General features: G+C 35.8%; 9 protein-coding genes across 16 annotated transcripts; 6 read left to right on the top strand and 3 right to left on the bottom strand.

Annotated features, from left to right (window-relative positions):
• Positions 1-14,075: 14,075 nt before the first annotated feature.
• vti1a (vesicle transport through interaction with t-SNAREs 1A) lies at positions 14,076-142,370 on the bottom strand. 4 transcript variants are annotated; one of them, XM_042735780.1, is made up of 9 exons: positions 142,167-142,370; positions 137,800-137,858; positions 137,133-137,243; positions 123,392-123,469; positions 118,412-118,432; positions 112,608-112,692; positions 65,339-65,409; positions 59,892-59,964; positions 14,076-15,487 (listed from the first exon to the last, which is right to left on the bottom strand). In XM_042735780.1, the coding sequence occupies exons 1-8, from the start codon at positions 142,258-142,260 to the stop codon at positions 59,899-59,901; spliced, it is 585 nt and encodes a 194-aa protein (XP_042591714.1). In that variant the 5' UTR covers positions 142,261-142,370; the 3' UTR covers positions 14,076-15,487; positions 59,892-59,898. The 4 variants fall into 4 exon arrangements, with proteins under 4 accessions (XP_042591714.1, XP_042591712.1, XP_042591715.1 ...); XM_042735778.1 differs by having other exon boundaries at positions 14,079-15,487; positions 59,903-59,964; positions 142,167-142,369; XM_042735781.1 differs by lacking the exon at positions 118,412-118,432 and having other exon boundaries at positions 14,079-15,487; positions 142,167-142,368.
• Positions 142,371-142,374: 4 nt separating this feature from the next.
• Positions 142,375-150,135, top strand: zdhhc6 (zinc finger DHHC-type palmitoyltransferase 6). The gene is made up of 11 exons (XM_042735777.1): positions 142,375-142,593; positions 144,193-144,719; positions 145,285-145,376; positions 145,894-146,053; positions 146,276-146,437; positions 146,940-146,993; positions 147,963-148,130; positions 148,241-148,282; positions 148,365-148,510; positions 149,150-149,196; positions 149,284-150,135. Exons 2-11 carry the CDS (start codon positions 144,453-144,455, stop codon positions 149,382-149,384), a joined length of 1,239 nt encoding a protein of 412 aa, XP_042591711.1. The 5' UTR covers positions 142,375-142,593; positions 144,193-144,452; the 3' UTR covers positions 149,385-150,135.
• acsl5 (acyl-CoA synthetase long chain family member 5) lies at positions 149,938-159,401 on the bottom strand. Its single transcript, XM_042735782.1, has 21 exons — positions 159,248-159,401; positions 157,894-158,073; positions 156,896-157,004; positions 156,676-156,740; positions 156,485-156,586; positions 156,069-156,168; positions 154,750-154,928; positions 154,591-154,623; positions 154,443-154,494; positions 154,216-154,289; positions 154,045-154,122; positions 153,736-153,870; positions 152,820-152,954; positions 152,625-152,720; positions 152,353-152,425; positions 152,177-152,265; positions 151,984-152,100; positions 151,277-151,420; positions 151,075-151,176; positions 150,869-150,944; positions 149,938-150,472 (listed from the first exon to the last, which is right to left on the bottom strand). Exons 2-21 carry the CDS (start codon positions 158,047-158,049, stop codon positions 150,342-150,344), a joined length of 2,046 nt encoding a protein of 681 aa, XP_042591716.1. The 5' UTR covers positions 158,050-158,073; positions 159,248-159,401; the 3' UTR covers positions 149,938-150,341.
• A 1,096-nt stretch (positions 159,402-160,497) lies between these two features.
• Positions 160,498-170,579, top strand: LOC109100341 (guanylate cyclase 2G-like). Its single transcript, XM_042735790.1, has 21 exons — positions 160,498-160,863; positions 161,751-162,099; positions 162,503-162,627; positions 163,375-163,558; positions 163,654-163,794; positions 163,878-164,013; positions 164,097-164,200; positions 164,297-164,463; positions 164,994-165,119; positions 165,211-165,294; positions 165,384-165,488; positions 166,170-166,241; positions 166,391-166,715; positions 166,842-167,019; positions 167,115-167,255; positions 167,935-168,127; positions 168,438-168,635; positions 169,498-169,576; positions 169,718-169,809; positions 170,096-170,197; positions 170,313-170,579. Exons 1-21 carry the CDS (start codon positions 160,498-160,500, stop codon positions 170,445-170,447), a joined length of 3,402 nt encoding a protein of 1,133 aa, XP_042591724.1. The 3' UTR covers positions 170,448-170,579.
• Positions 170,580-170,820: 241 nt separating this feature from the next.
• tectb (tectorin beta) lies at positions 170,821-178,519 on the bottom strand. The gene is made up of 13 exons (XM_042735786.1): positions 178,286-178,519; positions 177,718-177,800; positions 173,246-173,346; positions 173,007-173,082; positions 172,697-172,887; positions 172,457-172,608; positions 172,275-172,347; positions 171,859-171,962; positions 171,694-171,777; positions 171,449-171,611; positions 171,286-171,364; positions 171,172-171,204; positions 170,821-170,961 (listed from the first exon to the last, which is right to left on the bottom strand). The coding sequence occupies exons 3-13, from the start codon at positions 173,246-173,248 to the stop codon at positions 170,897-170,899; spliced, it is 1,023 nt and encodes a 340-aa protein (XP_042591720.1). The 5' UTR covers positions 173,249-173,346; positions 177,718-177,800; positions 178,286-178,519; the 3' UTR covers positions 170,821-170,896.
• A 476-nt stretch (positions 178,520-178,995) lies between these two features.
• gpam (glycerol-3-phosphate acyltransferase, mitochondrial) lies at positions 178,996-199,037 on the top strand. Of its 3 annotated transcripts, none has more exons than XM_042735783.1 (21): positions 178,996-179,179; positions 183,415-183,546; positions 184,486-184,605; positions 184,688-184,761; positions 185,455-185,568; positions 185,675-185,824; positions 187,525-187,624; positions 187,900-188,036; positions 188,155-188,254; positions 189,637-189,849; positions 190,779-190,892; positions 190,981-191,066; positions 191,182-191,297; positions 192,440-192,510; positions 192,619-192,883; positions 194,367-194,515; positions 195,581-195,658; positions 196,260-196,391; positions 196,635-196,824; positions 197,123-197,181; positions 197,906-199,037. In XM_042735783.1, exons 2-21 carry the CDS (start codon positions 183,448-183,450, stop codon positions 198,020-198,022), a joined length of 2,484 nt encoding a protein of 827 aa, XP_042591717.1. In that variant the 5' UTR covers positions 178,996-179,179; positions 183,415-183,447; the 3' UTR covers positions 198,023-199,037. The 3 variants fall into 3 exon arrangements, with proteins under 3 accessions (XP_042591717.1, XP_042591718.1, XP_042591719.1); XM_042735784.1 differs by lacking the exon at positions 178,996-179,179 and adding an exon at positions 179,267-179,713; XM_042735785.1 differs by lacking the exon at positions 178,996-179,179 and adding an exon at positions 182,151-182,936.
• A 2,643-nt stretch (positions 199,038-201,680) lies between these two features.
• On the top strand, positions 201,681-206,735 carry LOC109104477 (FERM domain-containing protein 1-like). Its single transcript, XM_042734855.1, has 7 exons — positions 201,681-202,083; positions 202,353-202,443; positions 202,633-202,712; positions 205,467-205,525; positions 206,164-206,344; positions 206,475-206,634; positions 206,695-206,735. Exons 1-7 carry the CDS (start codon positions 202,015-202,017, stop codon positions 206,733-206,735), a joined length of 681 nt encoding a protein of 226 aa, XP_042590789.1. The 5' UTR covers positions 201,681-202,014.
• Positions 206,736-209,380: 2,645 nt separating this feature from the next.
• Positions 209,381-218,118, top strand: LOC109104478. 3 transcript variants are annotated; one of them, XM_042735788.1, is made up of 11 exons: positions 209,391-209,800; positions 210,049-210,422; positions 212,014-212,154; positions 212,803-212,961; positions 213,491-214,161; positions 215,824-215,869; positions 216,523-216,732; positions 216,819-216,851; positions 216,944-216,973; positions 217,063-217,101; positions 217,213-218,118. In XM_042735788.1, exons 5-11 carry the CDS (start codon positions 214,144-214,146, stop codon positions 217,263-217,265), a joined length of 429 nt encoding a protein of 142 aa, XP_042591722.1. In that variant the 5' UTR covers positions 209,391-209,800; positions 210,049-210,422; positions 212,014-212,154; positions 212,803-212,961; positions 213,491-214,143; the 3' UTR covers positions 217,266-218,118. The 3 variants fall into 3 exon arrangements, with proteins under 3 accessions (XP_042591721.1, XP_042591722.1, XP_042591723.1); XM_042735789.1 differs by lacking the exons at positions 209,391-209,800; positions 210,049-210,422 and having other exon boundaries at positions 211,677-212,154; XM_042735787.1 differs by lacking the exons at positions 216,819-216,851; positions 216,944-216,973; positions 217,063-217,101; positions 217,213-218,118 and having other exon boundaries at positions 209,381-209,800; positions 210,049-210,117; positions 210,263-210,422.
• A 13,664-nt stretch (positions 218,119-231,782) lies between these two features.
• On the top strand, positions 231,783-240,386 carry cpn1 (carboxypeptidase N, polypeptide 1). The gene is made up of 9 exons (XM_042735792.1): positions 231,783-232,115; positions 234,050-234,246; positions 234,893-235,048; positions 237,179-237,355; positions 237,980-238,091; positions 238,692-238,831; positions 239,252-239,351; positions 239,431-239,549; positions 239,633-240,386. Exons 1-9 carry the CDS (start codon positions 231,881-231,883, stop codon positions 239,747-239,749), a joined length of 1,353 nt encoding a protein of 450 aa, XP_042591726.1. The 5' UTR covers positions 231,783-231,880; the 3' UTR covers positions 239,750-240,386.
• Positions 240,387-242,175: the final 1,789 nt, after the last annotated feature.

Genomic DNA, 242,175 nt, shown 5'->3' on the forward strand with positions numbered 1-242,175 from the left:
TATTTTTTACAAATCAAATATTGTTGTAGAAAAACAAACAGGAGATCCATTTCATAGATAATTTTGACTTTTTATAAAGGGGTTAAACAGCCTCAGTCATTATGTGGTTGGGTAATTCCAGATGGACTAGCGTTCATTATCAGGCTGGGGTAACTACTGCCGACAACTGTGAAACCTGTGTCAAAAAGTCTGTTTTCTGACCAGCCTTCATTTGCATGTTTGAATAATACATAGTGCTTATAAGCATATTAAATGGAGCAGATATGCACGTCATTTGAAGGAAGAGATCAGACCTTCCCAGTTAATTATGAAGATGTCAAATGTCAGGCAGTGAACCTCTGCCCCTGGGGTTGCCCCGTTTAGTTTAGTGATTATATGCACAAACTACAGATAAAGTGTCATCATACAGGTTATTAGAGCTGAGAAAGACTCCCTCTGACTCTCATTACCATTCAAAGCCAAAGAAACACAAGAAACGAGTGGAACGCTCTCACTCACTTCACTTTTCTGCAATGTTAAAGCTGAAACACACTCTGCGCAAGTACGTGAACACAAGCGCACATGTTGCCGTAAGGGGAGCCATAGCGGGAATTGGCATAAAAGTCTCAAATACTAATATGGTGGAGCAACAGTTTAATGCTATTGCAAAGTCAGTGTGTTTATACTATAGCAATTCACCTGAATAATGACATATCTGGTTTAATGGATATGAATGTAATTGAATGTAACTTTATCGCCCCCTTGAGTACTGAGGTTTGTTACTGCCTAGACATCAAACCCACAGACCGCCCACATCTGCATATGGAAGTATGGAAGCCCGTTTCCGCTACTAAATAAAAAAATAAATAAATAAGGTAATTACAACTTTTTATCTTAGAATTCTGACTTTTTTCTCACAACTGCAAGTTTACATCTTGAAACTTTTTTCTCACAATTGCCTGATACAAACTCAAATTTTTTTTTTCTTTACTCAGAATTGTAAGACATAAACCTGCAATTGTGAGAAATGAAGTCAGAATTGCGAGATATAAACTGGCAATTCTGACTTTTTTTTCTCAGAATTGCATGATATAAACTCTCAATTGCACAATATAAAGTCAGAATTGCGAGATATAAACTCGCAATTCTGAGAACACATCAGTCTTTTTTTTCTCCTCAGAACTGGGTATTATAACTCACAATTGCAAGTTTATATCTCACAATTCTGACTTTATTTCTCGCAATCACGAGTTTATATCCTGCAGTTCTGACTAAAACTTGAAATGGTGAGTTTTTATCACAATTCTGAGAATTGCGAGTTAATATCAGGCAATTCTGAGAAAAAAAAAAAGCTAGAATTGTGAGATAAAAAGTCACAATTACCTTTTTAAATTTTTTATTCAGTGGCGGAAACAGGCTTCCATAGGAAAGTGGAACCACTTTTGCAAAGGCAAAAGTCTAAATCTGATTGGGTGACTTCTACATGTTTTCCAGTGGCCTAGTGTCCAATGATCTTTAATGGTCTGAAAGCTTTGTTTACAAGTGAAGTTCAGGACTTAAATTATTTTAAAATACATTCAAGAGTGTTGTTTGAGGCACTTAGTTGAATTTAAAAGATATTCGCGTTTGCCAAAATGATACAGGAAAAGTACTATTTTACATTTTATGTTATTCACATACTTGCCTCGTAATCTTGTCTAGTAATCTTATTGTTTTGTAAAAATTATTTTTTAATAATAATTTTATTATTTTTTTATATTTAAAAAAATATTTATTTTATAACAAGTTTACATAAAAAGAGCATTATGATTAAAGTAGGGTGATTTTATTATGCACAAAAAAATTGCACCACAATACGTTGCGAATACATTCTTTTGCAACGCTGCGCTAAACTATGGATAAACAATAGCTAATTTTTTTCATGTTGGTTTTCTTTATTGTTGATACATGTTTAAATTCAAATCCAATTAATATAGACATAAATTAAAAAAAAAAAATGGCTAAAACAAACAAACTTTCTATAAATGATCACTCATTTTCACTTCAGCTTACTGCAGTATTCATATGAGCCCCAATTCTTTGTCTTTGTCTTTCCCACAAATCCACACCAGTCTACAGTGAAGTGTTCATTTAATAGCTCATTAAACGAAGCAAAAGCATGTTAGATTTCCACCTTTCAAGTCCAGAGGCAGTTTAACAAGCCAGGTGTTGGTGCGTTTGTATTCAGGCGGTGAATATGTGAGTGTGGTGTAGGCCGGTCTGCTTAAGCCATTACTGCGCCATTAAGACCAAAAAGAGCTTCGGAGTCAGTGAGTGGAAAAAAAGAATGGTGAGGGCCTGAGAGAGCCGCCAGTCAAACAGGTGAGCTCACTGTGTGTTTCTGTCAGTCACATCTCTCTGAAGTTCATTTATAGAGGGGCAAGATGCCTCACTATTTCCTAACAGGTAAAAGGTACCATAATATCAGCCCCTCAGAGAGAGCAGCTAAACCTGATGTGTTCTTTCAACTGTACTAAACTGAGTCACAGAAGTGTGGCCTGGACTGCCCTGATTAAGAGAGAGAGAGATGTTGAGAAAAGAAAGGCAAGCAAAATGAAAAAAGAAAGAACTGACCGACTGATCCATTGGAGATTCAGCACAAAGAGGTTGTTGAGGGGACGTTGGAACCTCGCTCCTTCAGCTGCGGTGTGGACAAAGAGTCAGGGCCTTTGTCCGCGGCACTGAGCACACTCAATATTTCATCCTGTCCTGAAGGCCAGAGCTGCTCAAGGCCACATCTCAACCTGGTCTCAAGGAAACTCAAAGCTTTTTTATCCAAACTGAAACCCACCCACAGCACCCCTCACACCTTAAACTGATGCACAAACATAGACTCTAATTCATCGGCTAACATCTGTGCTGAAAATATTGACTAGTTTTGCTTGTGAACTTTTTGGCTAATTCACCACCTAGACCAGTACTAAAAACCAGTATTAAACGGACTTGAATTTACATACTGGTCTACACAGGTCCTTAGCCAGTCCTTCAGTCTCTGTGGTTGAATATCAGAGAAATCAAATACACACAGGAGCACCATTTACAAACCATAAGGGAATCTTATGCTTCGTAGTTGCTTTAGAAAAACACTTACAGAGCCACAGTTTATTCCTAAGAGACAATAGTAATCCCATAATGCACTATTTGCTGAAACATTATCACAGAAAGTGTGCATGACATACGATCAGGTTGAGACAGAATCTTTGATTTTTTTTTCTGCATGATTTTAGGAGGGAAAATCTGTAAACAATGTGTACGTTACATTACAAACAATGAAACAAACACAAAAGTGTGGAATCCAGTTTCTGCTGAGAGTAAAAAAATAAAAAATAAATTAAAAAAAAGGATTATAAAAATAAAAAGGTAATTGCTTCATATCTAACTGTGTGAAATTAATATTATTACCGGCTCCAATAAAAAAAAAAAAAGCCATTAAAGGAATAGTTAACCCAAAAAATTTTATTTGCTGAAAAATCACTCACCCTCAGGCCAGCCAAGTTTGTTTCTTTGTCGAAACAGTTTTGGAGAAATGTAGCATTTCATCACTTGCTTACCAATGGGTCCTGTGCAGTGAATGGGTGCCGTCAGAATGAGAGTCCAAATCACATAATCCATAATCAATCCACCTAACTCCAGTCCTATATTTAACATCTTGTAAAGCAAAAAACTGTATGTTTGTAATAAATGAACCCATCAAGGCATTTTTAACTTCAAACCATTGCTTCTGGCTAAACTACAGAGCCCTCTATCCATAATATTGCTTTCTTCAGTGAAAAATTCTTCTCATCTAAATCAGGAGAGAAATATGAACAGAACAAGCACCATTTGAAGTCCATTTAAAAAAAGTCTGGATTTTGATGTAAAGAGACAATAGGATATGGACTTTTTCACTGGAGGAAGCTTTAGTATGGATTTTGGACCCATATTTTGGCCAGAAGTGATGGTTAAAGTTAAAATCTCTCGATGGATTTGATTCTTGCAAACACACAGCATTTCACTTCACTAGACATTAATCGATGGACTGGAGTCATAATGATTACTTGTGGGTTATTGTGACAATCAAACGCATCTACATCTTGGATGGCCTGGAGGTGAAGCAAATTTTAGCAAATTTTAGTTTGCTAATTTAAAGAATGTTAGTCCATTAACCAAATTTACCACAAAGCCACTCAAACTATAGTTTAGCTGTTTCATTCTTTGTGTCCCAGGTCACAATACAAGCAATAACAGACACTTTTTTTGTACAAGGACATAAGGTCCACTATCTTTCAAGAGAGAATGGCATCAATCAGTTTCAGCAATATCTCATTGCAGCATTTCAAACCGAATCCAGAATTACACACATGCTTCTCGCCATTGTTTTGTTTTGTCTCATTTTCCTCAAGCCTGCCGTTATCAGACAGTTAACTACTGTATGTGTGCATTTTCAGGCCTTTGACTGCTTGCTTTCTTTTTTTCTGGCACGGGTGTGTACGTGTGTGTGTAAGTGTGAGTTTGCGAACGTGCTCTGGCTTTGTTTTTCTTTTTGAAAAATCCTTTGATGTGCGTGTTTATTTATTTATTTGTGTTGTGTGCAGGCCTTTTCAGCGGTTAAGGCTACAGTAGATGTGCTGTGCGCAGCTCAGACTTCCATCCATCACTCGTGAACCTCTTTGACGGCTGAACCGCTGACCTCTTCTTCCCAGCATCCTCCTTTTGCTGCTACAGGAACACTTTTAAAGTCACATCGTGCCCAGACTGATTTCATCAGACTTTGCATGTACCTGGACAGAGATTAGTGTATGGGAGGGTAATGGCATATTTCCCTGGAAATGCCCAAATCATTTTTATATTGTTAGTAATACATTTTATAATATGAATTTGCACAAGTACAAAAAAAAAAAAAAACATTGACCATTTTTTATATTTTTCAACATATGCTCAGTATAAGAAGGTGCTTAACATTTGCTAAACAAAATGTTTATTGTTTAGTACTGAAAACCAAAGTAAATATTGAATAAAATGTTATTTTTTCTGTTTCTTTTTTTATGCTATAGTGGTTAATATAAACTACACCATTCAAAAGAGGTCTCTTATGCTCACCAAGTCTGCATTTATTTGATTAAAACAGTAAAACCTATAATATTGTAAAATATTATTACAATTTAAATAATGTTTCTCCATTTTAAAATGCCATTTATTTCTGTGATGACAAAGCTGAATTTTCAGCAGTTCATTACTCTAATGTTCAGTGTCACATGATCCTTCAGAAATCATTGTAATATGCTTATTTGGTGCTCTTTCTATTAAATTATTTTTGTGGAAAACATTATATATTTTCAGGATTTTTAATGAATAGAAAGTTCAAAAGAAAAGCTATCATTTAAAACAGATTTATTAATTTATTTAGTTAGTTAGTTAAATATGGTTGTCACTTTTGATTAAATAAGTGTGTCCTTGCTAAACAAAAGTATAAAAAAATAAATAAATAAAAAATCCCAGATATGTGAGCTTTAGATTAAAACCCCATTTTCTGATATTTTAAAATGTTCTAGAAATAAATATAAAATTAATTTAACATCAAAATTAAATAGACATGCTTTAAAAAAGATGCCAGAATGTTACATTTGTTGCACATTTAGTCTAAAAAAAAAGGATTCCTTTCATAAAACTACAATGGAAGAACTAACCTTAATCGGACACAAGATCCAGTCTTCAGCTTTGACCACAGTATATGAAGATGCTCTTCATCAGGTAAACCGATGGCCAGATACCCAAGAGCACAATGGGGCTGAAGATACACATCTGGACAGACTTACTTAACCTGAATCCAGGGACACTCTCAAGGCTAAACAGAGAAACACAAACCCCTTTTTTCTTCTTACGAATTGTTTGTAAAAATAAAACAAGCAGAAAGGAAGAAAAGTTGAATGTTGTGTTTGTGGTAAAAGCTGAAAGTCTGCTTAAATTGTTCTCCATTCTTTTCGCTTTCATCTACTTCCCTTCTTCTCCTCTATTGTCAGTCGACTAAGAATGTTTTTCTTGCATAAAAGCACACACTTCACTGAAAATGACCCTTATAATTCCGACTGCCAACGAAACATTTCTCAAGAGCTCTGTCCTTCAACCAGGCATGTGAAATTTATCACAGCATTCAAAAGATGCTTGTGGAGAAATAACTCACCATCCTTGTCTCATGCTTCCTCAAGTGTTTACTGTATGTACCAGTGTAAAAACATTCTATTTAAACTATATACAAGTCCTCAACTCACTCAAATTCACCTTGATACAAATTTGATCATCGCTTTGGTTTACCATTGTATAGGCTGAAGATTGAATGCTAAACTTTTGAGATAAAGACCCATTCTGCCAGTTCATTCTCTTTTCAGTTTGGTCTTTAAAGGTGTTAATATGTGATAATTGGGGTTGGAGAGAAATCTCTGAAAGTGTTGGGGTTGTATAGAACAATCGTGCTCTGGAGAGAAATCTCTGAAAGTGTCTGTAGCTTCCTGCCTGCTGGGCTTCCTTGCTCTTTAATGGCCACATGGAGCATGGACCTCTCCCCAAAAACAAAACGAATTAAAACAAAATGCAACCAAGTAAATAACTTTGTTTAGAAAATTACAGCGACGGCATTTCACACATTTAGCAAATAATACACGTAATTCACGGTGGCTAGGTATTCATTACCAGGTATCTGCTATAAATAAAACGTAAGCCAGAGCAGCATGGTTCTTTTGGAGAGTTGCTGCCAACTGTGAGTCTGTCAGTCATGCCTGTGAGAGGTGCCAGTAAATTCTGGGTTTGTGTTAGAGAGGGCGATTGAGCATGAAACACTCACCTAAAAGCACACAGGAATAAAACAACAATCACTCAGGTCACTAAGACAGGCTTGAATGTAGTTTGGTAAGTGGGTGGCTCCTGGATGCTTCTGGATGGGGGCTAGAAAAGAGAACAAGCACCGGAACATACATTTCATACTCTGGATGGAAAATAAATAAATAAATAAAATAAAACCTTAACTTTTTATGGATTAAACTAGAATATTTTGAGAACAAAGGCAGAATTATGATACCAAACATTATTTATAGGAGAAATTGTACAAATGTATCATCATATGTTTTTAATGAAAAAACTACCACTTTAATCTCATAATAATTTTATTCTAATAAAAGGCCTATTACGAAAAGCCTAACATGAACTTTCTTTATTGCACACAGAAACTTTATTATTATTATTTAAAATTTTTATTATTATATTATATTATTCTCCTATTGGGCTACAGAAAACCTTATGAATTATGAACAGCATAAATCAGAAAGGTCACCATGCAGTAAGACTTTTGTCAAGCTTCCTTTTGACCACAAACACTGTGGGAAAGTCTTGCTAAATGCCTGTCTGTTCATAGTAGGAAGCATTTTTTTTTTTCTTTCTTGAATTGTTAGATTTTTCAAAAGACTTAATTAGAATCAAGCCATTCATCTGCTTTAAAAGGATTTTGTGCATTTAGTTGAAGCCAACATTTGGGATTCTGGAAGATCTGACAAAGTCCAACATTTAAATAACTGAATTATTTTTAGACCAATTACTGGTTTGCCCCGTTAAGAGCAAAATCCACTTTCCAAATGATAATTTATCCTCCTTCTGCTATTTCTTTGCCCAAAAAAAAAAAAAAGAGAGAATCCTTTCAGTACCACATTATGTGTTCTGGGCAGGTGTTTCAGATCATTTCCTTTTCTCTCATCCATTCTTCCTGCCCCCTACGCTGATTTGAATTTCTGCCCCGGCCTTTGGGGATCCAACGATTTGACCATATTTTATTTATCAATTTTTGTAAAAGCTAATATTCAGCAGCTGTGATCTATAGCAGAATTGCAATTTTCAGGGTCAAGAAGGATTCTGATACAGGAATGAATGAGTACAATGCTGTTAGGGGAAAAAATAAGGGCAGAAAAGAAAAAGAAAAGAGAAAAGGGGTTAAAAAAAACCCACACGAGTTGTCTTTAAAAATAAATGAGAAAATCGGTAATCCCAGAGTCACTGCATGGAAAAAAGAAAATCAATACTTCTCTCAATTCACCTGGGCCATCCAGAATCCTTGAAACGAACAAAAGTTTGAAATTTGTTGCCAATACCGTACATCTTTCTCAGAGCGGCTGCCATCTTTAAAAATAAACTAGCTGGTGAGAACGAGCGGGTGAGCGTGTGTTTACACATCAGGGTACAATGTGCCACAAAAACAACAGTTTCTAATTGGGTACAAAGTGGAACAGTAGGAGCCTTCGTTCAACCTTTGTAAGATTTCGCATTTCTGAAGCAACCGCTCTCTGTGGTCATCTTCAGGGGCAGGCGAGCACGGAAGAGAAGAGGGACATCATACAGATTTTGTAACCTTTGAACCATCCATTCAATTGACTCTGTATGCCAACCTGCAGGGACCCCATGCATGAATCTGCCTCCATTTCCTGTCCTGGGAGAAAAACGCCAGACCAGCGCTGCCATTGGATGCACACTCATGAATATTTAATCAACTCCCCCAGCTAAGGAGGAGGTATCGCCGAGGGGGACTGAGAGACAGACACGGGGGGGCCCACCACCGTGCCCTTTTCCAAGCGTCGCGTCAAGACAATGAAACACACACACACATACACAAACCCTGGTGTTTATGGAGTACCATCACACACACACAAGCTTCAACCACAAAATCCAGTGCTCCCCCCACCCCCTTCAGTCCGGGCCATCTACATACGGATGTGCTAAGCAATGCCCCCCCCCCACCTAGTTCATTAGTGTGCTCTTCAGTAGCCTGTCATAGAGGATGTGCTCCATCAAAGCTGATTGACTCTCGTTTTCCAGAGAGATGTCGCAGGGTATCACCGCTCGCTCAGATCTCCTGCTATGGGGAACATGAATGGCAGGCTGCCTTTTGAAGACAGTGATTTTCCACTGATGCCTCCCAGTTGGAAATTTAGAATCTTGTCTGGTAACCATATGCAAAGTAAGTCATGCCATGCAACCCAACAGTCAGGCCATGGCATCCTTCACAGAACTCATCTCTTTCTCCACTTCCTGCATAACACTTTCATAGTCCAGCTGAAACATCTACATAATGTAAATCAACTTTACATAAAAACACCAATTGAACAATAACTACACATCTACTACATCTACTATAATCAACTACTATAATATCCATCTACTGATCTATAGTCAGCTATTATAAAGCAATAGAAACATACTATATATGAATTATCTATATAGATATTAAGCATCTATCATAATATAAACAGTTCCTATCTATCTATCTATCTATCTATATTTTATTCTTTTATTTTTGGGCTGTATATATATATATTCATTTATTTTAAGTTTGTATTGATGTATATATATATATATGTATTTATCTATCTCTTCATATAGACATTTAATGTTCATCTAATGTAAAATATATGTATAATTAATTAAACTTATACACACAGACACTTGTATTTATGCAGTTAGTTCCTATATAGCAATCTATCTTAAACTATATGTGAATTATCTATGTCTAGGTATATAGATATCTATACAGAACTATCTCCAACTGAGTGACTACTACTATATAGAAAGATCAACATACTATATATGAATTACAACATATACTAATAGATCATAGATAGATAGATAGATAGATCAACATACTATATATGAATTTAATATATATGAATTACAACATATACTAATAGATCATAGATAGATAGATAGATACACTGCCCATCCAAAAAAAAAAAAAGTCACTTTTTTTGCCAGGATCTTGTATTGATGATGGGAGAGTCTGACCGCTGCGCAAAGTCTTCTCCAGCACATCCCAAAGATTCTCATTGGGGTAAAGGTCTGACTCTGGACTCTGTAGTGGCCAATCCATGTGTGAAAATGATGTTGCATGCTCACTGAACCACTCTTTCACAATTTGAGCCCGATCTTGGAATATGCCCATGCCATCAGGAAAGAAAAAATGAATTGATGGAATAACCTGGTCATTCAGTAGTCAGCTGACCTCATTCTTTGGGCACATAACATAATCATCCATGCAGTAATTATCCAATGGGAGGATCTTAACTATTTGCTTAGTTAAATCCAGGTGGTGACTTTTTTTTGGACAAGCAGTGTAGATAGAGACATAGATCTATTTCTGTTTCTTTCTCAGTATATGTTTAGAAAGTTCTCTAGAAGAAACCTTGTAAGTGAGAGTAGGCCAGTGTAGCAGAATTGGAGGGTGGAGATGAGCAGTGTTTAGATTATGTGATATACAGTAGGTCAGGCCTGCTTCTTTGTTCAGCGTGTAACTTCTGCCTTCGCACACATGCTCACACTACAACAGCACAGAGGAGACAAAAGGGAGAGAGTGAGTAGCACAAGGCTGGGGGTTTGACTGGTTAAAAGTCAAATGTACCGTGCTGAAACTCCATTCTTCTGTTCCACAAGGATCCTTTAAGACATCGGCCTGTGAATGTGGCTCAAAAAACAACATGTGAAGAAAACTGTTGAAAACGACATGTCTAATGAGAGCAAGGACACCAGCATGGGTGAAATACAATACTGCTTTAATGACAGTGTTGAACCTAGACAAGCTTTTAGTATATCTACAGAAAACACTATTCATAAAAGTAATCACCAGTTGAACAAACATCAGATTATTCTGATCATTACTGGGTCTCTGGCCTGGAGCAAACAGCCACATGTAAAGTCACACCCACTGACACACAATAGTCCACAGTGTAAACACAGTATCAGATCCGTGGTTCTAGCTGATGGGTATTCACTCACATAATGGGACACACCAGAAGAAAACATAATTGATGGATGTCATGTTACATCAACTGCATTCATTATTCACAGGAGAATGAGGATATTGTTGTGTGCATTTGTGCAACACGTTTGTACAATTGCACACAGTTATCCAGATAATAAATTAAAATAATAATAAAGAGGAAACCTATTATCCCACTGTGCTTAACAAGAGAGGCCACAGATCTCCCCACACTAACCTCAATCTAACATACTCACACACAAAAACAAACACAGAGCCATCTGTATTATCTATAGGGTGAAATATTATCCCTGGACGTGTGAACGAGTAAAAATAGAGAGATGCACAGTTTAAAATGGGGACCTCCCATCATGCTCTCCAGCAACCTCAGAAAAAGCACAGTCAGCGAACACTGACGCTCATTTCATGCAGGGTGCTAATGTGACATCAATTTGAGTGTCAATTTAAGTGCACTAAAATTCAAGAGAGAAATTCTACCCAACTTTGATAGTTAAATTATTAAAATGATAAAAAAAGAAATAAATTACTAAAATAATAAAATGTTATAAATTTTTTTTTCTGATTTACAGCCTTTTAAATTGCAATACTGTGTAGTTTAAGAAGTAAAAAGGCAAATAAAATGAGCCAAAAAGTAAATGTCTTCATTACTTTACAAAAAATTTGCACAGCTTACATAAATCTTTTCAATGAAATCTTCTATAACGCTTTTCTAACTTAGAAACTGAAACAAGGTGGGTGCAACTTAGTAAAGACTTATTTTTAAAAAAACACGATGATGCTAAAATGCTAAACTAGCTAGCTAGATGTCAGTAAATCATGAGTAAGCGCCCATCTCTGCCATGACCGCAATGGGTTTTGCCTGCCTCTTTGTAGCCTGTTCTGTGATAGGAGCTAATCAGAGTCTCTTTCTCACTAAAGGCCTGCTAGCCGAAGTCACTTAGCAGGGTTAACGTCAGGCATAATGAAATATTAAAGTGTGTCTGTAACTGCCACTATTGTTGCCCCTCGGAATAAGATACAACCCATTTTTGACAAGTTTTCATCCTCCTCACATAGAAGACACTACATGCAAACCAAATCAGCTACAGAGAAGAGGGTAATGAATAATCTATTTCATATTCCAAAGGCACCCGCTGCTTAGAGAGAGAAAGAAAGAAGGGAAGGAGATAGGGAGGCATAGAGAGTGAAAAAGAAGGATAAAAAGAAAGGAAGAGTGAAAAAGAAAAAAAATGAAGGGAAAAAATAGATGCAGCAGATGATACCGCCAGCCTGCCGAAGGTGTCACGTGACACACCTAATGTTTAAATAATAAAAAAGGCGATATAAACAAATCATTAGCCCCCCCAATGGTTGTTTAATGCAATTTCTTAATGAACATAATAGCCACAACTAATAATGAAAGAAAATAAAAACATCTAAATGGGCCCCAACTTATCGTCAGCGCTCAATTATTTCCTTGTCAAGTTGTTATGATTTAATGAGCCCCAGTGGGACTGACGGCTGTCAGTCAGCTCTGACTTTTTGACACCATTACAACTTCAAATAGAGCCGCAGCCACGCTGCTTTTCCACCAGCCACACACTGCTGAGAGGATCTGACAGGCCCGAGTAGAGAGAAAGAGAGAGAGAGCGAGAGACAGATAACGCACACACACAGACTGAGCCAGCAAAACACACCGACACACATCCAAGTCATTACACGCACAGCCGACTGATGTCTCGCATATACACGCGCAGGTGCGGGAAAAGAACGCGTTTGCTCTTCCCCCGCACGCAAAATAAGGACAAACAAATCTCATCGCTATCGTACTTAAACGCACACGCTCTTTCTCTCTGCCGTTTGATGCAAAACCCAATCACAGAGGTCATTATCTGATGAGGTTTGTTAAACTGGCGGGATTCAGCTCCCCCTCGTCCTTTCTCTTGCTTCCTCAACTTAATGATAACTCTCAATAGGTTGGCCCCACATGGGACACACGGAGACGCACTATTTTGTTGGCCATTAATTTGGCGCTTTGAAGCTGTAGCTGTGAAGCAGAGGCAGAGAAAACCCCCCACCAGGCTGCTTCCAAAATAAGACAATCCACCCGGCCTGAAACAGAATATCAAATGCCGTCTGCCTGTCTGTCTGACGGTCCGTCTGTCTGTCCGTCCATCAGGCACCTCGACCGGCCGAGGTGTGCGCATGCGTCCCGTGTGGAAGGGGTGTTGAGCGTGGGGTGTTGGGAAGAGAGGCGGTGGTGTGCTAATCAGCAAAGTGTTACAAAACCTAGTGAGTCATCTACGTAGGCAGCATATAGGCACACTCTCTATGCGAAGGCTGAGGGGCCTAATAATATGCTGTCTTTAAGATTCCTTTGATTGAGCAAATTTTAAAACAACATTGTATAAATACTCCTGAGAAAAAAAAAAGAAATCGCAGAATGCACTGGGACAACTCTGTGTGAATAAAGGTAGAAAACTTCAATACTGTATATGTTATAGCTCAATGTAATTGAAATGGTTCATTTTACCCAATATACAGTATGTGTGCTTTGTATTATAGTACTGTGTAATTAGCTAAGCAACATGCTAATAGCTAACTCGATTCACTAACATGGATTATCGGCCTTTATGCCTGACTGTCATTAGCTTAGCAACATGCTAATATTGAAATCGTTGATGGTAAATATAACTGATCCGCTAAAATCGATTATTTGACTGTTTAAAACTTTGCCGTCTATATTAACAGCTTACCTTTTTATATAGAAGAAAAACATCCAAGATGACAAATAATGTGAAACATTGATTATAAATATAACTGATTTGCTAACACTAAATATTATTTGCCTTTATGCTGAAAGGGATAGTTCACCCAAAAATGAAAATTTTGTCATTATTTACTCACCCTCATGTCTTTCTAAACCCTTAAGACATTCATTCATCTTTGGAACACAAATTAAGATATTTTTGATGAAATCCAAGAGCTTTCTGACTCCAAATAGACAGCAAAGCAACTGAAACTTTCAAGGCCCAGAAAGGTAGTAAGGACATTGTTAAAATAGTCCATGTGACATCAGTGGTTCAACCTTAATTTTATGAAGCTATGAGTGATCTTTTCGTGCACAAAGAAAACAAAATATTGACTGTATTCAACAATTTCTTTTTTTTTTCGTGTCTCCACCTTTTTGGGCCTTGATCGTGGTAGTTGTGTTGCTGTCTATACAGGGTCAGAAAGCTCTCGGATTTCATCAAAAATATCTTAATTTGTGTGCCTGAAGATGAACGAATGTTTCACAGGTTTTGAACGACATGATGATGAGTAATTAATGACAGAATTTTGTACTTTTGGGTGAACTATCCCTTATTAGCTTAGCTTGTTATTAGGCTCCTATGAGTTTAAAGTTGCTGATTATGTAGACGGTTTTGTATCAGTCATTTACAAGGTTTAATTTAAGCATCCTTAGATGTCAACTGCCTACGTATGCATTAGACAGCAAAAATGAGCCGGAGTTCATGGCAATAAACACATAAATATGTGAAAAAATACAAAGGAATCATCTCATCTCACATAAAAATCAGATAAACTAACAGAAATGAACTGTACTATTAGTACACAGTCATTTTTACCTTCTCTCTCATAGTCTAATACTCAACCAGCAGGTGAAAGCCTGGAGCAGACTCACAAATTTTGCATATTTCAATATTGAAGCTTGCTAGTTGGTCCCCCTATAGGAACAATGAAGCACATTTGCAACAGCATTGTACAGTAAACAAATAATATAATTTTAATGTCAAATACTAATGGCTAAAACAAATTCCAGATAAATCGAAAGAAAGTTACAGCAAAAAAAAACAACAAAAAAAAACATCACAATTCATCTGAAACGACAAATAAATACAAGAAACATTTCTTATTAGTACGACTGACTACAGTTACTATCATGCTGTCAGATTTGATTAGTAAAGGTAAAAGTGGACATGGATGTTTTCTTGTTCAAAGCAGTCCCGCTGGTTTACCTAAACACATGCGAGGTCTTTGCTGACCTTAGAGGAACAGCGTGAGAAGCTACTAATCCTGGATGAAGGGGGACTGAGAGACGGGCGCATGACCTTTGGGCTGTGTGTAGTGTGTGATTCTGCACCATGTGCTAAATGGTACTGCACCGGGGGCCTTGCCGTGTGTACGGCTCACACACACACACACACACATACACCTGATGGATGGGATATTACTAGTAGCTTTAGAGAAAAAGAAAACTAAACATTAAACTGCAGGTTATGACATACGTTGATGTTCGTCTTCATGTTCTTCATCCATCTGATGTTCACATCATGGTCCTCATGTCCACACATCCGTGTTGGGTTTTGTCTATGGGTCAGTAAGTTTTAAAAGTAATGGACGCAGCATAAATATAAGGGGAGAGAGGGTGAGAACAGTCCCGCTCCGCTCGAGAGCAGCGAGGAGAGGCCCCCTGTCACTGCCCACCAGGAATGATTCATGTGAACAATTTGTCCTAATTACTCCAGCCCAACGCTTTTGTCACTATTAATCTTACACACACGCTCGTACACACTCACACATGCAGGCATAGGGCCAGTCAGTGGAGATCAGTGCCCTCGCAAATTGAAATAGATGGCCAAGACGATGGTGAGGAAGAGGATGGCACCCAGGATGAAGACCAGGATACGATTCTGAATGATCCTGTGGGTGAGGAGAGGGAGAGGTGGAGAAAAAGAGAGGACAAGAGAAAGAGATTTCATGTTAAGTACATTAATTAGACAATAGTAAAAACTACCGATTTAACATTTTCACACGAAATATGCATGCATGTGATCAAGTACATGCCCTGCATCAAAAATGAATTTATTTTTCCTGACTCAACTCGATAAACACATTTCACTTCAGTCAGATCTGTCTTTTAAAAAAATAAAATAAAAAAAACAAACAGGCTTGTGTGCACAACATGTCACACGGTGTGACAACGTTGCCTTTTTCCTCTCCATCTGTCTGCAGACACGCTTAAAGCATTTACCTTTCTCTGAAAAGTAAAAAGTGTGGCTTGTGGCATTCCTCCAGCTAATAAATTTCATATATTTACTGATGGAATTCTCCATAAAACCCACTTTCCTATGTTATGGCCAATAATTGTAATTTCAGCTAGAAGTTGGTTCGGTTTTGGTATTTATTGGTTCGGAATTTTCATATTGGACAGTATCTGAAATCTAATTGTTGACATTTATTTCTTCTTGAAGTCTCAAAATGAATAGATATGCATATTACATATGGTAAGTTTCTTATCCTCAGCAAAGCTGCATTTATTTGATAAAAAAATACAGTAAAAACAGTAATATTGCAAAATATTATTACAACATAAATAACAATATTAATATAGTTTTAAAATGTAATATATTATTGTGATGGCAAAGCTGAATTTACTCCAGTCTTCAGTGTCACATGATCCTTCAGAAATCATTCTAATATGCTGATTTGGTGGTCATTTCTTCTTATTATTAATGTAAAAAAAAAAAGTTGTGCTGCTTAATATTTTTGTGGAACATGATGTATTTTTTCAGGATTCGTTGATAAAAAAGCAAATGAAAAAAAAATATACAGTTTCTCCCCAAATCACAAAATGCAGAAAAAAAGGAGTGATTCCATTACAGATTTGTGCAAAACTTTTGCGATATTTTCTAAATGTTGATAAAAAAACTGATGTTATGCAACTAAATCGCAAGTTTTTCAAGTCATGGCGATGGATGTTGGTAGGTTTACGTATATCGCAGCAACTGCACAAGCCATTATTTTTAATCGAAGGAGACGCATCTATGCATCTATCTATCTTTAACAAAGCAGCACAGAAAGACAATTTTTAAATACTTTATTAAATACTTCCGATATATGTGAGTTTTTGCGAAATTGACGTGTTTCCATTAGATGTATTTTCAATTCGCAATTTCAATTTGCGAGGGTAATGGAAACACAGCTAAAGTAATTCTGTTCGACTCTACACAAAAGTACTAAAAGGAGCCAAACAAACGGTTTGAAAAGTGGCAAAGTGGGTGTGTGGACAGTACAGTGAGGGTGAGAGCGGGAGTTGTAGGGTTGAGACCCTGGGATGATCTCTCGGGGAGTTTCTGTCTCCTGTGTCATTCCTGATAAATGACAGAATTATCCCATGTGCTGACGTGGAGAGAGCAGGACCACTGTCCACTCCTATAAGCAGGAGATGAATAACTCACACACACCCATTCATCACCACTGCAGCCGAGCAGCACTCCGCCGCATCCTACACACACATCTAGCGCATACAGAGATGCACATTGAAGAAAGCAAAATGGCATTACAACACACCTCAATGCTGCTGCTCAAAACCGACTAGTATTCATGTATGTCTGTGCTCTGAGATGTTTATTTTGTTAAGATAAACCATCAGAGGCTTTTCCAATGCACTGACAAAAGGTGTGTTCTGATTGGACGCTGGGCCGGCATAATTCATAATTGGGAGTGCATGCTTGGAGAAGGACATTAATCAGAGCATGTTTAGCAAGGCCAGATCTCCCACATGTCTCTTTAAGTAACATTCATTATTTACACTGGCTACACACACACATAAACAAACTCAAGCAAGAGGACAGACTGTTCATGATGTTCAGAGATGTGCTGGTGCCCAAAGGGACAGGAAACAGCCGTGGGAGAGGGACGAATGAGAATTCTTGGGTCTGTATAAAGAATGTGTGCTACAGGATGGTACAACTGATTCTATGTTCAGCACTACTCGAGGTAAATTATGTCAAGATCATGCAAACCTTACGATTTTGCCACTTACTGTCAATCAATATTGAGATAAAGTACAGCACTCTTCAAAAGGGTCACTAGGGTTTTAAAAAAATAATAATTTAAAGCTTTCTTTCAGCAAGGACGCATTACATTGATCTAAAGTGGCAGTAAAGACATTTATAATGTTACAAAAGATTGCGATTTCAAATAAATGCTGTTCTTTTAAATATTCTATTGATCATAGAACCCTGAAGAAAAATAAGTAGTTTCCCCACAAAAATATAAGCAACTGTTATCAGCTTTGATGATAAAATTTATTTTACTTGAGAACCAAATCAGTACATTAAAATGATTTCTGAAGAAGCATGTGACACTTAAGATGAGAGTAATAACTGCTGAAAATCCAGCTTTGCCATCATAGAAATAAATTGAAATGTAGAAATCCATTAAAATAGAAAAGTGTTATTTTAAATTGTAATAATATTTCACAAAATGCCTATTTTTACTGTATTTTTGATCAAACAAATGCAGCCTTGGTGAGCATAAGAGACTTCTTTCAAAAACATTACCAAAAAAAAAAAAAAAACGTAGCAAAGCTGACTGACTATCTTGTGATCTCACTGCTGTTGATTATAAAAGAGATTCTACATTTTAATTGATTACTATATTAATGCTCTAATGTTGCTTTGCAGCCAGAGAACAGCCTACAGAAGAACTTATTATTTTCATTAATTCACTGAAATTTCGATGAACATTAATATTGTTACCATGAAAGCATTCAGCCAACTGAAGCTCTCACAGTGATTTTACCATGCTAAAAAGTTTTTTTTTTCTTGCTGATGGTGTGTTAACACACAACCTCTTGAGGCATAGTGCTTTATTCTGTAAAGATTTACGAAAAAAAAAACAACAACTTTTAACTCATAAATCAACTTCGACTAACCTTAATTTTCTGACCAAAGGCTCAGCTGTAGATTTTTGACTGAAGTGCAAGAGATTAAATACAGTGTGTGTGTACTGTATGTGTGTTGGTGTGAGTGGTTCAGGGGCCAAGCTGAGCTGTTAGCAGTAATGTAGATTAATCTGCCTTTGGTGAGGCTGCTCTGACAGGCCCTTGAGGGTGGGCGGAGAGGCCCCGAGCAGCCCCGCATCCAGACACAGAGGGAGAGCAAGAGTGAGTGAGTGGCCCAGTCATCACAGAGAACAGCCATGCTTCCCTCACTTCAACAGTCCAGTCTAACACTCTGAAAAACATACTGGAAAGCACATGAATCTCTTCACAGAGATTCGTTATAATTTGAGGAACACATTTGGGGAAGTAATTCATCCTGTAGTGTGTGAGAACTCATATAGTCATTGATGCAAGGGAACTTTTGTCTGTAAACTTTAAAATCTTCCCCTGTGGCAGTCCCTTTCAACCACAACTAAAAATAACCACGAACAGATCTCAAAGAACAGAAGTACTAAAACGATTTGTACCCCTTTTTCACCTCTCTTTTAGAACCAGCCTGCATTTTAACTCACTTGAAAACCAAATGATGATGCAACCGGCTGTTACTAAATAAGCTGTCCACAATCAAATACGCCACAATACTTTCTTTGTTTACAAGCCTTGCTTCTAGTTTGAGAACACATTTTGACATCTAATGTAATTTAATGGTATAATCATGAGCTGGCTTTAATATAATGGCCAGAATTTATTTGCAAGTAATACATTTCATAGTATTCTGATTACATATATGATATCTGTAAATTATCTCATTAATAATATAATAAAAATACTTTTTTAAAAATGATATGCAAATAGAAGTAATATAATTTATTGAATATATTACAATAAATTATAATAACAGTAAAATAGAAATAATAATTTAATAAGAATAATAATTATAATTAAATAAAAGATGCTTGAACAGTAGAGTATATAAAACAAATACATAAAAATAAAATACTTTAGAATAAAAATACTATGTTTTTTCTTTTAAATATTTTTACTGTATTATATTAAATTTTAAAATATATAATATATTTCTTTACAGTTAAAATTACATTTTATGTTATTTTGAAAGCTGTACTTGACTCCCCGTCTCTGACATTTCCGATTATTTTTTATTTTTTTTTATACCTCAAATCTGCCTTTTCTTTGGTGGATACACCTAGACTAGAATGGAAACTGCAACACCCTGTTTGTGGAAAAAGGGGTATTGGATTCTTTCTTAAGCTAATCTATGGCTCCTCCACCTCCAGTCTCACCTGGGTTGAATCACATTAATATAAAGGGAGGACAGAGACAGAGACAGAGACAGAGACAGCAAGAGCAGGAGAAGGGTTGCATCTGATGCCTGTCTGATGGAGGTTCTATCCCATGCTGAACCATGTCCGGACAGAACAGAGCAGGACCCATCAAACCGCATCCATCCTCTCTGTCAAACACATGACAGAGGCTGGAAGAGACCTGTTCATGTTGTCACAGCTCATAGCTCAGGGTAAACCTTCCCTAACATGTTGTTCACTTTTTCTCTCTCTCTCTCTCTTAGCTTAGGATGGAAAAAGAACCAGAGGTTCAAAAATGCACATGTAAAATCAAAAAAAGAAAGTTTGTTTCAATGTAGCATATGAAGTAAAAATCAAAACATTAAAACTTCACACAGAACAAGACACATATCCCTGCTCAACTAATATGAAATATTAAACACCTCAAGAATTCACACTTTTTAAATTGTTAGCATAATCTCATGTACCAATAGAAATGTATCATGTCTAGTTGGGCCAGAGGTAAGAGTAAGATTCCACGGAGAAGGATTCAAGTTCAATTCCCACGATGGAATAAATTAATTTATGCCTTTTTAATAAACCAAACTTCAACTCTGCTAGATCACATTTGGCTTACTTTTAGTTAGTGATTTTACGGACTTGATTCAATTGACCTCAAATTCGTGATGAACCCAACTGCTTCAGCCAAACTACAACTGCTACATAATATTAATATTACACTGGACCTATAGTAATTTATTTCTATTAGTAATCACAAATTAGTTTTGTTTCAGTAATTTTGTAAGTGTCTGATGCTCACAGGAATTTTTGATAAAAACCGCAGTATAAACATTAACACACACACAAAAACACATACACACACAATACTACACAAACCTATTACAATAATAATAATAAAAAAGTTTTAGCATCATTTCCACAGTCTTCAGTGTCACATGACCCTTTAGAACTCATTCTAATATGCTGGTTTGCTGCTCAAGAAACATTTCTTTATTATTTTCACTCCTAAAAACACTGTTGTGCAATATTTTTGTGGAAACTGTGATACTTTTTTTGTTAAATTATTAAAATATTATTTAAATTAAGGCTTTTGTCAATTTTGTCAGGAGATCAATTAAATGCTTTCTTGCTTATCAAAGTATCTTACTGACCCCAAACCTTAAAACAATACTATATTTATAACTTTACATTTATCACGAGTAGACAATGATCCACTGCAATTGTCCCATTCTCAAAAACTTTCTGGGCCCTATCATACACCTGGCGCAATGCGGCGCAAGGCGCAGGGCAAGTGTTTTTACTAGTCTCAGCCCGACACAATTCTCATGTTGCCGTCTTGCGACACATTGTTTAATTAGCAAATGCATTTGCGCCCATTTGTGTGCCCATAGACGTGCTGGTCTAAAAAGGTGTGTTCAGGCGCACTGTTGGCGCGTTGCTATTTTGAGGAACTGAAAATAGACTGCGCCATAGACCAACTCAAACCTGGTCTAAAGTCTGGCGCAATATTTCTTCTTTGTTATTAAAAGAGTGCATTAGTAGGCGGGTGCACAATGCGCATACACTTTGCTTATTACACACATAGGGACGTTCAGCAGCACACAAACATTTTTAAAAATGAAAAATGACATGTAAATAGCGAACCCGCCATGGTGCGAATGCAACTGGCTTTTAAAGGGGATGGGAGATGAGACTCTGTTTGGTTTATTGCATGTTACGCCCAAAAAAACTCATCAAGAGAAAAGGGACAACCCGTTTATACCATATAGAGAAAAGGGACAACCCGTTTATACAATTTTTATACCAATTTTCCCGATTTGAACATGCCCTCAGTGCATCTGCACTGTGCGCTTTAGACCATGCGCTTAAATCATTAAAAAGGGGCCTCTGAAAGAAAATCAGTTTAAAATAAATTTGGATAAAGGGAAGAAAAAAATCATGCTATGTCAGCAGGAATCTACAGATTTTTCTTTTTTTTTTCCTTTTTAAATTTCATGAAACAAGACAAATTCAATTGTTATTTTTTGGTTTGGGGGGCCTTGGACCCTCAAGCACCCCCCCCACACACCCCACCACCACCTTGAATATGAGCCCCTCTGGCTTAAGTACACTGTGACTTTCTGACTATGAGACACACAAGTCGAGCACTACAGTATATGTGTACAAGCACTGCCAAAATAACTCCTTCCAAAACCAGCAGACAAAATTAAATTGAGTCTATTGGGTTAAAAACATAAGTCTAACCTCAAATGCACAACGCCAAAGAACGAATGATTGTGTGTGCGTTTGTTTGTATGTCTGTGTGAGAGAGAGAAAGAAAGAGAGAGAGAGAGAGAGAGAGAGAGAGAGAGAGAGAGAGAGAGAGAGAGAGAGAGAGAGAGAGTTCAAGCTACGAAAAGCCCATTTATCAGTGGAGGATGTAGAGGAGACAGAGACAGATGAAAATAATGAGGAGTTTTCTGTCAGGAAAGATTTACAAAATCGTACCCGCGTTATTAAAATTTAAAACCTTTTTCCCCTTCTTTCCCACAATTTTTTTCTCTCTCTTACACTCTCAGTTCCCCTTATTAGTAGCCCTAATGAGGGCAGTGGTACACCTCTATGCCTGGGTGTGTGGGGGGAGGTGGGTGACGGAAGTTTACCCCATTCTAAAACCCCCAGCACCACACACACTCTCACAAATACACCCACCTACACACACACTCACGCACAGTCCAAAAGATTGAAAAATGCATTTTAATCATTTAAACCTCTTAATAAACTGCAAGTTTTAGGATTCTGAAGCATTTAACAGCACAATGTATAATGTATGAGAAAAACTTCATATTCTGCTCTATTTTTCGGTCACTATTTGTATTTGTGAGATTAACTTACACCCATTTGTGTATGTGATTTCTTTTCAAGCAGATAAAAAGAATCACAGACTGTGTGAGGTTGTCAGTATTTTCTTTTCTTCATACAAACCAGGTATTGTACTTCACTGGAGCAAGATAGAAACAAAAGAAGTGAAAGTGGGAGGAGAGTCAGCAGGATCAATGTGTTCACTAATGGTCTGACTGATGGACATAATACTCTGTGTGTGTCGGTATGGTGGATCCTGTGTTGGAGTGTGTGATCACACACTAACAAAGATAAATGTTTTAGCAGGGCTTCTCAGCTGCCTTACTGTACTGTACATGTCAAAGCGGCCTTTAAACCACCTTACCTGTCAATAGCTCAGAGCTTTAGATGTAATAAAGTTCTTTGTAGTCTCTTTCAGAGTGACGTAGAGGGAGTCAGCATTAGCAACCGTGATGGAACTAGCAGCTGTCAGTAAGAACTGGACTAAAGGGGGATTTTGAGATTTACGGTAATATTATAGTTATGTTTTGATGAATGTGATATATTGCTTAAACCAATAAATTGGGCAAAATTTTGCAATTTATTAGCCAATAAGTATATAAATATAAAATAAATATACTCACCATCTTACCAATTTTGTGTTTTCAATAATTTTCTTAAAATTACACTATATATACACTAAAATATACAATCTTTTTCTTTCTTTCTTTTTTTTAGTTTGAAGTTGGTTGAGAGAATGATGATCCTGAGTTTTTTTGGTTTTGGGTTGGTTCTTGCACTTGCATTGTCAGACTTGCACTCTCAGACACTTGCGCTTCCGCTAGTGACATCCGTCTTTTTTATTTTGTTCTATTTATTGATTACTTTTTGTTTGAATCTCTCATCATTTTACAACAGCAGCAAGGTGGTGAAGACAAGAAAAAAAGAATCAAAATTACGAAGTCACTTGCAATCGTCACTTGCACTCTCAGCTACCTGCGACGTCACTTTCAATCGACACAAATCATATGTGTTGCCAGTGGAGACAATACACTGTGGTGATTAAACGATTAAATCTAATTTAGTACCGTAACGTACAGGGTCCTGCAAGAAAAAGACAAGACCCGCAAATCCGCGGCCACAGAACAGCAGAATATGAATCCAGTGCGCAGTCTCTCGTTAAGCGTTTCATTTCCTCACGTAGAAAATCATTATAAACAAAACACATAGCTTAATGGACAAAGACAAAGAAATAAAAGAGCTGTAGACAGTTATTCTATATGGAAAAACGCTTAACGCGAAACTTTGCATGTTGCATTTATTCTGGGCTCACCTGGTTGCCTGTACATATTGTTTATGTATATTTTAATAATGAAGAGGAGCATATTGAGTTTCTTCTTTATCTTCTTAGTCTATTATTATGCCACATTATGCCATGTTTTGCGCATGTTTTGCCATGTTTTATACATTATTCATTATATTAATAAACTATATTGAATTTGATATTTGAATAGCATCTTAATACATTAAGCCATATTAAGTGTTTGTTTTTTCTACGGGAGGAAAACGCTTAATGAGAGACTTTGCGCATTGCATTCATATTCTGCTGTTTTGTGGCCACGGATTTGCGGGTCTTGTTTTTTTTTTTTTTGAGGGAGCTGTGTGTGTTATTGTTATATTTTTTTTTTTTTTTTTTTTTCAACAGAGTGTTTTGTCTATTTTGGAAACGCGCGATATTTCTGTTGACTGCAAGTGACCGCAGGTAGCTGAGAGTGCAAGTGGCGATTGCAAATGACTTCGTAATTTAGTTTCTGCTGTTGTAAAATGTTGAGAGATTTAAACAAAAAATAATAAATAAATAGAACAAAATATTAAATAAAGACTGCAAGTAATGTCACTACCGGAAGTGCAAGTGTCTGAGAGTGCAAGTCTGAGAATGCAAGTCTGAGAATGCAAGTCTGAGAGTGCAAGTGCAAGTCTGCAGCCAGACCCTTTTGATATACAATCTTTTTCTTTCTTTCTTTTTTTTAGTTTGAAGTTGGTTGAGAGGATTCATGTTAATACTCTCCTCCCATAAATTTTGCGTCTGAAAGGGAAACTCCTACAAATGCATATTCAACAAGGTTAGACGCAAAAATAACTGTCCACGCCTTTTCAGCACTAGTACTATTTTCATGCCAAAAGTTGGTTTGCGCTGGTGCAAGCTGCTAGTAAATCTGGCCCTAAGTTTTAATTTGTTAAAATATATATATATATATATATATATATATATATATATATATATATATATATATATATATATCAGCCTTCTAAGCATTGGTTTCTGCATTGGCTAATAAAAACCTGTTAAAATAAATAAGAATATGTGCATATCATGTGCAGTACACCGGCAGAGCATAAACAGCAGCAACTTTACAAGACTTTCAAGGCTTAATTAAACACACACAAACACGAGAACACCAGGGGAAACAAAACTGCATTTAATTGCATGTAATTGACTTAAAAAGTCCCCAGCACTATGTAATTCCCAAAAGAAAAACAGTAGTTTGCCCTCCAGAGCATTTTGAAACACATATACACACCCACACACACCATGGCTACTTTAACAGGGCTGAAGTGTATAATAGAGCCGTTAAATAGGGTTTTATTAGTGTGATTATGGGGTGGTGGAGCTTGCCACACTACTCTTATCATCTGGAGCTGGATTCAGGAGTGAAGTTGCTCCAATCAGTGACGACTGACTGCCCTATCACACATCATTGTGTCGATTCAGGTAGACTATTGCTGAACTTTGTTTAGCACAGATGAATCTTGAGATGTTGCCAGTGCTGTGACTGTGAATGCTTCCTAATGATTTCACTCCATATCTCTCTTTCTCACTGTCATCGTGTCTATCATCGGAACGACACGCCGCTTTTGCAACCCACTCATGGATAAGTCTGCTTCTTAACATGGATCAACAAACTAAGACGAGTGTAAAAGTTTATAAAGGGAATTGCTGAAGAGAGAGCACCAACACAGAGGCATGAATATTGTACACATACACACAGGCTGAGACTGGCAAATCACACGGCCCCGTTCAACTCGTAGCGCTCCAACTCTGAAAGACAAACGAGCTCTTGCACATTTGGAGCAGCCCGTGTGTCGGGAAGCTGTCTTTATGAGCATACATACACACACACACACACACACACACATACATAACGAACACTTCTATGCCACACACTCATGTATTTTTTATTGCCCAGCTAACAATCTGACTAGAATCCTAGACTGGGATTTTAGACCCCTACAGGAGGAAAGAGGGAGGGATGGAGAGTGAGAAGTAAAAAGAGGGGGATAGACAGAGAAGATGAGTTTAAAATCAGGTGCTATTTAAAAAAAGTTGAGACAAAGAAATGAAGAAAGGCTTTGTTGGTGCCACTTCTTGTAATCTCTTTTGCATGCAACAGATTCCAGCAGCTGTAGCCTGCTGTCGTGAAGTGTCAAACGAGATTCCCTGCTCCCTCTAATTTTCTGGTAGCCCAGGATCATTCTTCTAACTGGCACTCTGCCAACTTAGTAGCAGTCTCTGTATTTCTGTTCCGAAATGTAGTGAGCTGCCTATGTAGATGGTATTTTATAGCAACGTAGGCGCATTGTATATTTTTAATTAATTTAAATTAAATAATACTTTTACTTTTAAGCAAGGATGCAATAAATTGAGCAAAAGTGACACATTGTGTATTTTATATAATAATAATAATAATAATAATAATAATAATAATATAGTTTTTTTTTTTTAATGACTTTCATTATAATTTCATTTAATTTAAGGACTCTCACTGAGGGCCATTCAACAAAAAAAAAAAAAAAATGGTGTATGACATACTCAATTTTAGCCAATATTTGTTGTTATTCTGTATTGAACTCTATAGTTAACTTAGCAACACACTAAAGTTAAATGCCATTGGAATCAATTATGAGTTGAGTCTCTTCTGTGTAGAGTGTCACTCACTTATGGGGTTCCATTTCAATTAGGATGCTGCTTAAGAAGTCTAGGTAGGCAGCTCGCTATGTTTGCACCAGAATGTCTTTCTTCTTCCAACTTTTTCAGTTCTTTCACTCTGGCTTTGTTAACTTCATCCCACCACTTTCTCTCATTCTATAAAACTCAGGAATTTCTCAATTTCATCATTCTTCACTTATCTTTGCCTTTCCATTTTTTCTTTTCTATATCTCAGATTAGAAGGAGGGTGTTGATGTCAAAAACGAGGTAGAGGATTACTGTGTATCTCAGGAACTTTCTCAAGGAGGGCATGCCTGTGCCTCACCACAGCCAATAAGGCGGCAGTAAATATTATGTCTGAGTCCATGTCATAGGTAAATGTGCCGAGGCAGCAGTCAGCATACCACTACTAATCCTGATTTCCCAGCACTCAATGCAAGAAACTTCAGAGAAAACAGAAACCCTTGCTTGGCTGCCACATCCCTGCTGCTCTGCGTTCTCCCAGAACCGGTGAACAGGTAAATGTGCCTATTTGAAATAACAGTGAATTTAAGGCTTTGGAAGATAATACTGTATAAGCAAATATATAAAACTGGTAGGTTTTTTCATTAGGCCTTCGGGACCAAACCTTTCCATGAACTCGACAAAGGACATGCCACGGGTGAGGTTCAATGGACCAAACCACAAGCAAACAAGGTTTCAACAGGCTACAGACTTTATCTGTACTTGGAGATATATCACTACTTCCTGCTACTAAATTCTTGCAATCTTTGACATGCAAATGCATTACAAATTAAATCTTGATCTTAACATAGTAACTGCACATTACTATTACATTTTAGTTGCTAGCTAGAAAAAAAACAGTTTGTCTAGAGTGCTTACAGAAACATAAGGTAAATATGCCCAGGTAAAGCAGCACTGTCAGGATAGCGAGACTTACTTGCGGTGTAAAACGATCCCTTAGCAGTACTCCAGGTTGACTGTGAATACAACGGCATTTATAAAAGCGAGATAAATTACTTTCACACAATTTGGGCGCGCTGCTAAGATTTCCGACACAAAAAGTGGCTGCATTCCTCGAGGGAAGCAGCTGGGGATTGTATTACCAGGCTTGTTGAAAGGGTGTAACACTAGCCATGGAAGCATGGGCCTCCAAAACTATGATGCACATAAATTTTTATTGTTTGTTCAGTATTGAAATCTCATTAGAACTCATAAATCAGTGGTCTGTTTTGGCTGGTGACTTTCACGGAGAGGAGAGGGAAAAGGAAACGAAAGAAAGGTTGAAGTTCTGGACATTCTGTGCTGGGCGGGTCTGACCTAAGGCAATAGTTTGTAATATCTCAGTGTTTTGTTACACTAACAAAATCAAGTTGAAAAGATCCAGTAGAGAGAATGTCTAATTTCTAAGAGCAACGTACGCTACAGTATTAAATATCAGTTTTATAGACCAAAATGGACATTTTTGGCATTACTCAAAGCAGATTCCATTCAACACTCCAAGTTGTTACTGTTTTTTTCTTCTAAAAGTCAAGAGACATGCTCTTTCCTTTTAATAACAAGCAACTTTACATAACATCATGCCGACATGTTTAGTTTAGCCAGAAGCCAAAGTAATAATCTCCACTCCCTCTGATACATCCATTCACCCCGTGTTATGCTCTACAAGACCAGTGATACACATACTGCAGCAAAGAGGCCATTTAGAGAAGGGATGTAATAACCAAATGTTTATTTTATGGCTTTCAAATTAACATGTAAATGTGGTAAATGATACAGTATATTCTTGAATATATCAACACAAGTATTCAGTAAGACATTTTAACTGTTCTGCTTGATTTCTGAAAAATTATTGGAGTACTCATTTATCAGCAAATGATGGAAAACTAACAAAATCATTTGTTATTATTATTATTATTATTTTTATCATGTACATGCATTGTATGCTTTGCAAACATGTATAAAGGTATGGTCATATTTAGTTTTTGGTCAATGTGAGTTGCTCCGTTTAAAAATAACTGTGAACTTTATACACTACACTACACGACTGACAATATTCCTTTTTACCTGTGAAATTTAGCTAACATGAAAAAAACATATGAAATAATAAACTTTTAACACATTTAATTATTAGTGTAAACATCAAATAATACATTTTAATTAGGCAAGTAAACACTGGCATGACCAGGAAAGCATAACAAATCCTTACTGCTGAGCCTGAACATGTAAGATTATGTCAAAGAGCTTTATTATTGAATCATTTGCATTTGGATGTGTACTTCGATGCAGTTTGAGAAATACAGAATATGTTTTTGTGTGAATGTGAAGCATACAGAGTGCTGTAAAAACAAAAAGAATGAGAATAAATTTGAGAGTATGATACAAAACTCAAAACGGCACAAAAAAAAAAACTTCCTCTTACTCGCTTCGGCAGCCTTGATCTCAAATTGCTACTGATTTGATACTGAGCATCAGTTTCAATAAGAAACCTGACAAAGGTCTGCGGTGTGAACCCACACTAACAGGAAATCAGTACCATGTAAAAGACATAACCATGGCATTGCATGTCTTTAGAGTTGAGTGAAGAGACCATCATGTGTGGCCAAAGATGGAGAAGAACTTGAAAAGACAAGGATACAATCAAAATGGGTTGGAGGGTATATAGAGCAGGTTATGCTTTTGAGAGGGAGCCATTCAAATTCCTATCCAGAAGATAAAAGCTTTTAGAAAACAGCACTTAATCAGCTCAGTGCTTCAGCCGTCCTTGCCATGCTATGTCAGCAGAGTCACGGAGAGGAGCATCTTAGTGTCCAAGATGCATCTCAGAAAGACAAATTATGTGACACCAGATTTCTAAGCAAGGGCACCTGGAATGATGACACAAGTGGTTAATGAACTAGCTGTTTAAAGCAGGGAAAGCGAGGGAGAGTGGAGAGCGGTGACAGACCTTTCTGGCACCTTCTCTCTCAAATAAACACAAACTTCAGCCTTGAAGCTGTTGTTGTGTTCCCACTTCTATCCTCGGGCGATTCTGACTGCATGAGGATGAGGTTGCACTAATGCAGAGATGGGGAAAAATAACATTAATAGGAGAAGCAAAGCCCTTGACTTCTGCCGCTGCAAGGTCAACAAAAATAAATAAATAACCGAAGACATCCGAAAAACAGATGGAAAGAAGTTTGAAACATCTGGAGATTGCAAAGGAATGATACAGCAAAGATAAATTATATTTTTTTGATTTTCTGAAGAAAATGAGAGAGGTGTCATGATTCTAGAGAGGCAGCTAATTGGTTACTATTATGTTTTTGGGTGGTTTGTAGGTGGTTATACTAGCCAAAGTTAAAAGAGACTAACCCAAGTCTCTATGACATTCTGGGCACTAGTTATAGTCCTCCTTTTTCGTATTTACAAGTTTGGTGATTTGAATACGGTACACTATGTAAACAATATAAACAATTTAAAACTATGACGTAAAATGTTTGTTGACGACAATAAGGTCAATAAAACATAACTGTGACTATATCAACATGCAATATCACTGATGAAAAAAAGACTAAAATGAATTTTAAAAAACAAAAACTATACCAAAATCTCTTTATTTTTGTTGAAAAAAAAAAAAAGAGACAATATTATTGTGGATTTCTGTTCAAGCCTCTACTACATAAGCTTTCATGTGTGTGGTTGCCAGAAATCAAGAATTCAAAATTAGCGTAAAAAGGGTCAATATTATGCCAGGCATTTTGCTTAATTTTTGCAATCTGGCAACCATGCCCATGCACTCGTTCTTCATTACAGAAGCGAGCAGAAGTGAGTCCACATTCTATTAATTTGTGCTTATCGGTGAAAGTGCAATACCTGAATGAAAAAATACATTTATCAAAACACAACAATCATTGTGATTATAATTTTGAGGATATAAAAAAGAAATGATCAGTTTAACCATTATACAGCATGACGAAAATGCTCAGGCATTTAGGACCACATTTAATAAAAAAAATGGCAAATTAGCATTAGAGCGCAATTCCATAAAAGTGCCAATGGGAGGGGAAAATTCTGCACGCGATTTACTGACAAGGCGCACATTAAAGAACACAGACGAAACATCTCATTTCTATAATTACCAATCTACCAAGAGCAGCGCAAGTTACCACCTGCTTTAAGACATACTTGTTTGGGCGTTAAATGAAAGCGCAAATACCAGTAATTTGATGAGTGAAAAAATTGTAGTAAATCACGTTGCGTGTTTCATTTAAATACTCTCCTATAAAATCTAGTCGACTAAAACTTGACTAAACAAAAACAGGACAAGTACGACTAAATACGATAATTACTAAAAAGAACATTTGACACCAGAACTAAGACCAAGACTAAATTAGAAATGGCTGACAAAATTAACACTAGTATTGTAAGTTCATTCTCCTTCTACAAATTGATGAATAAAGAGTGTGCTTTCGCTTTTTTTGGTTTTTATTCAATTTACGTAGGTTCTGTAAACAGAACTGCTATATATTCATAATTGTACAACTGTATGTTCTGTATTGTTGAAGATGTTGGCAGATGTGGTTAATTGTTGTTTGATTTTTGTTTGAATTTTCTTTTTTATGTACAAAATACAATGTAACAATTCAGCTTACACTACCTTCAAAAACTGGTTAAAAACTAAAAAAAAAAAAAAAAAAAGCATCTTATGTTCATTTTTTATTCACCACAATCATGCTCCAACCAAGGTAATTTGATCACACCTGAAGCTCTAATCACGACTTTCCAACTCATGATACAAACATGAAAGTAGTGATCCTTGCCTGCTATTAAACACCACTACTATAAATTCCTGTGTGAGAATGAATGATTTTTCAACCTGTTCTGCTGTCAACTAAAATGTCCGTTTCTACACCGAGCACATCAGTCGAACACTAGCTCATGCAGCAGAGAATCTTCCTTGCACGTTCCTGCAGCAGAGCTTCAGAAACCACAGTGTCATCCGACATCTTTCCACTTGACACTACAACAGGGGGTTTAGTCACTTTAAATAATCCATGCCGTTCCATTAAAATTGCAGACCCTTCTCTTCCTCTTACAAAACGCAGAGAAGAATCTCGTCCCTGGGCTGGAGCAGGCTACTGGAGAAAGCGAGAAGCAGAGAAAGAGGGAGAGGAAACATAGAAAAGTGCGCCTGGGGATGGACAGAGGCCTCAGAGAAAGGGGGTTTCTGAGTGACACTAATTCAGTCATGATGACTTGCCGCTCTCCCCCCGCAGTACTGATTGAAGCGCAGGCCATCAGTTTGGTGCAATAACAGCGCTATTGACTTGTTGCACCGGCTCCATTTGGTTATTGCCCTGGAGGCTCCGATCAATAGACTCAGCACTAAATCTGACTAATCAGGCCCTGCAGCCTCCAAGGGTCAGGCTGAGGAAAACTCCAGAAAATCTATGCCACGAAAGAGGAAAAGAGGTAGACAGAGAAAGAAGAAAACACAGGAGGGGTTGAGAGAGTCCTCTAAGCTCACTGACAGCTGTGTGAATTAATTGACGAGGATTGCTGTTCTGCTATAAAACTCTTGAGCGGGAAAGGGAGAGGTGGGCGGCATGCGTGCAGAGCTGTCAAAGTGCGCCTAGTCTTCCAGTTCCTGTGACCCGACAGGTTACAGGTCACGGGGCGCCTGTGCTGCCGAGGGACTGCACCACAAACTAGTGTCAAGGAGGAAATCCATATCTGTGAAAAAATACGGATGCGCTTGAATCAGATTGTACTTCTTATGTAAAGGAGAAGCATATTCAATCATGTTCACGCAAAGAAAGAAAGACAAATCCATTGTCAATGTTTGTGGTCCCCATTCTCTGTCTGCCTGATGTTTTTTTTCTTTTTTTCTTTTTCTCTGTTTAAGCAAGTCCACTCTGTGATAGAATGGCTCTCTTTCCATAAACATACAGCCAGCATATCATACACAGACTGTGGGACACTATGGAAAATTTATAAGGGAATGAAAATCAATAATTTATACCAAAGTCAAGCACTAGGGTTTTTTCCCTCCTCCACTGCTGTTTCTGAGTGTGTGTGAAAGTGTGTGAGTGTATCCACATAGTAAGGGGAAGAAAAGAAGAGGAGCAGAGGTCTGAATCTCAATGCTTTGGACTTTGAGAGAGAGAGAGGGAAAGAGAGAGGAGGGCTGTGACAGACAGTCCCCCTTTTCTGCACCTTCTCTCTGAAACAAACAACAACTTCAGCCTTGTTTGTGCAGTTGTTGTTTTTCCACTTCTCTCTCTCTTTTTTCTGTCGTTTTCTCAGTGCCCTGCTGTCCAGGATCTTTTAGCTTACACGGGCACTTTCCTCTCTGCACACATCTACTCCCTGTAGCATCTCAGGCAGACTGAAGACGAGGAGAAGAACACACACACCTAAAAACAACACAAAAACATTCCCCTACATTGTGACTTGCACCTTGTAAACTTAAGTACCCCAGACATCACAAGCTGCACCTACTAGTCAACTAGATCTGGTACTTTACAATATGGTAATTCTGTGTGAAGTAGTTATGGATCACTTTGCATGGGGTGGTGACACTAAGAAAATTACTGTGTATTGTGTATTCACAAACATCTATCCAAAAAATTAAAAAAAAAAAAAAAAAATTAAAAAAAAAATATTAAAATTAAAAACAATTAAAAATAAAATAAATAAAATAAAACATTAAAAATTAACAAAAAAGTCCATTATATAAAGTTAAATAAGTAAATAAAAATATATTAGCAAAAAAAAAAAAAAAAAAAACCTGAATAGTTGACTATATAAGGATAAAAATCAGTAGTCATAAACATGACTTTTCCCGCATCATTTATATTCAGACAATCAATTAAAATCAGTCAAATGTGGATCAGGGAATATCAGAAGCTCATGTGGGACCATAGTGGGCAGGGCATATGGGCTACTCAATGGTACTCAATGAACACCTCTAACTCAATGCAAGAAATGGCACAGGATCAGAGAAAGGCTCGGACGTATTCCTCAGGAACATACAGCACACTAATAATTGTGATGCTGAAGGCAAACCGATTGCACATCCACGCGTAACTGCAAGGTCATCAGCTTTTTTCTCTAGGGGTCCGCTGACCGTCCTATATTGTAATTATTCCTTGGCAGCTGTGGGCTCTGTGGATCCCCTCTGTTCTGCTGGCTTAAAGAATACTGTTAAGTTGCATTACAACTTGTGCCCCGTGATCAAACACACCCACGGCTCTCAGGTCACACAGGGGCTAAGCAATGGCTGCTAACAATGCAGCATTTAAAGCATCACACATATGCAAAGTGCCTTTTACACATGGGAGAGAAAGGCAGAACTTGCATAAGAGAGTAACTGAGAGAGAGAGACTGAGTACGACAGCTTTACACTTCAGCAGGCAGGTTTGTCAGATGTGATACAGTGGATCAGCTGTTCCTGCCATGCTTCCTCCTCTCCTGAAGACGGCTTTGCTTTAACATCTGGATTAGTTTAAATCTAGATATATGGAGAGACCGACAGAAAGACACATAGATAGATAGACAGACAGACAGATAGATAAGAGAGAGACTATAATTTTTTTTTATTTGAAGTTAATAAAATGCTGCTTAAAACGCTGAATACTGGCCAATCCACTCTGTAACTCCACACGTGGTCAAGTTCATCCATGACCGTTCACCCCTGTATGAACCACGGTTCAACCCTGTTGTTTGCTCTCAAGCAGCCAAAGAATTCCAAACCCACAGGGCTTAAAGAGCGCTTACTCCCTCTAACACACAAGTAAAAATGTCTGCGTAACCAACAGGTACAAATACTACCTCCTTACTCTCTGCCAAATGCACAGATGCCACATTTAGTGAGAGGGTCTGAAAGAGAAGAAAAATAAGTGAAAAAGGGGGATGTAGACTGGCTAAGAGGGGTTTCTTTCCCTCTCCACTGCTTGGTTAACCAACTGACCTGCAGTCAAAGGAGCCTTTGTGAGCGCACTCTGGCGGTCGGCCAATCAGATCCTCGAGCTTGTCTGTCTCCAGGCGGGAAATGGTGCCCCTGGTATGCGGCGAGCAGCAGAATGCACAGACAGACAGGTCGGCTGCCGGCAGGCCCTCTCTTTTTCTTTCTCCCTCTCTCTCGAAAATGCCCAACCTCACTTCGCTGAGGGGAAAATTACCTGACTGGCCCCCAGCCAGAGGACCTGCCTGCCCCAGCACCACTTATTTATTTAATAGTGTACCTCTGCCCCTGCCTCTCCATGCCCTGACACCTACTGTCTGCCAGCTACAACACACACACACACTGGAATGAACACACACTCTGGATCCCTGAATAAGCTTTTAAAAGTCCAAAGAGCTTCCTAAAGCAAGGTGTGAAACCCATCTAGCAGCCTGAACCCAGAGGTCAGGGGGCACCCACTGTTACCCTCTTTCCACCCAAATGGTGCTAGTGCTTGTGCTGCAGTCGGTGCTTAAGCAGGGGAACTGTGAATCTCTTTCAGAAACTGAAAGCCAAACAATGATGTAACTGACTACACTACTACATAACCTGCCAACAAACAAATATGAAACACCAAGCATTCAACTTTTGATTTACATTTAATCATTTAACAGGCACTTTTAGCCACAGCGACTTACAAATGAGGAACACTGCAAGCAATTTATCATACAAAAGCCAATACTGGTAGAACTGCAATGCCAAGTTTCAAGAGTAAGATAGAGTGGTACAGTGGTCATGGTTGGGACAAATTATATAATTTTTTATAAAAGCATATAAAAATATTACATTACATTACATATTAATGCTTTATTCTACATGCTCATTCTAGAGATCTCTTAACCCTATATATATTATATATATATATATATATACATATATATATAGTTGTTGTTGTTTTTTAATCCCTGGTTCAACATCAGTATATTTTAGGGGTTGATGCAAAGCTGATTATTCCAATGTTTTTTAACACAGTGAACCATTCCAGATTGGGCACTGGTTCCTTCACCTAGACAGTAGATGAGATATTTATTACTATCCCTCGTATCTGAGAGAAGAATTGTAGAAGAGACACAGGAATAAGTGAAGAGAAGGAAACACATATACTCTGGCTAGCAATGAATCAAGAACATGGAACAGAAAATGACAAACATTAGTCTGAAAACCTGATAAACCAGATAAGAAAGGAACTAAACTAGACAGAGATCGGATAAAAGTGTGAGGTTTGTTTACAGACTGATGGTGTCAATCTTCCCCACATGGTCTGTTCATGGTTTACCTAGTATAACAGGTACAGCGGCCTTAAGAAAACACAAAAACAGGCTTTATACCAGAGAGAGACAGAAGACACCAAATCCTGTCATAAAACATGTAGAGTGGGAAACAGGCTTTTTGCTTTCTCTACATCTCTCACTCTTTTTTTCTGTCCCTCCTTCTCTTTATATTTATCATTTACGCTATTCCTGTTTGTGGCCAGGCTGTTTCTCACAGTTATCAGTTGTCAGCTTTCTGGCTTGACATTTCTAAGTGTACGGCTGCCCCTAAGCAATGCCATTTAAACTCTTGCATACATACAAATGCACAGACAAAAACACACAAGATCCAGAATATTGGCGTACATGCTAAATATGGTTTCGCTAAATATTATGCTCATTATTATGGTTACAGAAAACAAAGACAAGGTTCCTAAAGTAAAAATCCGAATTATTTTTTCCATAAAGAAATTGTTAATTTATGTTTTTAATGTATGCCCAATAAGGCTGTATTTATTTGATAATTTAAACTGTAATAGTGTAAATATAATTATAATCAGATACATTTTTACTTTTTAATGTAATTTATTCCTGTAGTGGCAGCCTTTACTCTAGTCTTCAGTGTCACATGATCCTTCTAATATGCTGATTTGGTGTTCAATAAACATTGCTTATTATGTCTTTGCACACTCTTATACTATTTATATACTTTGAAAATATTTACACAATTTTGTAGCAGTTTTTCCTGATTTGCATATTCATTGTTGCTTCAAAACAATGCAATGTTTGATTAATCTCAGAATTATTTTAAGGTTTCATTGAAGACTCAATAAATAAATAAATACATACATACATACATACATACATACATATATATATATATATATATATATATATATATATATATATATATATATATATATATATATATATATATATATATATATATACATATATACATATATACATATACATATACATATACATATACATATATATATATATATATATATATATATATATATATATATATATATATATATATAAAATCATTTTAATAAAAAATATTTCTGGAACCAAAAAAGTGGACAGTCATGTTGGGCTCGATTATGGTAATTTGTTCATCATTAAGGTAGTATTTGCTCACAAAGCACAGATCAATGTTCTCACTGAAGCAGATCCCAGCAAAGTCCATAAATGACCAATCAGAGGGAGAATACATGCAAAGTGCGATCAGGGCAGATAACCTTGGGAGCTCAGGAGGGGGTAACACACCTCAACACACACTCTCATCTGACAAAATCACCCTCATCCTCATCTGATCTTTCATGTGGGTTAAGTACCTCAATGCCTGACGTCCCACGCAAGCAGCAAGGGAAAGTTTGATGGGAGGGCAGACTGCCTTTTCATCAAAAGACGGGAGAAATTCATATGGAAAGGCATTTGAAGAAAAAAATGCAAAAAAGAAAGAAAAACTTAACTTACACATGCAGTTGGAGCTGCATATTTTTGCCTGTGTGGCAAGCTGCTGGTTTAGTTAAAGACTGTAGTTAAAACGGCCACGGAGGAGAGCATGGCTCAGTGAGAAAAGGCAGAGCACAGGCCGAGTCTCTCTATTTAGGCTCTTGGCCACAGTGGGCATTTAATAAGAGAGAATGTTGTGTTTTGGGAAATCTAATTTGAGGCTCTTGTTTGTTTTCCTGGCTTTATTTTGAAAAGGCATACCATTTTTTACGCCTCCCGCTCTCTCGAGACGAGACTGTCCATTGTGAGTTTTAACAGAAAGTCTCTATAAACTAAAGCCCTGAGAATCTTCAAGCGTTCAATAAAACAACGTTTCTCTGAGCCTTGCATGAAATTAGGGACATAATTAATTGCAAGGTTACTTTCCATGTCAGCAAAGCATATGTAAGCATACGTATTCATATTCAGATTTTCCACGAAAATATTAGCCACCATCCTCTGCCTAATTGAGACTTATTCCCTTTAGGGAGGAAGAGGAGGTCGCAGAGTGTTAATTAATCCTGGTTTTTAAAAGTAAATGACATTCATTAGCAGGGACCGGAGCCAAATAAGAATATTTACATGCCGATAATCTGGACCTTTCCTTCGCTGTTTCTTTAATGTTACGGAACTACCTCTGTGGAGAGGACAAGAACAACCACACCTCCTTTTCCTGTCTTCACTTCCACAACAATTAAAAGTGATCGAACAGATGGAGCTGTGGCCGTACAAGCATGTTAAGATGCCCTTCATCTTCTCCTTATCTGCAATTACCGCTGCTAAAGACTGATGTTATACACTCAAGTATATAAGTGCATGCAGACAGAACCGATTCCAATGATGCTAGCGATAAATTACCGAAAAAAAACACAACCACAACAGGCAGGTAACTACGCAAATTAAACAAACAATGTATTAACAGCCAGGTCTTGCTTAAAAACTTATGACAAAACATTGCCATAACGACAGAAAGGTCTTTGTGTGACCTCTTGCTCTTGTTCACACACACATAGACGTCGCCCACAAACAGACGGTTAACAATGAATTTGTTAAGCTTCTGCAAGGAGCAGGGAATTAAATAACAGTGGATTTATTGTGCATTGGCCGTCTACTAACAATGGTGCCGGCCACCTAATATAGACATCGGATCCTTTTCTGAGAATTCAAACTAAAAGTATGAACCAAGTGGTCGACTGGAGGAGAGTGTGTGTCCAATTTGAACTGCGTTTCACTGAAACACATTCCTTCAGATTTTATTTTCGCCATCGCATTTACTTGCAGACAAAAGGGCGGTTAAAGCTTTAAATGCATTATTCTTGGAAATGAAGCGTTCTCATTGAGATGTTTTTTTATTGACGTACACGGTCCAGTGTGTGACGTAGACTTCTCACCTGCACTCCATTTGTACGTGTGATTAATGCCCTGGGTTAATCTCGGCTCCTATAGACGGCTTGTTTCCGGGCTACGATCAAACAGCGGGCTGACAGGCTTTTCAGGAAAGAGCGAAAGAGACGGGCCAGATCAGCCTCAGCTCTGACAGTGTCAGAGGTAGTTTCAAAGACAGGGCCGCCTCATGTCAAGCCGCCACAAAGAGAGATAAAACACGAGCCGACGTGCGCTTCGTTTAGGTCCATTCATTAAGCTTTTATGTACAAACCCTCCAGTGGGAATGGATATGGAAGTGAAGTTGAAGATGCCATTTTTCTTTCTTCCTTTCGGTGAATTAAAGGGTTATAGATCACCTGGATATGACTGAGTATGACATTGTGGGACCAGTGGTTCTAATATTTATGAATTCTGACTATCTGCAGGATGTTTCTTTCTTTTTGCTCTTTCCGTTCTGGTTCATTCATGCCAATCCTTCATTCTGGTTCAAGTAGAAAGGGCTGCTTGTAAAAAGAGCAGGATAGATGTAAGATGAATCATACAAATAAGCAAACTACACTGCACAAGCCATATTGTGCAAGTACTGAGCTGAGAGCTGTAGATCTATTGAATAATGGCTTTCTGTTTGTGTATGCTATGCGTATAAGTGTATGACCTTGTTTGACATAAGCTCTATTCTTGCGGGACTAGATTTCCTTGAGGAAGTCACGTAAAGATGTTATGTACAGATATACTTTTTGGTTTGATCTTGACTGAATCCAGTGTGTCTGTGTTTCTTTCTGTCAAAACCACTGTTAAAATTACACAGCAAATTACCTACCATTTTCCATCAAACTCAGGGGTTGTCTGATAAATCAAATCACATCAAATAGGTAGCATCTGTGATTGTAGTACATTGCTTTTTGACAACACTTTTCTATTTTAAACTTCATCAAACACTGTAACTACAGTTAAAATCTTTCTTGTGCTTTCTAGTGCTCCTACATTATGGTTTTAGACATTTCTGTCAATATTGTGGGTAAAATAATAGTACTGCTGGCAACCCATTTGATGAAAAAATTTAATAAAATAATCAAATAAAAATTCAAATTAAATAAGTAGAGTCTGATTATGTATTATATCAGATATATTAGTGATACACAATATTAGTACACCACTGAATAATGACAAATATTACAGTTTTTTAATTTATCTTTGTTAAATCTTTCAACAACACAATTTAATATAAAAACAAAATAATAATGTAGCCTAAACTCACTTTATCATTTAAAATTATTAATTTGAATTTTTTTTTTTCATTCATTTTATTTTTATTTAAAAAAATTTTTACAAATTAGAGAAGAATTTTAATAATGGCCATAACAGAAATATTTATTGGCCTATCACTGTCTGCAAAAATTAATTAACATATATAACATATACAACTCTTGTTTTCATTGGGTTTTGAGATGCACACATCCAATGCACATCTGTAACACCCACATCTAGTCAAAAGACACACCCGCTTTAGTTAAAGCTAAAGATCCCAACACTCTCCGAATCAGTACATGAAATCATATCCCTCCAATGCAAAAAGTTTGTCAGCCCTCGTGACCTCAGCCCTCTAGTTGTGTTAGGCAACAGGTCACAGCCCGTGAAAACCGAGATGGCAGCCATTGTTTCACCTGCCACTGATCTTTGTCCTACTAAGTACAATGATTAAGGTATCAAACCTGTGGGAATGTGACAAAAGGATGCGCAGACAGACAGGAACATGCGTCTAGGTGCACATCAGCCCCCAGGGTAGGGTGCAGGGTTCGAGACGGGGAGAGACTGGCCAGCAGCCATTTTCGACCCAACAAACAGGGGATCGGGTGACGGTCACTGATGGCCCTGCTACCTCAACTCCAGCCCAGAGCACCCTGGTATCTCCTCCCATAGATCCGCTTACATGGCCCAGACAAAAGAGCCACACAAACGCCCAGCCAAGCTCAGGTGAGAGAAAACTCGGCCGGGTCATTGAGTTACTTGTATTCAATACACCCTCTCCAGGCTGGTGTGCGTTTACAAGCACTTACTCTGGAGACTCGATGATAGACGCAGTGGCTAAGTAGCATTAGATGAGCAGCAAGTAGTTATAGCCACGGATCCCTTACGAGACTTACAATAGCTATGGTTTTGAGTGACAGTGATGACATTGGTTGTGAGACTCATGTTGTTTCTCTTCCCTGTGCCGGTTTAGCAGGATTCTGCCGAGTCAAAACGTCCCTGCACTGATAAAAATGGGTGCACATCATCCATCCTGACCTCTTCGCTTCCAAATCGATCTACTTATGAGCCAGATCAAAGACGCTCACTGCTGATGTACATTTAACCTTACCCAGGTCCTCCCAGATCATGTCTAAATATTAATGATAATAAAGTCTCACACTCTTCCTGTGTCAGCCAATTACATCATGTATTGATCTGCGACTCTCTTGGCCAATTAGAACGCAACTGTCTTAATGCGTTTAGGTGCTTCAAAGGAAAGCGTCATTGATTTGTTTCTGGATCTTATTGTTTACCGTTAGCAGAAGGGGGAAAAAAGGAAAAAAAAATTATTCAGCATGTTGGAGAGGAAGTACTCATACCCAGATGTGAGTTTGGCTCAATACGGTAACTCCTTCCTGCTGGCTTAAAAAATACCCAGACCCAACCACAAACACATCAAATGGCGAGAAAGATGAGGCTGGACAATCTAAGCCAGGGATAGGCAACGTCGGTCCTGGAGTGTTGCTGTCCTGCAGAGTTTAGCTCCAACCCTTATCTAACACACCTGAACAAGCTAATTAAGAATTCCTAGGGCTACAGGCAAGTGAGGGTTTTTTTCAAGGTTGGAGGTAAACTCTGCAGGACATCGGCACTCCAGGACCGACTTTGCCTATCCCTGATCTAAGCAGTTAACATGATAAGTGCTACAGGGCTTACCTAAGGGCTAAATATAAAATATGGCATCCAGAGTATTAATAAAAAAATCTTAATTTTTTTTTTTTTGGGCTGGATCAATGAAAGCTGATGATTTTGTCTTTATTTCATATATATTGAACATCAAACTTCCAGTCTGGTCTTCTAGTTCTTTAACTCAAATTAGCGCCAGCAGTCAAGTGGAACAAGCAGAAGACATTCATTACCACGGCCTGTGGCCTCATGTAAACACTAATAGCGCTGGAGGCCAACAAAAATTCTCTCATTGGGATCACATCAACAGTCAAGAGGGAGGTGGCGTTGAAAATCCCCAGTGTAAATTTTGTTGAGACAAGAGCAGAACAGCCATCAAGAGAAGAAAAACGAAAAGAATAAAAAGAGCTACTGAAAGCTAATGACCACAGATTAAACGCTGAATGAGTTTATGAGCAAAAAGGTTAATCTCCATATGGGTTATGTCATCCATTACTTAGAGGAAGACCATAAACTGAATCGTTAATTTAAAGCATTCTGAAAGAGAAAAAAATGCACCCATTCTTTTAAAGATCTCCTGAAACAGCGGTGCTCAGTTTTCACTTCTGTGTAATTTCCACTTACTTATAGTACTATAGAAACCTCAAAGCTATCAGACATGGACTAAAAGCCACAAAAGTCCAATTTCGATTCATGGGGTTTTAAAATGAAATAACAGAGAGATACATGTAAATCAGAGCCATTACTCGTAGGGTGACTGAAGATGCAAAACAATGGCACGTGTCTCTGGCCAATATATGCTGGTCTGGGAGTCTCACACTGTTGTGGGCTTGCAGTGGAACGGTCCTCACTGCTCTCTTTGTACTGGTCTATGAGGAAGGGTCATCACAAAGACCCCGTTCAGAGGACCACAATGCAGCACAACTCGGCGCCATAGCCCTGGCCTGCTCATCATCCAGGCACAGATAGAGTGAGCCTATTGAATTGAGGAGAGACCCTGGCCCCAGAAAGATAAACCTCACAAAGATGCCACAACTAAACAAAACAACTGAAGACACAACGACGAGAAAGAAAACGACTCGAGAGAGAAGGAACAATGTGAATAGGAACCCTGAGGGTTCCTGTTACAATATACCAATGCGGGAAAACAGGAGGGCAACATTCCATAGAGTAAATAAATGAAGTCTTCAAGTGGGTAAAAGAGGTGCTGATTGGTGTTGGTAAGATAGGTCAGCACTTCCAGTATCTAACTACAGTGAGGTGGCCAGAATGAAAAGAGGTGAAGGGAGCATGCTAACACTCCATCAACTGATTGATTACTGGCAGGAGACAATACATGCCGCTCTCACTCTCTGGATGGGAGTCCAAGGCTGGGGCATCTAGTGTGGACTGAACCAAAATACACACTCAAGCATTACTACTTGACTAAAAGAAAAGCATACAGTGAAAGCTGAGGGAATATGCCCTATTAAGTATGATCCCCAAAGACTACAATATTACACACATATTACACATTAGGGTTGGGCGGTGTCTACCAAATTGGCATCGAACGATGTCTACAGTGTGACATCGTGATGGACGATGACATCGGGGAGCAGGGCGGGAGAAAGGGTTAGGGGTGTGCTCGAAGCGTGAAACAAATAACGCATTCTTGGGGTGGGACGTTGTGATGAATGATGACATCGGGGAGCAGGGCGGGAGCAGTATATTAAAGTTCACTTAGCACATACACAGAGTAAGAAGAAATGTCTGATAAGACGATGAATGAATTGCAGATCCTGAGCACCAATGACAGACATCTAATCTTGTCAAATGTGTGGTAAGTACTGTCGCTCCATAGTATAGAGTCCCTGTGATCGTGGATCTCAAAAGTGAAAGTGAAAGTAAAAGGACAGCGCGCAATCAAAAGCGCTTTCAATAATGGCTCCCTGATGGCCGCAATTTATATACAATCGCCTATACTTACCCAATGATATTATTGCGAGACAAAGTATTGAAATTTTTTTTTATCTTCCCATCTCGTAGGCTATTTATTCCCTTTAGGGTTTCCATAGTACACTTAATTTCATTTTATTTTAGTGGGCTGTTTTTTTGTTTTCCGAACACTGAACTGGGTTGAGGTTGTTTTGTGTGTAGGGCATTGTGGGTGGGTAATCTGGTTGATAGAACAATAGATGGATAGAACGACAGATAGATAGAACGACAGACAGACAGACAGACAGACTGATAGATAGATAGATGATAGATGGATAGATGGATAGATGGATAGATAGATAGATAGATAGATAGATAGATAGATAGATAGATAGATAGATAGATAGATAGATAGATAGATAGACAGACAGACAGACAGACAGATAAATAGACTGGATGGATTGTTTTCCGGAACAACATGCACAATATAACCAAGAACATGCATTTAGAAAATAAATAGGGTCTATTCTGATTTGACTGATGTGACAGAACATTAAGGCAGGACAAAATGTCTCTTTAGATACTCATATTGCACTGTTTGTTCTCGGGACGCCTTGCATTTGCTCTTTGCTTCATGCGCTACTAAAAGCTGTAATGAAAGATTTGTGAAAGGCAAGCAGTGTTTAAGATGGTTTATGTGAAGCCTAAAATGCTTGACCACAGGGCAGTTTTTAGACAGGACTTTACGCATCCACATCTTATTAAATAAAGCTTAAGTCCACCAGTGAGGTTGGCTTAAAACGCAGGCACAGAACCTCTTTGTGTCTGCCATTCATGCAAGCAAACTGTCTGGCAACACGGCAAAAATGTCTCCGGAAAGTGCATGCTCACATGTGTGTGATGAGCAGGTATGTACTCAGGTCAACTGAGGATTGGGATTTGAACCCCATCAGCAAACAGGCTGGGAAAGTGACACGGGCCTGCCAGGCCAATGGGGCTAATGTCCTGACAACCTCCTCATAACGTCTTGACAACATTAGCCATGGCGCCATCACCGCTGACTCTTCCCATGCACTGGCGAGCAGACAGGAAGCATCGTCGTAACCAAACAAACAGTGAAATACACAAACGGACTGACCGGGTCACCAGAGACTTCTTGATGGATATGCATGTGAACAAACAGAGATTTCTACTCTTCAGCGCAACATACAAAACACACATGCATACACGCAAGCATGCATAAACACTCAGCTATGGATGGTCACTTGAAAGAGAGAGAGAGACAGACAGAGAGAAATGCTGGCACCTGAACTGGGGTGGATATTTAATTACAGAGCTCTTGTGAATGAAGCCCATTCCTTCGAGAAAGTGTGAGCGTGTGTGTCACTGGCCATGTCATCGTAATTACACTTAGCCTCTGGATTTAAGAGAGGACAGAACAGAATGTTTGTATGACCTCACTCACTGTCAACAAAATGCCACAGTGTCCAATCCAGCTCTTACTCTGGTCATTACAACTGTTAAGTCAAAACTCAGCCAAATAAGCTCATATGAAGCTCACAATTTTCACATTAACTTTCCATGAAAGTAATTCTAACATAAGCAGAGAAAATGTGAAAATTCTGCATTCATCTCTTCCTGTCATTGTCCAAGTCAATATAAAATAACATTTTGTTCCACTAAATGTCAATGCCACTTTACAAACCCAATTCACTTCCATACATATTTCTGAGTGAAATGGGGTAAAAAAGGACAAGATTTTGCCCATTGAGAATTACTGGATCTTAAATTGTGGGTGTTCCATACCAGAATTTGCTATTTCACTTCGTCAAAAACAGTTGGCACCAATTTTGTTATGTGCTGTTTTTTAGTTGTTGTTGTTGTTTTTTCATCCCAAAACTTTTTTTTTTAGCTATTTAGCTTTAATTCAATTTTTAAACAAATTTATCTCAGTTTGGGGTTAAAACATAAACTAAAATTTTCAAATGGTAGTTTACGTTTTCATCTAATATTTAAATGTTATTTAATTTTAGCTTTATTTCAGTTAACAAAACTGCTTTCAATAGTTTTAGTTATAGTTAACAAAAACAATGTTTTAGAGGCGGAGATGCAATTTCATTCAATGAAGACCTTTGGTAATGCTATAAAATATGTTCAAGGTTTTTATATAACATTAAAAAATAATATAACAATGAAAAATAATTTGAAAGCATTGATTAATTTAGATACATATTTATGAATAAATTATTTCAAAACAAGGTTTTAAAATGAATAAATTTATTACATTGATAAAAATACCATGTTTCTGTGTTAATTAACAATGTTAAACATAATTTAATGATAATTTAATAAGTTTGTAAATATATGAACTAATAGTAACTTGAAATATATATATAAAAAAACTGTATGCAGAAATTAAGATGAATAAATGCTGTAAAAGCATTGCTCATTTTAAGTTTAATGTATGCAGAAATTAAGATGAATAAATGCTGTAAAAGCATTGCTTATTTTAATAATACTAGTACTTACCTTTTCTTTTTCTTGTCTATCATATTCAAAAAAAAAAAAAAAAAAAAAAAAAAACCTGGCTACGTGTTCTGTACTAGACTAACTGAGACTTGTTGTAGCACTTGTATACCGTTGTTGTTCTCTCGTTGATCTGATTGTTTCTACTGTTCTCATTTGTAAGTCGCTTTGGATAAAAGCGTCTGCTAAATGATTAAATGTAAATGTAAATGTAAGTTCATTAAAAGCTAATGCATTAACTAATGTAAAAAAAAAAAATTCTTACTGTGAAGTGCCACATGCACAAATGAATCATGCACAATAAGACCAAGAACATATTTTAAGAAAGTAAATAGGGATCATTTGGATGTCATGTTGATTTTGAGCTTATATGATTTTGCTTGTTCCAAAATTATATTAAGAGTGAAGCTTGAGTAAATCAAGTCAATAATATTCAATAAAATAATAGCCTGGATTAAAGATAGAAGCACTTAGTAAATCCCTGTGGAGGATCTTGCAAAAGGGCATTTTCAATTTGGGAGTTGCCGCAGATTTGGGAGAGAGGTGTGATCCAGGAAGACAGGTAGCAACAGGGTGCTGTTGACCCTGGAGGTGCAAACAAATGTGGGTGTTGCCATGGGAGGCTGCCAGCTCCAGAACGAGCGAGTAAGCTCCGCAGTCAAAGTGGAGAAAGGAGGAGAACAGTGGAGATTGAGGAGTCTAGTCTCCAGCTGGCATTAGGCCTGGTGTAGCACCAGAACCGGCTGCCTCTTTAACCCAGACACTCAGCCAAGGGCCAGCACGCACTGCCAGCTGGGAAGATACTCGACTGTGGAGCAGTGCACTCCAAACAAACAAAAGCACACAGGCCACAGACCTGTCATTAGCCTGTGCCAGCATACAATGCCTGTAATTACAACTGACTCAGGATCGGTACGCATCCACAGAACACCAAGGCAAGCAGAAAGCAACAAGATAGGTTTTCATACTTTATAGAGATGAATATTTCAAAGTAAATTACCTTATGTCAGGGTTTTCCAAACTTTTTCATGCTAGAGCCCATCAACAGGTATATAGTCAAAAATTTAGTAAATAATTTTTTGTGAAAGTTATTTTTTCAATGAAATTGCAAAATGTTTTAAAGTATTTTTTTTTTATTATTCATTAAACTGGACTAAATTGATTAAAAATGACAACAAAAACATTTATAATTTTACAAAAGATTTATATTTCAAATGCAGTTCTTTTGAACTTTCTATTCATCATCATCATCATCAAAAAAAAATAAAAAAAATAAATAACTAAACAAATAACAATGTGTTAAAAATGGAAATTTCATGAAATTACATTTGACAGAAATTAAAGAAAGACCTATTAAGGAACAGTAATGTTACTTTGCACATCTTTGAAAATCGTTACCTTATGTTAGGATTTTATATCCCATAAAACTAAGCAACAACAGAAAGGCTTCAAGAATGCATTAAAAAGACAAGTTTTATATTTCCATGTGGGCTGCAAACAAAGCAAATAAAACTTTTTAGCCAGTTCCTGTGCAACAGCGTTTGCTATAAAGCATTAGTATCTGTGTGGACCACTTTCTCATAATCCAATAGTATTAGGAGGACATTTCTCAGCGGTCATGCCTGAACAATTTGTGGAGTAAAGTTGTTTAGAGAAGTTACTTCAGTTCATTAGTTTAGGAGGAAAGATCCCTATGAACTATGACCTAAATATGGCATCACTGCATTACCCAGAATGTATCCGGCCCTCCCTGAGTATTCAGGATCTTCCTTTTTAAGTGCAGGGAAAAGGTCAGAATACTTTAGAGATGTATCAGCTACCAAATCAACTTATCAAACAGTCCTGCGTTCAGGTATTTCAAAAAATACATTAAAAAGGAGATTAACACATGGCCGCATGAAAGAAAAGAGTTACCACAGTCCATCTGAACTCAAACTGTAGACTTTTTTTTTTTTTTTACATAGCTAATCCCTGACCTATTATGTGCACTTCCTCTGAGTGAAAAATTACTACAGCGATGTTACACTGCAAAGGTCGTTCAAAACGAACATCAGTAGTACATAGATACAAGCTGAAATGACACACTCCACATCCCCGTCAACACACCGCCTCATAGAGATGTTGAAAGCAACCTTGCTTTAGTTCTGCCAAAGACAAAAAGGCAGCTTTTGGAGACAAAGATAACCTGTAAAAGCCATACGCTGTCAGTCAAAGACAGTGAAGCCTTTTTTAAAGCTGCCATTAGGTAATTATGCAACAAAAGCCGAACAACAGCCTTAATGAGCGTATGAGGTGAGCCATAAAGTCCTTACATGCCTCAGGGCCTTCAGCGTGAGCTCTCTCGCTCTCTCGCTCTCTCCAAAACAAAACACTCGCATACAAACATACAAACGCTAAACCTGTCACCCACTGACACTGAGATTTTTTATCAATTCACTTATTAATTTAAACAGAAACACATTAATTGGACCAGTGAAGGAAGGCAGGGAGGGGGGCGGGGGTCTGGAAGAGAAAATATGAAAGACAAAAAGGGTTGAAATTAACTATATGCCTATGCCGCAGCTGTGCCTCTTTCTCTAGGAGACTGAATGTGAAGAGTACTAGCCCTGCTTGTTCACCTTTGTCTTGACATCTTCCTACTTTCATTTCAAAAACAATACAGGCACAGGATTCTGCGGTGCCAGGCGAGTTTCACACATATATTCACAGTGTGTGTGTATGTATAGACAATTATAATATATTTAAGACAATTATTTTGTGAACACAAAAATTAAATTCTAGTATCTATATACATACATACAGTATAATATATATTATATATAAATATTATATTATTTATAATAAATTATTTTTGTCTTCAGAAGAACAGTAAGGAAACCACCCTTACTTTTAACAAATTTTTAACTTTTAATTCTTGCATTTTTTATCTTATTTGGTTACAATGGCTGCAATGATGGTTATTCTGATTGAGGAAAAAAAGGCAGATTTAGAGGAAATACATAAATAGAGATATAAATTGAATACATTTTTTAAGGCTGAAAAATCTTGAGATCTAGGCAAAAGGTATGACATACCATGCATATAACAACATGATGGGGTCCAAAAGAGTTGCTATTAAGCATTATGATGGGCTTTCAATAAAATCAGAGGAGAGAGAGAGAGACAAACACCAAGAGAGAAAGGATAGTGATACCATGTCTGTGCCTCGTTACTTGACATCTTGATGGATGCTCAGACTCACCCCAAAAACACTGAATGGGTCTGCTGTGAATTACTTACCTCAATAAAAATAAACAAACTTAAAATATACTCAATAAAGATAATAAAAAATAAACACACACACCCCCCTTTTCAGTTTCACTAGACCAGCCAGAAAATATGCTCACTCTCTTCATGTAATAGAGCAGAAAACACAACAGGGGGCAAAAAACTTGATCGTCATTACGAATGCCTCCCTGACTGTCAATCAAAAAGTTCCAGAGAAAGTTTTTATTGAAGGTAGGTAGGTGATGTCTGTCTCCTTCCCCGCAGGACAATCACAGGGCCCTGTGCAGCGACAGCCGCCCGACACCAGATCAAACGCCACCCTGCCCTTGGAATGACACTGCAGCCACTTCAAGGGGGCACATCGTCACTGATCTCAGAACAGCGTAGCTAACACCCTGACGAGCAATACCTTTACGAGGTCAGAAATGACAGAGGAGGAGAAGCCCGTCACTCCAATGTCATACACGGTGACCCCACCGAGTTTAATTATTGGAAAAGTGGAAAAGATTGGCTGACGTAAAGGTGTAGAAGGTAGAATCTTTCAAGGGTAAACTACCAATTGCTCTAAAGCTCTCAGTCACCACAGCATCATAAAAAATGTGATACCATTATTGTTGTATAACTTATACAGCCACGGTCTATATATATATATATATACACACACACACTCACATTTTTGAGTCACAAAAGACTGACTCCTATCCTATACTGTTATTTCCTTCTCTTAAATGGAGGCTAAATAGATGCTGCTAGTATAATGGAGAGGACGTATCAATGTGTGCTTTTCTCTCTTTCAGACTGATGTAGCCCCGAATGTAAGAACTCATCACTTAACATGTCAGTCCTGAGTTTGTTTGCAGCCCAAACATGTGTGTGCTTTCCAAAGCAGGCAATCAGCACACACTAATAGGAGTGGGAAAGACACACGGTTTAAGTGTCACTGTTACCCATGATGCTCTCAGCAGTGGGTAATGAGGCTGAGGTGTGTGTGTGTGCCACAGGGGTTTATCCAGAGGCCTGTCAACTTCCCAGCAGCCAACATACACATTCACACACTCTTCGTTTGGATGCTCATGAAACTTTACAGCTTTGCACATTGACAGTATACCCACAAATACACACACACACACTATGGAGCCATCAGTACTCATTATCGAATATAAATGTAGCACGAACAACATGCAGAGAGAGTCTCTACCCATGAAACTTGCTCATTTGAATTACTGTTTTAAAACGAAAAACATACATCTGATGCATGATATTGATGTTGTGACCAATAAAACCAATTAGCGGTCAACTGATGCAATGACAAGGTTGATAAATACTATAATACTATGGCATTTTAAATCAATTATGTATAGTTCTTTATCTCCGAATAAAAAGGATGTCTATAGAAACTTGACCAACTGAGCATTTCGCTGTCCAGTGGTCATTATTTAATTTTGCAGTTTCTGTATTGCATTTGTTTTGAATATTTCTCATGACTTTTCAGTGCAAGTTAAATCTCTTTTTTGGAGACTTTTTTTTTTTAAGTAACAGTAAATCTAACATACATTTATAATGTTAAAAAAGACTGCTATTTTTTTATTTTATTTTAAACTTTCGATCCATTATAGAATCCTGAAAAAAAAGTATTACAGTTTCCATACAAATGTTACATATCAACACTGCGTTCAACATCGATAATAAAATATCTTGCATATTACTTCAGAATGATTTTGGAAGGCTTTAAGTTAAACACTGGAATAATGGCTGCAGTAGTACTTTAAATTTATATATACATATTCACTTATTATAACATTTAATTAATTTAACTAATTATTTCATGTTTGTAGATTCAGGCACTGAAAGACTTAAACATAGGTTAAAATGTATGTTTGGAGGGTCAGTTACCTTGTTTGACAGAAACAGAAAGGTCTTAAAAAGGTCAGATGCAAATAGCAAATAGTGCATTGATATATATTTTATATTTATACATACACACACACACATTTGCACAGTGACATTTGACTAGCTAAGACTATGTTAGCTCCAGACACCTGAACTGAATTGTTGTGACACACAAGATGCTCAAGAGTATCTGCTGTCCAAAATAAACCTGACACACAGCATTCCTGAATGGTACAAAACACCCCAGCGTCTAAAAGGCCTGAGCCAGAGCTGTGGCCAGGAGAGAAACAAGATACTCCGTTACAGTAGTAAATCTTGCAGATGCACGTCACCACGCTCCATGACACACATATACACACTTAATCAATGCCACTTCACTTCAGTTCAGTTGTACCACTCCATAACTGAGCAAATTTTAAAGAATACAAACATGTTGTAAGTGAACATAGTTTTGCTAACTTTTTACCACAACCAAAATCCACTAAAGACAAAACATCATTGAGCTTAGAAGTTTCAATTTATCTCAAAAATGTACAGTGGGGTACAAATCCGGGCTTTGTGTAGCTAGTCAAGTTCTTCCATAAAGGACTCAGTGGATTATATCTTTACGGACATCAATTTGCTCATGGGGCATGGTCATGTGGAGTAGAAACGGGATCTCCCCAAACTGTTGCCAAAAAACTGCAAGCACAAAATTCTTCTTGAATGCCATTACATGCAGCTGCGTAACCATCTTTACTGGAATAAAGAGGCCTAGCAAACTCTAAAAACAACCCCATATCACTATAGCACCAAACACCTGGTTCTCAGACAGGTAGTGTTCTCGTAGCATCAGCCAAACCAACATTCATAGTGGTGAAATATGGTTTCCAGAGGCAGCGTGATTCATACCACTCCGGCGACGACAAATGTAGAACATGGAGGTCGCCACAGCTGCTCGGAAAGGAAATCAGAGAAATGCTGGGAAAGGAGCACCCATGAGGAGGGGCCTGCTGCCCTGGAGACAGTCGCCGATGGAAAGAGCTCCAAGCTCTGAGATTTGGCTTGTTCTGGATCTCTGGATCTCAAAGCTCAGTGAAGGGGGAAATGGCTAATCACAGAATCAAAATAGCAAAAATCTAAAGTCAGCTTTAACAATAACTATATTAGCACCCACACCGAAGCACGATGACATTCTGTTTATTATGAGCACATGCTGCAGTTACGTCATCGGTTGCTTTAAATGTGCAAGCTATTTAAAGAAACAGTTCACCCAAAAATTTGTTTAATTCTTCATCGGAACAGATTTGAAGAAATTTAGCAATGCTCACCAGTGGATCTTCTGCAGTGAATGGGTGCCGTCAGGATGATAGTTTAAACATCTGATAAAAAAAATCACAATAATCCAAAAGTAATCCATACGACTCCATCAATTAACATCTTGTGAAGTGAAAAGCTGAGTCAGTCCTCTATCCATTAATGCTTTCTCCAGTGAAAAAGTTTAAATCAGGACAGAAATATGCAGCACAAATCAAGCTTCGTTTCTAATAGAAAACAGTTACCAGATGTTGCTGTTTAAAGTGAGGAAAGATGAATTTGTTTCTTTACAAACACACAAGACATTAATTGACAGACTGGAGTCATATTGACTACTTAACGATTACTGTGATGTGATGTTTGGACTCTCATTCTCACAGCACCCATTCACTGCAAAAGATTCATTGTTAAGTAAATGATGTCACTTTTCCAAATCTGTTTCAACAAAGAAACAAACTGTCATTATAATAATGTCATTATCATTATAGATGTGATGTGGACTTCCTATTCTTCTAATTAGAATTACTATTGAAACTTCATAGTTATTATAGTTATAATCCTTGATGTGAACGTCTCTTAAAAAGTAGAGCCAGGAATACCAGCACTTCTTATAAAGGTTAGTTTGGAGAGGCATACACACCTCACCTGTACAATTGGTAAATTTAGAGTAAAATTACGACTTTGCTTTTCAACAAGCTTTGTTCTTCCTTCAGCCTATTTCAGCCGTTCATTATGATTTTGACAGCAGACCTTGATGTCAAAGAATTTCATACTTGCGCAAAACTATACGGCGAACTGCGTGTAGGAGTTTGTTCGCAAGGATGGGAGTGAATGTGTGGGAGAAAGAGAGCCGTGCCCCCGTCACTACTCCACCCTGCTCCCTCGGCTCCAGCATCTTAACGAGGCTTTTCCCCTCGCTTTGCAGAACGAGGGAGAAGCCAAATAAATAAAAGAATAAAAGCCAAGCACGAAGAGGGAAAACACACACCGAACTATAATTTGTTATATCTTTCAGCTCCAATTAAAAATAATATCAAATCTTTTTGTTCAACTTCATAACAAGACTTCAAGAGGGCCCCCAAGACTCTTTCTATTTGCATCCCTCAACAGCCCACTGGTGCTCCTGAATCACATTAATTATATGACCTACATAGCACGTCGTTAATATTCCAAGCTGGGAGAGGAACTGGGAGCCAATACCGTGGAAGTCTAAATTTGGAGATCTTCAGGACATCAGAGCTCCCGCTTTTCTGGGGTTCGCGCTTTGATCTCCTCCCTCTTGACATTGTTTGCAAATGTCTGTTTAATGGGACTGGCAAACACCAGAATACAGCCACATTCGGGGTTTTTTCACTCTCCCGTCGCCCTCCCTCCCCTTCTTTCTCGTCTGCTATCACGCCACGCTGATGACGACTCTCGGAACGTCGAAACAAAGGGAGATGGAGAGGAAAATCAAGGAAGAGAGAGAGGTGACAGTGTTGCTCACCTCTCACAATACCATGTCTACTGATCTAATCGCTGCTGGGATCAGAGCGCTTAGTGACAGAGAAGTGTTACAGCTGTTCGGGATGTACAAAGTCGGAGCTACTCTGCTTCACATGTAATGCGTTATGAATATGAATATTTCATGGGGGGGGGGGGTGTTCTAATCGCTGTTGTTTGTGCATTAACGCACAATACCTGAGGTAAGCGTGCGTGTTCGCACCAAGAGATGCGGAGGACCTGATGTCTTAATCAGTGTCCAGCTGTACTGTGGGCTTCTTCAGAAGATCGAGGCCTGGCTCCTCTAAGCTGGGCCATGAATATGGAGCTGTTCTGCGGTGTGGGGCTTGGTTATGTTTTCTGTCTGATATGTCTGCCCCATTCCCATTTCAAAGGGAGGTCCACCCAGGGGTTTGACTTTTTGATCTGCCTGGCGACTGACTCGACCACCTGCATGCCGTATCAGGCCTCTGGTCTCCGTGGAAGGCCAGGAAGGATGAGCAGGAGCTCTGCGCTGGGCACTGATCCCAACACTACCCTTCCTTCTCTCTTGCTCTCTCGCTCTCCGTCCACATCAGCAGAAGGCCTTAATCCATATTCTAGTTCTGTAGCCATAACAACACCATCATGGCCATTTTGAGATCGAAGGACCTTTCACACCGAGTCTGCACAAAAAATCTGATGATAAAACAAAACAATGGATCTCTTTACACCTTGCCTTAGCCTGCATTTTAATGAGCTGTCATCATTTACTCACCCTAAAGTAATCTCAAACCTATAAATCTTTATTTCTTCTGCTGAACATAGAAGATATATTTTTGGTTACTAACATTTTCTAAAATATCTTCTGTTGTATAAATTTTCAGCTCGAGTTGAAATTTTTCAGCTTGCATGGAAGACACTATTGAGATGAACATTGTGTGTTCAAGGCAAACACGTCGCCCGGCACAAATTCTCATGTATTCGCATCTTTGCATCATGCAAATAATTAAACATAATAGCTTTTGGTGTGCACACCAATAGCTTTTTAAATTACCTGTCAATGGTTTTAAAATTTGGTAAAAGTTAGAAATATTTGAATTAACAACTTTAAACATAGCATGTCAGTGACTATTTGATTTAGTGATTTAATATTGTCTGATTTGCAATTTGCGTGCATTTATTGCCAGATGTAAAAGGCCACTCTTATTTATTCACATTAGGCTATGTGTTAACAGGCCTACAAAGGAATAGTTCACCCAAAAATGAGTTACCCTAATGTAATTCCAAACCTGTATGATCATCTTTCTTCTGTGGAGCACAAAATAGGAAATTTTGAAGAAATACAAGAATACATCTTACTCTTGCAAAACAAATCTACCAAACTACTTCTAACTGAAAGTTTGTATGTCTAAGAACTTCTAGTGCAAGGTCACATTGCTCATGCTGCTTCAGCCCTCCTCCAAGGCTGCTTTGAAGGCTTGATTGAGTCCAGTAACTTGTGTATTAAACAATCCGTCATCAAGGCAAATGTTTTAATTGGTATGATTATTCTTTAATAATATTATGATTTCTTTAAGCAGGCATCGCCATTAAAAGTTAATGAGATGAGTATGACCATGACAATATAATTAAAACCCTCAGGAGTTTCTGAAGCTGGCCATTAATAATTTAGAGCGAGCTGAAGCACAAGACGGCCCGGCTCAGTAGTCTGCTCAGGGAGAGAAAGAACGAGAGGACCGGGAGAGTAAAACTGCCTTGCCTGTCATGATGTGAGTTTACTTTGATTAAGGGCTGAATTACCAGACTATCAGAGATGTGTCACTGTTAAATCCCTCTGTTAAAAACCTTTTGGGATATGCATCTCTTATTTGATACCAGTGTATTTTAAACAGATTTGCTTGAACTCTGCAAAGTCGGGGATGAAAACAGGAGCTGTGCTCAAAATGCACGCAGTGTCCTCGGAGCAGAAGTATCACAAAGTACACATATTTGGAGTCGTCCTCACCCACACAGTGCTCTCCATTCAGGGTAAACATCTGGTGCGGCGCGGGTCTCTCTGTCTCCATCTTACAACAATATTTATCGCAGCGGGCTAATGCTCTGTCCTCAACTCACAGCTGAGAGCCTGTGAACCTCACCATGACAAACACAACCTGGAGTAAGTGAGTGTGCGTACAAAGGCCAACGCAGATAATCAGGTTACGTAGCGCCGCGGGGAGTCAAGTTCACCTCGCTTTCATTTGAATTACCCTCACATCTGTACCCAGCGCAAGCAAAGAATTAAATCATACTGTACAGCCATTTGAGAAAAATACAAATGCCAAAAGCCCTTTGACCCTGAGAAAAGACAATGCAGATTTTTACATTTTCTGAAGAAAATGTGTGCTGCTTGTACAAAACTTTTCACTGTTATGAAAAATTTTACCCCTCTTCCTCAATGCCTAGTTAAAAAATGTAGCACATTAGTGTGATCACTTGCCCTTAATAAAAATAATAAAGATTTTTATTATTATTATAAAAAGTTTTTCTTAACCAGTTAGTGTTACGCAACTTGCCAACTGATGGATAACTAAAAAAAAGAAATGGAAATGTTTAATTTGATCATTTAGCTTCTGTTTTTAATGAATCTAAATTAAAATATGTACATTTATTATTTTCACAATCAAGAATATAGCATTAGGGTGATTGCTAAGTGGTTGCTAAGGTTCTGGATGGTTGCTAGGTGGACACTCACTGGCCCAAGTTAAAAGACTGCCCCCTGAAGTCTCTAGCTGCGTCCCAAATGACGCACTATACACTATGCACTCATACACTATGTACTCAATCATGTAGTGCATGAATTATATAAGGTTATTTTGTCATTCATAATCGGAGTCTGATAGACCCTCCCCCTTCACTATGCAATTAAAGCTGCGACAGTTGAGTGCATGAAGTGTCCAACATTCCACACTTAATGTTTTTCAGTTATTGAGGTACAATATCCAGGTATTTAAAGTGCACTTTCTCTTTTTGGAATTTTAATAATACTTTTTGGAATACTAAAAAAGTTCATAGAATAGTGCATAAGTATGCAATTTGGAATGCACCTACTATGATATTCTGGTACATATTTCAGTCTAACTCTTTGGGATTCTTTTAATGTCTTATTATCACTTATTACTTATTATTATATTTAAGTAAAAGTCTGAGGTCTGATCACTAAGAAAATGAATATTGCCCCTTTCCACAACAATCTTCATTATTTGAGGTATCTTGCCAAAGGAAATTTAATACTTCAGGTTAGGGGCAGTGTTGTTCTTGTTAACTAAATATAAACCGTAAAACTATTAAAAATGATTTACATTAAACAAAAGCTAAATAAAATGTAAATATTGGATAAAACATTTTAAATTTCTAACATTTCTAAAGTTAAACTAAAATAAACACATTAAAGCTAAACAGAAATAGAAAATAAATATACACAAATAGAAAACAACTAATAAAAATGAACATTTAAACTTATAAATATATAAAAATATTAATAAAACACTATAACAGAATATTTGAGAATAGAATATAACACTGGTTAGGGGCTAACACCAAAAAAAGAGTAATATGCAGTGTAGTAATAGTAATATCTAATATATTAAGCTATTAATCAAACGTCCAAAGATTAAGCAAGCATGCTATTAAACAACAACCAGGAAAATTTATACCAAAAAAAAAAAAACCCCACACCAGAAAAAAGTAAACCAACATTTATTTGTCATCTCTGCTACTTTTCTGCTGCAAATGGCTTTGAGATGCAACACAGATTCAATATGTATGTAGGAAGGCTTTATTTGCACTTTTTCAAACAGAAAGGCAAAAACAAGTTAGGAAGAGAGATCTAGAGACAGGAAGAACGGGGGGTGCGGTGGGCCTTCATGCAGAAAGGCAGCAGGCTGAAGGGAGACGGCACTCGTGAATAAAGCTCATAAATCCTGATTTGAGGCGGCCTCACTGCAGCACTACATTGCTTAAATGCTATGTCTGATTTAGTTTTCCCATTAGGTGACAGCTGAACTTTAACATTAATTTGATAATATCTGATTATAAGTGCGTGTTATTTACTTAGCGGCGGGGCGGGGATCTAATAAGAGCAAGACAGAGGGAGGTGGGAAGGAAAGGAGGATGATGAATGATTTCTGGACAGCTTCTGTGACACCCGGCGACCGCGGCCCCTCTAATGAGACTTGACAAAATGGAGACATATGCAGAAATATTGGTTACAGTCTGCGTCCTCGGCATCTTGCTCTCTCTCTGTGTGTGTCTCCTCCTCTCCCTCTCGCTCGCCTCACACGTCCTGATTGTCTACGACCACTGAAGCATCTATTTCAATTGGCACTTCCTTCCTGGCCCCGGGGTTTTAAATTTAGCTGGTGTCATTTACATATTACTCTTAATCAAAAAAAGAAAAAAGAAACAAAACCTTATCGTCACGGTTCAGGAAAGGGCGCAAAGGCACTTTATAAAACGGAGATGTGACAGACGTTAAACTGAATTGTGCATGTGTGTAAAGAAGAGAGATATGAGGATGGTGGAGAAAACAACAGTAAGTGGAATAGAGAGAGAGAGAGAGAGAGAGAGAGTGGCTGTGCATTGCTTCAGTTATCTCACATCTACCACACAGGGAAAAAAGCCAATATCCCATCAGCCTGCTGATATGAATGATGAGTTCTGCTGTTTAAAGCCAATACTACATAGAGACAGAATAGTGGGAGGAACACTAGATCTGCTTTAGGGCAGAAAAGTGTTGGAAAAAAACAAAAAAACAAAACAAATGCATGATGACTAGGCCCCACATGGAATCTGTGCCTGCAGATGCCAGAGCTCTGATTCTGAATATACTTGATTTATTCAATTATATTGATAAATGTTGATGTGAAAGAAAAAACAAAACAAAAAAACTAGTATACACACACTATAAGTAACATACAGTATATACATACACTATCATTCAAATGCTTGGAGTCAGTAAGATTTTTAATAAAAATATAAAATACTTATAAATGAATACTTTTATTCAGCAAAGATGTATAAATTAAAAGTAAAAGTAACAAAAAAATTCTATGAAACGAAGTTACAAAAAATACTGTTCTTTTGAACTTTGTAATTAACAAACAAATGTATCATGTTTTCCACAAAATATTAAGTAGAGCAACTGTTTTCAACATCGATAATAAAAATGTTTACAGTATTAAGCACCAAACCAGCATATTAGGATGCTTTCTGTGACACTGAATACTGGTGTAATGGCTACTAAAAAAAATCAGCTTTGCTTTGAACAGCCTACATTACATTTTAAAAGATATCATTTTGTATATTGTAATAACATTTCACAATATTACCATTTTTACTGTATGTTTGATCAAATGAAGCTTCGGTGTGAAAAAAATAAATAAAAAAAACACTGAAAAAAGGAAAAATCCTACAGACCCTAGTGTTTTATATATTATATTATATATTAACTATATTACATGGTTTTGAAAGATCAACATTTAAAAAATTAAATAAAATAAATAATTTAGTGAATTTAAAAACCTTTCTAAAAATAAAAAAGTATAAAATATGCTTATCAGTAAACTATAAATTAAATAAATGTCTACTTTTAAATAGATTTTAAAGAAAGTGCACATCTCGGTTTAAAGCATTACAAAGGCCTATGAGTGTTTCTATGGAAACCCTATAGTTTAAAACCAGAGTTCCACATATTTTCCCCCATAATAATTATAACAATAAGTGTATAATTTTGTGTGTTTATGCAGTGGATGTGTATGGGGCCGCTGTCGAACACATCCATAGAGAGGTATCAGAAACGGTCCCTACCTTCCTCTTACCTTCTCAGCATGCCGGTCAGGATCCGAGAGCTCTTGCCCAAGTTAGCATCCGTCTCTCTCAGCTGTGGAGAAAAAGAGAAGAAAGAAAGTCCACGTTAGAGGTCATGTAAAATTTGTGCTATAGAAATAGGCTTAGAATGTCTATAGACTTCAGTCATAGACACTGAGAACTGGAATAATGGCTGCTGAAGTGTCAGATTTGCCATCACAAGAATAAATTACATTTCAAAACCCCATTAAAATATCTATTTGTAATAAATGTAATATTATAAACTGTAATATTATCTCACAATATTACTGATTTGACTGTATTTTTGGTCAAATAATTGCAGCCTTGATGAGCATAAGATACACTTAAATTGATTTATACAAAAACTTTTCAATGGTAGTGCATGTTTTACATTCATTATGTCTCACGTAGGGGGACACATAAGTAAAAGCTATCCATCTGGAGATGTGTGTGTATGTGTGTGTGTGAGAGAGTGTGTGTTTAGGAATGCTGACATTGCTATGGAAGTGAAGCCAGAGCTCTGGCAGCCGTCAGATACGTGATTCTGGCTGGCCTCCTTGAGAAAGCCTCCTTCCCTGTCCTCACAGTCAGGAGGGACATGTGTGTGTGTGTGTGTGTGTGTGTGTTGGTGGGGTGGGTTAGGTGATGATGTGGTTTTAGGCGGGTTTGGGTTCTGGCACCACCAACAGCCCAAGAGCTGCCTGATGTCTCTCTCAGCGATGGATCTGTCCCATGAGAGCTCCCTCGGCTTTTCCCAAAATCCCTCTCTCTTTCTCTCTCAGGTCAGAGTTGTGCCAACACGAAAACACATGGTGGAGCTCTATGTGAATTACAAACCCAAAACAAGAGCCACAACAAAAGAGATTACCAGTACAGCAGATCTAGAGCAGAGTCCGATTACAGACTAGTAAATGGTCATGGTAAGATGATTCCCAGTAGCTCGATTCAATGCTTGAATTTCACTGACTGAATAGAGTTAAAAGAGCTAGAGTCACGCAGGCCTAAACCTAAATAAAGAAAAATACAATGAACAACAATCATAGCATAACCAAAACAAGAATATTACCCATTTAAAAAGACATTTCAAGCCAACATTTTTAGACTTTATGAAGTTTGGTCACTGTATTCAGAATCTATAAAATAATCTTGTAATCTTTTCTCAAAAATTGCTAAATAGAAATCTTGACATCTGAAAAAGTCACTAAAAGTAAAAACAGGAACAAGTGATGCAGAAAAAGTCTGACGAATGATGGCGCAGTTTGCACACGTACATATTTTGGTCTTTTTTTAAACGTTGCCTTGTCAAAGCTAACCCAGCCAGGGAGATCAAAGAAAAACAGACTATGAAAACGGAAAACAACCAAAAATCGATTTGATTTTTTTATGTAAAAACATCGAATAATGCCAAAAACATCAGAATTGGATTTCTAACCATCTTGGCATCTTGATGGAAAAGCTGCTTTGAACTAATCACTGTAATATAAATGGCACACAAACATTCTGTCCATGTGACAAATGTTGGTTCTTTTTGAAATGTTACATTGTGAAACAAATCGCAGAATAAAATGCAACACTTTAACAATTTCTGTGGGATTTTCCCCCCACTTCTTTTAATGTTTATCATGCAAAAAACATCCTACTTGGACATCCAACCATCTTGACATTCAGAAATACCAATTTGAGATAACTGTAAAACATGTATAAAAAAAAAAACAACATTCTGACCAATGAGGCAGCAGTGACTTTTGCAGGACAAAATTCAACGCAGTAACAATTTGGTCCCCATTTCAGAAAAAAAAAAAAAAAAAACTAATTACGAATTAAAAATATACCTAAGCCTATGGGATTTTCCCACTCATTTTAATGTCCATCATTCAAAAAACACTACCCTGAACATTTGGAATCATAGCAGCACTATTTACTCAAGACATGCAGGATAAGTTACTTGTCAAAGTCAGAGGCTTGTTCATATACTCTGAGGATGAGCAATAGTAATAGTGGTCGTTGCAAGGCACTACGTCTCTCTTAGTGTTTGTCTGCGTCTGTGTCTGTTTGAAAGAGCCTGAGTGAACTGATTGTTAAGAGACACTCCAAAAACTCTTTCATCTGCTGTTTCCTTCACTCAAAAAGCAGTTTATTGCTCTTTCCATCTAATGTCTTCTTATCTTGCTTTCTTTTCTTTTCTCCTCTCCATTTCTCCTGCTTGGCAAAATGTCTTTAAAGTGTGAGGGCCAGTCGGGGCTCCAGGGAAGGAGAGCTATTCTCCATAGACAGCAGACCTTTGAAAGGAAATGTTTTATTTCCTTTGAAATGAGCTGCCTGCCCAACTGCCATGTTGTGATCTTTAAGCATCCTTCATAAGAAGCCATCAGAGAGGCCCCTGACTGAGCTCTCTATACCTGTCTTCTAGAAAGAAAGAGAGGGTGAGAGAGAAAGAGAGAGAGAGGTAAGACTATGACAGCAGACACGGCAGGGACAAACAAAATAGGAGGGATAGACTGAGATATGGAAAGGTAAAAACGATTATACATGCAGAGGATAAAGTAACAAATAAAGGTTGAAGTAAGGAGGGGGAGTAAAAAAGGGATGAGGATGTAGAAAGAAAGACATCTGATACCTTGTAGGAGAAGTGACACACAAAAAAGCTCACAAGCAGTCCTCTATATCAACACCTTTCAATCTTAGCGTGGCATACTTATGTCTATATTTTTTTTATTTTTTTTTTTTGCATATGTCACACTTCAGATATTCAGATCGTCAAACAAATTTTAATAATACACAAATATAATGCAAGTAAATACGAAATGCCGTTTTTGAATTGCCCCCTCCTATTAAATCATGAAAGAACTGTGATTAACCACATTATTTTACAAAGCTGAATTAAATTTCACTAGCCACACCCAGACCTGTTCAATCTAGATATCACTTCAATAGAACCTGTAAAAGCAACACATCATGCTGCGATCTAAAGAAATTCAAGAACAGATGAGAAACAAAATAGTTGACGTATCAGTCTGGAAAGGGTTATAAAGCCATTTTCTAAGGCTTTGGGACTCCAGTGAACCATAGTCAGAACCATTATCCACAAATGGAGAAAACTTGGAACAGTGGTGAACCTTCCCAGGAGCGGCCGGCCTACCAAAATTACTCCAAGAGCGCAACGACAACTCATCCAGGAGATCATAAAAGAACCCAGAACAACATCTGAAGAACTGCAGGGCCTCACTTGCCTCAATTAAGGTCAGTGTTCATGATTCAACAATAAGAAAGAGACTGGGCAAAAATGGCATCCATGGGAGAGTTCCAAGGCAAAAGCCATTGCTGACCAAAAATAATACATTGCTTGTCTCACATTTGCTAAGAAAATATCTTGATTATCCCCAAGACTTCTGGGCAAATATTCTGTGGACTGATGAGGCAAAAGTTTAACTTTTTGGAAGGTTTGTGTCCTATTACATCTGGCGTAAAACCAACACAGCATTTCATAAAAAGAACATCATACCAACAGTCAAACATGGTGGTGGTAGTGTGATGGTCTTGGGCTGCTTTGCAGTTTCAGGACCTGGACGACTTGCCATAATTGATGGAATTCTTAACTCTATCAGAAAATCCTGAAGGAGAATGTCCGGCCATCAGTTTGTGACCTTAAGCTCAAGCGCACTTGGATTATGCAGCAGGACAATGATCCCAAAGACACCAGCATGTCCAACTCTGAATGGCTCGAGAAAAACAAAATTAAGGTTTTGGAGTGGCCAAGTCAAGGTCCGGGCTTAAATCCAATTGAGATGCTGTGGCATGACCGTAAACAGTCCATTCTTGCTCGAAAACCCACCAGTGTGGCTGAATTAGAACAATTCTGCAAAGAAGAGTGGGCCAAAATTCCTCCACAGCTATGTGAAAGATTCGCAATCGCAAAAGCTTGATTGCAGTTGTTGCTGCAACAGGTGGCACAACCAGTTATTAGATTTAGGGGGCAATTACTTTTTCACTTAGGGCCAGGCAGGTTTGGACAGCTTTTTTCCCTTAATAAATGAAATCATTATTTCAAAACTGCATTTTGTATTTACTCGGGTTATCTTTGTGAAATATTACATTTTTTTTGATGATCTGAATTTTTTAATTGTGACAAATATGCAAAAAAAAAAAAAAAAAAAAAAACGAAGGGGGCAAAATCCCCCTTATATATATATATATATATATATATCAAAATCCCCCTTATAGAAATGTTATGAATAGAAACAATTTAATTCACTACAGAATATTTTATATGTATTTTATATATATGCATTCATATTATACACACACATACATATACATTATATATATATATATATATATATATATATATATATATATATATATATATATATATATATATATAAATAATTAGCATTTTTGTTGTTTGAATAAACCCACATTTTTTGAGGTCAAAGATAATTGCGATTCAGAAAACAATTAAATCAAGGAATTACAGATATATTTAATTTTTAGATGTTCTGCATATATTATATAATGGACACAAAAAAGGACAGTCAAGTTACACCTAAAAATACATGAATGCCATTGAAGAAGATGTAAAATATCAAAATGGCATTTACTGTATTAATAAAACTGCACAAGCAGAAGACCATAAGAAAAAAAGCCACAAAAAGAAGGCCGTTAGGTTATAAATTATAAAAATATAGAAACAAAGTTCTTCTAGGGTACCGATATCTTCATAAGTAGTTACCTTAACCCCAATTAAAAATAAAAAGTTACAAGAAGCTAGAAAAAAAGCACAGAAAAGTATATTTAGAAAATGTAACTTTCTTAATACATTCATTCTAAATACATACATTCTTAAATGCGGTTTAAGTGTCTAAATATATTTTTGAGTCCACTGTAAATATATATTTCATGAAAAGTATCTTGTGGAATCTAGTCTACACCAGTCTGTAATCTACAATCCCTTTTGTGATGTCGGTCCAGCAGCACAGTCACAGTGGAACGACTTGCAGAGGTATAGCAGCCGGAAGAACAGAGAACAAATGCTTGTTCTGTCCAGAGGTGTTTTTGTTGTCCAGCTATGCCCGTTTAGACAGTCTTGCATCATGCATGATCTCACCGCATGAGACGGGAAGACTACAAAGGCTTCTTATTGGTGCTGTGCTCTGTGTCAAACATTTTGTGGTCTGTACATTCAATCAATCACTCCAGCAGGCCCACTATGCTAATGCGTGAGAGGTGCGAGCTGGTGTTAACTGCCTGCACTTGAGTGCGCTCCTGTTCTCTTGTCAAGTGTCATCCCAAAGAGCCAAGATCCGATCAAGTCAAGTATTTGTAAGCCTGTGTAATTGCTTAGTGAGAAAAGCATATGTGTGTTTGTCCTGGATGAGTATTGGCTCATGAGGACCGTCTAAGGAGTGTGTTTATGGGTGTAAACTCACCCGATCGCGGGATCTCTGTATCTTCTCACGGTCACTGTGCAGGTTGCTGAGGATCTCCTGTCCCACTTGCTCTGTAAGAGGATAAAAGGAGAAACAGACCTTGTTAAGGTGTGCTTGCATTTACTGCCGTTTCGCAAAGTTTCATGGGCAAATCAAGTTGCTTCGATAGGAATTGCTTAAGGTGGATTTTTTTTTAAGTTTATTCATTTTTTTATTCTGTAAGAAGACATGCACATAAACGGCAAAGGAAATATATTTATTGAAAAATTTTGTATTCTATCTATTTCTTTTCTTCTGCAAAAAAGGCCTCTAACACTAGCTTGCTCTATTCTTTTTCTATTCTGTTTTCTTTTTATTTAATATATAATAATAATAATAAACCTTACTACATGGACTACGTTAAGCTAATTGAGACTTTTAAATGTAAAAATTATTATTATTTTTTTTTTTACAAATCTGAAATGTTGTGTTTAAATATGCAAATGAGGCATTATTTAATTAAATATGTACTAATTTCTAGAAAATAAATCTGAACACGGTATAAAGCCAGGTTCAAAATTCTAGTTTCATTTTGTTAACATACTAGCGTCATATTACATAACTATGCTGTTATCACTCCATAAATCAGAAAATAGCCAGAAAAAATATAAACACACACATATATATATATATACACACACACACACACACACACACACACACACACACACACACACACACACACACATATATTATATATATATATATATATATATATATATATATATTATTAAATATATTTTCTAATAATAAAATTAATATTTTGAAATATTTTACCATATTTTTAGGAAACAAAACATTAGATAAATCAGGAAAATATTATATGAACAAACACTTCTGTAAAAAAAAATAAAATAAAAAAAAAACCTTCAGAATATAAATGAAATAAGGAATAAAAATGAAAAGTTTGATGTATGTAAGTGCTGCTGAATTGGAGATTTCTGTCTTATGGCCAAGTGTATGACTTGGAAGTGTCTTGTCTTTAAAAAATTAACTTTGTCTCAAGTTATAGAAATACAATGAAGGAGGGACATATCAGAATCTCAGAAACTTGAAAGTGGGCTCTTCTGACAAAAAAAATTTGGGAAAACTATGACATTAAAAAAAAAAAAAAAAAAAAGAGTTGTCAATATGACTCATGCCTAGTTACAACCCTGATTTCTAATGTCTGGGGATCTCAAACTACATCTCCTTCTCGGCAACATGCTGTCTTAAATATTTTGCATATCCCAGCATGCCGCATCAGACCGAGCCCGAACAGCACATGCAATATTCAGCTGCTCGCTTACAAACACATTTCATCTGTCATGGACGTACACCCATTTACACGCTCACACTTAGATAAACATCCCATACATGGCGTCTGACAAGCCTGTCTGTGGTCACTGTCATATTCACATCCCAAGGGTCAAAAGAGTAAAAAAAAAAACAATGAACAAAACAAAAATCCCACCCTCCCTTCCTCCAGCAAAAACCCTCTCCACTATAAGTAGAAACCACATTAGCAGTCTGAAGAGGAAGTGAGTAAAAAAAGTGAAGTGAAAAATCTTTGCATGGATCAAAGCTATGCTTTCAAATGCACCAAACAATTGTGAGTAAACAACACACTCATGACTGGATTACGCTACACAGGTGCAGCTCTCAAAGAGTCAGCGTGACGCTCGAGGAACAGAGGAATGGGCTACATCTGCGTTCGCACAGAACAAGAAAGACCGAGACACTTAAACGCGTCTCTCACCTTCATTAATTTCCAATCAGCGTGGGGACAGATTGAAGGATACTCAGATTAGATGGAGCAGTCACAGCGCATGTGACAGATAGGCCAGATTAAAAGAGTGAATAGAGATATTAATAACCATCATAACCATGTCCAGCAGTCGAGCCTGAGACACGCTGCCGCCCACCCGCGAGTGGAAATCTTGTGTAAAGAAAAAATTAAGCACTGCTATCTGTCTCTGTCCAGGGCGAAAGGGGCCTTTAAACAAATGAATGTGACATGGGCACAATTGCAACAATGCAATACACAAGCGCGCAGACACGCCTGCTCATATATCACTTCAGATGATAGATGAGACCGTTGGCATGAAGGGGTCCGAGCGCAAATGAAACAATCCTGTCAGCGCTCTATATTCTACGCTCAACGAGATATAAATAAACAGAAGGAGAAAAAACAAAGTTGTTATGCACAATAGGTACAATAGAAAACTTGACTGTCATATTTCTCAGACGCCTTTCTAGATAACGAGATATTCAGAGTCAAGGTCTCCTATTCAAGGGTCGTGCGCTTCGCTATCTCCATTGACTCCGATTGTTGGCATCCACATAAGTTAACATTCATTCTAATGAAAGTGAAGTGAACACAAATGAATTCAAAGAAATATGAGGGAAAAATAGAGCAGGTACATAAAAGAATTTCCACAAAATCAAGAACCAGGAGGGTTGGCTGACTGACTGCATAAAACCTGTGCCACTGAAAATATGGAATAAAAGCTGTTAAACCAAACTCCGTATAATGTAATATTCATGCGGCCAACACACTGTAAAACACATTATGGACTCCGGTTTCTTTTTCCCCTGTGCATGAGCGCAAAGACAAATATTTCTCTTAGTTGTGGGACCGCAAATTGATGCTGCCATTAAGATCGAGCTCCAAAAGCACACACCCATACACAAAAACACACACTGTTGGACAATTAGCCGAGTGTACACCGCATCCCAGGGGTGAGAGGAACTTTAACAACCCACAATTCCACCGCTCTCTTCCTCTCTTGATATATCCATTTGTCTCTGTCTATATGTTTCACTAATAATCTGATCTATCTGTCTCTCTTCTCGATTTGTATATTTGTAGAGTAATGAGACCTGGACAAGTATGTGGCAGAGGTTTGAGCAGAGAGTTTGGCTAGAGAAAAACAAACACTCCCTGAGAAGGGGAAAAGACATGATTTCTCTTCCTTCCTTTTCTACGAAGAAAAAAAAAAGAGCTGTTAGAGGGAAAAATCACTCATTTTTCACTAGACATTGTTGAGGGATAGTTGAAGATAGCTGAAAATTCTGTCATCATCATTTACTCTAATTTTTTTAAAAACGTGAATGACTATGTATTCTGTGGAACAAAAAAGAAGATATTTCAAAGAATATTTTGTCCATACAATGAAAGCCAATGGGGTCCAAAACAAAACAAAACAAAACAAAACAAAACAAAACAAAACAAAACAAAACAAAACAAAAAAAAACAAAACAAAACAAAAAGGGTGGGGTCAAAACAAAACAAAACAAAAAAAAAAAAAAAAAGGCAACTGCCGCCCAAAAACAAAACAAAAACAAAAACAAAAACAAAAACAAAACAAAACAGGCATTTGTATCTTCTTTCGTGTTATACAAAAGAAAGACAACATGAGAGTGAATAAATGATGACAATTTTCATTTTTGGGTGGACTTTTAACCCTTTTAACGGTGGTATTATTTTAACTGTTAATAATATGCAATAATACACAAAATATTGACAACAAGATACATTGCATTCAGATCTCAGGTCATCATGTGCAATAAAACTAAATACTTGAAGCGTAGCATGAATTACGGACAGTTATTCTTTTGTATGCAGCACTTTAGATACATGTCTACTTAATGAGGTGCTAATTAATTATCACACGCTTTAATGAGGATGCTGACATTCTGTAAATTGAGGGTGTAGCTGTGAAAAACATGCGTTCAGGAACGAGAAAAAAAACACTAAATAAATAAATAACTAGACTCCGTGCTTACGAACACGACTCATAATGATATAAAATATTCTTCCCCCGTTTAAGGCCCTATTAACAATTTAAATGACCCTGACGCCAAGCTTTTCCACAGGCCTGCTCTAGTTAAAGATCCAGATCCCCAAGGCCCATTTAACAAGGATATTACTAAAATCCATAACAGCACAATCATTAACGATGAGCTGGTTTTAATGCAGACTCTTTAACTGATTGCTGACCACAACTTGCAGACGAGATCTCTGTTCTCACTGCGATACTTTAGAGCAGAACTGTGCCAATACTATCAAATTTCAAATTATTATTGTTCTTTCACACAATATTAAACTGACTGTTTATTTATTTATGTGGTCATAATTTAATGTCTAACAAATCAAAAGATGGTACTCAAGTAGGCTCTCTAAAAAAAAAAGAAACTCTGAAACTAGCAGAAAACTCATCTATGAGCTGCAATACTAAACAAAAGCTAAGCAAAACAAAACCTACAGGTTCAAGTTAACAGGTTCACCTACGCTGCTTTTCAGAAGCCATGGCAAAACAAGAAAGACTGTGTACCGCAACATAACTACAAGAAAATTTGTCTTCGTGGGCTGCAAGATGAAGCAAACATACTACATGAACAACGTGAATCATACCCTCAAACGAATCTTACCACCTGTTTCTTTTTAGTGACTCAAAAACATATATCATGACTGGTGAATCGTTAATCCCGAATAATGACTCTTTTGAGCCGGTTCTTTTAATGCACAGTTCAATGCAATTTACAACACAAGATCAATGAATTTCTACTGGATATAAGTAAACTGAAATTAATTGGATCAAATCCAAATCAAATTCAAATTGAGAGTTTGTATCAAAACCCAGTCCTACATTAAAGATGAATTATTTTTCAGCTTGAGAAGTCTCTAAAACACCTTGACGCATTGAAAGCCTGAGTGTTTAATTACCAGTAATTCCATTTCTTTTTATTCTGAGTGTATTGCTTTAACTTTACTACTTTTCCCATCCCTACACCGCTGAAACATTGTGTCAGTGTAGTCAAAGTTTCTTTCATCTTTCGGTCTGTCTGTCTTTCCCTTTTGTGACAGACCATGCCTGTCTGCCTTTGAGCTTGGCCTGCAGGAACATCAAATCACTCAGGACATCTCGGAGGTCCGAATGTCACTCGTTTTCATCCCCCTCTTCCTGCCAGCCGTTGGCAGCAAGATGGAGGCAGAACACACCGGGGAAGAAGCGTTCTCCACCTCTCCGTTCCCTCGTCCTTCTATCCGTCCATCCACCTCCCCTCAGCAGACACGTATAATTGGGCACATCATCAATTTTACAGCAGCTGTTTGAGTGTGAGTCCTCTCTGAGTTGTCTGAAGCCCTCTGTCTGTCCCCAGAGCTGAAAGGGTACATGCCCTGACACAGGCTCACTCCCAGGCTCCGGACTGCTTTTTATTACAGAGTTGCAGCCACTTTTTGAAGGTTACCACACACACTTCTATCTGGACACAATCCACAGACACAGCCAAATGAGAGCAAAAGTGCCCAGGGGAAGAGTAAAGGCAGGTCCAACACCGACTGCCCCCCCCCACACACACAAAGAGCAATGCAGAAACACAGTTCCTTTTTCTTTATTTTAGACAAGTTATTCCCCTGTCTGGGAGCAAAGTGCTGATGGCACTTTTATTATTCTTGTTATTTGTTTACAGTATTCAGCTGCTGACCCACCAAATTTAAGCATCCTCTCTATTGTAGAATGAACAAACATAATTTTATTATTTTAATTAAGGAATTAATTAAATTAAAAGGGGGGGGGGGTCATTATTTACTCACCCAAAGCGAATACTTTTCTTTCTTATGTGCATCAATTAAAAAAATAAAAAAAAGAATCTTCAAAACCTGCTAAAATAAATCAGTCGTTTCACTGACAAGAACTGGCACAAAAGAACGATTCTTTTACTAATCCTGTTCCCGACTGAGATGAGTGGAAGTCCGATTTGTAAACAAATTCTAATAAATAAATAAAAATCACTAAAATAATAATAATAATAAAAAAAAAACAGTTATAACAGTTAACAGGATACTCTATAACTTTTTTTTAAATAACTGTTGATAAAAACTATTATTGTCACTTTAAATCACTTGTTTCTCATTTTTATAAGTGCGAAAAGGTTCAATTCCAAGAAATATTCCACAATTTGGCCTAGTATCTAGTATATATATATAAATATTTTTTTTTTTTTTTCAGAGAATCATCTGAATCATTGCCAATGAATGATTTGGTCCAATTTGTGAACCATATTGACCACAAACTCTACTATTTGCCTTCATAATGCATAAAATGTAGTTCGCAAGCCATATGAAGCGCTACTATGAGGTTTTTGGGGGGAATTTCCAGATATAGTAATTTACAGTATTCGCCTGTATGTTAAAGACCCGTGGAAACTCTTTAAAATGTTCCTTTATATATATAATCATTTTCGCATTTACTATTGCTTTAGTACAAAGGTAAAATCATCAACCCAAAGCTAAATCTGGGCCTAGTCTTGTTCAAAACTGGGTTTAACAGCCTAGACAGACAGAGGATGGACAGAATAAAATGGATAGGAAGAGAATGTATTGGTTTCAAAGGGATGAATGAGAGAGACAGAGAGAAATAAGGTAAGGGCCATGGCCTGTCTGTGCGAGAGCAAGCGCTGGGTAATCAGGCCCCATTTCACTGGCCTTTTTTCACTCCGCTGGGCTCTGTTTTATTCATTGGCTCAGCCCTGACCCTGCCGCGCTTCTGCTCTGACAAATCACTTCTGATTAAGACAAATCTTTATTAGCCGGCCACTCAACTTCCCCTATTAATCATTCTCTTCTCTCTCTCTCAGACTCTCTCTTCCCAGCTCACACACAGCATATCTCACACACTCTTCTAAAGGCCTGAATACTGCCGATTGTTGTGTGTTGAGATGTGAGGGCTTCTTCTGGCTGATAAGACACAGGTTTAATGGGTATGAATGACCACACCAGGGGGAGCGTGTGCGCTAATAGAACCATTTATTTAAGCTGGGGGGAAGACAGAGAAAATGAACCCTGATTTCCCCTCCTATTTCCACTCCTCTGAGATTAAGATTTGAAAGCGAAGACTCTCTCAGAGACCCTGGATGGACCAGAGGACAAGGCATTCTGAAGAACAGGTTCAACAGCAGAATGCCTCATGAGCTCAAAAACAAGCAAAGATAAGAATCGCATCAATAGCGACCGACTTCTGTATCAGTGAGCTTATAGTTGAAATAAAAGCAGATAGGAGTGAATCTTCAATAAGAAGAACTTTTCTGTCCTCTAGAAAAATTAAAGAGAGAAACAATTTTCTATAGGACAGCCTATAATAACTAACTATGCATAAAACATATTGTTTAAAATTATTATTGTCACTTTAATCACTTATTTCTAAATTTTAAGTGCTGAAAGGTTAAATTTGGCAGAATTAATCCAATAAAAAAAAACTAACTAGACTAGCCAGTAAAATTTTATAACATACACTATCACTTTAAAATAAATGCAATTAAATTAATTGTTTGCATCATGATCCTATCTTTACTCAATAAAAACAAATAAATTTTTATAAATGCAAATGTGATAAATGTTAAATGTCATAAATTACTTGCATTTTTCTAGACGTTAAATTGTCAAAAATAATCATAATCGCCCACAAATTGACATCCAACTAAGAGAAAAAGGAGCTAAATTTCTGTTGAATACCATTGCTTTTGTGGGTGGGAAAGGTGTAGGGTGGCTAGTTTTTCTTGCAGCAAATTGCTTCAATTTAATCAACTGGCATTACTGAAGCATCCAAATGAAAACTAATAGAGTCTGGGGCAGGTCTTGATTGGCTCACTTACAAAAAGTGCAGGCTGCCCACTGCTTTCAGGTTCCTCAATTAAACAGGCAGAATTTCCATGGGCCACTGGAGAGCCATACATCTACCGTGCCCGAACCAGTCAATCCGCACCCATCAAATGGACCTCGTTCACTCGTTCACTTCATTCTTTCAGAGCAGGAAATGATTTCTTCGTGCAGATTAGGCCCCAGCTGAACTGAAATGTGCACCAAACGTGACCGAGCGAAATTAATAAACAGTGGTACACTGTCAGTTGACTTTATTAATATTGATGCATGTGCCGCCACTTTATTTGGTGCATTTTTTTCCATCCTTTTCAGAGCAAAGAGGGCCAGCCCAAAAGATTAGTCTTTGTGTACAGTCACCGGTTTTCAAAGAAAGCAAAAAAACACATGCATTCGTCTTCATATGTCATGATAAACACAGATCATACTTCAGTGCTGCAAATATGCATTTTTTTGGCTGACAATGTCATGGATTCAGATGAAAAGTGTGGTATCAAATACGAAATATGAAATGTGAATAGGAAATGCGTGCTGTAATTCACTCTGGGCTGGAGAGGAGAATAGAAAGGAAGAGCTAAAAGAGAGAGAAGTGAGGAACATATAAACGCAAGCTGGCGTGGCTGTTGCAGTGGGAGGCCTGCTCTTATAATCACCTCACTTCCTCCTAATCACATGCTGCACATCATTTACTGAACACCAGCAAACTTCACACCCTGCCAGACTCACAAGCTCCAATGTGTCGGACTGGAAGAAAATCCTGACGTTCTTTTAAACAGTTTAGGAACGTTAATGATCCCATTACTTTTGATTAAAGCCTGTAACGCCTCTAATCAGAAAGTTGACAGGCAGATCAAACAGCCAAACACAAATTTTGCCTTTTAATTATCTGTAAAACACAACACCTCAGGGTGTTCATCCCTGCCTATCTCTGACAAAAACCTCCGTCGAAACGATGCCAAGATCTAACACTTCCTAACAGTTCATTATCCAATAAGAAAAAAAGCAAACAAAAACCCAACGAGCATTCAGATCTTAAAAGCAATCTTCACAATTAGCAGAGCGCTTGGGGAGCCCTGCAGTCCTGTGTATCGCAGGACTCCAAATTGAAACACCTTAATTATATTTGTCAAAACAATGTGCCGTCAACCTCATTTGCATGTTCTGACAGCCGCCCCCGAGTAGCTCTCAAGACTTTAGCACATTTAAACACCTACTGATTTTAGTTTTCACTTGCTCTCTCTTTTTAAATGAATCCACCGATCCGCTTAGTTTTGTTTTAAACGCTCTCTCAGTCCCACAGTAATCCACTCAAAACAACAGGAACGAATGAAGAATAGTGCTTGGACTTGTCATGTGAGAGTACAGATTCATATTAAAGCAAGCTCTACCTGTGCCTAGAGTAAAAATAACAATGCTCTTTCAAGACCTACAGGTGGTCAGGTGTGCTTTGATTGGTTCAGCGAAAATAGATTGGAAAGAAAGAAATTCCACTGATTTGTTGCAATCGATTTTGGTCTATTTGGTCTATTTTCGCTCACAGGTTTTTGATTCATGGTACGCAAAAGAAAAAAAGTTGCAGACCTCAGTAATATTAAGAACTTCATGCTTTGCAGATAATCAGAGTTTTCAGAGCCATATTCCAGAACTTGTATTATTAGCCAAAACCAAGAGAAATCGCGGGAACTATATATTTTATAGGGATAGAAAAAAAATACTTGTGGTGTTTCAAACCTGTATGCATTAACTTTGTTGTTTTGCATGTTTTATACAACATTTTAACAGTTTATGTCCATAAAATGCAATTCACTGGGGTCAAAACAATATTAGACCCCAATGACTTTAATTTTATGGCCAAAAACAGACATTTTTCAAAGTTCTTCTCATATAGTAAGTCATATACAGGGTTGGAACAACATAATGGTGATTAGGCCTAAATAATTACAGAATTTTTGTGTGAGCTATGTGCTGAAATTATAATTTTATGTCATGTCACAGGGATTTTTTTTTTTTTACCTACAAAAATATAGTTATATTAGTGCTCAAGCACAAAAACGGTTCCTTATCTGACCTATAAAACAGAAAGCAGAGGAGAGACGATGGCGATTATGCCTGTGTGACAGACTGAGCTCTGCGGGACAGCAGAGTTCTCCAAGGGCTCGGGGTCCTTGATTCATGCTTCATTATTTAGAACATCTTCACAAAGCCCTGTCAGGTCTCTTACAAAGACAGCCCTGATTCAGCCAAAACCCGAGCAAAAATCCGTCAAGAAAAAAACGCTCTCTCTTTGCTTATATGCTGCTAAATACATCAACGACGTGCCAATGATATGTAAAATATGTATTCTCACAAAACAAACAAAAATTCTCGGGAGAATTAGGACTGTCTGCTGTAATTTGGCTTAAGCAGAAATGGAGGGCGTGAAAGCAAGACATCAAACATGAGTTTGAATCGGAAGCTTGCGGCGGCACGCTACTCTGTGCTGTTAGGATTCGTAGCGCTGACAGAATCTGACAGTTACCAACACTTAGGGATTCTCCCACTCGAGCTTTGAGTTCATTAATACTTATGAGCTGAACAGTTGTCTCATAACGCATAGAAAATGCACTGGTTAAACATGTTTACCGATCAGCTTATATAAAGCTGTGGTTGAAACGGACCCACTTTTGGGAAAAAAAGCCATTTCAAACTGAGAAGCTTTTAAAAATTAAATGAGCAAAGCTTTATGGGAACCTGGGGGGATCGGGATGTAATCTACTTGATGTAAATGGATGTTTTTTATGCAGTGACATTTTTGTTTTACACTTTGGAAACTTCTATAATGACATTAACACAAGTTAAAATACTATAACTGTTTCTGATTTATTTCTACTCTGAGTATAATTGTCATACTGTCCATATCTAAGCTACACTATACAAAAACTTCCATGCAAAATCTTGGGCATCTTTTTGCAGGCTTCATTGTTTTAGCCAGTAGGTGGAAACAAGTAACAGAATCATTTTTGTGACTGATTTGTTCAAAACCATTTAAAACAGGTTGATTCAGGAATGAACCTAATGTCTATGTGAGTGAGTCATTTAATCATTCACTCAACTTATTAGTTTAAAAAACACTGAAACAAGAGTCACTGAATCACTCACTTCAACAAATCATTCAAAAACAGTGTTTTATTTAAAAATACCACTATTGTGTTTTGCTACAGTAGGTATTGCATCAGATTCCGCTGAACTATTTTCATTGGCGGAGCAAAAAAAGACAAAATAACTGCCAATTGTTTGACTAAAATGAAAGTTTCTTAGTATTCATTTACTTTACTGTTTACTGAACTTCTGTACAAAATCAATATAAATGTTCTGGTGTCTGGTAGCTGCTAACAAAGTCCTCTTTTCTAGCTTAAAATATTACAGTCTTCACCTGTATTTGGTGGCGATGTAATTATGTCTTTGTCCTTCTGTAATTTTTTTGTTTTCACAAGGTTTCCTCTGCATTTTTTCCATTGCAAAGAGGCAGGGGTGTCTGTTTGCCAGAACACTACTGCTTTGTCAGCCCAAACAACACCAGTTTGTCTGTTTCTTTAGGTTAATACCAATACACTTCCCATCACTAGAGAACGGCAAATAAAAACACTATTATAAGGAGGAGATGAGGCATGGCGGGAGCACACAAAGAGATGCATCATGCGGCTCATTTAACAATAGCCATGGCTAGCCTGATGAAGAGGGATTATTGTCAGATGCCAGAGTGAAAATACACAACATAACATCAGCACAGAGGGCAGGACTACACAATCTATATTTGTGAGCATGTTTTAACCATAATGGAACAACAGGTTTGAATCCAAGTAATGTCAAGGCCCTAAGTTACAATCTTCGAAAGCTTCGTCCTTTCTAACAATTTTCTCATTTTGCACCTCTTTTGCTTTTTAAAATACTTACAACTTACAACATACAATGGGCACCACTGCACATGAAGAACCAAAAAAAACATTAAAAACCAGAGGAGCTTGTCAAAATAAAACGGCATCTCTTGATTTCCAGTGTGTAGTGGCATAAAACTCTTCCTTGTGAACTGATGACGACATTTTCTGAATCAAATGTAATCATCCAGTCACAAATGGTATGAGTTGTTCATGATCATGCTATGAACAGGATTTGAAAATTACAATAAAAAGTTTAAATTAGTGTCAAGTGTGCAACAGAAACCAATGTTCTAAGAGTTTGCATGACTACATTTAGCTAACAAAACATTGGGGGTAAGTTTTCAATGTGTTTCAATCTTAAATGCCTTTTGAAGAGCAACGTTTGGCTATATGTGAACCTGGGTGTTCCTTTAACTGTGGACACTTTTGGATTTATAGAAAATAGAAAACACTTAAAAAATCAAAATCAAACTTACTTAATTTTTTTAATTTGACCACTAGCAATGGCCAGCAGTGGCTAGTAATTTTGCAGTCAGTTTTTATGTACGCTAAATACACACAATTCAATCCCTTTTTTTTCTTCAATTTTGACATAATCTGAAATCAAGCATAATAAAATATATCTTGATTTTTCTTTTTCTTTTTTAAATCACGTCTCAAACCTACGATTTTTTTCTTCTAAATAAATACTGAAATGTAAATGATTATTTTTATTTTTTATTGTATTTTATTTTTATGTTTTGCTTATTGATTAATAGTTTTTTTAAAATTTGTATAGTTTAAGATTTTAAAGTCTGGATCTGGGTTAAGTGAAATATTCTACATTATATACATAAAATTTATACATGAATGATAAATGGTAAAAAAACGTTTTCCATGTCAGTTTTAATATGGTCTTCATGTAAAATAATGAAATCTGTAGTGTTAACAAAAATCAGTTAAAGTTGAAGAAACACCCACCTACAAACCACAATATTCCATTGCCATGGATGCCAACAACCTTGACTGTCTTCATAAGTGCAGCATAGCACTGAAAGACTTCAATGGTATTCAAGTGCAGCGAAGCTGTGGGATCTGCATGGTTTTAAATGTTGTTAAATGCAAGAGCATGCATTGGACTGAATGTCACGCATGGTCAATGAAAGTCGGCATGTAATCAGTGGCAAAGAGTTGAATTAACTGCACCAGCCCTGACAGGCCAAGCAACCTCCCTGCCATCTCATCCACTAATGAAGCATATCTAACTTTTTAGACATGGCAGAACTAATTTAATCTAACTTCTTAGAGTGCGGTGCCATCAAATTAATTATTCATAAAGGACAGGATATTACAACTCAATTGTCAACTTGTCGCTGTCCTTTTCAAATCCCTCTGTCTGCCTCCTCGCTTTTGTCTTCCGTCTTCATCTTTTTCTCGCACTTGTACTTTTAATCTATTACAGAGAGGTACACACTGTCATGGTCGCAGTTGAACAAAATAATTTGCTTGTGTTTTTTGAAGTTGGTTGGTGGTGGTCGGTGGTTTTATTCGGGAGTGGATCCCCACGGGTGTCTGGAATGTGACTGTGGGGCCAACTCCACCAAAGCACGGAGACACGATGCGGGTAATAACAAAACGCATATACCTTTACCACTCACATGAATAATACATGCCATCTAACAGAGCCCACCTTTCCTTTATGTTGCTTGGATCAGTGGGCAGGAAGAAGTGATGAGTTTGGTGCCACTCACCTCTCAGGCATCATCAGCCTGTTAGCACCCCCACCCACCCCACACACACCCACACCTCATCAGCCTGTTAGCACCCCCACCCACCCCGATGGAATGTGACCTCAGCGTGAGTGACGGGAGGAGAAGATGTGGTTTCATCAGGACTTCCCGCAGACATCAGATCTCAAAGCCACACAGTACAGGTGAGACACTTGCAGGGCCAGATGGGACACACGCATACACACAAAGAGACTTAGTGCACTACAGCTGTATTAAGTTTCAGATTAACAGAGTCTAACCAGTCTGTAGGTGTTTTACAATGCAAAATCTACATAATTTTCATACACATTATTGCAAATGAAGGATGCAACTCAAGCTTTAAATGTTTTGTTTTTGCACAAATGTAAATTCTGTCATCATTTACTCACTCTAATGTTATGCCAAGCTTGTATGACTTCAATCTGAGGAAAATAAGTGGTGATATTTTGAAGAAAGTTCAAGCTGCTTTTTACCATATACAATTAAAGTACTGTAAATGGTGATGAACACTGTCAAGCTCCAAAAAGAACGAAAAAGATGCTGCCCTTTAAAACAAAAAAATATAAATAAATATGTGTTAAACATTATCTGGAAAAGATTAATAGAATATTAATACACACTGCATCTTTTTTCTTCCCACCATAGAAAGTAGTGTTGCATAAACCAATAAATAATTATGATTTATTTCATGATTTAGAACATTTAAACCATAATTTCTAATTTTTTATTTTATTTTAAAATGAATGTTTGTTGATTTAGATTTTTTTAAAAATAATTTATAAAAAAAAAACTTGTACACAACTTCCTATTCAAACAAACACACACACACACACACACACACACACACACACACACACACATCATGGTTTTCACATAAATATTGTATTGCCTGACCACAAAATCAGCATTATAATGATTTATGATGCATCATGTGCCACTAATCAATAAATTACATTTTAAAATGTAAAAAAGTAAAAATAAAAATTGAAAGAGAAAATTGAAGAAAATTTAAATTGTAATAATAGAGAATTTAAATTGTTATAATATTTTAGAATATTACTGTTTTTATTTTAGTTTTATCAAATAAATGTAGCCTTGGTGAGCATAAGAGAATTCTTTCAAAAACCTACCGATTCCAAACAACTGAATGGTAGTATTTTTTTGTTATTTATTTATTCATATGTTTATTATTTTCTATATTATTTTTTATCTGAATTTGGACATTTGACAGCTATACTGATGAATTTCACTCTCCTTCTCACACAAATCTCATGGCTTCAGAAGACTTAAAATATAGTGTACAAGTCATATGAGGGTGAATAAATGATGACAGAATTGTAATATTCGAGTAAACTATCCTTTTAATTTAGAGAAATTCAAGGAAACTCACAAAAGAACATGTACACAGTTACTGCTGGACACACACACAGTGACACACAGATCTGCGAGACAACAGCTGTGTGGTCGTGTAAGACAGGGGCCCTGCTGTCAGCGATACGCTGCTGTTTATGGACTGACAACAGCCTCACAAACAGAACCCAGTACCAGGACCACAAGCTGCCCCGAACATCGCCTAACAAAGATGTGACTGTCTCCAGCCTTGGCCTACCAAAACCACACATTGTTCCTCCGCTGGCCGGGGATATGACTGCGGAGTCAGACAAAAACTGAATTGGTTGACCACACAGCAATGAAAAAAAAAGAAAAGAAAAAAACAACATCAGGGTTTTGGCTTTCGCTTTAAGCTAAACAGTACATATCTTTTTACGCATCATATTCATATCACGGCACTTTTCACACATCCTTCCCACTTTGCAGCTTTTCAGCCTTTATTTATTAATTGATCTTTTTTTTCCCAAGTTTAGTGGGAATTGGAGTGATTGTACTGTACCAAGGTAAAAGCTCTTTTGTCCTGGAAACCAGTTCTCTCATGTAATTGCTTTGCCCAGCACAAAAATACATCACACAAAGCAACAAGAGCACGTTCCATCTAGTTTCACTCACAGAGAGAACGATTCTCAAGGTTAATGTAAACAGGTCTCTTTGTATTAGTCCCAGTGCAGGGAAATGGAGAGAGCTAAAGAGAGTTAAGGAAACTCAAAAGAGTCTTTTTTCGCCACATATCACTATCTGCTGAGTGCGTTAAGGTCAAACAGAGAGTATTTGACTTTGCACATAAAGAACGGCCCTTCTATCTGGTAAATTCTGTAAGCATGTATTTTCTAGTGGAGTCACTTCCTGTAAAGCCACTGCACTCTAATGCTTTTTTCATTCAGGAAGCAAAATGTGCGATAATGTTTCTGGTCCATTAATACATTACCACTACAGGCAAAACCTGCAATTTGATTGTTCTGTTTGAGTTGGTGTGTGTAAGAGCACAATAGTGTGACAGTAAAGGACCTGTGTGTGTGTGTTACCAGGGGCAGACTGCATTTTGTGTGGTGTGTACCAGCTGATTGTAATTGGTGCTGACGTGTGACAGGCCCCTGCTCCCTGCTATGCGGTGACCGTGGCAGAGGGCACTGACAGGGGGCTCACTCAGGGTGGCACGGTGTCCTGGCCTGGGCTAGCATGGTACCCCAACCCCAGGAGAAGTGCCCACCCCTGTCAAGAAAAGTCAGTGGGGCTAACGAGGGTGAGGACGTGCTGTTTAAAAATTCCTCCACATCAGGGATTCCATGAGAGATTGTCTACAGTCTCTGTGTACACCTAGTTTTAAGGGTGGGCTGTGGCCACAAAAAAAGTGTGTGTGTATATTATATATATATATATATATATATATATATATATATATATATATAAACACAGGCAGAAGTAATGGTTATGAATGTGTCAGTGAAAAACAGTAAGGAGACAGCATTAACATTTTAATAATTTTATAAACTAGTGTTTTCTTTGTTTTCGGTTTAAGAGATGAAGTCGACGACACTTAACTCGTCATCTCCGCAGTACTGCCCTGTCTGAATGCATCTTTCACACGGATTACATAACCTGAGAATATTTGTTTTCCATTTGAATTGGTTCATTTGAAAGTAGACATTTCACTCTCTATAGATATATTTTTCATGTGGGTAAGGTAAAGATATACATGGTATTTCACGCTAAAGTTAACAGAGAACAAGATGGCAGAAAGTGCATCCTGTTTGCTTTCATTATTTCACAAAAGCGCAATGTTTTTATTGTGAGTGCACACAAATAAACATAGAGTTTTTACAGATTTGAAAGATGTATTACTCAGTGCTGCAGTGAGCTACTGTTCAGTTTCCGCACTCTGCACAGACACTGAATAGCGCACACCTCTCTTGGTTAACTTTAGATTGAGCGGCCATATATATACATATTTCAGATGATTAGCCATATTTGAGGTTAATTAACGATAGGTGAGCGATAGGTGAGCGTTAGGATGTCCTGCCCGATGTAGGCCTACTGTATTACCACAAAGACCAGCCTTTAACGATCTGTCACGGACTGCATGACTTGTGGAATTTTTTTTAATATTGATCTTCTGCGACTAAGCGACTAATAAAATTTTGGTCGACCAAGACTCTTCTGGTCAACTAACGATTAGTCGACTGTTAGGGGGCAGTATATATATATATATTTACATGACGGTTGAGATGGTTGAGATGTTTGGGGTAAATAAGGTTTAAGAAAAGAACTAAAAAAAACTTTCTGCTCACCATGGCTGCATTTATTTATTAAGATTACAATTAAAAAACTGCAATGTGATGAAATATTACTATCATTTAAAATAATGTTTTATATTTTAATATATTTTAAAAACTAATTTATTCCTCACGTGGCAAAGCTGAATTTACAGCTTTCATTACTCTAGTCTCTCGTGTCACATGATAATGCAATTATTTTTAATATGATAAATTTTGCTAAATATAAACAGTTTCTTATCATAATCAACGTTAAAACCAGTTGTGCTGCTTAATTTTTTTTTTGTGGATATGGTGATACTTTTTTTATAAATAGTTATTTACATCATACATGTCTTTACTGTCACTTCTGTATGGAGATAGAATTGTTGCTTAATTCCAAATAAATAGATTATGATCCACAAATAAATGTAAAGAGATTTAAAAATATTAAACATATTGACAAATAAATCTAATGAGATCCACAAATAAATCTTAAAGTTTCACAAATAAGAATTAAATTCACAAATAATTAAAATTAGATTTGCAAATAAAAAACATATTCACAAATATATATTTATGTCACAACCACAGCTTTGTCTGGCATTTATTTGTGAATCGCGTCCTGTGCATCTGTAGATAGCTGCATGCATTTGTGAATCGCGTCCTGTGCATTTGCGAATTGTGAAACATTTCTTGCGTCAAGACGTGCTGACAATCCACAAATACGTGGACTCCACCCACCGTCTACTCAAGCCAATCAGATAACAGCCACATTTCGCTGACCAATCATAGCACGATCTCGCTATAGCCAATCACGTTTTGCTTTACAAGGGCGGTCTCGTCCTGAGATAACTTCATTCATCTGCATTGGCTCAAATAGGTAATATAAGGGCCATAAAAGGGGTAACGTTACAGTAAAAGACGTTTAAAACTGGATTTCGTTAGACCATTAGACTGTGTATCATGCCAACCAAGCCACAGTATTTTATGTTACGTGACTTTGAAAATGCCAGAGAAACAGTGCGTGATGAAGTGTAGTAGGTGCACTAGTGCATTTACAGTGCGTTCTTTCACTGTATAATTCAGTTTATTAAATAAATATAAATTATAAATGTATATAAAGTTACATTTCGAATGATCACAAAATTCAAGATATGGAAGCAGAAAATGTCTATTTATGTAATATAATATATTTATATAATTTATATATATATATATATATATATATATATATATATATATATATATATATATATATATATATATATATATATATATATATATATATATATATATATATGTCGTGTCTCAAAAATCAACATGATTTCAAATGTGATATTAAAATTATGTGATAATTAATATACAGTTCAATAAACAAAACGTGAATTAAGAGACTTAAGTTTAAGACACCATATTGCTTGTTTTTGCTCTATTTCGACAACAAAAATAACTCCACACAAAGCCACAGCACTGTTTTTCGTCTCTGAGCAACATGACAGCGTTTCTGAATGAATCAACCGTTTAAATGATTCGGTTGAATCGCAATGACTCACTTGTTAACAGTGACTTGCTGCCACCTACTGGTGGTTTAAATTTCACATTTAAAGTATCGTTTTTTTTTTTTTAAAAATAATTTCAAATGTTACTATTCGACGTTTTTTTTTTTTTTGTTTAAAATATCAAAAGATTATCTATGCATTTGTAACTGCAGGTTAATGACCTGCCCAACTCAATCCGAACAGCTGAGTCCTTGGCCATCTTCAAGAATCGGCTAAAAAACACATCTCTTCCATCTTTATTTGACCCTCTAACTCTAGCACTCTCTATTCTAATTCTATTCTTAAAAAACACTTGTCTCTTTTAGACTTGCACTCTAATCTTTTGCTGCTTGTAAAAAAGTCTAATCTTTTTGTATTCTATCTGTTTTCTTTTCATTTATTATAGAATTAACATAAGCAAAAAACACCTCTAACGCTAGCTTGCTCTATTCTTTTTCTATTCTATCTGTTTTCTTTTTATTTATTATATTATTTAAAAGCCCTTGCTATGTGTACTGCATTAAGTTAACTGAGACTTGTTATAACACTTGTTTATTATTGCTCTTTTGTTGATTTTGATTGCTTCCATTGTCCTCATTTGTAAGTCGCTTTGGATAAAAGCGTCTGCTAAATGGCTAAATGTAAATGTAAACCATCCTGTGTCCCTCTGCTGGTATTAAACAGTGTGACATCTAAATGCCACTTCAGATGCACTTCTGTTTCCTCTTTCAAAGATTCATTTCTTGATATTTATACCATTTGCTTGGTAACAGTCCAAAGGTCTCATTATTCTAATTGACAAATTATATGCAAGAATGTGACTCAAAAAGGTGATGCACACTTTAAGAAAAAATGGTTTTATAAATGTAAAAATGCTTATAAAAGGTAATAATATATATATATATATATATATATATATATATATATATATATATATATATATATATATTATATATATATATATATATATCTAATATATATATATATATTTATATATATAAGCTTATTGTTAGATTAATTTCTATCACTGGTGTGAAACTGACCATCACAGAATATCACAACCTTCAAACATCGTTAGATTCACATAGCAGCTCAAATACATCGGCGTGACTGAAAAACTGGGAAATGCTGTTGGCTGTTGTGTGACGGCAATTTAACATATTACACAAACAAATGTTTATTATGAGGTTGAGTTCAGTTATTTATTTAGTCAGTTACTTATTTACGCTTTTTTTTTGTTGTGTGACGGCAATTTAACATATTACACAATTCCCATAGCCGTGATTTAAAGCTCTGTTTCTCTGGCATTTTCAAAGTCACGTAACATAAAATACTGTGGCTTGGTTGGCATGATACACAGTCTAATGGTCTAACGAAATCCAGTTTTAAATGTCTTTTACTGTCACGTTACCCCTTTTATGGCCCTTATATTACCTATTTGAGCCAATGCAGATGAATGAAGTTATCTCAGGACAAGACCGCCCTTGTAAAGCAAAACGTGATTGGCTATAGCGAGATCGTGCTATGATTGGTCAGCGAAATGTGGCTGTTATCTGATTGGCTTGAGTAGACGGTGGGTGGAGTCCACGTATTTGTGGATTGTCAGCACGTCTTGACGCAAGAAATGTTTCACAATTCGCAAATGCACAGGACGCGATTCACAAATAAATGCCAGCCAAAGTTGTGGTTGTGACATAAATATATATTTGTGAATATGTTTTTTATTTGCAAATCTCATTTTAATTATTCGTGAATTTAATTCTTATTTGTGACACTTTAAGATTTATTTGTGGATCTCATTATATTTATTTGTCAATATTTTTAATATTTTTAAATCTCTGTACATTTATTTGTGGATCATAATCTATTTATTTGGAATTAAGCAACAATTCTATCTCCATACTTCTGATCAATTAAATGCATTCTAGCTGAAAAACATTATTTAAAAAAATTAAAATTATAGATCCCAAACTTTTGAACAGCACCGTATGATTAAACTTAAATTAATTTAAATAAATTTAATGCATTTAATAAATCATAAACTACAAATAATAAATTAAAATGTAAAAAAAAGAATAAATACATAAAATGTGACATTTAGATTTTCACTATATCAATATTTTCACAATACCAAGTCAGAACTCACTAAACTTGAACTTTAGTAAGCCTTGCACAAACATGGTCAAGAGAAAAATCTGCACCTTGACCTGGATAAGAACTGTAGTTTGTAGTGGCTTAAGTAATCTATTGTGTATGGTTTGAAGTGTGAACATTAGTAAGTTTTTTTTAATGTGAAACTGCATGATAGCCCTATATGTAAACAATATAGCATAATCTCTACTGGTTGACACATTTCAATCATTGCACACTTTATATATTCAATACAAAAGCACTGATTTGATAGAAAGGGGTGAGAACATCTTGCAGTATTGAAGGGATGGTGTACTTCTTGTCTGTTTGTGAAACATTCATACAGCTGTTAACGATATGAAATAGATGCATTACACTCTGAAAGCTCCATAAAATAAAAATTAAAAAAAGTGGACTGAGAAACTGCGCACCAAGACCAGTGCTACAAATTAAACTTTCCCAAAGTGGAACTACTGAGATGTATAATTAAAAGGGAATGGTGAGAGTCATGTTTTTCTCCATGCTAAATTAAGCAAAAACTAATAATTCTCCCACCAGGAATGGAGTGGAAGACCAGCTCTGGGTCCAGAAGCCGAGAAAGCCCACTTGGGAAGATCTGCCTCGCACGGACATTGATACACTACAGTAATTCCAGTGTAAATCTCAGATGTCGTTCAAAACATCAAGGTTCACAGCATCATCGTCCGTCTTCCTCCAAAGCTTAAATTAGCAAAGATTTAAGATCATGGCTGATTTTTTTTCCTGAGATATAAAAAATGGATTAAATGAAGCTGAAGTCGGCTTTAATGAGCCCAGTCGGGACATGCTGAGAGCTTTGAGGAGAAGCAAGTGCCGGAACACCTCCCAGAGCTGCATCCGCTCTTGGCGTCAGCAGCCACAGCAATGCCACAGGCCAAAGTCCAGAGAACACACTCCACCTGGAAACACACTCTCTCTCTCTGGTGTCATGCGGCCTAGTTGATGCATGTAGAGTCATTACAGCTTTCGGGTCACTCACAGATCCTCACCAAAAGCCTGTTAAACTGTCTAGTCTTTGCTCTCATTGGAGTGATGGATTGACTGTAATGCAGATACCTGAAGATATGGTATAACCTTAACTGCTCCCACACTTTTTTCAAGCCTTTAATCACTTTCTTTTGAACAGCAGAAATCTGTATTTGTAAATGCAAAACCAGATACAAGGAAACCTGCATTATTTAGTGTATGAAATATTATTGCCATTTAAAATAGCTGTTTTCTATTTTAATAGATCTTAAAATTTAATTTATTCCTGCGATGTTAAATTTTACTCCAGTCTTCAGTGTCACACGATCCTTCAGAAATCCTTCTAATATGCTATTCTGATGCCTGAGTAACATTTCTTATTATTATCAATGTTGAAAACAGTTCCGCTGCTTAAATTTTTTTTATTGGAAACCACATGATACATTTGATGAATAAAAAGTTCAAAAGAAGAGCATTTATTATGAAATACTGTAGAATTTTTTTGTAACATTATAAATGCCTTTACAGATCATTTTACTGGATCCTTGTGGAACAAAATTATATTAATTCTTTCCCCAGTAATAACATTCACTATAATTCAACTGTAAAATCAAGCTTTGTTGTTATCACCAATGTTTGCTGCTTAATGAAATGCAGGTGTTTGCATGCCCTGTGTAATGATTAATAAAAAAGAAAATATTTTTTTGTCAATTAATGTGACTAATTAAATGTAAAAGTAACAAATTAAACAACTTTTACACTTGATGCGAATAATGTGGTATGTCAAAACCAGAACACTCACATTATTATGAACTAGGTAGTCTACACCACTATACTGTATTTACAATTTAAACAGGGTTAGAAGGGGATGACGAAAAAAGGTGAAAGACTGGGCACAAGGAAAAAAAAATAAGGTAGGAGAGACAGAGACGAGGTGAGGGGGGAACGGAGCCCTCGCAGGTAGCCCTGGACCGAAGCCAAGGAGAGGTCTGGTGCATTCCTCAGCTACTTTTCCTGTCAACGATTAGCACCTGTCAGAGCCCCCTATGCTGTCATTTACAAATAGCCCAGATTAAAATACCTCGCCTTAATAGCATGCACCAAACATGCTGGCCTCTGTGGCATGACAGGAAAATGCGGGATGGGGTGGGGGAAGTGGAAAACGGGTCAAAAACAGGTACGGAATGAGATATAGAAATTATCAAATGAACATTTATCTTTAACTACACATTTTAATATATGTCCGGGGAGAATAGAATAGAATAGAATAGAATAGTGAAATAAAATAAAGTGAAATAAAATAAAATAAAATTAAGTGAAATAAAATTAAATAATAAAATTAAAAAGTGTAACAATATAAAATAAAATGAAATAAAGTGAAATAAAATAAAATACAATTAAGTGAAATAAAATAAAATGCATTTAACTGAAATCAAATAAAATAAATAATTAAAATCAAATAAAATTAAATAAATCAATAAAGTAAAGTAAAATAAAATATATAGATCAATAAATTTAGAATGAAATAAAACAAAGTTAGGAAAAGGCTGTCGCCCAACCACAAAAATAAATAAATAATTCAATAAATATTAATATGTAAATATAATCAATAATAACAATATTTATAGTTGATATACACTTTTTATAAATATTAGTGCTGTCAAAGGATTAATCGCATCCAAAATAAAAGTTTTTGTTTACATAATAAATGTGTCAGTGCTGTGTAAATTTATTATGTATATTTAAATACACACACATGATGTATATATTTTGAAAATATTTACATGTATTTACATGTATATATTTATATTCATATAATTTATATTAAATATAAATATATTTAATATATAAACATAATATATTTTTTCTGATATATATACATGCGTGTGTGTATTTATATATATACATAATAAATATACACAGTACACATACATATATTATGTAAACAAAAACTTTTATTTTGGATGCAATTAATCACGATTAATCGTTTGACAGCACTAATTTAAATCCAATATTGAAATTTCGGTCAAATGACACATCTCGCACACTTGCCCCACTCATTGGTCCATTCTTATCATTGACCTGTTAATAATCATTCAGAAAAGAGTTTACTCTGAATGAAAAAGTGCCATTCAGACATAGATAATCCGGCATAGTGCGGCACCAGAGCTAAAAATCAAGTTAGCAGAGATGACACAAGATTACACTTCTTCACAATCCCTCCGTCAAACAGAATGACAGACCCCACTATCAGGCCTCCAGCAATCATTACGACGAGCCTGAGAGAGGACGACAGCGCAGGGGTGGAGAGAACAAGTGGAAGAAAAAAGAAAAGATCTAAACTGCCACACTACACCGACACACACGGGAAGCATATGCTAAAACTGGCTTAATGAATAAGGTGTGGGAGTGTGTGTGTGTGTGACAGAAGTAATGCTAGCTCCCGACACTGAAAAATGACCTGTCTGTCCAGCCCGGGCTTGTGTCTGCCTAGCAACTTGCCACTCAAGAAAACACAGCCTATGACAGTCTGCATCGCCCTTTCATTACAATCACCAGCCCGTCTATTCTTTAACTACGCCACGTGTGCATATATGCATGTGTCTAGACAGAGGATTGGCGTTCTTTTGGCAGATACTGTTGATGGTGCATGGAAACGTAACTATGGACATGGATTCTCAATGAAGCATTTACCCTGAGAAACACTGGGTGACATTAGAGCCCAAAAGTGTCTCCCAGGAGCGATATATATATTTTTTAGTGTCTGAGAAGCTGTCTTAGTCTGGGAAGAAGAGGGCCATGTCACACTTAAACAACATGGGTGATCGATCTAGTAAGACATGCAAAAACTACTGCAAGCTACTCTGCAAGCTGATCTAGAACACTTAAAGCCTGTATTGTCACAATATTTGGGTTTTAAAATAAAATAAAATAAAATAAAATAAAATAAAATAAAATAAATGATTAACACGATGAGCACAATATCTGCATTGACACATGTAGAGGATGCATACTAGGTATAGTGTTTAAAAAAAAAAAAACTAATTAGCATCTGTCTTTTGATATGTCTGATAATAAAGATATATTTATGTTTATGTACAATTATATGGTCAGAATAATAACTATATATATATATATAAACAATTTATGTTTATATATTCTAAATTACAGCTATATTTTCAGATTTAATTTATTCAGATTTTACCTATATATTCAGATATATTCACGATTAACACTTCCATATTCAGTCTACATATTTAGACTTATATTTATATTTTGCAATTTACATTTATATATTCAGAATAATAACTACATTTTCACAATTTACATTAATGTATTCAGACTTATAATTATAAACAGATTTACTTCTATATATTTAGACTTATGAATATATATTGTGATTACTATCTATATATTCAGACTTATAACGAAATATTCTGATTTGAATATATATAGTCAGATTTATAACTATATTACTATATACTATATTCTGATTTACTTCTATATAAATTCACAATATACATTTATATATTCAGATTTTAGATAATTATTTACTGTTTGGCCCCTTTATGTTATGTTATGTTATGTTATGTTATGTTATGTTATGTTATGTTATGTTATGTGTTAAACACTTCTCCTGAAAAAAGAATGCAAAAAAGTCAAAAGGCCAAAACAGGAAGAGCTATGTTGGTAGATGAGGTGAAGTGTCGTCAGCGGACACAAAGCTGTGGTACGTTTTCAAACTTAGTGACGGGACAACTCATATTTCTTCCTGAAGGCCAGACAGAGCTTATCATTACCAGCTCCACACTGCCTGAGAGACAGAGAGCAGGAGAGAGATAAAAGCCTGCCCTGACCTGCTGCTTCTGAACATAAACACCTGATTGTTATCAGTGAGACTGTCATGTTCCATCACTCCATTACAGCAAGTGCCTCTGGGACACAAACACTACACACATCATTCATTCATTCCCTCACTCACCCACTCACTCACTCACTCCATGCCCTGTCTCCAACAAAACCACACCAGACGCTTCATAAACACACTCTGAAATTCTGGATTCCAAACACTCATATAGACCACATACACAATATCACTTAAAGAAAAAAAAATTGCAGTTGACGTAACATGTCATTAAAGAAAAAAAAATTGCAGTTGACGTAACATGTCAAGTAGTTTCAGCAGTAGTGTGATGTATTGTAGTGCACAAAAAGCAGTCCAATATTAACATTAATTAATTCAACATTGATAACACTGAAAATGTTTCTTGGGTGCCAAATCAGTATATTAGAATGATTTCTGAAGGATCCAAAATACTGAGTAATGGCTGCTGAACATTAATCTGTGGCAATACAGGAACTACTTAAAGTCAACAAATAATAAAAACCCTGTTTACTTACTTTATACAGGTTCCTTTTAAATGGAATGATTAATGTACATTATTCCATGAAATATAATATTTCTCTTACACACATTTTAACCCCTTAACTGTCACTCACATTTTTAAATATAGACTTGTAAAGTGCATGCACCAAACTTAAATTTTTATAATTCATGAACGAAAACATTTTGTTACATGATATTGATGTACCATTTTCATGGTAATGTAATATCTGATTTTAAAATGGGTTTCAAAGGATGAATTTTGAGATTTTAAGTTTTCAGTTGATATATCATTTCTGATGATTTCTAAATTGTGATAGAGAAAAAGGCAACTAAAAATACTTTTTTTTGACAAAGGTCAGAACTCCTGTTATGATGTAGATTTTTGAGGGTGCACTCTTGTCATAAATTAAACTTTTAATTTTCCTATATAATTTTTTACAAAAAACATTGGCAAAATATCTATTAAGGAGTCTTAGACCTTTCCAACGATATATAGTTTGTCATGATTAGATTAGGATTTAATTGTAATATAGTGAAGTAAATTTAGGCGTCCCGTATACGGGACGGTGACAGTTAAGTTAAACTAAATTCTGAAGTTTATGTCCATGATTTGGTCAAAAATGCCAACAGTGCTAATCACAGATACAGACCTACTACCTGTATGTTTAGACACCTCAATCTTCATCCTTAGCGAGAATAAAATGTCCCCATCTAGTGGTGGGAGGACTAAAGCTACCGTGAATTCATACAAAGACCCTACAACAATAAAAACACCTTTGACATTATTCATACCAAGCATCTCCATGATGATCAGCTCTATAATGTATAATACATATCAGAGCCTCCCACTTCACACACATATTCGTACACACATGTACATAGCCAGATGTATGTATATATGCGCGTTGGACTGAAGTATATGTATGGTAGAAGGATGAGTGTGACCCTTGCAGTGGTTCTCCAGGGCATAAATAAACATGCCGGTGCTGGGCACCCCTCTAATCACAGGCTCCGAATCAAATTTATTCCACCATTAATATTTTAGCACACAGCCATGTGAGGGAGCATGAATGATTAATTTAGACATCACCTCTGTCACAATGCGTTACCCATCTGGCCTCTGATCCACCTTTGAGAATACTAAACAAAGACTTTTTTGAGTTTTGGCATTAATGTCTGGCTTTGGGGGGACTGACATTTTGACAATGTATATTCATTTCCTACTTCCACTGCAAAATATATACACACAAGGGGAATAACATCACCAATAAGAAATGATATTGCTTCTAACGATCGTTATCAGTAACATCATCGCCGGATGTTATTCTGAAGAAAAAAAATGTCTGTCTGTAATGTTTCATCGAAATGCAATCATTTGTTCCACCTCTAAAACAACTTTTCTTATTGGCTCATGTCAGCAAGCTCTCTTAAGTTTCAACCAGTGGGAGTAGGCAGTGCTTGAGTAGGGGAGGGGTCAAACTCTGGAACGCCCACAATTTAATGGATTAAATTAGGGATGAACTGATATTAAAATTTTGGCCAAAATTATTTTTATTTATTTTTTAAATAATAAAAGGCCTATACTGCTTTATCAAAATAAAATAAAATAAAAAAAATTATAAAAAGCTTCTATCCAAATCAATTAAAAAGAAAAAATACTGAAAAATTTAACTGCTACAGTATACGATTTTATCTAAATAAATTAAAACAAAATAATTAAAATTTAATAATTAATAATAATTAAAACGCTGGAATGCCCACAATTTAATGGATTAAATTAGGGATGAACTGATGCTGAAATTTTCGCCAAAATTATTATTATTTATTTATTTTTTTAAATAATAAAATACTACTTTATCAAAATAAAATAAAATCCAATAATATCCAAAAAAAAAAAAAAAATTAAACTGCTACACTATACTATTTTATCAAAATAAATTAAAACGAAATAATTAAAATTTCTATACAGAATTTACCCAAAAAAATTAAATAAAACCAAATGAAAACAATTCAAATTAATTCAAAATAAAGATAAAACTAAATATTTAAAATGCTATACTATTTTGTGCAAATAAATGAAAAATAAGACATAATCAAAAAGAATACATATTCTATAATATTTGCTCCAAATAAATGAAACATAAAACTAAATGGTTAAAAAATAGAATCTTAAAAATATAAAAATAAATATAAAAACAAAAAACACTAAAACCTTAACTTTTTTTAAATGCTACAAGTAAATCTGGGCACCATTATACAGTGCATCATCTTCCAATGCAAAATATTCACATTTCAAGAAGAATAACATCACCAAAAGGAAATGATACTCCTCCTGTTGATTGTTATCATTTTAATTAACAGATGAGGATCTGATGCCTCAAATTTTGACATTTACGCCACTGAGCACTCGCGTGTCCTATCTTTGGTCTTCGCAAATGGGTTATCCTGTCCAAAAGTTATCATCGCACCGTTGCAGCCCCTGGCTGTGCGCCGTGTCCTTGGAAAACTTTGGATTTTTGGGAAAAAAAAAAAAAAAAAAAACACACACACACTTCTCAACAGGTACTGATTGGGTTTAGCTTTGGGTCCTGCTTGTCTAGTAAGCAGAGATCACAGATAACATAGAAACACAATCATGCCACCCATACCATCTCAAGGGCCTGAGGGTTTGGGCAACACTGCGTATGTGTGTGTGTGTGCGGTACCTGTCAAGACAGAAGCCATCATGAGAGGAGGAGGAAGGTGTCACTGTAGTGATGTGTTGGCATGTGCCCTCGGGTGCTTTTAAGTTGGTTGTCATTTTGTTATTCCTTGCCGTCTTTTGGCCCATTATTGAAATAAATAACAAAAAAAATTAGTCGTGTCATTCAGAGCCGAGAAAGACGGAGGAAATCACATTGACACTTGTCACAAACACACCTGGAGTCTGTGCCTCCTCGACAGCCCTCTCTAGAGACTTTAGCTTAGCATTAGCCACAACCAGCCTTCCTGAAGTATAACAGCGAGGCCTAGCACCTCCCAAAGGCGTGATTCCTCTACACCATATCACGAGGTTAAGCTCCGATGGCCTCGAATCTGCACGCGGCACATGATGCGAAAATCTGGCAGGAAGTAAATAATTTTCATAAAAGTCTACTACGAACGTCTTCAGAGACATCAACTGCAGACTCTCACGCTACTATGTGGGAAACATGAAAATGAAAAAGGCAGAATTGCGTGAAAAGAAAATCTACATCGACAATAGAGCACAGCAGGGTCAGGGAGCTAGTGAGAGCCATCCTAGTGGAAATGTGTGGGACCGGGAACAGAGGAAGGCCTAGCGATCTGCTCTGCCCAAACGGGAAGTCGATCGATATGTCATCCGCTACTGCGTTACTGGATGATCTTCTGCCAGGGGTTACCCTCACTCTCTGACAAAGCTGAGGAGGTGGATCTAGAAAAAAGGCCAACGAGGAGGATAAGAGGAGGAGAAAAACTAAAAACTCCATCCGTCTCTCTCTTTTCTTGTCTGAGTGCGGCGTGGAAGCCGCGGTAATGGATTTTGACATAGAGCCGGCAGGCCGAAGTGAAAAGAGGGAGCCGAATGTTCAGTCGATATCTGAGTAGTGCGGATGGGCTAAACCCCTGGCACTCGCTCGGGCTGACCAGTGATCATTAGAAAGTCAATGAGTCCTCCAGTGCTTCAAGCCAACTTTCAGAGGGACCGAGTGAGGCGTTAGCCTTGTACAGAGCACCGCATGAATGCACGGTAAAAATACAAACACACACAGCCTGCTGCGTAGCGGCCTGGATGTGATCATGAACATAAAAGAGAACTAAAACCCCCAAAAACTTACACTCTACTGATATGAAGAGAAGGATGATAATCTTAGAAGTCAATGTAATATCTAAATAAACCATATTTCTCAATATTTTCTTCCTTGACTCATTGGTGCATGTCATCCTAAAGAACAAAAAAATGCTAGTCTTAGTTTATTAAATCATCAAAATATAATCATTTGCTCAACCTCTTAAAAACTTCCCTTTCTGCTGATGTCACCAAGCATGCTTGGTTTCAACCAATGAGGGACTGGATTTCGAATAGGGAAGTCATACATTACATTTAATGGTGTTATTAAATCATGTTGTTAAGATTAAGTGAGCGTTAGATGATGAAAAAGGTCATCTAAATTCAAAAATAAGGAAAATGAGTATGCGCAATTAACTACCCGACATCAACCTAAATAAAAATCTTTAATCAAGGCCCGCCCTACATTTCACTCAGAAATGTCACGTTATGGAAGTAAAATGGGTCGTTTCATTGACTTTAAGAACATGGTGGCATAGAGGACAGGTCTTAATTGTATTAATTTTTTACATTTTTTAGTTTATTGATTTTCTGCTGTGTTGAGCAGACACAGAGGTCCCTGGAGAGGACTGCAGAGCTGATCCAAGGTCAGATCCGACGTGGCCTTTCACCTGCACCCATGTATATTTAACAGGCTCACCTCCAGCCTCCAACTCTCCTTAACTAAACTCACAAAGGCAGGCGCTAGACTGCAGAAAACAGCGCTCTGTTTTAATTAGCTTTAGAAAAGCACCTCGCAACTTCAAGCACAACAAAGACACTCATCAATCAGATGGGGCTGCTGCGCTGAGGCTGATTTGCAGAGCGTGTGAGCAGATAGACAGGTGTTTGCATCGCGCTGGATGTGATGTGACTGGAAGCTTCTACTCGGTTTTCAACCCTCAGGGCCACCTTAGGTCTCTACCTAGTCTTTCAGCTAATGGGCTGCATAATGGCAAGTTTGACAGAGAGGGAGAGAGAGAGAGCAGAAAAAGCAAGAGAGATAGAGCTGCGTTCACAGGGCTTAGTGAGTGATGTTTATTACCCGAATACTGTTGAGCTCTATGACTAAAACATTCTCCGCTCAGGCCTGCTCTCGTGAACTCCAGATTTGAGACTTTGGGGGGAACGGGGACCATGTTAGGAAGAGGCTCTATTTGATGAGATTAAAGTATTATGTCCACAGGTCAGTCTTACGCACTCTCAAATCTGTCGTGATGTTTACTGAACATGTTTCGCTGATCTGTGAGCCTGGCTTGGCTTACGTGGGTTGTTTAAACACAGCTCACTCTGGAGTGATAAAGTAAACAGACTATCACTCCTGATCAAGAAAACCCAAAGGGCAAATAAGAGGATTCTGATGGTGAGAGTAACAATATGCAGTGATCACTGGAGCTGAAAGAACAACCATTGGATATTGGGATCATCTGTGGGCGGTCGGATCAAAATAATACGGCAGCAACCGGGCAGGCATGATGTTTTTACCTGTTAATGTGTAAATGTGTATAAACTTTCCTTGTACAGTCCTTACCTCGATAATATGACATATTTCCAAGAAACGCCATTCAAGTATGTAACGCGAGGCTTGATTTTATCTATTGGAAATTGATTGAATGTGAAAACCATAACCTGAATGAGAGTTTGAATGGCATAATGGAGTACAAATGCAATTATTCACCAAAGATGCATTAAATTGATCAAAAGTGTGAATATAAATACATTTATAATATTACAGAACATTGTATTTCAAATAAACGTTGTTTTGAACTTTTTTCTATTCATCAAATAATCCTGAAAAAAAAGAAAAATGATCACAGTTTTAACTAAAATATTAAACAGCAAAACCGTTTTCATCATTTATAATAATAAGAACTATTAATGAGCACCAAATCAGCAAATTAGACTGATTTCTGAAGGATCATGTAACACTGAAAAATTGCTGAAAATTCAGCTTTGCCATTACAGGAACAAATTACACTATAACGTATATTAAAATAGAAAACAGCTATTTTAAAATTGTAAAAAATATTCCACAATATTACTGTTTTTACAGTATTCTTGCAGCCTTGAGCTGGCCACACATTAGAGGACTTTAAGGCTGATTTTAAGCCCGATTTGCACCCCCTAATGATCGGGGGCTATGGCCCGATTCGGAGCAATGAGAGCGAACAAGCATGACCTACCGGATGTTGCATACTTCTATAGCTGAATCTTGGCAGCCACAAAAATGCAATGAAAGCAGAATACATCACCCATATTCTTTCTTTATACTTAGTTTTTCACTGTGAAACGGAACGTGCGCCTGGAGAGCAGGGTGACAACGTCGATTGTCTTCTATTTGTTTTTTCATCTCAAGTCACGTTTGATCTCGCAAGTCTCCGTGAGATCTCGTGTCACTGTGAAATCGTCCCTACAATCGACAAGTGTGTGGTCTCATGGTCTGGTCAAATCATCTAGTGTGATATAAGGCTAAAAATCAGTTGAAACTGACTTCATGTCTGTGGTCTCCCATGGTTTTAAAAATCGTCTAGTGTGCAGCTTTAGTGTCTTTAGTGTTGGTAAAATCTTACCAACCCCAAATGTTTGCACATACAAGTTTTGAGATTTTGAATCAATTACGTCTTTCACAATGCTTCATTGGAGTAGGCCGTCTCTGCTGAGTTCTTTCATGCTTATTTTCTCTTCATAGGTTTTTCATGTAATTTGGCCATTAAAATATTTGAACAGAAGCATATGCATCACTATATCAATTTGGATTTCATGTTGACCATCCAATTGACATATCAAAAAGTGTTTGTGTGTTTGCTTATGTGTATGCATATTAATGTGTCATCATGTATCTCTGCTCATGTGTTGACAATAGCGGGGTTCTCTCATGTGCGGCAGTGTTTGTAATTGCGACTGATTCAGGTTGGGGAGGGCGGAGCATCCAGCTCTGCTGCTAACAAGGGGATTCAGACTCATTGAGGCCCCACTGATGCCGCGCCATCCCTTTGAAGGGATTATTAACACATTTTGATTACTGTGGTCCAGTTGTCACAGAAAATATAACCTCCATCAGAGTATGAAACAGACAGCCCTTCTGCCCTCTTTTTCATCTCTTACCCACTCTCAGCCCAGCTTGGCCCACTCAAAGCAATTCACTAATTACCACAGCAGCCATCTTAAAACCACACTAACGCTGTATTAGCTTGATGGAGAAATTAGTTAGCCCCTCTCGTGTCTCCTTCACAAAAAAAGCCATGGTTATTTTCACATGCAGGATCAAATCAATGACATTGTTCTCGGACCATAGCACAAAGAGACAGAAATAATTACGGCACTATTTCCCATTTTTAATAACTAATCTAGAAACTAATCAGGAGTATGCAGACATGTTTTTATTATATAAGTATACTGTATAATGACTCAATTTAAGATGACTCCACAGGCTTCAAAAGATTCCATAAGATTCAAATAACCTCATAATTAATTGAACAAACTAAGATGAGTCCCTAAGATGACTCTGCAAGCTTCACACGACTCCAGACAAGTTAACTCATCAAAATGACTCCCTAAGATGAATCCAGCAAGCTTTAAATGACTCCATAAGCTCACTCCATGTAAGATGCCTTCACAAGCTTCAAAAGACTCCATACAGAATGACTCACCAAGTTGACTCAAAATGATTCGTTAATGGCTGCACAAACTTCACGTCTCCATATAATTGACTCTATAATATGCCTCCAAAAGCTTCAACTAACTGCAGACAAGTTAACTCATCAAAATGACACCCTAAGATGACTTCAGTAAGCTTTAGATGACTCCATAAGCTCACTCCATGTAAGATGCCTCCACAAGCTTTAAAAGACTCCATACAGAATGACTCATCAAGTTGACTCAAAATGACTCTCTAAGATGGCTCCACAAACTTTACATTACTGCATAATTGACCATAAAATGCTTCCAAAAGCTTCAACTGACTCCAGACAAGTTAACTCATCAAAATGACTACCTAAGATGACTCTAGCACAAGCTTTAGATGGCTCCATAGTCACTCCATGTAAGATGCCTCCACAAGCTTCAAAAGACTCCATACAAAATGACTCATTAAGTTGACTCATCCAAATGACTCACTAAGATGAGTCTACAAGTTTCAAATATCTTGCTAAATCACTCTCATCTGTATGATGCTTCCCTAAGACGACTCCACATGCTTCAAATGACTCCATATGATAATTCACCAAGATGAACTAAGATGATTCCACAAGCTTCAAATGACTCCATGATGATTCACCAAAAACGACTAAAATGACTCCACAAGCTTCAAATGGCTTCATATGATGACTCCCACTAGCTTCAAGAGTTTCCATAAGACGGCTCTAAAATATAACTCCATATAAGACGATTTATCTAAATTACTCACCTAAATGACTCCGCAAGCTTCAAAAGGCTCTATAATATAACTCCTTCACACAGCTTCACAAAGGTTCATAAAGTGCAATAAAGTGCCTACACGCTCTTCAAACGGCTTCATAAGAATGTTCTGTGACTTTACATGAAATGAAGAAAGGCTACGGGTGCTTAGTAAATTGAGCAAGGACACTCTTTCCCAGTAACAAGAACAGCATGAACTGAACCATTACAGAGCTGTTAGACTGCACAAGTAATCAACAGAGCAATAAGTCCCTGTATGCTACTCTCAATTTGGATCACTTACAGTTAACGCTTGGACTGAAGGCCTAGGGATATTTCCAGATGGAAGAAAAGTCAGCTGTTAGATACCTTTCACATAATAGAGAAGCAGCCGATTATTTCTTTCTTCCTTTATCATCCTTTATAAAAAAAAATATGCTTTACTATGACTTTGGAGCTTACAAATGTAAAACAGATGGTATGCTTATGTACCAATGCACCATCTTTTCATGTGGCGTCCTTTAAAGATATCTTCCTAATCAAACAATGTTATAAGAATGCAACACCTGCTACACACAGTCTCAATTTTAACAATAATGTTATTAAGAATTAAAGCAACATAAAAACATCTAAAAAAGTGACTAATTTGAATGCACTGTGTATCGTATCTAATATAAGCTGGACTGCAAGTGTGACTGTTCACTTAATATGCGTTTGTGAAACATATCCCCGTAAACATGAGAGGATGTGAGAGAAACAGAGTGTGTGAAGTGTGCAGATGATCTGTGGCTTGTCTAAGTAGCTCAAATCAAAGGGCAGGATGGGCCGGAGTTAAGTAGGACAGGGCAGGACCGCTGGGAAGGGGGATGTTAAAGGAGGGCAAGCGAGATAGAGACAGACTGGGAGAGAGGAAGAGAGTCAGGGATAAATGTGGTGATCAGGTGTGAGTTGTTAAGAGGTAGCTTCTGTTCACCGTAGTCCTCCTGGACAGGCAGGGCCCAGACGGACAGAGCGGTGTTGGCCCAAATAAATCCAGGTGGCCCAGAATGCTAAAGCCACTCCAAATATATCGCATTTTCTTTATGTCTTTTCATTCTCTCACTGTAGGACATACAGTAATTTAGTCAATCATTTCCGGAGGCATAGGTGGCACTGAAAGCATTGGTCTAAGAGTGCATTTGTTGAGGTAATAAGAGTCCTGGGAATATTCTGAGATTATTTTATGATACAACATCTACGAAAAACACTTTATTTGTCTGTCATTTGGCCGCATCTAGACTTCTTTCCTGACTATTTTTATCTGACTGAGTCAATCATGAAAAGAAGCTGGCAATCTCTGGCAGGCTGAGGACTTGGGATTGCGTTTTTTCATGTGTAATCGAAATGAGTATGCAGCAGCAGATGGCACTGGGTGTTTCGTGTGAGATTTTTCAGAAATCACCTCACCATGGTCAATGCGGTTATGCACGGCAACTCGGCCTTATGGGTTTGTTGACGAAAACAAGTTCGCTGAACACTAAACAAAAACCTATACTATGAGAACAACTTTAAAATCTCCCACCTAAATAAAAATATGAAAATGTATTAATTAAAAAAACAATTTATATATATTTTTTTTAATATATATGTATTTATTTTGGAATTTTTTTAGTAATTTTTTTATTTTGTATATTTTTAGTAGATTATAAATATAATATAAGAAATCTTCTGACTTCTCTTAAATCAGAGGTAAAATAATGAAAAAATTAAAAGTAAAGAAACATTTACATATGCATGAAATGAGCTTCAAAAAATACAAATAAAACTGAACTAATTGGCAACTAAAATGAAAAAAAAAAATAACTAACTCTTGATATTTATACATTATAATTTCTTAGAATAGTTTTCATACAATAGATAGATAGATAGATAGATAGATAGATAGATAGATAGATAGATAGATAGATAGATAGATAGATAGACAGATAGACAGACAGACAGACAGACAGATAGATAGATAGATAGATAGATAGATAGATAGATAGATAGATGATAGACAGATAGACAGACAGACAGACAGACAGACAGACAGATAGATAGATAGATATAGATAGAAAAAAAAATAACTAACTCTTGATATTTATACATTATAATTTCTTAGAATATTTTTCATATTTAAAAACCAAAAATGGATCTACCTGCTAAAGAGATTTTTACACAACCTAAATAGCTTAAAAAATATATAAATTAAATTAGCTAAATAACTGTATAAAGACATCTAACAAAAGGAAGAATTAGATCAATAGCCATCTCTGATTTAAAAGTGTTAAGAGTGATTAAGTTGGTGCACAAATGTTCAGAAGTCATTTCTAAACTGCTACGAATTACATTCCTACAGTAATATTAAACCATACATTCTCTAATTAGATCAACTTGAATTCAACATGTATTCATAAGCTTTTCCAAAAAAAATGTAGAGGTTAATGTAGTACTTGAATGATCTATATTACACAGCCCATCTTTCTAAAAGCTTCCTATCCAACAAAATGATTTCCCTTGATCCTATTTACAATATGATTATGATTTTGACTTGGAGTCAAGGCACCAAACCACTGAAGCACAACACTAAGACTACAAATCATTTGCACACAGGCAAAAACTCTAAAGTAAATTAACCTTGTCTATGTTGTATCCCAATCTAAAAATTCAGTATCAAATATGGACACAGTGGCAAAAAAAAGAGGGTTGTATGTGAAAATTTTCATAGAGTATCATCTTGTTAAATTCAAACTGACATCAGAGGTGATGTGACAAATCCAGTCGGCTCTTTGTAAGGGGTGAATAACAATAGCTAAAATATCATGCTGCTGATGTTCAGTATCGGCCCTACACACAGATCTGAAAATACTGATGCTCTCAGCAGGGATTCAGCACTGCACACAAACACACTCGTTCTCTCCTGCTCTCCTTCTCAAACACACACACATGCACATAAAAGCACGGTGCTAAATAAATAAAACTCAAATGAGCTCCTAGAGTTGTGAGCAAAGCTTATCTTTTCAGGAACTTTCAGCACCAGGAGAAACATCCAAAGACTCGGAGAGAGCTGACTGGTGGAGGCCTCTTGTCCCCCAGTGTGTGGAGAAGATTCTTTAAACCCGTCCTTTTTACGGTGGCTCAAGGGCGCAGCCTATCTGCCAAAGTGTAGATTGCAACCCCCACTCTCCTGCCTATTATCAGTTTTATCAAAAGGGAGATTGATTTATGTGACAATCAAACTCCAAAAGACAAGTCTTGTTAGTGAGTTTTGAGGTGCAATAAAGATCTATATATTTCTATAGTAAAAAAATATTATTCTAAACCTTACAAAATGAAGTTAGCAGTAGTGTAAAGTAATTAAATACACTGAGCACCCTAGGTGGCAGCGATATCGCCTTTTAAAAAGGGTCTGGTTCAATAACAGTCTTGCAAACTATTATTAAATATGTCAGGACGATGGCAGCAGGGTTTCCTGCGCAACGCAAAATAGGGTACGCGGCAGCCCCCCATCGTATTTGCCCGGCTCCCTCCCCAGACAAAAGTGAAGCTGTCCCACTGACTGACAGATGGAGCCCCCAGCTGACAGATCGGGCGATGTGTTTCATGTTCAGTGGGCGTCCTGAGCCCGCGGCCGCAGTGGCCCAGGGCGCGGCCCGCCGAGGAGGAAGCCACTTTGAGGGATGGTGTGGCACAAGCAGCCGCAGAGGGACAGACGGACAGCGCTAATGATCGGCTTTTTTTTATATGTGCTACAAACTGTGGGGTGGTCAGCGTTGAGATACGCTAAGCGTCGCACATTGAGCCATATTTAATCTGAAAACAAATAAGATTATCTGTGCTGGGTTAACTATCCATAACAAAGCAGGTCCAGCAGCTGTTCAAACTTATGATGATGAAGCCAGTATTGTCGTTAACAGCTATTAAGTTGTTAATAAAAAGTAAGACTGACTTGCTGTAAGATTGAACAACAGTGACAGAAAAATACACTGTTGTTCAATATTAAAAAAGGTGTTTAACCAACATGTTTTACAATTTTATATAATATTTGATTATTTTCCTCATATATCACATGTGACAATAATTATAAAATTATTATTAAAATGAAACCATATTTTAACTTTGAATAAGATTGTTGCTATAAAATATATATATATATATATATATTTTTTTTAAATATGAGTCAGATACTGTGGCTAGGTATAAAGATTTAATAACAACAACACAATGGAGGGCTTTATACCATATATATAGGGCTATATATATATATATTTTTTTCACTGATCAAAAACATAGCAACCACAATAATACTTATAATGAATTACATTTTATATTATATTTAAATACAAATTGTATTCAGTAAATACCACTATAATAACAATTAAAACGTTTAACTAAATGACATATTCTATAAGTTAAATTACAATTATAAAGAGCTTATTTATATTATGTATACATACACACACACACAATAAATGGAATGCTATAATTATGTTATATTTTACATTCAATTACATTACAATATAGCAACTTTTTTTAATAAATTAGATATCCAATAAGTTAAATTACAGTTGCAATACAAAGCTTATTATTTATTTTATATTATTTATTTGCTTGTTTTAATATTTTTTAAACAAAAGTCTGTAATGTGAGTTTTTAGCTTTGATAGACACTTCATTATTGCCATAAAATCTTTTTTTGCATCTACACAAAAGTGACATTTTTACTATAATGACTAAAATCAAATATTTAGCATAGTCAAAATATTTTGTCAGGGTTAGAAAGTGTATTATCTACAAAAGCAACAGACATTTTCATTATAATGCAGTACTCTAAGTGGGACCGTTTCCGGTCCAATGCACAGAGAGACATAAATACAGCGAGAACAAACAAAACTGGAAGCACAAGTGAAGCCTAAACTGCTGCCCTTCTGTACCCACTCCGCCTGTGTTTTCAGAGCTCAGTCTGACTAGTTTCCTCTCTTTATCTCAGCCACCCAACTCTCCGCGACTCCTTAGTGAATTACGCTCGCTTTTCAACTGCCATCAATCTGCTGTCATCAGCGTGTCACTCCCATCACACAATTACCGTTTATGATCCTCATTCTGCAGTGACAAGGTACTGCCACTCTCTCTTCCCCCCTCTCCACTTTTTCCTTTTACTTCATTTCACTTTTTCTCTCTGCTTTTTGATATTGCGGCGCCTCAGATGTGCCAGCTCTTTAAAGCGGCCGATGAGGAAGCGCCCATGGGGGTCCTGGGTATTCGTTTTTGTCTTCCATTTCCTTCCAAAACAGTTTTATTTAACGCCATCCAGCTCGAGTGCCCTCTTTGACTCTCTCCGTCAACCAAAGGTCAATGAAAGACTTTTTGTGTGTCTGATATAAATAGACACATATGATCTGAAATTAAAATTTACTTTATGCCTCTCTCTCTCTCTCTCCAAGTTACTTCAAAACCATTTTAGGCCATTAATGTTACAAACAAATTATGAGAAAATAAAATAAGCCAATAATAAAAATAAGACTGGTCACATTTTACATTCTAGTGCTGTAATTGTGCATTTAAGTAGTCAAGTAATTGAATACAGCAAGAATAATGAAGTACATGGAATTAATAAAATAATAATAACTGAAATAAGCATTATATATTTAAATAAATTTTATTGCAAATACTATAGGATTATGTAATGTGCATTACATGGATACACTAATGTAGTCAATAGTAAATACAGAAATACTAATATGCAATTAATGTAATTATTATGTAATTAATATGTAATTATTATAATACTAATAATAAGTAAAATAAGCATTATATGTTTATATAAATATGATTAAAATATTATAGAATTAAGTAATATGTATAACATTGATTTTATACACTAGTGTAGTAAATATAGATACACTAATGACGCAATTAATGTAATTATGTAATTAATATGTAATTAATATAATAATAATAATAATAATAATAATAATAATAAATAAGCATTAAATATTTATGTACATTTTACTAAAAATATTATTAAATTAAGTAAAATGTATAACATGAATAGTACATAGTAAATACAGCAATACTAATGTAATCAATATAACTATTATAATAGCAATAATACTACCTAAGATCAAATGTATATATTAATATAAATTCTATCATATATAGAATTAAGTAATATGCATAACATGGATACTGTAAAGTAGTAAATAAATACAGCAATACAAATGAAGTAATGCACTTAATATAATAACAACAAAAATAATAAATAATAATAAATATTGCATAGTTTGTGTAATGTAGTGTATTAATTAAGTACAGCAAAATTACAGTATAAGATGCATACTGTTAAGTAGTTAATATTAAATACAACCATGTACTTGTTGTACAATAATAATAATAGTAATAATAATAATAATAATTTAAAATAGAATATTAAAATAGTTTAATTTCATTTAAAATATTATATAATTAAGCAATAGGAATTTACATATTTCATAACATGCAAGTGTTACCATAAGTTTTATTTATGTTATGACCATAAGTTTTATGTTATGGAATTGCCTCTTACGTATTTCATTAATTTCTTCTCAGCAAACACAATGACAAAAACATTATTATCTTCATACATATTCAGTGTATTTTTTACTCCTTCATGGGCTTCAATCCCACAAATTCAGCTTTTTTTTTTTTTTATCAATTCTGCTCTTCTCATATTTTAGTTTAAACTCAGTCCTGAGAATACTGGAGATTTGGATGCATCTAGCTGGTGGCAAGTGTTGCTGGGGAGGCTTATTCAAAAGACGCAAGTGGGAAGCTTACCTCTCAATCTGTCACTCAATAGTTTATCTAGAAAAACAGATCAGCTCCCCATAACCCCAAAGGAAAAACCTCTCAAACTGCGTTAAGCGACTAAACACTCAATGATCGCACTTAACATGAGCAAATATCGTAATACCGATTGGAATATATCAACAAGTCGACACCTGCACTCTCTATTGGCAATGCAAGAGAAAGAAAGATGTGAACACAAACACATCAGCCAGTCAAGTTTGTTGGTTCAGCTCTTGCATTAAGAGCCTGTTTGCGGATTTCACCATTGTGAAAGTTTGGCCCTTTGTCTAGAAGCACTGAAATCAGTGAGCGCACCTCGGCCACCGCAATTCAAGCGTAAACACTTTTGTGTGTACCCATATAATACTGTTGCTCACAGACCCCAAAATCCTTGGAACAGCTGAGTCCTTCGGTGTCAAAGATAATAGCGATTTATTGCAATGTGAGGCTTTTTTTTTTCAGGCCCCCCCTCCTCCTCCTCCCTCGCTCAAACCGATTAAAATTAAGCTGTAAACATGTGAGGACAGAATTAGCACATTTAGCGAGCCTGCTCTCCCACATCCCATTTTCGCTCCGGAGCGGCTGATCCCTGCAGCCGAACGCGGGTGCAATTTTGTTATTTTAATGACGGGGACCGTTTTTGAAGTCCAGATGAAAAAAGCGGCGCTTGCCGTTTGTGGCAGCGCTAGATACGGCGAGGCCGGGTCCGGCGTGATTGGAGGGGAGCGACACAAACTTGGACTCTGGGCTCTTCGATAGTATCGGTGTCATTTTCCTCTCCACGATAAGACGCCTCACTGACAAGGCCCGATTAGGAAAGAAAAAAAATCATTATTACATCGCCTTTCATCCGCCGGGGGGTTTCACGATAAACAGCTCACCCGTTGGTAGATTTACAGAGTCGAAAATCTTATATTACGCTCACGCACACATCCCATCACTTATATACAGAGGTTTACATTGTGTATTCATATTTAAAAAGCTCTAAGTTCAAACGTCTGAAGTACAGGCTTAAGTTGTAGCCAAAAAAAAAACAAACAAAAAAAACCATACATTTTCAATGCGAAAATGCCCTCATTACAATACAAAAACCCACCATTGTCTTTAGAAAATCCACTCTAGCTAAGTTCTCCTTTCTGCATATCTGCAAACTCTGCTATTGAAATATTAACTCTTGTGGCTCTGCTCCATGAATCAAACAATTATCAAATAACGGCATATTCTTTTTTGAAACACCAATACGGCATTCAGATTTCAGCAAACTACAAAAACCCAAGTTATTTGGTATGCTATACCTCGAGGAAATCCACTTCACCAAATTGTCCTCATTAAAGAGAGAACAGTAGCGATGTGCTGAAACTTTAAACACGACTATACAATGAAGGAAATCAACTGGAACAGCTAAGCTGAAATAAATAATGAAAGGCAATGAAACAATTAATGACAAACGAGGTTTTGTACAGCAAATTGAATTGTGTGATGATAAAAAAAAAAAATAATTAACTAGTAAAAAACAGCTATAAATGTATTATTATCATTATTATTTTTAAATATATGACTTTAGTTGAAGAGACTATTAAAATATTTTTAACAACAATAGCAACTATTCACTACATTAATGAATGAATTCAATTTCACTTTTTACATTTTTAATTTACTATTATTATTATTATTGTTATTATTATTATTATCATCATCATTTTTATTATTATTAAAACTACTACTACAATATTTTAGATTATGTAACTAAATATATTCTTTAGGTTATTAAAATAAATATTTATAAAACTACATTATTGAATGCGTTTAATTTCATTTTGACATTTTTAATTTAGCTACTATTAGTACTACTATTATTATTATGACATGGCTTTATATTATATAACTAAATATTACATTCTTTTGTTTAAGAGAATATTGAAAAGATTTAAAAGATGTTTTAAAACATGTTGACATTTATTTTTATTTTTTTATTACTGTTATTAAATTATACTGAATAATAATCATCATCATCATCAAAAATATTTAAAGTGCTTAAGAAGAAAAGGCCATGGCAACACAGAGAAATGACAGTTAAGAAAAAAGGGAATTCCATTCAAAGAACTAAGTTATCAGTTTCATAAAATGCTAGAAAACAACCAGAAAGTGTGGAGGAGAGGGATGAAGGAAAGAAAATGAAAGAACGATAGAGGAGAAAGAAAGAGAGCTAGAGGCAGTGAAACGGAGAGACGGAGACAATCGCGTGTCTGTTACTGGGACGCTCTGACACCCATGGACTGACACAGCATGTCTTAAAGCCGTGCTCACGCTCAAAAGGAGCAGCGTTTCTTCATGTTTACAAAACATATTTATTTATTTCTTCATTCGATCATTTATTTTATTTATTTCTGTCGGGGGCACTCTCGGCTTCTCTGTAAAGCCTGCGACAACAATAACTACTCTCCCCCCTTGCATGCTCTTTAATACCACTGCAGAAAAAAAAAATCAAACTGCTCTCAAACAAATTGATGTACTCTTTAATACAGTCGACACATCATCACAGGGTCCTTGCGTCGTCTGCCTTGGTGACAACTGCAGGGCTGCTTAGCTTAGAATCATGGCTACTGCTTTGTTGGTCGCTTCAATGATTTATCACAAAAAAAGGAAGGAGAGCGAGAAAGAAAAGAAGGGCCTCTCGATTGAGTCATTGGCACCTTTGATTGACAAGGCCTAATCAGCTTATCTGGGTGCTAATAAAGATGATGGCCTGCGGAGACACTCTCTACCTGGCTCTGCGTGAACTTTGGGCCCTGGTGAGGGCCCCAGGGGCCAGGCCTCGACCCACTCTGCTTATCTAAACACTGCTGAAATCAATCCCTAATGAGCTGGTTTCATTTTGCCCTATCGATCCGCTGCCACAGCAGCTGCTGTGTATTCAAAGGCCACCGCTCTGCTCCTTACGGACAACATTCTCGTAGCTCGTTTAAATCGGACACTCCATTAAAATTAATTTTAATTAATGAATAGAATTTGAGGTCAACTGTCTGAGATTCAATTGTTTTCTTAGAAAAAAATCCCAAACAACAATCCCAAATGTGACTGCAAATAACAGAATTACACCCCCTAGGTATTTTATTTTCCTCCATACAAAACTTCTTTTGCCCACTTCCTTGGCTTTCATAAACAGCCGGGCATTTCTTTGATTAGGATTTATTTAACGCTTGTGGGCTCTGGGACATCTCTGATTTAAATGCCTTTAAATTGGCTGATTTGCTCCCTCCTACTGTACTCCAGGCTCTCTTCAGGCCGGCGTGCCTCTGGTTCAGGCAGCTTTCAAGTGGGTGCCCTCTCCTAATGAAGACCCATACTTTATTTATGAGACAAACAGTTTGGTAAAAAGCTCTGCATGTCCAGAGAGCACTCTCAATATCTCTCTGAGGGCCTGGAGTGCTCCTGACATGCTACTAGTGCTGGACTGAACGCACCACGGACTAAAACACCCTTAAAACACACACACACACACACACACACACACACACACACACACACACACACACACACACACACACAGTCTCCTCACTGACACTCTGTAGGTGCAATAAAAAAAAAATTTGAAATTGCATTAAAAAAATAAAATACATAAAAAATACAATATGAAGACTCCTCATAATTTTAATACAGAACTAGAAGATTTTTCCATTATAATCAAAAATTCAAGAATTCTTTCAACTTGTATAAAAAAAAATGCTTGATAATAGAATTATTTGGTCAATACACAGAGCATGTTTTAAATGACAAATTAATTTAAAATAACAAAACAAAACTAAATTGCAAGCAATTGTGTGCATTATTAGCACTCAGTGCTTATTTAAACCAGTGACGGAAATAATGAAGAAAATGTGACCGAAAATGTTATAGCAATTTTTACATCTATTTACGATTTGCAAACACACTGATATTATTTTGATTCTAACTATGCTATTATTTTAAAGACTTTAAATGTAAATATATATATATATATACTATATATATATATATATATATATATATATATATATATATATATATATTCACATACATAATATATAAATATTAATACTCCATTACTTTATATTTATGAAATGTAGAAGTAATAATAAAATGTGTAAACAAACATACAGCATGTATAGATTTTAAGTAAGCTATTATTTCAAGACTTTAAATGTTTTTTTTTTTTTATTATTATTAAATGTATTACTTTTGTATTATTGTGTGTGGGTGTGTATAAATAATTTAAATACAGTTATATGTATTATTTTACACTTAAAGCCATATAAAATAATACAACAAATGTATTGTGTATTACTGTGTATACTGACACATATTTAAATATATTCAATCTTCGATTCAATATTCTGTCTTAAAGTAATAGTATAGTTTAAGTAAAAACAACATATTTTTTTAAATAAACTAAATAAACAACACAAAAAAATATTAGATACATAAAATACAAAATAACTAATTATTATTTTATTAAACAGAAAAGCTATATATAAGCATATATAAATATAAAAATATTAATTTATTAGTAGTAGTAAATAATAGTTATTTATTTTCTATACTAATTTAGAATTGTTTTGTTACAGGATAGCAGAAAGCCGAATGGCTGGCGCTATAGCAGGTGTGGATTGCCGCTCGAGTGAATTTTAACACACGGTCCATAAACTGGCCGATCTGCCTCAGTGTGACACAGAGAGCGAGGGTCACCGCCGAAACCAAAACAAAGCGCATCTATCTCTGCAGCTCCTCAACAGCCACCAAAGCGGGTCTGTGTTTACCCCAGCGATCGCTGTGCATTTTGCACGTGGTTGCTGTGCCCAAATCCCAAAAGCGCAGGGTTTGCCCTTCTTGGGCCACTTCAGTTTAGGACTACCTGCCGCTATGCTTTTAAGATGCAGGTGTGTGTGTACGTGAGTGTTGGGGTGGTCGGTGGGGTCCGGGGTCAGGGATTAGGATCACAGGAGTGAGACGCACAGGCTGAGTAGTGCTTTAACGTGGTTAGAGAAGGGCTGAGTAAACAGACATTGTTCTGCGCTTGCGGCTCCCACACTGAGAGCAGTGGAAGCAGTGCGGCATTGTGACGGCTCTCAGAGGCAGAAACCGTCCTTTATGGGAGGAAAACTCCTCTCAGAGGGGGTCTGATCCCGTCGTTGAAATTTACGGGCTTCCGCTTTGGTATCTACTAGAAAAGCAGAAAATTCAATTGGGCAGACAGAAGTAAAAAAATATGTCTGAATAGCAGAAAAACAAAGGGACTTCATTCAGTGAACTGAACATATATAAATAAAAAAAATGTATGCAGGGCAGGAATAAAAAAAAAATGAAGCACAGGCTTGAGAGGATCCAAAATAAATGAAACTAAATTTTTCGGCAGAGGATGCAGATTGCATTTATGAATTTGTGAGTTGTTCTTGCGAGACATCAAACGCCAGTGGTCTGTGCAACCCTTTCTTGATTTGAATTATTAACTGTGTCGACGTCGCACACAAGCCATCCTGCCATTATAGTGTAAATTAACAAACTTTTCAAAACTAAGGCAGAAGCCAAAGAAAGCCAGCAGCTTCTTGAAGAACGAGCTTTGATACGTCTCTGAGGAATACACTCTGCTTCAACAACACGGTGACTGTCAGGCTTAAAAAAAATAAAAAAAGACTGCTGATTCAATCTATTTCAGATCTAAATTAGTTCATATTCTTGTATTTAAAGATAAAAACTAACCTTCAGGCAGATGTGAATCAGGTGACGTCTAAGGTGCTTTATTTAGAAACGGGTTTATTAAAAGATCTTGTCTTTATTTAGCTTGAAAAATTGCAGGACGGTGAAGGCAGGGTGTTGTTATTTATTCTAGTCGACACGCCATCATTTGGAACCCATATTTAAACTCTTTCTCTCTCTCTCACACACACACACACACACACACAGGTAGGTGAATGGAAATAAGGTGGTGTGTTTTGTGTGAGCCTAACAGTACTGCGCTGCTGCTCTACACCTCTCTCCCTCTTGCTTCTCTTTGATGTGCTCCTGAAAATGTCACCAGTCGTCAAGGCATTTTTTTCCACTCTCTCTCTCTTTTTACCGTGCATACGAGCGAGACAATTTGCTGTCGCTCACCCCCCTACCCAGAATGCCTACCGGTTTCCACCGCTATCTGGTAGCCAGCTTCCAGCCTCCGAGATGACCTTTCCAGCCTCTCTGTGTTGTCCAACAGATGTGCTCTCTGAAAACAAACCACAGATGGAAAGAAAACAATGAGAGTGATTGAGAAGACTAGGACATTATTTACAGAGACATTTCCAACACAATAACAGACACACTAAGACAAAAGGGTACAGACCACTTCGTTTTAATTTAACTTATATATTGATTTGAGAACGTCTAATTATGAGTTGCGTTTTCATAAATTGGACTGATCTTCGTGCAAATTCCAAAGCAAAAAAGGACGGAGCTCCAATCTAACACCTTTCCTTCTTTTTAATTGAGGCTTCCTTCTTGCAGTGGCTTTGTTCTGAAGGTGTTGCCAGATCTCATTACCTCACATTTAAAACCAGGGCAAAGATTAGTATGGGAGGGATGGCTAATTGAGCTGTAATATATTTTCAAATGCTGCTTCAGATTACCCAATATCTGTTAGTCTGAGTTCAAGATGACCATAAACCTTGTTACACTATGTTTTTTATTTGATGTGTACACTTTTACAAATAAAGGTTCTTTATTGGCATCTGTGGTTTCATGAAAAACCTTAAATATCCACGGAAGCTTTACATAGCACAAAAGGTTCTTTATAGTAGAGAAAAGTTCTTTACACTAAGAACATTTTTTTTTTTTTAAGAACTGTTCCAACTCTAGTCTAAAACACTTGCTGGTTTCTCTTCTGTGCATTTTGGATGTTTTAGGGGTCACTGTAAATAATGCAAACCAAAAAGATGTGTAAACTTTTTCAAGGAAAGGTTGGTACGTCTTGTGTTGAGTTACAGATGTATAAAGTCATAAATGTAAGATTAAAATAAACATCATGGTCAAAGACCAGATGCATTCATATTGCACATTGTGGGCAGCATTTATATGTCCTTCAAATGATGACAACTAATTTCAGAATATTGAAAACACTGAAGTGGTCTCAGACTTGATTTCGAGAACGTAAAATAACAACATAAAAATATAGTAAACTAACAACAGTGTGTGAAATATTACAATTACAAAAAAAATCTATGTTAAAATATATTAAAATATTCATGAATTTTATAAAGTAAAACATTCCTGGTATATGTGATGATTTGGTGCATAAGAATCTTAAAATTATCTTAATATTAATTTCTTAATATTATCACAATTGGGGAAAAAAATGCTGCTTAATATTTTCATGGAATGAATAGGAAGTTGAAAAAAAATATCTTATTGACCCCAAACCTTTGAATGGTAGTGTATACATATACTTGAAATAACAGAATTTATGCAAAATATCGAAACAACTCATACTTACATAAATATATACATTCTAGAAATAAAACACAGTGGGGTCCAAAAATTCAATTGTAAATGTTTTTATTTTGTTTTTTTCTTAATTTAAGTTTTTACTGCTAATTATAGTATATAAGCATAGATTTAAGTAAAAATGTTAAAATTAAAAATTAAAATGAATTTCAGATGTATTTAGTTTGTCCCCCACCTTCTCCTTATAAAGTATGATGATCATGTGATTCAGCATGATTCAAGAATGATCCAAATCTTGGGCATCAGAACATCTTTTAAGAAACTTTTAAGTGAGTAATGCATATTTTTATTTATTTCACATCATAACGTCTCTATTTAAAATTTTGCACAATCCTAAAACTTTCTTAAAACTATGTAGTCTTTAACTTTTGAACCTCACTGCAGATACTAAAAAACTAAGATTCATGCACTATTTTCTGGTAAGTCATATCATTTATGAGTGTGAATACTGAATGAGACCACTGCATTTCTATTTGTAAATACATAACAGAGAGAGCTAACTACATTTCTAAAGGACGTTAACCTTTATTCCTATTTACATGCACAGAAAGAATAAAGGCAGAGTGAAAAAGCGAGAGAAACAAGTTCCCAGTTCTAGTTAAGCTGTCAAAATATGTAGCGGCTAATCACTCCAAAGAAATGAAATGAAAAATAGACGACATTCCACTTTTCAAAGTTTGACAATCACAGAGAAGGGAAAGAGGGAGGAAAAAAAACTGTCTGAACTTTTTTTTCTTCTCCTCCTCTCGGTTGACAGATGTCATTTAAAATAGCTGAAATACTTTTTAATAGTTTAAGGGAGGGGGTGTTCATGGGAGATAGAGGAAAGGAGAGAGGGAAAGAGAGAGAGGGATAGAGAAAGAGGAGAGAACGGGGGTGGGAGTGCGTATGGGGAAAAGGGAGCCATCTCTGCCTAATGAGCCCCTCTGGATCAGCTGAGATGGAGGGGACGTATTGACATGCACCGCTTAAACTAATACACCTAGACCAGGGATGTGCCTGTGTGCCTGGAAGCACAAGGCAGCCGGGGATACTGACAGAGTAGCTCGCTCCCCTGTCTTCAAAGAGCTCAAGTGATTAGTATGTTATCATTACCATTCGAAACGTGATTTTCCTATTCCCTCTCGGCAAAGGTGACATGTCTCGGGGAGACGGCCAGCAGACTCGCGCGCCGGAAAGCCACTTCAAAGCTTTTTCTTGAATTTCTCTCCCTCGCTCGTTCTGACTCCCTCAGTCGGTCTATATATCTGAGGGAGGGGGGGCTGTTGATGTCTATTGTGTGCGTGTGTGGGGTGCGGGAGAATGGGGGTGACACACACCGAAGGTGGCCGCGTAGGTGCAGTGACGACAACAGCGTGGAGAAATGGCGACTTCCTGAAAACGTGAAAGAATGGCCTATCAAAACGAATTACCTCGTTCCAGCGGATTTGTTTTTTCGATAAATGTCCCACGTGTGGATCCTAAAGCATCCGTAAGGAGGTGATTATGAGTAACAAAGCACGTTAGACATAACATATCAGTTTAGATATTTAAAACAAAAAGCCCTAGATGCATATCACTCACTTTCATAGACCAAAATGACCTGAATAAAATACATTTCTTGATTTATTCACTATTGGAGCAGCAGGACTGTCAAAATTGTGGAGTTCAACAGAAGCTTCTTTTAAAGAGGGCATGATAAATATTGGTGCGCTCGCGACCGCCTCTGCGCGCGCCCCTTCTCATTTGTGCCAATGCATGTATGCCTTTTTATCTGACACCTACTTTTTCTACAAAGACGTTCTCAGATACTATAAACGAGAATTTTATTTTTTTGTTTTTTTTCTTTCTTTGCATTTTTTTCTTTCGTGAAGAACCGCTCTTCAGTTGTAAGTTATTAACGTGGAACCCAGGAACAATGCGAATGTGACTCAAAAGAATCGTCTTCCCTTCTCTCTCCCCTTTTTTCAATATCAAACACGAGCGCTTACAATCGCAATTTTCTAAAGTTTTGATGATTCCTTATTATTTCAAATGGTGGGGGGGGGTGTTACAGTCAAAGTGAATAATGATGATAGCTATGATTCAGACTGACTATGTGATCTTCTCCACCGTTTGTTTGGGACTTGTAAGAAAAGGAATTACAAGTGTCAAACAGCTGTGAATAAGGGTGTTAAATATTTAAACATGTTTTCCAGCTGAGGAAAAGTACAGTTTTAAAAAGCAGGCTAAGTGTGTATAAGCTGCATAGGCTTTGATTCAAATTCAGTAAAATGGGAAGGGAAAAAAAAAAAGTGTGATTTAAAAACCCTACATTCTGAGGTAAAAACAAGGGCAGATGAACCCACTCAAGATATCTTTTGACCCAAGGCTGAAAAAAAGTGCTATACTCCCATTTTGTTTGGCCATGTGGGAAAACAATAACAAAAAAAAGGAGAAACACACACAAGTCAAGGTAGCAAAGAACGCAGAACTGTGAGGGGCTGTAAATTATAAATGCAGGAGGTGGTATGGCTCTACAAATGGGATTATTCAGCAATAGGAAGTGAAGAAATCTAAACAATATACTGATGTTCATACAAACACAGACAGGAGAGTCTACAAAGATCCTGCAAACCAGAGGCACTGCTGAATTTCTTCTCTTATTTGAGCTAAGAGGATCTTCTAGCATGCTCTGTATTGTTTACTTGAATGTTTCTGGTGTAGCTTTGAGATGGGGAACAGTAAAGAATATTATCAGGGACTTTAGATCATTATATATGAATTTGTGTTGTTATGTTTTACAGTACATAACAGGATGACACATGCTTACAGTAGTAATGAATTAGTAAAATGATGCAAGTGTCGTTTTTCTTTCATAAGATGACAGAAGCGAAGATAAGGTTTTTCTTTTTTCCATCCATAAATATTTAATGCGCCTTTACAATTTCTTCAAGATAGAAAGAATCAGAAATTTGCATTGTAAATAGTGTTATCTTCAAAGATAAGCAATCACTTACTAAACATCTTTACAAAAGCAGGCAGAAGCATGATGCAGTGCTATCCAGTCCTCCACTGAGAGGAGGCTTTCTTTATGAATGAAGATCTTCAGATATTGCAGTCTGTGTGTGTGTCTGCATGCGTCTATGAATAGGGGAATCCCAAGTCCAAACAACAAAACACACACACACACACACACACTCACGACCCTAGACAGGAGATGAAGATACCGGCGAGCGAACATACACACAAGCACACACAGATCGAGACGACGGCTTTTTGCCGTAATCCACATGCATGCTCACTTCCAAGTTGGATGAATGCTACAAATACAAAAAGACATTACAAATTGTCCCCTTATCTCGGACTAAAAGGCAGGCTATTGTATTTCTCATTCACTGAGTGGGGGGAACGTCTGGGGCTGTTTCCTAACATTGCACAAAGAAACCATGTATGCTAATAAATTAAAAAAAAAGTGTAAACAAACATTTAAATATATTTTATTTTATATGGTGCAAATAAATAAGGAGTTTATACCTGGTGTATGCTACTTAAGAAAATAATTACTTATTTTCAAAATAAATGCACTATAAAACATATTACAATAGTGATAATTGCGCATATACTGTAGGTGAAATTAGAACATAACATCATTCTAAAATTTGAGAATAGCAAGATTTTTTTTAATGTTTCTGAAAAAAAACACATAAAAAACGTATGTTTATATTAAAAGACTTTTAATATAAATTTTTAATTTAATCAGAAATACAGCAAAAAAAAATAAAAATTTAAATAAAGTTGTGAAATATTATTACAATTTAAGAAAAATGTCCTCTATTTTAATATATTTTAAAATGTAATTTATTCTCATGATGGCAAAGCTGAATTTTCAGTAGCCATTTCTCCAGTTTTCAGTGTCACATTATTCTTCAATAATACAGAATATAATATCGGCCATACAAGATGTGTCCTTGTTTTCAAAAACAGCTAGACGGTTGAATGAAATGGTGAAAAAATAGAACTATTTGACATTTTAAAAAAAAAAAAAACACTTTTTAAATATAGTTACAATTTTACAATGTAGACTACTTGACAGCTAAAACAGCATGCAAATGAAAAAAAAAATAGTTAACCTCACTAATTGACTAGTGCTGGATGAATAGTGGACCATCATGACCCATCACTAAAAGAAAAAAAAAGCATATCCAGATCTCCCCCTCCCTTTTTATTATAACAGCACGTCTCATTGCATTTTCATATTGGGTGAATGTTTTGACAAGCTGATTAAATCTTTTAAGGTTTGGTGTGAAACAGCTTTGATTCAGTTCCTCATAGAGCAGTATGTAGAAACGAGCCTCATTTTGAGCTCAATCAAAAGAGACTTTAAAATCAGATTAGGCCTTTTTTATTCTGACGAAGGGGGAAAATGAATGGAGGATCTGCGGGAAAAAGAGAAGACCAAAATGGGAAGGAAGAGCAGCACTTACCTCTTCACGTAACTTTATCAACTGCCACATGAAGGCACAAAATAGAGAGAGGGAGAAAGAGAGTGAGAGAGATAGATAAAAAGCCAAGACATGGCAGGAAGCAGATCAGTCATGCGGCTGGATACAGAATTAACCTTGACGATTTATCTGTTTGCATGTTTAGCATTTAGAAATCACAGACAAACACATTAAAAGAAGCTAAACACGAGACTCATGCCGACTTTTTTGAACAAACAAAGATCAAGTTCTCGTGCTGTCACATTAAACAAAGAGACTGGGAATGGATTTCTAGACTCACGACGTCTAAACTATCATCATCAAGGAAGAGGGGGAGAGAAACAGTCACATCACAACACTTGATATGGCATAAGAGGGGAAAAACACTAGCAGTACAGTAGGATAATACAGATTTTGTACAGTAAGAATGGAAGCTTTGAGGATTTAGGCTCCTTAATAACGACTCCGCAGGATTCCTACTTCTGGGCTAAGAAACAGAAAGTGACACAAGCAATGCTCCTTTTTATTATTACAGGACGTGCCCGTCATTTCTGACTTGCTATCAATGTCAAATTAGAGTGTTTTATGCATTAGGCCCATGAGGGACGAAAGTGTATACATAAACATAAAGCCAAGCGGTTGCATCTTATTATGGAAACAACCTACCATGGAACAGAAAAAAAAAAAAAAAAAGAAATCGCATGCATGGGTTATTTATTTTTTATGAAAGCGAATAGCATAGTAAAACAGAGAATGCTTGTCTTGTGGTGAATTCAGCAGCTCTTGAATGGTCTCTGAAAGAGGCTAACGTAATTTCAAGTACATTAAGCATTTAGAGAAGCTCGTCATTATAGCCTCTTTATGTACCACGCGTTCTCTGAAAAAGGTGAGTTGCTTATCGGCAGCACGCTACATATTCAGAAGAGAAGGGGAAGGACAAGTTTCTTAATTTGTCAGCCGTTGCAGGTGATTTTTTAATCTCCATTTCTTGCCAGAGATTAAAGGTTAGCAGATCTAAGGGGAAGCTCTGGGCCATTATTAAAGGCCTCTCATCTCTTTTTGTATGCGCTGGTCATTTTGAATTTCGCTATTTTTAAATCATTCGCTATCATATCAGAAAAGAGACAGAACTCGGATCGTGAATTATAAGCTTAATACTTCACTAAAAAGGCAGAATCTATGGTTGTGATGTTAAACTGCGGTGGTGGCTGCTGTCAGTGCTGGGGACAGTGTGTTTCAAATGTTTTTCTCCCATCTGCCGTGGGTTCACAACAAAGCTCTGGTTGAAGCTCATCTTGAAGTACGTCACTAAATCTAGATGCAAAAGTACCTTTTGCAATAAACAAACTAGGAATAAAAATAAACGTAAAAAAAAAAAAATCAAATAAAACCATCATAAAAATAAGAATTGAACTACATATTGTACATTTCAGTTTAAAATTTAAATGTAGGAAATAAAATTATTATTATTATTTATTGTAAATTTTTTAAAATTTAAATATAGGAAATAAATTTGTTTTTATTAATTTAATAATTGGGGTTGTGTCCCAAAAGAATAAAAGTTACATTACATATATATAATAACAACACAATGAGGATGCTATGGAAAAACAAATAATAATAAGGAAAAAATATATTTTTATAAAAAATTTATTTTATTAAAATATTTTTAATTTTGAATTTTTAATTTGTTGTTAAGTTAAAATTAAATTTTATTTTAAAATGAGTTACTTGAAATTGGTTGGGAAGTATTTTGGCTGCTTGATTTGTGTTTTTTGTTGTGTTTTTTTTTTATATATTTTTTTGTAGTAGTGGTAGTATTAATGCGTTGCCTGCATTATTCAAAAGGCCAAAGTTTGTGAATACGCTATAGAAGTAGCTATTTAGGTTTGCTGTGAGCCCACCAGAGCTAAACACAACCCTGCAGACCGTCTCAATGAACACCAAACAAACCTTGTTCTATCATATTTGTGCTGCTTGGACGATTGCGAGCCCTCGCCGAGGATTTACCAGGAGAATCTGGAAGACTTTAAGCTTGCTGTTGTTCTTTTCTGCTGTGTTTTCCTCTTTAAACCAAACCAGACAACCAGTCTTTTGTTGTTTTACCTGAACTCGCAAGCATTTCTCGGGAAACGGCGAAAAACAAAATTGCGAAATTGTTTAATTATGTTATGATGAGTTCAATCCTTGTTTTTTTTGTCTTTTTCTTTTTTTCATGTGGTTGTTATTCCAAACTGCACTGCTGCAGTTTTTCTGTTATGATAATCAGCGGATTTTCAAACAAAGATTTTTTTTTCCAATACGGAACTCGATACAAGTGGTAATCTGCTTCCTTTGTAGCCTGTAAAATCTGGTCCACGCCGGCTCAAACCTGCCCAATCTCTCATGGCCATGCCTTCTGCTGTGTCTGAAATCGAAACTATTCCGTAGAGTATTCGTGTGCGAAAAAAAAAAAAGTGTGTGCGCTCACATAAGAACATGTGTGGTAGAAATGTGTGCGTTTCGGGCGAAAAGGGTAGGGGGAGGGATGTCGAAGAAAAAAGTGCAACGGTAGACCACCACATTATTAAAAAAAAGAGCGATAGTGCCAATTCGGTCTCTGTCCGCATACAGATAACGAATAAATGCTGAACTCTATTAAACCGTCCTTTAGCTATTATCACCGGGCCAACACGCTATTTTCAGAACTTATGACGGCTCCCTATTTACTTAGCAATAAATCCTCGCCATGTAACGAACAGATTTGTGACTGGTAATGATCTGCTCAGCCAGGGCTATATGAAATGATCCTGACCTCTTTTAGATCGTCAGGAATTAAATTGACCGACTCACCCCAGTCAACACCCTAACATAACCTTACATATCTTAACCTCCGCTCTATCGCTCCTGTCTCGCTCGATAAAAAACCCTGAAGTTCAGACCACTCCACTCACAGCAAGTCTTGTGTTAGCGTCCCTAGTTTAATTCATTATTTTTCTTTAAATGGAAATGAAGTTAATTCAACACCTGAGGTCTGATCGGGAAGAAAACTGGTCCTTCTTTTCCCTGTTAAGAAAATATTTATGCACATTAAAATGCATGTGTAAAACCGATACAGAACGTAAATGTCTATGAGATTATTTTTTTCCTATTTCATGGAAAATGGGATAAAACATTTTTTTTTTATATCACTAATATAATATATAATAATTATAATAATAATTATAATTATATAATATAGATATTTAGTATACTGTTAAAATAATGTTTTTTAATAATTATAATTTTTTATAATTTAATAAAATTTATGTATGCAAAATGTATGTACTTGTGGCTATTTACAAACATAAATAAATATGTAATTAATAATACAAATATATGTGTATATATATATATATATATATATATATATATATATATATATATATATATATATATATATATATATATATATATAAAATTTAAAAATCTATTTAAATATTCATATACAAATTTTGTACGTATCCTCATACTCTCTTGTGCTTATTGTTTGTGTGTTTGTGTGAAAAGAGGATTTTGATATTGTAGGTGACAAAGAGTGGGGAGCTTGACTGCATTTAAAGCAATAAATATAACAACATCCCAAAGCACTTCTGCCATTTACCAGATCAATGGCTGCAATCTAACATAAAACATATCTCTTGTTATTTTCTCTAATGTCTTGTTATTAGGCAAATTATCTTTAAGTGTTTAGATAATGGCTAATATGAAAAAGAATAAGAAACTTCAGGAACTGAAATATAAGCCTTTTTAACTATTGTCCTATTGTTCAAACACCACTAAAATGAATAAAGTATGAAAGCCTGCATCTTAAAAATCCATATCAAATGAGCTATTGTGCCATTCACGACAATTCATAATTATTTCTGATAAAAGAAGCTGTCATTGAATGCAGTTTGAATAACAACTCAAGTAATGTGATTTGTCATAAACTGATTTTATAAAAGGAAGAAAGGAGTCAATGGAAAAAAACAAAAAACAAAAGCAAGTTATAATTTATTTTTATTTTTTTCTGGCAAGAATTTGATAAACCCATCAATGTTTAGCTGTGGGTTTGACAGCTCGAGGGACACTTCTACTCTCAACTTCGTATGAAGTGTCACACTCATTTTTTGTGTCCCACTAATTTGGTGAGAATATGCATATCAATTACCCATCACGGCTAACGCTACATATGTTTGTAAGATGTGTGGTGCAAAGGTCATCTGTGAAATGCTAATAAGGAGGGGAACGACAAAAAAACAAAAAATAACTTTAGCAGTTCCGAATGATCTCACGGCTCTTTCACAAGGTGCCTGTGGATACACTCACTCGGAGTGTGTGTTGACATGTGGCATATTCGATAAATATAGCAGGATAATTAAATGCAGTAATTATTCAAAAGGAACTTATTGTGGGGTCTGCCTTTTAAAAACAACTGTGTAGATGATAAATTGTAAAATGGAAAATGTTACATTCCACTTTAGAGTACATAAGTTTGAATATAATAAGATATATATAAATATATTCATATATAACATATAATATTATATTACATCATAATTTATATACTGTATGTACACACACAAACATACTGAAAAAAATACTAATACTCTATGTGAAATACTAACATTCATTTATTTTTTTTACACATAGTTTTTCCCCGACCCTCAGTTTAAGGAACTTTGAAAGCTGCAGGTTTTTTTTTTTTTTTTGATTTGGGGGGGGTCATTTTTAGAAGAATAAGGACTGAGGCGGATGGTGAACAGCTGGTAGAAAGCGGGAATTTACCCCAATCTGGTGCTGCCCAGACACTGGTTAGCGCCTAAAGCCCATTCAGCATTGGGCAGCTTTGCATTAAACAGTGTTGCTTCTGCATGACTGGGTGCCAATGCCTGCCTCTCTCTGCCCCTCGTGGCCCTGACCCGTCCTCACCCCGAGCAGCCACCCACACTGGGAAAGCACAGCCCCTGATTAACACCCTACCTGACTCTCCGAGGAGCTCCCATCATCCCCCAGGAGCTCGTTCCGCACCTCATCACTGTAGGCAATACGTGACCTTTTCTGCAATAGGAAGAGGTTGAGAGAGAGGAAAAAGAGAGAAAGTGAAGAGATCGAGAAGGAAAAAGAAGAGGGGCAAGGGGAGAAAGAGAAAAAAAAACAAGCATTAGTTCACTTGACTTGAAAAATCACACATTTCTAAAGCACGAGAGCCCCCTGTTGGATCAGCAAACGAAACAAAAATACTTACACCAGGTGATATACTAAAGCGATAGAGCGAGCGTGTGTGTCGTGGAAAGAGAGGAAGTGTGCGAGCGTGTGTGTGTGTGTGTAATCTAGTTCTACTGTGGCTTGAGTGAACCGGAGCCCTCGGATACAATAGCAAAAACCCCCCTTTCACTTAAATAAATAAAAAGTGTAGAATGGCGGACCATAGTACAAGACAGAGGCAGGGAGCGTATTAGGAAAGTATCAGTTGTCAGAGGGAAATGTGTTCTGGGGGCTGTCACTGCTGTCAGTCCTGTTCTCTGGCAGACCCTGTGATAATACCAAGCCAGGGAGCTAGACAGAGAATAATTCATCACCCAGGTCGACGCGATTGGCGTGCCATCAGATTTGAGCTCGTTCCCCCGTCTCTCCTTCACTACGCAGTTGGGAAAAAGAATGCCATGTCCAAAAAAGAAAACACACACACACACACACACCCAACACTTCAGAGCGTGCCACCTCTGATTCACCGAGCGCAGAAGCCGAGTATGGCATGTTTACAAACACACCCGACCTCTTCAAATACCCTCCAAACTAAACACACACTGGTGGTGCGGAGGAGAAAAAAAAAACACACTGAGATAGCGTTTACCAAGAGCCCTTTGCTTCCCTCTGTTCGCTCTTCCTGCGGGCTGGCAGTCTTCGGGATGATGAGAGCAGGGAAAGGTGCAAGCGAGCCACGGGAAAACTAAACAGCAAAATAACCGCTATCCAAGAACTGCATTTTGTGATGCAACGCTGTGTCACAATTTTTCGCAGAGGATGCGGTCAAATCCTGGAGGATAGGATGTGAAAATATGTTACAAATAAAAAGTGGAGCTTGCTCTGCGAGTTTTATCAGAGTCAACAGTTTATGATTCGTTCTGAAAATATGTACTAATTTGCACCAAGCAAAATGTTATAGATATATGAAGTTTATAGCTTTAAAATCTCAGTTCAAAAGTTATAAAACAACACATATATTTTTAAATATGCATACATACATAAAAAAAAATATATATAAAATATATGTGAACGGAATCATTATTTTGCCAATAAATGAAGAAAAATATATCAGTTTTAACAGCTAACTTTTTTTTAAATCCTTGTACCTATGTCAAATATTACTAAAAATCTCTTTTTTAAAAGCCATAATTTTCCCAAAGCCTCTGTTTATTTATTTTTGGGAAGAATAATTAGTCATGCATTTGCACTATTCTAACTTTATTTTTATTTAGATCACCAACAAAAGTAGTTAATATAAAGTGCAAATAAATTGAGATTTCTATAAAGGAGGCTGACAGATCATTCGGTTTTAATACATATACATGTCATATTATCTCGTGTCATTTCTGATTTAACCGATCAGCAATCGTTTGCATTTGTCTGCTTATTATTCCACAAACGAGCACCACAAACAAAGCGCATCTTCTGACGAGAAAAAAAAAAGAAAAAAAAAACACCCACATGTTCCATCTTAAAGAACAGCAGAGGAACTTTGGGGAATGTCGGCATGTTCATAATTGAAAACGGAAGCCTTGGAGATGCCTTCATTTGAATGCACACACTATCGTCTTCAAAAACCCACTTTTTTTTTTGTTTCATTCTTCTTTTTCTAAATAGCTGTTTGTTGTAGCTGAGAGCATCAACCACTTTCACGATGTAACCTTTGAGTGCATCTTGCACAAAAAGAATGGCAAATGCAGCCTTAAGTCTTCGAAGGGGAAAACTAGTCATAGAAACCAAGCGAGACGCCTCTCCCAGCCCGTTTACACCATTTTGCAACTCCCCCTGCAGTAAAACAAGCCTCACACTGATTATTCTCCCTTCATCTGCTGCTATAACACAGCAGCTGGGCAATATTGACTGCTTAACCCTAGGAAATACTTTGATTGGTACTTTGCATTGGAACGGAGCCGAGTTATATGTTATTAGAATTATTTGTTTTCCTACTTACTTATCTTCTACTGTATATGCCATGCATTAATATAGTGGAGCTATTTATTTAGATCACTGGGGTATTGCATATTTAATCACGACCCAAAATGACCTAAAATTGATTGGAATGATATGAAAGTTTAAAAAATAATAAGCTCTCGCTTTTTACAAAATAATAAAAAAAAGAAGAAATAATCAATGGATTTTAAAGTTCCTACATATTGCATAGTTCAGCTAGAGCACTCAAATATAAAACCTGCACTAAAACATAAAAACCCAGAGAGAAGGCTTTGTAATCGTAAGAATGGAGATACCTTACTGCTATAGAAAAAAAAAAAGTGAAATCTTTTTTTAATCTGTTTGAAAGGTCTTTCTCTTGTCACTTGTTTTAATCTTGGGTGAGAATTTGCTTCTATTCCCGGAAGCATAGGGAAAAAGTACAAAGATCCGTCTTAACTTTATGCAAAGTGGTCTGACTGCCTTTTAAAACAGACATGTCTCATCAAACCAGAGACGAGGGTTTTTGTGTCCTGTCAAAAATGTGTGTTATAAGTCTGTTGACATGATGCACGGATGTAAAAAAAAAAAAACTGTTCAACCAAACCATAATTGCATATGCATCGTGCATGCTAAATATTTATATGAGTTCGAAAAAATTATCATATATTGTCTGAAATGAGAATCATATGAGCAAAACTGCAGCAGATATCAGTCAAATAAATGTATTATTATAGAAATATAAAAGCATATTAAAAACATCTTATTTACACCATCCAAACAACCTATGTGGTTAATTAAAAGAATTCAAGCGATAATAATAATAAAAAAAAAAAACTAACCTTTATTTCTAAGGGCAGGAAAAAGTAAAATAATGAAGAAATAAAAAAAAAGTAAAGAAATGTTAGAAATAATTACCACAAAAATATCTTATTATAAATCAACTGCTATTGCTTATTGTTCATCATTATTATTGCATTTTTTTTCCCCACAACACTTGCATACTGACAGCAAACGGCAACACAAGGACGCAAATAATAATGGAACCTGAACTGCAGCAAAAGTAAACAGTTCATTAGATAGGCATTAAAAGGCATAAAAATACCCAAGGGCAGAGTTTAATGAGAGGCCCTGAAGTGACACTGCCAAAGCTTTTTCCTCCGCTTTTCCACTCGGAAACCACACGGCTGGTGGCAAACCGTGAAGAGTAATTAATGATATTTAATTTATAAAGTGTGTTTCATTAAGTATTTCTCACCAGTGGGAAAATGTCTGGCCAGTTCTGATTTCGAGTTAATGGGACTTTAGTCAAACACAATGTGGCTGCCTCAAATTGCCATTTAACCTTTTCTTTCTGCAGCTAATAATCTGCTCAAAATGTTTAAGGGGAATTGACAATTCAAGTGGGGGGAAAATAAGCAAGAAAACAAATATTCACATCATACTGCTTATTGTTGGAACAAAAAATAAAATCTAGAAAGCAAATGAGAAAAAGACTATGACTAGCAATGAATGGCATTAAATATAAAGAAATGTGATTGTTATTAGGGCATTGTGTGAATGCATCTTGTGTGTTTTGTGATGTTAAGTTGTGTTTCGCAACAGTGGACAAAGCATCATGTGTTTTTCTGAGTGCATCTAGAGCAAAGTGCTGTAGCGGTTGAAGAAAGCAAAGACCTTTTCAAGCAGGCTCCAGTATCACAACAGTCTTAAATAATGCATCTCATCCTAGCAGGGGTCTAACACCATCCGCAAGCAGAAAGAATACTATTCACACATGCACAGGAAGCTTTACATCCACCCACACACACATAATGCTGCTTTTCTCTTTTAACATCTAGGAAATAAATTGTAGGAGGTTGTGCACTTGATATGATATCAGATAAAGGCACAAAGTAATGACGGTCGCAGAAGGGTCTTTTGTGCATCTGTGATTTCTTCTTTAGTCTTTGGTAACATCAAATCTGTCGTATGGGTGATAGATGGACAGATGTGTTTGGTTAAGTGTGCGTCTGTGTGACATTTATGTTAAAAATCACAGAAGCTGTGCACAATGCATGGACTGATATCAGCATGGAACACAGGTTACTGGTGTGTGCCTTTAATTCACAGTGCATTGTGTATTTCAAAAAAACAAAGCATGAAGAAAAATAAAATCAGGAACAAACGGAGGCCATTGAGATTAAAATGAAATTAATATGCTATTTTGAGATATCAGTGCTGAGTAGACTATTGCTCTTTGCATTTAATTAAAAAAAAGGTATAATTTATTCTATATTTTATTATTATAAATATAATTATAACATAATATTTTGACAAAATATTAAAATTACAAATTATTATGGCTAATTATTTTCAACAAAAGTGTTAGATTTGCAAAGCAAATTATTTTTTAATATTATAACAGTAATTTCTATAAATAAATATTCCTTTTACATTTCCAATCTAATAGAATTTTAATTTAATTGTTTTTAATGTTATTCTGAAAGCAGTCATGGAACCGTTTTCATTATCATTTTATAATTAAAAGTATATTATTTTGTAAATCATTTAATATGTCCAAACAAATGAATAAAAAATAAAAAATAAAAAAAAATAAAAATGTAATTTGTAAGAAACATCTACATAAAATTACAAAAAAGGAAAAAAATTATAACTTAAAATAAAAAACAAAAGATGCCAAAAAATGGTCAGAATAAGTTTCTAAATAATATTATAAAACTGTTCAATCCAGCAATGGATATTTCTGTCAATGTCATGTTCGAAACGCCAAGTGCAGCCAATAAACCTAACGACTCTGCCCACATACAGAGAGCGAGGGAAAAACGATTGCAAGTGAACTCCCAACAAAAGAGCAAATTCAAGCAGCTTTGATTGAAGAAACGGCATATACTTCTTGAAGGCCGGGGAGTCGCTGCGAATGGTTATTTCTTTAAGGCATAAGCGCCGATTAAACCCAATATTAAAATATGGAAGCAGTTCTAATGAAAAATCAAAGCCTGTTTCTCTGGCTGCCGAGCGTTTTCTCACATTAATGCTGGGTTGGGAGAGGGGCCGGTGTGAGCACTGGTAGAGCAGACCCCGGCTAGGCAAGAGTGGAGAAATCAATAGAGAAGAGCCGGTGGGGAGGGAGACTGCCAGAGCTGGCAGGGCCGGGCCGGCTCCCATCACAGCACTCTCCTCTGGCGTGCAGTGGGGAATGAAACGGGCCTCCCTGGGTCAGCACCAGAGAAAAGGTGAGATTAGAGGAAATGGAGGAGGGATTTCTGAGGCACAAGATACCTGGCGAGCCAGGGACCAATCGCCCATTAGCCTGTGGCTACCTACATATGGTTCACTGAACCCTGCACAGAAAATAACTTCTTTTTTTTTTCTTGTCTTTCTTCACCTCCCCCAATCCGTCTTTCTCTCTCCATCTAACTCTCTCCTTCTGGAAAAAAAAGAAAAGATTTGTTTTTTTTTTCTTCTGACCTAAGTTCATGCCATATTTAGTATCTGATGTCTGTTCTGAGTGTTTCATCTAAGAACACTCCGATGCAACCAGCCATAAAGAAAGCTGAGCTTATATGCTATTATTGTGTCGAATACACGCGGGAATGAATGGCTACGCGTTGAATAACGCCTGGCTCGGTCTCTCCCTCTCCTCCTCACAACGCGACTATTGTCTGGGATGAATGTTCACGTCATTAGCATAAAAATACCCAAACACACACAGCAGCTTAACCACATCATTAATTCTATACATGCATGTATATTTGTCACTGCCCTATGTGCACCAAATTCAAATGGAGATTTAAACAAAGGCCTCATCCACGGTCACAATGAAGTGCGGTCCTGTGAAATCAACTGCAACCATTCATCACAATAGAGCTCAAGACGGAAGTTCAAGACAAGATATTTATCCGAGGCCTCTGCTAATCCTTTCTGTATATCTCTCTGTCGGAAAGGAGATGATCTCTAAACTCATTTACACATTATTTTTGTTTGTGCGTGTGTGGTAATTGATAAATATGCATTTAAATATAATTATCTAATTGACTAATTTAACAAAGAAAAAATATTATAATTATATAATCGATTCATTTAATTAAAAAAATACAAAAATATATTTAGCTGATGCAATGCTTAATGCATTTCAAAATAAATGAATCCTTTAATATAGAATAAAATTAAAACTAAATAGCACTTTATTTAATAAAAGATAAATTAAAATATAATAAAAATTTGTAAAAAAAAAAAAAAAGTACTTCTATAAACAACACGAATAGAAATATGTTTTAATATGGTAATAAAGAAATATGGTATATAGAAATGGTTTGCTACCTAAACCTACTCTGTCTGTAAGCTCTTAATGTATTAAAAAAGTGTGATGTGACATTACAGATATGCCTAATTTAAATTAATAACAAAAAGCAAATTTCCACCCCAAGCTTTCACCATTATTTTAATGCCAGCCAAAATCCTCTCTGAAAAACCGCTATAACCCTCTCGTCCTCATTACGGAGAAAAACTCAGCAATAATTTACAGATTTCATATGCACTGTAAATATATCACTCCATTAAGGGGGAGGACTAGTTGATGTCTATGGAGTCTGAGACGTCAAAGTTTTTTCTCATTCCCTCTTTTTTTTGGGGCGTGCATTTTAAAAGAGGGGGAAAAAACCAAGCCAATGATTCATAATACATTTCATAAATACTTCATGATTTTTCATACTTAAGCTGGTCTGGCAAATCAAAAAATGTTGTCACCCTTTTTCGTCCCTCATGTCAATTCATCATTTTCCGGGGGTGTCACATGTCACTTTCACTTTACAGGAGCGATAGGAACAGGCAGAGAGAGGAGACAGCTCTGCTGTGTCTGATTATCCAGCCACTCTCAAACACCACACACACACACACACACACAGAAACATGGAAGTGTTTGTCCTGAATTGAAAAGCACTACCTGATCTGTGTCACGGGTAACTATGAAGACAAACAGGAGATTACACATAAAAATAACCAATTCAATACCAAAAAACATAGCACAAAACTAAAATCTTAATACTTTTTATGAAGATTTATAGCTAAATTTCTATTGATAAATTTGCAGATTACAACAGATTTTTTTTTTTTTTTCAAATTATAAAGTATTTTGTAAAAATAAATATTTCTTTTCTATTTTCAGTTTATTCTAAATAATATAATTCCAATTTAATTTGAATACTATATACTATACAAATCATTTTCATTATTATTTTATAATTACGATGCACTATTTATCTATTTTTTTATTTAATAAATCATCTAATATGTCCATACTATGCTATAAAATTTCAATTTCAATATACTCAAGACTGGTTTTAGTTTTCTAGTTTGAGGGGGAAAAAACCTCCACTTCTTATTAAGTACATGGGCTCTTCATTCCCAGCCAAGAAGGCTTGATTTTCTCCTTCAAGTGACACACTCCTTCACCTCATCATCGTCCCATCACTGCGATTAGAGTACGAGCCACAGCGCTGATCTCTGCAAAGCCACACAATCCCATCTCAGAGTACCAACCAATCCGCAAGACGCCCCGCGAAAAACAACTCCATAATAAAAGACGTGTTCAAAAGATCGATTTAGTCCCTTCTTTAATCGGTACCATCTCAAAAAAGAATCCCATCAATCCATGAGATTTCCATAATAAACACAGAAGGTTTGTAATCAGGGAGTGTGATTGGACTTGGGCATCACAGGAGGCTTGCTAAACTCAAAGGACACAACTATCCAAATCTGCATTACCTTCTTAGCGGCTTGAATCAATCAGACAACAATCAAGAGTTTTTCCGAGTGCACATTCAGCTCTAATTTAAAGCGATTAAAAGTGTCGAACATCCAGGTCAAGTATGTCTGTCATGCTTCTCTTTTGTGGAAGCTGCTGTAATAGATGACTTGGTTGGTATAACAAGAACTCTAAGAAAAAGTTTAGAGTTTTGATTCTGAAAGATTCAAAGCGCTTATTTGGAAAGCATGTTGTGTGTGTAAAACTTGATATAGTGCACTAAAGGCTGCAACAAGTCTGCAGATGAGAAGAGCTTGACGATTAAAAGTTAACTTGGGGAAGTGCAACAAAGTTTTATTGAAGTCATTGGATTTCATCAAGATGATTGACAAGCCTGTGTTCAGTTCACTTATCCGACAAACAAACCCCTGAAGGGATTTAACCATCTCCAACAAAGATTTGCTGAATCTGTGACCTGGACCTTGACCAGTAATTTCATAACGTAAAACTGTCCATTGACGAAAACTTTTTGATAAATGTCACAAATCACTCAAATGCGTCCATTAACCCTTGTGAGACATTTTTAACAAAATAACAAAGCTGCCCACAATCAGGTATTTTTAACAATGGAAAACTAGGTCACATTTTATAATTTCACTGTAAATTTCTCAGAATACACTTAATATTAGAGATATTACTACAGAAGCCTTTGATAAATCTTATTAACCCCATAGTCATGTTCATTTTTTTTATATTATTGGTCAAAATATACAATTCTTGTACCTTACATTACATCTTAGAATGTCACAGCAAACCACTGAGGTCAGCCAACTCTGAGAAAACCCTAAAAATGTATTCTTCAAGAATTATTAAAAAGATATAAAGCAAAAATATCAGGCCACGAGAACATAGCTTCTATTTCACTTGAAGATGTTTTATATAATTCAATATTTTATAGTGTATTAACCTTAATATTCATTTTATTTCAAGGTCATTTGCGCTTTCTTCACAACCACAACACCTATTAAAATAAACTGCTCTGATAAACAATCTTTGAATGGATTTAGTTCCAAATAATGATAACAAAATATGTTTAGCACTGCAAAAGTGACCTGATAAATGCTTTATAGGGTTCTTGAATACCAAATACTAACAACTAGAGTCAGGAGTTTATTTTTGTTATTTCTTGCAGGAATTATTCAAGCAACTGTTGCAATTTTGAATAAGAAAGTGGAATTTAAAATAAGATAAATTCTCATAATTGTCTTGTGACTGTACAACAATTATAAAAGCACATTTATAATTTATAATCAATAGAACAATCAGGCTAAATGACATATTTTCTTTGCACATTTCCGGCTTTGGACCATGCTTCACAAATGGCATGATTTCAGATGCACATTTTATCTGTATCTCTTAAATAATCTTGTAAAAATCATGGTATAAAAAAAAAACAATGAAAAGCTATGCCATTTCATGTAAACAAAACCTTATTACTATTAAACTCTTTATTAATATAACCAAAATATTCAACATTTATTCAACCATAAAAATGAGGTCCTAGCAAAACACAAATAGACAAACTAATAATTATAATTTGCATTTCTTTTTCTGTCATCAAATTTTGTTAAAATAAATCTAAAATAACTGCACATTCATAAATGATTATGCAAACGTGATGCCACTTTTTAAAAGACTCAGAAGTCTCAGAAGTCAGTCCATTAAAAGAACACAGTTCATAAAGATTAAAACACTATAGTGCTGAGAGCGAAGCAGAACTCTTGAGAAGTCTTTGAGTGTAGAAAGATGGGAGAGACCTGTACTCAAACATTCACCCAGACCCCATACGCTCTGCCTACAAGCTCCACTTGCCCTCCAAATGAGCAAACAAGTACCCCATCACCCGGAATATTCACAGCGTTTAATCTCAGAGTTCCTCAACGGAAAGAAGTCAAAAACAGACTGATGATCTACCTACATCTAAGAAAACGGCTTTGATTAGCAATTGCCTAAAAGCAGTGATGAGCAAGTGATTTTTTCCTGATACCTTGAACAATGTCGCCATCTGTCGTTCACAGAAGGAAATGTGTCAGAACCAGGAAATGAGCCTGATGATGCAGTTTTTAGCTAGGTTTATCGTCTCTGTATTGATGTGACAAAAGCAATGAGAAAACTAAACATTTTTCAATATTAAAATAAATCTAGCATTGTGTAAACAAGGTAATTCAAGGTAATCTTCCATAATTACTTTATTCAGTATTCAGTATGAGAGAAAATAAATTTTGACATATTAATAGATCTCACATATATCTTATATATGTGACCCTGGACCACAAAACCAGTCATAAGGGTGAATTTTTTGAAAAGCTTTCCATTGGTGTATGGTTTGTTATGAGGGTGCAAAAAACATCAAAATACTGAGAAAATCGCCTTTAAAGTTGTCCAAATGAAGCTCTTAGCAATGCATTTTACTAATCAAAAATTAAGTTTTAATATATTTACAGTAGGAAATTTACAAAATATCTCCATGGAACATGATCTTTACTTAATATCCTAATGGTTTTTGGCATAAAAGAAAAATCAATAATTTTGACCCATACAATGTATTTTTGGCGATTACTACAAATATACACCAGTGAATTAAGACTGGTTTTGTGGTCCAGGGTCACACACACACACACACACACACATATATATACACACACATACATATATAAATATATATATACACATATACACATACACACACACACGAATATATACATATAAGGATCCTGTTAGGTCTTATATAAGTAACAGATTGGACAGTAAATACTAAGAAATACTAAGGAATAGAAGATAAACTTTGCTTTAAACAGATCCGCTTTTTCCAAATTGGTTTTTTAAATTATCCCTCCATTACCTCATTTTTTTGACCAATCAACTTTTATGTTTGGCTTTAACAGCCCCTGACTGACTTTCAGCCAAACACAAATAAGCTTTTACTTTTTGTTTCATTTCATTTCGTTTTGCGAGCATGTGCTCGTTTTTTATATATTTAGCACTCTCACTTTTTTGCTAATATAAGGCCTCCGCGGGGGTTCTCGGCTTTAAGACCCTGCGCCCCCATTATCAAAATGAAGCCATCATGAAGCGAGCATACCTTCGGGATGTCCTTCTGATATCTGCCTACTTTCTCTTGAAAAATGGCAGGGTTAAGAGGTCGGCCGGTCCCCGTCTGCCGCCGAACAGGAGGCTTAGTCTGGCGAGTGGGATGGAGCGAAGACTTCAAACCGCGGGTGAACGGGTGAGTGTGAGCGAGGGTAAAGAGAGAGAAGCTCCAGGGAGGCCAGAGGAGGGGAAGGGCAGGACAAGGCCTTGATTTCCCGTGGAAGCACAACAAAGCCTCTGCTTTTTTAGAGAAAGCAGCAATGGTCCTCTCTCTGACACCTCTTAGAAGTGTGCGTGTGTGCTCACGTTGCGTGGCAGAGAGGATAAGCCATCCACGCTAAAGCATTTGGCACTTCTGAGGAGCCAGCTGAATCTCCCGGCTTTAGGACAAGTTTCTGGGGTTTGCTATCACCGGCAGCTTCAGGGGGATCTGTTCTTCAAATGCACATAAACTCAAAGCACCAAGGAGAAAAAAGGCTTTCAATCAGAACAATTATTATCTCAGTCTAAAAACACAAAACATCTGTCTAATAAAAGAAAAAAAAAACATTTATTTATTTTTTTTTTAATTAGATATTATATTATATTTTTTTAGAATTGTATAATTTCTGTAATATTCTCAATTTTATTGTTACTATTATCAACCCAAATTAATTTAAAGTTCTTAAATTCTCAACAAAAAGTTAAATCATTTGAACTATTAAACGGAGTTTGGAAAGCACAAAACATTTTTTTAAATAAACGATAGCTTAAAATGATAACAGCACCCAACATTTTGCATATCCATGATTAGTTTGCAAATATATATATATATTAAAAAAAAGGAGGTGAAAGGCAAAGGAATGTAACCATGAACGGTGCACTAAACCCTTTCACAGCAGGTGTTAATTGCATGATAATTAAGCATGGCAACAGTCAAGCAGGAGAAGCTAAAGATTAATCATCGGCCAATTAAATGCCCATGGTGAGGAACGTGAGGCCCCTCGGAGACGAGAGATCTCCACTGTGATCTGAGCTATCAGCACAGCGGCACAACATCAGATCACTGGCAAAAGATCCTTTTCAAAAATCTCCTCATTTATGTCAGCCTTTTTGGAATCGTTGTGGATGCCGTAGCCATCTGGTAATTGATATCAAGAGCACCTTGAGTTAGGTGCAGGTGCTGGGTTTGAAAGCAACGACTTCAGATGAAGAGAATTTGCTGCGTGCTGAGTCTTCATATGGTTGCATCAGTGAATGGAGTGAATTGCATAGAGAACAAGGCTGAAGAGGGACTGAAATGCCTTAAAACGGTTTAATTCCAAAGTTATATATATTTTATATATGTGTATATATTTATGTGTGTGTGTGTGTGTGTGTGTGTGTGTGTGTGTGTGTGTTATCCTTCCACATTAATTTGTTAATATTTATTTAGTTAGTTGCTTTGTTTATTTTATAAATACATACATATTTTAGAATTTGTTTATCACATTGAATTAAATAGGATAATCTTGTACCATATTGATATAAAACTATAAAGACTGAGAAAATAGATTTCATTCTTTGTAATTAATAACATGAAGTGCATTAAAAATTACATAATATCACGGTTTCCTAAACTGGGGTTCGTAAAGGTGCTACAGGGGGTTTGTGAGTAATGAAAATGAAAATGAAATGGTGATTAATGATTAATGAAAAGCTAATCATTAAAATTAAAATAAATCATTTTAAAATAACATAAATAGAAATAAAACACAAAACTAAATAAATACTCAATCGAAATAAATCAACATAATTGGTAACATTATTATTATATATTAGTGTTTCTGCAAACAAAAAGTAATTTTATTTGTTGTTTTTTCATTTTAAAATTTAAATATATTTTTTGTTTATAATTTGTTGAAACTACATACGTGTTTTTTTTTTTTTTATAATATATTATATATTAGTGTTTCTGCAAACAAAAAAAGAGTATTTACAACTTCAAAAGAAATATTAATGCAACTGAATAAAGTGGAAGGACAACATATGATGAATGTGATTTTAAAAAATAACATTCTAAGAAACCAAATATTTATACTGAGACATACACAAATATATGAATATAAATGTATATAGTATATTAACCTGGTCTGAGAAACTCACAAGGGCAAGCTCAACGCCTCATATTCCAAATATTAAATAATCAAAGTTTGTTTGTGTAGTTTATCCTCTCCTTATCCAGTAAAATGTAAATGTGCTCACCTCAGAGAAAACAAAAAGATGTGTATTTGAATAGGCCTATTACATTATGAGAGTATGAAAGACAAACATGGTGATGTAAAACAAGCAAAGGAAAAATTTGGCTTCGGAGAAAAAGCGTCTCATTAAGGTTTGATGTGTATGGGGTGAATTCTTCATGGGCAGGTAGAGTTATGAATAACTAAACAAGGACATCTGGCAAAAAATACAGGCCTGCTCTGCTTAGCCCAAGTGGTATTTGCAAAAAATACACTCTGAATTAACCACAGTGGAAATGTCAATGACCTTCGGTGGGTTTTGAGTAGAAGAACCAAGCTTCAGACCACGTGTGTATGTGCGCGCATTTATGTGAAGAAGAAAGAGGCCAATGAAAGTATTCACGCAATACGCGTTTGCTTTGTTTGGTTTAGGGACGTTTTAAATACTCACAAAATCTTTCTCAAGTTTTTCCATCTCTTGCTTGTAGCTCTTCAGACGGCTGTTGTACATGCCTCGGCTCTGAATAGGAATCTCTCGAATCTCCAGGTCCATCTGCTCGAGCTAGAAACATCAAATAAATTCAGTGTAAACAATCAAACTACTTCGCATACCATTTTGATACGAAACAATTCAACTGTCTAGCTAGTTTACTGTCAACCAGAGGCAGCACAGAGGCATTGATTCAGGCACCCGGCAAATCAAGTCATGTTAGGAGGTGCAGCTTCATTAAAACCTCTGACGCTCTCTTGAGCTCTGACAACTACGACATGTGTCCGTGTCGCATGTGAGCAAACCGGCGTGCCCAAAAGGGCCCCGCTGATTTACACTGTCCAATCAACATGACATGATGGGACAATTTACATGCGACACACATCCCTCCTTTCGGCACCTGCCACGGCGCCTTCCCCCAATAATGGCGTGAAATGTGTCACGCGGTGTCACTTAAAAGCGCATTATGTGGATGTGATCACACCGTTAGCACCGAGCAGCCTTCAGCCAGATGAAGAGTGTCTCATGTCATCGGCGACATTGCAGGTGTTGTTTATGCAGGGGGGAAATTTTTTCAAATTCATTATTTAGAAAACGAGTGAGTGGAAATTACTGATCAAAGACCCACCAACTCTCTGACTTCTTCAAGCTGTTTGTCGACATTTAGAACCAGCTGTGTCTTCTCCTCTGAAAGAGAAAAAGAGGAAAACATATTGATCAGTGGATGGAGGAGCTGTGCTTCATGACAACAGCCCGACTCCCCCGCAACAACAAGGGAGCAAATAAAAACAAGCCTGCATTTGAAGATATATTTACACATTCTCAACGCACAAAGATCCATATTTGATGTGTCTTATTTTTCCACGTGTAAACGCCTTTGTTAGTTCGTGAAGAAGCGCAGAGACGCCTCTTGGCAACTCAAAAGAGGAGAGAGATGTCAGCTCCACCAAACTCTGCCGTTCTGCCACCCACTCGGAACGACTACAATGAGGTTGTATTGGTTTTATCCACTGGTACGAGCGAGGCCAAAGTATTAAGCATGACCAAATTTCCCTTTCCTAATTTGCATCTACATCACCTGACTAATGTTTATTTGGAAGATGAAATACATGCTGTGCGTTGCATCTATCTCTCCAAACATGTTCATGAAGCTTTTTCTAAAAATAAGAGAGGCTGTAATCTTGGGGGTGTTGTTCGGAAACACACAAAATGCTAAAAATGAATGACAGCAATATTATAAACCTATACTACTTTGATAAAAATCAATAAATAAATAACAAAAATAATAATAAAAAAATAAAACACACTAACTTAACTTTAGGCATCAGTGCATTATAGTATTTGATTGAAAATGATTAAAGAATTATACATTTTTAAAAATTAATAATAATAATAAAATATCAAAAATAATTAGTTTTGGGTAAGTATGATTTTTTGAAAGAAATTAATACATTTATTCAACAAGGATTCAATAAACTGATCAAAAGTGACAGTAAAGACATGCATAATAATGTTACAAAAGATTTCCATTACAAATTTGAACTTTCTATTCATCATACAATACTTTAAAAAAAAAGTATCATGGTTTCCAAAAATATATTAAGCAGCATAACTGTTTTTGACTTTGATAATAATAAGGAATGTTTCTTGAGCACCAAATCAGCATAATAGCTATAATAATAGCTGCTAAAAAAATGCAGCTTTGCCATCACAGTAATAAATGACGTCAAAATATATAAAAATAGAAAACACTTATTTTAAATTAATATTTTTATGAAATTATATACATATATGCACACATTGTTTTTACATTATAGTCCCTAACATATATTTAAGTAGAGCTGAAATGTTGTTTTGTCCAGTTTGCAATAGCATCCAGAACCAGAACTATTCATTTATAATATGAATTTTGTAATGATAGAAGCACGCTATAAATAAATAACCCTGTGAAAGAACATCAGTACATCTACTGATCAAACAAGACCAGCGAAGCACATCAAACCATGTCAAGCGATAGCACTAATCATGAAGAAAAAAAACATCAGGCAATATCAAACGGGAAGCTGTCAATAAGCTGGAAACTAAAGTGGACTTCTGTTTTGCCCTTTGGCTTTCCAATGTCTTTTGGTGGTCATCAATCCATTTTTAAAATCTGTGTGCAACCTCACAGCCCACACAGTGTAAACAGCCAGGGGCGATTTTCTACAAGGTGAGCAAACACTGGGGCCTCTCTATTCACCCCTGGCATAGGGCAGGTTCAAATATATATCTCACTATTCCAGGAGTATGGGGCAGTACCACAAGGTCAGGTGCTCTTTGGGCAAAGCGTTGCACTGAAAAAAAAGTTTGACTTGTAGATGCATCTTTGCATCTCTGCTCAATTTTTCATTGTGTGTGACTGACAGCTCTTTCTCTTTTTGCAAATCTACCTAAAAAAAACACACGTATTTATGTTTAATGAAGTAAGGCTTTGCATTATTTTCAAATTCATGTTTCGCAACTTCAAGTTTTGCGCTGTTCAACAATACAAAACATCTTGGAGATTCTCAAGTGAATGAATGCGGTTTGTTGAGCGAAAGAAAAAAAAAATTGGCCAAGGGCATTACATCTATCCACTGGTCTTTATCAATGTTTCTACACATGTGACACTGTACAATGCCATGAGAACAACAGCATAAGCCGCTTTGTTGAAGCCATTGTTGGTCGCAAGCAAATTTGTGTACCTAGGAAAGAGAAAAAGTGATTTTTTTATGGGCATAAATTGAGGTTTGAATTCAAGAGCCGAACTCCTCTGGCAAGACTGAGGAAGGTTTGGCCATCACTAATGAGTATGCTTTGCTTATGGCTTTGTTCATATTCAGTGGACTTATTTAAATACATTTAGCAGCTGGTGGTGGGCCGGTCTGATGACACAATGTTTGTTTCTGCCAAGCTCTGAAGAAGCAATTTAAGCTTCAACAATTCACCACATTACACATTCTCATTCTTTTCAATATGCTTAAATAATGCAAAAAAAAAAGACAATCGCGTTGCAATTGTTTGACAGCGCTTACCGAACTGAGCTCACGCTGCTGCATGATTCTGAATAAATGATTAATCCTTCTCACCTTTTGTTGATGTACAATAGAAGCACCGGGCATCATTGGGTACATCAGGTTATTATGAGACCAGACCCCTGAGGTTTAATACTGACTGAAAGCAATCATTTACATTAAAAGTCACCAGACCGTCTTTCACTGACTTTTAGTTTCAATCCTGCAAAGTCAGAACAAGATCTTGAATTCATTTTATGTATTGGATTTTGAACTGAAAATGAACTGCATTTCTAAATTTCAAAGCATGAGCAAAAGAAATCCTGAGGAGAATTTCCTCTGCTATCGTCCTACCATTCAGCTAAATAATATCAGACAGACCCTAAGAGCATGAAACATGTTTCTTACGGGCTTCTGTAGCACTTTGATTGACTGGAAAAAAATCCTTTATAAACACAGGTTTGATGATGTTTTCTACTAAAGTTATTTTTAGACCTCTGAGCATTCTCTCACCTATCCAACATCACACTTATCTCATAGCATTGTCCCCATGGCAACGTATTCATCTGATCTGAGCAATTAAAAGCTCATAACAAGTAAAGCAGCAGTAGCTTCACAGATGCAGAAATAGATTTATGACAACCTGCAATCCTGAAGGGTCCCAGCTGGAGCACATTTTTAACATTGAGATTAAACTGTCCATCTTTAGCATATTTTTATGTGATACAGTATACAGCATCTATGCTGACCTAGTAAAGGGGGATGCAACAGGGGTCCACGACCTCTAGGGGCTCCATGGCAGTACTGCAAGGGACCACCAGAATTTTTAGCATCTATTACTCCCTGTAACATGATCCTTCAGAAATCATTCTAATACGCTGACTTTTTGCTCAATTATTATCAGTTTGTATTGGTCCTCAATTATCAAGAATGGTTATTATTATCAACGTTTAACCGTTTTTTTGCTACTTAATATTTTTGAGGAAATGGTGATACATCTTTTCAGAATTCTTTGATGAATAGAAAGTTCAATAAAATAGTTATCTGAAATAGTTAGAAATCTTCACTGTCATTTTTGATCATGTGCACTTGGTATTTTTACTTTTTACTTTTAGAAGTACTTCATGATTTTCCACAAAAATATTATGAAACAAAAACATTGACAGTAGTAAGAAATATTTCCTGCACACCAAATCAGCATATCAAAAACGATTTCTGAAGGATCACGTGACAAGCCCCGAAGGCTCATAACTCATGACACAAGTTTACCTAAATATATTATTATTCCTCAATAATATAATAATATGCAAAAGTATATGACTAATGCAATCATCTTAATAAAGTGTAAGAGTAAACACAATCTGATACTATGAAAATGTTGGATCTCAATGTCCCATCTCTCAATCCTTGGCCTGAAATATGTAAAAGATTTCTGACCTACTGTATTCAAGTCTTTAGGTCTGCCAGAATGTATTGTTGATGTGTTATGTTCATAACAGCAGCTTGGGAATAACGACATATTACTTTTAGTCTGTTTCACAGCATAGAATAATGAATTCAATTAACCCCCCAAAAAATGACAGCTGTCATTGTCAATTATAATGATGTCAACAACACAGACAGGGTGTCAAAATAGTATATTGCATCTCTGTCTCACTGTATATTGTTTGTACTGTGTGCTTTTTAATGCGGTGAGCTCCAAAATTGTATTCTTCTCTACTTCAGCCAACTCTTTAACTCAACAAACACAACATGACATCCAAGATCCATGTCACCCAAACCCTGTCTCCTCATCTGACACCATGACCCTCACGAAACCACAGCCCATTTGACAAATGATATGGGACGTTTCTAAATAATATACCAACCAGGCACACCTACAGAAGGAATGAATCATTAAATTATTTGTTTAGGTCATCCTGACATGAATGTTTTTCTAGTAGCTCATTTACAAGTCACTTACCACCGGCTAGTTTCGGTATTCTTCCAATTTTGTTGGTTATTTCCGCGGTGAGGGTGCCAAAGTCCTGCTCGTACGCTTCAAAATCCGAAGACATGTTGTATTTTTGTTTTAAAAGATTAAAAGAGGGATGAACTGTGCTGCGTTACACACTGTTGCTTGTGTCTGCTTCTTATTGACGTACGCGTCACTTCCGGGTGGTGTCACGGGAATTTGTTCACGAGCTCTTCCTGTAAATGGTTCCGCTGTGCTGTGATTCGCGCGTGTATGTGTATTGTCTTTCTCGTTGAATTATGTTTTAGATATTTAAAAAAAAAGAGAGAGATTTCGCTTCTGACAATATTAAGGGCGTTAAATAGCAAGGCACTGATTCATATTAAGCGTGACTTTCAGTTTTTCTCGGACTCTGATCGCACAAGGAAATGTCGAGGTAAGTTAGGTGTTAACGATTAATTTTTCATTTTCAAAACAATATGTTCAGTTATCAAAGCTATATATGTTGCTGCCGTCATAATGAAAGATGCAAGAGTTTATATATGTCTCTATTAGTAACCTTGACCTTTTTCGAGGCATATGTCATTGATAAGATCTGATATCTTATGGATTGGCCATTATAAAGATAAAGCTAATTTCTACAATTAGCCTCTATTTTCTTTTGTATTTCAGTGTAATGTATATGTAGAGTTACACTGAATGGATTACATTTAAATGGGAATATTGAGTAATAGTGAACCGGTCAGTTCATGCAGACTGACTACAACTTGATAGAGTTTCTGAGTTTCTTCTGGTGCTGGACATGTTAAAAACCTTGTTATGCTATTTGTTTAACCACAATCCAAAGCTAACCTAAATTATGTAATACAGGAGCATAGGAACAAAGCTTTGGGTGTGCCTTGACAACACAAGAAATGCAACCGCTGAAGCACAATAATTAACATGTAACATTAACCATTGCATTCTCTGAATAATCCTGATTTCTCTTTAGCCCTGCTTTATGTTATAATGACATCACTAAACAAACTGGCCTTTTTATTTAGATATAGAAATAGTGACGTAGAACACTAATGGATAAGCGTAGTCTTATTGCATATTTGTGTCATGAAGACAGTTGGCCTAGCCTTTAGCAAAAATGTATTTTTAAAAATAGACAGTGCCACATTTAAATTTGTTCACATTCCATATGAATAAAAGAATGAAGTGACAGTGACAAGTTTGGCATTGATAAAATAATGAATATTCAAGAAATACCAAAGTAGATAGTAGGTACCAGAGTAGATAGATAGATAGATAGATATGAATGGGTAAATAATATATATACTACAGAGATAGATAGATAGATAGATAGATAGATAGATAGATAGATAGATAGATAGATATGAATGGGTAAATAATATATATACTACAGAGATAGATAGATAGATAGATAGATAGATAGATAGATAGATAGATACATATGAATGGGTAAATAATATAGATAGATAGATAGATAGATAGATAGATAGATAGATAGATAGATAGACAGATAGATCGATAGATAGATAGATAGATATGAATGGGTAAATAATATAGATAGATAGATAGATAGATAGATTGAATGGGTAAATAAGATAGATAGATAGATAGATAGATAGATAGATAGAGATGAATGGATAGATAGATAGATAGATAGATAGATAGATAGATAGATAGATAGATAGATAGATAGATAGATAGATAGATAGATAGATAGATAGATAGATAGATAGATATGAATGGGTAAATAAGATAGATAGATAGACAGACAGATAGATAGATAGACAGATAGATAGATAGATAGATAGATAGATAGATAGATAGATAGATAGATAGATAGATAGATAGATAGATAGATAGATAGATAGATATACAGAAATAAACTGTGGAACAAAAGTTAACTGTGGTATTTTGATTTAAATTATGGTTATCCTGTTAACATTTTGTGTGAGGTGAGTCGTTCAGATTCTGTCTTCCTCTTCCATGTTCCTTGTTTTCTCCACCTTCCTCTCTTCAGATGTGATGGCTTGGGTTTAGCTCGAGGATAGGGCGATCAGAGGATTAGTACGGAAGGATGCCACACGTTGACAAAGTCTGGAACTCTAGGACACGGCTGGCCCTTGTGACTGGTGACGTAGCCGATCGCTGGTTGTTTCGAAGAAGACAGAAAAGATGCCCTTTAACCTCTTTAAGTCACTGCAGTAAACACAGACAACACGCCTGACTATTTCAGCTGTTACATTGAGGACCTTAAAGACGCTGACATCCACCGAAACAATGAATATTCTTTCTGCTATAATCGTGTTTGAGAACCTCTATGAGGTCAAGAGGCTGTTCCACTGGGGTCCGATCATCGCTCTGACCGTCATCAGCGTGTGCTCCTCCATGGCCATACTGGACTCCATCCTCTGGTACTGGCCACTGGACACCACAGGAGGCAGCATCAACTTCATCATGCTCATTAACTGGACTGTCCTCATTCTTTACAACTACTTTAATGCCATGTTTGTAGGCCCTGGTTACATTCCTCTGGGGTGGAAACCGGTAAGTCTGTTTTAGGCTGTTTTCAGAATATTACAGTTTTTGAAAGAAGAGTCTTATGCTCAAAAAGTACAGTAATATTGTAATATTATTACAATTTAAAATAACTGTTTTCTCTAAAATCTAATTTATTCCTGTTAAAGCAAAGCTGATTTATCAGCTACCTTTACTCCAGTCTTCTGTTTCACATTATCCTAAGGAAATAATTCTAATATGCTGATTTGGTGTTCAAGAAACATTTCCTAATATTATCAATATTGAAAACAGTTATGCTGCTTAATATTTATGCGGAAAAGTGATGCTTTTTTTAGAATTCAGTTTAAAAGAACAGCATTTATTTGAAATAGAACTAACACAATAAAAGTCTTTACTGCCAATCTATGTATCCTTGGTGAATAAAAATATGAATTTCTTTCCAACAAAATCTTACTGACCCCAAACTTTTTAACAGTATAGTATAAAAAGATTTTAAAGCATGTGTATGTTGAATGATATTGTCTGTTTTCTGAAGGTGTCTGCATTCAGCATGTCTAATATGACTTATGTCATTGTCTGTGTTTTCTAACAGGAGAATCAACAAGATATAATGTACTTACAGTTCTGTAGATTGTGCCAAGGCTATAAAGCCCCAAGGGCACATCACTGTCGCAAATGTAACAGGTAGATTTGTCTCAAAAACAGACTAGTTTCTATTAATAATGATGCATTTTAAAGCTGAAGTGTGTTGATACAATATCAATAAATACAAATCTTTTCCAATCCCGTTTTAATATTCTTACACTATTATAAGTCATTTGTAGGATTATTAGTTTGTCTACAATGGCAGATTGGTGGCATATTTGAGAAGCCTGTCTGAAAACAAATAATTATTGTCAATCTTCATTTTGATGATGGGGACTTCAGCTTTAAAAGGATAGTCTATCCAAAAATGAATATTTTGTTTATTTTGTTTCAAACCTGTATGACTGTCTTCTTGGAAAATGTCTTTTTTTTTTGTCCATACAATAAAAGTCCCCATTATTCTTGAAAATAGTTATACAGGTTTGAAACAACATGAGTAATTGATAACTGTTTATTTAAATTAAATCCCTTTAAGGATTCATTTATTATTAAACCACTATGTGCTTGATATATGTCAAAAACATATAATGACTATAAAACTGGTTTCTTCCCTCAGGTGTGTGATGAAGATGGATCATCATTGTCCCTGGATCAACAACTGCTGTGGTCACTCGAACCATGCGTACTTCACCAGCTTCCTTCTGCTTGCTCCACTGGGCTGCATACATGCTGCGCTAATATTTATCATGACCATGTACACTCAGCTTTATGATCGGGTAAGTGTTTTCTCATATTGTCTCACACTTTAATTCTAATAGCAAGCAACAGCTGTAGCATTGACACGTAATGTACATGTAATGTAAAATATTCCCTCTGTGTGCTCGCTAGGCTAAGCTAAGATGAGCTTTTATTGAAATGCTCATACATTTTATGACTAATGCTCGGGCTGAGTTTTCTTACTCCTGGTTGTTGTGATGATGTGCTGTCTATTTTCTTAGATCTCATTTGGTTGGAGCACTGTAAAGATTGACATGAGCGCTGCTCGGCACATCCACCATCCCATCATGCCTTTCAGCATCGCAGCATTTGCAGCCACTCTCTTTGCACTGGGACTGGCACTGGGTACCACTATTGCTGTTGGGATGTTATTTTTTATTCAGGTAGGAAATGGTTTCTCTCGCTTCCTTATTGTTAGTGTTAAACGATTAATCAGGATTAATCGCGATTAATCGCATTCAGAATAAACGTTTTTTTTGGGGGTGGTTTTACATAATAAATGTGTGTGTGCTGTGTATATTTATTATGTATATATAAATACGCACACATACAGTATATATTTTGAAAATATTTACATGTATATATTTATATTCATATAATTTCTATAATATATAAATATATTTAAAATATAAACATAAAATTTTTCTTAAATATATACCTGCATGTGTGTGTGTGTTTAAATACATAATCACTATACACAGCACACACACATATATTATGTAATCAAAAACTTTTATTTTTGGATGCAATTAATCATTTGACAGCACTACTTATTTTCTTTCATAACAAATTAAATAAGGTCTGTTTAATTCATAGTTTGCTTGTAAGGATGTTTTCTATATTTCCCACAGTCAATGTTGATCAGAAATTCATCTTTTATTTTAGATGAAGGTGATTCTTCGAAACAAAACCTCAATAGAAGCATGGATTGAGGAGAAAGTAAGCTTGTTTTCAGTATACTTTTCTTTTAAATGAGGTGATCTAATCCAGTATTCTTTCCCTAAGCCAATACACAGCTACACTCTTTCAGGAGTAGCCCTTTAAAGACTTCCCTGAACTATGAGCGCTTAGTGTCATCAAAATACATATACATTTAGGTGCTGAATGCCTTTTTAATCAACCAGTACTTTAAGTTCAAGAATTTAGGTCTTTTTAATCAACCAGTACTTCAAGTTCAAAAGTTTGGGGTCAATCAGATTTATAAAAAAAAAAAGAAGTCTGTTATTCTCACCAAGACTGTATTTATTTGATCAAAACTACAGTAAAAAACAGTAATTTTGTGAAATATTATTACAGTTTAATTTATTATTATTTATTTATTTACTTTGCTTCTTAATATTTTGTGGAAATTGTGATACTTTTATCAATATTATTTATTTAATTGAATTTATTTTTTTTTATTTATTTTTTATTAATTATTAATTTTTAATTTATTATTAAATATTATATATTCTGATTTATTATCAATTTAATGCACCACTGCTAAATAAAAGTATTTTATTAAGTAATTTCTTTAAAAAAATAAATAAATAAATAACTGACCACAAACTTTTGAACAGTAGTATTAAATTAATTATAATATATATATATATATATATATATAGCTATATATATATATATATATATATATATATATATATATTCCATGTAATCTTTCAATTGAGGTTTAAGCATTGATAAGGTGACAATACTTACAAAACAATAGCCAAATGCAGTTTAAAATAGACTTTAGCATATAGCAACAAAAATATCGACTCTCCAAATGCACATGTACACTGTAAGCATTCAAGTCGTGTGTGTGTGGGTACTTTTGGAATTTTTGGAAGTATGACGGACTATGGACCACCTCTGAATTCAGTAAGTCATGTGGGTTTTATTACATTAAAGCAAGAATCTCTGTGTTCCCAGGCCAAAGACAGAATCCAGTACTACCAAACAGGTGAAGACTTCATCTTCCCCTATGACTTGGGCACCAGATGGAAGAACTTCAAGCAGGTGTTCACGTGGTCCGGCGCCCCCTTAGGAGATGGAATCGAATGGCCTGTGCATGAGAAGTGTAACCAGTATACTCTAACCGTATGTACTCAACATAATACATATTACTGATCATCCTTTAGGTATTATATTACAGTTTAATACAGCTCTATAGCTCAGTTTGTAATAGTTTTTATTTCCTCTTTATTCAGATTGAGCAGCTGAAACAAAAACATGATAAACGTCAGAGGAGTGTGAGTATTGCCAGAATCACTTTTAAACACTAGAGGGCAGCATTTATTTAGGGCACTTATTTATTTACTGTCTGCTTCACAGGTGGAGTACAGAGTGGTGGAGGACTACAATGGTGCTTGTTGTCCTTTGGGAAAGGGACTGAACACTTTCTTTAGGACACCTTGTACTGAGGAACCCAGGATCAAACTCACAAAGGGGGAGACCATCTTTGCCACTAGAGGAACAAAGTGAGCCATTGGTTTAGTTACTTTAATAGTACATAGCTTCCAATGGGGACTGTTGAGATATATATATATATATATATATATATATATATATATATATAATAGATATATTAACTTTTCCTCCTACATGCTATTAGACCAGCATGTTTTATCAGATTTTAGGCTAGAATGCATTAAAATTGATCAAAATTGACAAAAAAAGACTTTTATAATGTTGCTATTGTGGATTTCACCAATATATTAATCAGCACAACTGCTTTCAACTTTGATAATAATAAATATTTCTTGTGAACCAAATCAGCTTATTAGAATGATTTCCAAAGGATTGTGACATTGAAAACTGGTGAAATTGATCAAATTCAGCTTTGGCATTACAGAAATAAATTTATATTATATATATATTATATTTATATATATATATATTTATAAATTTATATAAATTATATTTTACAATACATTAAAATAGAATAGATTTATTTTAAATTGTGACACAATTTTACTGTTTACTCTATTTTTGTGAGCATAAAACATAAAACAAAAATGTACCAAACCCATATGTTTGAACAGTAATGTAAAATTATTAGGTCTGGATGTTTTAAGAGGATTTTATATATGTATATGTATGTTCTTGTTAATCAACAGATGGTGGATGTATGGAGACAAAGTGTTGAATGAGGAACAGGCAAAAGGTAAAGTTTCGACATATTATATGTTCAAATTCAGCAATTAAAAGCGTTTCATAATTTGAATCTTTAAAATGATATCTCTCCCTAAAGCTGGAGTTCGAATTAGAGGATGGTTTCCACGCAGATGTGTTGAGAAGTGTCACTATGACTCGGCGAATAATTCGACAAGTGAAGAAAAGAAAGAACAATGATACAGAATTCTATATTTCACAGCTCGCTTTGAACAGAGGACCTAATATTAGGGAACCCTGAGCCCTGCTGAGATGCAAATTTCTTTCTTATTCTTTTGTAAAGCTGTTCAATGGCACCAGCGCTAAGTGTTGAGGCAAACTGATACTGACAGACACCCCAAAGTTATTCACTTGCGTAACTCAATAATATTTCATTTCCAAAGAACAGCTGCCAGAGAAAATGGCAAATGAGAAAGAAATAGGGGTTTTATTAAAAGGGGATTGGGGCATATGGCAGTATATTCTCTAAAGGGGGTTATTAAGATGTTTACTTATTTCTTCTTCTTGTTTTCTCTTTCTATTACTTGCTTGCTCTCTCGTTCGTCAGTGCCCACACTGATTATGCAAAGCCTTTTTTCCAACTGTAACAAGGTCTTTGTCATGCAAATTGTCTGAAATTGTTTATATAATGGAAACAACAATTTTATTTTATTTTTGATGGCTTACTTTTTTGTAAAACTGATGTCAACCTCGCTGAAGTTTTCAGAGACAAAAAAAAACAACAACCGTGATCTGTATAGTAATTTCGTAATTTTATTTTCTTCTTTTTTTCTTTTTTTTTTTAATGGAAAGCAACCACAAAATTAGTTTCTACTCAACAAAGCACCTGTATGTAAATACAATTGTTTATTTAATTGATGTAGTGAAATTGACATGTTAATGTTTTCACATTTTCTTCCTTGGAAAAAAAATAAATTAACATTCTTTGGTATTCCTTACATTAAGGATGTTCATACATTTGTTTTATATTAACATACCTAGACAAATCATATATGTCTTCTTGACTGACAGATTAATATTGATACAGTGCTTATAAAATACTGAATCTTTGAGCAAATATAGAAAAACATCACAACACAAACAGCACTCATAAATACATGGTCACACCGCAGAATATCCTCAGTTTTTATTAATGCACTACATGTTAGCATAAAGACTCTCAATCTGAACTTTAAAGAATTTAGTGAGATCTGCCCGTTTGGCTTTCAGTGTTGGAGTGAGGAGACCGTTTTCTATAGTGAACATGTCGGGATGCAGGTACAGGTCTTTTACCGAAAAGAGAACATAAGTACTATATTAGACGTGAAAAGAAAACAACACAATATATCAAAATGACATCAAAATCCACTGATTTATTTGTTTAAAATTGTTTTGGACTGTTTCCACTTGTAAACAGTGCTTGATCTGTGCATATACCTTCAGATGAGAGGTCTCATTAAAAGTTAAAAATGTCTTGATGGATTACAAAACCTCAGCTTTTTGCTTCACAAGACATTAATTGATAAAATGGAGTTGTGTTGTGGATTATTGTGATGTTTTCATCCGCTGTTTGGACAGCATGAGATCAGATCTACTTTCAGGAAATTTTCATTTTTGGGAGAAGTATTTCTTCAACAATAATATATGCTAATAATAGCGGATATAATAACAGATCATAAAAGTACTTACTTGTTCAAAGGACTTCAGCCCTGCTTCACGCCCCAGCTTGTTAAGGTCAGAGATGATTGCTTTCTTTATTTCCTACAAAATAATGAAGATTATTACTAGCAAAACTTAATATGTAGCCATTTTTTTTAAATGGAGGTGGTAAACTAGCAGAATTGCATTTATGTATTTTCAAAGGTAAACTATGTAAATACATACAGCATACCTGATTTCTACAAAGCTCCTCTAGTGAACCTTTCACTCCCAGTTTTTCTGCAAATCCTGGCAATACTTCAGGGTCTGGCACGACTATGGCCACCAAAGAGGACTGGACACATTCAGTTTAAATATAAGGCTTCACAATAAACTTAAAAAAAAAAAAAAACTTTTTATCATCAGAAATAGCAAGGAATGCATATTAATTTTACCTGTAAACTGTCACCATGCACAAACACTTGGGCGACTTGAGCGCTCTGAATATAAACGTTTTCAATCTTTTCTGGTGCAATGTATTCTCCTTGAGCCAGTTTGAAGATGTTTTTCTTCCTGTCGATGATCTTCAGCACTCCACTCTGGTAAATTGAACACAAAACATAACTTCCATAAACATCTTCAAATCAACAACAAATTATGTTCATTTAAGGTCAAGATTTTGCCTTGTTTTTTTTTTAAATGTAAGTCTATTATGCTCATTAAGGCTGCATTTATTTTGGTAAAAAATACTGTAGTAATGTGAACTATTATTATAATTTAAACTGTTTTCAATTTTTATATATTTTTTAAAATGTTTTTAAATCATTGTTTTGGAAACGCTGAATTTTCAGCATCATTACTTCAGTCTTCAATTTGTAGTGGTTAATTTTTTTTTTTTAATTTTTTTTTAGTATTGTTATTTAGCCAACCCAAGCTTTTGAAAGGTAGTTTACTGTATAGTAATGTATTTTGGGATTACATTATTTAAACGCAAAAATATTAATCATTTTGGAGCTAAAGATACACACACTGTATTCTATTCAGCTTTAAGTTTTGTGATTTTGTGTCCTTGGCTGCCTGCTGATATCACAACACAGTAGGCCTATACATTTCCTTCCTTCTAAGGTGCATTAATAAAAAAAGAGAAACCAAGGGATCTCACAGGCAGCCATTTGCCGATATCTCCAGTGTGCAGCCATCCATCTTTGTCTAAAGCTTCTGCTGTCTTTTCTGGGTCATTGAGATATCCACGAAACACATTCTTCCCTTTGACACAAACCTAAAATGAAACAGAAAAGCCATAAGTGGTTTCAATGACATTTTAGTATATGGTTTATAAAATTATGTTCCATTACCTCTCCTTCCCCGTCAGATGCAAAGTAATTCATTTCCTCCACATCAACAAGTTTGACAATATTGCATGGAATAGGAACTCCTACATGACCTGAAATCAACAGTATACAAAATGAGTCAGTGCTAAGAGATGTTTCACACACAGACAAAAACATGTTTTTCAGTTACAGGAACCCACCAGTATGCCAATCTCCCGACAAGGTGAAAGAGCAGGCCGCAGTGCACTCTGTCTGGCCGTATCCCTCGAATATCTGGAAGCAGGCCAGTGAAAAAGGGGTCAGCACTGGGTCACTGTGACACCAGATCAATACACATGCATATATATACACCCGGTTTAACAGTGGCCATGTACACAGTAAAGCAATACTGCATCACATTGTCTTTTATAAGCCAAAACAGGAGCCATATAGTTCATCGATTTTTGGTGTTATTATACTCTTCCTTTCATACCTGGCACCCGAGGCTTGCCCGGAGAAAAGTGAGCACAGTTGGAGAAATGGGAGCGGCCCCCGTCACCATCACCCTCACGCGGCCCCCCAGGGACTCCTGCAGAAAACAGTTCAAAACTTTCCAGAACCATTCCTCACAGGTGTACCACTCTTCCCAAATAAATAAAAATGTACAGGTATGGTCTGTTTAGGATACCTGGACTTTGTGAAAGATGAGTTTGTCCCATATGCTGTCGTTCCTGATAATTCCATGCTTGACCTCTGCACATTTCTTCTCAATGGCAAAGTTCAGAAGCCATTTCTTAAATGGAGTCTTGGCCTCACTCTGGACCTGGAAGACAGCAGAAAATGAACAATGAGCATTTTATTGGTGCTCTGTTTTATAAATTTACAAACAAATGTATATGAGTCTTAAGTGAACTCTTAAACATTGGCAAATAACTCATTCCACATGTTTTTGCTATGGATGTGAGTCAGACCTCTTTAACATAAGTCTGAGTTTTGACACTGTGACAAACACAAGCTACAAAACATTTTGTTTATTGGTTGGTTTGTATTACTACTTAATATTGAGTAACTTACATTTTAGACACAATATTCCCAATTACTATTTCTGCTTCGTCAACCAAAATAGTTTGAATAATTGAAAAAAGGCACAACAGAATCAACCACTGAGCATCAGTGTAACACATCATAGTGATGTCTCATCCTGGAAAAAAATCATTGTTTTTGAACGAATCGGGTGAAAGAACAGTTCAAACTGCTAGTGAATGAACTAATAGATTGAATTAATATGATAAGTTATATTAATTACACAAACTTATATTAATATGATAATAAGTTACTTGAGAGTCACTTGTTGCCATCTACTGGTGTAATGTAAACTGTAAAATGCGTCACTAAAAAATTTCCTCCACTAATGCTACAAAATCCTAACAGACCGCAGATTCCACATTCAGTCTGGACAGAACATTGCTTGTCGTATATATATATATATATATATTCAATCATGTCTAAAACCTTACCTTCATCATTACATACATACACAATTTAGTGAATGAATAGAGGCCCATCTATAAAAAAAAAAAATGACTGCATGTGTAGTTTCATACCTTGTCGTAAATGCGATTCAGAAGACGTGGAACCACTGGGAATACGGTAGGCTGCAGGGCTTTCATATCGTCTGATAGAAGTCTGATATCCCCTTGGAAGAACCCGACTCTTCCCCCTGCACTGTACAGCACTGTCTGTTACACATAAATAAGAACAAGCAAGCATGACTTCAGTGTTCCTTTTCTGTAAAAGTAATTCATCATGTGATTTATAAAAGATTCTAGTACCTGACACTGAAAATTTGAAAGACCTTTAGCAATGTTTCATCAAAGATGATGGTGAGCACCAGATATAAAAGACAGGCTTACTTGTACAACTCTTTCAAACATGTGCGCCAGCGGCAAAAACGAGATGGACACATCAGATGGAACGGGTGAAAAGACGCTCTGAAGAAACATGGGTTTGGCATCCAACATTAAAAATCTACACTCCAATAGAGACTGTAAAAATCATGTAGCCATCACACTGACATGCAGTACCTCAAAAGTCTTAACAACACCGGCTGCATCTGCAACCACATTTTCATGGGTCAGCATGGCTCCCTTTGGATCCCCTGAAGCAGAGAATACAGAATTAAAGCTCACACACATAGACCAGACCACAGTATTCACTAGAGGTGGAGCAGCATTGGCTTCAAAAAAATAAATGTGGTCTGCAGTGTTTTTGCAGTCTTGAAGCAGAATAGATTAGATTGCATCACACTAACCTGTGGTTCCACTGGTAAAGCAAATAATACTTAGGTCATCTGGTTTTGGTGGCTGGAAACAAATCAAATCACATTAAGTTTGTCGAATATATTGATGAATACTATTTGCTAAAAAAAAAAAAAAAAAGATAATTAACCCATTACTCACAACAGGCCTTTGATGGTTGTTCTTTCCCAAGGCCTTAAAAAAACACAAATGTTTTTAAAAATATATTCTGTTCTGGAACCTTGAAAGATATCAGAGCCTTTAATATTTTGTATTATTGTTTTATTATTTATTACTGAACAGATAGTGCTGTCAGTGTACCTCCACGTCTTTCAGGGACAGGATATCCACACCACTCTTAGAGCCTCTATCAGTCAATGCAGTATCATAGGGGTCCATGAGAATGATGGTTTTCAAGACAGGTGTGAGGTTTTTCTCACAGTTATCCAGCAGCGTTTCTGCCTTATCCTGCTTGTCACATATCACTGTGGATATCTTTGCTGCGGAGATAAATATAATACTTAAAAAGGTCTAAATCTGTATTAAATACAAAAAAATAATAATAATAATAATAATGTAAAATTTTTTAATTAAATGTGTTAATTTTTGATTTTATGGTGTTAGTTTTGGGTTTAGTGTGGTTAGATATTTAAAAAAATTGTTTTATATTTTTAAAGATAAATAAATAAAATCAAAAGTGACAGTAAAGCCATTTATAATGTTACAAAATATTTAAAATATATTCTGTTCTTTTCACTTTCTATTCATCAAATAATCCTGAAAAAAAATGTAATAGCACTGTTTTTTTTTTAATAATTTTTTTTTTTTTTTTTGAAACATTTCCAAAGCATCAAATCAGCATATTAGAATGATTTCTGAAGGATCATGTGACACTGAAGACTGTAATAATGACTGCTGAAAATGCATCATCATAGGAATAAATTTCATTTACATTTTGAAAGATATTAAAACTAATTATTATTTTATATTGTAGTAACATTTCACAGTGTTACTTCTTTTAATCTACTTTTCATTAAATAAATGCAGCCTTGGTAAGCATAAGTTGCTTTCAAAAAATGAAATATCATATGCACCCCAAACTTTTGAATGATAATGTATATGTAGCAATAATATAGCAATATCATAATTAATGATTAAATTAAAGATCATATTTACAGTTTGCAACCAGTGGCATAAAATGGATCTATTCAAGCAGGTTTCCAAAAAACTCCCCACTTCCATTAAACAGATAGTCCCGCCCTAAACTCATCTCATTGGCTGAGCCATAAGTTGACATGTTCACAAACCCAACCAAAGAATAGATCACAGTAGTTGTCTCTGCATATTAAACTGCAACAGGAGACATATTTTTTAACATACAAAAATTACACACCTCACCTTTAATTATAATATCAGTCATTAGTTAGAGAAATAGAAAGAGTTATGTGATTATGCAAAGGTAGACAAAGGAGCTTGAACTCTGGAGGCAGAAGAAGCAAGGTTACTGAGGTCGCTAAAACAATAAAGTCATCATCTTCTGAAAGATTATAAGTCAGCAGAGTTCAGCAGGTGTGATCACTAAAGCTGCTCTGACCAACACCTCTAATGAAGCATGCAAGCAAGCAGGCTTAACTAAGTACCTCTATTAATGATGAACACAAGAGCCTCAGGTCCCAAGGTGTCGTAAAGAGGCACTGCCACCATGGAATAGGTATAGCAGGCCAGTTCAGCGATAATCCACTGAAAAGAGAGAAGAGAGTTTAGTATATGTACAGTACACTGGATTATTACTCGTGCATTAGAATATACTGTATTTAAATAGCCTTGTCTTATTGGGTATAAATTTGTCACATGTTTTGTTTTCTTTAGTGCACTAAATTTGATTATATTTATGCTTAAAACAGGAAAATAAAAACATTTTCTTGAAAAACATTTTCAAGAAAAATGAACAAACCTTGCAATATCTTAAGCCATTCTATCTTGTTTAAAGGATGTTTAGAGGGAAAATGATATATCAGTACTGATTTTTGATTGACATTTAGACTTATTATGTCACCTCTGGCCGGTTTTGGGCGAAGATGCCAATAAATGATTCTTGTAATGGCTTCTGGCCACGATGGATAAGTCCGGACCCCAAGAATTCAGCTCTGTCTGAAACCTGAGATAATCAGAGGCAAGCATTGAAACGAAGACCTCATTTTTCCTCACTTTTGAGCTCAAAATGATGTTTGTGGTTGGTTCAAATACCTGTTTGTATTTAAGCCATTGATAAGGTTGCCCCTTCTTTCTGTAACCCAAGCACGGTCCATTTCCTGCACAGTAATAATGAAATATCTCACAGACTAATCACATGCAACGGAAGTTAGATGTGAATTAACATAGCTAGCATGAAAATAGGACTTGAATTGATTTCAAAAGAATGTCAATATTCCATGTTGCTGTGAATTTTGACCTCATGACCTCTCACCTGAAACACGTAGTCCTCTTTGAAAAACCTCATATAGAGTTTTGGCGTCCTCATATAAGTACGAGATCAAGTTATCATCTTTCAAGAGTGCTGTTTTTCTAGCACCACCCTGTAAATAAAAAAATGCCAGTAATATTAAACCACTGTGCTAAAAGACATTCAGAACCATAAAAACAGGCACAAGAACCTCATGAAGTAATTCACACACACATGTACAGAACATACACTACCATTCAAAAGTTTGGGGTCAGATTTTTCTTTTGAAAGAAATTACGGTAATACATTTATTGAGAATGGATGCATTAAATTGATCAAAAGTGACAGTAAAGTCTTTTGCATTACCATAAAAAAAACTATTATTTAAAAAAAGCTGTTCTTTTGAAAAATTTGCTTTTCACAAAAATGTTGAGCAGCACAACCACTGTCAACATTAATAATAAAAATATATATATATTTTAGAAATCAACATATTAGAATGATTTTTGAAGGACTAATTGACATTGAAGGGTGCAGTAACAACTACTGAAAATTCAACTTTGCCATCACATGAATAAATTACTTTTAAAATATACAGAAATAGAAAACTGTTATTTTAAATGGTAATAATATTGCACGATATCACTGTATATACTGTATGTTTGATTAAATATGTTTAAAATTATGCATATTCATATGAGGACCCCAGCCATATCAGTAGCCTTAAAATGTTTTTTATTTATTGTTTATATTTTATTTATGTTCAACCAGAGCTATACTTTTGCTACCTTTGTATCTTACATGAACAGTTATTCATATTATTTTAGCGTTTCTGTTGGGTTTTAGTGCACATTCCAAATACTGAACTTTTTTTTTTTTTAAACACAATGCTAATTATTAAGGTACTTTTAAATGTGCAGACATTCCAAATAAATCACTGACAAGACGTTTTAAGAAGACAAATTATAAATTTTTAACATAATAAATTACATTGCATAGAGCTAACAAAAGATCACACTCACCGCTATGCCCACAGTCTGTTGGTTGAGGTCTGTGGGTGGCTGTAGTGGTTTTGGCCTGGTGTTGAGATGGACCAGAGCTACAGCTGCGAGGCTGAACAGAAACACCAGTCCTGAAGTGGACAGCGGGGTAAACAGGAACTCAAACAAGAATTCCATAATGCACAGGATCTGCTAAAGCTGCTGATAAAATATTTAACAGTATTGAAAATTAAAAATTTGAATAACATGGAGGGTTAGTTTCATTCATAACATAGGATTTGAAGTTATAGGAAGTTCAAGTTCCCTGTAATCACACAAGTGCTGTTTTGATGCTGCACTGATTAGAAGGTATTGATGAAGACAAATATCAGTATGACCTTAGAGAGGTGAAGGTAAGAGTGCATAAGTTTGTTCAAAGGTTGAAGAGCACAGTACAGTCCAATTATATCTCACAATCACGCCTTTTTTTTTTGGGGGGGGGGGGGTTAAATTCCTCTTAACATTGTCCAGAGTTATCCTTCAACACCTGTTGCAGTTCCTTCAGGATTCAAAATGATCTCCAGTATTGCACACATGGCTATTATAATGCTATTGGATTTGGTATATTATCTGGCCAGCAATGCATTTATGGAGGCCAAAGTCTAGCAAAGGTTATATCACCCTTTTCAGCCTCAAGAGCATCCACTACTCTTTCTTAAACATAGAAAGAAATGTTCTTGTGTATATACATATATATATATATATATATATATATATATATATAATATATATATATATATATATATATATATATATATAGATATATATATATATATATATATATATACATATATATATATAATATACATAAAGTATATACATAAAGTACATATATATATATATAATTACACTTTATGTATATATATATATATATATATATATATATATATTTTATGTATATATGTGAGCATATACTCACAGACTCAAACCAGTGTTAATATATTAAGCATCATTTGATTTATTGATCAGAACATCTCATTGTTTAAAACACCAGAACAACTCAAGTCACAATGATAAGATAATTCTAATAAACATTCTCTGAGAAACCAAACTAGTTAGAAAAAGAGTTACGAATGCAATGTCTTCTATGTACACAAGACCATTCAGGAAGTTTTGTATGCAAAACATCCCTACTGGTCCTGTTTTTAATTTACAAAATGATCTGCATCATGCTGTATTTGTTTAAAACATGCATAACAATAAATGCACATTTATATCAGCACACCAAAATCATCATTTAACTACTTAGTGAAATGCCTAATGTTATGTTTTCTATATATTGGTATATGGATATGAAATTAAACAAATAAATAAAGATTTTTAGAAGTACAAGTACCTGGCTAACCTTAGTCCGGTGTGTCCGTCAGGTGATGGAACTGGAGGAAAAAGTCCTGCAAGACTGTCCCTTGCACAGGTTTGCTAAAGCCACAAGAAGACTGAGAAGGAAGGCATGGTCTCAGGTCCAATAAAACAAGCACATGAGTGACCTTTGAACCAACTGCTGCTATCTGTTCCCTGATAATACAAAAGACCGAACATAAATAGAATCTTAGTCATACAGCTAAATCCTTTAAAGTGAATGTGGGTTGCACAAGATTCACAAGTCTGTGCGTAAATGTCTGCATGCTGTAAAGTACATGCAAATGTGAAATTATACAGTGCTAGTATAAACGGTGGACTATGACATTTGCCTTTGCTGGTCAGCGTGACATTGAATTGCATGCAGTGTAAAAGTTGGGTTGAAAGTTGCTCCCACTCAAATACTCAGGTTTTCATCATGATTATTTATTCCTTTGATGGTTTGCAGTAACACTTTGCTAATTCAACCCATCATTTACTGCTTTTCAGCTTATAGTGACAATCAGGGAGGCCATTGGGACCCTAAAACCCTTGTTAGCAAGAGAACAGCTTTAGGCTAGTCATGTGACACCTCCTATTAGCAACCTCAGTTAAGCATGACACAACATGATCTTATGAACACACACTGTTTTCTAACTCCATTTGCCTCAGCATCATCACAGCAGTTTAGGAAGAACGTTCAAGTTGAACTTTGACATTTGACTGTAATGACAGATAAGATGTGAGCACCTTTGGATTTTGTAATCTGTTGTTCTGATAATAGACAATGAAATTAAAAGAAAGAATGCCGTCAAGGTCTCTGTGGATTTGAGTCTTGTCAATTGAAGTCAGAGTTGATCAATTTAGGTCAAAGTTGAAGTGATACATACTCAAAAAGAAAATATGCAGATCTACATACATGTTTTTTACCTTTTGTTGCTGTCAATTCAGCAAAATTTGAGCTGGCATGAACTTCAGCAATTTGTTTAAAACCTATTGATCCATGCTATCCCAGTGTGATTTGTAAACTTGAATTTCATATGGTCATGGTAGTGAAAATTAACATTTCATGGTTAAAAAAAAAATGGTAGTGAGAACCTGCAAAATGTGCACTATAGATGCTACGTGATCTTTCTCCAGAGAAAGCCCTTGATTAGAATTAATTTCCCCAGGGAAGGTAAGAGTCCATTTATATCCCCCTGTATGTCTGAAAGCCGATCATTGTGACTGAGTTTTAATGCAGGTAGGATGTCAGGAGGATTTGACTTAGACAAAAGTGGACCCACACAATGGTGGGTGCTGATTTTTGTTTCTTTATTAGCTCTTACAAACTCTGTTATTTGCAACAAGGCAACCAGGTATAAGCTTACGGTTGGCCTCCAAGCTCCTCGGAACATTTCCTACCCTTTCAGTTTGCTAAGGTTGGGGTCTGCAATGCAGATAGCCATAGACAAGATTAATGCAAATCCATCTCTGAGTGGAAACTTCACATTTGACTTTGTGTACATGGACACAGACTGTAACGCAAAACTATCACTTCAGGGATTCATCGATCAAGTAATGAACAAAAATGTATCAGCTCTATTTGGTCCACCTTGTCCTGAGGAGGCTGAAGTAAGTGCCTTGTTTTGACATTTGATACAGGTAAATTATCATTATTATTATTATTAGTTGAGTAAGAATCTGGGTAGGAATTACAGGGGGTAGGATGGCTAATTATGACTACTGAGACCCCCCCACACACCAATTACATATTCTTTTTGATAACAATGTTTCAACTGTGTTTTCAAATGTTGATAATGTTTACATATATGTGTGAGAGAGACCTGTGTCTAAATACAACCTCTAAACAGAATCAGCTTTCACCTGAGAAGGTTACATTAACGCAAACTTTCCATCGCAAGTCAGCGGATAGCATCTATAAGCCGATAAAACATGAAAGTAAAGTCATTATATCACTTAAAGGGATAATTCATTATTTACTCACCTCTAAGTTGTTTCAAACCAGTGTGAATTTTTTTCAGCTGTTCAACACAAAAGCAGATATTTTGAAGAGTGTTGGTAACCACAAGTGTGAAACAGGTGGAGAGTGAGTAAATAATGACATTAATTTTGGGGTGAAATTTATGTAGTTACATGTATCAGTATTGCAAAGCTATGGAGCCCATAAGAGGACATAATGGAAAAAAATATGTGATATATATATAGGATATATTTCAGTGCTTTTACATTCACTCCTAAAGGTTTTGCATTTCTCTGAGAAACTTTGCGTTCACTCACAATAATTTAGCATTCTCTTGTTTTCATGAATTTAAAAAGATGTTTTATAGTTTCTTAAAACAGCCAAAATTCTTCTAAATATAGCCCGTACCTTGAAATTATCAAATATGCACACTGTTTTAATATGTAAACTAAACATATAAATAAATATATAAAAATATAAATGTACAGTATACACATTTTTAATATTTAAATATGACATTTTTGCTTATGTCCTTCAGGTCACTGGGCTCATAGCATCTTCATGGAACATTCCCATGTTTGGCTTTGTTGGCCAGACACCAAAAATGGATAACATTCTGGTGTATGACACTTATATAAAAATTGTACCTCCAATTAAAAGGGTTGGAGAAATCCTGCTTAAAACACTGGAATTCTTTGGATGGAAGTATGTCGGTATGATCGGAGGAGGTGCGGATACAAACACATGGGACAGTGTTGATGCTCTATGGAAGTCTGTGGAAAAGCAGCTCAGGGCCAAAGTAACAGTGACAGCTGGTATCAAGTTTGATACCAGTGACCCAGAATTGGCAAAGAGAAACTTGCAGATCATCTCTAAAGTTGCAAGAGGTGAGTCAATAGTAGTACAGCACTTATCTTTCAGCTCTTACATTATTTGGGTGGAGTTTACATCTCAGTGTGTAAAATGTGTAAGATCACAAATGCATCTTGCCCTTATGCCCTCATGGCCTGTTCCTCTTAAAGCAGTTAGTTGGCATAAGATGAGTGAACTTAATCTGCACTTTAACAGTTATAATATCAAAGTCCCTGATAAATGTACATTGTTCTCAAGCCCCATTATATAAAGTGCAGGATATGCTTGGCAGTCCTTTGATTGCAAATAGAATCTGAAATCTCTTGGTGATAACAATGTACAGCTTCTGCATACTATATGAATAACATTCAAATCTTAAATCTAAATAATGTTTCTATGAGATTATAGGATGTTAGTGTGTTATTCTTTTTATTCTAGTGGTGGTTGTGCTCGCTAATGCTGAAGACACCACGTCTATGATGATAGAAGCTCAGAAACAAGGCCTAATGAATGGAGAGTATGTTTTCCTTCTGGTTCAACAGTTTGATGTCAGTGGCAATGTGGTGAGTAAATGGTACACAGAAAACACAGGTGACTCTCTTAATTTTTCACTGAAAAGTGTATAATAATGTGTCATTCCTACATACAGCACCTTTAAATAAAAAAAAAATAATAATAATAAATTCTAAAGTTTTTTTTTTTTTTTAAAAAGCTGATAAATGCTAAACATATTTTCAACACTTTGCTGTATTTTATGTATCCCGTTCAAGGTGTTTTGTAGATGAGACCTTTTTGTTGTATTCTTTCCTTTGTAAATTTTTAGTGTAGCTTTTCTTATAGCTTGAGTGTAAAGGGAAAAAAAGGTCAGCACAGATGTGCCCATGATATCCCATAATCCTGGTACTTCAATTCCGTGACAGTTGAGCCATAAAAAAAAATAAAAAATCATAATAATTAATTATTCACTCAGTTATCTCTCTTTATTTAGATTTAGCGCTCTCTAATTAGATTAAAGATCATGAAACTATTATGATGCCTAACCGAAATCAGTTTTGGGAAATTATTGTACCTTTATGAGGCAAACACTGCCTGCAAAGTCATTACCTGATAGGTCAACGAGGCAACAAATCAGCTGTCGGATGCAGCCGATGTGACTGTAATTAACAAAACAAAGCATGTAATTCAGACATGTGTCGAGTCAGTGGACATTTGTGGATATGTCTAGGCATTTGAAAAATGAATCGGACTACTTTTGTCAAAATTCCTATTTTCCTTAAACAGAATCCATACTCGCATGTTTTCCTCTTTAGGACACCCTGTGGAAGTCTATGGGTGATGCAAATGAAACAACAATGCTGAAGGCTTTTGACATGGTGTTTGTACTCGCTCAGAAGTCCTATGAAGGGTATGACTACTATGACTTCTTCGAACAGGCTTATGAGAGATTAAAAGGGGCACCTTTTTACAGCAACCTGTCCTCAGAAAAAGAAGTGAGAATATTGAATTAAAAGAAAATCATATTTTTTTTTGTAATTATTTTTTTGGTCTTTTTTTTATTTTTTTTATTTTATATTTTTTGTTTTTTGTGTGATCTTATGCTGTGTATTTTTATGTTGTTGTTTTGTTTTATGCCATGGGCCTTAAAGAAGTCTTTAAAAACAGTAAAGACATCCGGTACGGACGAGAGATTCTCCAGAATCTCAGGGACAGGACCAACATTAGGTTTTATGGTAATTTTGTCTCGCATACACATGTTTGTACTTTTCCTATTGATTGCAAATAACCAAAATAACCTCTGTTTTTTTTTCAACAGGGGCTTCAGGTCTGGTTCACTTTGATGAATATGGAGAGAGGAACCTTGACTATTCAGTATATAACCTACAACAAACAGAAACGGTCACAAAATTTGTTTCTGTTTTGGACTTTGACAGCCATTCGAAAATGATCAAGTGAGACAAAAATTTTGTTTATGTTAACATTACTGATATATAGCACTGAAACTCTGACTATATGAAAAATATCTGTTCTGCAGACCCACATCAAGGTTTTCTAACATTGCATGGCAAAGTGGAAAACCTCCACTAGATAATCTGGCCTGTGGTTTTGATAATGAGCTCTGTGAATGGGTAGACAATGGTAAATGGACATTGCTAAATGATTTCTACGGTATGTGCATACATAAAGTTTTTTTATGTATTTGAAATGACATAACATCTTTTCACTTGATTTCAGATATATCTCTGCTGGTTCTGCTGGTGGCTTTGCCTGTGTTAGGAGTGGCAGCAGTGGCTTTGATCACTTTGTTGACTCTACAGAAGACCCGTCTACTGTCTCGCCTGGATGAGTCCAACTGGTGGCTTATCAACTACAATGAAATAACCATCCTCAGAGAGCCCAAAGTAAGATGAACTTGTTCTTTTTCATTTAGTTTGTAGTGTTTATGTATTTATTCTTTACTATAATTACATTTTTTATTTTAGTTTAGTAATTTTGGACAGTCAAATTGAATGTTTTGCTGAATATTTTCTATTTTAGTTTTAGTTTTACAGTGAAAATCGAATTCAGTTTTGCATCAGTCTTTCTAATTATGTTTATTTCAGTTACTGAAAATGTTTAATTTATTTCTTATTTAATTCTATTTTGCTTAGCAGTAATAGGCTATCAATAATAACACCAAACCAAATGGCAATACCATCAATGAATATGTAAAATCTGATTGTAGCAAAAACCACCCTTGATAAACATACTAATCTAACTAACTCTAAGCTGGTCTTTTTAAGCAGGGTGAGTAAAAACGGCCAAATAATGCTTTCAAACATATACAAGCATATGAAGACATACTGTACTCTATATGTACTATGAAAATGCCATCGTATTTTAATCGCAGAGCATTAACACATAAACTGCCGTATTATTGTGAGTTATACAGGGAACACAAACACTGTCTGCAAGTACAACACCAAGCAAATGTGGAAGTGGTGGCTCTCAATCCATGCTCTCCTCAAATAGCTGTAGTACTAGAGAAGCCATCTACACTACTATTGGATTCTATCAGGTACAAACTCTGAATCACATATTAGAAAATAATGTCTTACATGTTACACCCAAATATTTCAACTAACTCACTCTCTTTGCTCATGGTGCAGGGAAACAAAGTGGGCATAAAGTATTTGAAAAATCAAATCATTACTGATATCAAGAAGCCATCGATCATTGCAGAGTTCAACATGGTAAAATTCCCAATATTTTGAGAGATTCAATGAAGTCACAGGCCAATATTTTGCTAATACTCTAATGCTTGTGTTTATCCCTGCTGTAGGTGAAAGAAATGAAACATGAAAACATAGTACAGTTCTTCGGTGTGTGCATCGAGCCACCAAATGTCTGTATCCTCATGCAGTACTGCAAGAAAGGAAGCTTGAAGGTGTGTATACTGTACACTGAAAAAATAACTTTTTTAAAGTTGTAAGTAAAACAAAGATTACTGGAGTACTAAATTAAATAATGTTTCAGTTTTAGTCACTTCAGTTCTTCTAAATTTTATGTTTTATTTAATATGCTCCTTTCAGTTTCTTTGTAATTGTGAAATTTATTAGCAATTTCTGAGTGAAAATTGTTTCTACATCCAGTTTTGTTCAGTGTAAGGTTAGGAACCATTCCAATCTTTTAAAAAATGATAGGAACCAGTTTTTGCACATCTATTCTTCCACCAGTGTGGACGATTTTCCTTGATTGATTCTTCATGACACCATACTAAAATACTGTGACCATATAATTTTTAGTTAATCAAAAACAAACTACGCTTCTTTGTTTGATTCTTTTTTTTAAAATAATAAAATAATGTGACAAGCAGTGCAATTAAGCTGCAATTTTTTTATTGCATTTGCATTAAATATATATTGCATTTAAAAACATTATTGCATTTATGCTGCCTCTAAAAGATTGTAAAAAGTAATTTGAAAACTGGAGAAATGATCTTGAACTTGAAATAACCTTAAAATGGTCTCATTGTTTGTCAAAAGAAATTGTATTTCTCATGTTGGAAACATATATGTCTTCAGCATCAGACTCTAAGTATATTTGGTTTATGCTTTTAAAACATCAGGATGTTCTTGGGAACAGTGAAATTGATCTGGACTGGATGTTCAAATTGTCCTTTGCTTATGACATTGTTAATGTGAGTATGTTGTTTAAATGTTGTATCCTTCATTACATTATATCATCTAGATTTCTAGTTGGCATATTCACTAGGAAAATCTTGATCTTCAAATCTTGAACAAGATTGGTCCAAAAGTGAGACCTTTCATTGTGGTATGTTCTCTGCAGGGCATGGAGTACATACATAAGAGCAGTGTGAAATCTCATGGAAATCTGAGACCCAGTACGTGTCTAGTGGACAGCAGGCTGCAGATCAAACTCTCTGGCTTTGGCCTGTGGGAGTTCAAACACGGTACCAAACACAAAATGATCCCAATGGAGAATCCAAATTATGAAGAGATGTACTACACTGCTCCTGAGTTTTTGAGAGAGGTCTACTACCCTTTCAATGGGACCCAGAAAGGAGACGTCTTTAGCTTTGCCATAATTATGGGTGAGCTGATATACAGTACAGAGGTGGGCCCATATCATGATGTTCATCTGGAACCAAAAGGTAATGCCTGTGTTGTGTTTCTTGACATATATCAATCTGGTACTGGTCACCATGGCACCCAATTTTCCATTCCTTATCCAACTGGATTAAGTTTGGCCTTTCAGTATTTTATATTTCATTCATTAGAGATTATTAAACAGTTAAGGACTCCAGTGAGCAAGGAGCCCCTTAGACCAACCTTGTCTGCTGATGTCTGTGATCAACGTCTCATCCCGTTGCTAAAAGCCTGCTGGAGTGAGAACCCAGACCACAGACCACCATTCGTCAGTATCAGGAGACAACTACGTCAGGCATGTCCTGAAAGGTGCATGTTTTATGTAGCTGTCTATCCAGTGGTCTTGGCACTCCTAAATATATATTTAATTTGATTTACTCTGTGCTGATTTATCAATTTCCTAGCCATGCTAACATCTTAGACAACATGGTGAGCAAACTGGAGAAATATGCCAATCATCTGGAAGAAGTCGTGGAAGAGAGAACCAATCAGCTCACAGCAGAAAAGAGCAGAGCTGATAAGCTTCTATCTAGCATGCTGCCAAAGTAAACAAACTTTGATAGTATCATTGGGACAATGACATTTTGTTAATGTACTTTTCATTACTTTTATTATACAGCCTATTATCAGCCAAATTGTATTACACGTGTATTTTTAGCAGTCGTTATTAATTGGGGAACCCTATAAGTTATTAATGCTCTTAAAAATGAATTTATTACACCATAGAGCCATTTATAATGTGAGGATGAAAAGGTGCTTAACACGCTTTTTGTTTAAAAAAAAAAAATAAGACTGAGATGGGAGGGAAAATGTTTTCACAAAACATTTGCGTTCCACGGGAGAAACTTTTGTGTTTGCTCGCAGAACTTTTGCACAAAACTTGTACGACTTTTACATGTAAAAAGTATTAAATGCGCCTCAAAAAATTGCCTTGCTGTGCTAAAGTATTGCTATCCTCTGAGAAACTTTGTGTTTGTTTGCAAACCATTTGTGTTTTATCGCAAAAGCACTGAAATACAATTATTTCTCTCACCTCATATCTTTTTTATTTCAGAAGTTTTTGTGAGTAATGCAAAGTTTTCTTGGGGGAAGATAATACTTTTTATTTTCCTCTCATCTAATATTTTTCTTTCATCTCCACATCCCCTTAGGGACTTTGTACATTGTCTCTTATACATTCATATACATTTGAAAGTGTCCGCTGATGGCAGTGTGTTCTTACAGGTATATTGCTGATCAGTTAATGTCTGGAAAACCAGTGGAGCCCAAAAGTTATGACATGGTGACCATTTTCTTCTCTGACATTGTGGGTTTCACCACCATGTGCTCTGTTAGCTCGGCTCTGGAGGTGGTCACCATCCTCAATGACCTCTACAGTCTTTTCGATGAGATCATCAAGCTATACGATGTCTACAAGGTAACTAAAACAATACTCACTTTGATATGCAACTCTGTCCATTCAAGCTCTGCTAGAGTGGTTGTCAAAATATTCGGACTGAATGCAGAATTCTGAGTAAATTTTTGCTCCTCATTATTTATGATTTACTTCAAAAATTCTGTGTGAATAAACAACCAGATTTGCATCCATTCATTTGACATGAATGGATGAAGGACTTAGTGAATGCTTCTTGATGTTTTAATGTTTAATGAGCATATATTTCTATCAATTCAATTTTATTTCTAGTTCATCTACATTGACTTACTTCTTAATGTTATTTCTCTGGTAGGTGGAGACTATAGGGGATGCATATATGGTGGCCAGTGGACTGCCTATCAGTAACGGTACTCGTCATGCTGAGGAGATCTCAACTATAGCACTCCACTTCCTATCCGCCATCAAAAGGTTCAAAATTAGGCATTTGCCTAATGAAAAATTGGCCTTACGGATTGGGATCAATTCTGGTATGCAAGTACATGCTATAAGTGTATTGAGTGATGTGACGTGTAGCCAAGTATGGTGTCCCATACTCGGAATTTGTGCTCTGCATTTAACCAATCCAAGTGAGTAGTGAACACACACCCAGAGCAGTGGGCAGCCATTTTTGCTGCGGTGCCTGGTGAGCAGTTAAGGGGTTTGGTGCCTTACTCAAGGGTCTCACCTCAGTCGTGGTATTGAGGATGGAAAAGAGCACTGTACATTCTCTCCCCCCCCACCAACAATTCCTGCTGGTGCAGAGACTCAAACCCACGAACTTTGGGTTACAAGTCTGACTTTCTAACCATTAGGCCACAACTGCAAATTGTTTTGTTGATTGAATCTTTCAGAACAAATAGTATGAGAGTGTGGGAAAATAACAATATTTATATTCATGCTTCTCAACTACTGGCTTGGACTGCAATGTGATTATGTTCTTAGGGGCCCTTATCTTATCGCGCCAAGACTGGGCTGGGAAAATAACAATATTTATATTCATGCTTATAGCGCGGCTTGATTGAATGTGTTCCCCATATGCGTTTTCACGCAACGGGAGAGACCGTCACTTGCCATGCTATATGGTGCATGAGAATCGATGACTGTCGCTTCAGTCTAATGATCTGATGAATGGCGCTCCTAATTGACTTATATAAGGGTCAGCTCCACGCTTTCTAGCGGGCTAAAGCACCATTGGTTTGTGCAGCTACACAAACGTGAACAAATCAGGCTTCAGTAAAGAGTAAAATAGGAGTTTTCCCCGCATAATTGGTTTGATCAGGTTTAAGTAATTGGTAAAATAGGGGTTTTGTAATGTGTGTTATAGGATTTTAATGTGATTATGTTATTAGGGTCACTTATCTTATCGCGCCAAGACTGGGCTCTTTTCTGTCCTTTACTGTTTATTTGGCGATACAGTGAACATGGCTTCTAGGATGGAGAGCAATAGTCTTCGTAAGGACTTTTCTCATTTTTAGCAGCTATAAGTTATTTAACCTTTATTTAATCAGTCAACATTTATAATATAATATTTAATGTTTTAAAAAATCTATTGACATTCTTGAAATACTTTATTTTTACTGATTTCCTTCTCAGCACTAAGAATCCATGTCTCCCAGAGCACTGCTGATATTCTCTTCAAGATGGGAAATTTTGAACTAGAGGAGAGGGGCTATATAGAAATAAAGGTATAAATTCGAAATAGTTATGAAATAATTGTATAATGCCACTTTTTATACAGTGGGCTCCAAAAGTCTAAGATCACACTAACTATGATCTATTTTTTCCATACAAACCTGGAAATAACCTGTATGTTTTAGGATTGAGAACAATATAAAACAAATAAATGTTATGATGTAATTGATAGTAATATAGTTTTTTAATATAGTGGCCTCAAACTTGTTTGTACAGTTAACAGTGTTTACTGCCATGGCATGTCTGTGCATGTAATCATATCTCTGTTGTGTTTTCTAGGGAAAGGGAACACAGAAAACGTTCTGGTTGATAAGCAAATCTGGATTCATTTTTCCACCCACTGGCCAGGACTGTGATGCAAGTCCTAAGTCAGGAACAGATGTAAGTATCAATCCACTTATTTTTTGTATATTTCATGATTTTAGCACAGTTTGAGGTGTTCATGCTAATTAAAAGGAAGTACTATATGAAGACCTGACACAATGAATTTGGACAGTCTTGCCATGTCATATCTAAACAGGAGAAAACCAAAGCAACCCCAACGAATCATGGAGACAGAAGAGCAATCCAGCGGACTCCAGCCATGGCTAAAATAACAGAAATGCACACACTTACTGTACCCGATATCTAGTTTGACCATGAATTTATATATACTCTTGGATTATCACAAAAAACAACAATTTTATTTAAATTTTTTATTTTTATTTTTTACATTTAAAAATATTTTTACATATATAACGCAAACAAGATAAAAACAAGAATATGTCTAGATTATAGATTATAGATTAAGATTAGAATAAAGATTAACAATTGATAATACCTGCTTCAGAAATGATATTCTTATCCTACCAATATTCATGCAAGGAATACCAAATAAAAAACTGTAAAAAAAAAAAAAAATATAAGAAAAGAAATGCAAGTGAACGTTTAAAGGAATGTGTCGATACACTCCCTGAGACACGTATGGTTGCTGTGTGTGGGTGTATGCATGCATGCGTGTCTATTTCGAAATATTTGTATGTAATTGTATGAGTGCAAAGGCATGATTCATTGCATTTGAATGATCCACATCTGGCCCCATTACCAACTGAAGTATCCTAAATATTCATTCAGTAGAAATATGGACAGCAGACACAGAAATGGGCCTGGAAAATAGAAGAATAAGAACAGGAAATATTTAGCATTATATCAAGAAGTGACTTGGTTATGTTTGATAAGATAGTTTAAAATTTGCAAAAATTATTTTTAATGAACATAAAATCAGCTGTAATTCTGTAAAATTGTGGTGTACTTAAAAATAATATATCAATAATGAAAATCATGTGTCTTGCATTGCATTGATAGTTCTAACTTACCTGCAGGATGAATATAACTAGAGGAGTGTTGTGCTGTAAACAGAGTTATGAGGTTTTAAATACATGTTATTGAATATCAAATTGGAATCATGCAGAAGTAAAAATGGTAAATACCTCTGACTTGAAACTCCATGGACAGGATCCCTCCATTTGGATCAGGTTCAAATTCAGTGCTTCTTGATGTACATGGAGTCTTGGATAGAGTTAAGAGGAGTCTCAATGGAGCCAGAAAAAAAATTTGAAACTACAACAGCATTAAATTGATACTGATACTCACCGGCTGACAGAATAGCTTCTCCCCATCACATACTTGAATCTCACAGTGGAGCCACACGGTGGAAACTTTCTCTAGCCGCTGGAAGCGGAACGAGTTGAACTTGAACATGGACCGACTGTCTTTGGCATTTTCAAATATGGTGACTGTGTTGTCTAAAGAGCAGCTGTCAACCAATAGCAAATATATGTGAGCAGTATTAAATCACAGTAACATCTATTATGTTTGAACTGACAATAAAACTTTACCTGTTCTGAATTAAAGTCCACCGTTTCTTGTCTGTTGAAAATGGAGTAGGTGTTGCCCAGCAATTTGTTATTACTACTTTGAATCTATAGACATTAAATAGAGTCTTTAACACTGACTATCTGTGTATTTGATCAAATTACACAACTTGCTTTTGAGCAACTCACCGATTACTAAGTCCTTTTGCTTCAATGCCAATGAACACCTCCGATCCGATTTCTGATGTGTCAATCACATATGGTGCATCTTTTGCATAGAGGAACTTTGAGTTCTACAAACCCCAAAGTAAAAAAAATCACAAATTCAGTGTTACATATAATTAATATATTTGTAAAAAAAAATATATATATATATCATTTATTTTATCTTACAAATATATAATAACAAATATAATAAAAATATGATACTAAATTTTTTTTTAAATATTTTATATTATTTTATTATATATTTACTAAGACATTTTCTGTAATTGTTGGGAAAAAATATCCTTTATACAAAATCGCACAAATAACATGTAAAGGAAATTTTTTCTTTTGTATATTCGTCATCACTGGACACTTTTAAGGAAAGTGTAAGTACTCACTGTGAACACATTCATAGACAACTGAGACTTAAAAGAACCTAAACTCCCGTTGTTGACATAAACTGTTGCCACTCTGGAAGAAGCAGAGGGTTTAGTAAAGACGCTGCAAGTCAACGGTCAGAATGCACAGGCTCTATGAAATCTACACCTACTGGACTTGACGTCAGTGTAACGGGATCTACCTTTGGCTAAAAACAGCATTGTTGACCAGATAAGCTGCTTTATAGGTGCAACTGAATGTGTAGTTGACGGGCTGGTTCCGGACAGTGAGAGAGGAGTCGTTGGATACTATTGAGTTGTAGAATATGTACCGTGGGTCTTTGCCTCCTACATACTGAGAAGAAGATAGAAGCTGATCAATTTTTAGCTCTTTTTCTGATTAAATAATAGTTAGGATACATTAAACCAATCAAACGGCTCACCTCAGACAGGGTGCCGCAGTATGAGTTATTCTTTGGAGTCAGGTCTGGGATGGTGAAACGATAGAAGCCCGGAGTGTTAATGCCGGTGTAGCACACGCCGCCCAGTGACAGCTGGCCAATCTCCCATCCATATGGACATTCTGGCACGTTTGCAATGATGGCATTGGGAAAACATGATACCATGACGTAATCTGAAACAGATGACAAATTGGTCTGTCAGGATTATCTAGCCAATTAAATCATGCCAACAACAAATACACAGCCTTTTGATCCACAATGAGAGGAGATGTTAAAAATATGATGCATTTACCAGCTTTCTGAGGGGCACAGGCCCATGTCATGGGTAGGAGAATGAAGATTACACCAACAGCTGCCATTTCATAAGACTGAACAAAGAGTGCACTGTTACATTTACCTAAAACGTCTCTGTTCAGGATTTTATACATGATACAAGCTTACTCATGACCTGAATAGTCTATATTTAATGCTAACATGATTATTTTCAATACAAAAGCACCATAATATCTGATTTAGAATTAATGTTCGTACCATCTCCAATGCAGGATCTAGAAGAAGCGTTGGCTCAGGTCTCTAGCAGAAGGTTTGCATGGTTCCTGGGCGGTTCTTCTGCAGGTAAATGATGATAAATCCTAAAAGCAGAGTTCATTGAAGTCGGCACAAGAGCTGCTTTATAGATCCACTGGTAGGCAGTAACCTCCCTCGCTTCTTTGGTCAGCCAGTCTGGTGAGGACTTTTGGTGATAGCATTGTGAAGGAAAGCACAAAAGCTCTCTGTGCTGGCCAGACATTGACTTTTAAATGACCAGTGTCTCAAGGGGAAGACCATTTTCTCAGCTTTAATTAAAAACATGGTAATTTTGTCCATTACTACTTCATTTTCACATAAAATTAAACTGCCAGACACATTTCAGCCCTTCACATGAGTTTCTGATATAGGAACTCTATGTTATCAAAGATCATTCCTACCTGCAAATTCTGGTTTCTACATGAAGATCTAATAGAAATTGGCATCTTTTTTAGAGAGTTTGAAAATTAGCTTTTTAAAGGAGTTTCCAATTTACACTCATTCCAGGTTATGTAATACTTTCGTCTCTGCCAGGTGGCCATGCTGATCAGTGGATTGCCATCAGTAGTTATCTAATGCACCCTAGTCGTGCCAGACAGCCTCTCAAAGAGGCACAGTGTCATTAAGGTCAGTCTCATTGAGCTTAGCCAAAACAGTAATACAGCTGTGCACAATCTTCATGCTGTTTATCTTGAGGGAAAGGAGAGTAATGGGCATCATTAAAGGATAAAGATCACACAAAAATGTAAATCTGCTGAAAATTTACTCGCCCTTAGCCCATCCAAAATTTAGATTAGGTAGTTTTTTCTTCAAAAGACATTTGGAGAAATTTAGCATTACTTGCTCACCATTGGATCCTCTGCAGTGAATGGCTGCCATCAGAATGAGTCCAAACAGCTGATAAAAACATCAAAACAATATTATAGCCAGAAGCAATGGTTTGATGCAAAAAAATTCTTAATGATGAATTTATCACAATAATCTACAAGTAATTCATACGACTAAAGTCCATTAATTTATGTCTTGTGAAGTGAAAAGCTACATGTTTGTAATGTTTTTTATCAGCTATTTGAACTCTGATTGCACTCATTCACTGCAGAGGATCCACTGGTGAGCAAATATAATCTTAAAGTAGAGCTAAATTTCTCCAAATCTAATCCGATGAATAAACTCATTTATGATGACCTAAGGGGCCTGAGGGTGAATACATTTTCAACAAATTTTATATTCAGGTGAACTAATCCTTTAAGATACCAAGAAGTTTATCAATGTCACATACAGATCATTTCCATTTCCGTAGAGTGCAAAAAAAGAGCAAAATGTCATAATAACACAGCATGGTGGTATAGACAACCCGCAACCCTTTAGAGGAACTTACAATGCAGTGCAGGTCAGGAAACAAGCTTTTTCCGGAACCCCAAGTCAGACTGATAATGATTCATGGCATCAGAAGCACTTAGATCCGAAATATACCACCTAAGTCATCACCCATGAACTGGCACTGTCACACACCCCAAAAACATCACACTGGGAATGGGCGTACAAAGAGCCTTTAAGATTTCCGTGATCAAGCATACGATGCAGAATGTATAGATGGGGCCTGTATAGATCAAGATGGGCCCCCGGATAAGGTAAGAAGACTGAAGACAAGCACACAAAATCTGATAGTCAAAGGATGTGCCATTCACAGAGATTGTGTTTCAGCCTCTAAGGAAAGCAGGGCACTTAGAGAAGCAGCATTTATCCTCAGACAGTCTGTCTCCTTAAACTTGAGGATAGGCAAGTATCCCTGTTTGGCCTTTCTTCATGTGTATGAATCATGAATACAAGGTCAGCCGGTTCAGTTTGTTCACAGTGATATCAACAGTTTAAACACAATTAAAACTTAATCTCTGTGTGGAAATTCTTGTAGACAGATGTGTTTCAAACTCTGTGTTCATATATAAAGTGCAGGGTTTATTATGACGTGGAGTAGACAGTTATATATATTTATATCACATTATATTTCAAATCATAAAATAGTCATTAAATTATGAAATACTCTACATTCTTTATAAATGTGTATTAAGTATCAGCATCTCTGTCTTGTTTTGGTTATATATATGTGTGTAAATGTGTGTGTGTTCCTGTTTATCCTGCTTTGTAGGGACCAAATGTCATTGACATTGTGGGGACTGGCCTACAGTCATAAGATCAAATATTATAAGATCAAAACATACACACAGCCAAAATTAGCTAATTACTAGCACTGATGTAAAATGATCAGGTGAAGATAGTACAGGCACTGATATCCCACGTGATAAAATTATAGCACAGCAAAGGCTACTTTCTCTTGTGCTCATTATCATGAGAATGGAAGAGACCACTGGGATACGTTAGAGTGCAATGCCTGGGAAAAAAACTATGGCAGATGCAAATCAACTCTGAGGCCCAGAGCCTAGGGACAGCTAGCGTTACAGCTGACTATGAAGAGCCTTCCAGGTGTTCAAGCTGTTCAGATGTCCCGAGACTCCTTTGTGTTATGTAGTATCAGGTGTGCATGCCATACCATTAACAATGCTAAATATTTCTGTATCTTTCCTACCTTGTGAAGCTTCAAGCACCAAGTTCTAAATATGCAATCTAGGACAATCACCTGCAAAGCACCCAGGAGACCCCACTAGGGGGCCTCAGCAAATTTCTAAAGTCTCAAAATGACTTAAAATGATTTAAAATAAGACAAAACAAGCAGTAAAAAACTAAAAATAAATAAATATATTTTTTAACCCTCTCAAAAACAGATTTATCTTTGAAAAACCTGGATATATGAGAAAGAAATGTGATTTCTACACCTAGATACGTATTCATATCTTACCACTAAGAGCTCTCCTAAATAGCAGTAAAAGTTTTTAGCTAAGCGTTTTCTCTTAAAACCCATTCACAAAGCTGCTCTGACAAACTTTTACTAAGGAATAAAGAGAAGTCTTAAGCTAAGAGTAAGGGCAAGGTTGACCTCGTTGCTATGGATGATGTCAGCATGCTTACTAACTATGCACACAGAGATTGGCTGAGAGGGGAGGGGTCTCTGTCATTATGTTGTCATATTCAAATAAAGGTTTAAAAATAAAAATGTTGCAACATTCAAATAAAGATTTTAAAATGCAGGCTAAGTGTCACTAATTAAACAAGTATATGTTCAGCTAATTGTAAGTCTCTTATATGTGTGCTTCTCATAAACATTTAGCGGATATTCATATAAACAGCCTTTTAATTAACAGAGTAGAATAATCATGGCTGATAGTAAGACATGCAAACGTAAAAGAAAACCAAACTGAATGTAAGAAAAGCTGTTACTTTTTGCCCAATTTGTTAATGAAAACAAGGATATAATCAAAGGAAAATTTGTAGTTGGGATATCCTCCAAAACCAAAAAAGATGCGTGAAAAAAATATGTGTGCAAATAAATGCAGCATGATACTAAAATGTTTACGTTCCGAGACAGACTGCCGGCAACAGCCATTTAAGGATAGTTTGTGGTTTGGTCTTAGTGACTTAGGAGTCCTCTTCACTACTTCTAATGTTTCACAGATTTAGGAGCTAGTTTTAGTGCTAAAACGCTTTGTGAAATACTCTTAGAGCTAAAAATTAGGAGTCCTAAATTTAGGACTGAAGCCCATTATTTTTAAGATTTTCTCCTAAACCGCCGAGTTATGAGCTACTTTTAGCCTTAAGATGTTTTGTGAATATGGGCCCTGGACTCTAGAAATCACAACTCATGTAATATAGTCATATATAGTATAGTAATATAGTATATATATATACACTGTAATGAATATATTTACTGTAATGAATATATTTTATCAGGCAGAAACTGTGAGTAAAATTCAAAATCTTTATCCAGTAAATCACAGACAACTAGAAAAGTCATGGGACCTTGCTTTATTGTTATGGTCAGTGAGGGGACTTGGAGTCAAAAATGGTGAACACCTTAGCAACCGCACAGCGACATCCTGGAAACCAACCATAACACTGTATATAATACTAGACTTAAGCAAAATAATATTTAATTCACAGCGACAAAAAAAAAATAAAGTCATTTAAGTTAAAAAAAGTTAAAATAGTAAATGTATTTGCTTAATTTGGCATTAAAAATTATTTATTGACAATTTTACAATGTTTCAGTTATACCAGTTAGTTTCTTTTCTTGAAAAAGGGAATACAAATATTTCAACTGAATGCATTATGTGTAAAAACTATATTCAAAGCTTTATATTTATATTAACTTTTGCATAAGACTTAGCTCTCTAGAACTCAACAATGAAATCAGAAAAAGTCTTTGATACACTGCATTCTTGAAATTTCTTTGGATCTTTGACTTGTAAATATCAACTGCCACAGCTTGCAGTAGGCAGACAATGAGTGATGGGAAAGGGCATGGCAACCTCAGATGTACTTACTCCGAATACTGATGCCAGTTGATGTGGCTGACTCAGAAAATGGCCTGATCTGTGACTGTCCTGGAGTCATATGATCAAATTTGCTGTTGAGAACAAAGTATTAACAAAAACATGAATGAATTTGAACTTGATCTGCACTTTGCAAGTGTGCAAAACCCTTTCATAGAAGGTTTCTTCACAGTCAAAAGTTAAAACGTGTCAAAAGGGCCTAGATAAAGAATCTATGATATTCTGGTTGCTGGATATGACTTGGATCCCTCCTTCATAATAACTTAGCAGGATTTTGTGGGAAGAAATTCCTGTATTTGTAAGATCTTTTCTTGATTATGACTTGGTATCTTCCTGTATTATTAATTTGCAGTATTTTGTGGGATACTACATGAGCAGCTTGTGTCTTTGAAGCCTATTCTACCATGAAGCTAAATCTTCATTTAAATCTGTTTCATTTAATGTGCAGTAATCATGTGTCTTGCACACTTGAAGAATTATAATAAATGCTACTTATATGGGATAAATAAAGTTTTGTTACGTTGTTTTAGTAACGGATCGACTAAATGAATAAACATACCATCCTGTGATCCAACATTTCTTTTTGTCCACTTATTTTGATTAATATCTCTGAAATGTTACATGAAACTGGTTTACAAACGGCAATGTAAAGAACTCTAGCCATTTTGCGTCAAACTCACGCTCTCACTCTAAACCCCGCCTTCTTAAATCATCTCATCCAATGCGATGTCACCAAACCTGACGGTGACAATGATTGACGGGCAGAGAGCGTTTATGACTGGCTAGTTCTCTGACTGGCTAAAAGCGTTTTTCTGTTTACAGACATTTACTATTTTTCCTACCACTTTATAAGTACACAGTCTATGATAAGTCATTATTACGATAAGTTATCATTATTATGAGGAAAAATGTCATTACAATGAGATGTAAGTCGAGACGAAAGTCACGATGTTTCTAATTTTTTTTGTGAGAAACTACGTTTCTCATTTATAATGACATGAGATGTTGAGAAACTTACAGAATCACATTTTTAACTCAACTGTGGTGGAAACAGATCCCATACAAACGTTATTTTTATTTATTATTGTTGTTATGATTATTTTACAAGGTGCTAGATAAATGCTATACTTAAACAATTTACGTAAATTTACATAGCAACTTCACAATTCCCGTTTGAGGTAAATGCAAATGTCTCAAGTACTTCAACCTTTAGCTACGGTCTGACCTTTTCACGCAATCTATCTAACTACGACCCCTAGTGGTTCTATCCAGAATTACAGCTCTGCCATGACAGCGTTGGGTCGCTCAGCTGTCACACATCTTTCCTCTGAAGTGCAGTGCTGCCTATGGGTTGCGTAGTGGGCAGTTTCAAGGACGAGTGCCGGTGTCCAGTAAGGTTAGGCAAAAGACGTCAGTTTCATCAGTGATGGCGCAACAAAGGCCTTTTCTTGAGGTAAAACTTTCCACGTTGTATACCACGTTTTATCCCAGGATTCCGTTTCGTTTTGACGCACCGTGAAGGTGGGCGCATGGGTTGGTTAGCAAGCTAGCTAGCATAGGGGAAAGGGGCAGCTCAATGAGCTCAATGCAGCCAACCGGCAAAACCAAATGACTGTAAATCTAAATTAAAATGTATTTTTTTTTGGCTCGACCGCTTACAGTCAGTGCCGTTATCTGTCTTAAATTAATCTCACAGAAAAAACTTAATTAACGTTAACTGTTTGACGTTAACCCCGTCGTTTTATTTAAAACAAACACGTTTACAGTTGCAGTGTTTGCCAATGCAGTGCTTTGAGGGCGAAACGTCCTGACTCTGCATGCGGCTCAAGAGATAAAACTGTTTTTGGCAGTTTGTCCGAGCTCAACGTGGTTGAGTTGACAAAGACTCAAAGGCAGTCAGTCAGACTAGCATGCGGCTACAGTAGCGAGAGAAAGGACATCAGCGGAGACGCGTGCATTCATAAACGGCGTTCAAGGCGCGAATACGGTAACTTACAACATGGAACTCTTACATATAACGTATTTTTTAACAAATGTTTAGTGAAAGGTGCTTAACCTTCAGAAGATAGCGATGATCGACCTTTAGGAGGTCAGACAGAAATGTATGTGAGCTCTTTTATCTATTTATTTTTTATAGGTATTTTCATTTGTACCCTGTTTTTTTTTCCTGCAGTTAACATTAAATACACATCAAAATTAAATAGACAATGTGTACTGAAAAAAGTAGTATTAATGTAAACTGCAAAAATGAACTGAATAATAAAATTTGAATGCACCTGAATGGTAACAGTCTAACAGAGCCAGAAGCCTTCACTTAGATTAATGAAACTGGAACCAAAATGTTGTTCAGTTGTTAGTGCATGGGACCGGCCAAAATCACAATATAGATGGAGATACGGATATTTTTAATGCTAGGTTCATTTTATGTTAGATCATGGGTAAACGCATCTATTAGATGTCACGACAACATGACATTTGTCCTCTGATCTTTAAAAGGGGACACGCATCTTGCATGTTGACACAAGTACCATTATAATGACTTTGGTCTTACCAGTTTTATTTGATGATTTGTACATTCTGATAAAACTATTAATATAGCACTTCTCCGTAGTGCATTCAGTTGAAATGTACTGTTTTCTTGTCGCTCTCATGGAAAGAAACAAAACTATATTACCAAAAAATGCTAAATAACATTTAAATTGCAAATTTAGTATGTATACTAATAAATGCACATTATTACATAAACTAAATATTATGAAGCTGATCCTATTGAAACTTAGACTGATAATGTTATGCATTCTATCGTTTACTTTTATTTTATTTTGACTGATTTCTAAATTCATTTGTTTAGTTGAAGTGTGACACTTAAAGCATGAAATGAAAAAAATGATCCTATCTATTTTCTAAATGCATGTTATAGATCTTGTGAACAATTAAAAATTTGTTGACCTTGTTATGTTTAATCAGAAGGTCATCTTCTGGTGAAAACGACAGACTTCTCTCTCCTGACGAATACTGGACGTCTCATTTAGTCCGCTTAAACCTGCCCCATCAAGTTCACGTTAATCGTGGATTGTCATTGCCTTGTGTGTGTGCACATGCTTGTTCTTTTTTTCTTCTTGTTTCATAGTTCAGATGAACAGATTGCGAGACAGATTAACCCACTGCCCTGCATTGCTGGTGGATTTAACCATCAGATTCGATTATGTTTAAAAGCTAGTGGCAGCTACTCTGGCTTACAGCACCATTGACATGGAGAGTGTGTTTGTTGACAGTGTAGATGCCCGTTTTTTACTCCATAACCAACTGTAAAGAAAAATGCTCTAATCCGCAATAAAAACAGTAAGATGCATTGCTCTAGTATAGTACATAGTAGGTAACCTAATTTGGCAAATATGATTTATAGAGTCGGTTTGACATTTTAAAGTAGTGAAGGATTGCTTTAAAAATGTAGATCATACAGCATTATTTCCGGACAGGGCCCATTCAGCAACTTTTCAAAGTTTCACAGCCGGTCCAGGGCAATTTTTCTCTTTGTCTCTTTGAACAGGTTTCCTCTCTGTGGGCTTTGACATCCAGCTACACTTTCTCAGAAAACATGGTCATCTTTTCTCCTTTCTCATCAGTGTACTGTTCTGGTCGCCTATTGGTGTAGAACACATCAGGCAATGCAGGCAGGGCTTCCAGAGTTCAATGAACTCTCGTTTAGCAGCTGCGTCGTGGCTCGCCGTACACCGCTCTCTTTCTCTTTCTCACCCGGCTCGTTCAGCATGTGCTCTGCGTCTTGCTTGGGGTTGTTATTCATTTGTTGAAGAGATTAGCCCATCTTTTCCTCCCTCCCTCCTGCCAGCTTGGTTTGCTCCAGTCGTTCATTCAGAGACCCACTCTTCTGCTGACCCACTTCCACCTGAATGAGAGCATGTGATTGAGTCAACTTAATTACATTTCTGTCAAACAAGAACTATAGGCAAAAGTGATTAAAGTATGTTATGATTGGAATATTAAACAATGTTTTCAAGCAGTTGGTAACCACATTTTTTTTGGGACAATCAGATGTTTTGGAGGGGAATATATTTAAGGCACAGTTATACCCAGACATGCGCAATATACACAGTTACAGGCTGATATTGCAATTTTCAAAAAGTTTATTGGTGTTATTTTTAACAGTCTATTAGATAATCAATTGTGCATGCTCATTTTTACACTTAGATTACTTTACTGTCATCTAATATAACAAACACTTGTAATTTAAAAGTTAAAGGTTTGTTGAATTGAACAAATTCTGATGTTTTTCTTGCAGTTGCCTTTTAAAATTGCAAGTGAACATCTTTCACCACTCACGGTTAACAAAATTTGAAAATCTAGATGCATATTCTGTTAGATGCCAAATTAAGATCTGCATATATGCATAATGAAGTAGAGCATGCATATAATTTTGTAGCTATTGTAGCCATTGCCATTTTGACCTATTGCACTATAGTAATAATTGAAACAAAATCTGAATCCCTTTTTTCTACCCATGACGCACAAAAGATTCAAGAATATGGCCTCAGTGTATTCTAGAAATGGACTGAACTGTCCCACTGCGGTTTCTGCAATGCCCTTGTGTGCTGCTGATGGAGTGTTTAGAAGAAGTGCAGTCACAGAGGAAATAAGAAGAACCCATAATAATAGACACGACTGTAAACTGTGTTTGACCACAAGAGGAAATAAAAAAGTCAGATCCTTTAAACTTGTGTCTAATTTTTCTATGATTTATGAAGTTCCTCCATCTCACCTTGTGCTTTTATGTCACAACCAATTGTTAGTTAAAAGATAGACATATGCAAGTTTCAAATAGCTTTCTTATGCATGTGCAGATCTCTCTTGTGGTTTTCAAAGGGTACATTCTGCACCCTCAATTTGGCACAAGCTTTTTTTCACAGCTCGTCTTCCATAAATATATTGCTTTGCAAGAGCACAGGCACGATTGCTTTTGCTATGATTACCACCCTTCCAGTTTACCTCTGACCTGAACAGCTGCAATATATTGTGTGCTTCATCAGCCCATTTTAATTCAGCGTGTTTTCCGCAGGCGGGAGGCCATAGCGCTGCCTTTAACATGACACCGGAGAGTAGACGCTCTCATCCACGGGTCAGCAAATCAGCAGATAAAAACAAGAGATTATGTAGCCGCAGGTCACCCAGGACATTATGATAGAGACGCAGAGGTAAGAAGAGTGGCCGTGTCTTCTTACATCGCACGTGCGCTTGGTTTTGGCAGCCGTGAGGTTAGCTGACGGTGTCTTGTGTGTTTTGAGGTGTTGTCAAGCCTGTCGGTTTTCTTTCAGGAGTGTAGACTTAGCCAATATGCACTGATCTTCGAACAAGCTCTGCTCGTTTTGTTGCCGTTCTTCCTGAAATCTTTTGTCAGAATCATCAGCTCACCTGAAACCACCGCAGCAGGTTTGGCCAACCTTATTTGTTTGCTGTGATTGGCTGAAACGCATCGTCTGACATCCCTGGTATTCAGCTGCAGCTGAGCTGGAGGTGCCGTGTCGAATAGAAGACATAATGGTTTCACATTCTAGCTTTCTGTGGAATATTTTGCTGGCTGCGGTGATCTATTGTGAAAAGCTGTAACCAGAGCTTGTCCGTGCTTTGAGTTAAATCACATGCTTATTCTCTGTTTTTCTTTCCTTCAAACAGTTTTGTTGTTGATGTGTGGTTTGAAGAGAGGTGATGGATATCCACATGGTTCTGGGGGGTCCAGATAACATTCTCCTGGCCAATAATCCTGACGCAGGAAGTGATTGTCTGAAGCATCCCTGTGATGACCAGGTGAGTATGGAGAAACTAGGGCATACTAAAGAAAGCATCACTGTTGTTGCTTATGCTTAAAAGATTTTAACAAACCCTTAAGCTTAAGTATTAAACCTTGTCCTGTGCTGTTTGTGCTACAGACTTGAATGATACCTCAAATAATGAGGCCTGTTAAGGGTAGTATATGATCTTGTGATCACACCTATGTTTATAATCTCATTGACAATAAAACAAACCAAAATCCTGTAGACTTGCAGTAAAGGAGGGATTTGAAACACGCCAGGGATTCAAATATTATTGACATAAGTGGTGCAGGTTATTTTGACCTGGGCCTGTAAGGAACCACTCAGAACATTTCTTTCTTTCGGGCGTTCGTTCTTTCTTTCTTCCTATGTATTTATTTATTTACTTACCTCCACGACTGTAATTTTTTAGCTAGCTTGGAAAACCTGGATAAATGAGGGAATAATTTTTTTTTTTAATAACTGTAATTCTGACATTGCAGATTATTATTACTTTCATTATATAAAATATTTGATTAAATTTTACAATGTATTACCACCCTGTTAAATAAAATAAAGTATAAAAAACAAGCAGTTTTGTCATTACTGTAGAAGTACCGGAAATGTCAGTTGAGAAAAAAAAACAATTGAAAGCTTTTATTTATATAGGTTAATATATATAAACAATATATATATATAATAATATTTTTTTTTTTTTTTTTTTTTTTTTTTTTTTTTTTTTTACAATTCAAGTTGTTTAAATTAACAATAAAATATATAAAGAAATAGCATTAACCTAGATTAAAACATGCTGTAAAAAATTGTTAATTGTTAGTTCATGATACCTAATACATAACTAATGTCAACAAATGGGACGTTTTTGGAAGGCTAGGTTAATGCGGTTTATCTTGTTGCAGTGATCTTTTGTACAATAAACATTGTATTTGTCCTGTAGGACAGAAGCTCCAGCCCGTCTGTCCTTCGTTCTGTGACCACCACGTGGAAGGAGGGTCTGCTGAACAGGAAGAGACCATTTGTTGGAAGATGCTGTCACTCTTGCACACCCCTGAGTCAGGTTAGTTTGTTGAAGCTTTGGCATATTGACCGAATGCACATGTGTAAGAAACATCTGTAGTTACAACAGTTATGTATTCCAGGAGAGGCTGTTCAATCCCAGCATCCCTTCACTAGGGCTCCGTAATGTGATTTACATCAATGAAACGCACACAAGGTAAACATCAACCTCTTTTGGCTATAGACCTGATGGCTATGAATACATGAACACTTTCCTCATTATTTATCATAAGAATACTCACATTGCTTAGTTGCTTGCTGTATAGTATAATTCATGAACCTAGTTTAGTTTGTGATACGCCATTAATACCATAGTTGGGCAGATGTAGTTTCCCCACCAAATGACCCGCCGTGTGTTTACATTCAAGTGTCAAATGGAAGTTTGTAGGTTCCTGTGAGGAGTGGAAAGTCAGGAAATAAATTATTAACACTGTTTGTCAGGGGATATTATGTACCTAGATCACATGACAAGGACCAAAGGTGGTCTGAGCTGGTACCGCCAATTGGGAGGAAGTGGACAGTGCGTAATACAGCAGGAATAATTTGATATTGCCTATCAGCATGAAGGATTCTACCAAATGACTCCAAAAATTGCACAAAAAAGAGAACTGTTGAAACAGAACCATTGAGTCAATCAAATCAGTCTGATTCAGAAACAAATCATTAAAAAGGTTTTTCATGATTTTATCTAATTTCATGTTCTATAGAAGGAGCAACATGAGAATGAGTTGGTAAATAATGACAGAATTCTTAATTTTTTGTTGAAATATTCCTTTAAGTTAAATATACTATACATCAGTACTCTTTAATATGTTCCATACCCGGCTATCTTTTATTTTGTATACTGCAGACACAGAGGTTGGCTTGCACGGAGACTGAGTTATGTGCTGTTTGTCTTGGAAAGAGATGTCCGGAAAGACATGTTTGCTCGCAATGTGGTGGAGAATGTGCTTAACAACAGCAGGTACCAAGTGTTTAAAAGCAAGGAACAAGTGCAATGTAAAGGTCATTTTCTAAGCAGTAGGAATGCATCATAGCAACCAGATTGACTGTGAGTGTTGTTGCTGTAGTCTGGAAAGTGCTATCGTGGAGGTAGCATCCGAGGGTGCCGGCACAGATGCAGAGTCTGGAGTGGATTCCAAAGCTGTCAGTAAAGTTAGACGGAAGGCCAGAGGATTCCTGCAGGATATGGTTGCCAACATCTCACCTGCCTTCATCAGGTACAGTTTTCATGTAATGAAAAGCTACATTTTTTTAAAAGCAAAACTACAACCGATGAATGTGAGGATTCATTTTTTTTATGGTTGTTTAAAAGTCAATGTATATCAAATTGATATTATATTGCAAATCTCTAAATGCAAATTTTCTTTTCTTTTTTTTTTTTTAGTAAAGTCTCCTCTATGCCCACCAAGGCTGCATTTATTTGATCAAAAATTAGTACAAGTACAAGTAAAACAGTAATATTGTGAAATCTTATTACAACTTAAAATAATAGTTTTATATTTTATTGTATATTAAAATGTAATTTTTTTATGTAATTGCAAAGTTGAACTTTAAAGAAAATTCAGCAGCCATTATTCCAGTTGTCAGTGTCACATGAAATCTTTGTAATATGCTAATTATTCTTTTTTATTTTTATATTAAATTGTTGTAATATGCTAATTATTCTTCAGAATAATTATTCTTTCATTATTTTAATGTGCTAATTGTTGCTACTTGATATTTCTGTGGAAACCATGATACATTTTTTTTCAGGATTCATTTTTATTTCAAAATATAATTTTTTTCTAACTGTTCAAATCGTTACTGTCACTGTTGATCGATTTAATGTGTCTTTGCTGAATCAAAGTATTAATTTAAAATACTAAATAAAAAAATAAATTAAAAAAATCTTACTTTTATATATTAAATTATGTTTAAAGGGCACCTATTACGCCCCTTTTTACAAGATGCAATATTGGTCTTGGGTGTCCACAGAATGTATCTGTGAAGTTTCAGACCAAAATCCTCAAAAGATCATTTATTATAACAGCTGGAAAATGTCATTTTTGGGGTGTGTCTAAAAAAGAGCTGTTTTGGAGTGTATTGCTTTAAATGCAAATGAGCTGCATATTCCGTGTATAAGTCTCTCTGCATTGCATATCTACAGTAATAAACAGCTGGTAGAAGCAACATAACTGAGAGTGAGAGAACCGTGTTTAGTCGTACATATGGGAAGCCAAAGTGGGAAAAAACAGCGCAATGTTACAGATCAATTGACCGAGCCGCGTTACCAAACGAATCTCGTGCTACGAATGGTGCAAACTGTTCTCACAAGCGCGCTGCTGATCAGTTAAAAAATACTTCATGTACGCACATAAATACGGTTAAAACGCTAAGCACTATAACGACATGACATTCACAAAGGAGTCTGGAGTGATACAGGTATTTAGGTAGATTTTGAGACGCATTACTTAGAAAAATGAAAGTAATCCACTGTGTGAGAAAATAAAGACTCTTATGTTGATTCTACATGCAAACACAGAGCATCGGGATTGCTTACGAGACATTGTTGACGTTGAGGCTGCTCGAACGCGGAAAAAATGGAGGACAGTGTACAACCGCTGAGGGTGGAAACTATAGCAATGCAGAGCTGTCAATCAAACCCCGTGGCCCCTGCAACACGCAATGTGACATCACACTGCATGAGAACCAAAACAGCAGACCTAGTGAGACTGACTTGGTTTAAAGGGGATTAAAAAATGAGGAGTGGGTGGATTTTTATTATTGTAGGGTGGTTGTGTTCACACACTGCCGCCACACACTTATGTCCAAACACCATGTAAAAGTGGATTTTGCATAATGGGTGCCCCTATACAGATTTGTATATTATATATTAGAAACAAATCCTAGATCTTCTCTTTCTCTTTGTCTCTTTTAGATTAACAGGATGGGTGTTGTTGAAATTGTTTAATGGATTCTTCTGGAGCATTCAGATCCATAAAGGTCAGCTGGAGATGGTGAAGAAAGCTGCATCTGAGGTCAGACATCTACATCCCACCCAATATGGGATATCTTCTTATCTGCACTACCACACATATTGTAACTACTCCCAAAACAGCCACAGATGAAACCATCAGTTGACAAACTCACTTATTACAAGAGGATATACAGATAAACGGTTCATTAATGTGGGTGAGTTATTGTTGTTATTTTTTTAATTTTTTTTTATGTAATATATTTTGTGGAGAATTGTATGTGTAGATTTTTTTTTTTGTATTTTTGTTTTAATATCATTTTATTGTGTGTCTTCCAGTACAATGTTCCCCTGGTCTTCCTTCCTGTTCACAAGTCCCACATAGACTACCTGCTCATCACCTTCATTCTGTTCTGTCACAACATCAAAGCCCCTCACATTGCAGCTGGCAACAACCTTAACATCCCCATCTTAAGGTACAAAGTCATAATGATCTTGTCATTAATTTTTTTTAAGAAATATAGTATTTCGACAATAGACCGGCAAACTGATATGTGAATATAACACTGGTATGTATACGTTGTACTTCCTCAGCACACTGATACGGAAACTCGGAGGATTTTTCATTCGTCGTAAACTGGATGAGACTTCAGACGGGAAGAAGGATGTGTTATACAGATCACTGTTACATGCAGTAAGTTCACAGAGATTTCAGATCAATGTATTTGTTACGTTTAAAAGCAGATTTACAGAAAGTTGTACTTTAACATCCTAAAGCCCACGGTGAAAACATGGCAAGGAAACTACCGAAGATTTTAGGTAGTGAAGGGAAAAAACCATCAGAGGAACCAAATCCTCCTCCGCTTTTACTATAAGTGCGCATGCATTACTGTTCAAAAGTTTTGGGTCAAACCTCTGGTACTTGCTCTCTATTTCAGAGAAAATGGCTTGGAGTTTCAGTTTGGCGACTTTGCAAACAAAAAGTGTGCATGTAGTAGCTGTGTGGTAGGATTAGGGCTGCCCCCTAATAGTCGATCAGAAGACCTTAGTCGATCAAAATTTCACTTAATCACAGAAAAAAAAAAGATTCCACAGGAAGTGGCGAAGTCATGTAGTCCCTGACGGACAGATTAATAACAGCTGGTCTGTGTGGTCAGGACACGCAAACTTTTGTCACGATCATCAACCTCAAATGTGGCTTATCATCTGAAACATGTACGTAGCAGTAACATTACATAGCTGCTCCCGCTATTCAAGTGTTTGTGCAGAGTTTGGAAGCTGAACGTTTTTGAATTCCATCATTTTTGCTCATAGAGATAAGAGTAATACATCTTTCAAATCTGTAAAAGGTCTACTTTCATTTGTGTGCACTACAACAAACATAACAAAACGTTGTGCTTTGTAAAATAATAAAAGCAAAGAGGGCGCTTTCTGCCGTCTAGGTCTCTAGGTCTCACACATATGAAAAATATATCTATAGAAAATGTCTACTTTTAAAAGAACTAATTCAAATGGAAAACAAATACTTTTACATTATGTAATCTGTATGAAACATGCACGTCCACTGCAGAATATACAGAAAACACTTATCAATGGATAATTATAAATCTAAGGCATTCATAATCATTATTTCTGCCGGCTTGAGCACTGGTAGTCTATAGGCAATTAAAAGCTCATTAATTATATGGTTTATTAATATAAAGGTGCGTTTAGTTGACTAATCGCTTAAAATGAACGTCTACTAGTCAGCCAGAAAAATCTTTAATTGATGGGTAAGTAAAATATTATCTTGTGAGCGACAGGAAATTGAAGCAGTTGTAATATGGTCTGCTCTAGTGCTTTAGTTAAAATGACATGGTGATTGTCATTGCAGCGACTGTAGAGGCTTGTGATTAGAGGTGGCTGTCACAGGACGCTGATGGATTACTCCTGCATTATTCATGCTGTCTCCTGTTGAGCACCATATTACCACAATGGGCTGCTTTAATTACAGGGAATTTGCAAAGGGTGGGTCATGGATCTTAAGTATTGTAATATTGGTTCTGTGTTATTCTTCTGTTTTCCTCTCAATTTCAGTACACGGAAGAGTTGTTGCGGCAGCAGCAGTTTATGGAGGTGTATTTAGAGGGCACACGCTCTCGCAGTGGGAAGCCATCTCCAGCACGTGCGGGCATGCTCTCAATCGTGGTTGACGCACTCTGTGCCAACAGCATCCCTGATGTTTTGATCGTGCCTGTAGGCATCTCTTATGACCGCATTATAGAGGGAAACTACAACAGCGAGCAGCTGGTATGTGGTGATATCCAACAAAAAGTTGATATTAAGTTCAGTCATATTGTCACTCAGTTTCTTGAATCAAAAACAGACACTCTGACCCATATATATACATACATATATATATATATATATATATATATATATATATATATATATATATATATATATATATATATATATATATATATATATGGATTTGTGTGTTTATTTATAAACTTAAAAAAAATATATATATATATATAAACTTAAAAGTTGATGGAAGGGTTTTTTGTTTTCCATTAAAGATTATGGTATTTTTATTTAGTGTAATTTTTTATATATATATATCATTTTTATTTATTTTTTTTAATCTCGAAAAGATTTTAAAAATATATATATTTTATGGAACATGCGCAGTTTTTTTTTAATTGTTTTACATAAATAATAATAATAATAATAATAGTAATGATAGTCATTTTTGTTTTTATTATTACTAATATAGTAAATGGAAATTGGTATGTTTTTTTATAATTTTTATATGTGATTATAATTGTAATTATTTTTTTGTTTTTTGCACCTTTTAGCTAAAAACTGTTATATTTGTGTTCACTACCAAATGTTCTTGGTCACATTTTATTTTAAGCTCCAGTTCTTGCTATTAACAAACCATTAACTACGACTTTTGCCTAAATACCCTCCTAATTTGCTGCTTATTAATAGTTAGTAATGTAGTTGTAAAGTTTAGGTATTGGGTAGGATTAGGGATGTAGAATATGGCCATGAAGAATATTGCTTTATAAATACTAATAAACAGCCAATATGTAATAATAGGCATGCTAGTAAGCATCTAGTTAATTGGTCCCTATACTAAAGTGTTACCATGTTTTTTTTAATTTTTATTATTCTATTCAAATTCTATCATCAGTCTTTGCTTAATGTTCCCGCTATTCTCCTCACTGCAGGGCAAACCTAAGAAGAATGAGAGTCTGTGGGGAATTGCTTGTGGCGTGTTTAGGATGCTCCGGAAGAATTACGGCTGTGTGCGTGTGGATTTCACACAGCCCTTCTCCCTTAAGGTCAGAGGAGCTCATCTGATCTCAGATTGGCTGCATACAGAGCGGATCTCTCCCCTAATGTCTGGATTTTTCTTCTCCATTGCTTTAGGAGTACCTGGACACACAACGCAGTCGCCATCTCCAGGCCTCTCTCACTCTGGAGCAGATCCTTCTCCCCACCATCGTCGCTGCACAGTACGGCCTTTAGATTGCCAGCAACCAACATAATCATGTGGACTGCTGTTCATTGGTATGTAGAAAGATGTATGTAGCTAATGGGATTATGTTCAATTATGTTTTTTCTTTGCAGACCTGATCAGGCTGTTTTTAATGGAGAAGATGAGGATCATCTGAATTCTAGAGATCTGTCAGATGAGCCCTGGAGGAGGCAGGTCATCGCTAACCTGGCCAAGCACGTTCTCTTCAGTAAGGCCATGGGACATGAATAGTTTCTTAGGCAGTGGGCAATTTAGGGTGATGGATTGGGTTAAATCGCTGTTTATATGTGGTCAGCAATTGTATAATGAAAAATGACTGCTCATCTATCATCTGCCTGGACAACTTGCTTGTATATCATGGCCTACAGAATCACTGACATACAAAAAAAGTGAATAATGGGCTCATTGTTCAGATCAAAAAGATACAAAAAGCTTTCCAACATCATAATTGCCAAAGAAAACCAAAGCCTCTCATCAAACAACTAGTGAGTGAATTTAACAAAGCCTTACAAGAACATGTCTGGATTTCATATTTCACAAAATAGAAATAAGAAAATAATATTTTATGACTTTTTAAGATTGTTAGCATTGTGGCATTATTTTAATGTAATTTTTACGCAGTATGCAGTAATGAGAATCAATCTTCTTTTAATTAAAATACAATAAAATGTATAAATAAAGTTTATATATGTATATATTTTAGTATATACAAGTTATCTTGATTTTTGGGTCAGATATGTTCCAGACACGTTCTATCTACAGATGATGTACAGTAGTTTATGTAGGCTACTTCTGGAGACAGTCCTCACCATGGTGATGTGTTGCTTTTGGCCAGTCACTCTTCTCAGTGTTTGAATGCCCTGTTGGTGCTGGTTTATAAGGACAGGAGGTGAGAGGATCGGCAGTCTGAGGTGGAATTGCAGCTTGCTTTTAAATCTTTAATATAGACACTGTCATGAACCCGGTTTGCTGGTCCAAAGTCACCATTTTTCTTCATACAGCATGGGCTATTTCAGATACTGAAATTCAGCTCACAGACAATGTCATGGAGTTTGAAGATCATGCAGTTATGAATTTAAATAGTGTCCTTTCATTTCCCTTCATCAGAGAATTTAAGGGTAAAGTATACAATTTCAGAAAAATGAGAACTGTTTGAGCCACAGGATTTATAATTTCAAAGGTCCGCTCCCAAATAGCCATTTATATTTGTCTCTACATATTAAGACTGTATTTTGACATCGAAAAATGGCACCTTCACCCTTGAGGGTCAGATTTTTTTGGCATCACTTGCAGCTTTGGCTCACTTAGTTTGTCAGTCTGTCTGATTACTGCCTTCTGTGTTTCCTATAGCCGCCAGCAAGTCATCAGCAATCATGTCCACTCATATTGTGGCCTGTCTCCTCCTGTATCGACATAGACAGGTAAGCACCATCCTCACTTCCTATGCAGCACACATCATGGCAACCCTACTTTCTTCAGGCCATTTTTTTGGTTTATAATCATTCTAACAAATGTTTGTGATGGGACAGGGTGTACTGCTGTCTAAACTGGTGGAGGATTTCTTCAATATGAAGGAAGAGATCTTGTCACGGGACTTCGACCTGGGTTTTTCTGGGAACTCAGAGGATGTGGTCATGCATGCGCTCAGCCTTCTGGGAAACTGTGTGAATGTCACCAGCACCAACAGAAACACAGAGTTCATCATCGCCCCTAGCAACACTGTACCTGCACTCTTTGAGCTCAATTTCTACAGCAACGGCCTTTTCCACGTCTTCATTGCTGATGCCATTATAGGTATAAAATCTAAGATCCCACAAGTCATAATTTAAATATCTTTATAACTAATTTATATATTTATGTTTGTATTTCAAATGTCAATTCAATTCTGTCTAAAAATATTTTCATTGGTATTGGTATTAGCTACTGAGGTTTTGGAATTATGAACCTAAAACGCATACTAGCGAAGGGTGGGCTATATGACCAAAATCTTATGTCACTATATGAGTAATTTTATTTCACGGTAACGTTATATCTCACAGTATTGTTATTTTTGCTTTAAATAAGACCTTTATGATATCAATGTTTTGATACCATAGAAATTTCATAATTCTTATCACCTGTGTCAATATCACAAAAAAATGAATACTAGACTAAATAAAAAAAAAAAAAAAAATGTTAAAAAAAAAAATAAAAAATCAAGCTCATTGAGACAAGTAAACAGTCAACGATTAAATAAGAATAAGAAACTAATTACAAGCAATAGGACAAAAAACTACAGTAGAAAAAATAAATGCTACATATATTGTATAAAGCAGCGGTTCTCAATTCCAGTCCTTGCGCCCCCCAGCTCTGCATATTTTGCATTTTTCTCTTTGTTAACACACCTGATTCAGAAAAGCAGCTCGTTAGAAGTGAGCTCCATGCATGTTCCTATTGGCATGGTCCCTACACAGTGTTCATTGCTCCCTACTCCCTGAGCAGGGGAAATCTGTTGAAGTTAACCTCACTTCGGAATATTCATTCACAGATTTGCACTGCGCAACGTCTTCACACACAGACAAGTGTGACATCATATACCTCTGTAAATAAATACAATTTAAATTCACGTCTCACACATTTCAATGCACTTTGAATGGAATATTTACGTTTGCTTCGAACTGGAATCATGGCAGAATATCCTGTGATGTCCACTTCGCAGGGCACTTACGTTCGAATAGAACAAACATCTGGAGCCATAAGAGAAACATACGAAATGTGCAGAGCAGGGGGGCGCGAGGACTTGAATTGAGAACCGCTGGTATAAAGTAATCAAATGTATAAAAACATGAATGACAGACAGCAGGGATATTAGACTGCTGTCAATTTAAGAGCTGCCCGGACCCATTATACAGTTACACACATTTTCTTTCTTAGTTGTTTGATTTACTTAAGACCTTGTCAATTTTAGTTATGACCTGAATTACTGTTTGGGAGGATATTTGTAAGTATGGTGATTTCTATGAGCACCGTCTTCACATGCATGCACTTCTCTGACAGTGCTCAGAAACAGTCTTTCAGACATTGCGCATATAACGAAATGAGTTCTGTTTTGCTGCTGATTGCATTTCAATGGCTTAAAATCACTTGTTTTTAAACTGCAAAAATCTTCTCTACCAGTTAATCTTGTCTACTTGTATACAAAAATTGTACTTAGTGATGTAATCTGTAATGTAATCTGAAGTATTTAGGAATGAGAAACTGTATGTGTTCTGTAACTATGCATATGTATGTGTGCTAGCTTGCAGCTCGCTGTCCCTGCTGAAAGAGCAATCTGCAACTTCAGTGAGTGGGCAGAATTCTTCATCCAGGCTGCTCAGCCAGGAGAGACTGATCCGCAGAGCTGCAGGCCTCTCCCACTTTCTGTCCAATGAGGTGGCAGTAGCACTGGTATGCCCTCACACCACTGTCACATAAGCAGCACCACCATCTAGTGGTTGATTATATCAAGCAAAACTTGCTGACTTGCACCTTTTGACGACAGATCAACATTAAAAATTAAAATATGAATTTATGTATTTAAATTTTTGTATATGTATATATTTTCAATATATATAAATTCACCACGACAATGCAATGTATTCAAACAGCATCTTTATTCCGTACACTTTGAAGCGACTCACACCCCACAGCACCGTGACAACTGTATTAACGCATACAAATGACAAAATTCATAATTCAAGCATAGACTCATAAACATGTTGAATTGCATAAATAAGCATCAAAACGTTTACACTGCACAACAAAATATGTATTCATACATGGATTATAATCAACATACCTCACTACACTCACCAAGGAATGCACATCAAATATGTTAAAATTCTTTTGTCATCATCAGACGTGCATCAAGTTCACTTAAAAATGATGCAAAGTATAAATTCCACATTAAAACAATGTAGGCTGAAACAATCAATTCAAAATTGAGTACAATTCAAAATTCAGTACAAATAAAATTAATTTTGACACTACAGACTAAAAGAGTTTATCGTACTGTATTGCTTTGTGCGTAACCACACTTTAATGGTGGTTTCTGAAGTTTATTTGTTTTATTTGTTACATATCTGGGGATTTTACGGGAATGGGGACTGTTTTACAACAGAGCCACATTTTTGAAAATTGAACCCTGAATGGCTTTTCACATCTGTCTGCACAGGAATTACCCCAACGTGTATTTTAGAACAACATGACTAAGCCGACTGAGAACTGTTTGATTTATCGCATAACCTGTCAATTGCATTTTACTTGTATTTGCTTATGTACCTATAAATACAGATTTATATTTATACTTTGTTACAGTGAAGAGAAACCATAATGATAGTTAACAAACAAAAAAAACATAAATAAATGAATACATATGTTTATTTATTATTACTGATTAATGTTTCAGTTTAACAAAGGTGAATACCCAGGTGAATCATGCAAGTGTATTTATGTTGTCTTTACTCTCTATAGCCTTGTCAAACTTTGTACCAAGTCTTCCACGATGCTATCACCAGGTTAATCGAGTATGGTGTGCTTATTGTAGCTGAGGTAAGCTATCAACTCTTATTTGTCTTGTTGCTTAATTTTTTTGGGATTCAAAGTTGCAGTACTTGAGATTTGAGAGATTTGTAATTGCAGTTTTAGTCATTTGAGATGTAATATTTTGCTGTTGGCTTATTATAATGACATGATTGGATTTTAGGTGGATTCCTTATGATCGTATAATCTCATTATTGCCAATCTATTACTGACTGAATGACAGTGACAGTATACTGTAGAGTATGGGTGTTGAAATTAGTCATGTTTATGATGTATTGCGATGCTGACATGGACAATTTTGCATCGATGGAGTAATAGACCATAATCGATTATAGCATTCTGACGTCATTTTATGCACCCACTATTTTTAAATTGTTAATCAATTTAAATAATTGAATCGAATTGTGAAACCAGAGATGATTCACACCCCTACTGTAGATACCAGCTTTGCTTTATAGAAAAATACACTACACATCAAATAATAATTGTGCCTAATATTGTTATTTGTAGGTCACTCATTAATTAACCATAATAATCAATAGTAAATATTCTAGAAAAATATTTGACTGAAAATTGATTCTTAAAATGATCTTTATATTCTTGTTTTCAGGAGGACCAGGAGGAGTTGAGCCCTTCTGAGGAGCCTTGGCCCAAGAAGTTTCCAGAGGCTCTTGCTTGGCGAAGTGATGAAGAAGATGAAGACAGCGACTTTGGAGATGAACAAAGAGACCGTTACCTGAAGGTCTGAAACTTATCCATCTATAAAAGCATGACAATTTATGAAAGTGCCCTATATTTCAGGTTATTTAAAAAAATAAATAAATACATTCCCTTGTAGAATGATGTTCCAGCAGCCCACTACAAAGCTGATGCAGAGTTTCCCCACTATTTTCAAACCCCTACATTAAACATTCCAGTAGAAATATTCCCATTACATGTTGTTAAATCCTAATGTGCTTTTTAATTTAATTTAATTTTATTTTAGGTGAGCCCATCAGCTGAGCACCAGGAATTTTATACTTTTCTGCAAAGGATTCTCACTCCGGTGATGGAGGCCTACAGTGGTGCAGCTATCTTTGTACACAGCCTGAGTTCGCCCATGTCAGAGAGAGAGTACACACACAAGCTTTTCAAATACCTGCTAACGCGTACAGAGAGAGGAGTGGCTGCATATGGTGAGCCACCGGCACTTTCCATTTCTTTATTTGAGCGTGTCTTTCCTCTCCCACCTTAAAGAAAACCCAAAACATATTATTCCCCTCAATTATTCTTTCCCTTCACTGTCACCTTTATCCTTTAATGAATGTTATTTTTATCCATTTTGCCATTACTCATTCTTGTCCTGTATTCATGGTTAGTTTATATCTTCATATGTTTAAGCACTTTGAGTTATAATCTTGTATGAAAGGTGTTCTATATATGAATGTATTGATACTAATGACGCTGATTGTTATGTGCTTTTTTTTTTCTTAGGAGAGAGTGCCACACACTACCTGGTAAAGAATACAGTGAGAACATTTAAAGAGCTGGGGGTGAGAGAGGATTCCTCTGACATTTGTGCTTAAAGGTCTAGCTTACTTGATAAGAGAGCCTATAAGTGGGCGTGAATTTCCACTGACTCAAAATCGTATCTTCCTTTTGTGTTTAGATGTGACCATGCACGTGTTTCTCATCCTACACTTCTTGCATCATCAATGCGATCATCAGATATTATTAGTGAATAACAAATTTAAATTTAAATCTGTTCATATGACTTCAGAAATTGCTGTATGGGCTGCTTTTTACATACTTTCTTTTTAGGCAGTTTTTTAAAGTTCTAAACTATATCCTCTCATTTTATCTTTTGGGTTTCATAGATTAAAAAAAAAAAAAAGTTAAACAAATTTAATAACATGAGAATCTGTGAATTATGTTGAACTTAACCTTGTAAAGCAATATTGCAGTTCATTTTATTCATTTATCTTTGAATATTTTAAAAGCCATTTTCTATTTTTAAAATGTTTATGTACTTCAGAGATTACAGAACAATGTTGACATGCAATGCTCTTTCCTTTTTCTAATTTTTTTCATTACTTTTTTATAAGTGAAAATGAAACTGCGAAACTAAAAGATGTTTAAAAACTAGAAGCATTGGTCTAAATGATTTAAAACAAGAAAATTAGTTGAATGTGCACATACTATTCTTTCCTCTCTTTTTTTCTTTCTGAAGAACTTTGTGCAAGTACTGAAAGAATCATGTTTTTATGTGTTTAACAGGTGCTTAAAGAGAGACGAGAGGGTGTTGTGTGCCGTCTGGAGCTGAGCAGCACTTTCTTACCTCAGGCCAACAGGAACAAACTCCTGCAGTACATTCTGGGTTTCAGTCTGCTGTGAGACATTAACCATCAACCCAGCTGCGCGGCTTTCCACCATACTCAAGGGCTTTTTACTGGCTAATCATGACTGTCAAAGGTGCTATACTAAGTAAAGCTTTACCTGGAAGTGCCTTCACCAAACGCCTCATACTAGACTTAAGTTCGTCTTCCTTTCACTGTAAACCCTCAACCTCCGCACTACTCAATACTCAAGTAGTTTTCTCAGCCCTTTCGTTCACTAGAAGCTTCCATTCACACAATACTGTACCTGTTCTGCCAGTGAAAGCCCTTGGTTTATATGCAGTTTTTAACTCCAATCAGTACATGAGGTCACTTTCAGTTTTAACAAACACATCACTGGAATGACATTTAAAAAGGGGCATTTGGTTTTCTTTTTAACCACTATTACTGTCAGAGCATGTAAAGAAATTCTCTACATTACCTTATGGCCGAGAATAGAATGATAAAGATGTATGTGCGAAGCGTCTTTTGATAACAAGTGAATGACATAATGGAAATAGTGACTCATTTTTGAAAAACCGTGCAGCAAGTATTTACTGAGAAATCTGAGCCTTTAATGTTTGAATTATGTAGTTTAGGTCATGTTTATTCACTTAGTCACGACACACATGGGTGCAATTGGACGTCCATGAATGATAGTTACAGCTATAATATTGTATAATGCAGCAAACAGTAGATACATGTAATGGTTTTAGCAGGCCTTGAGGATCATGTGAGGGAAACATTACTGAAAACTGAGCTTGAATGCTTCTTCTCTGCTGGCCATTACAAGGTATGTTTGTAATATTTGGAGGAGGTTCTCTTGCTGCCAAGCACTTTAATTCCCTCCTCAGTTACTAATATATATTTTTTTTTGGAGTTAAAATCTTTGGCAGCGAGTCATCTATACTGTGAGCGTGTGTGCATGTGTGCAATATGTCTGTAGTATGTGAATTAAACTGTATTTATGCCACAAATCTGTCTCAAAGCACAATATAACCAGAATTTTGAAAAAGGCACGTTGCCTTCATAACCTCTGGAATATTGTGTCTGTTGTGGAATATATCAAGAGCCTGTGAGCAGGCAGAAGTTAAAGATACGTTGTAATGTCCCAAAACTACAATTTATTAATCTTCATTCCATTTTTATTATCTGCTCTTTAGAAGCCTCTTCTGCTGATTTATCATTTCCAACTTCATTTGTCATGTGTTTTGCCATATCCTGACCATAACCCCATGCTTGTTTTGACAAGTCGTTGGAAAAAACTCCTTTGTGCATCAGCCTCTAGACGTTGCTATGCAATAGACCTGTTTTTACTGTGCAAGAATGTAGTTGGCAGGCATTTACACTTTGCGTGGGCTACTGAGAGACTTTGATTTAAAAAAGATACAGTGTGTTCCCACGATCATGGAAATATTTGAAAGGACCCAGGTATTCCAAGGCTGAGTTCCAGGGCTTGGGAAGTTGTAGGATTCTCTTCATTGCATATCAATTTAGTTATGCTCAGCTCTAAACTGTTAAAAAAAAAAAAATCCTTACCAGCAATCTTGGGCTGCGTTCCAGTTCGTTTCACCCTTCACAGTACCAAACTTCCCTCTTTCTCGTTTACTTGGATGTATGTCATTAATTACATTGCATGAGTGCCCACTTCTGGCAGAACCCTTGCAATGGGCTGGATTTGAACGTTCTAAGCCTTTGATCACTTAGAATCCACAATGGAGTTGGTTTATTGTTTAAATTTTTTCCCTTACAAATTTGTTTGGTGCAGCATTCTATATGTCTATAGGTATACTTGGGCTGTTATAAATTGTGTAGCAATGTGCAGTGGCCTGAAGTGTGCATATAAAGCATACTTACTTCCTCTGTCAAAATCTGTCCATAAATTTTCTCGTCCACTTCACGAAGTTAAACGCACTTCAAAATTGCAGCAGGGATTCTCCTGAGGGGAAGTTCTTAGGGAAGTTTGCGAGTACGTGTCTAAAAGTGGAGAGGAACGCAGCCGTGAACTACAGGAAAAGTGGGGGAAATTCATTGGGCAAAGCGTGTGGGAGCCTTGGTAGAATATATAAGCTTATTTATGTCACAACTTATGAGAGCAGCTCAAATTGCTAAGTTGTATATTAGATTTGAAGTGACATTGAAAGTGTTCTTGAGACTGAATAAAACCTGTCAAGGTTTGTAAAGTTACACACAAGGCATATTTTAGCAGTTTGCACAAAATAGTTCTCTTTGTGTCAATATGGCTGCAAATATTCAGGTTAAAATTGCAATAAAACATCTGTTTTGCTACTTAATAAATGCTGTTCGGTATACACTGCATACTTCCTGTAATTTGAATCAGTTGGGATTATTCCACATTTTAAAAATGATAATATCATGTTGTATTATAAATTGATTTTTTTAATTAATCAAAAAATGAATTAAGAAATATTAAACAACTGATATTATTTACTATTCATTTGAAACTAGTAACGCAAGTTGAAGCGCATTGCGTTGTGAGATGCAGTGCTTCATGCTGAATAAGCTCTCTTAATGCTTATCTACATGGCTGAATTAATGCTGCTCTGTGGCTGCTCATAATTCTGTATAAAGATGTAATGCAGAATAAAAATCAGATTATGCCTGCTTTGACCCACCTCAGCCCATAATATAAAAGTATACAGTTGTCATTTTTGTGTAAATGCATTTATGCCACCCATGAGTTGCATTAAACAGTCTGTGTAAAGACACCTTTGCAGTGTAAATTTGGTATTATATGGTATAATTCTCATTTTTGCAAAAAGGTCATCTGTGTATTCTATGTGTATATCATATGTGCACATTGTACGTAATATATAGGTCAAATATAATGCAGCAATAATATGCCATTCTAAAAATAGCCAATGTTTTTGAGTCTAGGAGGAAGAATAATAGACAACATGTGATTCCTAACTCTTCTCTACATTGTGTGAATGCGTTCAGTCAGCAAAGAAGATTGTTTGTTTGAAATTCACTTGAATATAAACCGCCATATGCATTTCTCTCTCCCAGCAGACAGCAATAAGATGTTTTTTATTATTATTATTATTATTATTAGTTGCCTGTCCATTAATGCAGTTGGCATGTTGTCTGAGTGATGTCATTTAGTGCAAGGTTTCTCAAAATGCGGTTTGCAGTATGATGAAAAATGAATATTTCAAAACTCAAAATTAACGAAAATGGGGAAAATTGGGGAATACCTGTTTTATTACAGTAATACTGAAATATGAATGACACTAACAGTGAGGTCATGCTTTCTTTGTAACTCTTTTTTATTTTGATGTCATTTAGTGCAAGGTTTCTCAAACTGTGGTTTGCAAGATGATGAAAAGTTTATAATTAAAAACTCAAAATTAACGGGAATGGGGAAAATTGGGGAATACCTGTTTTATTACAGTAATATTGAAATATGAATGACACCTAACAGTGAGGTCATGCTTTCTTTGTAAATCTTTTTTTTTTTTCTCCCTCTCTCTGTGGTTTTATGCACTGTTGCAGATAGGAAATAAATGAATGTTAACAAATAGTGGACTTAATTTTCTAAGTCTAAGCAGTGTTATTTTGTATTATTTGATATACCAAAATTCAGACTTGACCAAATGTTGTGATCACACAATATTGTGCAATGTACATGCAGAAGTTAATCTTTAAAACCGGTCAGAAAATTCACATTTTATTGTATATTTTTAGCCCAAATCCCTGAGATCCACACAAGAACATCTATTATCTTTGTTGTTACTGTATTTATTATCCCCACAATGGTCTAGCTGTCAGGTCTCCCAGTGTGACCAGCTTCCAAGAAATCCTCTCAGCAAGGCTGTAAAATCAGCTAATATTGGAAAGCCATTTGTGCTGGTTTAAGCCGTTTTTTTCCAGCAGGGAATATAAACATGCAGAGTTTCAAAGGGAGGGCATTTTAAAAGAGACGCAAACTGCCGGCAGCAGTTTAAGGAGGGCATTTAAGAAGAGGACCTCAAAGAGAACACTTCCAGAATGAAGAACCAAAGCAGAGTTCTGAGTGTTATTCTGCCCAATAACAAAGAACTGAGCATGACTGTTGGGGTGAGTGAAATGGATTTATACTTCTTAATATCACAATGATATTTGAATTTCTGACGTGGAGTGCCACTTTAAGAGTTACAGCCTTTTTGTTAGAAAGTTGTATTAAGTTTGATTGATGTTGGATGTTATATAAACTTTCCATATATATTGCCTTTTTGATGAACATTTAATCAGATTTCCCGCACTGCTTAAAAACAGCCTGAACTGGCTTTCTGGTTAATTTCTTTTGTAAGTCGCTTGTCTTACTGTTTACCATCTCTATATTACAGGTTAAAGACAGAGGTCAAGACGTGTTCAAACAGCTGTTCAAGCTACTCGGCACCTCAGATCTTACCCTCTTTGGTCTGAGTGTGGAAAAGGGTCTGTGGTTTCCTTTTTTTTTTTTTTTTTTGTTTATGCATGTAAAACTGCTGACTAAGCCCTTTATGTTAGAACGATTTAACTAAAGGCTGAGCTTTGCAAAAAAACAAGAATGAAGGGAGTACCAGCTCTGTTTGTCTAAACCAAGGTAGTCATTTCAACTTCTCTTGTTCATTCCATTTCATTTAGACAGTCAACCCCTGTTTTTGGATCTGGAGCAAAAATTGTCCTTGTACCTCCCAAAGTCCTGGAGAAAGAATACATCAAAGGTAAAATCAAGCTCAAATAAAGCTGTCGTGTGAAAAAAATAGGACACCCTACTGAATTCCATGGTTTTCTGTATCAGGACATAATAATAAAAAAAAACTTTAAAAATCTGCTTCTTGGCAGGTCTTAAAATTTGGATGTACAACGACACATGACATATTGCACCATGTCATTTTTTATTTAACAAAAATAAAGCCAAAATGGAAAAGCCATGTGTGACAAAGTTAGGACTCCCTTACTGTTAACAAGGGAATTAAGAGGGTAGGTAAGTAGTAGTCATGCACTGCTAATCAAATGCCTTTGATTGACCGATTATCAGCAAGAGTGATACCTCTGTAAAAACAGACATTTTGGCAGTTTGCTGGTCTGGAGCCTTCAGGTTTGTAACACAGTGCCAAGGAGGTAAGACATCAGCAATGATCTTAGAGAATCAATTGTTGCTGCCATCAATCTGGGAAGCGTAACAAACAATTTGAAATCTATCATTCCACAGTGAGAATGGTTATTCACAAATGGAAGACATTCAAAACAGACACCAATAATTCCAGGAGTAGACGTCCCAGCAAATTCATTCCAAGTCCAGAACGTTCAGAGAAATGGCAGACAACCCAAGATCTTCTCCGCAGACTGTACAGGCATCAGTTAACATTTTAAATTATAAAGTTCATGACAGTACGATTAGAAAAATATGGGACAAGTATGGCATGTTTAGAAGGCTTGTCAGAGGAAAGCCTCTTCTATCTGTTGCATCTGAAAAAAAAAACGAGACGAGACCAAAGTGGAGATGTTTGGCCATAATACACAGCTCCACGTTTGGTGAAAACCTAAAGAGCATATCGGCACAAAAACCTCACAAGTCACTGAGGTTTGCTGGTGGAAGGCTAATGATTTTGGGCTTGTTTTGAAGACACAAGAGCTGGGCAACTCACAGTCATTGAGTCGACCATGAACTCCTCTGTATACCAAAGTATTCTAGAGTAAAATGTGAGGCCATCCATCCGACAGCTAAAGCTTGGCCAAAATTGGGTCATGCAACAGGACAACGATCTTAATCACACCAGCAAATCTACAACAGAACAGCTGAAAAAAAACCCAAAAGATTCAATGTGTCAATGTCTAAACCGCATCCTGACTGAAATGCTATGGTGAGAGCTGTGCATAAACAAATACCCACAAACCTCAACAAATTAGAGCAACACTGTACAGAAGAGTGGTTGTAAATTCCTCCAGAATGATCTGGGAGACTGAAAATCATACAGATTTTGATTGCTGCTAAAATTGGATCTACAAGCAATTGAATCGTAAGGTCGTAATGTGTCCTTAATAAAAGGCTTTTTTTTCTTTTTTTTGTTTAATTGATGATGTTTTGTGTCGTGGTGTTGTTCATCTGAGGTTTTATTTTCCAAATTTAAAGAACTGGTCCTCATAGGGCCAGATAATTTTGTATTATTAAAGGGGTCATATGATGCAATTTCAAATTTTCCTTTCTCTTTGGAGTGTAACAAGCTCTTGGTGAATAAAGAAGATCTGTAAAGTTGCACAGACTAATGTCTCAAATCCAAAGAGATATTCTTTATAAAAGTTGAGACTCGTCCACGCCCCCCTAAAACGGCTGGTTCTATAAAGCGGCTCGTTCTACCACGCCTATGTGTGTATGTTTTGGTTTGTGGGAAGATTTTGTTTATGCAAAGAAGGTGTTTGTGCCTTTTATTCTGGTTGTAGTATTGTTGTTGCCGCTGCTGGGGGACGAGGTCATCACATGTGGTTGCTGCATGCACAAGGTACGCCTCAAGCCAACCTCACTCTAGGCCTCCGGCCTCTGCTCACTCAAGGCCGCGGTGTGTGTCGCTGTTTCATTGAGAAAGTGAAACTACTTTGTTTTTGGCTTCCAAAAGAAGACACGACTAGGAATCATTTATATCACGTTTATAATGGATTTTATGTTTTTGTCTCGTCGCTCCGGCCGGACAAGGCATCACAATATGTTAAGAGGCGTAACATTTCCGTCACATGCTTGAGGCATTCGGCCAATCACAACGCGCTGGATAGCTGACCAATAACAGCACACCTCGCTTTTGAGAGGGATGAGCCTTGTAAAAATCTACGAGTTTCAGAAGGCGGGGCATAGAGGAGAAACAATAATGTACAGTATGTGGAAAATGTTTTTTTTTTAACCTTAAACCGCATAGACACATTTCATTACACCAAATACACAAAATAATGTTCTTTTTAGCAGCATCATATGACCCCTTTAAAAACAACAACCATGCATTTTACTTCTTCACATTGCATCTTACTGTGTGAGATGATCCATTTTAATTTTCATAGCTTTTTTTTACTTCTTCACATTTTATATTACTGTGTTGTATGAATTAGTTTTAATTTTAATATTTTTTTAAAAAAAAATGACAGAAAAGTGTTCTTGTGCTGTGTCTCTTTAAAATAAACATCTGTAACTGAAAAAAATGACTGGCCGTTAGGAGTCACAACTGAGTGTTACAGACCATATGAAGTAAAGACTGAAATGACTAGTATTGTATGTAAGTGCATATCAGTAGGTAGGGCTCTGTCATGTACTGTAGGTGTTGGGTGTTTTTTTTTTCTGGTTTTGGTATCTTCAAATTTTGATTCGGTAACTATTCCTGGAAATTGGTTTTTTTTTTTTTTTTTTTTTTTTTTTTTACCATATGACATGACACGAGATGTGATGTCATCCTAATACAGGGATTTGATTATCCATCCGTTTCCTTTCATAGGAGAAAGTGATTCTCTCCCTCAAAGTGCAGTACTTTGTAGAAAATGTTCAACTAATTTTGTAAGTACGATGCTATTTTCTTTTCCTCCTTTTATTTTGTGTTTTTGGGAAATTGGGAAAATGTTTGTCACCTTACTTTGTGTCAGTGTCCTGATCGCCCCTGGCTTATTTGATTTAACCCTGTTAAGCCTGATATATAATAGTCAGAAAATCTGTTTTATTTTGAATGAATAATCAAGAAAACGTATGTTGATTCAGTCCAGTAAGTGTTTATCTTGAAACATCTTGGTTAATGTTCATTTCTACAAGTTCTAGTCTATAAAAATTGTGGTTCATAGTTAGTTCATGATACCAAATGTATCAACCAATATTAATAAAATGAACCTTATGAAAAAGCATTACTGAAATAAAGAGTTTATTTTATTGAATGCAGGAAATGGGTTGCCTGGGAAAATGGTCAGTTTACATAGTTTAATCATTTACTAAAATATTTGATCACAGAATGCTGTGATTGACCAATCAGAATCAAGTGAGCCGTAGTAAATTGTAGTAAATTTATTTGATAAAGGAGTATCCGAGACCTAAATAATAGTATTGCTGATTTAAAAAAAAAAAATGTTTTTTTTATTGTTGATCATTTAAACTGTGAATTTGAAAATGTTTAAGCATCATTTGAACTGCTTATTTCATTCTCAAAGAAACAGTGATACCCGTCAGCTGTACTATGCTGGGCTGAAAGGGAGAGTTTTGAGATCAAAGTGCTTTGAGCAAGAAGGACTGTATTTCCAGCTTGCTGCATATGCCCTTCAAGCGGATCTTGGTGACTGTGAAGAGCACAACTTTGCATACTTCAGCCCACAGGGATTTTTCCCTTTTTGGGTAAGCGCTCTTCTATTTTTTTTATTTGCTTTTTGCTGGTTTTCCCCTTCAAACTGTAAAGTTTTAAAATAAACTTCATGTGTTCTTACTGTTCACAAACTAATGGTGTTTTCATTGTGGTGTTGTACAGATTGTACAGAAGCATGGGAATGATTATATCCTGAAGCACACCCCCGCCCTGCACAGAGAGCTTAAAGGAATGTCATCCAGCGAGGCTGCCTTGCTTTTCATACAGGAAGCGTTTATCTTGAGTGATGTGCCTCTCACCATCTATAGATTGTCCAAAGTTAGTGTTTTTTTTTTGTTTTGTTTTGTTTTTTTTCTGCTGACACATTTTTTTTTTTACTCAGTAATCAAGGCCAGTCAAGTCCAGATTCAGAGTTATGTCTGAGACCAAGATCATATTTTCCGTAGCATTTAGTTTTATCTGGTCATAGAAAATATGGTCTGGGACTGGAGACAGACTCTTGTCCAAACTGGAATACTACAACACTGGTATTCAGTCAAACCAGAGTTGTGCATTATTCATTAAGAATGCCTTTCATATTTGAATTCAATTCCTGATGATGAGGTACATTGCAAAAAAAAATAAAAAAAACATAACTAGATAATATGATGTGTGTGTGTGTGTGTGTGTGTGTGTGTGTGTGTGTGTGTGTGTGTGTGTGTGTGTGTATATATATATATATATATATATATATATATATATATATATATATATATATATATATATATATTAGGGCTGTCAAATGATTAATCACGATTAATCACATCCAAAATAAAAGTTTTGTTTACATAATATATGTATGTGTACAGAGTATATTTATTATGTATATATAAATACACACACATAAATTATATATTTAGAAAAATATTTACATGTATATACATTTATATATTTATATTCATATAATTTATATTATAAATAAATATATTTATTATATAAACATAACTTTTCTGAAATATAAAAATTAATGTGTGTGTACTTATATATACATAATAAATCAACACAGTAGACCCACATATATTATGCAAACAAAAACTTTTTTTTATTTAGGATGTGATTAATCGTGATTAATCATTTGACAGCCCTAATATATATATATATATATATATATATTTTTTTTTATGTTTTTATGTTTGTATTTATATAGTATATATATATATATATATATATGTATGTATGTGTGTATTTTTATTAATGTATAAATACATAAATAAAAGGTAAGTATGTGTGTGTGTATATATAATTTTATTTTTTTTTTCTCACTAGTGGGTGCAGGACACTAAATAGTTGTGAAAGTGAGGATAGAAAAATAAAGTAAACTGTGACATATTATATCCCCCAAAAATTTCATACAATGGACTACCATGAAATTGATAAAAATTTGGGAACAAACACTGGATTTGACACTTTGACCTGACCATGTTTTGTTACATACCTTTCTATCAAAGTTATCTGACATCATCAAGCTGAATTTGTTCTGACACAGTTTAACTCTTGAGTTCTTGTCATATTTTTAAATTATCCATGAAGGCTGGAAGTGAAAAACTCTTTATATTCAGGTGTGCAGAATTATTAGACATGTTTTACCTAGCCACTTTGCCGGGTTGAATAATTGGCAGTGTGTGAGTTGCTTTCTCTCACACACACGCAGAGAGGGGGGGTGGGGGTGAATTGACACGCTACATTTAAACATTATTCTTTGTTGTATTTCCCTGTCAAAATAACGGCGTTCCTATGGAAGTATTCGGCTTTTAAGAACTGCTGGGTTTTCTTGAGGGGGGGGGGGTGAATTGGAATGTCACGTCACTTTCACTTTCACTTTAAAATGACTAATATGCATTCAAACATGGTTATCAAATTTACTTCTAATTACTTAAGTTATATTATATAATACTTGATTATTATAAAGCTTGACTGACTGATGTTAAAAGTGTATTTTAAAAAACTGTGCCATTTTACATATATATATATATATATATATATATATATATATATATATATATATATATATATAATATAAACATATGCAAGTGATTTACTCGCAATGTTGAGGGTTGTTGTTTATTATATTGAAGTGGTTTATGTAGAGGGTTGCAACCTAACCAGTAGTCATTATTAGGGCCTGAGAACAAAAATGACACAAACTGAAATGTGTTCTTTATGATGAGAGGTACGTTCCCTTCAAATTTTAATGAAGATAAAAGCAACTTTGTCCGAACCATGTATTTTTCATGAGGTTTCGAGACTGACCTACTTTCCATTGCAACTTGTAACAAAGAATTTCCCAGTGTGGTTCAGTAAAGTAATTCTGAGTCTGATTCTGATATTTAAACAGACAGTGTTTCTAATGCTAAGGGTTTTTTTTATTTTTGTTTAGTTTTTTATCTTTTTATTAATCTTCTACATCCATGCACCACTTTTATTATGCAATAAGAAGCTACTTTTTTATGTCTTTATCTTAATACATGGTTTTATTTAAAAAAGGAGCTTTACACACAACCTTATCAGAGCTAATGATAAAGACCTGTATTGTTATACATTTATGTAGTCTTGATTTGGGTGTGTACAGTGGTTTTACATTTAAAAGGGTTGTAAATCTAGTTCAAGTAAATATTAGCACGTCATAGTCAACTTTTATCAGGTAATTTCACAACAACTTTGGAAACCACTACCCACATTGGCTAGTGAACAAAAAAGTTAATGTCAAGCCCTGTGTGTATGTGTGTGTGTGTGTATATATATATATATATATATATATATATATTATGTGTATATATATATGTGTGTGTATATATATATATATATATATATATGTATGTATATATATATATATATATATATATATATATATATATGTATATATATATGTATATGTATATATATGTGTGTGTGTGTGTGTGTGTGTATATTCTATATATGTGTGTGTGTGTGGTATGTGTGTGTGTATACATATATAAATACATATATATATGTATATATATTTATATGTATGTATATATCAAAGTTAATAGAGTGAAAATTGTTTCAAAGTGAATCTTACTCCAAATTCATTAAGTGTATACAAACTGAATGCAGAATCACATTTTGTTATGATATTTTGTTAAGATTATCATGATGAACAAAACTTTTGTTGGCACAAAGCTTATTTTATGCAATAATCCAAGAGCCGATGGAAAATTCCTGTTGGGTTTTTGTTGAGGGCGATGCTAACTTGCAGGTTGCCCTATAAAATATATAATCGCTGCAGCCAGTTCTTCAGGTTAGAATTTTGCTCAAACATCATTTTTTACCAATATTTATCACATTTCACTAATAAAATTCTCTATCTCTTTCTCTCTTTTTCTTTCCATTTCTGCCCCTCCTCTGTAACCCTGCTGTCTCAGAAAAAGAAAAAACCACAAGGTTGTGTCCTCGTGGGTGTGACATCCACAGGACTGGAGATCTCTGAGGTAATTCCAAAATCATGCCCAATTACATCATTCATGCCATGTGTATCATACTGGACACACAAATCATATTCTACCTATAAGTTTTCCACTGCATTTTCCATTTGCTAAATTTTCCATTTGCAAAAACCAGTATTATTCAACCGGGGGCAGAATAGAAATTCCTGTTGGTTTAATCTAGTCATTTCACTCATAAGCCATGTCACCCTTACAGTTATACAGTATACATGTGTTTTATTTCTACTCTCCAGGTGCTGAATGGAGAACAGCAGTCTGTGTGTAATTTGCCATGGCCCTCCATTCATTCCATTACTTTTCAGGTTCTGTTGATTATAATGTTCACAAATTCAACCAGTCAACTATCACTTATGACTTAAGAGCATCTTTTTAAGGAACTACTTGTTGTTTTCAGGGTGTTTAACCCTCTATTTTGCACTTTCAGTTATGGTCTTGGTTTCACTACAGGGCAGGAAGTTTGACATTCGTGCTGAAGGGTTGCATGAGAAAAAGCTGGTGCTCTATAGTCTGTCTGTCCTTCATGCCAAAAACCTGCTGCAGCACATAAGCAACAGTCATCGACTGCATCTCAGCACAAAGCCCTTGGTCATGCTCAAGGAAAAAAATGGTCAGAGTCCAAAATAACAATAATTCTGTGGAAGAGGGTGGTGCTCTGCAAAAAGCATTGGTTGTGGTCTATCATCTTCATGTTTTCCACCTTGACATTTTAGATTTGTTTTGAAAGAAGTCTCTTATGCTCACCAAGTCTGCATTTGTTTGATGAAAAATACAGGAAAAACAGCTATATTCTGAAATATTATTTTAAAAAAATTAAAAGGTGCTGTATGTAAATTTTTGACTCTACTAAAGCATAAAAATACCTTAATATGTTTGCAGATGTTTAAGAAACATGCTAAGTTAACATACTTGTTTATCTGAAAAAAAAAAAAAAATGCTACAGTCAGATATTCATCTTTGAAAAAATTTTTTTTTTGAGAATGTCAGTCTCTATTTTGGTTTATGTAACCCGCCCACTGCCAGTTTACCCAATTGTATTTCGGCATCCAAGTTCCCAGTAGGCGGAAAATACAACGTATTTCATTTCATTCCTTGTCATGTGAGCTTGTTCCTGTTGGTGTCGTCAATCTGGCAACCTGAGTGTCCTGTCAAGTCTGAGGAGGAGGGGCCGGGTGAAAAAAACCTCTCCGATATTTTGAATTTGGACTGCGATACCTAGTTCAACCACTAGTTGTCAATCCTACATACAGCACCTTTAATGTAATTTATTTCTGTGATGGCAAAGCTGAATTTTCAGTTGCTATTCAGGTAGATCCTTCAGAAATCATTCTAATATGCTGATTCAGTGCTCAAGAAAAATACTTTTAACAAAGCTGAAAACAGTTTTGCTGCTTAATATTTTTGTGGAAGCCATGATATATCATTTAAAAGTCTGGGGCAAAATTAAAAAGAGAGAGAGAGAGAGAGAGAAAAAAAAAGAAAGTAATACTTTAATTCAGCAAGGATACATTAAATTGATCAAAAGTAACTGTTTAGATTTTTCTGTTTGTTGTTTGGTTATTTAAGTATTTTTTAATGGCTGCTGAAATTTCAGCTTTGCCATCACAGGAATAAATAACATTTTTAAATGTACTAAAATAGAAAACAGTTATTTAAATGATAATAATATTTAACAATATTACAGTTTTTTGCTGTATGTTTGATAAAATAAAGAGACTTTAAAAAAAAAAAATACATAAAACGTAATTATTCTATTTTGACGTTTTGAGCTTCTAACTTTTTAGTGTATGCATTATATAACATGAAATAATCTTTAACATCATGTATTAATCTTGGTTAATGTAAATGTTTCAGTTCTTATTAAGTCTTATTATGCATAACATTATTATTCCATTCCAGTGGGCAGTAGGCATGTAATAAATGGCATAATGTAAAATTAGCCTCCCATTATCACAAATTATTACATGGCTCTGCGGAATACTCTATTCTGATTAGTCAGTCACCATATTCCGTGTTATGTTCACTGATCTTCCCTGAATGTTGAAATTAACATTAAACAAGATTAATAAAAAATAAAAGTAATGATAATGTGTTAATAGTGAAAATGTACACAATCATACTGTAAGGTGGTAACTATTATAATTTCCTATTTACTTTATTTAAATATTTTATATAACTAGACATTATCTGTTTAAATAAAGGGAGACACAGAGAGATGTACATCACAGATGGAGCTGATCTGGACATGGAGGACAGTGATGATGAGCTTCCACCAATGAAGTTCCTCTTAGACAATGTCCAGAAGCAAACCACTGGCACCACTCCGTGTAGAACTGTCACAGGTAAAAGAGACTGAAGTGTGGTATAACTTTCTTATGTAAAGTATTTTGAAGTGTGGGGTTTGTATAGTTTTTTAGTGTTTTTAAAAGACTAGATGATAAGTACCCTGGATGACCTACTACTAGCAGTGAGAGTATATGTTGTCTTGTTTGATTTTTACTAGATTTGATTATTTTTTTCCACTACATTTTGTGATATTTATACTTAAAACAAAAATATTGCCAATATGGTAAGAAAACCAAACTTTAATTCAGTTTATTCTCTGGAAACACATCTTGAGAGTGGTATAGCCATTTCACAAGCCATGAAAAGTATGTATTGCATCAGTTAACTGAGTTACATGGCAGCATAAAATATGATAAGACTCTAGATAATGCCATGCCACCTTACCTCGGAAGGAGCTCAGTTACGGTCAGAAAGTTAGCTGGAATTCCCCCTTGTCCTTTACTAAACACATTCACTTCCAACCACTTTTGTCAGCAGGCCTGTCTCCTTTGCTTAGTCAGATACAGCTAATCACCGTTTCTTTTTTTTTTTTTTTTTTTTAATTACTTAATTTAAGGCACTGTTTTTGTGTCCAAGATGTCTCATAGATTTAGAGTGACAATTATTCAATCATTAATTATTCCTTATTTGTTCATTATGTGCAGGTAGTGATGCTTCAAATGGATCTTGCGGTTTAGAGATGAGTGTTGATGAGCCCGAAGAAATGTTTGTAGATGATCCTGAAGATGTCCTGCGTTTAATTGAGCTGGTGGAGGGTGTATCTGTGGATGGTCCTTTATTTTTGCCAATTTCTCACTGGAAAGGTGAGAATAGGAAAGTTTGGGGTCATTTAAGTTGTCCTGCGTTTAATTTAGTTTGTGTATGGTGTATATATACTGTATATATATATATATATATATATACATATATATATATATATATACATATACATATATATATACATATACATATACATATACATATATATATATATACATATACATATATATATATACACATATACATATATATACATATACATATATATATATATACATATACATATATATATATATATATACATATACATATATATATATATATACATATGATAACATACACACACACACACACATATATATATATATATATATATATATATATATATGTATATATATATATATATATATTCATACTTACACACACATATGCATACATACATACATATATTAAAACATTTAAAGATCTTACCAACTCTAAACTTTTGAACAGTAGTGTGCGCGAGTTGCTTTGTAATCGCTCCTGTAGTTAAAAAAATTTAAAAACATATTTCCATCCTGTATTTCCATCAAGGTGAAACAAATCAAATCAGTTAATTTCTACTGTCCACCCTGCTGAAAAAACCTGCTTGGACCATCGCTATCGCCATCTTAATCATGAACCATCTCTTCCATTGAGTATTAACCTGGAAGTGACAAGCAACCTCAAGCCATGGAGGACAAACAGCTTTGGAATGTACATGTTTTGAATGAACTAGGACTATGGAGCTTTTTAAAATTTACATCCACATTGTTATGTCTCTAAATATGCAACATGTAAAATACACAGAAATTGTTTGCAAAGCATGCTGAAGTTATTTTTACATGCGGGCTCTACTGAAAGACATCATGTAATGTTTTATCGAACACAGTGCACAGTGTGTGTAACTTTGAGCTTTATGTAAAACCTATGGAAACCACTGTGTACAAACGTAAGTATTGTGAAATATTTGGTGGGAAAATGCCACATAAAAAGACCGTGAGGACATGGAAATAATAACATGCTAAGTTTTGACATTTGAACGGGTGGACTTGATTATTGTGCCATGGTGTCATGGTTTATATGCTGAGTCATCAGTTATATGCTTTGTGCAAGAAGCAGAACTGGTTATCGGGGGGTAGGTGGGTAGGTATTAATGAGGTGGGCTGGCTTCATATGATCCTCAAACTTTCATTCATTCTCACATCATGAATTCTTTTGGATTGGTGAGTTTCTTTCTTTGCATTAATCTTTCTTTGCATGGTTTGTTCATCAGCTATTTTTTAACACCCAAAAGGGTTGTCATTTATGTGAATGTAAGTTTGAGTCGTGATATGGTCCTGTTGTTAATGTTGAGATGAAAACTATGATTACATTTTCATATGGAAATGCTTCTTTGCACATGTAAGTGTCGGCTGATGTTGAGTCAGAGATGTTACAGATAATAGATAATTAAATTGCGATCCGCGGTAGTATACGGTAATTTTAGAAGAACTAGTTTCAGTTTGGCTTAGAGAAAACACGTGTTGTCTCATCAAATCTTGGAGCAGAAGTATGCAGTGTTCTGTGTTTTGGTTCCCAGTATGAATATTGGTCTTAAAAGTCCCTTGAGTGTAAAAGTATCACTTTCTTTCTTCTCTGGAACACAAAACAGGATGATTTTTTGGACCCCATTTGCGTTCACTGTATAGATATATATAAAAAAACACTTTCGGTTTTGTTCCACAGAAGAATAAAGTCAGGTTTTCAAACAAAAGAGTGAGTAATAAAAGCAGTTAAAGTCATTATCACCCTTCAGCTACAGTATGATTTTCCACTATTGATTTCACGATTTCCTATTATATTTCCTGTTTCATTTTAAGTAGTATGAAGCCTGAGCATTGAATGGGAGTTTGTGGGGATGATGCAACACACTATGCATAGAACAATATTAAGTGTAACTGCAGTGGTAGTGGACACCCCCACCCTCTCTGTCTTTCTTAACCTCAAACTTACAGATAATTATAATAAATTACAATCATATTTGGAAGCTTTTGTATCATGCTGTCCTTTATTTTTATGTGTGCGTTTTATTGTTGGACCTTTTTCCCAGACCTGTAGCTATAGCTAATTATTCAAATTCATATAAAACAGACCAATTATACAAAGTGTTATATCTCTTGTAACATTTATAAATGCCTTGACTGTCACTTTTGATTAATTTAATGCATTTTTGCTGAATAAACAAGTATTTATCTTTACAGCATATAAATAAATAGGAATTAAGCATCAATAGACATATTTCTCTTGCTACCAGTTGTGTGACGTCCTGGCCTGCCCACTACTGCTGTACAGTATATGTATTTCTTTATAATGCTAAAAATGCTCAACACATTAGTATTTCGCCTCACTTTCAGATATCAGACCACAAGAGGTGGTTTTTCATCTGCAAAAAGATTGCATTAGGTTTGTAACACATTTCAGGACAGTTTCAAAGTGCACAAACCATGCAATATGGTATAAGTGTTGTTTTAGGAGGTGGTTTTTCATCTGCAAAAAGATTGCATTAGGTTACATTGATTCATATACACTGATAATCTGCCCTGTAATCATAATTTTAGGGGAAAGGAACAAAATTTGGTAGCTATGTGTGTGCATTTTGCAGAAATGTAGTTTGAATTGTGTATTTCCAATGAGCCTGGGTTTGTAAAATAAAGTTACCAAATCTTTTGTAATATTATAAATGTATTTGTTTTCACTTTTGAGCAATTAAATGCATTTTTGCTAAAGAAAGGTATTAATTTATTTCCTCAAAAAAAAAAAAATCAAGTATCAAGAAAATCTTGTTTTATGTGTGTGTATGTACAGTATAATATATATATTACAGTGTGTTGTATATCTGTTTACAGATGCTGATTTTTTGCCTGCACCTTTACTGTAATGCACTACAAAATGGTAATTTCCTTTTGCATTTTTTAAATATATTAGCCCATATAATTGTCATTAATAACAAATTAAGTTATTTGGCCATTTTTTTTTTAGTTTTATGTCTAAAAACACATCAAAAACCCAAGACAATTTGTGTTTCACTGCAGTTTACATTCTCAGAAAAATAAATAAATAAATAAAAATAAAATTCACTGGGGCAGTACCTCTTCATAAGGTACTATTATGTACTTTTAAAGTACTAATATATATAATTTAGGGGTAAATAAGCTGCAAAGATGTAGCTTTTGTACCTGAGGGAACTGCCCCAGTTTTTTGTTTGTAGACAGAAGTTAAGAGGTTTTACAGACAGTTGAAAATCAGATACTATGGTTTTAGATGCATAAAATGCATCTAGTCACTACTGGGTTTTACTGTTTACAGAGAATCCTCAAAACCCCTGTGGGCACCCCCTGAGGGACCCCCACCCCCTTATAATGAATGGAATATTATATTATAAGACTATCCAAATTTTAATAAAACAATAGGCCTATACCTTTAGAAGCACAGATGTGTCTGTCACTTTAAAGGTATGGTTCACCCAAAAATTAAAATTCTGTCATAATTTAACTTTTTGCTGTTAAATTGCTTTAGCAATTCTCAAATCTGTTTTGTTTTTGTAGGAACGTGCAACAACTTCACAGTGGCATTTATAGAGACTGCAGAAAAAGTGTCTTGCTTTAAGGTGATGGATGGACATGGTGCAATTTGTTGGACTGGCCATCCGACCCAGGCATGTCAGATAGACTATAGACATGGCAAGACGTGCATCAAGTGGCCGGTACACACTGAGCTCTCATGTGTGAAGGATTCTAATGAGATGCTTAATACAGGTAATAAGTGTCAATTTTCTTTCAGCACTGAAAATAAAAATGTTCGATTTTTTATTTATATATCAGAATACCTGTTTCTCCTATAGAAGAAAAAAAGAAGTGTGCCCGTGACCAAGAATGTGAGTTAAAAAGCAATCATTTTTAATTACTTTTTCATGTAGTAGGAATATTTATTAAATTGATTTGTTTTTTCTTCTTCTTCTTCTTTAAGATATCAGTTGCAATGGAGAGTACAAATCTGGTAAGTTTATTTAATCAAATTTTTTTTATTGTTATATGAAAACAAATTCAAGACTGCACCCTTAAGTCAAATGATTGTTTTTATCCCAGACTCAGAGCCCGGAGATTCTGCAGCAGCCCTGTCACTGAGTAAGAATGCAAAACTAAACAATAGCTGCTACATGTTTGCATCCATCATAATATAATTCCACATTTTCATGTATATAAATGACTACCTTTTTTTTTTTTTTTTTTTTTCAGGCATCCTTCTAATTACAGCTGCTATTACCGTTGTCCACTGGGTGTCACTATGACACTACTAATAGTGTTCTGAGCTGCATTAACGCTGAACAAAAATCTGTTAGATTAACATAAAAAAATACTGTACATCGATTGCACATTTATATTATGTTCTATCAACATTAATTACCTCTGTTTATGTAACCTAACATTTTTTAAATGAATAATTTTTCATGCTGCAATGATGTTTTTATGTTTTTTATGCCACATTACCTCCTGTTGATTTAACATGATTTTTGTTTAAATAAACATTATGAGCTTTAACCACTATATGCAGTGGTGTTTCCAAAAAAAAATATATAAGCTGCTTTTTTAAATAAATAAAAGTGTTTTAACCATCTTTATATTGTAGATTTTTAAGTAAGGCAATAAACAAAAACATTTCATGGAAAAAATACTGCATTTTTTCAACGGTGCACAACAATCCATACAGATTAAAAATATAGAGATGCATGTTACACACATAGCTCAGTTGTTTGAAATGTGTCTGTTAACATATAACATAACCCCATATAAAAGCAAAATCCAAAACTAAAAATCTAATAATACTTCATCCTTTTTTATATTTTTTACCAGCAGGTACAGGACACTATAGTTAATTTATGTAAGTGAAGATAGCAAAATAAAGTAAAATGTGACACATTATACCCACAACATTTTTCATACAGTGGACTGCCAATGAAACTGATACAAATTTGGGATCAAAAATGTTATTTGACACTTTGATCTGACCATGTTTTGTGACATACCTTTCTATCAAAATTATCTGACATCATCAAGATGAATTTGTTCTGACACAGTTGAACTCTTGAGTTGTCATACTTTATTAAAATTGTCAAAACTACACTATAGCAAATAAACTGTGATAATGTGAGAAATTTTGAAGGTGTCTGAATAAATTTTGGTTTGACTGTAATTCATTTGTTCTGACACAGTTTAACTGAATTATTGTCATAATTTATTACCTTTTTTTAAACTATAGCAAAGAAACTCTGATAATGTGAGAAATGTTAAAGGTCTCTGAATAACTTTTAGTTTGGCTGTATATGACTGAACATCCTTACAGAATAAATACATGATTCAAATATGTTTAGATGAGATGCATAAATTAATCATGTATGAAATGCATATTTAAAAATTCAACAACCTCCCCATTTTATTCAGTGTACTTATACTTTAAAAAAAAAAAGTTTAAATCAAACCAAACACATTTTTATTTTTATTCAGGAGTTATATATATACAAAACAATTACTTTTGATAACAGAAGCCTATTGATAAAAAAAAAAAAATTGTGCAAACAAGCAAGGACTGTTGGTTGGCGGGACGTGGAGCTGGTGAACGGGTGAAGGGGACCGCAGGTTCGCCCAGGGCGCCGGGACTGTCCCTGCTGTCTCAGAAAAAGAAAAAACCACAAGGTTGTGTCCTCATGGGTGTGACATCCACAGGACTGCAGATCTCTGAGGTAATTTCAAAATCATGTCCAATTACATCATTCATGCCATGTGTATCATACTGGACACACAAATCATATTCTACCTATAAGTTTTCCCCTGCATTTTCCATTTGCAAAAACCAGTATTATTCAACCTGGGGCAGAATAGAAATTCATGTCGGTTCAATTTAGTCATTTCACTCATAGCCATGTCACCCTTACGGTTATATGTGTCTCATTTCTGCTCTCCAGGTGCTGAAGGGAGAACAGCAGTCTGTGTGTAATTTGCCATGGCCCTCCATTCATTCCATTACTTTTCAGGTTTAATGTTCACAAATTCAACCAGACAACTATCACTTACGACTTACGAGCATCTTTTTAAGGAACTACTTGTTGTTTTCAGCATGTTTAACCCTCTGTTATGGTCTTGGTTTTATAACGGCAGGAAGTTTGACATTCGTGCTGAAGGGTTGCATGAGAAAAAGCTGGTGCTCTATAGTCTGTCTGTCCTTCATGCCAAAAACCTGATGCAGCACATAAGCAACAGTCACCGACTGCATCTCAACACAAAGCCCTTGGTCATGAGGCTCAAGGAAAAAAAGTCCAAAATGATCAAAAATAAGTAACAGTAAAGACATTTATAATATTACAATATTTCTGAAAGATCATGTGACACTGAAGACTGAAGACTAGAGTAGTGGCTGCTGAAATTTCAGCTTTGCCATCACAGGAATAAATAACATTTTTAAAAAATACTAAAATACAGTGCAGCCACAATCTGTTTTCATAGAATACATCCACAATATGCTTATTCTGTAAATGCTGCATCCAAATATGAATACTTTTATTTTTCTAAATAATTTATTGCAGATTTTAGAGCATATTTTATTTTATTTTCCTGGATTTTCAATTACATTGTCTTGAATATTTTTTTTTTTTTTTTTTTTCTGTCCTTTATGTCTGCTGTAAAGCCTAAGTTTCTCATTGGGGTAAATAATGTCATATGTGATCTTTCCTACATTTACTTATTTTTTTTCCACTACATTTTGTGATATTTATACTTAAAACAAAAACAAACTTTGCAAATATGGTAAGAAAACCAAACTGTAATTCAGTTTATTCTCTGGAAACACATCTTGAGAGTGGTATAGTCATTTCACAAGCCATGAAAAGTATGTATTGCATCAGTTAACTGAGTTTCATGGCAGCATAAAATATGATAAGACTCATACGCCCTTACCTCGGAAGGAGCTCAGATATGGTCAGCACTGCTGTACGTTTCTGTTGAGACAAACCTTCCTCTCACATACATCACATACATTAAGACATTTTTGGCTGGAACTCCCCCTTGTCCTTTACTAAAGCACACATTCCCTTCCAACCACTTTTGTCAGTTTTTTACAGACCTGACTCCTTTGTTTAGTCAGACACAGCCTTCACAGTTTTATTTTTAACCTTTTATTTAACTTCCTTAATTATTACCTAATGAGATTTAAATACAATTAAAGTTACTCTAGATTCTAATGCAGTTTTGCTTCTCAAATAAATTGATATTGATGTTTTTATGGAATACAAGACAAAAAAATACTAATAAGACCACTTTACCTTTCAAATAAGCATTTTTGATGATAATGCCTCATAGATTTAGACATTTATTCATGTCCCTATTTGTTCATTACTTGCGGTTTAGAGATGAGTGTTGATGAGCCCGAAGAAATGTTGGTAGATGATCCTGAAGACGTCCTGCGTTTAGTTGAGATGGTGGAGGTAGTAATGTTGGATGGTCCTTTATTTCTTCCAATTTCTCACTGGAAAGGTTAGAACAGGATGTGGTGTTTAGTTTAGATTCTTAAATAATAAATAAAATAAAAATATTCTTTTTAAGAGAAATTAAATAATTCAGCAAGACAAAAATGACAGTAAAGACATCAATTATGTATTGTAATGTAAAAAAAAAATTATTATGACTTCCATAAAAATACCATGGCACTCAAGCACAATATTGATAATTAGAAATGGTGTGATGTATAAGCACCAAATCAGCATATTAGAATGATTTCTGAAGAATCATCTGAAGTAATGATGCTTAAAATTAAGTTTTGCCATCACAGGAATAAATAGCATTTTAAAATATATTAAAATAGGAAAGTTGTTTTAAATTGTAAAAATATTTCACAATATAACTGTTTTACTGTATTTTTGATCAAGTAAATGCAGCTGTAGTGAAGAGAAAAGACTTCTTTCAAAACATTTAAAAATCTTACCAAACCTAAATTTTTGAACAGTAGTGTACATGAGTTGCTTTGTATTTGCTACTGTAGTTAAGATAAACACGTATTACCATTCGATATTTCCCTAATTGTGAAATTAATCATGTCAGTTAACTTCCAACTATACACTCTTAAAAATAAAGGTACTTCACAATGCCATAGAAGGACCTTTTTGTCTAAATGGTTCCATAAAGAACTTTTAACATCTGAAGAACCTTTCTGTTTCACAAAATTTTGTGAAAGAAGGTTCTTCAGATTATAAAAAGTTAAGAAAGAGTTGGTTCTTTAAAGAACCTTTGACTGAATGGTTCTTTGTGGCACCAAAAATGGTTCTTCTATGGCATCGCTGTGAAGAACCTTTGAAAGCAACTTTATTTTTAAGAGTGTACAGTCCGCCCTGCTGAAAACAACCTGCTTGAACCAGCCCATTCTGCCTCTAGCTGGATTAAGACGGTGTTCCAGCCTCACCAGTTTTTCAAGTGCCCTAAACCAGCCAACAGACCGATCTAAGCTGATTTAAGTGAGAAATGGAGAACACTTACTGAAATGTAATTTGAACATTTCCTTTTTCCTATCTGCAGATCTTACAGTGGAAAAATACATCATTTAGACTTCTGCTAGGAGAGCCTGACATCACGGTCTCTTACAGTAAATGTCAACCAGGAAGTGGCAAGCAGTCTTGGGCAAACAGCTTTGGAATCTAATGCTTTGAATGAACTGATATGTAACTGTTTATATCTTACTTGCACATTGTGAAACTTAAAATGACACATACAGTACATATCTGAATTGGTGACCTTTTGTTCTTTAGGTATTTACCAGTGATTCCAATAGAGAAGTTGCATAGACCACAAGTATGGGAATGCTGATTAAACATTGCTAACTTTTTTTTTTTGTATGCTGAGTTACCAGTGATTTGCATTGTGCTACAAGAAGAATTGTTATGATGCGCAACATGATGTCACAACATTAAGAAAAAAAGGGTGGGCACACTGATGAGGAAGGCATGCTACACATCCTTTGCACACCTTCATTCATATTCTGTTATCATGCAGCCTGCAGTCTCTTGTGCATTGGTGAGTTTGATCTTTCTTTGCATGCTCTGTTCATCAGTTATTTATTAACACCCAAAGGGGTTATCATTTTCAGACTTAATCTAAGTTTAAATGGAAGTTCATTCTGAGATGAAAGCTTTGATTACAACTTCACACAACATATAGAAATCTCTATTTGCACGTGCATTTTTACGATCATAAATGGTTTCTAATCTCTCAACTGAAATCTAAGTGTCATCTGATCTTGAGTCAAAGATGTTACAGATTTTCGGACAGAGTTTTGGCCAGTTTACATTCATTTTAAAATATTTTTTTTTTTAGCTTGGAGAAAACAGGTGTTGTCTGGTCAAATTTTGTAGCAGAATCGGTGAAGTGTGCAGTCAAAGTTCTTCAAAAACATCTGTTTTGTTCAACAGAAGTAAAAATAAAAAGGGCCATTATCACCCCTCAGCTATGAAAATGTTCTCTCGCTGCTTCTTGAAATAGGAAATAAGTCACTACTTCCTGTTACATTTTTCTGTTAAATCATTTAGTAGTGAACCCTGAGAATTGAATCCAGTAAATGTAATCATTCTTTCTTCATCCATGTCATTCCTGTCGAAGTGATTTGGGTATTACCCAAAACACAAACATTACATGATCGTCAGTCTGACTCTCAACTCTGACTTTCATTTTGAATCTACTTTCGTGTAGTTGTAGCTTCTGTACTTTAGTAATAATATAATCAATTTAAATATATTTGATTTACTACAGCATATAGATATATAATGATAGACATCTTTCTCTTGTTACCAGTCGTGTGACATGCCCTGACATGTCCACTGCTACAGTGTGCTAGTAATGCTCAACACAATAGCACTATTCTGGTATAATAATCAAATAACGAATGCTTTAAAGTCTTCTAAATTTGAACAACTAATTTTGTACTTAATGCACGTTAATTGTATGAAAGTACTGATGAAGTCTAACTAAAGATATATTGAAGTATATTTGATTGTGCTAAAAGTGGAACTATTGCAGGCATAAGTCAGGTACACTTTAAAAATCTTGCATTTATAGACATTAATAGTGACATTAAAACACATTTAGGCTTAATACTGAAAAAATGTGCATTGTACAAAAGCAGTACTCCAAATAAAGTTTAATTACAATTCTTATACCAGTAAGTATCGAGTGATATGTCAGTAAATAGACAATAAATAAAGTAAATCAAATATAGATTTGAACTAGTATGAATGTGTGTCATAAAGAACGTTTCAGATGGCATTGAGAATTTTATATGAAATAGTAGCCTACTCTGATTGGCTGACTTGGAAAGCTTGGTAGAAGTCCACATAAGACTGTGCTACTCACTGCATTTCGTGTATCCTTTCCTCCGTCATCTCCTTTGTCTATGTCTGTCTGTCTCTTCTCTGCATTCTCTCTCTTGTGGCTAAGCAGTAGCTGAGTGCCTATATGATGGCAAAAACCCAAAATAAAAAAGTAATAGATTTATAATACATTTATTTTATATCAAGTACAATTCAAATGTATTAACATATTTACTGACATATTGCTCAAGACTTATTGATACAAAAATTATAATTAAACTTTATTTGGACTACTAATTGTGCACTATGCACATTTCTCATTCCTAAAATGCATTTTAATGTCACGTTGATGAGGACTGTATGATCTTTGAATAATATTGGTCTATAAATGCAAGATATTTAAAGTGTACCTTAAGTATACTTGCAATAGTTCCACTTAACCACAATCAGATATACTTCAGTATATCTTTAGTTGGACTTCAGCACTACTTTCTTAAAATTAAAGTGCATTAAGCACAAAATTTTAAATTGTTCCAATTCAGCAGACTTCACGTATACCAGTTTACTATACTAAAAGTACAATTGCAAGGATTTTATTTTTTTTATTAAGCACATAAATATGTAAGTATACTTTGCATGAAATAAATATAAAATAAATTATATTAAAGTATATAAATAAAGTATATTTATTTTTCACTAGGGACATACCATCAGAGTGTACGTTATTGGTTACTACCTGCTAGCTATACTTTACTGACTATGAGTTCTGGATATTTAATTTTCATCATCCAGCTCTTTGTCACAAAATAAGATTATAATAATAATACATCTTCTAATACATCCTTGACTCAAGTGCTATCCACAAGCTTTACCCACAAAACATTTCTCAGTGCTAAAGGGGCATAAGTGCAGTTAATGGCTTAGTATGTGCTGTGTTAAGTATTTTGGTTTCTAATGAATAACAAAATTATTAGACATTTGTCCTTTTTGTTAGTAGAATGAGCTCATCAAGAGTTTCAATTGATATATATACTGTATATATATCTAAATTTCACCACAAATGTAGACACCCTTCTGGTTCTCACCTCTTGATATCACTGGCACATTTCTTCAGGTCACACAGTACAGGCTTTATATGATTTGCACAATATGGTCAGCAAGAAAATTTCTAGTGCTGCCCTTGACTGCATATTTTTCTGATGGACTAATAGTCATCCAATCTTAAGAGATTAGTTAAAATATAAACCATATCATAATAATGAGTCTTTAATTGCCTATAGCCTATCATAATAATTCATTGATAAATAGTGTTTTCTGTATTTTCGGCTGCAGTGACGAAGTCGACGATGTGAGCGTTTCATATGGATTATGTATCTGAAAATATTTGTTTTTCTATTTGAATTGGTTCATTTCAAAATAGACATTTCACATTCTATAGATCTATTTTTCATGTCTGTGAGTTTCGGCTCATTTTTTAAAAACTTTTTTTTTTTTAGGTTCACAGAAAGCACTGTTTGCTTTCATTATTCTACAAAAGCACAATGTTTTGGTGTTATTGTGACAAATAAAGTATCTGAATAATGCAGTGCAAACTGACATAGCGCTTATTACAGTAACCTATAGAAACTATAAAATATATTTTCTACCTTATTCTGTTATAAAAATGGGGGAAAATAGTATATTAACAAATCTTTAAATTGCCATTAGGAAAATATAGGAAGAAATTAAGAGTTTGGTTCCAAAACGCCATTTAAAAAAAAAAAAAAAAAAAGAGTTTCCGCCAAAATAAGTATTGTATCTGGTCGGTATTGAAAATATTATCTTCAAATATTACAGAATAGTAATTGTCCAGCAGTGTATTTGATTTCTTAGACAATTAAAAGTAAGAGATAAGAAAAAATTTGAATTCTTGTTGTTATTAAAATTATTACATTTCAAATTTATGTCACCCTCACTTCTGAAATGATGGCCACGCTCCTGACAACACTTTTTTTGTGGATTTTTCCCCCTGTGATGTAGCGACTAATACCATTTTGATCGACTAAACTATCTTCTCGTCGACTAACGGGCAGCCCTCAAAATTTCCCCACAGAACATTTGCAGCTTTTGCTACTGCATGACGTAAATGTTATATTCATAATGCTGATTAAATCGCGTGAGTTGACTCAAACCCTTTCATCATTGAATTATTGACACTTTTGATCATTATCATTAAACCTCCATCTTGGCCCTTTTGTGGTTGGTTGATTTTTATTTTGAAAATGGGGTTGTATTATTTAGGCTGATCTATTTCTGAACTTTTAGGATTGGGTAAGGGGAATTTAAAATAAAAAGATGTGGTGCTGGAAGACTTTTGGTTTTTTGGTTTTTGTTTTGGGAATTTAAGAGTAGCTCCTAGTGACAAAAATTCTAAGAAATTCTTAGAATGTGGGCGTTTACTCTTAAAATTAAAGAAAAAATCCTGTAAAGAAAAAAGAATTCAGAAAGCATCTTAACCCTTAAAAGAGGTCTTAAGGTCAAACTTGTTGCACGGACGAGGACTTTTAAGAGGCTTAAGAGTTTCCTTAGCAGAGGAGGAAAATGGCAGAAAAAGACGAAGAGGGAGAAGAAATGTGTTGCAGACGATGGATGAAAGGGAGTTAATAAGACGCTATAGATTAGATCGTGCAGGGGATAATGTTTGTGACTGAATCTTTTAGAGACACGCTAACATCTCCGACACAGTGCAGAAATGCCATAGCGCCAAACTGAAAGTAATCACTACATTACGATATTTGGCAACTGGGAAAAATGTTTGCAGTAGTGATGATTTGGGGTCTGTCACAACCTTCTGTAAGCAGAGTGATCACACAAACAATACAAGCACTTTCAGACCTCTATTGTGTGCAGTTCATTTCGTGTTACCACTGGACATTCCCACCTTGCAGGCTCACAAAAACTGCATTTATGAATATCAGGCTTCCCTGGTCCCGGCACCAAGCAGGGGGAATGAACCGTTAATAGTTTGTGCTATACGCTCCCATGTCTGCTTGCCTTGTCCCGTGCTGTGACAAACACGGCCCGAATTTTCCTTTAAGAATTTGTGTGTTCAATACCACTAACTGGGCTAACATTAAACACTGCTCCTCTGTCCAGTGTGGCTTTCTCCCCTTCTTGGTTTTGATTCCATGTTTGATACATTTTAAAACAAACATTCAAACCACCACTTTAAATAGACAGCAATCAATGTAAATTGGAATGAGTGGAACAATTTTTATCATTCTAAGATCAAATACCTTATAGGAAATTAAAAGCATGGTCAGATAAAAAAAAGGATTTAACACATCATATCATGTGTGTGTGTGTGTGAGAGAGAACGCGTCAAAATAGAAAAATAATGTAAAACAAAGTGAAGGATTACGAATAGACCCTATACTTAAATCACTCTTTTTTTCCTATCTTGGACAACCAACCAATCACAGTCTTCAAAAGATTTGTGTCCAGTACATAGCAACGGGGTCAACCCCGCCTCCTCACTAAGATGAAAGTTTTGTCTTTTCTTACTGGAGTTGCTTCAGATCGGTCCAGAATTGATCTTAAGCTAAGACTCTACGTTTAAAAGTTTTTAAGCTAAATAATAAGAGTTTTCTGGAGGGATTAGAATCTTTATGAATACGGCAGGCTGATCTATTTCTGAACTTTTAGGATTGGGTGATGGTGATTTGAAATATGAATATGTGGTGATGGAACAAAAAAACATTCAGTGTATAAATGTAACTGTTTAAATGTTTGCAATATGTACGATTGTTCAATGTTCAAATTTACTTATGCTCTCCAAGGCTGCATTTGTTTGATCAAAAATACAGTAAAAACAATATTATTGTGGAATATTATTACAATTCTAAATAACTGCTTTGTATTTTATTTTAAAATCTTTTTTTTCCTGTGATGGCAAATCTGAATTTTCAGCATCATTCCTTCAGTGTCACATGATCATTCAGAAATAATTTTAATGTTCTGTTTAGATGCTTTTTCAGGATACTTTGATTAAAAAAATGCATATAATTATAAATAATTTACTGTTATTACTATGGCAAGTATGTGTAAAAGGGACACTGTAAAATAAAGTGTTGCCAAATCTCTTGTAATGTTTATACATTTCTATTATTCATTGATAATATGCCCCATTATCCTAATTTTTTGTTTTAGTTTAATGTCTATTTTAATATTATCACAATGATTCTATGGTGTATATATATACATATATATATATATATATATATATACTATATATATATATATATATTATATATATATATATTATATATATATATACAGGTCCTTCTCTCAAAAAATTAGCATATTGTGAAAAAGTTCATTATTTTCCATAATGTAATGATAAAAATTAAACTTTCATATAGATTCATTGCACACCAACTGAAATATTTCAGGTCTTTTATTGTTTTAATACTGATGATTTTGGCATACAGCTCATGAAGACCCAAAATTCCTATCTCAAAAAATTTGCATATTTCATCGGTCCTTCTCCACAATCTTCCTCAGGGTCCGGTCACCTCTTTCTCGTTGTGCAGCGTTTTTTTGCCACACTTTTCCTTCCCACAGACTTTCCCACTGAGGTGCCTTGATACAGCACTCTGGGAACAGCCTATTCGTTCAGAAATTTCTTTCTGTGTCTTACCCTCTCGCTTGATGCCTTCCTGAGGGTGTCAATGATGGCCTTCTGGACAGCAGTCAGGTCGGCAGTCTTACCCATGATTGTGGTTTTGAGTAATGAACCAGGCTGGGAGTTTTTAAAAGCCTCAGGAATCTTTTGCAGGTGTTTAGAGTTAATTAGTTGATTCAGATGATTAGGTTAATAGCTCGTTTAGAGAACCTTTTCATGATATGCTAATTTTTTGAGAGTGGGTTTTCATGAGCTGTATGCCAAAATCATCAGTATTAAAACAATAAAAGACCTGAAATATTTCAGTTGGTGTGCAATGAATCTAAAATATATGAAAGTTTAATTTTTATCATTACATTATGGAAAATAATGAACTTTTTTCACAATATGCTAATTTTTTGAGAAGGACCTGTATATATATATATATATATATATATATATATATATATATATATATATACATATACACATATGTTTAAAGTGTGTTGTATATCTGTTCACAGATACTGATGTTTTCCCTGCATCTTTGCTGTAATGCATTACAAAATGGTAATTTCATTTAACTGTCATAAATAAAAAAACAAGACAATTTGTGTTTCACTGCAGTTTACCAGAACCGGCTGGAATGCGCTAAAGCCTTATACTATAGTCACATTTTCTGTTATTCTTTAATGAAGTGTCTGTATGTTTTTCCACTTTAAAGCCATCTCAGCATTACATAATGGTTCATTTTACATCTGATGTCTAATGTTTGATACATGCATTGTAATAATAAACAGTAAGCTATATAGTAAAATGAGGGCTTTATGATAATGTGACTCTTGTACAAGTTACATTTTTGCAAAGCTTTTGCTGTTAAATTGCTTTAGCAACTCTCAAATTCTGTTTTGTTTTTGTAGGAACATGCAACAACTTCACAGTGGCATTTATAGAGACTGCAGAAAAAGTGTCTTGCTTTAAGATGATGGATGGACATGGCCCAGTTTGTACATCTCACAATTCAACCCAGTCATGTCAGATAGACTATAGAGATGGCAAGACATGCATAAAGTGGCCAGTAGACACCGACATCTTATGTGTAAAAGATTCTGATGAGATTCCTAACCAGCTAAATACTGGTAATAAGTGTGAAAAAAGTCTCAGCACTGGTAATAAATATTTTTGATTTATATATCAGAATATCTGTTTCTCCTACAGATGAAATCAACTGTGCCCATGACCAAGAATGTGAGTCAGAAGCTGTCATTTTAAATTTAGTTATAATGTACTTCATCATGACTTAGCCTAGGTATTTATTGAATATTTATTTAATCACTTTTTTCTTTTCTTTTTTTTAAGCTATCAGTTGCAATGGAGAGTACAAATCTGGTAAGTTTATTTAATCCAATTTTTATTATTATTATTATTATTGTTGTTGTTATATGAAAACAAATTAATGACTGCTCCCTAAAGTCAAATGACTGCTTTTGTTTGTTTTTTTTTTTTCCCTTATTCAGTATTAGGTCTTGGAGATTTTGAGTTTATGCATCAACCCTATCATTGAGTAAGAATGCAAAACTAAACAATTAGCTGCTACATGTTTGCATCCATCATAATATAATTTCACATGGTCATGTATCTAAATTATTGATCCCCCCCTTTTTTTTTTCTTTTTTTTTTTTGCAGGCATTCTTCTAATTACAGCTGCTATTACCGTTGTCCAGTGGGTGTCACTCTGACACTACTAATAGTTTATAATAGTGCTGTATATAGTCAGGGGTGCACAGAAGTTTTTCAGCCTGGTTCTTATAACAGCACTTTGAGATTTGGTTTGGTCCTCACACTGCCCATAGTGTGACCCGTTAAATATAACTATTAGAAAATACTTAATAATAGCGATAATAATATTATTGCACTTTATTTGTTTAGTTTTTTCAATAAAATAATAATCAAAATAATAAAGTGTGATAATACTATAGTTTTTTAAAATACAAAATGTGTATTAAATAAAAATACAATTATTTTATACTAAACATCAAATAAAATGCTAATATTTACTTTTTTAAATATGAATTTTTCATCATTTTCCAACTTAAAATCAACAAGCTTTTATTCTGGCGCTGCGCTGCCGATTGAAGCGCGTCAGTGAATGAAATGTCACAGTTTTGCATTGTGCTTTGAAAATGGCAGCAGATAGCTTAGAATAGATTCATGATTTCAGTTCGAATAGAAATCTTATACATGTACAGTATTACAGTTTGTCGATTTAAAATAGTAGGCTAATTGTGCATTAACATATGGTCGGTACGCAAATAAGCAGTATGAAATTATTTACACGGCGCCATTTTTTATTTTTATTTTTGTCACGCATGCGCACCACTTATGTGCACCCCTGTAAGTGTATAGTGCTCTATACACTACTTTACTAGTTTATAGAATAGATCGGCTACGTTACAATACTTAAAAAAAAAGAATGTTGATGTGTTTGAATAAACCATCTATAATAAAAATTGAAATATTCAGTAAAAATAAGAATTGTCCATTATTGTCCATTATCAGTTATATAACTCAGTTATATAATCAGTTATATATATATATATATATATATATATATATATATATATATATATATATATATATTAGTGCTGTCAGACTCAAATGATTAATCGCGATTAATCGCATCCAAAATAAAAGTTTTTGTTCACATAACATATGTATGTATGTATGCTGTGTATATTTATTATGTATATATAAATACACACACATGCATGTATATATTTCAGAAAAATATGTTATATTTATATATTTTAATTTTTTTATTTTTAATATATAATTTTTTGATTTTAATATATAAATGTGTATATATGTGTAATTTTTTTAAAAATATATATTGTGTGTGTTTTTTTTTTTTATTTATAATAAATATACACAGAACACGCACATATATTATGCAAACAAAATCTTTTATTTTGGATGCGATTAATCGTTTGACAGCACTAGTATATGTATATGCACAGGGTGCACGTCATCAAAATGTTGTGTGTGTGTGTGTGTGTAAGAAATGTGCATTTTGATTTCAGGTTGACTTTTAAGCCAAATGGCTAGTCTGGCAAAAGTAATGGTAGTGAGTAGTGACACAAACACATGGACAGTTGAATAAACATCCTGCTTGTTTGGTCGATGCAATAGGTGTTACATTTCCATCGGTGGGGCTATTGAGAATGGAGATAAATTGTAGGTCACATGCAGGTTGTAGTGAGTGTGACTGACAGCAGCTCCTGGGGTTTATAGGTTTATAGTAGAGGTGACTGGGGGAGAGGGCCTCAGTTCCACAACCCTCATTTGAAACCTTTGGTCCCCCATGGTCTGTTTTCCCAGAATGCCCTGTAGCTCTAACCTCTCGGGATCCGAGTATGTTTACTTTGAGTTAATGAATGAGCTAGTGTTGGAGTGAAAGTGGGTGAATAAATACTAATCACATCCCTTTCCCCCAAAATAAAGCCTCCATTTCACCCCTTTTCTGTTTGCTTTTATTCCCCTTTACTTAAATCACCAGTAATCATGCTTTTAAAAGCTACTCAGAGACAAACCACAGATCAGGAATGAAATGCTCAACTAGCACTTCCAGAAAAACACGAGAGGGGGAGGTTTAGTGTGCGAGGAGTGTAAAGCCAAAGTTTAGGTGTCATATGTGGTGTCAAACTCTCACTTCTCTAACAATGCCAATTGAGTAAACACACACAAATGGTATGACTGAGGGAATCGGGAGAGAGAGAGAGAAAGGAGGGGCCGTCCTTACTTGCTCTTCTAAGCGGGAGTGAGAGGAGGTCCAGAGGGAGGAGGCAAACGGGGAGAGCAGGATCGAGAAAGAGAGTGAGGGAAAAGAAGTGGCGCTCTGTTTGCAGAGCAGTCTGGGACCATGCTGTCAGGCAGCTCTCTGATCTGGATTGGGGCGCTGCTTCTGGGGCTTGAGGCTTCGCTGACCAAGGCGTCTGACTTCCAGCACCATGGTTATGAGGAGATGGTGAGGGCTCTTTTTGCCGTCCAAAGTGAATGCCCCTACATCACTCGCATCTACAGCATCGGTCGCAGCATAGAGGGACGGCACCTATATGTCCTGGAGTTCAGTGATAATCCTGGCATCCATGAAGCATGTGAGTCTTTTCTTTACTCTTGTACTAAGGCATTAAATTCCTCAGCCATATAGCTCAAGCAAACTCTAGCATGTTCCTATTGAAGCTGTAGGGCTGCCAGAACTGATTGGTAAAGTAAGAATTTGGGTTTGATTGCATAATTTGGGCTGTTTTCTGAGAACAGCGCTTAACAGAATTCTTGATATAAAGCTTTGGCCGGTTATTCACTGGGTTGTCTGGCCAGCTAGTGTTGACCGTCAACTTGATTTATCTCGTTGCTCCTCAAACACTCACATACGGTAAATTGCATCCAGGAATGGACAGTAATGGGTTTAAGGGGGGAGTACGTGCCTGGAGATGTGGTGAGGGTTATATGTAACTGTTGCAGGCTGGAGCAAACATCAGTCTTATCATTGATCTGAAACAAGAACATTCCCATAGGATAGACTTTAATAGCTCAATCGTTTCTTCTATAAACGGAGAGCAAATGGACACTTCTGCTTTTTCTCCGATGATTCTATTGAGAACAAGACCTCGTTAATCTTGCATGTGTCTCTTCTAGAGTTCCAGAGGAGAACAATCTCTCAAACTGTTCTCAGATTGACCAAAGTTTGGAACCAAAAGTCTTTACATAAGCTTAAACATTTCCTTATCAAACTCTTAAAGAAACCAAGTTATCTAGGCTATGCTATTCATATTAATTTTGTATGTCGTCAGTTGACACTTCAATAAAAGACATCTCAGAACTCCAATATATCTTCTGAGATATAAAAAAGCAACTGCTGCAGTAAAATTTTCCTTTTTGTTCTTGCCTGTAGACCTTGTGCCTTTGTTCACTCAAATTCAAAACACATTCCGCTCTCAGCTACTGGAAGTAGTTAAGATCCATCAACAAAAGGAGTTAATAAATCAGCTTACGAAAGCAAATGAATCTTTGCCATCAGATGTAAAGATCTGCTTCTCTTGGCAATATGAGTACAAAGGTAAAACCTCTGAGAGAATTGCAGGATGTATACATGTTCCTCATGGAGTACAAAAACAGGAACCGGTACAGCAGAGTGGGCAAAGTCGTTGTGACCTGACCCTTTAGATCCCAAACAATGTTTGTGCTTCATGCATTAATGTCGAGGTCACACGTTTAGTGAATCTTTGAGCAGAGGCACATCACTGTTAATTGAATTATTTGATGATTAATGGGAAGACCGTGATGAGTTTGCCTGCACACAGTGGCTAATTAGATTTGCGATCTCGCCGTCACTCACTTCCGCATCAAAAAAGAACAAACGGAAATCTGCTGGTACTTGTTAGAAGAGATAATGGTGAATAATGAGCTGACAACTGGCTGTGAGACAGGAATTTCGATGAGAGTGGCCTGCTGCGCTGTTAAACACTCAGAAAGCTTTTGTGGGTGGAAAATTATGAATTTGAATTCATTCATATTTGATACTAGCATTTATGGTGTCATCTTACTCAAACACTTGCACATTGTAGAATGATTCTGTCAATATTCTGCCACAATTTACTCACTCTCATGTCGTTCCATACTTTTCTGTGAATAAATAAGGTCTGTTTCTCATATAAAAGTCATATATGTCTTAAAAAACAAAAGATTGTAATGTTTAAGTTGTATGAACTACTTCTATGGTGCTCTCTGAAGACCATATCTCCATTTGCTTTCATTGTATTAAAAAAGTTAATTTCTTGTGTTGCGTTCCACAAAAGGCATTCATACAGGTTCGGAACAAAACTGAAAAATTATGACAAAATCTCTTTAAATTTTTAGTAGGCAACACTTTAGAGTTCAGTATGCTTACTGGCTCTCAATTTATGCAGTTGTTGCTTCTGAACTGCTTCATATGCATGCATAGAACTTGTTTGCTTGCATGCTATTCACGGATGTGACCCTATGACCTCATGACTTCCTGACTGGTGGTCACCTGACCTGTGTTTTTCAGTGGAGCCCGAGTTCAAGTATGTCGGGAACATGCATGGGAATGAGGTGCTCGGCAGGGAGCTGCTCATCTACTTAGCCCAGTTCCTGTGCGAGGAATACCGGGCAGGAAACGAGCGAATCACGCACCTCATCCATGACACACGGATCCACATCCTTCCTTCGATGAACCCGGATGGATATGAGGTTGCAGCCAGGCAGGTATACAGCCCTTAGTAGATAGTATACTTTTATAAATTGGTGTACTAGTGTACTGAAAATGGTGTGAACGCGACCATGCATATGTATACACTTATTTATTCAGTATGGCAGCTGTGGCGTGGGAGTGTTGTAAGTCTCTGGTGGCACCCAGTTTGTTATGAAGGAATAAGCCATATCCCAGAGTGCATTGCTGACTTTCTTCTTAGACTAATTACACCAGAAGAACTCACAAAAATAACATTCAAACATAATGCACACAAAAATACACACAAAGTATGAACCATCCATACACCTACTGTACAATGTTCACACATCTAGAATGCAAAATTACAGTAATAGAGACTCCTCCTTGATCTCAGAGGCTAATTATATGACCAGCAGTAAATGGTGGTTGAATGTGGCCACACACACCCAGTTATCAAGCGTCTCACTGGACCAGACATGAACTAGCAGAGAAAAACCGCCTCAGCATCAGACAGGATTTTTTTAACATCGTCTAGCTCGATTACGCAATACACACAAGCACAATAAACCACTTGAGGTATAAGTTTCACAACTGACATATTGAGAATGTTAAAAGGTGATATCTCTCCCCAAAGGTTACTTAAAGGCTAGGAAATGATTTGCTCTTTTCTCTGATTTACAGGGTCCAGAGTTCAACGGCTACTTAGTGGGACGTGGAAACGCAAAGGACGTGGACCTGAACCGCAACTTCCCAGACCTGAATGCTCTTATGTATTACTACGAGAAGCACAATGGCCAAAACCACCACCTGCCACTGCCTGACAACTGGGAACTACAGGTGGGCATCATCAGTGTCACATACTGCTGTCTGCTCAGAATGAGATGAGTGGGAGAGACCAGTCAAGCAATTTAGTCATGGAGCTTGTGTAGTGATTTGAATGTGCGGAAAGATGTTTAGACAATGTAAGATACACTTTGCAAGAGTTACAATAACAGAGAATGTTTGTATATATTAAAGGTCATATGCTAACCATTTATGTACACTACTGGTCAAACGTTTGGGGTCAGTGTGATTTATTTTTTTTAATTATATAGATTTTTTTATTATTAAATAGATACTAAATAATATATATTTTTATTAAATATAGAAATTATATATTTTTATTAAGATACTTTTATTTGTGAAATTGTTTGTAAAATTTTTTATTTTTAATATTTGTTTTTATTTTGAATGATGTTCTATTGATCAAAGCAGCACTGTTTTCAACGTAATACTAAAACCAAATTAATTATTTTTACTGAGTAAAGAAACATACAGCACAACCAGTGTAGTCTGATTTCTGAGTCGCATGACTTTTATAAGCCAGTTTTTTTTTAGGGAATCAAAAACACAAAGCACGGACTGTTTAGTCTGATTGCAAAAATGAATGAAAGGTTCTTTTGAAACAATTCTGTCTATTTCTATACTATACATTCAAAATATAGGCAAAAATCATTATTGGAGCTAAAATCTTTAAGAGGAAGCGGAATTGGTATTGTTTAATTATTTCCTTGGGAAATCAAACATATTATCAGACTAATTTGGGAAAAAAAACTTTTTAAACTAAAGAAAAAGTATAAAAATCTCAAATTATCCAAAATATTTGCTAATTAAATAAACGTAATAAGTTATGTGTAGAACTTTGTGAAGTGACTGGGAATGAATCCCAGATTCAGTTATCTGTGGGTCATTCTGCCCATGACATTGGTGTTGCTATCATCATAAGAAATTTCTGTATATGTTTTCGTGGGGTAACTTTTTATTGCCCTAACAATGTATATACACACAGAAAAATCACTGTTACAATCTGAAGTAAAATACAGGATAAAGCCAGTATCCTGCATTGCGAAGAAAAACGTTTTTGTTTTTTTTGTTGTTGGGCAGAATTATTATTTCTTTTAGTTATTTTGGTAATCCACCCAGCTCTCGTTCTGCTATCTATCATTCGCCAACAGGCCCACCTTTCACAAAATAGAGAGCCTTGGCCTGTCTAAATGACTTTTTAGCCTGTACTGCTGTTAGTCTTCATGAGCTCTGGATATTTTGGCTAGCCTTGCTGAGTAATATAAAGTCAATATCATCTGCGAGGATCCATGCTATCCATCATGACTTAAGAATGTTACAAAGAAAATCTTGTGGTTCAGTGGAAGCAGAAGCATTTGACTTTTAGCACAAATTAGTTCACAAATATGCTTATTTGAAATATAGTACAGAATTTGATTTTATGTAATAATTGCCAGACTTTTGGAGCCCATCAGAATAATACAAACCATTTAAACAGCTCTTTCCAGGAACAACTCTTTATTTTCCTCAGTCTAGAATGAGAACTCCAGCTTTGGAGAAGTAAGTATGTTCACTGGCAGCCAGACATCCCTCAGGACAACAACAGAAGAACTGCAGTTGGAGGAGTATGACACGTTCCAATCATTTCTCTGTGAGTCAAGAGCTGTCACTCTCACATCAAACCCCGCTCGTGACCCTCTGACCCCAGCGTGGGCTTCGCACTACACAGAGCTAAGCAGGGAGAAAAACATCCGTGTGAGTTCACAGCACGAAACCAGACTCTTCAATGACAGCTGAGGCCAAAGGGACCCTTGGATGTTTATACTGTATATACAGATCCATGCATAATAAATACAACGTCTCCTCAAAACAGAGCAAAAACAGGATCAATACCCAGCAGCCATCTCTAAGGAGCTGACCAGACTGATTTTACTTAATACAACAAGGCCAGGTGGAGGTTTATTATCCCTTCAACTCTTGTGGGATACATTACCACATGATGTCAGATTTCTCAGATAACAGCTTTGAAGGAATATTCCAGAACGCCGTGTCATGGCACAAAAACTTAAAACAAAGCCTGAAATAATGCACACAGCATGCACATTTTCTAATAATTTTTTTTCTCTGTATTCTTGCTTCTTGCAGGTTGAGCCGGAGACTTTAGCGGTGATAAAATGGATGCAAAATTACAACTTTGTTCTGTCGGCTAACCTTCATGGTGGTGCTGTAGTTGCTAACTACCCCTTTGATAAGTCTCGCGAACCCCGGATAAGAGGCAAAACATCATACTCGGCTTCCCCCGATGATAAAATATTCAAAAAGGTATGTTGTTGTTGTTTTTTAAAAGTTAAGTGTATAATTTTCTACTTACTAAAAAGTTAAATGTCCAGAAACCGTTAGCAAATGCAGGACATTTATGTTTATTTTCCTGTTTCTGTGGCACTATCAAACTATTACAGAGGCAACACAGACTCAATCAATAGTGTGTTATCTGGGGTTATCTGTTTGCTTGACCAATGGCAAATGGAGGGAGTGTTTGTGAAACCTGTTTGAAATCAGTCATTATTTTTGCAACTCCATTTCACGGTGCTGGTTTAGGATGTCTTATCAGCTCCCAGAAATACCAGCCAAATTAGATCAATTTAGACAAACAGCCCAGCTTTTTAAGATGGGTTTTTTTTCCAGCAGAGTAATTGCACAGAAATCATACACTTTAAAGGAGCACTCCACTACTCCCCTAGAGTTAAACAGCTGAGTTTTGCCGTTATCAAGGGTAAAATGGATTCAAAAACTGTAAACTGTTTAACTCTAGGGGAGTTGGAAAATGAGCCTATTTTCAAAAATAGTGAAGTGTTCCTTTAACTAATAAAGAGTTGGCTGTTGTTTTCCCCCAATTTTCTGGTGAACATTTACAGATTTTTGTGTTTATGCACTATGTGTGAATAGTTGGCAAAGACGTACTCCTACGCCCACAGCTGGATGCATAAGGGCTGGAACTGCGGAGATTACTTTGATGAAGGAATCACAAATGGAGCCAGCTGGTACTCTCTGTCTAAGGGTGGGTTATATTCCACAGTTCTCGTTCAATTACTTCAACAAGGCTTGTGGTTTTATCTCATCTAGAGGCCTTGCATTTTAGCTGAAATTTGGGAATTAAAAGCACTTTTGTCTTAAAAAAACAAGATTGTTTTCTAGTTTAGATCTATATGACAGTCATGAAATAATTTCTTCTTGGGGCAATATTCCAATTGATTTTAAAATGAATTTATAGGGGGAGGTTTTTTTTTTTTTTTTTTTTTTTTTTTACATTTATAAGGTCATATTACAAAACTTAAAATGAATTTTAAAGGAAACAAAAATTTTGCATAAAAAAATACAGCAGGTAATGGTAAATCATGAGCATGTGAACAGTATTCTTGTTTGTATTTTGTGTATACAGTGGAGGCTTTTTGTGTATGAGTGATTGTTTTTCTTGAAAATATAAATTTAGGTGCGCAATACAAATATTACAAAATATTTGATTTAAAAAACAGTGAATACTTAAGATATGTGCATCTTTCTCATATTTTGTGGCATTTTTGACTCTGGCCAACACTGAAAAATGTAATATATATTTAATGTGTGATTTAAAAAGAATTATCACTCAATGTCTCTGAAGGGATGCAGGACTTCAACTACCTCTACACAAACTGCTTTGAGATTACTCTGGAGCTCAGCTGTGATAAGTTTCCTCCAGTGACGGCTCTCGCCAGTGAGTGGCTGGCCAACAGAGAGGCTTTGGTGTCCTACATGGAGCAGGTGATGAACTCCTCTTCTCACATTTGACTGTTTCACTGCTCTAGTCTCAGCTCTGTCTGCCTGTAATTTAACAAGGAGAAGTTCAAACTCCATTTCTGCATTCAAACCATTGAACAAATTGAGAAAGAGCTTTGTATTCAAAAGCAAACAAGAAACAGGAGGCTAGTATTCTAGCAAATACAAGTAAGAAGGACAAATTGGTTCTCCATGGCACTAACAGGTAATGAACCTGTCCCTAGATACTTATAATGTGAAATTGAGATAGTGCTTCAGGGGTCTTGTTGTGAGTTCAAGTAACTCTACACCTCTCAGCAGCACATTTAAAGTAATGGATGGAATCAGTTTACCACTTTGAGTGCAGTGCCTGACCACAACCGAAAGCTAAATTGACATATATCTGGACTGTCTCCTGTCCTCCAGGTGCACCATGGGATTAAAGGCATGGTCTATGATGAGAACAACAACCCAGTTAGCAATGCTGTGATCTCTGTGGCTGGCATAAACCATGATATCACCAGCGGTGAGAGTTGTTCTACATTTAAAAGCTGATTTTGTAGAGAGCTTTAATACTTCATTTAACGTATCCAATGCTGTTTCAGGAACGGATGGAGACTATTTCCGTCTGCTCTTGTCGGGTACCTACACAGTGACAGCTTCTGCACTAGGTTACCAACCTTTCACCAAAACAGTAACAGTGGGACCGGCTGAAGCTGTACAGGTGATAAACAACATCACAAATACACTATTCATTGCTGACTTTTTGTTCAGTAATAGACTTAGATTTTTTGTTCTTCTTTCCAGTTGGATTTCTATTTGAAAGTTCAACCAAAAGGGATAAACTTGACCGTTAAAGCTTATCCCAACAAGAAAGGTTCACCAACAGCTAAAATTCCTCCAACCAACCTTGGCCCAAGATAAAGAGAAAGAACTACACAGACAAAACAAGTCGATGCTTTTTAAACTGAAGAACAACAATGGGAAACATGGACACTCACTGTGTGCACACAAACCTCACTTTACTATGTCAAGTAGATTCTCTGTTGTTTGTATAAATGCATAAAAGTGTTTTCATTGTGAAATCCATATATTGCTCTCAAGTTCCTGTGGAGCTTAAATATATATGTATGTCTTATTATGGCTTGGATTATAAAGGAATTGGGAAAAAGTAGGTAACATTCTGTTCTATGAGAAATTAATCATAGATTAATGGAGGCATTTAGATGGACTAAATTGGAAACTGTCTGAATATGATTAGTGGTTGATCAGTATAAGGTTAATTATCTCATGTGGATAATAATAATAATAAAATAAACATTTTATCATTTAAAATATACTAAGGTTGGTCTTTTTACTCTTTGGACAGTTTGTTTTTAGGAATATGAACATGTTTAATGTAATGAGCATGTGTGAATATTTATAAAAATGTATTTAAATTTTCATTAAGCTAATCAATACACACTGTAATTAAAAAAAAACTCATGCATATACATTTTCTTCACATGATCTTTAAATGTGAATATGTTATGATTCATTAAACAAGGCATATTGTATTTCACCATTTGCATGCAAAGTACAAATTTATTGAAATGATCCATGTACTTCCTAAACTCTAATTTGAAGTGAATACTATTAAGCAGTTCAGGTGAAGTTCTTTACTTAAACTTGAACAGCAATATATAAGGTTGTGTAGATAGTCATCAGCTATCTTGAGCACATCCATGTCTAAAAAACACATAAAAGACACTAGTACTTTTTCTACAACTATGCAAAGTGTTGATTGGCAGACTCATTCATAGACTGAGCAACTGTCCTATGAATAATATGTAAGCAAACACTTTTAGATGGATGAATGGATGGATGGACAGACAGACAGACAGACAGACAGACAGGTAGGTACGTAGGTAGGTAGATAGATAGATAGATAGATAGATAGATAGATAGATAGATAGATAGATAGATAGATAGATAGATAGATAGATAGATAGATAGATAGATAGATAGATAGATAGATAGATACCTGCAGATGCATGCATGCAGACACCATAATTCAAAGACACCATAAAAGAGTGAAGGTCATTTTGCCCCCCCCCCCCCCCCCCCCCAAATTAAAAAACCATCAGACTACAAGTCTACATTCCTCTCGATTATGCAAGCTCTTGTTGAGAAGCTTGCATAAAGTGTTTTAAATTAGCAATCATTTGTGTTTTCCAATAAATATACTGTATTCAATGCACATTTAAGAAAGAACCTCATTCTTATTAAATCCTCAACTGTAAGCGTACTTGTGTTTACTGAAGCTACAGGAACACTAGGGGTCAGTGCTGTAGTGGTTTGGTCAGGCCACTGCCATTACTCTGCTGAAAAGTGTTGAATATACCAGAAAACATAGTAACTAAAGATGTGGAGCTAAAATTCCCTTTCATATTTCTCACTCTAATTTCCAGTTTCAACAGGAAAAACATCGAAATAAAGAAAATTCGCTCGGCAAACAATTTCTTTTAAAACCTGCAGTTTAAAAAACTATAATTAAGTATTTTAATACCAGAAAATGTAATTTTTAGTATTCAGTGTAATCTTCTTGAATGGTGCAAGAACAATCAGTTCAAGAACATCAAGACAGACTGAATATGTATAATAACTGGTGATTCTTCAAAAATACATTTGCTTTAGATGCAAATATTTTTTATAAAGTAAACAGTGCTAATATTTTCATGTGTTCTTCCTGGTTATGAACACAAACAGAATAACAGTGCCCTCTGAATAACAGGAACAAGGAAAATGTACTGTTGCGCACACAGATTAGAAGTCTCTGCAGCTGGAAAATATGAGCAACACTTAATCTCTCATAACCAAGAATAATTATGTGTGGAGAGCTGCGCCGTCAATGAGATTGAAATTGAAGAAAATTTTGTGTAAAAAAGTGTGCCAAGAAAAATGATGATTCATACCAACTATGAGTGGTCTGCTTTAAATCAGATCAACGATCTGTCATTTACAGTCTATGAACAAACTGTACGAACAGTTGCAAAATAAAGTGACAGGATTTCATTGTAAATGAGAATGCTTCAGTGACACAAAGTTCATGAATACATCAACAAGAATGAATGGCAACAAAAAGCTCAAGCTCACATGGTCTTTCTCAGTGAAAATGTCACTGTAGGAGAGGACAACAGAAGCTTTTCATGCTTCCAGGATATGACAGATCTGGCATTTTCTCATAGATGCCGTGGACATGTTGTGTCAGAGCGGCTTATAACACAGAGCTGAATACGACAATGAAACCCACACAGCAACTGTTATTATCTGCCCTTACTCTAGTCTAGCGGATGCCAACTTGGCTTGAG

Source organism: Cyprinus carpio, chromosome B12, assembly GCF_018340385.1.
Source record: "Cyprinus carpio isolate SPL01 chromosome B12, ASM1834038v1, whole genome shotgun sequence".
NCBI classification, from domain to species: domain Eukaryota; kingdom Metazoa; phylum Chordata; class Actinopteri; order Cypriniformes; family Cyprinidae; genus Cyprinus; species Cyprinus carpio.

Excerpts from the sequence above, each read along its gene's own strand:
- tectb (XM_042735786.1), bottom strand. Across the intron at positions 171,365-171,448 it reads AGAAGCTATTCTGTCAGCCG|ACTCCATGTACATCAAGAAG; the intron begins GTGAGTATCAGT and ends ACTCTATCCAAG. Across the intron at positions 171,205-171,285 it reads CATGGAGTTTCAAGTCAGAG|CACAACACTCCTCTAGTTAT; the intron begins GTATTTACCATT and ends CTCTGTTTACAG.
- gpam (XM_042735783.1), top strand. The coding sequence starts at position 183,448 with ATGGATATCCACATGGTTCTGGGGGGTCCAGATAACATTCTCCTGGCC. Across the intron at positions 196,392-196,634 it reads AAAGAGACCGTTACCTGAAG|GTGAGCCCATCAGCTGAGCA; the intron begins GTCTGAAACTTA and ends ATTTTATTTTAG. Across the intron at positions 197,182-197,905 it reads GAACATTTAAAGAGCTGGGG|GTGCTTAAAGAGAGACGAGA; the intron begins GTGAGAGAGGAT and ends TGTGTTTAACAG.
- LOC109104477 (XM_042734855.1), top strand. The coding sequence starts at position 202,015 with ATGAAGAACCAAAGCAGAGTTCTGAGTGTTATTCTGCCCAATAACAAA. Across the intron at positions 206,345-206,474 it reads AGGGATTTTTCCCTTTTTGG|ATTGTACAGAAGCATGGGAA; the intron begins GTAAGCGCTCTT and ends GGTGTTGTACAG. Across the intron at positions 206,635-206,694 it reads CTATAGATTGTCCAAAGTTA|TAATCAAGGCCAGTCAAGTC; the intron begins GTGTTTTTTTTT and ends TTTTTTACTCAG.
- LOC109100341 (XM_042735790.1), top strand. The coding sequence starts at position 160,498 with ATGTCAGGAGGATTTGACTTAGACAAAAGTGGACCCACACAATGGTGG. Across the intron at positions 163,559-163,653 it reads GTCCTCAGAAAAAGAAGTGA|GATCTTATGCTGTGTATTTT; the intron begins GAATATTGAATT and ends TGTTTTTTGTGT. Across the intron at positions 166,242-166,390 it reads TTGCTTATGACATTGTTAAT|GGCATGGAGTACATACATAA; the intron begins GTGAGTATGTTG and ends TGTTCTCTGCAG.
- zdhhc6 (XM_042735777.1), top strand. The coding sequence starts at position 144,453 with ATGAATATTCTTTCTGCTATAATCGTGTTTGAGAACCTCTATGAGGTC. Across the intron at positions 144,720-145,284 it reads TTCCTCTGGGGTGGAAACCG|GAGAATCAACAAGATATAAT; the intron begins GTAAGTCTGTTT and ends GTTTTCTAACAG. Across the intron at positions 146,054-146,275 it reads ACACTCAGCTTTATGATCGG|ATCTCATTTGGTTGGAGCAC; the intron begins GTAAGTGTTTTC and ends CTATTTTCTTAG.
- LOC109104478 (XM_042735787.1), top strand. The coding sequence starts at position 209,555 with ATGCTAACTTGCAGGTTGCCCTATAAAATATATAATCGCTGCAGCCAG. Across the intron at positions 209,801-210,048 it reads CAGGACTGGAGATCTCTGAG|GTGCTGAATGGAGAACAGCA; the intron begins GTAATTCCAAAA and ends TCTACTCTCCAG. Across the intron at positions 212,155-212,802 it reads TCCGTGTAGAACTGTCACAG|GTAGTGATGCTTCAAATGGA; the intron begins GTAAAAGAGACT and ends CATTATGTGCAG.
- vti1a (XM_042735778.1), bottom strand. The coding sequence starts at position 142,260 with ATGTCTTCGGATTTTGAAGCGTACGAGCAGGACTTTGGCACCCTCACC. Across the intron at positions 123,470-137,132 it reads AAAAACTTGAGAAAGATTTT|AAAAGGTCACGTATTGCCTA; the intron begins GTGAGTATTTAA and ends TTCCTATTGCAG. Across the intron at positions 118,433-123,391 it reads GGAGCTCCTCGGAGAGTCAG|TTGATAAAGTTACGTGAAGA; the intron begins GTAGGGTGTTAA and ends TTCATGTGGCAG.
- acsl5 (XM_042735782.1), bottom strand. The coding sequence starts at position 158,049 with ATGGAATTCTTGTTTGAGTTCCTGTTTACCCCGCTGTCCACTTCAGGA. Across the intron at positions 154,290-154,442 it reads CTTTACCAGTGGAACCACAG|GGGATCCAAAGGGAGCCATG; the intron begins GTTAGTGTGATG and ends TCTCTGCTTCAG. Across the intron at positions 152,266-152,352 it reads GTCGGGAGATTGGCATACTG|GTCATGTAGGAGTTCCTATT; the intron begins GTGGGTTCCTGT and ends TGTTGATTTCAG.
- cpn1 (XM_042735792.1), top strand. The coding sequence starts at position 231,881 with ATGCTGTCAGGCAGCTCTCTGATCTGGATTGGGGCGCTGCTTCTGGGG. Across the intron at positions 237,356-237,979 it reads ATGATAAAATATTCAAAAAG|TTGGCAAAGACGTACTCCTA; the intron begins GTATGTTGTTGT and ends ATGTGTGAATAG. Across the intron at positions 238,092-238,691 it reads CTGGTACTCTCTGTCTAAGG|GGATGCAGGACTTCAACTAC; the intron begins GTGGGTTATATT and ends ATGTCTCTGAAG.